The following is a 233,076-nucleotide window of genomic DNA, read 5'->3' as shown; positions in this document are numbered from 1 at the left end:
TTGAAGCTTTAGCTGAACGTGTGAATAACAAAACTCTCATACATTCAGGTTGTTCAGTGTTTTAAAAAAATTACATTGTTACCTCCCAGGACTGTAGGCTTTATACAAGTTACTTAAACGCGTGTGCTTAGGTTGATCTTGTTTCCACGTGTAAAATATATGTTCAGTCCTTTTGTGATTCATCACACGATAAGATACTTCACAAATACATTTACAACATTTTATTTAGTGATTGAATTTGTGTCTTTCCCTATAGTCTGCAATGGTAATGTGTCATTTTCCTGTTTTTTCACAAGGCTGCAGATGTCGGGCAAAATAGGGAAATGCAGTGAATCAACCTTGAAAGGACTTTTATAAAACCACATTGTCATCAAAAGAGGGATTGTTGAGGAAGAAAGTTCCTGGAAACTGAAATGTCAGGAAAGACATGGTTAAAAACAGTGCCGTCTTTAGGTCATAATGGGGGGTGGGTTTACACCCTCAGGTTCTAACTATGCAGGACATGAAACCTTTTTGTCCAGGACCACCAAGAAATTGAGAAAGACCCCCAGTTAAAAGTATATATTGTGTCTGGCCACAGAAATGATTGGTGAAAGAGGAGCTTTAGTAAATTAAAATATCCCCGGACCGTGTGATCTTTAGAGTTACCTAATACACAAAAGATTCTAAAACAACACACTGTAGTTTACATGGGGACTCAACATAATTTATGTGGGCTTATGGGGATTCTTAAAGGGATAGTTCACCCAAAAATTACCATTTTGTCATCATTTACTCACCCTCAGATTGTACCAAGCCTGTGTAAATGTATCTGTTCTGCTAAAACAAAACAAGGATATTTGGAAGTAACCAAACAGATCTCATCCCCCATTTATTCCCACAGTATTTATTTTCCCGACTATGGCAGTAAATGGAGGATGTGATGAGATCCCCTTGCCAGCTGCTTTATAGTTTTTTCTTATGTTCCTGTTTTCCGTGTGTCTCTTTAAATCTCATGTGATATATCTGCTATGTTAATACAGAAGCCATCTAGTGCACAAAGGTGTAAACTTCCACAAGGTACCCTAAAACAAAAAAAGAAACAACACACAAACAATACAAAACTTAGCTTAGTAAGTGGAAAGAGTTGTATTGATTTTGATATACCAGCAATACACAATTGATTAGACAAATGATACATTATTTATATAACAGTCCTAATGGATTATAGATCTCCTCTTCTGTTCTACAGCTTGAGCTATGATGCATTCTGCATTTACTGCACATGGCAACTGTATCACAGTAGAGCAAGTCGGATATGAAATTTGCTAAATATAACAAAGTGAATGTCACCCCCTTGTGGTTGAAAGTAGTAATTGTTGTGTAGCAAAAACGGATGAATTGTTGATTTGAAAGCAAAGCCTTTATAGAGTAAATGGAAAGTCACACAGTCATCTGATAGAGATTTTTATAGCTGTCGGAAATTTCAATACATCTACAAAGAAATGCCATGTTGATTTGAGAATTAATAGCAGAAAACACCGGAGGTTTATAAGAAGTTGGTTACATTCAAGTTTGAAACATTTAATATCATTAGACAAACATAGGGGCATTAGTAACAACACAGTCATATCTTAAATATCAGGGGAATCGACTCATATCCATTTCCACATTTATTGTGGAATATTGACTAAAGAGCTCTCAATCTCTTGAAAAACAGTAACAGCACCGAATGTCATAGATTAAAAATAAATAAAATATGAAACCTTTGATTTTATAATATTGTCATACATTAAAACACGCGATAGAAAACTGAGAACGTAAAAAGTCAGTAACCTGAAAGCACAAACTAAAATAATATAAACATGAATAGGAATATTATATTCATGCGTTCAATAAGAACTGGGAACAGTGTAAAAAAAAGTGTAAAACACGGCAAACAGTGTTGTGCAAGAAATTCTCGTTTAAGAATTTGGACAAATTGTAACCAACCACAGCAACCATTGTAACTAATCACATACAGCACACGGACACTAGTCTCTGACAGCTGTTATTAGTGCATCAGTTAAGGCATTTTTAAAGGCTTATTAGGTTGAGTTTAATTCATTAGTGCAAATCATTTGGGAGTGTTTCTGTCACCTCAGTTTTCATAATAAGCATCAACACGACATAAATGCTACAGAAATGACACACTGTACTAGATGTGGCACACTTAAGTGCAGTATGCTCGTGCGTAGGTCCTACGTTTATACTTCTACGTCATTGTCCGCGTCGACAGGCAATGACCACTAGGCATCAGTGTCCACGCGCGTGTTGCTTCTGTAACCAAGACCAGAGCCGAAGGAGAAGCAGCAGCAGTGATAGCGGCAAGTGAACAGTCACTTTTGTTGCAGATTTGTTATGTTTAATACGGAAGAACAAATAATTTACTTAGATAATTCATTCGGAAATGCGTTTGAGTAAACTTAACTCATGAGTTTTTTGATCTGAGAGAGGGGTTAAAACAGACCAATCCCAGCGCTTGCGGTTCACATAGGGTCAGCTGGATAGGTGCGCTTCAGGCTGTACCCTACGCCGTAGGACCTATGCAAGAGCATAGCTGTGATATTTGTATGGATCACTTCAATTATTGTATATGCAAAGTTATACTACTGATTTAATAACACAAATGTGATTTAGGATTATGATAATTCCTATTGGAGTTATATTTGAAATAATCTAAAACTACAGGGTCTTCCTACTGTAAGGCAGACAATTTGAAGCTTCAAGAAGTGATGAAGTCAACGATATGACTATTTCAGCAATAATTTAGAGTTGAGGAAACCAAACACAGCAGCACTTGAAGAGTCCATTCGTGACTATTGACTGACACCTTCAACTAAACCTGCAAATATAAGAAAATAAAAACATGGAATTATAAAAATGTAATGCAGGCAACAATTAGCCTGCTGATAAAGTGCTATTCTGAACTATTTAAAACGATAAAGTTTATATATACCTGTCAATTTAAATGATATAAGCTACAACCTAAAATGTCATATTGTTATTATTATTAATATATGCCATAACATGTGGAGTAAACACAAATTACAAAATTAAAAACCATTTATCATCCTATCCAATCGTGTTTATTTGTATACATAAAAATGATAAGCATTGTGTATTATCTGCTATTTTACATTGACTCACTTTGTGGAGAGTCTACATCCATGGCCCGCAATGAGTTGCAGGAACTGTTCTGTTTGGGTCTCGCACCAAGCTCCCTGTTTTCTTTCACAACGGTGTTCAGATTCTCATTCTGGCAATGATTCTGCGCTTGCGCTTGACTTTGTGAATTTTCTGATTCACACTTGAGTGTGAAAATACCGCCTTCTTCAGCCACTATCTTCTCCACCTTCTCCATTAGCTGTGACAGCTGCGGGTGCTCCCCAAAAATATAGTTATTAATAACGTGGTACCTTCTTTTACACTTGTCGAGCACCCACTGAAGGTCACGACCCTCCCTTCGTATATGCCTTTCTATGGACTTGTCCTTTAAAATCTCCGCCCAGGTGAACACCACCAACGTGTGCTTCCATATATCTTCTCCAAACTGCACCAGGTTTTCCTCTATACGAGCCCGGTCCGTTTCAGTGAACATGCCTACAGGTATGACCAGCAGGAACGCGTGAGGTCCGGGCGAGCACATGCTGACGCTTCGGACCATCTCTTGCAGATAATCCGGCGGTGTGGTCTGAGCTGAGAACCAGCCAGGTGTGTCTACTACCGTTATTTTGCGCCGATCCACTTCTGTTTCGCGTTTAACGCAGAATTCGGCAGCACGTTCCAGCCGAAACTCCTCACGGCCCAGGATGGTGTTGCCGGTAAGGCTCTTACCTGGCCATCTCCAGCCCAGCATGATGAGACGGAGCTCAGGTAGACGGTTAGCCTCTTTGGCGGCTGCCGCCAAACGCTTCTCTTCCTTGGGGTCGAGCTGGTGATCGGCTACAGGGCACAATTACACATATGAAGTATGTTGCTTTCACACGGAATAATCAGAAAAACCATTCAATATGCTAGAGAACTATTATTAATTTTTAATACATATCTCTATAAAATGCTTATGTTTTTTGGATCATTAAACTGTTTTGACTATTGCTCCAGACAAATCACAACAAGTGATTTCCAAAACAATCATTTATTTCTTGCCTTGTGCATCACGCTATGGTTTATTTATCTCATTTAACATACTCAAATATTTAACATCTAGCTTTTATTTATTTATGATGCAAGACGCTCTGTGGAATAATAACTCTGTCAGTCCTTATAGCAATATAAAAGTTTCCTTTTTGTGGCATTAAAAGACAAACATACATAGAAAACACCGATCAACTGTGTAATTTTATAATGATGTTAATTCTGAAAGCACAAGGTGTCCACACTTGAAATCTGATCTTGTGATTATGTCGTCACGTTTCTAGTGGAAATACGTGACGTGACCAAAGAGCTTTAAAAACTATATATTATGCACCTGTTACATATTTCAATATAAACTGACTTTTAACAACAAAGCTGCCCGTTTGTTTAAAAAAACAAGCTCCCATACCCAAACTTAGCTGTGTGGACGGTATGCGTTGTTTGATGATGATACTTAACCACGAGTTTATATGAACAACTTTGTAATTCAGAGGGTCACAGACTAACCACAGTGTATAAGTTACTATAGTGTGTGTCTTTAAACACTTTAAGAGTTTGCGTTATGTCCACCTGTGACCGATATACAGCGAGTTACCTGTGTAACTGAGAGCGGCGGAAACAGTGAGACGTGTCACATTCAGCCGGCGCGAGCGTTGCGAACAACAGCAAAAAGTACAAAAGCTGCGTTAAAAGCGAGTATACGTGATAGTTCCTCAGTACTTACCGTTTGAATCTAAATGTCGGTGTGAAGTCATGACGGTATTGTACTAGAAACTTTGTTCGTGCTGTGATAATCCGTGAGAAAGAGGGATTTCCTGCTTGCTCGAAGGGCGGGAGAGAGTGTTGTGCAGTGTGCGTTTGCGTCATTAGGACACCTCCTAGCGGATGTGTTGACGTCATGCTGTTTTAACAAATAATGTTTCGTAATACACTCGTTTAAATTCATTTTTAAGATTTTTCCATAGCATTTTAGTAATAGCAAGCGTTATTAAATATGAAAAGTATATTTTCTAGTAGTCACCATTAAAAACTTGTAGTATATTATAGTGTACAAATATACGATACTAAACTATAGGATAATCACTATAGTATTTTCTACTGCAGTATTAACTATAATTATAATCCCCTTTTAATGTCCTTAGTTTCGATTGCATTACGGGCTTTGATCTGTGATACAGATGGCAGTTGTTATTGTGACAAAACCCACAATTTTAATTAAAATCTTGCAATGCTGTTTATGCCCCTCCAGCCCAAATTGTTGTATTGTAAAAAAACTAAAAATAAATATGAATGAGTTTATTTTGACCCGGATCACAGCAATCTACATTTACATAAAACAGTTTACCCTTCACTCATAAAATATTACGAACATATTTCCAGCAAAATCCTTCATTTTAAAGATTAACACATGCAATAGAATTAATAAATGTTTAACTCTTTTCCTTCATCTATATTTTTTAAAAGCCATCACAATTTGACAAATTCCTGACAGTGCAAACCATGACACTAAAGTATAGGATTTTGAGAGTGCAAACATACACATATTAAATATATACAGTATGCATGTGTGTGCATAACAACGAAAAGAAAAGTTGTATTCATTCCTATGAAGCCCAGGCAGCCAACTTCTTCATGTCATGATCGTCCTCCACTCTCTTTCTGGATGCTGAAAAAGTGACAAGAGGCATTTGGATAAGGGTTGTGCTATACAAAAGGTCTGAGTGCTATTTCACTGTGCTTGTAGTGTGGGTGTCTAGAGTTCTTACTCGAACGATGGCTTGGTCTTGCGGTGGGTAGTTTGGTCGATGGTACACTTGGCAATCGGCCCATATTTTTCGTACTTTCTTCTAGGCCCTCCTGTTCCAACTCTGCCAGCTCTGCCAACAATTCATCCTTGAAATAAACAGAGAAAAATAAGCATGGTATACTGCAGGAAAAATATTTGATGCCCTTCTGAAACCTCTGATGTCCAAATTTACCAAATCTTTAAGGAAATACGAATATAACATTAGACCTACAGACTGGCAGTGCTTTAAAAATCTTGTATATTATAATTATTTATATTACAATTTATACATTTATAAATTTAAATATATATTGTTTAATTATAATGTTTTATAATTATAAGTTCTATATTATAATACTGTATACCCACTGTCTCTATTGATACAACATGGGAAGTTGCCTTTCCAAATATATTTGTATAATAAACTATAGAACACAAAAAGCTGAGAAATTGTTTAAAGAAATGGCGACCAGTCAGTCTCCAATTAAAAGATATGATTTAACATGATATTTTAAATACAAAATCTTGATTTAAAAGATTATTTATATTATTTCCAAATTTCGAAAAGAAAGATCAGAGTGATGAAACGTAAACAAAAATAAAAGGGCGGATCTTCACTCTGTACCTCATCAAACTGACCACCAAACGGTTGTGAGATGGCGTCACTGATCTCCTGAGCTATTTCCTGCTGTTCTGTAATATCCTGCATGAGCGAATCAATCTTATCCAGATCTCTACAAAAAGATACAGAAATCATTGTTACAGTGATTTGACACAAGCACTGTAACTGAAACCCCCTTCAACATAAGACAACATAACATAACACAACATAACATAACAAGACATAAGACAACATGACATGACAAGACATATAACATAAAAAAATAGATAAACAGACACAGACATTAATTGATGTTATCATTTGCACTTTTTAAAAGCTAAACCACTGAGTGAGGAATTCAGCAGATTGTGATTTGCTACTATGATGATAAGATAAAGATGCAGTGTGCCTGCCAAACAACTCAGCATTTTCACAAGATGAAGGCATGTTATTTTGTTGTTGGTGTGCGAAACAATGATACTTACATGGTCTGGTGAACACCTTTGATGGCTTTGGCTGCATAACCCATGTTCTTCAGAACCTCTGTGTTTGTAGTGGCGTTCTCCAGGGCCTCTCGCTGGAACTCAATGGTGGAAAGGGTCCCATCAATCTGTATTAACTGCTGCTCAAAACGTTTCTTTCTCTTAAGTGCCTGAAGTGCAGCTAGAAAAAAAAGAGATGGCTCAATGTATTTTTAAAATGATGTTCTCTATCCAATCTGATTTTAATAATCTGATTTGTTTTATGATGCATCATGGGATTGAATGGGTGGACTCAATATTGTCCACTATGAATTCGGACACCAGTGCACACCACTAAAAATATCCCCTTAAATAGAGCACTATATTAGTGTATGGGGCCATTTTGGACACAGCGAATGACTCCATTACTCCAGTCTAACCAAAACATCTATCAAATCTGTCACCCGACTTTCTTTTGTAAACGTACAAAAAAATTGACATTTTGGGAACTTGATACAATATCAAAGCAGACCATAACATACTGTATATGGGTTTTAACCAAAAATTAACCATGTTTACGTTTTACCACACTAGAAACGAGGTTGGAGACTATCTAATGGTAATGAATGTACCAAAAATGTTTTAGATTTAGTAAAGGCGGGGATCAGACAAAAAGCTCACAAGTTGAATAAAGATAGGAGAGCACGGGGCACAACGAACCGCGGGGTTATATCTTGTAACGCAGATGTTTATATAGTAAAACAGGTTTAACAGAGTTGTGCTTTCAGTCTTTTTCTCTCATTGCCAGATGACAATCATCTGTGAATTTGTATAAAGTTTTGATGGGTTTTCACAGATATCTGGAGGTATTGATCTATAATAGAGGGATGGTTACATTAGGGGATATATGTGTAGATATCTGTCCATTACAGACAGATGTACAAACAATGTCCACCTTTGGTTTTTAGAGTAAATAATATTGAGGTTTTTTTAGCAAGTGTTACAACTACCCGTCTGTCTATTACAATGAACAACACCACACATATGGGCCAAGTTGTAACGTTTGCACTTTGGACTTCTGCTGTAATAGTACAGTATGTTCCGAAAGCAAACTTTAAGTGTCCATTTGTAGCAGAGATGTGTTTGTTGCCACTTGCCTGTGGAACAAATCTGAATAATAAAGCTTAAATATTTAACATGGTCGTGTGCTAATGGAAGACTGGAAATGAGGAGCGTCCAGACAAACTGCATGTTTAAGGTGCGGGCGTCACTCTATATATAGACAAAACAAAGCCATGTTTCACTGACATGTTTCAATTGGGTGTTGTTTCATTTTGAATACGTTGAAGAGAAATATTTTAAACGTTATCAAATTAATATATATATTAAAACTTGAAAGTAACGTTATATATAAGCATCTCTTACCTCTTTTGTTTTTGGTACCATTCTTTTTGGCGACCACGATCTCCTGCTCGATTCTGCTCTCCAGGTATTCCTGTTTTTTTGTTAACATCGCCTCCGTTTCTCTCAGTCTGTGGATGGCCTCCTGGGGTGATGGACTAGACCGAGACCTGTGTTTAGATCTAGAGCTGGACCCAGAATTAGAACTGGGCCTGGAGCTCGATGAGCTCGAGGAGCTCCCTTTAAACAGCTTTGAAATTTTACTCATTTTATATCTACTTTAATTACCGTTCCAATGTGCTACATGTCATGTACGAGCTCTCGAGAGAAAGTGACAATTCCTGACGGGCAACTTTTCCGATTCAATTCAAAACACCCGCACACCCTTCCGGAAACTTAACACCTGTGGGCGCGCACAAACCTCGACGCTGTTGTCTCTGACGCCACGCCCACTAAAAGAACAAACGTCACAGATTGGCGTTTGATGAACAATTAAACAATTCAGCTAAATGGGCGTGGTATATTTAAGGACTTCTGAAAAATGTATAAGACGCAGCAAAAAATTAAATACTTGCCTACTGCTAATAATAAGAATAATAAATAAATAAAGGTGCAAAACGTTGTTTTTGCGGCTCATGTTATTGCACATTAAATTGATCCCGCAAGGCGATTTGCACATGTGCTCGTCCGTTTACTGGTATTTGCGACATTTGTTTAACGTCCAAAATCCATGTCTTTGAGCGTTAAACAAGATATTTATTAGATGTTATCTAGTAGATATTATTTACTAGAATAATTTAACTTGTTATATAAACACTGCGTTTGACATTTTTTGTGTTTTTCTTATTTTCCCATGTAAAGCTGCTTTGGAACAATGCACATTGTAAAAAGGGCGATCTAAATACAATTGAATTGAGTTTTTTTAACATTTACATTTCATTTAGTCATTTAGGAGACGGTCTTAAAGTCCCAGTGAAATTGAATTGTTATGTGTATTCTATGGTACTTCCGGCTACAGGACACCCATCATATTGCCGTGAGTATGCAACCAATGTGCATGCATTGAATGATCAACCAATTGAACGAACCATTAATTTCAATAAACAGTCATTACAAAAATATATACATTTAGGGCAAACTTTTTATCTAACATAGATTGACATGTATTATATTAGATTTCCCCACAGCATAACTGCCTCCAGATAAAAAAAACTGATATTTTGTACCGATTAAATTAAGGGCTCTCTAAACCACTAAACGCCCCCCTGGGAGCTTGTGTATCCCATAAAACAGGAATAATGCGCAGACTGCGTCTTGAAGGCATTGCCACAAACGTACTGGATTTTTGTTTTATCTCCATTTTTTTCTCTTTCTTCATGTAATAATATCGGAATGTGGCCTTGTGCCTCTTGACAAATCACAGCCATGCTGATATGGAGCGATATCACACTCAAACTCAAACCATATTGCATTTTTGCAAGTTCTTGCTGAGAAATAATGAGGGTGAGGACGAGGGTGTAAATAAAAAAGAGAGACTGTAAAGGAAACTCACAGAAAATACATTACTCATATTTCCCTGCAGCACTTTCCATTGTTTTTTAATGTTAAGGTGCGCTTGTTTACAGTAGTATAGTGCTCGCGGTGATACTGGTGGAACATGGCTATCAGATTTGAGAACCAGAAAGAACTGTTGTATGATATTTAACATACTGAGATGGTGTTCGGCTGAAAAAAAGAAGTCTTACACACAAGAAGGAAATGAAAGGAGATTTTCAGCATGCTGCATGTTAAAATAATATATACACAGATTTTTCCTTTCATATGTCAAAAATGTATAGGCCCAGTTTCACAGACAAGGCTTAAGGCTAGTCCCAGACTAAAGTGAACTTGTGACCCTTCTTAGCTGAATATACAGTAACTTGCCCAGAAATATCTTAAAATATATCCATTGTTATATTGTTGCCATTGTTTTTGTCCTGAGATGCACATCTGTAAAGTATTTTTCTAAGGCATTTTATAAAAGCGACAAAAATATCTTAATTGAACTAGTCTGGGTTTAAGCTAAGATGTGTCTGTGAAACCGGGCCATTGTGTCAAACCAGTACATTATACACTCGTAAACCATAGAATATAGAATGACAACCGACACTCATTCTGTTTAAAAGCAAAAATAAAAGTACATCTAACAAAACAGAAATAATGAATTAGAATGAAATTCAAAAGGACTCCTGCAATTCATACCTAAAATACAGAAACATCAGAATAAACTCTTAAGCTGTGTTGCTTGTTCCTACATAAAATATATTGGTATAATAGTAACCCTTACACCATCACCACAATAAGATCAATCTAGACTTAAAATATCTAACAATAAATGACATGCAGTGATATGAAGTTCCATTAAAGAGGTTTAAAAAACAAGAGATGGTTAACATCTTACTGTTACTAACCCTGAAGGTCAAAAAATCTCTGTTTCTTCTATTTTATTAGATTACAAAATTTCAATGATGATTTTAAATGGATCCAAAACCCAGGATATAGAGGTTGAGTGAATGTGGTCTGGACTCTGTGGATGAGGGTCATTTTGTCAGAGACGCTGAAGAAGCACAACATTCCTGCTCTGTGATCCACATACACTCCTATTCTACAAGAGCTGGACACTGCAGGGAGATCAGTGTCTTTGCTATTGTGAACAAAGAAGCATCTGGACTCAGAGCAGAACAAACTCCAGGAATGATCATTAAATCCAAACATACACTCAAAGCCCTCTCCCTTCCTGCTAATGCTCTTATATGAGACCGATACACCCACTAAACCGTTCCACTCAACCTCCCAGTAACAGCGTCCACACACACTCTCCTCACACAACACTGTAAACAAATCACTGAATCTGTCCGGATGATCAGGATACTGCTGGACTGTATCGGTGTATGTATCAACACTGTTCTTCTCGGACAGTCGGATGTTTTCATTTACTGTGTTTGGATCCAAAGAGAAAACACTGAAATCTAATAACAAAAAATGCATGATATTTAACGTTTAGTAGTTTATCCATGTTAACATACATACAAACTTCCTTCAGAATGAATGCAATTATTCATTTACATTTACATTTACTCATTTGGCAGACGCTTTTATCCAAAGCGACTTACAAGTAGTTTTTTTACAGTGGCACATTACTGCAGAGCAATCAGGGGTAAGGTGCCTTGCTCAAGGGCCCTTCAGCCATGACCTGCTGGCACTGAGATTAGAACCGGCAAACTTCTGATCACAAGCCCAACACTTTAACCATTAGGCCACAGCTGACCCCAAGACAAGACTAGCTATTTTTGACAAGCTATTTTATTCCAAGACAAGCTATTTTTTCTGCAGTACATAAACAGAAAATATAGAATTATTTGACATTTGTTCAATAATTCGCAATGTAAGTCAACTGTTGATCATAAAGTCTTGACATTTGAGGTGCACCGTATGTACACCATATGGCTCACTTACGCTGTTGGAACTCCTCCTTGTTCCTGGGATTTTTGGGGGCGATGATTTTGATGCAACGTACTGTTAAACAGACATCATTAGTATTCAATAATTATTCATATTCATATAAATTACGCTTTGATATTTGATATTAAATCACACAAGACTTATTACTCAAATAAGTGTTTCATTACTTTACAGTACCTCTTTCATTTATATTTTCAATCTCTTCTTTGCAGAAATCCTCCACTTTTTCTTGCAGTATAGAAACAGATTTTTTCACTTCATCAAAACAGAGCTGAGAACTGACAGTAATGTTGGAAAGAGCTGAAGATCCAGGAGCCACAGACAAACACTTGAAACTCTATAGGATTAAAACAAATAAAGAGAAAATATAAAACACATTGATAACCTAGATATTCCCCCCCATTACTTATGACTGCTTGTTTCTTCAGGCTAGCTTGGGTGACTCATTTGCTAACCTGGTTTAAAATAATAACCATTACCTTTAATTTACAATACATACTGTATACTGTTCCTGTAGTTCACTTGGCAGAGCATTGCGCTCACAAAACAAAGGCAGTTGGTTTGATCCAAGGTTACAATATCTACCGTAGCTTAATGTCAATGTTACCTGCAGGAAATGAATGTGATCATCTGTGTTTAAAAACCGCTTCAGTTCAGCGTCTCTCCTCCTCAGATCATCAATCTCCTGCTCCAGACGCTTCAAGACTCCTTCAGCTCGACTCACTGCAGTCTTTTCCTGATCTCTGATCAGTTGTATCGCCTCAGAGCGTCTTCCCTCAATGGAGCGAATGAGTTCAGTAAAGATCCTCTCAGTGTCCTCCACTGCTGTCTGCGCAGAGCGCTGTTACAACACACATTACAATCGCATCCTAACTGCTGTCACACACAACTGTGACACACACTGAGACTAAAAACTGAACAAACACTTGATTCCTCTCTGGATCTGAAACTTCTCATCCAGCAGATACTCAAAACTCACCTTATGAGAGTCCACAGCCTGTCTCATCTCCTGAAGATCCTGCTCTCTCTCCTGAATTCTCTCGTGAAACTTTCTTTGTGTCTCTAACAACAGCGTCTGTTAAAAACACCAAATAACCACGAATCATTTGTAACCTTGAGTCACTCTTTTAGTTTGTGAGTTCATACAGTACCTGTTTCTGTGTTCTCTCTGTCACAGCTGTCGCAGTGTCGTGGTTTTTGTGTTCATCCATCTTACACAAATAACAAATACATTGCTCATCAGTACGACAGTAGATCTCCATTTTTTTATCATGTTTTCTGCAGATCATTTCTTGCAGTCGTCCTGTGGCATCAATCAGTTTGTGTTTTCTACCTTTAAAATCTCCACATCTCCAGATCCAGCGTAACAATGAGGATCCTGGAGTTTTGTATTCTTCAGTTTTTCCACCATTTCAGCCAGCATGGTGTTTTTACCTAAAACAGGTCTTGGTGTGAAGATTTGTCTGCATTGAGGACAGCTGTAGATTCTCTTCTTATCTTTTTGAATCCAGCACTCTTTAAGGCAGTCCATACAGAAACTGTGTCCACAGGGAATAGCCACTGTATTCTTCAGTAGATCCAGACAGATTGAACAGGTGAACTGATCCTGATCCACTGAAATACTGGATTCTGCCATTTTCCAGAAACACACGGACAGAGAGACAAGTACAAACTGAACAGTTTCAGTTTCTCTTAGCTGGAGAGTTGTTTCCTGGTTACTTTAAAGGCTTGTGCAAAACATGTTTGATTGTCGGGTGTGACAAGATGAAGACCTGCTTCCTTTGTTTAAGATTATGCTGATCAATCTCATAAAAGGTTCCTATACTAAGAACAACAATTTAAGTAAAATTATATTATCAGCATAACAATTTTAAAAGTTTTATAACTATTTCACAATTTCACATGTACTTCTTTTGTGCAGATAGTAGTGTCACTGGAGATCACTAAAATGTGCAAATGATTATAATTCATACAAATTTTCCACATTATGAAACAGATGCAAATTGCCATGACATTGTGACAGTTTATTCCAAATGTTGTGAAGGCATTTGAATAAATACTTACAAATCCATTATATCCATCATATATTATCTCTTTACCTGCGCCAATCTTTCCTCTGCTGTTCCAGACCCACCACAAAACCAACGTGACCTGTATTTGACATTTTTTACATCATAAATATATGAGATATTGCAAAAAAAACAATTCTTAAATATTTATGATGTAAAGTGAATGATTTGCATTCGCAGGCACTTTTATTCAAAGTGACATACAGTGCTTTCAAGCCATACATTTATCAGTGTTCCCTGGATTGAACACATGATCTTTCGTGTTGCTAACACTATAGGGAAACCATCACCAAGACCGTGCTGGCAAAGCTGAAGCTGAAAAAGATGTCTGAAGGTCAGGAAGGAGCAGAGGGGACTACAGAAGGAACAGCACGTGTCACAGTCCCAGCACCTGTTATCATGGCCTACACACAGCCAACAGTGAGAATAGGTTTATATTCTGATAAATTTGTGTGTTTGACATTCAACATGAGCTGCCGATGATGAATGATATAATTTCATTTTATGTTTAGACATTGAACATAAATTGAATTTTGTGTTTAGCTTTTAGAAAAGTTATTAAGTTGAACTATTAAGTTGAAGGCTTTTTTAAAAACATTTTGCACTGAATTGAAAAGATATGAATGGATAAAGAACATTAGTGAATAATATACATTTTGCATTATTATAAGGAAAAAAACCATCATAAACAATTTGACCATAAAGATTTTAAAAGTAAAAGATGGTAAATTACAGTAGATACTGTTGTGTGTCCATTTTATTTCTATAATGAATCAACAACAGTGCCCCCAAAATATAGAACACACAACATCAGTAGCTTTTGGTTTATTATAATTATTTTTGTTATGATCATATTATGTCAATTTGTTTTGTGTTAATTATTTTAACATGGCTTTATTTGCAGTCACAGAGTAAAGCGACTCCTCTCAGGGTCCAGTGGTCTGGATTCTGGCTGCTCCGGAGCAGAAGTGAGAAGATGTAGGTCAGGTCTGTTCTTCTGGGTTTCTTGTACACCGGGCACGAGTACAGATTAATGGACTGAGGCTTCTTGGATTCTGTGCTGCTCACTGCGTAAACATGGACCACTGGCATAGGTGTAAAGAGAACCTGACAACAAGATTAAAAATGTATAATGCTGTTCTAAAAGCGCAGACAACAAGATCGATTAATTCAGACTTTGGATTCATAAGATCATTGCATTATAAACTACAGTTTCACAAATGGTTCAATGATTATAAACCTGAATTTGGTCATAGTCATATAGTCTTTTGTTTTATACCTTTGGAGGTGATTCTATCAGTTTTGTGTTTCTCTTGTCCCACCCAGCACCATCCAGATACAGGCCATATATGTAGACTCCACCCACATCCCCAGGCGGAGGGCCCGAGACATCTTCCTTCATCATACGGGTGACATCGTTGAGTAGGACGACAGTGTCTAAAGCCCATCCTTTATTTAGATTCATTCGCGTGGTCTCCTGACGCATCGCTGTTAAGAATCCCTTCAATACATAACAGACAGTATGATCAGTATGAAGCTGATTCAATATGCACTTTATTAACAAGTAAAAAGAAGTGTAGAAGAGTTGAAATAAAGATAGGTTTAAATTTTGAGTTAGTGGTCATGTTGAACAAACCTGTGGATTGAAAAATCCTGTGAGCCAAAACTGATGAGGTCGACCATTGAATATCCAGTTGTGGAACTGCTGATTCCGCTCCAGGAGTTCAGTGAACCAGAAACCAATGGTGGCAGATTCCCAAGAGATCTTTTGCCAGGACTTTGGTACACGAGCATCATACATGCTGTCCAGAGCATCTCGGAGATCTTCGGACATGATAATGGTCCCTTGGAATTACACAAAAATTGGTTGTGTTACAAAACAAATACAACAGTTTTTGTCATTTTTACTTGTTTGAGTACAAATGTGAAAAACTCACCATCAATGGCCAGTTTAAGGTCAATGAGAGTAAAACGTACACACTTGATGACACGCTGCATTCTGTCAATCTCCTGACGCAGAAATATAGTCATGGGCTGTAATGCACCCATTTTTTGTAGATTATGCTTCACCTGCACAAAGACAAATGTGACCAAATGTGTTCAAATCTAACTTTTTTTTTCAGTACAATCAATGTAATGTGTTCTATAATATATTTTACTCTAGAATTTGGATCTTTAGGGAATTGTATAGTTGTATGTACAGTTATATATATATTTCTTATGTAAAATTAATCTCATATGGCAGCTATTTTTGACAGCGTACAAATGTGACTTTTGTTTTTACCCTTTTCGATTCACGTTCATGATATCTTTTGTGTGTGCACCCAAGAGTCACCGATAAATTCCGATAAAGTAAAGAAATTTTAAAATGTGAAATTTTAGTAAAAAAATACCGAAGACCAGAGGATTTAAAGCAAAGGTTAAAGCAAAGCCTGGTAAAAACATTGCATTTTGCTGGTACCACCATTTTAAAGTACATGAGGATTACTAAATATAATACATGCAAAGTAACACATAAATGTTGGCTTCGAGACAATATTCTATGCAGGTGACCCATAAATCATCTTCACCTCGTGGGGCACATAGTCAGCAGGAAGTTTCTCCAGCATCTCATTTGCCATTCGCTGGACAGTTGCCTCCCTGGTCTCGCCCCCTCCACCACCGCTGTCTTTGGGCTGGATGTTGAGGATGGTGTTCAGGGTTTCATTAGCCATGTTTGTCTGATAAGTGATGTCAGCATTGGGATGGAGGCCAAAAACCTATTAAAAAAATCTTAGATTTTAGATATTCTGTTAACAAAAGCGTTTCCCTTTGTTAAGCTGCCCTTTGTTATTGTCTATCGATCAGAAGAGCAGAAATTAACTGGTGATTTTGTTGATATTGTTAAAGTTTTTTAGAGATTAGCAAAGGGTTAAATAAGAGTATTTGGTGTCACCTCAGGTGTGTCCACCAATGGCAGAATATCGATGTGTGTATGGTAATCCTGTAGTATCTTGGCCTTTGGTATAGTATATCCTTTATAGAAGCAGAACTTCTCTCCAAACATGTTCTCACTGAACCAGATGTTTGCAAATGTATTAAGCAAACGCTTGTCCATGTCATCTGTGACCCGTCCACCATACTGCACCTACACAACCAGGATAAACAAAAAATAAACTGATTTTAATCAGCTTGTCAAATCAATGACATAATGGATTCAGTTAGATCTGCGTAGTTAACATAAATCACTGGATTCATATAAACACTGTAAAGACCATTTCATATAAAAAGATACATCCACACTGTACCTCTCCAAGCATGTACCGCAGGCAGTTCCAGTTCACCCCTATCTTAACATCCACCTCATCAAGGTGATTGAGCACAAACTGAATGCTTGAGGTGAAATCAGCCTGGTTGAACTCGTAGGGAATATTCCAGCCAAGTGGACCGAATTTGCGTCTTTCCTTTTGGGAAGATAAAAGATTGTTGTTTTTGCCAAAATAACAATGCTGCTTGTTCAATGCATTATACTGATTAATGGTTTTGGCCATTTGTAAACTAATGTTTAGTAACAGTCTGCTGCTGTATGGTTTACATACAATTCTAGAAATCATGAAAATGTTTATGTAAATCATTCCATTTAAAAGCACTATAAGCGTTGATAAGCATTTACTGTGATGCGTTCATCAGCTGACCTGGACTGTGGTGTGAAGGAAGGCCACGGCGTAAAGCAGAGGTCTCCACTGGGGCATGTTGGTGATCTCCAGCTGTTCCTGAGTCACAGTGTTATATGTGCGCTTGAGTCCGGCCTTCACCCCTGCACCACAGTACCCACCATTTACATAATAATGATCAAACTTTTCATGCTTAGCCTTTCAATCCTTATTTTGCTTCTCATAATGATATGTTCGTGTTGACCTTATCTAATGTCTAATGCTATTACAACACTAGAATACTTGATTCTGATTGGCTAGTTGAGACATTCCATGCTAAACTAACAACAAATGATGATCTAGTCATCTTCGAGTCATCTTGGCCAGTGCCGATATTACACATACATTTCTTGTACGACCAATTAAGATAAATACGTGATGAATAGGACGGAATGTAAAACTCTGGACTAAGTATAAAGAAAGTTATTTTTATTTTATTTTAAAATCTGTTATAAAACAGGATATTATTTGGTTGACACACCTTGTGGAGGCTCATTGGTGAATTTAATGGAAGACTGCAGGAAGTTAATAGGAAACCTAGGGTGAACTTCTGTGGTCACCCATAACCTGAAGCTGTCATGGATGTTCTCTGCGTTGGTGACCGTCTCTAAAAGTTCATCCAGGAAGTCCAACCCTAGATGGCAGTTCTGCAGAAGCAACCAGCCTCCATCAGACATGCTCAGAGCCAAAAGCCGTCGTGCATGCACTTCCTGTCCCTGACCCATAGAGATGGGTCTGCAAGGAATACCCTAGAAACCAACAAGACTAACGAAGTTAAAAGTGCTTAAATCTCAAGAAAAAATGAATGCGTAACTTGGATTTTAAAAAGGTCACAAAATAGATACAGGAATACTAATAAATAATAATGCTCAATGAAATGGCATAATAATAGAAAAAGAAAGAGTTTTTTGCACCTTTGATTTGGAGAGTCTCTCTATGTTCTCAGTGGGATCAGATCCCATAGAGAGAAAGCAGACCAGAGGTGTTCTGTTCTCACTCTCAAAGCACATGGACTCCATATCCAGAATCACTCCCTCGGCATACTTTATTCCCATTGATTCAGCAATGTACTTTCTTGCCTGTCAAAAGTACAAAATAAAGGTTTTATTTTATAAATTAAATTCAACACTTCATTGTTTGGAAAAGCGGCAACCTCTAAACTTCATAACATTGTATTACAGGGGAAATAAAATAAACTTCCCAGTATTTGTCTTAAAAGTTCTATGAATATAAGGGGTGTAACACTATTATCAATATCGTGTTAACGCAATAGCAAAATTGTCTCAGTATTATCGTGGTCACATGACTGTATGAAACAATATGGGCCTAACGTAGACAATGTTTGAAAAAATTATAGATGTTACCTTTGGCAAGGTTCATCTGGTGGTGCAATTATTTTATTTTATAAAAGGGATATTTAGGTAATTTGACCCATCCCATACTATGACTCATACTGTTGCTCCATTAAGCAACAGTTATGATTCGAGGATAAAGAAACGAGGATGCTTACAGCAAGTTTCCAAGTCGTCATTTTAAATACTGCAATAAATATTGTACCGTGGGCTTTACATGGAGGTATTATCGTACAGTGAGATTTTGATATTGACACATCCCTATTAAATATTCAGTCGTATTATACCTAAACTCATGTGTGAGGTCAGAGGTCACACAGCATTAACTACAGACATACACCGGCATGCTAACAAAAATTTACCTGTGCAATGGTGCGATCGGGACACCAGCTGCGTATGAGCAGTAGTTTGTGAAACGCGTCCAACTGACTCTCGTACCCATCAGGCAACGGGGCCTCCTCTGGGTCCGCTTCATCAAACCAGCTCTTCCAGGCCCGGTCGTTGCGGGTCACTTGCGTTACCAGAGCGGTGAAGGGAGGCAGCTTGGAGAGTTGCACCAGGTTCAGCCACGTTATGTCCAGGATCCAGCGCTTTGGTTTGGGTTCGACTGAGTTGAGATCCAGAGAAGCTCCACCTGAAAAGACGATTGTCGATTTAGTGAACAAAATTAATTCTGCATTTTTCAGAAAGTGAATTGCATTCTAATGCCAGGAAATTATCCAAACCTTTAATAAATGTCTGGAACTCAGTGTGAGAAATAGTTTTGGCCTGTAGGTCTATCTTCAAGGCCAAGAGCAGCGTAAATAGGAACCTGTGGTTTTCGTAGAGTCCCCGAGCTGTGTATTGAAACACTTCAAAGCTGAGGTACTCCATGATGTGGTTCAGTCTAGTAGCTGTAATCTGAGACTTTGGTGACTTTTCCATCGACATGTCAAAGATGCCCAGGAACTGACGGAGTGAGGTTTGGTACATGATATTGACCAGACTCATCTCCACGATCAGGAAATAGAGGATGCTCCCCCTGGTGGCCACTGGACGGTACTCCTCTCGTGCCAAGTTTATTCTAATTTCAGTGTCTGCAGCCACTCTTAGCTTTTCACTCACCTAAAGGAGGTGATTTAAATCGTCAAACCCATTTAATGCTTTAACAGTAAAAAATAGAACATAAATCAATAAATTTACATTTTTAATAAACAAGTCATTGTAATTGAAGGTAGTACCTCTTCTGCTGTGGTCTTGGTGACCCTGAGTACCTCGATAAGAGACTCATCCTCCACCAGAGAGCCCTGAGTGCTTGTTAATCTACACAGAAGATTATTCTCCAGCTCCTGCATCTTTCTCTTGTTTGATGTCACTTCCTCCAAAAGCTTCACACGTTCGGCCTCCATTTCCTTGAATGAAAAACATTTTGTCAAATACTTTACGGATACGCTAAGTTTTTTTTTGCAACTAAGTTAAGTTATTCTGCAACACAAAATGGCACTTGCTAAGAAAAACCTCACAGGAAATGCTAGTACATGGTAGGTAAAGCATCTTTGGGGAGTACCAATGTTTATGCTACATATACACTCATGATACCACAAATCATGTGACTTGTGCTGTCAATAAGCAAGCACTTACTTTATCAACCACTGTTCTTCTACTTAAAGCTCATTTGATAAAAGTCAAGTTAAACACATTTTTAAACATTTCTTGAAATTGTTGAGTTCACACTTCTGAACACTCAATGTCAGAATTACCTTTTTCTCTGTGAGAATGACCCGGCCGAGTAACTGGTCCTCCAAGCCCTTTATAGTGACAGTAAAATCCACCACGCCTGCTTTCGCGCTGATCTCAGGACTGTATGCAGGGTTGGCAAGTTTAGTGGTGATGTAGAGTGTAAAGTCCTTCATTACATCCACCTCCTTGTCTCCAACTTTAACCTAAAGAAACATAACAACAATTTTAGTTTGCTCTAGGAGAAACGAAAGTATAAAGCCAAGGACTCTTCAAACTTTACATGAGTCATATACTGTACAATCAGATAGTCACTTGACCTACTTTAAAAGTTTTTCCAGTTTTAATGAAGTTCTTCTCCAGAATGTTATCCAGCACTGGATCAAGCTCTTCTCCAACATCTTCAATGAGCAGAGGTCTGCCCTGAGATAGACAATCCTCCAGGTGAGTTCGGAAATATTTGTGGTTTAGAGATGTCACCTGGAAGCAAAAAAGTATAAACACTCCTAAAAAAGTTTATATATTTATATATAATCTCAATAATGTCTTGGACCAATAAATAGTGTTATATACTGGTGATGAAAACCTGTAGGTTATTTTCCTTTTCACGTTTCATGATCCAGATCTTGCCCTGACCCTGTGGATCGATGAGCAGAGGATATCGAGACGCTTTGGTTACGATGATGCCGTTTTGGATGGATAGGTCATCGTTGGGAAGCCCCTGCAGGTTCCACTCTCCTATAGTGGCATTATCCACCAGCATACTGATCAAATTCAGGTTCTGTGGGAGAAAACATTCCGAATTTTACAGAACGGATTGATCAATCTATCGATAAATAACAAATTATTTTTACATATTTTTCTACAAAGTTGCCTACATTTAGCAAAAATTGGCCTTAATGGGACAAGACACTGAAAAACTATGAGATCAAATACATTAATCCAGCATATGTCTATACACAGAAAAGCAGTCAGACCTCACTGTAAGGGATGTGGCAGGTATTCATCTCTTTCTTCCACTCTTGCACGAGAAGGTTGCGATACTCTTGATTGAAAGGCCCAGAGTATGACAGAAATCCAGTGGCTAGTAACACATCCCCCACCAGATCTTTTATTTGTCTCTGGAACTGAGAACTGCTCTCTGTCCAGCGGACCTGACACACAGATATGGATTTACAGTTTCAAATAACACAATGTATGTGTAACATAAGATAAAATTAACATTTCAAGTAAAAGGTCAAAGAGCTCTTATAATTAGCCGAAAGCCTTAAATTATGCAGAACACTTGCAAACCTTTTCTCCGCCAAGTCCGTCGATAAGGGCCACAGCATTGGACATCTTCCTCCGACATGCCTCTGCATCGTTCTGCAAGTCCATTTTCTCCTGCATGGCTGCATCATACATCGCCTGCACAAATGCACATGCATAACACAGAGTTCCATAAGAAAGAGGTCTCAGTGATTTATAGAAATCCTTTCTCATTTATGTCTCGGCAAAATAACTATCATTTACCCAAATCTAGAATACAATATACACTTAAAAAATGCTGTGCAATTTCAACCCAGCATTATGTCAAACAACTAAACAAAGGTTAATTCATAACCCAATGCTTGGGTGTGTCCATTTTTGACTCTGGGTTGAAAATAATCCAAATTTTTTTCTATTAGTCTCACTTGTTTCTATTATAAATAAACAATATTACACAATTGAGAACTCTTACATCTCCTGAACTACAAAAGAGTAACATCTGAAAAATGTACATTTTACTCTAAGGTCATAAAGTTCATTGAAGTAAAATCATTCTGTTCCTGTATTAAAATCGTTTAAAGTTAAATGTTGTTCACAGTTGTCTCACCTGTGCTTCGTCCAGCTCCTTCTGCTTCATGTCAAGCTGTTCCTGAGCTTTTGCTAGTTCTTGTTGAGCTACCGCCAGACGAGCCTCCTGGAGCTTTAGGTTAGCCTATCATACACACATTCACAAAAACAAATCCATACAGATGTGAAACTTAAACTTTTGTGGTACACTTAGTTCAGAAGCACAAGGTTCCTGTGATCTCCCAGTGTGCTTATCATCTTTTATCATATAAAAAAGCACTATAGACATAAAATTTACTCTTGTGTTCCACAGAAGAAAAAAAGTCAGAAATGCTAGTGATTCTGATGTCACCTTGAGGGGAAGAACTTCTTTATTAATGCTAAAGAACTCCACCATGGCTATAGTCCAGGAACACAGTCCTGCAACATTCCCACAAATCCTTTTGGCTGATTCCAGGTTATAATCTTCCATTTGCAGATATGGAGTGAGAAGATCAACCTTCTCCTCAGTGATAGTGTCCTTCAACAAAAAATATTTAAGCAAAATTCAGAATTCAGAAAAACATGACTAGAGACCCTGTGACAGTTCAGGGCAGAAGTCTACATTAACAATACATAAACAATATGATAAGGGGGGTTTCTGCTTGCTTGAAAAAGTTTCATGAAGTGTGATGTGTTGTCACTGATAAAGTGAGTCACTGATAAAGTGACCTAAAGTGAGATTTGCTGTCTCACCTTGTTGAAGGACAACAGTTGACCGAGGAACCCAGGGTTGTTCATCAGTTTAAGAGCTTCAGACCATGAGGGCTTCATGCAGGGTCTCTCGGGGTCCATGGTGACAGGATCTACCCGTCTCTCAAACAGTATGAGCACACAGTCCATTATTCTCATGATGAGATGAGGAGGTTTTCCCAGTTTACGCACAGTAGCAATGTCGGCTGGCTTTAATGTCTAGAAATCACAAATGGAATTAGGCTTATTAGATGAAAACATGAAAAAAATCCTCTTGTGTTTTATGCCAGTTAGTAGAGCCACACCTGCAGCGCGGCCTCTGCAGCTTCTAATGCTGGTTTGGCCGCCTCCAGTTTCGATTTGGCCACCTTCTTTTCTTCTTCTATCTCATCGACGATTGCCTGGGCCTTGTCTTTCACCTTCTGTACCTGAGCCTTCACCTTTTCTGCAGCCGTCGCTTTGCTAGTGACCTCCTTCAGGACTTCATCTGCTTTGACTGAGGCCACGGCCAACACCTTTTCCTTCTCTCTCAGCTCCACACGCAGCTGGTTCACTGACTGCTCAGCTTCCATAAGTCGGTTGAGACCTACAGAAAAGATTGAATTCACATTAACACGTTTTTTTTGTCAATAAACCTAAAAGTCATAATTGCAAACCTGTGTTCATGCGTTCCGCCAGCATCCCCACATGCTCAATTTTCTCTGAGTAAATCGTCTGGTATCCTTTAATAAACGTCAGGTAGGATTTTGGCGTCACGTAGGTCTGACGTCTATAGCGCTGAAAGTATTCGGTACAGATCTCAGTCACCATATCCTGGATCGTTCCCATCGTTTCCACGACGCTCCTCTTCACCTCGTCTGAACATCGGAGAGAGTAGTCGGACAAGAAATGCTCAGCTACGGCCACCAGAGCATCTCGCGGCCATCGCTGAAACCAGTCCACAGTGCAGCCGGAGATGAGCCCAGGGAACTTCAGGGCTCTTGAGCGCAGTTTCTCACCAACCGGAGAGAAGCAAAGAGCCACATGGAGGTTGCTGCGCACCCTGGACAGGAAGTAGTTGTAGAGGTTGTCGATGGTGGGTGGGCAGCGTGGGAAGTCTCTCTTCATGGCAGGAATGAGACTTTGGGTGATCTCGTCCACCTCGTCCCGAGGAAACAGGTTTGAAACTTCTCCGGAAGCCAGCACGTTGTTCAGGTACTCAAGAAAGGCTTCGTCCTTGATGTCAGTGTCGGTGAAGATGAAGGTCACGCCCTTTCCTTCCAAACCTGCAATTCTGTACAGGGCTTTGAGGTCCTCGATTAGATTACTCACATTGTAAGTTCTGTACAAAAAATGGTGCGTGACATTGTCAAAATGTTTTGAAATTGAATAATTAAATTACTTGAGCTGCACAATAAAAAAAGAACCTCAGAAATACAGGGAGACGGGGTCAGCACTTTACCTCAGGAAGCCATACAACAATTCAAACCTCAATATTCTCACCGTGTCAGTATTATTTGGAAGCTCTGGTATCCAGCTATGAAGGATGCAAGTCGAGTGAGAGACTGTTTCCCAGAACCCCCCACTCCAACCAGTAGAGCATTACCCCGAGGGGTCCGGATTATCCGAGAGATCTTCATTAGGTGGATCATTGCATCCTGCAAGGTTTTAAATCATTTCAGTTGGTTATACAACCAGCATCTTGATCTGATTCTGGAGTAGAATATTACCCTAACATTTTCTTTGAGAAAGTTTAAGACTAACCTCAAAGAAGACCAGGTTCATGGGTGCTCCTCTGATGGTATCGTTGTACTGTTGTTGAAACATAGACAGGCGCTCTGATAGTGTCTTGAAGGAAGGAATGGGCTCATAGATCTTCGGTGTCTCTGTTTCTGTGTCTTCAGGTTCATCCCCTGTCAGCTCAGGAGCATCCCTCAGAAAGTCCACAAAATACTCTTCCCATGGCCCACGCTCCAAAAGACCAGGACCATGATCCTCTACTATGATCTGAAGAGTGCAGAACAGTAAAGACACTAGTGATTAATACGTTTAAAAAGAGAATCTGAAAATATTCTATTCTATGTTATGATTTAGTTGACACACCTTCTGTAGAATGTCATTAAAAATGTCTTTGTCCTTCTGTTCGATGAAGCGATCGGCAATGACCCGCAAGCACTCGTGCTGGACGAGAGAGGCCAGCAGCTGAGAAGTCTGACACACTTCTGATCCCACAGTCAGAATGCCCTGCCAGATTCTACTCAAGTCACGCAAGTTGAAAATGTAGTGGAACTTTGCTGGGGACGGAAGCATCTGAAAACAATCATGATAAAGTATTACTGTAAAATTGTTTAGATTTTATGTGATTACAGTCAATGTATGCTTAATTTACTTTAAGCTTTTTGTTTTTATATGCTGTTTGTAAAATGAAATAAAACATGCATTTATGCTGTAGATTTCTTCATTTTGTACCATACATGTCGTATTATGATGAGGTATGTGCATTCTCTTAGAGCTAAACCCATGACCTCACTGTTTTTAAGACCATGCTCTTCAATTTAAGGCAAATACTTGAACTTTATTTTGTCGCTAGACCAGTACCTTAGCTTTGACCGCCTGCCACACTCTTCTGGTGGTTGGTACCAGAGATGCAGCCAGCGAGTACACCTCCTCCGAGAAACCTCTTTCTGCGCAGAAATAACCACTGGCCAGCGTGTGAAAGATTTTGTCAATGGAGGAGTTGGAGGGTAGAGTGCAGTTAAACACACAGAACTTGCGTTTGAGTCGCTGAGGGATGTCATTGCGACCACCGCCTGGATGGATCATAGCAGCCACCAGATGCAGGTCAATGATGCTGATGAATTCCCCAGGCCGCTCCAGGCTGTAGAAACCTCCCTGCTCCATCAACTGACGAACAATCTCATTTGTGATCTGAGAGATGAACAAAATACATTTTAAAACAACAAAAGCTATATAAATTTTTATATAGTGGCCAAAATGACAGGAACTAATAAAAAAAACATGGATTTATCTAATACTGAGTGGTGTATACAATGTTAATGTACTCTTTCGCACAATGTAAAATTCTCATTAGAATGGAAATGTCTGAGTCTCCAAATACAATCTGATCCATTTCCTACACATCTGCAATGTAAAAGAGAGTTGACCTGATCGCCCCACTCATTGATAACCGGCATGTTGATGTCATCGATGAAAACGGTCATCTTTTTTCCTGATGGAGGTCCATAAGTAGTGCCCACACGTTTGTCTATGTAACTCTCTATGGTCTGCTGGAACATGCCAGGCAGGGTGGCAGAAGAGAAGTTTAGAGTTTTACTCAGATGTGTTTCCGGGTCATATTTGCTGGTATAGCCCTGTGGAGGTTTTAATCAAAATAGTTAATTACGTTTTATTTAAACAAATTTAATCATTAATTATTTAAAATGCAACAAACCTTTATCATGACAGTCTTGGCTGTTCCCTGTTCACCAGTGAGCAGGACTGCTTTGCCTTGTTTCATTATGGTTTGCATCAGGAAGTCGGTTCGCATGTTGTCGACATTGGGTACAAGAATGGAGGCGTAGTCAGGAACCATGTCCTTGGGGTAGTGATACTCTGGCACCTAATGATGACATCACAATTAAAGTAGTATGACTATGCCTCATTTAAAGCAAACATGTGGACCAATATTTGATTGCCAGTCAAAAACATTTTATTTTACCCTTTTGGACCAGAGATCCCATTCTCCAGTCTCATTGACCATAAACTCAAAGATTGTCAGATCTCCTTGCGCACTGGGCAGATCTAGGCTGGCTGAGTGCTGCTTGAGGAACGTCTCCATCTTGGCTCGATCATCCAGTTCCAGCAAAGCACCAACAGACCACATGACAGCAAACATGAAAAGGCGATTAATGTGAGACGCTTTCAGAAGCTTTTCCTCAACAGCTGGCAGAAGACCCTGTGATTTTAGCAGGAGCAGATCAGTAAACTGAACACAGAATCACTGATTGACAATTTACAAACAGAAAACTTCATGGCACACATTTATACTGTAAGCCATTATACTGTTAACAGCCCATTTACAACAATGATCTATTTGTCTAAGGATAATATACTGTAGCTTTAGGTGAGTTTACCTGTAACAGATCAATGGTCTGCTTGATGTACATACACTCCAAAAGCTGCATTTTAGGTGAAACCGCAGTGGTGATGAAATTCATTAAATCCTGTGAAAAATGCAGATGTTAAGCATGTTCAAGCAGAAAATAAGTATGTGAATATAAAAGGGTTTTTTATATTCACGAAACACTCGACTGCACAGCTAGAATAAAACTAATCATCGCATTGATTTCCTTTTTGAAAAATTGACTTTTTTAATTCAGTCAGATTGCAGCGCAACACAATATTCCTGTCACATGAATGATTCTACAAATCAATAAGCATCATGCAGAGGCCACATGTCACCTGATAGACAGAGTTGAAAGAGGCCAAAAGAATATCAGCTTGTGTTATTGGAATCTTCTGCAGCCAGGCCTGCAGGATGGGCTGCCAATTCAGAACAGATGAGCTCATGAAGACCATGCCGTTGCGGGACACGGTGGCCGGAGATGCGTTGTCTATGTTGTGCGTCTCAAAGACCACCTTGCAATTGGGGGCCATTGGGATACGGTCTCCATTGGCCAGGGTGAGAGTCTTGTTGTCATCTAAGACTGAGTTGAGATTTTCGATCCAGATGGCGTCAACTGGACCGTCAAGAACGATCCACAAGTGTTCCCCCTGAGAAAAAGTTACCTCTGTGAATTTCAATCTGACAGGATTTCTAAGTACAAGTAAATCTCACAAATGTCACAGAGTTGAAGTTTGGAATGTAGTGAAATGTTAAACTATTTGCATGACCTTGCATTTTCGGTCTGCAGCATTCACATTTGTATCAATGAAAGTCAATGGAACAAAGAGTCTAGTGTGACCGCATCATTTCCTATTAAACTGTTGTATTAAAATAAAGCAGGTTTATTGCAGAAAATGACAAGTTGCTTGTTGACACATAACATCTCACCTTCTTGGCTTTTAAAGTTTTCCTCCACAGCGTAGAGAAAATTCCATCTGTCCAGTCATTTGTGGCTACATCCAATGTGCCAAACATCTGGGAGGCTGTGATGGCTTTCGGGTTCATTCGCATTTCTTTGTGAGGATTTCCGCAGTCAGTCATGGCCTTCATTAAAGTGTGGACACATGTTGTCTTTCCTGTTCCACTGGGACCAAGAACCATCATACCTGCACAAACAGAATAAACAGATGGCATTAATCTGTGGGCAAGGAGCTATAGTATATGACAAATACAGATGTTTTTTTTACCATGTCTCACTCGTTGGGTCTCATAGAGTTGAACAAGTTTGAGGATCCATGGAGGATGAGCGATTAGCTTGGCATCTTTGGCCTGTTTGCTGATAGCAGCTTCTAGCTCAGGATAACCTGCATTATCCAGACTGATGCCTGGGAACAGATCATTGATAAGGCTCATGAAGAGCGGCTCATCCTCATCTACCTGCATGAAGGAATCAGCGGGAAGAGAGATGGTCAACATAGCATTGACCCTTATTATCCTGCTTGATGACACTATTCCACATTAGGATTAATCCAAGTCACCAGTTTGGAGAGGTTCATGTCACGGAGGACTCTCATGACCACAGTCTTCTCCGCCTCGGTTGGGTTGGATCTCTTAACTGCTCCAAGAGTCCTCAAAACAGACAAGATGTTTCTCAGACCGAAGTCATAGTGAACCTGTTGAGCAGCATTAGCAATATAAATATTATTGTAACTAATTTTTTATATGTTGTGTATAATATAAATGCATTTTGGTCACCTGTTTAGAAAGCTGTTCCTCACAAAGTTTGTAAAGCGTGTAAAACTTGCGGCTGAGAACTTGATTATCGCGAAAGCCAGCGCTGGCCAGTTTTACTCTTATGATGATGGCTCGGTCAGGCACCATCATAGCCACCGTACGGAACTGAATTTTTAAGTTCTCGGGCAGTTCCTGGCGGCCGGCATACCCTGGGTTCTGTGGTATAAAAAACACGATAAGCAACAATTTATAGTCAATATTTGGATGTCACTGGTTGAAAATGTTTTTGGAGAAAGAATTGTGTTTTATTCTTTACCATGGTAAGGAAGATGCCAAATTCTTTGTCCATCTCTACAACATCTCCATCTGTGAATATGAACTGAGGTTTCTTGTTTTTCTTACACTGCAGGACAATATAGATTTGTTGCGCGGCCACAGACAGCACAGGCAGCTCAATGCGGTTGAACTCATCAAAACAGCCCCATGCACCAGACTGGGCTAATCCTGTTTGACAAACATTAGAAACATTAAGATTGCAAAAGGTCAAAATGATATACTACATTACATACACAATAGGGTGCATAAAAGATATACAACCTGAATTCCGGAGTAAAAAATTTAATAAAATGAAAATTAAAGGAATTTCAAATCACATGAGCCATTATTTTATTCACAGTCGAACATAGATAACATCGCAAGTGTTTAAACTGAGAAATTGTACACTTTTATCCATTTAAAATGTAATGCCTGCTACAGGTCTGAAAAAAGTTGGGACGGGGGCATGATTACCATGGTGTAGCATCTCCTTTTCTTTTCAAAACAGTTTGAAGACATCTGGGCATTGAGGCTATGAGTTGCTGGAGTTTTGGTGTTGGAATTTTGGTCCAGATGCTGAAGAGTTTGCGGTCGTCTTTGACATATTTTCGTTCTCTATAGGTGAAAGATTTGGACTACAGGCAGGCCAATTCAGTACCCGGACTCTTCTACGATGAAGCCAGGCTGTTGTAATAGCCGCAGTATGTGGTTTTGCATTGTCCTGGGGAAGTATACAAGGCCTTCTCTGATATGTCTCTCATATGTTGCTCTAAAACAGTGGTTCTTAACCTGGGTTCGATCGAACCCCAGGGGTTCGGTGAGTAAGTCTCAGGGGTTCGGCGGAGGTCAAGACACACACCCGACTCATATGATTCGTGATGACACGCCCCGATTGGCCATCATTGGCTGCAGGTGATCACGCATCATCACTTGGCCTATCTGTGCTGCAGGGAATTTGGTGCGCCCAGTAGTCGACTTGTGACTGTCGTGATGGTACGTCGTGTGATTTCTTTCTTAATATTTTAATCCCTTCATACTAACTATGTCGAGCAAAAAAAGAATTTGGTTGGACAAATATGTACAATATGGATTCACATGTATAACGGAACGTGATGGGAGTCAGCGTCCTAACTGCATGATTTGCAATGCCAAGTTGAGCAATTCTAGTCTAGCACCGGCAAAACAAAGAGAACACTTCCTTAAGCTGCATGGAGATGCTAAATATTTTAATGGTTTTGTTCTTTAAAACACAGTGATGTTGATGCACGGTTCATTTTGTGCACCAGTAAAATATATACCCAAGTTTGAATTTGAAAAAAATCTAATTTTATTTTTCCAATTAAGAAGGGTTCGGTGAATGTGCATATGAAACTGGTGGGGTTCAGTACCTCCAACAAGGATAAGAACCACTACTCTAAAACCTTCATATACCTTTCAGCATTCACAGAGTCTTCCAAAACATGCAAGATGCCCATACCTTATGCACTTATGCCCCCCCCCCATACCGTCAGAGATGCTGGCTTTTGAACTGAACGCTGATAACACGCTGGAAGTTCTCCCTCCTCTTTAGCCCGGAGGACACGGTGTCAGTGATTTCCAACAAGAATGTCAAATTTGGACTTTATTCCACTTTGAAATAGTCTATTTTAAATGAGCCTTGGCCCCAGGGCACCACGGCGCTTCTGGACCATGTTCACATATGGCTTCCTTTTTGCATGATAGAGCTTTGGTTGGCATCTGCTGATGCCATGGCGGTTTGTGTTTATCGACATTGGTTTCTGTAAGTTTTCCTGAGCCAATTTAGTTATTGAATTGACATAATCATGCTGATGAGTGTTGTCTGAGGGCCCGAAGACCACGGGCATCCAATAAAGGTCTCTGGCCTTGTCCCTTACGTACAGAGATTTCTCCAGTTTCTCTGAATCTTTTGATGATGTTATGCACTGTAGATGATGAGATTTGCAAAGCCTTTGCAATTTGACATTGAGGAACATTGTTTTAAAAATATTCCACAATCTTTTTATGCAGTCTATCACAGATTGGAGAGCATCTGCCCATCTTTACTTCTTAGAGACTCTGCTTCTCTAAGACATCCCCTTTATAGCTGTTCATGTTACAGAACTGATATTAATTAACTTAGTCACTAGATGTACTCCCAGCTGAAACTTTCAATACTGCTTGTTTTTTTGTCATTTGTTGCCCCCGTCCCAACTTTTTTGAGACCTGTAGCAGGCATTTCATTTTAAATGAGCTAATTTATTGGATAAAAGTGTAAAAATTTCTCAGTTTAAACATTAGCTATGGTATATATGTTATTTTGTGAATAAAATATTGAATTTGAAATTCCTTAAGTTTTCTTTTTTTCAAATATAAAATACGTCCCAACGTTTCCCGAATTCGGGTTGTACTTTGTAATACATGTAAACAAATAAACAAAGATGTCAATATTTCAGAAAGATTAGTTTAGCAATCCACTCCACCTTTATAGATGCGGCCAAGTCCTCTGAAGTCCATCTGGTCTGAGCAATTGAAAACAACAACGTATTTACCCAAACAGCGGCCCATGTCTTTGGTAGTTTCCGTTTTTCCTGTCCCAGCAGGGCCAGCGGGAGCCCCTCCCATACTCATCCCCAAAGCCTGGGCCAATGTGATATAACATCTGCAAGAGACCAAGCAAAAATCTAGCTAAAACATTGCGAGCATCTATTTCATCTCACTATAGTTCCTAACTAAATCTAAGAATGTGTCAAGCTGCTTCTACGATCACCTATCAGTAAGAGGTGTTATAACCAGACGGTCAGTGCAGCCTAGATATTCATTACAGTAATTAAACTCCACATCTGTAATCTGGATCACACATCTGTCGGTGTCTTCAACAAAGTAGAAGCGAGATTGTTTTTGCCATTCAAAGTCCAAGGGTGAGCGAATGTTCATTTGTACCTTTGAAGAGGAGATACAGAAACTTGAGTCAGAAGTGCAATACGTTTAAAAGCATCTGTTAGCAACAAAATTGGACTATAAACTGTACATTACCAGTTCATCAAAAATATCCTTCTGGTGAACATGTATGGTGATAAGCGTCTCATATTTGGTTCTGTCCATCTTGGTCAAATCGTGAGTGGTCATGTCTATGAGTTCATTCAACAGATCCAGGAACTTTTTATTAGTAGCTTGCATTACCTGTAAAGGGACAAAAAAATACTCCACAGATCTGTCAATATGAGTTGAGGAATTTTTTCTTCTTGTTAAACCATGATATGCAAGGACATCCTAGTTAATCATGAAATTTCTAATATTGGAAAATCACTTTTTCCACCAAGTTTGAACCTTTTTGTCCATCTTGCTAAGGCTGAGTGCTTCCTCAGCATCTCTGGTCCAGATAAATTGTATGCCCAGCAGTCCCACCTGAGCGGGGAACATGGACTGGAACTCCACCAGTTTAAAACCCTGGTCATTGATAGACATGTGGGCCTGTCGGATGATGTTGTGAATGGTCTTCTTCACACCATTCAAAAGCAGACTAAGCCATTCTTCTACATTACCCTGTGATTAACACATAATTTATCTTTCAATATGATAATCTTTTCATTATCAACAGTTTTACAAAAAAGTTACGGATGAATGATTTATAAACATTTATTTAGTTTTTGTTCAAGTTACTCTCGGTTTTATCTTTACGTAACCCATTCATTGGTTAAAATGAATTTTTAAGCATTAAAATCAATAATTTACCTGGGCAATGATTGGTTCGCTCAGAGGCACAGTTTCCCCTTCCTGTGACTGAAAGCTAAGAATCTGGTCATAGTTTTTCTCATGAAACACAACTCTGTTGACGTTATCGAACAGGCTCAACAGGTGAACCTTAAAAGACAAAGACAACCAAGAAATGAAGCATGTTGTTTTTCTTATAAATTGAAAAATCAAACATAATTGTTTTACAGGTTGGATTAGTAAATACGGTATTACATTGGGATTAAAATCTCATTGTTAAACATGAGCCAGGCACCTGTATGGTATGAGAGTCAGAGGCTTGACCCAGAATCTCTAGCAGCACTGGATCAGAGACGAAAAAGAACCGCGGGAAGGCGAGACGTTTATTTTCCAGGTACCCGCTCAGAGATTTCTGACACACTTCCAGTTGTTCCAGCAGGTGCGGAAGTAGCTGTTGAAGTGTCTCGTCTCCGACGCAGCACTGAACCACACCTGGAATCTCATGCGCTCGTTGCATTATCCTCTGCCAGGTCTTATCAATGTTCTGAAAGCGCTTCGCCTCCTGTGGATTTTTTTTAAGAAGTAATATATAGTAATAGCAATTTAGAAATTTTTAAATCGTACATTAGAAATACTATTTAACTGGATTTTAACAACTGGACCATGCAATATCTGCATGCTAAATATAATATGGCTTATTAAAAAGCATTTTAAAATACATTTGATTTGCTTTTGTGCTTCATATTAGTAGTGCTATTGGTATGATATGTAAATGAGAGCATCCCTCAGTCCCTTTGCAGACAGCAGACAGCCAATCAGCTCATTGGGTTTTGGAACATGTTGTTAGATTTATGTTACCTGAGGCAATTGTTTGGCAATGTCTCCACCCACAAATACAGCCTCCAGGTACAGCCACAGGTTCTGTACCGTCAGCCACCTCTCAATCACCTCTGAACTGTTGGACAGCTTCTGCACCCACTGCTGGATGGTGGGCTTAAACGGAGCGTTGTATCTAAAACACGAGTTTTAACGCCAATAGCCACATTTACAAAATGGCATATTTGGAACAGTTACTTAGATAAAATGTACTTCTTAAATGTATCTTTCAACTGTTCAACAATTATTGGATATAATTATGAATTTACCTGTTACTCATTAGGGACCCAAGGACCATAAGACTGTCCTCCATTAATGCAACTTTCTCAGTGGTGTCCGACCCTTTGAGCAGCAGCTCTCCCCGATTCCTGAGAGGACACATTTCAGTCAATTTTTATGACAAATGTATACAATCAAATCAAATTGAAAATCTTCAATGACCTGAACGAGGCAAAAGTGAACTGGTGGCTGCTCCATTCATTCACCACATCTTTGAGTTTGGCCTCAATGTCACGTTCTTTCACCGCGCTGATACACACATCCTGATACCAAGAGATTCGTTACATAGCCTTTTAAGAAACAAATCTGGAACTGTACTTTATATAACAGATTTGCTGCACAATACCTCGATATCCTCTTTTTGTTTCAGCAGAGGTGCTTCCATGACATTGCGAAGACTGAAATTCCCAGATTCCACATCAAAGGTGTGGCCTGTAATATCAGCCAAGCGCTGCCAGTGTCGGGACATCATTGCCTAGTGTTGAAAACATATGTTAGAGCACAGTTTACACGCCTGTTTGTGATGTCAAAGAACTGAGGCTGACTTAACCTTATTGGCCATCATGTACAGTAGAGGACAGGTCTCATTAAAGTCATCAATTTTCCTCTTTAGGTCATTGAATGCTTGCCATTCCTTCAGGGCTGAGGGTAGCTTACGGATCCTTGAAGAGTTTTCAGGTATACAAGATTTGTGAACTTTTAAGACAACCAAGTTAAGTTAAAAACTGGAATTAAACATACCTGTTCTGCAAATCCAAGAGTTCATTATTTATCTTTTCTATGTTGAGGTCGGCCCATAAAATATCATAATATCCAGAAACGCTCTCAATGACAGAATTGTACAGGCTGTAAAGCTTGGTGAGAAGAGTGAGCTCTCGTTTGATTCTGTGAAGATCTGGATAATCTAAAAAGCGAAAAAAATTAAAGAATGAAAAGACAACACAATGTTTTACCAATTCCTGGCTATGAGGAAGGAAATAAATTTGTTCGAAAGGCACCATTAACAGGCAGGCCGAAAAGCTCTTCTCCACTGGACAGGGTGACAAATTTCCTCCACAGTTCATCAAACGTGGCCTGATAAACTTGTAACCTGTCACTGGCTTCACGAGGGGGTAAACCTGGTACTCCAGGACCACTACACACACAGAAAAGATAAGCTCCATCAATACATGAGATTACACAAAAAGTCTATATTTATTTACTCATTACCAGTTGTCATAGTCGGCATAGAAGTTCTGTACAGCATTCTGGAAGGACTTAACTCCAGAAAGAAGCTCAGCCTTCATGTGAGGTTGAATTTCCACAAGCTTATTCTGGGTTTGGTTGACCTTAGAATGTAAAATACAAAATGACATTTTACAACCAAATATCTACGCAACAAAAAACATAGGATAAGACATAATGTTTATGCTTTATGTGTATATAACGGAAAATTGCAATAGACTCTTTTAAATCAACTCCCTCACCATCACATTTAGTTCTTTCCAAGTGTAAACCAGCCTATCGATCTTCTCTGCATTTCCATCGCTGAAGAACAGCTCGTGCCGATTGAGCAATGCGAACGACTCCTCCATCATTCCAAGGATGGCATTGATGCGTATCTCCTGATCTCGTACCTCCCGTAGGGCAGCCATGGCTCCCCTCACGCCCTCCAGATCAGAAATGGGCCTCTGGAGCAGCCTGCACACCCCCTCCACGAAAGAGCTCATCTCCGTCATGTCTGCAGAGGCCTGCTGGTTTAAAGCTGACCCGAATGCCCGTTTCCAGGTCCTACACTCTTGAGTGAGTGACAGTTTGAGCGAGCTCGTATCGTAAAGGATGGGGCCCACACTGCATGTGTTTGGAAGCTCCTCTATCTGGGTCTCGAGTTTCTAATAAAATGTGTGTAGAGGATGATGGGATCACTCTTAGTTTAGGCACAATTGTCTTAGAACACAGTACTTAATAATATAAAACTCCAAACAGGTATTTTTACAAAAACATACAGAATACAGAGAGAGCTGGCAGCCGAATTCTGGCAGGGATGGGCTGGTCTCCAAAAATGCTTTAAGCTGTTCTGCTGGATCCTAGATTAGGAAAAGATCACAAATATGAATATGATGTTTCTGGAATGAAATGTATATGATGTAAACATTTAGAAGTGGATATTTCTATAGTGCCAAGCCGTAACCCGAGTAACTAAATTACTTGTATACTGAAATACCTGGTTCCACAGGGCAGAAAACTGAGACAACCCTTCCACAATGTCCCCAACATCTACTCTGAGAGAGGACACCACAGAAGACAGCTGGCCCAAAGCCTTGTTCACGTCCTTATGATCCGCCAGCTGTTTGTCCAGAGGCCTCAATAAGATCGGCTTAGCCACCATTTTGTCATCTCCAAGCTCTCGAGCTGCCAACTGCTCTGTCTGTGGAGTTACATAAGCTCAAGAATGAATGTACCTGTAATATAATTGTCTGTTTGTGAAATGTTTCAAATAAATGTTTTACTTAATTCAAGATCCATGCATTTATGACAGCATGTCATACTGCAGATGTGGTCAACAGTGTTTAACTTGCTTAAATATAGTACTGCAGAACATGGTTACCTGCAACTGTTTGTAATGGAGATGGGAATATGTCCAGAGTGGAATATCCTTTGCTGTTAAAAGCACTGTTGTAATAACTTTACCAAGAATGACCTGCTCAACACAGACAACACGGAAAATGTTCAGGATTGGAACATTTATTATTGCTACAGTACTAAAGGCAAATGTATACAGTACATATAAATGCAACCCACAAGGACTATAAAAAGTGGACCACAAAGGGTGCCAAACAAAGCATTGTAAATGAACATGCACAATTTATAATCAGGTATTGATATTGTGCAACTTTTTTGTTTTCTCATCAGTACCTGTATTTCTTCTACACTCGGTCTAAGGACAAGGTTGGGAATGGCCAATTCAACAGAAGCTTTGAACAAAGGAATCTGAACAGCAGCATCACTTTGAGATGATCGGTACTTTGTGTTTGCACCATGCAGCCGACGACGCAAAGAATCTAAAGAGAGTTTAGTAGCTTTCAAGAAAAAAAAGATGATGAGAAGAAAACGAAAGATAATGCGAGACAAACACAGACATTTATAACAAAATGAATCCATAATAGATGTAAAATTAACTCAGATTCTTGTGAAATGAACCTTTTTTGCTAAATTTGATTTGGCTGTAAATCTGAGCACAGTTAGTGACTACTGAGATCTCCATCCTCTCAACTTGCATCTTATTGGAGTGAAGGAAAAAAGCGACTCTATTTATTGAGTTCTCTTTATTGAGTATGAGAGTGATACCTCTGACCAGGGCCTCTGTGTTCCTCTGAGACAACTGTCCCATTATGATGTAGAAGGCACACGGCAGACACTTTAGGCAGCGCGTCTTATGCTTGGCATCGGGATGCAGACACTGCGAGCCCTAAATATGCAAATGCATTTGAGAATGAGCTTTTAGAGATTAATGAGTCCTAAACATGTGCATCAACTTTGCCAATAATACAAAAGACATGGAAAGTATTTTGGTGTGTCCTCTCAAGCACTGCAGTATTTGGTGTCAATATATCTGCAACTTGCTAAGCTAGAACAATATTGGGCCCGATGTTTGTTCCATGTTGATACAAGACTCTTTAACTGTTTATGAAATTACAAAATGTTAACACATAAACATACATTTTAAACCTGTGCGATTTTGTAAAATACACAATTTTGGTACACCACTAAATCTGAATCACTACTTAAAGCAAAGGGTCTTGATGCAATACCTCCAAGTTGACCCTTTCTGCAGGTTTCATCTCTCTCTTCAGTTCCTCAATCATCTCCAACATAGTAGATTCCACCTGCTGACTTGCACTGTGAAGCAAACAAAAACAAATGATCCTCAAAATCTCCAGTGGCTCATCTGTTTTGAATATGCAGAAAGAGATTCTGAACACTAACATCTTTAGCGTCCTTCTTGCTGCATTGACAGTGGTCTCTGTATTGGTCAGGAAGTCCTGGGGCAGAATAGGCTCTTCCTCAGGCAGTGTCAGTAAAAGGGTGGTGGACATGCTCTTCAGGATGCGTTCAATTCGACATTCCAGAATATCCATGGCAACCTTTGATACTTGCTCTAGCTTTCTCATGGCTTCATACACACCGTCTATAACTGAAACAAAGAGAAAAGTATGTAAGTATATTGTTGTACCAGCGTTTTTGGTTTAGTTAGGTTTTAGGATTATGGCGCTTCTAAAAAAGCTGGTTGAATAGCCAGCATGTGCAAGAAACCAGTTCAGAGATAACTTCATTACATTCAGGCTAATGTGGTTTTATTTTGGATGTCAGGAATGTTTACAGTTGTCAATATTGAGGGATGTCCATGATAGAATGGTCAGTCCAGGGGAGAGGGCAGCTTCCACTTGGTGGATGAAGGTTTTCATCAGTGGTTGTAACAAACTGGGAATCCTGTTAACGGCTGCATCAAAGTCATCCAGCATTTGCTTCAATCTGATCCCAAAAAGAATAAATTCCATTACCGGCATTGTATTAACCTTAAATCACAGAATTGCACATTATATTCAAATAGATTTATAATTTATACTGTATATGTCTGTTTCAAAACAGAAAAGAACCCCATAAACGATTTGGCAGCACAATGTTACTAAAGCATAACGTTAAACATACTTCATTCAAAAACACATTCAAACGTTATTTTTTAAATTCCTACATTGCAAAATAATGGTGAATATACATTGTTTTAAAAAATGAATATATGGTAATAAGTGTAGCTTTTTAAACTCACTTGTCCTTATGGACCTTCAGCTGATGTTCGTTGGCACACATTTTAAGGACGACATCGGGTACATGATAATTAAATTTTTGCATGTACTTTGCCTCATACAATGTCTCCAGGACCAAGGGATCAAGATTCACATAGATCACCTATTGACAATAAATAACATTTATTGTCATATATAATCCATGCAGTGAATTATTATAATACATCACTTACAGTTTTTCTCAATACAGAGTCAGTTTTCAGAATTTACAAGTCAGTTGCGATTTTCAATTCACAGGAATTCGTATAAAATAATATTTTAAAAGTAAATTCCTGTTTAGCTAAGGACACACAGCAGCCAGGTGTGATCTGGTTTGATTAATGATGAAATAAAACAAATAAAATACAAACCTTGGTTGTTGGGTGTCTGGTTAGCAGTGAAGCTTTAAGACAAAACATTTGTCCCAGTTCCATGGCTTCAACCCAATCTCTGTGAAGCAGAACTTCATACTCCAAAAGAACAGCAGCCAGTTTGTTATACGCTCGAATAATCGTCTTCATACCCAGTTTCTAAATATCAATTCAGAAAAACTCAAGTCTCAATAGCGTGTTTTTTAACTCTCCAGCAATGTTAAAATACTACAAATAGTTGTGCTTCCAGTTGAATTTTTTTGATGAGAGAGTGAAACTTGGTATTACCTGTATAATGTCCAATTTGTCTCGTAGAATTAACATTGGCGATTCAATTTTGCGGAACAGGTTATGTGACCATGCGATTTTCCCAGTGACCTGCAACAGAGAGACTGCATGCTTCATTGTGTTGCATTGACAGGTGAAAATATACAGTATATGGGCATGTTTGTATTGCTGTAAGTATCCCACTACAAGATCCAGACGATCCAGAAGATGACTTATCACTGTTTTCGTCACCCATGAAACTTACAGGAGGCATGCATCGTGGTATAGGGGGATCCTCCCTCTTACTCTGGAAGTGTTTGCGCACATATTCCAGGTCACGTTCATAGTCCTGTAGAACAGCCATATACTTCAGGCTGAGGTCCATTTGTCTGCCTACACCGTTGTCAAACTTGGACAACAGTTCAAAGGCCTGCTCAGTCTGTGGACAATGTTTGATTGTAAAATATGATGCTTTCATCTTTGATTTCAACATTGCTTTGAAGCATAAATACAATTGTAAACTATTTGACACAAATGCCCTTACTGTATGTTTACGTTGAAAACAGGTGTCAATCAGTGAACCTAGGGACTGATACAGGTCCTGAATTTGACCTTTGAACTCGGTGTAATCACGATCAAACTGAAAGAGAAAAAAAAGTATTTTAATAGACAACAGATGAATGTCATATAAAACAAAAGATAAAAGAAAAGAAAATGGGAAATGACTTCCTGTACAGTACCTCTAGCTTGCGATGGTCAAGGACATTGTAGGTCTTAGATTTAATGGTAGTCACAATTGTTTGGTATCGCATGTATGTTTTCTCAATACCCTCAACTTTCATGAACTGCAGGTCTGAGAGATCTTCAAGAGTTCTGGCAATGTCTGCTATCTTTTCCAGACGTTTGCATAATGTGTCAAACTTTCCAAAGATGTAATTTTCACTATTGGTATGAAAAGAAAACAGCATGTTTCCAATAACATATAAATGCAATTTCCTTAATATTCAAGCTAGCTTCTCGCAACATATGTTTTTTCCTAAATTCATATACTTGACTGCTCCGTCTGTCATGTGGGAAATGTCTTATTGGGCAATTCAACTGTGCTGAAATAGTGGAATTATAACAGCTATTTTAATAACAGCTTATTTATATAAACCAAACACACTTCAATCTTGAAATACAATAAGATCAGGAATGTATATTAAACAAGTTAAAATGATCCATTTTATTTCTGGTATGTACACATTAAAGTTTACAGACCTAACGTCAAACTGCAGTTTAAGGGGGTTTTGCTTTAATTCCTTTTTCATCCTGTGGAAGCATTCTTGATACTCCAGATTCAACTGAACACATTCCTTGATCCTCTTGAGAAGCTCCTTTCTAAAGGGTTATAAAGTCGCATGCAATTTATTTCTTCAAAGTCAGAGCTTCAGATAAAAAGATCTCTAGTGCCATTTGATATCAGCCTGACCTGTCCAAGTCCCAGACCTTCGCAACCCCTTGGCAGAGATAACCCTTAGAGGTGCTGACCATCTGATTAGTGATCTTCACAAAGAGTGAAGTCATGTGTTCAGAGGTGTTGTAATATGGGGACACAGTGTGGACCATGAGTATGCTGTTCATTAGTTTGGGAATGTGTTCCAACATGGTGGTCTGTAGAAAACACACGGACATTTTTTTCATTGAAGTATTATTTATGCAAGAGACAAAAACAGATCACTAATATTGTGACCATTTGAAGCTGCTGTTTATTAGCTAATATTGAAACTTACTGGACCAGACTTTTCCAAAAGTTCAAAGAACTTCTCCAGAGTGTAAAGATACTTCACATTACTTTTAGCCTCATTTGCCACAATTGTGATATTTTTGTCCTACAGACAGAAAAACAACAACATAGCAATAGAATTTACAATGAATGTGAGAACATTTTCATTTACTCATGTTACATTGTTCAAACATTTAGATATAGATTTTTGAGACTAATGACACTAAAAGAGGCAACCACAGAAATAAAACAACACTAAATTAATAAAGTGAAAAGCTTAATATTCTAGTTTATAACCCTGTCCATTTGACTTTAATTACAGTATCTTACTCACCAATTCTATCCATTTTTTTATTGTCTTGGACTTGGCCGCACTCAATATACCAATTACTTTATGCACATATGGCTTTTTGATTTCTTCCAAAAGGCTGTAAACACACATACACACACAGCAAGTTTAACTGAACATGTATACAGACCAAATGTACGTTTCTAATGATCACTAAATAAAGATCTTGTTGTTTTTGAATGAACAGACACTGGGTCTGGTACCTGTTGAAGGTGATCATTCTGCACTTCCAGTGTTCTATTTCTGCTGAGGGTCCGATGTCATCGGATTCTCTCCTGATCTGCTCGCTCTCCATCAGCACATGTTCTATCTGCTTGGCCCAGTGTATCAACTGTTCTTCCAGACTTTCCACCAACTCAGAGTTATTCACTTCAAGCCAAAGCCAACAAAAACTAGGGTGAGGACTGGTTTTGTTATTCTCACAAGAAAGGTTATTGCTCACTGAAAAATAACTTAATATAGTTATATATATATATATTAAACTAAATTAAGTAGCCAGAGTAGATAAAAAGACATTCAATGGAGAAAGTTTCAAATATTTTGCAAAGATCTCTGTCACAGATAAGCACTGGCTGTCTTTAAAGAGTATACCATAAAATCAATTCCCTTTTAAAAACAGCATATGCTGGTTTCGTAGGTTTTGATGCATGCTTGCTGGTTTGTGCTGGTCATTTGCTGGTTTAAGCTGGCCATGAGCTGATCCTAAGCTTAACCCAGCACATGGCCAGCATATCACCAGCTTAAACCAGCACAAATCAGCTACCATGCTTCAAAACCTACCTAGCCAGAATAAGCTTGTTTTTTTAACAGGGTTATTAAAATAGTGGCCAGAAGCAGGAACTTTCTGCAAGAGTCTTAATTCCACAAATAAACAAAAAACACTATTGCAAATTGTTAATAAAATTTCAAAATAACTTGAGTTTACTTTTTCAGTTACTTTTTTACTTTTTCTAAACAGACATAATATGGTATACCACATTTTTCTTGACTTACCACTTTTAAAATTGGGGAAAGTGAGCATAAATACATGAGAAAATATTAAGCATGTACTTTCAGCCTTGCTTAAACATCATGAAAACCATCACACCAAAAACATTACCCCCTACATTGATATCAGTAAAACAAATTCAAAGGTGAGGGTTTTCATTTTCTTTTATTGGCCTTACCTGCACTGATACCATCTGCAGGTGTCTTTATGTGGCTCAGATCTGAGACTGATGGTAGGCTGTGAAGCTGAAATATTTCTTCTGTGTTCCTCATCAATGAAGAAACGGTACAGGTGAACTTATCCACTAAACTCAGGAAGTCTTGTACATGTGGGTCCCTTTTACCCTCTTTTAAAACACCCCAGTCCTGAAAAAAATGACTGATTTATTGTAATTATCATTTCATATCTAAACTTTCAGATCCAATAATCCACTTTACCCCATTACTTCTAGGGATCATATACCTCTTGTGCCTTTATTGCTGGGTTCATGACTTGGGTGAAAAGAAACTTCAGACTGTGCAGAATGTTGCCCTCTGAGCAGTTCAGTATACCAAAAGTCACTTCCTGCAGAGAAACATCATAGGACAATTAACGGACTGACAGACAACACAAAGTCAGGGTCACCAGCACTCAAAAACAGCCAAAACCCGACATACCTGGGATATGTTTGCAGTTGTTATGGCCTTGTTTGTGCCTCTCAAGAAAAACAAACACTGCCCAGTTAGAGCCTGCAATGAAAATTGATAAGAAAGAGTGACACGCTTCATTGTTTTTCTCCTTAGCAACAATAATATACAGTACAGTATAGTTACTTAGTTACAGTCATTTAGAACATGTTGTCAATTCAAAGCTTCTTAGATAACATTACTTGCAGGAACACTCACTTGTACTACGATCATATAAACCTGATAGTATAACAAAAAAATCTAAAGTCATCCATATTGTTATACCCTGACTTTAAAACCATCTCCTATAGGTGGTTTCATGCCTCCTGCAATGGACGGAGGGCAGTCAGCATACTAAGATTATTTTCCTTTTAATCTTACCATTACTAGTTGTTAAAAATGTTGGTTAAATTCAAATTACATCAAATGTAAAATGCTACTAATGCTAGCGTACCTCGGCAGAGAAGGTAGTGATAAACAGTTTCTTCTGTCCAGTGGATAGATTGATGGTGTCAATCCAAGAGTTGGACTACAGGGAAAATGCACATTGGCTTGTTATTAGGATGCTGGAGAAAGGTTTTAGTGTATTTGTCTTTCATAATCACCATCAAGATGTGTTTTTTACCGATTGTACAACTTGGTAGAAGAACACCAGGCTTTTTGAACCATTGGCTGAGAAGAATTCTTCAATCTTGAAGAACTGTAGAACAAAACATTTTAGAGTGAGAAAAAGCATACATGTTAAAATGCCTTAACAATACCTCAATACGCATTTCATTTAAATACAAATGTGTGTATTTGTGATTATATAGTATCACAAATACACACATTTGAATGTATGTGAAACAGTGATAATGTAATTTTGAGGATCTCAGCATAAAGGCCAATAGGATCATATTTTGCTCACTTTCTCATCAGAGATGAGAGCCTCCTCGACTTCCACCTCCTCCAGGCCGATCCCATAAGCAATCTTAAAGATGAGGAACCTGTGTCGGCCATCGAGAGCCGCTCTGCGTTCATCCTTAAGAGCTTTAAGCCGTTTTACCTTCTCCTTGTGGGCTTCATTTGACAGTATCACAGAACGCTTACCCGATACCTAAGAGAAAAGAATAAGTAAAGCAAAAATAAGGCAAGGCAAGGCAATTTATATAGCAGATTTCATACACAATGGTAATTCAAAGTGCTTTACATAGAAGAAATTTAAAATATCCTGCTGCATGATTTGATATACAAATATTTTACTCATATACATATATATACATTATGCACATAATTAACTGAACAGCTATACAGTCAATCAAATACATACTCAGCTGCTCTGTCCACTGGTATGTTGGTCAAAAATCAAGCATGTTAGAACCCAATAATTAAGATCAATAAAGTTGATAAATACTCACAGCAGTGTTAACAGTGGGAGACGTGGCAGCTGAGAAGGGTATCTGTTTGGGGATTGTTTTCTCTTTTACTCCCATGTGTCCACTAACATCTATGTGCATTACAAATCAGGTAAACAATACAGTTAATTCTACATACAGTAGCTACACAAAAAATAAAAACGTTATGCAAAAGTAAACGCACTCACACACAAACACAAACACAGGTCTGGTTTATTATCTCTGTGGGGACAGTCCATAGGCATAATGACTTTTATAATGTACAAACTGTATATTTTATCCTCCAACCCTAAATATCAGAGAAGACGTTTTGTATTTTCATAGTTTTTTTTTTATTCTGCACGATATATAAGCTTTTTTGCCCATGGGGACCTCAATTTTGGTCCCCACAGTGACACGAGTCCCCATGAGTTGGTGTGCATTCAGGTTAAAGTCCCCACGGGACACAAGGCCACACATATTTACACACATATACAAAAGGACTTCATACCCGTTTCTGTGTTGATCAGTGGTGGTTTAATTTCCAGGTCGGGATCTGGGGTTAGGACAGGTTTGGCTAGGTCATCATTGCCTTTCTCATACGCACTGCTTTCCTCTCCAGAACTTCGGTTCTGATCCAGGGACAGTTCAGGTTCTTCTGATCCAGGATAAACTGTCCCATCCTCCACGTTGTTTCCATTGGAGGGGGAGGATTCTTCATTTTCACTCAACATGACTTTTTCTGACATTTTTCTGATTATATTCCTTTGAAATAATTCAACATTAAATGAGTTTATAAATGCCAAGTCAACCGAATACCAACCCCTCTCAAACCAAAGAGTTTTCTAGATTTAGTTTACAGTCAGACATTTAAAACGTTTGTAAAACTGCTTTTTTTAACGTCAGCTACGCGAAAGGCTCAACAAGTCAAAATATTAACCGGAAAACTAATAAACTTGAATAATTAAAATAAACTAAACAATTCAGATTTGCTTAGCTGAACAAATAAAACTACGAAAGACAGTAAACTGTCAATGAAGTTCAAAAACAGCCGCGTCATAACATTTTTTGTAAAGTTAAGTACACATAGCATACTTTTTTATACCTGTGCTTAAATAAATCAACCCATAATCAAACTTAACTTTGTTAAAACACATTATTAACAATAAAAAAATCGTTGTTTATTGTTATTGTGCAGCTACTCACCTAAGGAACGTCAAATCTCATACTGACAGGCTGAGGCAAAGTTTATTGTAACCATGGTAACACATGCGCGAGCCCTGCCCTGACTCAAGCGAAACACAATTCAACAATAGAGCGAATATAAGCCTGTTTAAAGTGAATGTTGTCAAAGACATTGATTAGGAGCTCATTCTCAAAAAAGCCGCTTTTTAAAGCCTTTTGGGTATGAGAAGAACGCGCTGATTTCAGTCATCAAGAAGCTGCAATGTCAGTAGATCGGGTGGCGATCCTCCCTTGTCAACCTGCCGAATAAAGTCACTAAAACATCGTAAACTGTTTGGCTGTTAAACTTTCTTTTTGTCTGTGTTTATAGTATAGAGTTTGGTTATCGTATCCAAATAACAAATATTAGCAAATCATGAAATGCATTATTTAACAAAAGTACATTTTAAAAGACAAACTCTTTTTTATTATTTGTTTGTTCTTTATTCCTTTAGTTTTCTCTCTTTGAGAAGATCTTCAAAGTGTACAACACGATAACTCCGCATATGATCTGTGCTCAACATTTAAAGCGACAGTGACCCTTAAATTGAAATCGCCATTAAAATTGTTTTGTGTTATATAGCATTTTATATATGCCTTATGTTGTAGTTGGAATGGACTAAATAACATTTTTATAAGCGAAAAATTATTTAAAAATGTTTTAATTCCATTATTATATCACAGTTTCTCGCTGACTTTAAATAGAGCTTGTCAATCGTCGTCAGTTGCATTACAAACATAAGTTTCTATTGTATAATGCTCGGATGGCATATAACATGAAATACAGTACTATAAAAATGGCAGCTCCTGTTCCAATTAAAATAGTGTGGTCGACTTCACACGGCGCTGCGCAGACTGATAAGCGTATGACGACAAAGTACCGCGAGAGTGCTTAGAGCACCGCTTGCTCTTTCAGGCGTGAGGACCTCGAGTCTGACCCAAAATGCAGTCCTATGTACCCCTGTTGACTCGTGCCTAACCTACAAGTCTACACTTCCTGACTTCACAAAGTGTGGACAAGGAGGTTCACACGACAAGAGCGTAAATTGTGACAGCACCTTTAGTCGTCGGTTTCTGACAACTCTTGACATCATACTGTAAATGTAACCTCTAAGCCCCAGAAACAAACTTGCTGTGGTTACACGCCTGACTTACTACACACACACACCATTAATTAGAGCTAGATTGCCTGAAACAAGCTAGATAAAGAAATTGTTTTTTAATTAGATATTTATTTCCTTGTTTATCATGAAAATGAGTGCGGACAAGAATAATTATGCGGGAGAGCTTTGATATATATTTATATCTAAATATAGATTTAGTAAACCCTCTGATTTTATTTAGTTGATGTTCTGACCTTCAAAAGCAATTCGAAACATTAAGGGCTGAATTAAAAAAAATTAAATTTAATGTTTAGATGTAATTCGTTTATTGCATTCAAATCTAATGTACTTCTGAAGTAGGCCTACAGATTAAAGTTCAATCAATTTCCGTGTTATTTAATAGCTTCCTTGAAATCATCGGAATCATTTAAGGTCACAAATCTGGCATCAGTAGCTATATACTGATATTTCTGATTTTAATGTGTAAAAAAGTCTGAATATAGACAGCAAATTGGCCAGTGTTATATTAACACTACATGGTGTTAAGTGACACTAAAGCAGTGTTGAATATGGGACAATGAAGTGATTAATTAAGTGAGGATTGATCCTTAACGATGAACATGTAAATCCCATTAAAGTGATTATTGATGCCGGACCGATTTGATTTTACATAGTTAAATCATCAAATGTGGTTATACCCAGCCATTTTTACAGAAAATATTTTTTGACCAGATTTATTTTGGTTACGGTTTATTTTTGAAATAAGGTAAAAACTCAAAATACAGAAGACAACACATTTTCAAATGGGAAAAGCAATTTAATATATATCCTTAAACTGTAGAATATTACAGGATTTCAGTTCACAGAATTTCTGCTTTTTTACATACCATTTTTTGACAATGCAGAATTCTGCATATACACTAAAATGAAAAGTATAGTGATAAATCTTCATACGGGTCAGTCGCTTCACTTGAATCATATTGTAGCAGCTGTAGTGTCAAGATAGCTTATGATGCTGGCACTGGAAACTGTTGGTTTGGCAATCTCACACAGATTTAGTGCACAGTGAATACCTCTGCCTACTCACCAAGGCAAAAGTAGTTGAGAAACTGGTAGGTGGTGTTGGATATATTAAATGTAACATTCCTTACTTACACACGTGACTCAAGATTTTTTTATATTATAACCCATCTCACTTACATTCATACTCTTCTCCATTAGAGAATAAGAGACACTCTCTGATGGAGTTGAGACTGGTTAAATCAAATGCCAATAATATGAACTATAACACTTCCCATCAAATCAATTATTTTACATATAAAAGGGTGGGTGAAAATGACTAAAGATTGTAAAGTGTTTCTTAGTACTACCCAACAATGTATTTATACACAGAATATAAACTTGGTCAACATTTAACAAAATGTAAACGCATAATTAGGTGACAAAATTAGTTTATAGTAAGAGTACATGTACCTTTCAGGCTAATAGCTTCTCCCAGGAGTGGCTTATCACTTAAATAGTACTGTAAATTCAAAAAAGGGACTATGTGGATTAGAGGAGTTTTATAGTTTGGGCTGGTGATTAGGAGTGCTTTCGTTTTGATTTAAAACACTGCACCTAGAAATGACTGAATTTGTGTCAACACATATACAGTAAGTGGCTAATGTTTCTAGAGCCTGCTAAAGTGTTTTAGCAGTCGAGCTTTGATATGCAGTACATTTATATAAAAGTTTAAAGTTTAACACTTTAAGGACCAAGTTTTCTACTTTTGAAATATATCCTGTCATTCAAAACCATTACATTTCAAGGCTGATGTACTAAAGAACAGCCAATGTACTAAAGAACAGCCAATGTGTGTTATAAATGAAACTAAAGGACACGCGTTTTAGAAGTGGAAACACTTTAATAGCATCATTGCAATCTTCTGAATCATTTGAGGTTATAAAGGTCTGATGAAATGCACAGTCACACCGCTGAATAACTCCTCTCGATACTCCAGCGACAGCACGTTCATCTAAAAGTGAAACGGTCTTACGATTTAAACTCATTTCTATAAAAAGTCTACAGCTACTAAGCATTCAAATTAAATTCCACATTTCTCGATGGAATTAAATTAAGAGCACATCTGAAATTTATGTAAATATACGCGTTTAAAACGGTCCACAATTACTTACGTGACACATGGGGAGGTATACTGCTTCACAGCACCTTCACCTAAAAGAGATGAAACCTGCTTTAAAAACCTACAGCTTACCAAAAGCATATTTATGATGTCTACATATTTGGGGACAGGAGTTACAAAAACAGGATTTCTTTGCCGTAAATGGAAATTACATAAATTTAATGAGAAAATAATGCAGACGCTGATGAAATTTGATGCAGAATAGATTCCATAAGTACAGTAAACTTTGGCATCTTTTCCTGAGGCATAAAACCAATTACATAAAATGTATTTATTCTGGCAAGAACGATAGTGTAAAACATCGTGTTTATTCTCCAGCTCAAAATATTTTCGGCCTCATTTTAAAACCGTCAAGCATTTTTTTACACTTAAATATGTAGTTTAATTAATATTAAAAATTAATACAAAAAACAAAGTTGAATGAAAAACATACTAGTCTTGTAGTAATCATAGACCGTCACCACAGCTGGTTTCAGGTTCTTCACGACTACGTTCTGCAAAAGCGTCAAGGTGAAGGATTTCTCCTCCTGTTTCATCTTTAAAGAAAAGACACCTGATGTCATTCATATCAAATATATTCACATGCCGAAAAGCCATCTTAATTCCTGAATTTACCCCATCTAAATACAACATGACATGTCCTTCATCCTGCTCCACAAGTTTGATTCTAGAATCCTGCTGAAGCTATAAACAGAGACCAATGAGAACATATCAAACTCTGCAGAGCTCGAGATTAAAAACAAGACTGAAGGCGTGAAAGGGTCACTCACAGCTTGTAGAGACACGAAATCCAGCGCAAATCCAGACAGCAGCTTCACATTAATGATCACCATGTTTGTCTCTTCTCGTGGACCATTATATCTGTAACAAGATCACAAATATGGTTCAATGTTGTGTATGTGTCCTGATAAACAGCAAATAAAATAACTTGTTAGGTGGGGTCCGTTCCCGTAAATTAGGCTTCAAATGTCCCTTATGGTCGAATATACTTTTATACTGTTATTTACAAGGATATGGATTATATTTTCCAGGTTAGTGATTCATTGCATGTTTAGGCACTTTACTTTTTTTGCTACACACACAGCAATATTGTCAATTAGCTTCATCATTTTGTAAACAATGAAAATACGGTCTAAATTCACCAGGGCCACTCACCTGACAGTTAAAGCCAATGTAACAGTATAGTACTGCTTCCTTTCACAAGTTGAAGTTGCATCAGTTATGATGCTAAAGGCCAAGGAGTTAGAGGGCAGGACATTGTAGTGCAAAGAAAACTGCGAAAAAAAACAGAACTTGATACGGCCACATTTATCTTAATTTATTATTTTCCACTGAAAATCTTGTGACTAGATGTCATAATATTTAAATCACATGACACGCAGGAACTAATGAGATCTAAAGTTCCCGCTAGAATGTATTTGGCGATATCAATTTGTTTTGCTTCTGAAGACTTTAACCCAACGGAACCTTGGATGTTTGAGATTTTTGAAGTGTCATTTCAAGAAAGATTTTTTGAATTCAGATGAAAATTACATTTGACGTGAGAGATAATGTGTCATTTTTGGGTAAACTCAGTTCATGCGAAGGCATCTTACCAACCTGCACAAACACACAGCCCTGGCCACCTGTAGCAAGTGTGAAATCTCCTGTAGGTGGCTGCAGCTGTCTCTCCTGGTAAAGCAGTCGGTTTCTCTGGTTGACAATGAAGTTATATTTCTGGTTTGAGGGGGAGGTCACATTGACGACAACGTTTCCTGATGGATTGTATGTGGCAGCACTGTATTTGGCAAGTGCCTGGAGGGCCACCACAGTGTCCTGTTCATAGAGGGAGCGAGGAAGCCAATCACACGCTTTTTCAATATGTTGGCCTATGCTATTTTGACACTGTTTCAAAGTTGTAATGAGTTAACACCCTATATGGAAAACCATATAGTTGAACTATGAATGGCCTTGAAATAACATTACTGTACCTGAGAAGAGGAGAAACCTCCAAAGGCATTTTGCCTCTTGGCCAGCCAGGACACTATGGTTGCAGAATAGTCCAGCTTAAATGATGGCAGTGTTGGTCCAGAAAGAAGCGCCAACAACACGTATGAACTCATCTCAATCTCTAAAGAGCCTATCAGTTGCCCATTATTTGTCTGAGTCCAATATCGGCCAACCCCTGAAAACACAAGAGCCCACGAGACAAACATTCCGGTTAAGAAAACAAACCAAAAGTCCTTTTACATTTTAAATATATGTTTTATTCCGAGCTGACTGGGACCTTCTCTCTTGACTTGATTGTCCAAGCTCGAGATTAGTTTCTGTCTCATCTCTTGGTCTCCAGCCAGAGTGAATGTGTAGGAAGCCAGGGCAGTGAAGTAAGTGTTGTTAAGGTTGCTGGAAGCGTCCTTCAGACAAACAAGGCCTTGCTTCACCATGGGATCCTTAGAGCATGCAAAACAAGTCAAATCTCTTTGTTAGTTGTATCGTCTTTATAAGGCCAGGCTTATCACACCAAATACACAATGTGTATAGCCAAGCCAACTATTAAAGCCTGTGAACATAACCTCGGTTTTTCATGTTTTTATAAGTGTACTTTAGGGTTTGGTTTTATGTAATTCATCTTGATTCAGTCAAATTTAAAGTATACTACAGCTTAACTGCTTTGAATATGACACCACTGTCTATATTGTACTCTAACATGTTTACAGATATTAGACAGTTGGGTTGAACCTCTATTTGTGGTTACTCTGCTACCCTGCTATCAATGTAGGCAATTTGAATAAAGCTTGGTAAAATGGCTGGCAAATTTCATAACACACACGTGTTGGGTGTGCCGAAAGCCTTCTACTTGGAAGTATCCAGAATGTTATGAAGTCGCAACACTTACTGTCGTTTTCATGCCCTGTTCCAGCAAAGCTGCAACGATGTATGCAGTGAGAGTGACGTCATCACTGACACCACCCTGTGAAAGAAACAAGGCAGAGAGACATTGCGGCAGCAATATGGAGTGATGTACAATATTAAATGTCCTTCTGATTATGTTAACAAAATGGCTATATAGCCATTTTTTACATAATCATGTGACTTATCCTACAACTAGGCCCACAAGCAAACAACCCTGCAGATCTGAATGTTTAGTGCATTCGAGCGTCAACACCAATCCTATGAGATTGAGTTTGCTTCAGAATATCCAGTTACCATTCTTACCTTAATGTCATTGTGGTAAAGGATGCCCACTGTTTTAAAGCACCCATTCTCCTGCTGTTGCTGACCCAACCAATTATTTGCCTGATCGATGTTTGTTTGATCTACAAACACATACTTCTTTGCCCCAACGAAAATCTTAATCACATATGCAGTTAACCTGAGAATAGGAATTATAAAAAAGTCATTTCAAAAACTGTAATATTTCTGTTTCACCTACTCAAAGTACATACTAAATGCTTCATTGTTTTTAAACAGACCAGGTGTGCCCAGAAGCGTCACTGTTCCCAAAAGCGCTGTAAGATCCATCAAAATGTTTGTATATCAGCTCTGTTTGGTAGCCTGCAAAAAAATAAAGGAACATGATCAGAGCCTTTGGTAGGAACTCTTCAATTAAGCAAGTTTTGTTTATAACTACAGCACTGTGTGTAACTTGTTATTTAACTAAGCCATAGATTTGTATCATTTCATATTCAGATTTTTCTGTCATTTTAATTCAATTCTTAAACATTAATATAAAATGACATTAGAAGACTTCCAGGAAGTTCAGTTTTGCTAAATTGGAAGTTTGATGTGTGAATTCACTGAAATATTGTTTTATGCGCAACTATGCAGAGCATGCAAAAGCAATTATAGACTAAACGTCAGAAATACATTGACCCCTTGACTGTCTGCCGTAATGTTGTGTCGACTGTATGAGACACTCGCTAAACACAGAAAAACAGTCTAATAGTTCTCACCAGTCTGCAGATAGGTTTTAGCTCGTTCCAAAATCTCAGGAGCGAGCTGCCCACTGCTCTCCAAGTACTGAAGGATGTAAATATTGGGTGCAAAGTTCAGCATGTTCTGCTCTCCACAGCCGTAAGGCATACGCAACAGATCAGCAATGTTCTTTAAAGCATGACTGATCAGATCACCTGTGGCACAAACAGTCAAGAGCACATCATTTCTCATGTCCATACAGTAAATAGCCATGCTTTTATTGAGAGTGTGGATATGTATAATACTTTCTTCACAGATGTTTATACACATTTAACTTACCCAGTACAGTGACAAAGCTTTTTTCAGAATCCTTGACAACAACTTCAGGGAGTTTAAGAGAGACAGTTTTGGTCACTTGGTTGCCTAATAGAGAAAATTAAGTCAATGATACGTCTCGCTTGCTTTGTATTCAATACAGTGAGGATGATGCATAGTTTAATCCCTCTGTAATTATACTGTATTTTAGGTCATTACTATTATATTGATCAATATTTGTACTTAGTCCAAATTATAAATTTGGAGGTGGGAGCTCGATTCCAAGTGGTTAAATTTAAGGATCATGGATTAATTGTTTTAACTGACGGTATGCCACACACACAACCCGAAACATTCCTCATTCAGAGTAACGGAACCATTTTACTTACCTGTTAAACAGATGAGGTCATTCTGAGTGATTATTTGTTTTACACCCTCCGCCTGACAAATAAAACTGCTTCAGTTATTGTGACAAACAAACTTGATCAAATGTCTTTTTCAGAAAGTATCGATTACGAAATTAAGATTTAACAGTCTAAACCAGCAATATTTCCTCGCCTATATAGTGTAGGCTACTACACAGCAGTGCCAATACAATGGCTTCACTCTGCAAAATGTTTAACTGATTTAAAACAAACAGCTTTATTAAATGACCCATGATGCTGAATATGCTATAACTTCTATGGTTTTTGAAAGGCTCACCTCGACCAGAAACGACTGCACAACAGTGTCAATACGGCGTCCTTCCGGCACAGTCACCACCTCATTCCCACAGCGTTCCCGAGTCCTCACAGTCTCAGCTCTCACCGTAACCTTGACCTCTCCTGTAATATACAAATAATTCAGTCACAAGTACAAACCATGCTTGCATGGATAGATTTCATTTACTGTATATTTTATTAACTAAATGTTTAAGGTGTAGTTCACGACAATTTGCCCCATTGACATTCCATTGTAGGAATAAAAGATGGATATGCCAAGTCAATGGAGTGAACTACTCACACAAAATGTAAAACATGATTCAATCATAGGACTTACCCAGAACCGATGCTGTAACGGTCCACTCAAAGGTTTGGCCCTCTTCTGCACAAATACATCGAGTGTAAATGCAGCCATTACAAGGCTGAGCTGAGAACTTATCGGAATTTTCCAATGTGGCAGTCACCTGTACATCATAACAGAGATGTCATTTTATAATTTCCCACATAAAAATGTTAAAGGAATTTTACAGATTATGTTTTTGACTGCCTTTCAAAAACAGTTACAGAAATGGCAAATTTATAATAATAATAAATTAAGAGGAAACACATTTACAGGAAAAAATTTTAGCTTTTTCCTGGCACCCAGAAAACACGATTACATTTTATGTTATCCAGCAAAAAGCTGTAAAACTTGCTCTTCTGTAATTTGCCAGAAAAACAGGGAACACAATTTACTACATATCCTTATATCCTTTATTTTTGTGGGAAAGAGTACATTTGTCGCTCCAGGTGACAGAACTTCTAGTAAAATTCTGTAAATAATGTATAAAAACAAAATGTTAGTCCTGTGCATATTCTTAGAATTATTAGGGTGACTCACCATAATACATTTGGAGAGGTAGTTAAATACAGTGGCTTTGAGTGGGAGCTCTTCTCCACGAATAACAGAGTAGGGGAGCGCGAGGCTGACAAAGAATGGCTGGAATGCAGTGAGAGCAGTGCTGGGTGCAACTCCAAAACCAACAGAAGATGTACAGAAAGCATCTGTGGCCCATTTAGTGATGGTGTCAGGAACAGTCTTTGTAAGAGTCACGGACCCAGACCTCCTAATGAATAAAAACATACTCCTTATGCACTAATATTTGGAGTACCTTTTGGTATTATAGAAAGGGAATGGAGGTATAGTAACATTAGCGTGAGCTATACACACCCGACAGGCACCAGATCCCATATCCAAGTTTCCGGAAAGAACTTGCGGATTGAATTTTGAACAGATTTTGTCACAGGTTGAGCAACAGCAATATTTTCTCTACTTGCATCAGGTTGAAGAGCTACGGATTCTGCTCAAATGGTTACAGAAAGTCCAGATGAAGAAAAGAAAACTACAGAACTTCCAAAACGAAGATGAAATTACTAACCCATACCTGGCCTCATAAACATATATTCATAACAGGGAACAGGTTCTTTCACATCAGAGTTTGTAGCTATTTTGACTCCAATGGCCTAGAAGCAAGCATCATGTCTATTAAATGGATAGTGTATAATAAGCCAACAACCAGTGAAACTGAATAATATGATATACATCTTACTTTAAAGGCACTGTATGCATCGTTTCGATTTCCGTGTGGGACATAAATGAATGGAGGTCTACGTCTTTCCCTTGCTAGCATTGGGCCCTCAATTGGACCCCACCCCCCCATTGGGGGGTCAATTGGATCCATGTCGCTAGGTACACAAGGATCTTCATCTTCCCAGACTTGGTATGGGTAATCCCCCAACATTTGGACTGGTAACATTCCCAAAACCTACATATTTCAAGTTAATTTACAGGATTATTTGACACTGCAAAATCAAATAGATGATGGTTTAAACTCTTTCACTGGTCTGTTAAATATGTCGTACAAAGGCAGCGTTGAGTTGAGCCTCTGGTTTTAAAAACAGTACGCTCTGATCAATGGATCTGACAGAGCAAAGGGAACCAGGCTGGGCATTCAGGTTTAGAGTAGTTGTGTCTTTAGGGAGAGCCGTGGAAGATGAGAAACTTAAGGATACCTGGAGCACAGATACAGGTTTAACATGCGTAAAGGATCATTTAATGTATATTCAAAATGGGCATTTAAAGGTGCATTTCATATGGTATTTATGGACCTTGTTTGGCAAGCATTGTTCAATGGGGAAGTTCCAACTGTCTGCCACAGTTTCTCCGTTGGGAAGAACTGCGTACACCACCACCTGGGCGAGTGGCGACAGGACTGTGGTCTTTAATGTGAATGACAATTTGCCTTTGTTTTCTGTAATAACGGAGAGAGACCTGTCAATTAAGTCGCTTGCAACATACAACAGTACAATAATTGTGCAATAATTGTGCGTTTTCTGTAATTTCCTACCTGTTCCAAACTGCACATTGACAGAGACACGGCCATTTTGAGCCATACTGCCTTTTGAAAAATCCTGGAAATCATAAGGTGGAATGTGAGAGTTGCTTGACTTCCAAAAGCAACTGAAATTAAATGTATACCTTCAATACAGTGTTATATACGAATTGATTTAGAGTTAAACATACCATGTAGAAGACGTCCTGTGTTTGCTGTCCCTTTTTCAGTGCACTGCCCTGAATGATGTAACTGGCCTCCACATTTGCATCAATCGCACAACTCAACAGGTTTGGAGTCGAAATTAACTTTAGAAAACTCTTGCTTTTAGAGTAAAACGGTCTTAACGAGAGAGTGCCTGAAATATAAGATCTTGCTGCAGGCCAGAAATCATTCTGGAGTTTATCCTCAATGTGGCGAGCCTATTGTAGATGTTCATAGGATGCACGTCATTTAGTTGTTAATATATTGAACGTTATAAAAGTATATGTTGAAAAAACAGCACAAACCTGTAAATAAGCAGGTTGACCGGACCAAACTGTGGTGTCTAAAGAAAAGTAAGCTGTACCGTTGAGGTCTGTTGTAAGTGTCATATTCACACTTTTGAAATCGTAGTTTACAATGAGATACACCGTTTGACCTTTCAGTGGTTTGTTGTTTACATCAGTGACCAGAACCTATCAAAGAGGCATGTGAAGAGAAAAATCGAAATTGAAGTGACAGTTTTGGTACAAATTAAGATTCTTGATCTTGTGATGGGGGTCGCAAGTCTTGACTACATCTTTAATTATAAACTATGCAAAAAACATGATCCAACCTTTCCCTCATAGGCAAGCCCAGGTTTGTATACATCTGCTGTGTCAACAAAGGAAACTGTGATAACGTCACTGCTATAAGAAACTCCAGCTGAACCCTCCACAGTAATCCCTGGAAAAATCAGAACATGTTTTTTAGGACAATTAAATTAAGAGCAGTTTATTTTTTAATGAAGAGCAGTTTTTTTTATGCTCTTACCTGTTCCATCCTCTTCTACTTTGTAATTGATGTTTAAATATCCTCCTGGACTCATGCCATATTCAGTCAAATTTATTACTTGAGAGGCACAGCCAGTCTTGTCAGTCTAAATGAAAAATTGACATGAAGAGAATACAAGAATTTAGACGTGTTACGAGAAGCTTTTCTATGCAGCTTTTTGAACAATGAAATTTCATAATGTCCGTTTTATACAGTCACAGTTATAATTAAAGTATTCTTTAGGCTTAAGCAAACCTTTATGACATAGTTTCTGCATGTTGCAGGTGTACTTCCGCGATACCAGTTATAATTATAGTTTGTTCCACACACTTCAGCAGTCAGAGACCCCTGCACACCCTTCCCATAGGTGTATCTACAGAAAAGGATTGATTGAGACCGATAATATTGTTGTTTCCATCTCATTTATCTGCAAAGTTCTCTACAAAATGCTTACAGAGCACAAATGTTTAGCATGAACTCTTTGTTCATGGGAGTTATAACAGGTGGAAGATTCGCGTTGACTTCAAATTTAGGCAGAACTAAAGGAAAAAAAAGAGAAGTTTAAAAACAGGACATTTAATGAAACGTTCAAAGTGGCTTTCTAGTTCTAACCATATCCTTTAATTTCAAAGTATTGCGTTGTTTCTTGGTTCTTCTCATCCCATGCAGTGATGACGTAGTTGCCCTCAGCGGCCTGAGGTGTCATGCGGTAGAACAGATCTAAAATGCCATCCTGGGTGGGCCGATTCAGCCACTGACCAATGCGATTCGAGTTAGGATCCTAGAAGTGGCACATAATGGGAAACCCAGTGTAATAAAACAAACATGTTTACATTATATATAAATTATTTTTGCCACGTTTACAGTTATGAATGTAAACAATGTTCCCTGATGGAGGGAATGAGACGTTATGTTAAAACTACAGTATGTGGCTTTGACCTAGAGAACCTATAATCTCTAATTATAACTTCAAAAGGCCAATTTTTGAATTTGGCGAATTGAATCTGCATGCCAGTCTCTGCCCCATACATGCAGGTATAAAAGATGGCTTGCCTATTCATTCAGCCTTTGTGCTGAGAAACCCGGGAGGCGCCTCCCGGTCGCTGCAGCTGATTTAGCACTGTTGTAACCTGAGGGACATGAGGTCTCGTTCTCTTTAGGGAACAGAGGTTGCAGTCGTAACAACTTCGAATGAGATAGGTTTCCTTTGGTGTCTATGTCAACAAAACCGCATGGTGTTCCTATATGAAGCTCCACGATGCCGAACAGTGACATGAACACAAGCGGAGCGATACTGGGTGGTAGTAAGGCACCACCTTGAGCTTGTTGGGATGGGAGCCTCTTGCCATCGTCAGTGGCCACCACCCTTGTTTCTAAATCTGCAGAGTCACATAATCAAGAGGAGAAGGCCCCTTAAGCAGGTGTCGGAGCTGGATGCAGAGCCAGACGCCGAGCTTACCTGTTAGTACCTTGCAAGATACATGCTGACAGATGGGCATGGGAGATCATTCACAATCCAGTGCCCCAGTCTCTGTTTGGAGGCCAGGGTCTCTGGACCACGTGAGTCACGTTGGACATAGTGCCTGCAGGCTGGGGAGGTTCCACAGGTCTGTTTTGGGGTGCCACGCCATCCCCTCCCCTGAGAAAGTCCTTCGTCAGGGGAATCGGCCAGAAGAGTTGACGTCAAAAGCATAAGCTCCGAGAACAAAGTCTGGTTTGGACAGTAGGGCGGAAGGGAGCAGGATGATGCTCCTCTTACCTTACAAAGGCTTAATCCGGTTTATCCGTGCACTCGGTCAGGGAGTACCAAGTGTGTAATGGTTTACAGGGAACCAAACTCTGAAACCAGTGGTGAAGCAGCCTTATATCAATCAACCGGTTTAACATAACTCCTGCAGAGGATGCCATGAGTCCCTAGAGCTTCTGAAATAATTTAAGTCAAATTCATTGGCCTTTTGAAATTACAATCATAGGGTCTCAAGTTCAAACCCCATATTATGGTCTTAACATGAGTGATAGAAAGGGAACAAACATGTGCTTAAAAAGATTTTATACTGTACCCGGAGTTCTACGGTTTGAAACTGAAAAGCAAAAATAGGAAAATGTTTAGTTTGATCATGGTATTATAGTGACAATGATTGAAGCTATGGCATAAAAGCTACTGAAACATTACTCAATTCAGAATTGGAAGAGCTTTATTGCCAAGTGTGCTTGCACACACAAGGAATTTTCTTTGGTGTTGGAAGCTTAGACATCAACATAACGACAATACACATGATTTGCAGTCAAAGATTCTAACATATATAAAATGACTCCTTTTATTATTCCCCATTTTCTATACAATAGAGACAAGGGGAGTACATACTACTATATAATATAATTCACTTCATTTATCAAAATCCTTTGATACTGTTGGCACTTACAGACTATGCCATATAGAATGATAAAACCTTTTACCTTCTGATTACGGGTCAAGAAATTGGCATCCAAAGAGACGATCCGAAATTTTACTGGGGAAGACAATTATAAACACAGCATAGCCCAAGCAATAAAGTGAGTAAGCTTGTCAATAGGAACAAACAGTATGCCATTAAAATTTCACGTGTTGATATGTAGAACTGGCACTTCAACCCTTTAGTAAAAACATTACCGGTTTCTCCTGGCTTGTAGATTGGCTTGTCTGTTTGGATTAAAATGAGCTTCATTGGCGGCTTTATGAGAATCCGAGTCGTTTTGTCTAGCGGTGTTGAAGCTCCTTCAATTTTAACATAGACAGTTGCCACAGTGTCTACAAGCACTACAGGGACCTAAAAGATCCAAAGCAAGGAAAAAGAGATTTAAAGAAGTGTTACGAACTCTCGCAGCCACTTCTCTAAATGGTCAAAGCAGGCTTCCAAAGATATAATAAACGGACGCTTGAATCTTTATCCTTTAATTGTCTTGCGTTTTTAGCAAGACTAATTCAAAAGCACATGACAAAAGGGAATGACCACAATATAACAATTTACCGTAAGGTAAATTACAGTGAAATACACGGACCTGGAAAGGCACACACTTGTAGAAATTTCTTTTAATGAAGTTCTCTTTAAGGAGGGTCACATTTCCTTTATCGGAGCTCAAGGTTACCACTAAAGAAATGGTTGTACTGGGCTCTTGGATATGTGCACACAGAGTCTCTGTAGTGCCACTCACTGCCTGAGAAGTGACTGCCACCAGGTATGTGCTGAAAGACAAAACAAAGAAAACATTGCTTTTATAGTATACAGAAACAGTTTTGAATGTGCATGTGTGCTCTATGGAGGAACTGTATTATGCTTATAATTGTGCTTTCATTACGCAGCAGGTCTCCAGGCTCACTGTAGAAATGAAAGACCTATGCAACATTCCTTTTCTTATGTTAACGGGTTGGTACATTTCAATAAATGACAGAATTAAAATCGGTAAACAAATCATGTTTTTAAAAGGCTTGAGAAATACAATTCTAGTTTTATTTTATACAACTATTTATCAATAAGCGGTCTAGGCCATTTTAAAAGATGTTTAGGTACCAGATGTTTAGGTACCATTTGGATATAAAATTGTATACATTTTGTATCTTTGCACCTAAAGAGTACATATAGTATCAATATCTCAAAGTAGTATTTTTTCAAAGGGTACCGTCCCAGTGATAACTTTTGTGCCTTTTTTTGACAATATATTCTGCATATCTGCTAAAATGAAAAGTTCTTACAGGTCAGTCGCGCCACATGTTGAATCATATTGTAGTAGCAGCAGTAGTGTCAGCAGCGTTACCAGCGCCCGCATCTTGAGCTGTTGGTTTTGGGGTCTCACAGAGATTTGGTGCACAGTTTATACACCTCTGCCTAGTCCCTTTACCCCACCACAGCAAAGAAAGTTTAGCAACTGGTGAGAGGATTTGGATGAATTAGATTCAACCTGCAGTATTCCGCGCTCCTGTTTCCTAAATGAGTGAATCAGGGGTAAACATTAAACATTAGCCCAGCTTAATTACACCAGTATTGACCCATTATTGGTTCTGTTTTTCTTGGTTCTGTTTGACCCGTCTTATTTGATCTAGTTTTCCAGGTCTGTTAATTAGTCATCAGGTTCACCTGTGTTCATTTAGTTACTCATTAGTCTTGTTAATGGCTTTGTTCAGACTGTCACCTCAAATCCGATTTTTGTGAGAACATTAGTCTACAACTATATAGAATGATTACAACATATTTTAAAGTATTGTTTAAATGGACCTATAAAACGCTTAAAGGTATGGCCATATTCAGAATATCAGGCTAATGAAGTGTCATTTTATTTTCATCTTTCTCCAAACATTTTCATATACACTTGCATATTTCTATAGCCAAGTTTGTTAAAATAAAAAAGTAAACCAGCATATATATATATTCATATGTCAAACCATATGCACCAATATTTGCTAGTGAGACCCTTTGATAAATCTGACATAACTTTGTGCATTATATTGCAATTTCATTCAGGGTTCAATACATTCAGTAGGCTAATATCATTCATTATACAAGGGGGGCTGTGGAATGCTTGATTCTGATTGGCTAACGAAGGTTCTGCATGTGTGCGCTATTTTTCAGTCAAACGCAAGCCTATGAAGTAGTTCCAGATTTGTCGACAAATTACAGTTCGATATCACTACGCCAAGTCTAATCGTTATAATGGATCTATACTGTAGCTTAGTCCACCACAAACAACATGCATAACGTGATACATTTTCCAGAAATAACTTTAAATATTAATGGAAAGTATGAAAATTTTGACAATTTGGTCGAAAGTCCAGAAGATGAAATATAAAAAAAAGAAAGCGAACATCAATGGAAGCCAGCGTTTTAAAAACATAAAAAAATAAAAACATGATTGTCTGGTGTGACAAGTATGACTTTGCCTTTTATCAGTGTTGAAGGTCAGAATGCGTTACATTTTTTGAATGATATTGTCAGGGCCGGATTATGCAAGGGGTATGTGGGCATCTCGCTTTGAGCATGAGACATGCTCGGTTTGGGGCCCAAGAAAGGGAGAGAAAATTTCACATAACAATGTTTATGCCATATTCATACATGTGCATCTCTGGTCGGCACATACCCAAATGCGCACACAAAACAGTGTTTCTAACGTACGCAAGTCTGTCTTTTGGTTTAGTAACTATACAAGCCCTTTAGCAGCTTTTGTTCAGGAGAAGCACAAAGCGAAATATCCAGCGACCTTCCGATAAAGCTTTCATTTAGTGGGGAAATGTCGCCAGTGCTGTCCTGCGAGTGCAAGGTCTCTCCTTCCCTGCGCAGGGATCATCTCAGTGAGCAGCAGGAAGAAGCAGCACATTCCACAAGTGACTCCTGAATGAAATGAGTACAAAGCAGCCTTTCCAACAACCTGTTACTGTTATCGACTGTTTAAACATGAACACATTTCGTCTGTAAATATGCATTTGGTTACCTAGACAGAAAGAATAGCCCAAATAACCCTTTTTATTGTGATTTGTTAGAAGATGTTGCGTTTAGTCAGAATTGACAGTAGAAGCTGAAAATATGCAAGTTAAAACTGCTTTATTGTTGTAAATAGCTCGAATAACCTCAAGGTTGTGTTTGAAATCTCCAAAGGTTGTTTTGAGATTAAATACTAAAATGTATTTAGTATTTAAAATCCAGAGTGCTTTTGCATACATTGCAAGATGTTTACTTACACAGACTAAAGGCTAAAGACACTTGTGCCCAAGGGCCCCTGAATTCTCAATCCAGTCCTAGATATTATCAGCCAAACAACTCCAATCAAAATGCCAGTGTTTTAATAATATATTACTGTTTTAATTATATATTTTGCTTTTTATACATACATAGGTTTTCAGGAAAAAATATGAAGTTGCCAGAAAATAATGTTTTGATATTAGGATAGGCCTAACCGTAATAATCCGTTAAAGTCTCGAAAACTTTTATTTTGAAATGATACGTGACGTCATTTAAACATGGCTGAACTCGATATAGGAAAACAATGTGATATTGAATCATGCAAACAGAAAGGTATTATTCTATAATATAGTTTCGATTATTGTTGAAAAAACGACTTGATATATATGCTATAATTAAGCGTTAGTAAACGTTATGTTCATATCTGTTTCTGAAACATTATTTATTAAAATCACACTGCAAACGGGTTAATCTGTTCATATCTTCCGTGTCAATGCAGACTTTCTACCCTTTGTATGCAGCAGCTGTTCTGGAGTATTTTGGTAAGAATTGTTTTCTATGTAGGTTTAGGAATAGGGACAAGAAGACAACTAGTCAGTAAATGTCAATACAATTTAACAAATCGTAAGTACACAGCACATTGTTTCTTATATGTACAGTAAGTGTTGAGTGAATAATACAAAGACTACAAAAGAATCTAAAAATGCTAAGAATTCAGTGAATAAAAGACAAGAAAGAACTTGAAACAGTGGCTTTTGGGACACGACGTCGTCACATTTCTTATTCATATGACATTTTTCATCTTTAAAGTGTAGAACACAGAGCCAGAGACTCCCACTGCTGTCCAGAGGTGAGAGTCTAAGGTCTTTCATCTTTTAGGTTGTGGTGTTTGATCATGTCTGTTTGTTAATTCGACTAAAGACAGCGATGTGTTGTTCAGGTGCCTGTGAAGAGAGAGATCTCTGGGTCTGGAGGAAGCAAATCACATCCATGCAGCTTTGAGGATTGCAAAGCAAGAGAGCTACTTCCTGTTATCTGCCCACACTGTGAAAAACACCACTGCCTTGGGTACAATCACCTACATATTACTTCACCCAAAAATGAAAACTCTTCTTTTAAACACAAATAAATATATTTAAAAGAATGGTAGCAACTGACATTTCTATGTTAGTCAGAAAAAGGTATTCTGTTGTGCCCCAGAACGGTTTGTTTTCCTAAATCCTTCAAAATATCGTATTTTTTGTCAAAACAACGAAGAAAATTATACAATGTTTTTTTCCTACTATGGCAGTCAATGGTTCCCCAGAAATCTCAGTTGCTTACATTTTTCCAAATGCAGTGCATTTGGGTAAACCATTCCTGCATTTTTCTGTTTCTTGTTTATGCTGTACTGTATGTTTTTATCATGATAATTTTGTGTTTTAGGGAATAAAATGCTGATCAGTCAGAATAGGCTTTAATAAAATATACTTTTAACTTAACAACTTAAATTATCGAACTCTACTTGTTTGATTAGGCACTTGGAGGTGGCTTTTCATAATAATATACATCCCTGTCTCTTCCTAGGCATCGTCATCAAGATGACCATAAGTGTGAGAAGTTGGAGACACCAAAGCCTCGCATGGCAGCAACACAGGAGCTGGTGCAGAAGATAGTGGGTCAGTTAAAGATTTATTTATGTCCCCTCTGTGAGACTGTAATATTTTATTATGGAGGTTGTTTTGTGCCTAGTGTATTTGGTGGTGTACATACTCCCCTTTTCCAAGAGAGGGCAGTACAGACACATTCTTAGATTAAATCCAAAATTCAAAGATTGATCCCCACACTGTTTTAAACAGAGTCAAAAAAGAATGCACCAGCAAGTAAAGGCAGAAAAGGAGCGAAAAACGCTGCTACGGCCGCAAAAGTTGCATTGATGAAGCTCAAGATGCACGCCTCAGGAGATAAAGGCTTGCCACAGGTATCAAAGCAAAACAAAAATTCACATTTTATTATTTTTGCTTAATCCAAAAAAAAATGCTATTAGTTCAAAGATCTGATCTTTCCCACAGACAGAAAGGACATATTTCCAGGTGTTTCTGCCCAAAGAGGCTAAAGACGTAAGCTTGCCAATGTTCTTCAGTTCCAAATGGAGTGCCGGCAAAATGGTGGACTTTGCAGCATCTCAGGCCAGTCTGAAGAACAACAATAATGTACTTACAGCTAAGGTGAGTCAACACAATACCACATTACACATAATTTGAGCAATGCTCTTGCATTTTAGAAGGTTTCTTATTTTTGGGGGATTTAAACTAATACCCGTTTTTTCATGTATAACTTATTTAATTAACTTTTGCCCCTTACACACCACTATTGAAGATCCTTGTTTCTTTGATGTTTTATCTCACCATTGCATGATCTGCACAGAAACTTCGTCTTTGTCACCCTGAGACTGGCGAAGCTTTTAAGATGGACGCAAGCCTCCAATCACTGCTGTCTCATGCTGAACATCCTCTGCACAATGGCGGCAACGTCATTCTGGAGTATCTGGACAATGAGAGCTCTAGAATCGATGACATCACAGCCTATATTCCATCTGTATGAGAGAAGCGGTCATAAGAGTTTTATCATTAACAGATGCTTGTGGTTTCAAGATCATTGCATTGTTGACCGAAAACATGAGTATTTAAACAAATACTTGCAGGGACGTTGTCTATTTAAAAAATTGAAGTCCTTGTAAACGTTTCACATTTTATTAGATGATTTATTATTTATTTATCTTTTATAAATGAATGCCATTTGTAAACTCACCTCACTTACCTAGCTGTAATGGAGCAGAATAAAGGCACAGTTCTAAGAATAACCAGAAAGTTGGATGGTAAGAAACAGCCTATGACTATACGAATTATAGAACATGCTCACGCTGCTGTCAGGCCTTCTCGTCATTGAAAGAGAGCCATTAGGCATGATTTGACACATTGATGTATCCTCTAATTGCCTCAAATGCCAGCAGGTGGGCACAAACAGTTTTTCTCTTGCTTTGGTCTTACTCTGTAGCCATAGCTGTACATATTTCAGAAAAAAGTCTGCTCATATTCTGTATTATTATTTTGAAACTTGTTCGTTCACTTGAAATAATAAACTACACGTTCTGAAATCTTCCTGACAATGAAATCATCGAGCTTTGTAGACACATTTTGTCTATATTTCCTCTCATCCACACTCATTTAAGTATGACTTTTATCTAATATTTCCATTGTCTTAAGTTTCAGATAAATAACATCACAGGTTTACCACTCAAATTAATGCAACAGAATGTTACAAAATACCTACATACGGTACAAGTGCTGGTAACACTTTACAATGAGGTGCTATTAGTCAACATTAGTAGATGCATTAGCTAACAATGAACAATTTAGTTTTTCAGCATGTATTAATCCTTGTCAATATTAGTTCACGTCAATACAGTCATTCATGTTCATGGTGCATTAACTGATGTTAACGGTGACAATTCTTTATTTTAATAATGTATTAGTAAATGCTGAAACCAATATTTCAATACATTAATAAATGCTGTATTAGTATTGCTCATTGTTTGTTCATTTTAGGTAATGCATTAAATCATTGGTAACAACTAGCACCTTGTTATAAAATGTTACCAAAGTGCTTTCTAAAACTAAGTGAAATATCAAGAACACCCTGAATATAGAAATAGATATGCCTTGTAACTGCATCAATCCAAACCCATACAATCACAGAAAACTGTCCCTTCAACAAGCAACACATAAAGAGTGGTCTCTTCCATATTCTGTACTTGAGACTGGTTGTTATTAAACATTATTACATGGCTCGTTGGAATGTTGGAATGTTTGATTCTGATTGGCCAGGTGCGACATTTGCAGGTCCGTTATATAACAAGCGCTCAAAACTAATAACACACTGTAACCCAGATGCAGCAAATCATTTTGACAGTTTTTTTACAAAATAAATATATATTTTAATAACATATATCACATTATATTTACAAATGATTAAATCAAATTCCATGTTCCTGACATTGGGTCGTTTCTTACCTTTAAACGAAAATAAGCGGCCAAAATTGATAAACAATTAGCTAATAAAATATTTCATATATTTTATATATATATGATCATGTGGCAAGTAGCAGTGTAATAACTGCATTAACTCATCTTCTGGACTGCAACCTATTATTAACTCGTATACTGCACCGTAACTTTATTAACCGCATTAACTCATCCACTGCATTGTTACTTCAACAACTGCATTAACTCACCTATTGCATTGTAACTTTAATAGCTAATGTCAATAATCTATGCACACTTAATCACTTGCACTATTGTTTACTCTAAATTATTATCTGTTCATATCCACCTGTACATTAATGTTCATAGCGTTAATGTTCATATAGTCATCTGTATATATTGTTCATAGTACATACCTACTGTTTTTTTTTTTTAGAACATACCTACTGTAAAATATTTTCATAGTCCATGCCCACTGTTTAATATTTTCTCAATATTGTATTCTGTATTTATTCTAACTGTATATCCTGCACTTGCTAATTGCACTTCTGGTTAGACCTAAACTACATTTCGTTACACTGTACTTGTATATGTGTAATGACAATAAAGTTGAATCTAATCTAATCTAATAAACGGGAGAATGAACAAGTAGCCGGCTGTAATCGCGAAATAAGCCCCTTCAGTGTGATAAACTGATCTCTCTGTCACAGGCTAACTTCTTGAGAAAACGTTAATGTTACATCTTATATTGACTGATGGAGATTTCAAGATTCTCTTTCATGTTGTGTTTGAAATACGCAGTCTCAAAAACCGAGATGGTCACTGAAGGCAATGCTTTCACATGCTGCCTTTAGAAAGCCATATCGTCAATAAAACATTACGTTTTGATAAGACAAATCAAAAAAATCAACCACAGCACAGATTTCGAACATGGCTGGTGCCCGCATTGGAGCTGGTTTCATAGCCTCTGTACCAATATAAAAACAGGCACCTTGACATCTTTCCAAGTATCCTGGAGATGTTACTAGCTCTTTGGATCTCAGTTGTAATGTCCCTTAATGGAATTTGGGAATGAGATCAGATCACTGTGTAGGACTGTCCGGATATCCCACTTTATTATTACAGTTAATGACAAAGAATATTTGGAAATCTATATATAATTCAGAAAAAAATATAAATCAACATATCTAACATATTTTTGCCTGAGGAATGTATAGTACAGATGTGAAACATGATTCAGAATAGAATAACTGTCTGTTTGAGCCTCTAGTATATTACATAAGTCAGGAATGAATCAAAGGTTTGTGTGCTTTTTGAAATGCCCTGTTGCATGGTGACGCGGCCTTTGCAATAATTGTCTCCGAAACGCATGCTTGCTCACACACATATACACACCCACAGCGGTTAGACGATAATGGTTCATTGAACAGTTTGCGAGAATGGCTGGTTGTCTGGATTTTAGTGCAGAGTAAACTACAGTTGATCAATGCTTGTATCAGCCCACTCTCTGTGTAGGCTAAGATTTACACCCTAAACTTTCCCAAAACAGCACGGGGTGAATGGGAGTGATTGAACTTGCTGTCTTTTTAGGTTGAAGCCTCTAAATAAATCTGTCGAACATGCAGTCTCAATGAAACCCAGGAAATTACACAGCTATGTCACCAATATGCTCATTTACTCGTTTTATTATTTTATAATAAAAGGGATTATTTAAAGAAACAGTTCACCCAAAATGAAAATTCTGTCTTTATTTACTCACCCTTATGTTGTTCCAAGTCTGTATAAATGTCTTTGTTGTGATGAACACAGAGAAAAATATTTGAAACAGTTCTTGGCCACCATTGACCATGGTAGGGATTTTTTTTTTAAAACGAATGTATGAGAGCAATCAGTCCTGGTGGACTTTTGACTACCATTGTCGTTTTTCTGTTCTTTTTTTTGCTCACATTAGACAGCAATGTCCTAAAAAGCAATTTGTTTTGCATGTTAACAAACTGTATCGACCTCAACGCTATGCAAATTGAAAAACAAACATTTGTGTGTTCAAAATCTGGGTTTTAAGAAAATATTGATGACAATATATGCATTTAAAGATGCATTACCATACCTGAACATCTGATCTGTTTACCATCTTTAAAACATGTCTGTCAATGTTAATTCAATGTATTACAATGTGTTACCATGAACTGTCATGCATGGGTAAAATGCATCGATGTTTAACACCGTACTGTGCATTTATCATAAACTTGGTTGTTGCTTATAAGAGAATCCTAAACATAGCCTCCAGGTGTTTCTTCAAAAAGTTAATGTTTTGTGTGTGTCAGCTAGATGCTGATAAAGTGAGTCAGGGCGTGTCTGATTCACAAATGAACGAGCTCTCTCCCATCACTCTTCTACTTTGATAGGTACAAGTCAGGGGATCAAAGGAGCAGAGAGAGAAGAAAGTGATGGGGATGAGAGGAGTAGGAGGGGTATAGGGAGGCATGTCCTGTGAGATTGACGCGATCTAATCCATTTTGTCGCAGACTCCTTACGATATAAAAGCACAACATCCTCATTTCTGAATTACGAAGACGGAGCCCAGAAACACCTGTTACTGAACAACAAGCGTCAAAAGACACATGTAAGTCCTTCAACTCTATTCATTTCGTCAGCAAAGGATTTTCTTAAATTGTTGTTTTATGTAAACGCAATCTGGAAAAGTAGTTAAATAAATATATTGTAAAACAACTACATTATATTGGAATTGTAGCCTACTCGAGGACAGTTTGGATAGAGTTAGCCTAGTGCAAAAAGTTTCGTAAGGATGAGTTCGCACAGTGTTTTTAAAGCAAACGTACAAAGAGAGCAGACATGTAAAAAAGTATTGTGTGAAAGTGCAAAGAACGTCATAAATCTATTACACAAATGCATTGTTAATGCCTGGTGCGTATGAGAATTATCTATGTTTTTACACAAGGTAAAGTGTAGTAACGTTTTTGGTGACTGTAAAAAACATGATTTCATTTGATAAGGGACATGACTTATTAATTTAACAACTGCAAATAGAAATTTACCTTTCGTAACCATCTTTTCCAGTGCCCTGTATCCAGAGCCAGCATGCTGCCTGACGCGTTAGCCCAACCGGTAACAAAGTGCTTGATTGCGTCGCGTTTGGGGAGCGGCGCGTTCCTGGTGCTGCTCATCCTTTCCGCCACTGCGACCTGTGCACACTGCACCACAGTAGAGCACGACCTCCACATCGTCCACAACGTCGATAATAGAAGTGAGTCAATACAGGCTATTCTGATACACTCATAACGAAGTGAACATGTTACTTAATTCTACTTCAAGATTTTATAAGAACTCTTTTTGTCGTTCTGATTACCTGATTGTAAATTTAAAGGTTAAATAAGCATTATTGATGAAATATGACATTGTATAAAGTTACAGAATGTATCTTTAAAAACAATTTGTATCATTTGTTAAAACATTGGTTGTAAGCATATGCAGCAAAACTGGAATCAAGTGTGTTGCTGAAAAATTTAGTATACTTCTCATTGTATGTGTCTGAATCAGGTCCGGAGATTGACCCGTTCTGGTACGTGGGTCGTGGTGTGAGACCCATCGGGCGGTTTGGGAAGAGACAGAGTGGAAGCGGTCTACAGCCTGTGGTTAAGTCTCTGGAGCTTCTGTTAAACACTCTCAGGGATAAAGAGAACTTGCGTAGTGCGCTGGCACAGGATGATTCAGACTGGATAACTTAACCTCCTCATCCCTATCTACATATCTACATCTACCGTGATACTGAAGTGTATTAGTGTGTATAACTATTCTGTTTTCTCATGTTCTCTCTGGCAATGTGTACTTCAACATTTATTTCAAATAAAATGACTGGCAAATGAAAATATCTGTACATACTACAAAATGCAATCTATATTAATAAATAACTTGACAAATGTATATGTTTGACTCCATTCCACTGTTAGTTACAATGTATTATGAAAATTACAGATCCACAATGTAATTGTGATAAAATGTGTTTCACAAGAAACAAACGGAGTTCTCAGTCTTTTCAGGAATGCAAATTTTATTCATGTATGGCTGAACACTGTTGCTGTCAGAAGAAATTTGGCACATGATAATTCATTGGCTTTTTCAGAATATTTTCTGTTCCTGCTTTGAACTTGGAATAGCCTACACAAAGATGCTGTTCTGACAGGCTTATGTCCTTTCATTCTGTTATCATCACAAACCCAAAACACATTAACATATTAGATGTCTGTCTTTTTGTAATTTATTCAAATGCAAATACAGTTTGCATTCGATGTTTAATATAGAAAAATACATGACACTGTAGGACACTTTTATATTTCTTGACTGTGCTTTTCATAGGACATTTTTACATCTATTAGAAATGTTATACATGCTTTTATACACAAACATTGCCGTGGACAATAACAGGGAGCGGGACCCATTTGAGACATTAAAAATCACGCAAAGGAGAATGGCAAAGTAGGATGATGCAAACCGAATGTCTTCTAGATTATTTTCCATTGGTTTAAAAAAGCGAATAAAAAAATATTTAGAATTGAATTGAATCCTTTCAGTGGAATTCCTCAATGAGGTTTTGTCATAAAACAGATTTTAAAGTTAAAAACCGAGGACCAAAAGATGACAGAAAAGTACTGTTATTTATTTTTGTCGGAAGTTAATCTATTATTTTAATAAACCCAATAATCTGTGTGTTTTGATAGACAACACTTTTGATAGACAACCTATTTCATCTGGTCACACGATAAGAATGACCGGGCGTGTCACATACTGTTACATGTCACTTGATAATTCTCCATAAAATAACATAGATGGACATCCGTGCTTCATACAATAACTGTAAATCAAATGTTATCTAATATAATAACAAACATTAAACTTGTTTAATGTTTAACTAGAATAATGAAATGATATTTGGAATCATGACAGTACACATTACTTTTGGGCAAATAACTGAAGTGTGTTTTACCGAGATGGAATGTTGGCTAATAATGAGGCAGTCATTTGATATTCCCACTCAAGAGGCCACCGGATATCCTGGGTAAATTTGGACACAAGTGTGTGAATACACGGGGGGTTTATGGTTTTGCAAACACACACTCACATGTGTGCGCGCACATGCATATATATGTGCAACTCATTATGTGGTAAGATGGTCAAGTACTGTCCAATAACACTTGACACTTTGTAAAAAAACAAATGACGTGCAAAATGCCAGTCTTCGAATTGTTTTAGTTGATTTAGATGCTAAATACAGTTTCATAGATATGTGAAGAAACAGAAATATGTTAATGATAAGTGCCAATGACTATATATAGAATAAACTCAAAAGGGTCCTGCAGATATTTTGCTTTTACTTTCACATGGAAATTTCATACACTTAAAACTTTTACCAAATATGGTACAGCCTTTTTATCCATTGACATTTCGGACATACAGACACGTACAACACTCAGAAAACAGGAGAAAGAAGGTCAATGTCCCAGAATGTTAACATTTACCATTGTCCACCTATGGTACACGTGTAGAATGCTAAAATTACAATGACAACCCTCTGTGGTGGTTCTTGGAGGTGTGTGGTCTCCTTTAAGGCAGAGAGACACAGATGCGGTTGCCCTGGTTACTGGAGCACAGAGCTCCGGTTATGAGCCTGGGGATGTCTAATCGCACTAATGCTGATCATATTGGAGGACCAAAAGTTAGATCAAGGCACTAGTGTGGAACAGCCTGATGGTCCTAGCAGTCAAACAGTGAAGTTTTACGCAGCCAGAAACGTGGAGGTCACATATTCTCTTGCCATGGCCTCATCGATCTCACCTGTGGCTCAGGTTTAAATTCCTTTTCTGTGTGGAAGAAATTCAAAAGAACCCCTTAGTAAATATACAATAGACATATTTTAGTATGCCTAACACACTTGATGGACTTTTTCATGGCTGTAGATGTTGACCAAGGTCAAATTGTCATAAACTTATTTTGTGGATATTTATCTGAAGGAAAATTCTGTCATTTATTCATCCTCATGTTATTCGAAACTTGACTTGGAGTTGGAAATGACTTTCTTTTGCAGAAAACAAAGGAAGATATTTTGAAGAATGTTGAAGACCAAACAACGTTGTCCTCCATTGACTTCCATTGTAAAGACGAAAACCACAGGGACATTTCTCAAAACATCTTCTTTATACCACAGAAGAAAGAGTCATCTACAGGTTTTGAACAAAATGTGTGAGAATTTTTATCTCTTTAAATTTTAGTCATAGTGTGATTTGCAGAGCATGAGTCATGTCTCTGTTTTGGCTGAATGGAGAAGAGAAACATAAGGGTTGAAAATGACAAAAGGGTGAGTAATTTATTTTTTTATATTTCATTTTCGCTGAACTATTCCTTTAATATCACTAACCAACTTTCTGATGTAATCACGCAGATCATATTAATCTGCATAAAAGAGTATTGAGGAAAAACAGCTTTCAAACAATGTTGACTATATAGAAGAACCACTTAAACCTCTTACAAGGTGGCCATCATCATCTCCACCTTTTGGTAGGCTTACGTGACTAACAGCTAAACTGCAATAAGTACGATTTATCTTTGAAGATGCAGCTACAGGTAATGTGAAATAAATGAATCAATATGAATCATGATCATATCAATAGCCGGCTAAAGAGAAACACCATTAATTAACAGATAAAACAAGAGAGGAGAAGAAATAACACTGCTAGTCGGCGTACTGTTTCTTCTCTAATGGACCCTCTCCTCTTTTCTTCTGCATGGTGCATTAAGTCTCCCACCTTTTCACTAGTTACCCATTCCACCTTTCTTTTCAAATCAGAATGTGTAATGTCACTTGGCGTGAAAACATGTTTTTTTTTTCTCTATGTCTCCCCCTGCTCGACGTCATAGGCAAAAAGGTGCTCTTTTCATTGAAGCAGATTGAAATGATGCCTCAGGGATGTTAGAAGGTTCATGAGATAAGGTCATACATGCAGCACATTATAAAAATGGAGACGCATATTGAAAGAGTTTTTGGTTGAAATATGAAATATATATACATAACAAAACCTGTGAAGGATATTATAGGTTCGTTGAAAATAATGTAGAAATAAAATTGTTTACATGAAAAGAAATAAATTGAAATATAATTATCTTTATCATTTGAAAAGCAAGTTATGCAAGTAAAGGACAATGTACAGGCAGTTAGAGAAGAAATAAGCCCTGACAGTGTGATCAAGACCCGATGCAAAGCAGAGGTTTATTTTGCAATAACAGCCGGCTGCTTGTACATTACAGAGCGCGTTTCTTAAATACGCGATCTCCTTCAGCAAAGAAGCGAAAACGTGACGACATCTTAATTCTGTATCAGCCACCTTAGTCCATGAAAGGGAGGGGTGGAGTGAGCCGTTGGTCGCAATTCGCAACCACACCGCTAGATGCCGCTAAAACTCAGTCAATAGACCTTTAAAAAGCTCACAAAAGCAGCTTGTGCAAATTGTGAACTACATCCTAAGTCTTCCAAAGCTGTAGTTTATGCAAGCTTTGTGTTATATAATGCCATATAATGTTGTTAGTCTATGTAAGTGTGTGTTCGAACCTGCCGACAGACTTCTGAGAGGAGGTGCAGGAAGTTTTCTCCTCTGATGTCGAGAAGAGTCTAGAGTCTGGGGCTGAAACAGAAAAATACCGTTACTATTCCACACATATGTGGAATATTACAAACCACACAATGCCGACATGCTTCATGCTCCAATCATTCAGAAAAACGACACGCACGTTTATTATTGATGTAATAACAAGGTGTGGATGAAACTCACGTTAGGTTTAGACTTGTACTTTGAAAACCGTGTGCATGTAGACACATTTAAACCTGCAGATTTGAGGGATGCTATTCTTGCCTCGATATCAGAGATCTAGACAGAACAAGACAAGCTCCACTCACACACTGTGTGTAAACACCCGTAGTACTGTGTCAATAAGACATTAATGATGTATTTATCACATACACACCTGGAGCTCAGACTGCTGCACCTGTGCGGCAGCAGTGGCCACCTGGTCTTCCAGGAAACTCAGTTCGGTTTCTGTGGTGGAGCTGCTGATGCCGCGAGCACATTCTTCTAAGTCACCTAGCGCCCCCTCAAGGCTGTACACAGCACCTGCAGCCAAATACACCTGCACCCCAAACAAACGGTGTCAAGGCTCATTAGAACTTAAGAGATTCATGTCTGAATTGCATTTGTGTCAGTATATTAAATCTGTTTACAAATGAAACATGGCCAAAATAGTTTTGGTTTTGCAGCATTCAAAAACGAACTTCTCCACAGAAAGAACACAAGATTAGATTAGATCTAATCTAATCTAATCTAAAAAGTAACCTTAGTATTAAAATGAAGTACCACAGGAGCAAAAGCAATTGAAATACTTCTCTTTGGATCGTGTTTGTAATTCACCAATCTTACATTTTCCTCCATCTTGGTGAGGTGCTGGTCCAACTTCTTGTTTCCTGGGCCAGAAGACAACGGCGTGCCAGCTGGAGAGGGGTCATGAACTTTGCCTTCTGCCTCTCCAAGCAATTCCTCTGTGGCGTTTAAAACCTTCAGAACCTCGGTGGTGATGCTGCACAAGGACGCAGCCGAGTACTTCTGCTCCATGTGCGTGAAGGAGAAAGAGAGCAGAAAACAATGATAAGAAATGGAATTTCAATGCTTTTGGTGCTCGCATTCAACTGTTGTGTAAAACACACTTTACACATGGCTACTCGAGAACTTCCTTACACTGATAATTAGGCATGGACATATTGCTTGTCATGCTCAAGATGTTGGATCAATGAGAAGGATAAGAGGATGAGAGATGCTCTAATGCAACACAGGTTAAGGGTTTTTTGAGGGTGTCTTAAAGGACCAGAGTGTAGTTTTTTGGAGGCTCCATTGACAGAAACGCACTATATTATACATAGCTGTGTTCAAATTTGTTGAATAAAGACCTTTCATAATGAAGCGTTGTGTTTTTCCATACATTAGAACAAGCTATTTCTGTCTACATGCACCGTCGGTCCCTTTACATGGAATGTTGTTGACATGTTGTCGCCATGTTGTTTCTACATGAGCCCTAAACAGACTAACTGCTCTACAGAACACATTTCGTAAATACTAGGGATGTAACAATATCAAAATCTACATGATAATACCTCGGTATAAAGTCTACGGTGTGATATTTATTGCAATATTTAAAATGACAATTGATGACTTGCAATAAGCATCCTCTTTTCTTTGTCCTCTAATCATAACTGTTGCTTAGAGGTTTGAGTTTTAGTATGGGATGGGTCAAATGACCTAAAAAACCATTTTATAAATTTAAATAATTGCACCAGATAAACCTTGGATCCACGATAATATTGAGACAATTTTGCTATTGCAAATATTGTGACATCCTTAATAAATACGTTATCTTTTTCGGGAAAGAAATCTTAATCCTCTCTCAGCCTCTGTAGTGCTTCGAGGGACGGGCAGGATTAGACGTTGGTTCCACTTCACGATGATCAAATTTATTTAAATATATTAATAAAAATGTATTTACAATTTGTTGTGCCTGTTGCATAGTTAAAAATAATGAAACAACACAAAACACTGCTTCTACCGTTTCCTGTTTGTATTCTTTCTAAATTCAGATAAAACAGTCTTCTTATATATTGTAGTTGGCCATTTTTGCCAAATCATTTTGACAAAATAAATTCCTTAAAGTTTCCACATTCCAAACATTTCACAATATTCAATGTAGAAGCAGATTTCTTTAACTGCATCATTTTTTAGTACTGCATTTGATGTCTCTTATAAATGGACAATTTCTTGCCCTGGGGTTAAACTGGGGGGCTTTTTATGTGACGGGGCTCTGTAGGGGATTTTGAGGGGTGCTTATAATAAGCTTAAAATCGTAATCATTGACAAACTGTAAAAAATAAGTTGAGAGAGCCCTATGCTATGAACAATAAAACACTGATCAAACTCATTCTAGATGCCAGTTTACAAAGCTACATGTGATAAGAATAAATCTTTCCCTGTGCAAGCATCGTTGTTGCCTCACACGCCATGAATAAACCCCTATAAATGCTTGAATTTGATTAGAATGACATCATTTGGAAGTCGAGCCTTTCTTCACAAACAGCTCATTTTGACTTGAAACTTTTCTACAGCAGTGCGCACTGGACGAGAAGCGTTCCAAAGTAAATATACAGGATCGCCCTTCGGGAAGGGGACACCATTCTAAACGTCACTTGGTCCAAATATAGAGAAAACGGCATTGTTTGACAGAGATATACAATGAAGAAATGAAATGAAGCCCTCAACCACATTTACTGCTTAATTCTAAATGAAATACAGAAGAATTCTCATTTATCCTCATTCAGCACATATGAAAGGTTTGTGTATGATACATGCCACAATTTATGACGTTTTTTACAGAAAATGTTCCCCTCTGCTTTCCAAAACCAAATGATGCATACGACACAGGTTTGGTTTCATTTTTGGTTGATAAGTGCCTTTCATGAGACAACACGCAAAAAAACATGACGTGACTGAGAGTGCGTTCCACACTCGTGTATGCCTAAAAACTAGAACACGCTTCATCACAAGACTGCTCTTACATTGGTTTTATTTATTTTTTTAAGTATTGACAAAAAAAAGCAAGCCGTTCCCATCTCTTTCACAATGTTCAGCTAGATTACATTTAAGCCATCAATATAAGATGTACGTCGACGTGTGTGTGCGGTCGTGTGTAAGACAGTAAGGACACATGAAAAGGGGTAAAATCGTAAGATGAAATGACTTTTTTAAGATGAGAAAGTGAGAATGAAAGAAGCAAGAAGAAAGAGAAGAGCTGTGTGATTCAGTAATGAATACTTGAGGAATCAATTAATGGTTGGTTTACGCTTTGATCAGAGGAATAATTGATCCAAACGCACTCTTCAGAGCACGCGTGTCTCTAAGTATGAAAAGGACGGTGTGTGCTGGAGAAATGGATGTGTATCATGAAGGCACATGCAAAAAACAGATAGGTTTACAGCGCTTGACCATGAAACCCAAAGTGTCAAGTCAAAAGATGACTCACAAACACACATCCCACCAAGATACAACGGCACCACAGCCAGACCAACATAATACAAATATAACACGTAATAATATTTTACTTGACTATGCACATCTGTAAATAACTTTTCAAAATGCACCTTACGTGTATTTAATTTAGCTTTTAATTTGTATTTAACTGTTATACTTCTTGTATTATGTATACAGTATATACCGTATATATCTACAGTAAGTACTCATAGCTAATGTATGTGCGCGCTTATATTTCTAGAATTCTGATCTGGAAATAAAATAAATAGTACACAGTGTTTCTAACGTCATATAACGTTATTTTAACGTAATTGGAATGTTAGAAAAACGTTCTTAGGTCCTTTTTTAGGTTAGCTGGGGACAAACAAGCAAATGTTTTAAACACCATCATATTTCCGCTCATACAGTAGTATTAGCACCACCAGAACGACAAGCAAGCAGTCGGCAGGAACACGTCTCTTTAGATTTGTATTGCCTGTGAATGCATTTGTGTATGTGTGGGTGCAAAAGATCACAGGAAGGTTGGAACATAAATGGACGGCACATTGAGAGTGTTTGTGCCTGATTCAAACCCAAACAACATCTGATGATGATGTTTCTCACCCGATGTAAGAAAGAGGAGAGTAACAGAAGCTTCTGCTCTAGGGCACGATCACTGAGCCCCTCCTGAACCAACATGTAGTGATGGAGAGAGATAGACAGATTGAGAGCAAAACGTAGAGAGAGAGAGAGAGAGAGAGAGAGAGAGAGAGAGAGAGAGAGAAAGGGGAATCATGGGTATAACAATGACAGTGGCACAGCATGAGAAAAAGACAGACACAAAAGTGTAAAGAAACAAAGATGATGAAGGACAACAGACCGGACAAACATTAAATGAGATCTACCAATAAATGAAAATGTATGATTATTTACGCGCTCCTGTCAATTTAACCTCATATGCTGTTATTTTGCAGCAGTTTTAACACAACGGTTGTATTGAATTCTTGAAAATTTACACTTTCTCTTGTCTGATTCACAGACTAAAAACAACAGCAACTGAGTTTAAACAGCTTTAGGGACATGCAGTAAATAATAACAAACATTTCATTTTCGGGTGAAATATTCCTTTAATAAACTGGTATAAATCAGGCAGGAAATACAGGACAAGACCAGATGCAATGGCCACAGGTGAAGAGAACTCACAGTGTTAATATCCCAGTCAGCAAGATATAGATGTTTTCTCAACATCCAGAAAGGTACCGTATTCAATTCTACAGGCTGATACATTCAACAACTTTCATACATCAGACTTTTCCCCATGCATAACACAAGTCCAAAGTTGCAAGACAGTATTAGGATCTCAAACGTGCTCTTCTGTGAGTGATCTGAACACCTTCATTCTGAGTTGGATCACTTAAAGTACAAACAGCAGATGTAAGTGTGTGGGTAAGACATACAGCCGGAAGATAGAGAAAACGGCATCTCAACAATATCTGAGGTCTCAGAGGTTTCATTTACACAAGCAGACCGTGTTTTTAGGTTGAACGTGCTTAAAGTGATAGTTAATTTACTCACCCTCTTGTTATTTCAAACCTGTTTGACTTTTTTCCTTCCAGAGAACACAAAAGTAGATTTTGGAATGTCGTAACTGGAACCCATTCACTTTCATTGGTTTTGTGTCCATACAATAGAAGTGAATGGGCGCCAGTGCTGTTTGGTTACCAATTTTGCCCTCTTTTGCGTTCTGCGGAAGAAAGTCGTAAAGGTTTGAAATGACAAGAGGGTGAGTAAATGATGTGAGAATTTTCATTTTGGGGTGAACTATCACTTTAAGTGTTTCAACATTCAACCATGAATAACCCAGACCGTCGGTTCGCCAAGATGTTGTTTCTACAGTAAATCACATCGAGTCTCCTTTATCAATGAACTGATTTTTATCAAACTGGATAAACAAACCTGCTTTATAGTATTATTTCATTCGTAGTGAGATGCCTTACACTCCACAGTGATGTCATCATACGGTCATATCATTGTATAATATTTCTGCACCATTACAAAGAATTGTCATAACAGAACATGTCCTATATACCAATACCAAATATGTAAAAAAGTGAATTTTATTAGATGAATTGTTTTTTACACACCATTAAAATGTAGTATAACTGGAATAAAAACAATACTACAAAAAATAAACAAGATTTAAAAATGGTGGGAATAAACGATAACAGAAGTTTCATTTCTGGGTGAACTATTCCTTTAAAATGATCTCCAGCCTGAATGAAAATTCAACATATTCTATAATTGGAGTTTTAAAGTCATGACTTTGACTCGCGGGGAACACACATGTTTGGATAAACGGTCCTCCAAACGCATCAATGTATATGTTGGGCAAAACAAAGTACACCAGCAACATTTTCCTGCTTATGGTTTGGAACAGCCGTTGCATTGGTGCCCCTATACTGCCTTAAAACACTGTTTAGGTGTGCAGCTCACTATCCAGAAACAAACCCTAAGCGTATGACCTTAAAGAATTACATTGAATTAAAATAAAGGAGTGTATGTTTTAGTGAAACTAAGTAGAGTGAGTTTTGTCTTTGCTTACCTCAGATGGAGCCACTTGCTCCTCCAGACAACAAGGGGCACTCTCTGGAGATGTGACGCTTGACCCCGTTCTCTTTGACTCATGTTGTTCTCGTTTCTCTGGCCTTGTTTCTGATTTGCTTCTTTGTAGTGAAATAGTTTTGACCTCCTCGCTGCACTTGTTTTCCTCCAAACTCCTGGTTTGCTCGAATCGTTCCTTTACTCTACCTGTTACCTCATCCGTTACACTGCTCACTTCCTCTTTCTCCTTCTGCTTGGACTTCACGTCAGGTTCACTGTCCATGCTTGTGCTTTTCCTTTGCCTCTCAGTCTTCGCTTGCTTTTCTTGATCTCTTTGAATCTCTTTTTCTTGTTGTCTTTCTCTGTCTCTCTCTATGTGTTGGTCCAGTACTCTTTGTCCCTCTCGCTCCCTCTCAAACTGTCTTTCTATTTCTCTCTGTCGCTCTATATCTCTCTCTATATTTATCTGTCTTACTACATCACCCTGTCTCTCCACCTGCTGTTCTTTCAGTTTCTCATTCATTTCTCTATCAATCCTCTTGTCTCTTTTACTCTCAAGCCGATCTTTTGGTCTCCTCGTGTCACTTTCTATCTTGCTCATTCTCCTGTCGCCAGCTTCTCTGATTGGTTCAAATTGAGATGACGACACATCCGTTTTGCTGGCATGGCCAACCAGTTCACAGAGTTTGGATCGGAGTTCCTGTTCCAGGGTTTCATTGATGGAAGGGGCCCTCGGTAAGGGGCCCTGAACGCCGAACCCTTGTTTGCTGTGCATGGGCGGGCTGGCAGCGCTGGAGTTGTGTGTCACTGTGTTTTGAAAGTCAGGTTCAGGGGTCATGTCATCAGAGGTCAAAAGTTCAGGCGGGGTCACAGTGTCTGGAGTGTGATAACCGAGAGGGGCTGGAGGCTCCTGGCTCTGCTGTCGGCGCATCATCATGGCGTTGAGGAGCAGAGCGCTGTTCTCCTGAGATGAGTGGAGGAAGAGAAAGATTTAGAACCAAAGACAAAAATTAAAGACAGACTTTCACAAAATATGAAGCAAGACTTCATGAAACGCTTGTAGGAAATGGAAAGTGCTGGTAAAACTGAGGACACAGTTTTCAAAACCCTGCCCTGCACCTCCACCTACTGGAGTCAAATATAATGCACAGTCAGAATTTACTTAAAGGGATTGTTCACCTTAAAATGACAATTCTGTCATCATTTACTTATTCTCATGTCAAACCTGTGTGACTTAATTTCTTCTGCCGAACACAAAAGAAGATATTTTTAAGAATGTCGGTAATTGGCTTCCATTGTATGAACACACACAAAAAGAAAAAAAAATCTAAAATATATATTTGGTTCCACAGAGGAAAGCAAGACATACGGATCTGGACAGACATGAGTGATTACATTTTATTTTTGGATGAATATTTTGTTGATTTTTTTACATGGTTTAAAGTAAACCATGTAAAATAAACTTTATTTAATCTCAATTATTCACACAAACGTTCAATAGTGAACTGTTGCTTTACATTAAAGTACAGTACTATTCAATTCTTTGAATTAAAATCCCATTTAGAATTCTGAATAAAATGTTTCGTCATGTTTATAGACTATCGTTATTGCATGAGTATTTTTAATTTCAATTTGGCCGTCCAATTTGTTTGGATACCTTCATTGACAAAAAGTTACGTGAGAATAAAATGATGCCAAAATCCAAATTTTCAGCCCTAAAAATAATACTTAACGCCATTGTTTTTCTCACCGCTGTAGCAGCGCTGTACAGTGCATTATGTGCTCGGCTCTGCTCTGAATTCTCGCGCTTGCTCTTCCGTCGCCTCCTCGACCTTTTGACCTGGTCGCTTTGTTCCTCCCCATCACTACTATCCCCTCCCAAACGGGGGTTAAAGTTCACATCCAGAACCGCTGGTCTCAGGAGATGTGGTGCAGCAGTGCACGGAGGATATATAAAAGGAGGACACAGGTTTGGATCAGCTGGTCCTTTTTTCTTCTGGGGCGTTACATGGGCGAGTCTACGGGCTCGAGTCGATGGGCCGGTTGACATTTCTGAGTCCGAGTTGAGAGTCTCGGTGTTGGTGCACTGACCAGAGGAGGGTGACGTCACAGACGGGTGTTGGGTGTATGTCCATTCAGGGTCATGTTGAGAGTCAGTGTAATAGGTTTCGTCAGAAAGACGACGCCGAAACTGTAACAGGGCGGCCCCCCAGCCCCCCTGATCCTCGGGGTCCGAATCTGAGCCCATTTCGTCGTACGCCGACACGACACCTGATTCTTTCTCGAGTACGCTGAAGACGAGGCTCTTGCGCTTGGTCAGCAGACTGGGCCGAGAATGCTGGGAGCTCTGCAGGGCGATCCAGTTCCCATCGGGGGACTGCAGTACTGAAGATGCACCTGCGAGACACAAGCACATGAACTGATAAATATGGAGGAATAAAAAATTTGTTGTGGGAAGATCACTGTCGTTATCATGTTAAGTTATATTATGTTCTAAACATAATTTGTGTATTTCTAAAGTTTTGTTCTGCACTCTTCTATCTATGTGTGTTGTCTTACTGGAGTTGTCGAGGCGGTCAACACTCTTCCAACCTGGAAGTGAGGATGCTCTTGACTCCCTCCTGAGTGAAGAATAGTTCTGAATGTCTTTTTCTACCTCTGAACACCCAGAGCCCTCCGGTGCCATAAGCACCTCAGGACCCTTTTCTGGAGAATCGTCACTTGTTAAAGAGAATGCTGATCTTGACCTCTAAACACAAACACAGTGTTTTTTTAAGAGCAGTATACATCTCTACAAACACATAAATGCATACAGAAATGCACCAATATATTTCACAGATTTATATAATCTATTAACATTAAAACCAACGCATCAGATGGTTTCCAATCTGTGTTTTGTTTTGACCTCTAGTCACGTTAAATTGTCAAATAATGGTTCACATTACAGGCATTACAGAAACCCCTCAAGCATTAAATTGTTTCTTTTGCAATTACAAACGCTTCAGTTAAATATCTGCGTGTAAGTAGACAGCTCATTCCTTTGCAGTAGGCAGAAAACACACCGACTCGAAAGAAAGAGAACAGTTTAGGAAAGAAAATGGCCAGTAGCGATCTTTTTTATTTACATACTTTCAACTGTTTTGGGATTTTCACAAAGTGATATTTTGTGGCACTTGTTAAAATATAAGAACGAAGCCCACAGTCTTTGGGAATTCAAGCAGGTTGCAATTGATGAGTTTCACCAGTAGGGAGCGCCAGAGGTTTGCATGATCTAGCACAGATTGACTTTGCGTGAATAACATTTAGAAAAGTTCAAACTTCAGCAATACAACAAAACACACAAACACACAGCTACATACATTGTGGATGGCGTACAGATGAAATCAGAATATTGCCATCATCACTGAATTCAAAGTATTGTGAAACAAAAATTCATTTCATTCACCATTGTTTTTTTTTATGGGAAATATATAAAAATGTGTTTGTGCGCGCAAACTCTTACCCACAGGGTGTAGGGGCTTGTTGTGTCGGCCTGTGCTACTGCGCCGGGTTGGGAGGTAGTTTGTGACTTCTGCGTTGCGTGTGCGTTTTGGGTTGAGGTGGGAGACGGCAACTCATTACTTTGAATCCGAGGCCATACAAACTCATACTCGGCCTGAATCTCAGATCTCTTACCCTTCTGAATGATCTACAGATAGCGAGAGAATGTTACAGTATTAACAAATTACAAAGATATATAAAACGGTAACATGCTTCATTTACAAAACAATTCCTACTTTTTGAACGATTGTAGTGGCGAGTTCCTCTACGAGCTCTTCTCTATGGTCACGCAAATATCGAGCTTCATTCTGCTTCTCCTGCCACATAGGAGGTGCATAAAACAAGAGAGAAGTTTTAGATAAACAGGCAAAAGACATGAGTCGAAAAATGCATTCAGTCAACAACACTGGCAACAAAATATTACTTATTTTTTCTTTTTCAAAGTACAACTCTGCATGAAAACAAACGGTCGTATGCAGTAATACTTGGATTGAGGATGACCTGGATGGATAACATATAAAGAGTAGTTTCTAACCAGACTGTCTCTGTAGCTCTCTGCTTTTGCGATGGCTTCCTCTATAGCCTCTTCTGCCACACGAAGGGCGACGGTGAGCGTGTCTGCCATACTGTGCCCTATACACACATATACATTCAATGAGAACACAAATGCTTTATAATATCGCTGAAGCCAAACTTAGTTTTGGAACGTTTTCTCTGTGTATGTCTATTTGCGTTTTTTTTTGTGTAGCGTTATTTTTTAGATTAAGTTCTTGTTTTATTTGACCAAATATTAACAGCCAAGACAATATAAATATGAATAACAAGAGTTTATATTTCTAGTTTTTCTTTCATGGGTGTATCTAAATTAGCTTAGTCTTAATTATATAATACATAGTTTTGAAATAGCTCTTCAACCTAACAAAAAATTAAGACATTTATTACTGTAGATGGACAGGAAATACAACTTTGGCCACAAAAGTTGAGAATAAGGTCCCTTTATGCAAAATATTTACACATTACACATACAGTACACCAGTGGTTCCCAAACTTTTTCATTGTAAGGCCCCCTACGTGTAAAGTGCATCGCTTTGGTGCGCCCCAAATAAAGATTTATAATCTAAAACTTAAAACTTTCATGAAACCATTAAATCCATTCTTTTGGCTGGTGGTCTTATTTTTCTGATGTTTGATTGCATTAAAATATATTATAATTTTCTATATTTTGTAACATAACATTTTTGTTCCCCCTTAATCCATCTTGGGACCCCGACCCCCAGTTTGAGAACCACTGCAGTACACCGTCTGACATGAGTGTGAATTAAAAAAACACTTCCATCACTTTTGGCTTTTTGTGCAACAACCAGTATTCGGTTTAAAGTATTTGTGATTTGTTCAGCACATGGCTGGTTATGGGTTAAATCTTGGTAACTGAAGCTTAGTCTTGATGCGAGTTTGTGAGCCCGTCTGATTTACCGTATGTTTACAGGATAAAAATATTTCACGTGTACTGAGCAAGTCTATTGATTTTCATGTTACCTTCATTGTGTTTGTAGAGCGTGGAGTCACTGCCATCACAAATACTGCCATTATCATTACTGCCTTCATGAGCGCTCACCTCTGACCAAACACAAGAGAAATAAATACATTATAAAGTCAATTCCGATAAAGATGACTTTTATGGTTTAAATTAGCAGCTGAACTGATCTTAAAATCCTTTCCATACTTGTGTCACAGTACCAATGTCACACACTTCCTTGTTTCTCTGATAGAGTTGATGCTTCATTTCATCTGCTATAGTTGTCGTACAGATTTAGCACAGGGAATTATGGGAGGCATTATTTTTGAGAAGTTTTAAATTACAATGCCAATTTTTTCATGAAATATTGTAAATTGTTTATCAATGTGGGTCATTCTCTTTTTAAAATGAGTGTGCCCTCATAATCTTTAGTTAAAATCTGAAAATCCACTTCCTTCCTGTAATGACTATCCATCTCAAATGACGTAAATAAGACGGCTTGGGCAGGGCATCTGTTAACTCCTCCCCTTCAACTGTCAGTCTGCTACCAGTTCCGAAATGCGACGGCTGTTTTAATACATCAAATCGCAGAGAAAGATCAAAGCCACGCCCACATTTTTTCTCACTAGGAGTTCCATATTACTCGGAAATGCGTCAAAATACGGAAGTAAAAAGGACCGCAACTTCTGGTTCACGGGGACTTTAAAATTTAAAGAGACACATTGATGCTTATTTTGCTAGTCGATAATTCAAATATTTTCAAATAACACTACTGTGCATACAGTTATTCAGCAACCAGAGGATAGAAGGGACATTTGGACTGAAACATCACACATGTTTGCCTGCAGCAGATGTTATTATAGGTCAAAGCTTAGCAAACCAAAGTTATGATACTGTTCATGTCATGGTTTATTATTGATCGGAAATATGCTGTTTAATTGTGATTCTTGTCAGCGAGTTTAAAAATATCTGCTTTCCGCATTCAAGCAGATTGAACTGTAGAGTTGCTGTGACGTAGCTACCCAAGGGCGTTGCAAACATGGCCGCCGAGTGGCACAACTTCCGTAAAAGTACTTCCGTAAAAATACAGAACACTGAATGCTATGTGTGAACCAATATTTAAAAACAGAATGAATCGTGTTGATTATACAACACAGAGAGACACACGCTAAGACACATCCTAAATATACTAATCCGGCTGCAGGATCAAAGCTAGCAAACATATCCAAACCTATTAAAAAAGCAGGCACGTCTGAGGCACTCACATATTTTATTCATGAGAATTTTATGATCGCTTCTTATTATGTATTTATTGTACCTGTCATAAAATGGGAAAGAACTGGGCCCTTTTAAGTTTTATCGGAAGGAAAAGCCCAATATTCAAGATGGTCAAAATACAGCCGTAGTGTAATGTACATACAGTACAAGCCCAAATGCACATACACATTTGTAAAACAAAAAACTGATTTCTGGTTGGTGGTAATAAACAGTTCAAAACTAGAACTAGAATGTTAACTGTGAGGGTGAAGAGAAAGAGAGATGCAGAGACCACGAGCAAAACATTTTTATAAACGTCCACCTGACCTTTCCACTTTCTCAACTGACCTCGAGGGAGAGCTAGCTCGATATCACCATGACAACAGCACAGAGATAGACACCACCAAAGTCTCTTATCTGTAACCGCCTCATGCAGGGCCAGTGGAACACAGGCACAGACGAAACACAGGTATCTACACAAAACATATCACCACCAGATAGAACCTGGCCCTTCTTCTCAAATAGCATTTGCAGGACGACATCGAAGCAGTGCAGCCTCACCAATTGAACCTAGAAAAAATATTTAGATTTGTTTAATAACAGTGTTATGGGTGGCACAGTGGGTCTTTTCAAAGGACTGCTGGTTGGGGGTCTTAAGCAAGTGCGAGATTTTTATTATAAATATTATTACTCATTCAACATCACGGCCTGAGAAATTTTGTCAACTAATAATCTTCATTGCATTTCCCCTCACTGATGCATTCAAAGTCAGTCTGGCTCATAGCTTGGGGACCGTCACTCACACAGCACATCTATGAAATAGCTTTCAATTTACAAACGCTGAGAATTCAAATGAGTTCATTTGCAGATTGACAGTTCATATTACTGCAAATATATCCACACACACAGACTGATATAGACCGACGCGCTGTATACTCTTAAGAACTGGCCTTTATATACTGAATGATTTTACTGCCACAATTCTGTGCTTGCAAAGCAATGTTAGGGTTGTTTTATAAAGTGATGTATGCCATAAAGGTGTTCACCCAAAAATACAAATTCTCTCATCAATTTACTCACCCTCAAGTTGTTGCAAGCCTATTTTGTTGATCTACACACAACAGATATCTGGAAATTGTTTGAAATCAAATAGTTCTGGGGCACTGCTGACAACTACAGTGGGGAAAAAAACTACTATGCTAGTCAATGGTGCCCCAAATCAGTTTAGTTTCCCACATTCTTTAAAATATCTTCTTATACTGTAGTGTGTACATAAAGAAATGTATGCAGGTTTGGAACAACATGAGGGTGAATATCTGAAACACATCACTATGACTGGTTTCTCTATAATAGCATTGCCCCTTGTTCTCTGTGATCTGTCGCTTTCTTTCTGAGTGCAGTTGTAAGTGTTGCGTTATAGAGTCACAGTCTATTTAACAGCTGCAGCCCTGACCCACAGTGTGCTTAGTTCAATGTCTCCTTATCTAACCTGATCTCTGCTGCTTTTCAAGGACATGGAGAAACAGCCAAGTGGGTCTAGGCACGCATGCACGTACCCATGCACATGTTAATCTGTTGTCCTCCACAAGCAACAACTGTACATCAATAAAAATGCTTGTTCTAAGGACATATACGCTGTATAAAGTTGTACAAACACACCTTCAAAAAACCAAGAGAAAGGCCTAGCCACAACCAAAATTATATATGTATATTGTTTGGTTTAAAATCCGTGACATTAGATTCAATTGCCATACCGTGTACAACATAACCAAAAAGTGTGCAATGTTTTCTCGAGCTGTGTCCGAATATGCGTCCTCACTTTATCCTCATGCAGTATACACTAGTGTGAAGTACTGTAGAAAAAGCGTCCAAGACACCTTTTGTTTGGTGTCTTATTCCCCTTGAAACGGTGACCCATCTCACGCATCTGTGATTCTGAGAGACGGGAGCAGAGGAAACAATTCCTGTGCGGACAGTCAAACCGAATCACATTTGTGTGCAGTGTGAACAAAGCCCACGTCGAAGATCTCTCGTGGAGGAGGAAGTTACTCAGACGTTACGTGGATCTGTTTTCAAACGAAACCCGAGGACCAAGTAATCCTATTTGCTCTGATAGAGTGAGAGAGAGATGTAAGGTACGTGTGGGCGTAGCCTAATGGTAAGGCGATTATTTGATTTTACACTACAATTCACATGAAATATTTCAGCGGTGAGCTTCTACCGCGCTATCAGTATAGCATCCACCACTATCATCTACAGCAGCTGGCAATACTACTATAGAGGGCAACTATTATAAAAATATATAATGCCACAGTCCTGAGTGGCCTTTGCTCGTGCTCGTGGCTGAGACCGATGCTTAATTGAAAAATTTTATAGCAAGAGTTGGAGAAATACACCTGTCAATCAAACAGCAATCTGATCAGTGACGTCTGGGTAATATGGAGCACCGGCATTTATGAGTGAAATTAGTACTTGTAAGTGGATGTAAAAAACAACAACATCTATTTATGTTAAAAAAATGTGGGATATTTATTTTAATTCAACTATGTCTCATTACAAGTATGTAGTTTGCTAGTCTGTAGTGTGTTATTGTTGTATCATATTAAAACTGTGACTGTTGCCACTCACAACCTCACCACTAGATGCCACTAACTTTAATACACTGGTACTTTAATACTTATTGAAACACCTTAATTCAAGTCGTGATCACAAGTCTTGTGTGGTTTACTGTACGCAAAATCCCCAAAAGCAATGGCATTTACATCACAGAAGTAATTATACTATGAAATTGCTTAAACCTATTTTGTTTTCAACAAAACAGTTTGGAATACATGGAAAATAATCAGCGGGTTGCAAATATGTTTGCTGACACTTTATTTTATCAAGTGTTAAAGTGAGTCATAATGTATTGCCATCTTACTGAATCCACCCAACTGGAAAATCATAAAATTACTGAGTATTAGTGTGTCTCAGAAAATAAATCCGTGCAGGTTTTGACTATGTGAATGACAGAAGTATTTTCCAATACATTTTCTTTTAACAATGAAAAGAAGCATCATGACGTAGAACATAATGGTTAAAAATCGGCAGAGATACTGTAAAATAATCGTATAATTACACAAATACGGCATTCCATATATGCATTTGATCTGACGGTACCTGGTAACTCAGATAATGCTCCTCTTTCAATGATGTGTTTCCTGTAGAGGGTCTTGAGGACTTTAGCGCTGCCAAATCTCTTAAAACGACTCTTAACATTATTGTAGTACCATTCCAGAGACTGCGTCCTCAGAAGCCTACACACAGAAACACAAAGACAGTGGGTGAATTTTAAATAAAACAGACAAACATAAGTCAGACTAATTCCACAGAAGAACGAATGCTGCAGTAATTGGAAATGAAAGTTGCCAAGTCTTACAATGGCTTCAGGCGTTTTCTAATCTTAACAATATAACATCTCATAGCAATACAGTCTTGTCCGTAGAAAGGACATTGTAATCTGAACTGGTTAACCTTTAAAGCCCATTTGACAATGAGGTTATATTTGAGTGAAAATGTATAAAAAAATAAAGCGTGTGTATGTTTGGCTATGTGCATGTCTGCTTGTGTGCTGTACTGTATACTTTCATTGATCGAACAGAAATAATGTTTTCACATCTCAGTTTAATATGCTTTATAATTACTGTGTAGTCATTACTTATTGACAACTATTGTGTTGACACGGCTTCATCACAATTGCTGTAGTTGTAGCAATTTCTGTTATAATGAACGAGCCGTCAGTTTTCTAACATATCATTTATATATAGATGCTCTTCAACAACTAGAATAGAATAATGCTACTACGGCAATAATGGACTTATTTTTGAATCCGCTGCCACAACACTTACAGCATTTATTAAGAAAATAACCATTGCGCAAGCATTCCACTGCGACAACTACAGAAGATCAGTCAAAGTAAAAACATCTCTTGATAAAGAGATAAACCTTAAAAACACCAGCTCTGGAATGCAACATTACAACCTTTCATTTAAAGCAAAACATATACGAAAATCGAACTAAGGAACAATAGTACACTGTAAACAAATCCCGGAAAAAATTATGTTTATCTTCTTTAAAATCAATATTTTTTTTCGTGTAAAATCACATGGTTTTCTAGTAAATTTGTGATTGCATGTAATTTTGATGTTTTTTGACCGTATTGTAAAAATAGACTGTAAATAAATCACCTAATGGATGCTCCAGGTGTATGCTGCACATTGATGGTGGTTGAGGAGATTATATTATTATAATAAAACGGACATTTTCAGGCAGCTTGTGAGCCAGAAATGAACAGAAAATAACGTGTAAAAGGTTATTTTTTACACGTTATTTTCATGCTTTCCCACTTTTCTGTAATTTGAATTTATTTAAAAGAAAAGTGAAATCTCAAAATAAAACAGTAACATTTTATAAAATTACAGTTTTTGGAACATTATAAATGAAAATCTTAGATGGGAATCTTAAGTTCTGTAAAATCATCTGACCATCTTCAGTCAGAGAGATGAATGGTTTTCCCAAAACTCCTATATAATTGAGAGGACACCCCCATGCCGCCTCCTCATCAAAACAGGATCGGAGTGAAATCTGTGGGAATTAAATCGCTCATCTGTGAGTCAGCCAAGCTCCAACTTCCCTGGGCAATTGAGACCATTACAATAATTGACTTTCTGAAGGTTTAATGAATAGAACTTGTTTCCAATGGGCAACACAAGCAGAGGAGGAGAAAGATAATGGGTACAGGGTGCTGCAGGGCGGTGTAGTTTTGAAACACAAGACCGTGATGAAGGGTTTCTGTCTGTGCATTATAGAGCAAAATAACTCTTGTTTGGAGGTGCACATGAGAACTTTTTTGAGAACCCCAAAATTACTAAACATTATAAAAGTTTAGTAATTTGCTAAAACAAGTTACATTTTCAGATGACCTCTATTGGCTTTATTTTGGTATGAAAGCTTTAAATATTTTCTTATTTGATACTTGTTTTATTCAGAAATGTCTGATTACAAACATTAGTTAAAGGCATTTCATATTGCCTTGAAATCAACTTTTTACACTGTGCTTAGTTATTACAAGTAGAAACAATAAGCATTTTCATGACAGACTTTCAGAAAGAACACACAGACTTTGAGCTCTCTGAAGCCCAACTTTTTTTTTAAGTAAATGACATTATAATGTACTGTATGACTTAATGAAGCTGAGCAAGAGCAATCCCAGAATGCTTTTCTGTTCATATGTTAATTTAAGCAATATAGGCTCATCTCGCACAAAATAAACTCTTTCGTGCGTTTTCTTTCTGCATCAGAATGAGGTTCACAAATAAACTAGGTGAAACAGATTGTGTTCATGAAATTACATAAATGATATTGATTTATCCAAACAGAAAGTAAGGCGGCAAGAAATAAACATCACAAATGAATAAAGAAAATTGAAATTGAATTATTATTATTATCCGTCCTCAAATGTGTCTGAACCATGAACAACACGGTAGGAAGTTTTAATGGATCTATTTTATGAAAAATGAATTAAATACTTTGATAAATAACAAATAGTGTTAAAACTATATAACAGACAGAAAAACATGCAGTTCGACATGCTGTATAGCAGGGGTCTTCAACTACTTTTCTTTGAGGGCCAGATTCCAAAATTATAAATAGGATGCGGGCCAGTCTTTTAACTTATCCTCATTTCTTTTGTTATTTTGTATATCTTGCATTTTGTTTCTTTAACAGTTTTTGTTGCTGTTACTTATAGGTCATATATTAAAACATGCACACAAAGGCCGCATCCAGTATTTGTGACTTTTCATGATATTTAATTTAAATATTGTCTTTTAAATTGTATTTTACATTCCTTAATACATTAGTTTACCCCAAAAAGCAAAAGCTGTAAATTTACTCACCCCCAGTCCCCCAGCACATCCAAGATGTGGGTGGCATTGTTTCAAGAAGGTGTTACTGAAGATATTTGGTTGAATGAATGAAATTTAAATCAAACAAAAGTCAGAAACGCTACATTAGGCCTAAAAGTAATCCCAGCTTCTTTTTCTCCTCACAGACAGCCCCGTTGCACACATTTAACCACCGAGCACAAATCACAGAAGGCTAAAAGGAGAATAACAGGGAATCATAGCAGCATTGTTTGGATTAAACAACTACAGACTTCCAATACTGCAGTGTTTAATGCGTGAGCGAGCACGGGCCTAAGAAACACACTCAACATGTTATTAATACATGTTTGGATCGCTCTGCTGTGTCTATTTTTTATTGACAAATGTAATGCTATTCATAAGTTAATGCATTTTTTTAAACTATAGGCCTATGTAAAAAGTATACAGTAGTTATAACGTTAAAGAATAAATGACACAACATTTGCGCAGTTCATGTATTTATTTGGCATTTATCTATCTGCACATTGCCATTTTAAAATACTCAACGGCTTTATTCGCTTGCGCAAACCGACTGCCTGTGGAGTGCCGATTGTAATGTTGTAAAGAAGCATTTTCGACAGACCGATCAAATTGCTTTACGCGCCGCAGGAATTACTTTTGTACTGAATGAAGCAGCGTTTTGGATTTGAATGATGTGGCGTCCCAGGACGTGCCTTTCTTAAAGCTCAACGTTCTTCATGTCTCTCTGCTTATTTGAAATGTTAAGGCGGGCCATGTAAAGATGATTGGCGGGCCGCATTTGGCCCGCGGGGCGCCAGTTGACTAGCCCTGCTGTATAGTTACCCGGTATAAACTCGAAAAGGTCCTGCTTAAAAACGTTCCCCAAACAGTTTGGTGGAGAAACGTCTTGCAGTACTGAAAAAAGAAACATTCTTTTTTCAGCCCTGAGGAATTGTACATCTGCATACACACACACACATTAACACACTCAGGTAAAAGAAGGATTAAACCTGCCAGACAGTCCAGGACATTATGTCCACATCACCAGACTCTAAACAGCCACAGGCCTATTCAAGATCACACAAACACACACTACAAACACTGTACACGGCTGGTATACACATAGTACACATGAATCAAAACTGTAGTACAAATTGCCTGTGAAAATCTGTCCAAAATCCTCAGAACTCGATTGCGAGCACATGATACCTGCACAGATCTAATACACACAGTTTCTGTGCATGTGGATGCAAGTCAGTATATTAGGGTCACCACAGATCCTCTTTTTCCTAGATATGTCCTCTCGTCCAACGTGAAAAAACCCCAGAACTTTATTAATGCACTTGGCTTTGTTTTTATATAGAATACGTGTATTTTGAATGCTTTTGATAAACCCATTTTCACCAACATTACAGTTTGGTGACTTTTTATGGAACCATACAGCCCTAACATTCATACATTTGATGGATGTATCCATATAAAGCAACGTTTATTTCAAGCATGCACTTTACTACTGTAAACGTCTGTAAATAGAACTCATGACCTCTGTGTTACAACTGCAATGCTTTACCAATGGAGCGACAGGAATGCATATATTTTTAAGAATTCGATAATAAAGGGTTTTCAGCCTTAAACAGAATAGGGAAATGGAAAAGTGATCTCAAGTACCTTTCATAAATTCTATTTTAACTAGTGCGCATGCTATGCTATGTGATTTGGGGGGTTACATTTGGGTATGTGCCCCCCGAGGCTGGAAACCACAGGTATTCTTTATCAGAGAGAAAAGACGGTGATCTATTTTTAGTATGTGATTGGGTAGCTGTGTAATATACACAGAAGAACAGCAAATGAGAACTTGGTATAGATAGCAGCACATGGGCTTCATCTTGGCCCTTTTCAGGAAAACCACAAAACTGAATTTACACAGCGACTTTGCTTCTATCTACAGTATCAAAAGTCACAATAGAAAGAAGAATCTGAGATGAATTATGTTTTTAATGATTCACTTAGACGTCAATAAAATTCCAAATCCGGATTATATTACCTCTACAATCTACAGTCATTTAAATCTCCAAATTCTTCATGTATTTTAATAAGTGTCTTTAATATTTCTCTTAGCACCACAGAGAACTCCATCAAATCTTCTGAGCTGATGTTTCTTTGTGATCTGTTTGAGGGTAATGGAAAAAATAATAGCTGTCAGCTGTAGTGCTGCACACACAACTTTTACTTCAGTGATTTGGATTATGGATTGTTACCCTTCGGTTCCTAAATGAAGTTTGTATAATGGTCAATTACAAGAGAAAATAATGACGGCCAAGTTAAACACACACACGCAAATTACATGCTTGCCATTTATTTTGCGCAAACAAAATATTTTATTCCCTTCGTTTCGACCCTTGTGCAGTCTCTAAGCTTTCATCTGCAACACACTTAAATGTACTCTTGCCTGCTGTGCTCTGCTTGACAAAAAGCCATTAGAATACACAAAAAAACCTCCACAGATATCTTTTCATTTCAAAGGTCTGTCAGTATTGCTAATGAGTTCAATAAATGTATTCATTTCTGTCATGCTGAGCACAGGACAGTCTATTATGCAACATCACATCTGTTATTTCTGCATAGCTTAGGCTTCCTTGTCCACGAAGACAAGCGTATTGATGAATTTGGTAACACGTTTCCAGAGGAATGAAAAACATTCGCTGTAAGAAGCATCTGTGTTCTATAGCTCAACATCACACTTCACAAGTAAGACCATTTGAAGTGAAGTCAGGCACGGCGAGACTCACAAACACTTCACAAGCAACGAGACCGTCTGTTTAGACTATACGGTTTCTATCAACTGCTGTTTCTTCCCGTCTTCTTAAAAAAAACACAATCAAAGATGCGCCACTGCCATTACAATGAATGGGGAGGAATGCAATGCTCAATATGGCTGTGTGAAACGAGCCAATTGTCGATCGGTATTGGCTGACTATTCTCTGGGGCGGGGCTCTCGAGGAGCGCTAAAGTAGATTGCGTGATCTTGAAAAGGAATTTAAGCTTAGCAAACCCAAGTTATGGTACAGTTCATGTCAGGTTTAATTATTGATACTCAACATGTAGTGACTGAGACAGGTCAGACATGCGATAACTAGTTAGCAAGCTAGTGACCAGGGGATCTACCCCCACTCTGCAGAACTAGATCTCTGGTTACCATAGCAACCCACACCAAACCATCGAGTCTATTTTACGACCCAATGGAATGTAGGGAGATGTGCTCTCTTTATTTACTGGGGGGACAGACATACAGTCCTATAGACACGTATGTAGGAATGTACATATATCCATTTATAACCTTATCATGTATTGATGTTCTTGGTAATATATCTTTCTTAGACATTAACCCAAAGTAGTTTGAATGAATGGGTATAACTTCTGGAATTACTAGAAGTGTTCCTCATGCAGTAACTCATTTACCGAAATGATATATAGATCATGTTTGGGGTCTATGAGCTGCATTTGTGATTTCCTTTATGTTAATGTTTGTTGTGTTTTGGAAATTCTTTTTATATTAGATTTATTCAACTCTTAGATGATTTCTTACTGAACATTCGATCAGCTTCCACATGCAAAACAAGTGCTGGAAGACAAAGACAATTTACTTTCCCCCCAAAGGAGCCATCTTCTGATTGGGTCAGTACCTCTGTAGGATGTGACATCCTCAAAGCTTAAAAGAGACCACTGTCTCTTCCGATGTGCTTTTGCCCTTATGCCTATATACGTTTAGGAACAATGGACTTCTGCTGCCTCGCACTTTTCAGCAGGACCTCATTGTGAAACCAATTGAACCTTTCCATCTCTCGAGGCGCATACGGAGACACATCTAGCACAGAGCTCGCAAGTATCCTTTTCTATTTATAGAATATTAAGTTTGTGCCTCTTTGTTAAAGATGATTTTTATTGGTGTTCAGAAATCGCTGCCATGCTTTCTCACTATCTCTCTCCCTCTCTCTCTCTCTCCCTCTCTTTCTCAATCAGCACTCCCTAGTGCATGTGCGTTTGTTTCATGTTTAATAATGAAATAATATGCACAATCCTGAAGCAATAATAACCAATGAATGGAGAAGGGATGACTCCTTATAGAACATAAAATATTAACTTTATTTTCATTTTCATGTGTCCATTTATGAGGAATATGTAGCGTTATGGATGTGACAATCCTGAAAATGGCACTTACCTGACTATGAACATTCATGCACTAAAAATAAAACAAATGCTTTACAAAATTTTTTAGAGAGATCTCACATGGGTATTTGAACCACCGAATGTTAATATCTGTGCTGTTACAATAGTAAAAAAACGTTGGTAAAAACATTTTGTATTTTATTTTAAGGTTGACATTCTCACGGAATTGCCCATCTCTGTTCACATCATGCCTGTGAGCTAGAACCTATATCTCAAGTCACTGTCTCTCTACTTAATGAACAATATGTCCAGAGGGGACAGCTACTGTACAAAAACACATTGTCTCCATTGTAAGCGCAGAAAGCATTGAAAGATCCAAGAACACTACACAGTCAACTCATAAATCGCTGAGCCCTTTGTAGCACCTTAAAACAAGCCAATCCTTGTACAGTCACCAGTGCTGATGACTTCTTTACATGCTGAAGATAAATGATTCCAAATGGCTATCAATGTGCTGTGACTAATAGAGAAATGAAACAGAGCCGTGGGCCAGAACATTGGCCCGCTGGAGCGCAACATACAATGAATAAACAATCACACACAAACACGCATTATCAAGAATATGATGAACTACAGTAAGTTCACAGTGTGTCATGCACATTCAAACTGAGCTTAAAACCTTTGTAGCCCTAAAAGGGATAGTTCACCAAAAACCTTTGAGTTGTTCCAAATCTGTATGTCTTTGTTCTTATAAACACAAAAAATGATATTTTGGAAGAACGCTTGATAGCAAACAGTTCTTGGCAACCATTGACTACCATAATAGAAAAAAAAGGTAGAAGGGTAGTCAAAGGTACCCCAGAACTGTCTGCTTTCCTAAATTTGCATTCATCAGAACAAAGACATTTATACAGATTTGGAACAAAGTGAAGGTGCGTAAATGATGACATAGTTTTCATTATTGAGTGAACGGTTACTGTCAAAATTGTCCAATTTTGTAGTATAAATGAGCATAACCATATAGTGATTAGCATAGCTGTCTTTGTTTACACAGTCTTGTCGTCCATCCAATGCATTGACTGTTGGAGCTGGTGCTGCCTGCTTAATAGTTTGGGCTAAAAACCAAAAGGTTGTAGGTTCACAGTATGGGACAAACACCTTTGTGCTTTCCAGCAAAACACATCACACTAGATTGCTCCAGACGGCCCTGGTCAAGAGGTGATAAATGAATGATGTGACCGAATAATAAAACAAGACCTACTAAGTGACAAAGAATAAGGAACGTGACGTGTTCCAATGTCTGAATGAAGAATTCCCCTACAAATAAACCGAATACAACCTGAAGTCTTACAAACAGTAAGCCCACTTTGTTTGGTCTCAATATCATTTTCAACCGACTTCTAAAAGAAGAGGAGCTATGGTTACGACTAATGAACTAAACAGGGATGTTTCTGTAATATGTTGGTGGTTTAGTGTTGTGGAACTTACACATTTAATAAGTGTGTGTGGACTCTGAGTCTAGTCTACAGTCATTGACTGGCATTTCTTGAGGGAAATATCAGAACTTAGGGAAATAGAACATTAGAACAGGCAGCGATAGAACAATGTTCCAGTTTTAGGTAAATCTTTGCTAGCTTCTGAATAAATGAAATGCTGCAACAGTTTGACACTCCTGTGTCAATGGCTTAACATATGCAAGTAACATGAGACTAATCCCAATTCAGTATGCAAACAGATGACATGGATGAAATGTACAGCAATCAAATACACAGCAATACTCTTCTCGATTAAAAACTTAAGTTAAAGTTACGGGGTTATCGTAAAAATGACAACAACTTTAAAAAACATTATTTTGTGCAATTTGTGTACAAAACGATTTTTCTTTGACTTTGTTTACATTATCACCATTTTAAAAATGTATAATTCATCTTTATAAATAGATGTTCATTTATGGATTATAAATTCAATTCTGGGCCTGGGACAAAGGGAAACTGCATACGTATATACTGTGAGATAATCAAAAATAATAAATAAAGAATACATTGTTAAATGAGTATGCAGTATAAACTACCTTAAAGCCGGGCGCACACTGTGCGATTCTGGTCACAATTTGGCCTCTGAGACCAATTTGAGAAATGTAAAAGGATTCCTGTGATCTTTGGCTAAAATCTTTAGCCATAATCACTAGTTTGACATACAATAGTTCACCGATGTTTCCTCTGATAAAATGCCAGTGTCAGAAGTTTTGAGACAGTCCTAAAGTGTAGCTTCTCATTTGACAACCTATGACATAAAAACAGTCAATCATAAAAAGCAATTTAAAATCACACAGTATGCACGAGGTAAGCGATGGGAAATCCTCACTTGGGCAACTGCAAACGGCCACAGCCTTACAAACAAAAACATGTCGAGTTTGTGAAGTCAGGTATCACTTTAGACCAAAAGACCCCAAAACTTTCCACAAACAAACCAATTGTTGTTTTGTGAATTAAACCATCATCTAAGTGACATGAAGACTGTGGGATTCTTCATACATCAGACAGACATATAAATCAGCACCCACTCAATGGCAATTCAACAATGTACCGTTCCCAATCCATAAATCTTTTCAAGTCTCCCCAGGACTTTTGCATTTTGCCAAGTCATTTTTCCTGTTTGAAATGACAGATAATGAGAACAGTGATGAGTCAGAGGGTTTGTCATATAGATCAAGTGGCTTCTGTGAGATTGATCATTCCTCTGACACAGCTATTCATTTCTGAAAACAAACCATTATAGATGTGGGCTTGCTTCATCATGTGCTGCCTAAACAAAAGCGGCCAAACATAAAGAAAAAGCAATGTTTAAAGCGGATAAACAGACAGGGGCCTTATAAGAATTTGGACACCGAGGCCACAGTTCAGTGTATGAATATAACTGAATATGTATAAGTATAATTCAAAATAAAGACAAAAGGTAGTTGTCAAATGCGTATAGTGATAAACGATGATACCTGTGACTTTATACAGCAACAATGACCATGCACCAAAAATAATACAAATATACAAAAAAAAAAACGACATTTAGATGATTTTATAAATGTAGAAAAGCTCATTCATTTATGCTCCAGGTTTATTTGAAACACATATGCAGCTGATGTTTGACACAGATGCATGTGTGCGACTCTGGAGCTATACACAGGATTTGAGAATAATAAGAGAGCCACTGCAGGGACTCTAATTCAATGTTGGTGTCCCCTGGAGCCAAACACACAGAAACCCAGTCCCACACCTCAAGCTTACACACAGCACTGGCTTTGATGAGGATCCAGGCACACTGAGCGCACAACCCCGGGTCACATGTCCATCGGTGCACTGTCTGTGGAATACAAACAAGATTTTTTGCTTTTGCTCTGATTTTGTGTTTGCCTCACAGTTTGTCTCCAAGCAAGCACAGAGACAACGTGGTAGTAAAATGTTTTTCATTCCAATAGTCTGTAGTGGTATGTGTTTCACATGAGGGCTCTGCTCAGCCCTTGTGTATGAGCTGAGATAACACTACACACAGCCCTTTAAACAAATCTAGAGCTATTAGACAAAAATGATCTCTGACGGACAGTGTCTGACTCATATCACCAATATTGAATCAAAGAGTAACTATAGCAGAGCAAAATTCACTCAAAATACCAATAAAGAACATCAAATTAAAACAATGAAAATGTTCGTTCCTTACAACATTTTGCTTGAAGATGAAAAGAGAGTCATGTATTTCTCTTCCAAAGGAATCTTCAACTAAAACACACACTGCGATATCAAAATGGGGCCTTCCCACTGCGCAATCATTGATATGCAGAGACGGTGTGTGTTCGAAAATGAAAGAAACATCAGTTGGAAGTGCCTTTGAACAGCAGGGACAATGGCAAATGCTCATTAGCATATCTTTTAATTATTATGCATGCGGTAAGTCTCCTTCAAGAACCTGTGTACGTACAGCACAGTTAAATATTCATACATAGGCCTACATACATACATGAGAGAGAGAGAGAGAGAGAGAGAGAGAGTATTTGTGGTACAACCAAAAATAGGTAATCTTGACAGAATGGTGCAATGTTTACAAATGACTGTAAAACTTTATTCCAAAACCTAGTGATACTACGAAACCTTAGTTTGTCCCATGCTGGATGAGTATTCTCAAAGTACCCAGATGGTCTACTTTTTCCAGACTTTTCTCAAAAGAAGCGTTTCTCACCCTCGAACACTCCGGCTTGCCATGTAAAAGGTAAGCCAATGGTTAGACTGCTAGCCGCTGAGCTACTGCGGTTCCATTGGGGTCGTCACAAAGTGGACATAAAGGGCATTGAAGTGCACGAAGCGTGACTAGTTCCCAAATGTCATGATTGCGGTTAAATAACCCTTCCAACTTTCCGTAGTGAGTTTTGTCTGTGTGTGAAGACGTGCAGGCTGTCGCGTAGCGCAAATTCGTGTTCCGAAGTTAACTTTAGACGATTTCCTGAGTGCAGGGAGTGGAGAGCAGTGAACACTGCGTAGGGACCATGTCAATGGCCCATGGACAATTCCTCCGTGGATCGCTATTTTAATAAGCTGGTGAATTAAATCGGGTGTGTTAAACAAGAGAGAGACCAGGATTAAGAACCCCTAGGCAAGGTTTAGGTTTGTTAAAACTGTGAAAGGTGCTGTATAATACAAGTGCTGTATAATATCACTTATAACTCCCTGAACTATGTAAGTCGCTTTGGATAGTGTCTGCTAAAATGACTAAAGGTAAATGTAAGTGCATACTATGGTTTTAGTAATAGATAGAAACCTAATGAAATGGCTGTAATGGACATTTTTACAGTTTGACGTTTTCACAGTTAACATTAAGCAGACGGCCACATAGTTTTGTAAACTTGCAGTTGAGATCTGTTTGTTATAAAAATTGATAGAAAATGCTCGATAAAATTGTTCAGGAATGGGTTCACATTTAATATTGACAAATGTTTGTGAATATTGTATTTTAATTGTGTAGCATAGTGTATCGAGTTAGATTATCAATATTCCAGACTCTAAAAAGAGTCATAAGGTCTACACACTTAGAAGAACCATTGTTTGGTCTCGGATAACCTTTTAAGTCCTTTAAAAACACTTTCTATTAATGTGTGGAACAACCATACTGTACAGTCAAAAATGGTTCCTCTAAGGCACAGTTTAGCACATTTATTTTTAAGAGTATTGCGTATGTATAACGTATATAATTGCTGCCCGTGTCCTGCTGAGCATTCCCAACAAGGGGCCATTTCAGGAAGGATGGTGTCCTATGCAGCCAGTAGACGTCAAGGTTTTGGAACACAGCCAAATTCAATGATGCTGAAGGCTAGAAGTTTATAAGAGAACATGGTGAGAGATGGCATGGAAAAACGGGCCAAGAGAGGGAAAAACACAACAGAGACTTGCTGCATTGTGACAATGAGCAGAAGGATTTAAGCAATTATGGAAATATTTGCATAGAAGCTGAATTCCCCTCCCATCATTCCACAGTACTCTCACATCTCTTGCTCGCCCTCTCTACCACCCTCTCTCTCTCTGTCCCTCGGCCCTCTCATCTTCAAACGCTGCTTTACAGGCATGCAGTTTGCCTCGTGAATATGAAACCGCTGAGATGTCAATATCAGATTTTACTTCAACTCACAGAGACAGCGGGAGGGAGAGAAAGGGGGAGCAAGAGAGAGGATAGAAAGGTTCACATTTGTTGATAAAAGTAATCGTGGAACAAAGCGGTAAAGTTAAGCGAGGAAGCCTAATTCTGACACATTTAATCCATAACTAAATGTCTCAAAATGCGATTCATAATGCATCACAAGTTGAACACGTTTATGAAAAGTACCATATCAATAGAAAACCACATCAATAGTCAAATGTGTATGCGCACACACACACACACACACACACACACACACACACAGAGAAGGGAGGAGCTACAGTACAAGTTTGAACCAATGCATCAGAGACGTGAAGATTTTCTGATAGAATGGGGTTAGTGAAAGGAGGGAATTGCGCTTGGCAAAATCAATAGAAAACATATTAAAGCATTATGACACAACAGTGGGCACTCAGGAAACAAGCTTCCGCACCACGTTCCAGCATGAAACCTTGGGGACGCACAAGGTTGTATCTTGAATCGCACTGAAACTGGGATTCATCAATTCAGAATGGCCAATTGAGAATACAGGAATGTAAAAATATATTTTTGGTCTTGCGCTGACAGAAAATCCCCCATTATGATAATATTAAAACTGCTTTGACTTCAAGGCAAAACACACCTAGATCTGAAAAGAGCGGAGCTGCATCAGAAAGATAAAGGAAAAAAATAAATTTTTCATCACATGACTGGCTTTTACATGCAGTCTTTATTTCGCAATGAGTGTTTGTAAGTCCAGACTAATAACGAACACACCTAAATACTTAGTTAAAATGAATTGTATATGTCACCTTTATACGTGTATATAAGCACTTATTCCGCCCCCAAATATATGTCAACATGCACAAAACATGTGTTCATTAAAGTTTCCTATTTAAAATGGTATGTGTGGAAAGGGTTATGGTCAGGGTTATAATTCTTTCTTCAATAGAATTGCTGTCTGAATGTCAGCCCACAAGCCAAACACTTGAGCGTGAGAGGTAGAGGAAGGTCTTGAGAGGGAGATTTAAAAACATGTTTTGGTACACATATTTATTTTGTTAACCATTTGTGAATGAGATTTGTTACAGTATCTTTGCATGTATTAAAATGTTTCATGACGTTGTTGTAGTTGCTTTAACGTAAGATTTTGGGTAAGATGTGGAGATTTTAGCGACATCTACAGGTGAGGTTGCGAAATGCAACCACTGTCTCAATCCACCAATCCCCCCTCCCTTCCGAAGCACTACGGTGGCTGACTCAGGACTGACATGTCTCACGATTTCGCTTCTTTGCTGAAGGAGATAACGTGTTTACAAAATCTAGTCTGTAGTGCAGTTTTTCCACTTAGGGCCACTGAAACAACATGTAAGGGGACCTGCGGTGTATGTAGATAGAAACCATAAACCGTAAAAAAACATAACGCTTCATTATGTAAGATCTTTATTCACCTCTGAAGTCATATTTATGTACAGACCATTTCATCGCACACGCGGGCCTGGACTGCAGTTAACTTCCGGTCCGTGTTTGTTTATCGGTCTGGCTAGTGTCTTATAACTATTTATATTTAATTTAATTTATGTAAATATTAACTTATCTTATTATTTAGAAAAAATGTAATACAGAGAGCCCTGAAGCTGACCAAGAGTGATTCAGCTAAAATTTATTTCAAGCCTGAAGAGAAAATGTTGAGTAAATCAAGGAATATTTGACTGGGATAAACTCTGATAAGTTCACGTAATGACTGAAGAATGTTGGTAGATTTCTTATGATAAGAATCATATTTCCCTCGGCCTTGAGTTATGAGCCAAGACTGTGTCACCCAAAAAAAGGGAAACAGAAAAATATCTGGAGCTGATTTGAATATCGCATTCATTTTGTTGATTGGCTGTTATGTGGTGTGGGGGCAGGGTGGATGCAGAGTTGCTGAGAGAGTCGCGCAAACTCAGTTTACCGCAATGGAATAGTATTTTTTTAACAGGGGAAAACTAAATAATACGAAGTTATGATATGAACCCTTTAAAACATCACTGTGTTGAAGGGCACTTTGGTTTACTAACAAGCTTTGGGAGGTAAGAGGTGTGTAGAATCACCTCACCCAACCTTGCGCTTCCCGCTGCAGTGCCTGACCCACAACTAAAAATACCCTCTTTGATGAAAATGAATAAAAAGAAAAGAAAGAAGCACTATCCCTCCGGGGGCCATTTCCTCTCATCCTTTTAACCGTGACCAGAGAAAAGAGAGAACGCAAAGGGAACTGTAGCTCCTAGTGACACTTCAATATATGAGCCGTTCCAAAGCCCACAGCTATAAGCCAGCGTCTCTACACATAACAACCAGACGACAGCCACAGAAATACACACATGCGACTAAAAAGCCAAAACTAATCAGGCAGATGGAGGAGCAGCACGTTAGATCTGAAAAAAAATCAAAACAATTGCAGGCAGGCAGTCAGTCTAATCTAGATCAGAAAAGTCATTAATTCATATTGCAGTGGCCTGACTCAAACAACGCCCTTGGGTAAAGGACTCGCGATACATAAGGGAAGGATGTACCCGGCACCGCGGCTCACATCTAATGTGTTTTCTGCTGATTATATAAGCATGTCTGCTGGCAGACTGTATGATCAACAGAATAAACTTCATTTTGTTTGTCAGACGCTGATATTTGGGTTTCAAACCCATGACCTTGATGTTGACATTGCAGAAGTGCAACCAGCTGAGCAACAGGAAACACTGGAGCTCTAATAGTTTTCATTACACAGACGTCACAGGAGCGATGGGGAGGGAGAGGGGAAGAAAGTAATTAAAAGAGATGAATGGGTCATTATGAGGTATGTCTTTTAATAGCACCGAGGAGAATCCTCATCTGTTGAGATGTCAGACAATCACTAATGTATCCATTACTTCAATCCATTAATGTACAAAATAAATCCTTTACACAAATGTGTTTTTAATGCAAATGATCATGAAGTAAAAGCCACTTATAGTGTTTCAAGAGGACTTACTGTGATGCACTGTGTAGATGAAACAAACACATATAAACACATTTGGAACATGTTGCAATAGGATTATGTTTGTTAAAGCAACCGAGTTTTAAGTTTTTGACCTTAAAATAATGTCAAACATTTTTCAGTGGTAGAGCAACTCTTAACCGGACGAATTCTGCTGTCGCTGCTACCCGAGCAGCCTCATAGACGCTACAACCACACACCACACATCCCCGCCATGACAGAGGAAGGCGTCGGGTAAGATGTGTTCGGTCTAAATTAAATTGTGCATCACCTTACTTGACCCGGTCCTGCAAAGTTTTACCTTGCATACATTCCAAACATCTAAATCTCTCTGTATGTGTGTGTGGGGGGGACTGATGAGAGGACACATTTTTTTTATTTTATGTTATTTTACCCCTAGTATTGTCAGATTCCATTCCATATCTATGGAAATTTATTTTGTGACAAACCGAAACGGGAATTATTAGTGGTTTTGAATACCTTGGAAACGGTTATCGGCCGATGCCTACATTCAACCTTATTGTTAAGTGTTACACGCATTTCACAGTTTATTATAGAACCAGACACGAACACAACGAAAACATTCATCCCATTTATTCATGCAAACACATTCCCTAACACATGGCTGACACTGAAATGCATAAAAACAATTAGCCACAAAGCACACAGCCAAATTTTCGCCAACATTAATAAAGACCACAAAACTGTGAAGGATGATGTCCAAACAACTCATGCCTGCATATAACTTTGCAAATTTAGATACATATTTTAACAAAGAAATTGAAAAAAAATATTTGTTTATGTTGTATATTCAACTGTGATATAAAGGGATTATTAAGTAAACTGCAAAAAGGTGGTAAAGGTTAAATACATTAAGCAGTCTTAAATGTTAAATATTTTAAAGACATGACCTTCAAAGGTGACCTTAAAACCACAAATACACTTTCCAATATTCATTCATATAAATGTGAAGCAAAAATAATGATACTGAATAAAAGGCTCAAGAATATAAGTATGTGTTTAAATCTGGTTTGTCACAAAATAATTTACTTTAAATATGGAATGGAACCTGACAATACTAAGGTTTTTTGTGTCCTCTCATCACACACACACACACACACACAGAGAGATATAGATGTATGCAATGTATGTGAGGTAAAAACCTGCAGGACCGGGTCAGGTAATGTGATGCACAATTTAATTTGGACCGAAACACATTTTACCCGACGCCTTCCTCTCTGTCAACTCAGATTATGATGCATTTAAAAGCCTCCGCTGCTCTCTTCAATTACTGTCTGGTTGACTGAGAGATGCTTTAAGACTGGCCTCTGTCATGTGTGTCTGTGAATGTGTGAGTCAGGTTTCACCAACTCTGAGGGGACATTTATAACCGTCAAACCTGAAATCAGATATTCCCCTGTTTTCAATTGTTTTCCACAATAAATCAATTTATTTTTGTGAATTAACAGATCAAAAAGAGAAACCATGCTGAAATATTTTCACAGCTCTCTTTGCTCGCATATACCAAGGGTGCCAATAGTTTTGGCCAAGACTATATTATTTTCATCATACACCTTCAATATTAATATATATATATATACATATTATATTGCGAGGACCAAATGTGTTGATAACTCCCCAAACTAATCATTAATATCTAAAACAATAGCTGTGTCTAAGGTTTAAGGGTGTATGTTAGGTTTAGGGGACAGGAAATATAACAAGCTTAATGTAATAACTCTAGTGAAAACAGTGAAAGGAAAGTTTGTGCAGAAGTTGTCCCCACTACGCCAAACCCAGGTGTTTACTGGGTGTTTTAGGGCGAAACTAGGCGGTTGCAGACAGTTCCAAGTCAAAAGATCGTTTAAAGGGACAGTTCACCCAAAATATACATTTACTGAAATTACTCAAAAAAGAAAAATGGTGGTCAAAAGTGCCCCAGAACTGTTTGCTTTCCTGTATTCTTCAAAATATCTACAAGCAATTTTCCTACTCCGGTAGTCAAAGGTGTCCAAAAACTGTTCTTCCAAAAATCTTTCTATGTGTTCACCAGGACAAAAAAAATGTAAACAGATTTGGATCCACTTGAGGGTGAGTAAATTATGAAATTGTGGGTGAACTGTTCCTTTAAGATTCTATAAAATTCTGGTCTCTTGATATGGCTCGGCTCTGCACTCACACGTCTATAAATCTATATATGTGAAATGCTTTTAACAATCTATCCCACACACTTCTCATGCGCACACACATACACGTTTCAAATTCAACAACGGCGAAAATATGTCGTTTAATTTCACAGATGAACGTGCAGGTAATAGTGGCAGAGAAGTATTATGACTTGGAGTTTTCTATCGGTTTGTTCTTCAGCCCTGACTTTAAAAAGCTTTATTGTATATTTCTTGTACACCCGCCCACAGTGTGGATGATTGGAGCAGACCTCAACCTATTACGCCTGTCAGGCCCCATCTGCACATGCACACAACGTTATTTCACCATCTGCGTGTTGAGCCATCCAAACCCTCGCGTCTGTGCCTCTGCCTGAAGACGACGACATACAGTGATACCTACTGACACTGTAAAGAGAGAAATCTCTTTCCCAGCTTTCAAAACATAAACATGCACAAACGCTCGCACACATAAACGTTTGCCGTTTAAAAGAGAACACGAAATGTTTTGATGTGATAGTGAATGTGTTACTGAACTAAACTGTGAGTGAAAGGTATGTGTGGAGGCTTGTGACCAAGTCAGCATCTCACATACACCATGAATCTGCTTGAAAAATTGTTGACAGTTATGACTCACTGGCCCTTTGCGTTATTAGTCTAGCCTTGCAAAGATATCTGCTCTGACTGTAAACCCAGTACCCTACACAGGAAAGGCGTATAGATACAAGAAATATATTTTTTATGCGTTTAGGTTTACGTAGATGGACAATTTTACAGCTCAAATTGCTCAGTTTTCCATGAAAGTAAAATAAAAACAAGCTGCTTTTAAACTCTGTTAAAAGATTAGCCCTATCAACTTTCATTTAAGTGTGCAATCCAATATCTGCTTATCTTCAAAGCTAAGTATTGCATCAAAATCATTGTTTGTAAAGCATAACCTATTTTAAACCTAGAACATTCCTTAAATTACGAACTCGGCAGAAAAGCTATTATAATCCCACGAACAGATAAGGCAATGATCATTATAGAATAAATGACTCAATCTAGATGGTGAATCCCATCTCTCTTAATAGGCCATGTTACTGCCTAACCATATTAATTTCCAGAAACGTAATTTCATTCCGTGTTGGCGTAATCAATTTTGTGTGCTGACAGACGGGGGCTGTCTCTAGAAATACAGCAAGATACAAGGGAAATTATTATTTGCAGAAAGCGTGAAGCGCATGCTGATATTCTCCAGGCATGATTTTTCATAAAGGGACATTTCGTGGAGAACACACGATGGAAGAATCTCAGAGCATGAATCCTGGAGGATCCACGCCTCGGGCACGACAAGAGTGTACGTGAGAAAGAGATGAAGAAAGAGAGAGCAAAGGATGATGGGAAACATTTATCTGATGGAATTAATTGCATGCCACTGATCACTGAAGTGGAGTATCTACCATAACATAACAGTTCACCCAAATATAACAACTACATCTCACAGGGAATTTAACTCTTTTATTAAGCGGCTTATTCGTGTGAATTCGTACGATCTTATTTATATGTTTTAGCAGGATTTGCTTTCGCACCAGTGATAGGTTCAGGTTTAAGGCTGTGGTTGGGGAGGGGCTTCATCATTTATACTAACAGAGTACATCAGAGATTACATATTTTTGTAGTCCAACCCGAAAGTTAGCGTCGCACTGGTTCCCTCGACCGAAAGCCTATGAACTTTTTCCTTCCGACTTTTGGAAGATCACAAATAACAAGCTTTTTTATTAACAAAGCTGTATGATCCTCACACATTTTGTCTAGCAAGATAATCTTTACAAATGAACACAATATTTGTTAGTTTTGAAGCCTAAATACAATCGGCAGAAGTAAAAAGCTAACATGAGGCTATAAAAAGACTTCACTACTGTCGCTTGATATCAACGTCACCAACTTTTTCAAACGTATTATTTAAGAAATAACTACTCTGTGAATGAATCCCTTGTGTTTACTTGTAAATTGTTACGAATACCCTTGAGATCAAGTTGAATATGAATGCTTTGTCATCATCAGTACCAATAAAAAAAGATCCCCCTTACAGACAATGACAGATGCGACAGTTTCTGTCAAGCTATAAAATGTCAAGACATCAGGGAGATCAGCACTGCTAAGGGTGTGTTCACATTTTTAGTTCGGTTCTCTTGGTTATGTCGGTCCAGACCAAAAAGGAAAAAACATTCAGGCCTGGTTTGTTTAGCATTCTCACTGGCACTTTAACAGGAAACCTAAAGATATCGAACCTAAAAGTATAAGTATTGGACAGCTTTCATGTTGTATATTTTGATATGGAACTTACCGGAAATCTAAAACACCTCTCTGTGCGCATGTACGCATGGGCACATGATGGTATTTTTACCAAGTCGGTAACTCGTAAGTTTTCATGAAGTGTTTAAAGCAGTCAAAACAGCTCCTGGAGTACCTTGGCAATACGCGGAAATGCAGATCTAATAAAGACCCCTTTTACATCACCAAATTACTTCTTGTTATCAGTTCCAGTTTTTGGTTAGGTTAGAGGCCTTTGGTCCATGTTGTGTTCATATTTCTGTCGAACCACGGCAGAGTTCGTTTTAAAGCCGACCAAGACACATCTTTTCAGAGGTCTCGGCCCAGCGTTCGGAATGGCAGCGTTAACATTTACACAAATAAACCGTACTAACAGAGCAATCGCACCCGAGTTCGTTTTAATGGAACCATGCATGCCATATGTGAACACAACCTAAATGCACCGTGTCTAAATATTTGAGAAGAGATTTGCTATGTCATTCTCCAGATATTCTTCATTTGAGTTTCACACAAAATTTGACAGAATTTACATTTTAGGGCAAACCATTTTTCTAAAGGGGTCATATGGCGCGAATGTGTGTTTTTCTGTGTCTTTGGTGTGTTATAAGTTGCCCATGCATGTATTAGACACGTAAAATTGCTAAACTTGTAGTGTCGGAACAAAAGATGCATTCTATAGAAAGCGAATGCTCACCCAGACCTGCCTGAAACGTCTTGTCTAACCACATCCCCACAAATATACGTCAGCTTGTGGTATGATTTGACTAAGACCACCCAAATGTATACGGTAGTAAGGTGGGCGTACCTGTCAGTACAATGGTCAAGTACTGGTTAACTGGCCAATCATAGCAGACCTTGTGATGGGCTTTGTAAAAAATCTTCGCGTTTCAGAGAGGCGGGGCCAAGAGGAGATACAAACATGAACAGCAAACACCGCATTTTTTAACCTTAAATCGTGTATAGACATCGCAATACATCCAAAACAAACGATAACATTCGACCCCATTAATAAACACATATGTTCAGTATTTTACGAAAATAAAAAATTATTAACACATGCTGATATTTTCAATCTTCTTCCCTCCCTCTCATAACACACACACAGAATCATCTCTCAATGAGGTTGGGCAAGGATTCAACCATCGCAAAGCCAGCGTTTATGAAATCAAACAGAGCCGAGATGCGTTATCCCTGCTAAAACATCTACAGCTGTTGCCAAACCACACACAAGTGAATCCACGACAGCATGTGCCCTTTTTACTATTTCTTTACAGTTTACAGATCTTAACCACCTCACTCGCTTCTCATTCTTCTCTTTCCGTCACCCAATTTCACCATACACCTTCATTTTTACACCCTTTTACATCATCGGACTGTCTTATCCTTCAGCGTTCTTTGTATTTCGGTGTTTATCCACCAATTTACAATTGTAGTACAATTTCATTCATAAATCCACATTGTGTGTGCAAGTGGGAGGATTTTACAGTACAAGAATGGCTTTGCCCTGTCAGTGTGTGTGTGTGTGTGTGTGTGTGTGTGTGTGTGTTTGCATGTATCCCCACAAGGACAGTCAAATCAAAAATCACCTGCTGTCACCACCTGCCTGGAAAATGGCTTATCAGACAATATCTGAATAAAAAAAGTACAAAACATTTTGTAGTCGTGTACTCTCCACAACGACATAAAACTAACATTCCTGTCAGTTTATTAAAATAATTGTAGTATCTAATCTGTGTGAATGAATGCAAGTGTATGCGAGCATGCATGTCTATTTAACCATGTTTGTGTGTGTGTTACGATCTACCACCATGGCACCATCTGTCCAGCTGTAATTGCATAACACATAGGACGTTTGTAATTCCACTTGTCCCAGCCCTCTCCGGCATCGGTGTGCATCAACGTGTTTGTGTATATGCGAGGACACTCACCTGCTCTTCTCGCAGGCAACGCAGACGTAGCCCCTCTCGCTCTGTTTGTACGTGCGGCAGGACTTGCAGACGTAGTAGTGGCAGTCCAGACACGGGCGCTTGGGGTTGAGCAGAAAGGTGAAGGGAGAGCAGCAGCGGATGCAGCAGTGCTCGTTGAACTTGTGCTGCTTAGACAGGAGCAAACAGCGATTGCCCTCCTCCTCCAACTCCTGCTTCATTTCACTACAGACAGAGAGAGAGAGAGAGAGAGAGAGAGGTGGGGTGAGAGGAGAGCGAATGAGACAGGGAGTGGGAGGGGATAAGGAGAGAGGAGGGAAAGAGAGCGGCGAGAGGGAGAGAGAAGGAAAAAGGTGAGCGAGTGCATGTGAAGGAGAGGTTGAAGGAGCACAGTCATGCAGAATAATGGGAGACGCGGGAAGGAATCAAAAATTTAAAGAAACAATAATACACTGCGGGGCTTGAGGAAAGAGTCCAGGTCTTTAATTCTCTTTATTTCTTTCTCTGTATATATTCACGCACACATATACAATGGTATATACCGTTCAGACAGTGGGGTGTACCGGTAAAGGTGCACTACAAGTGTTTCATTTTAAAAAGCGAATACATTTTTATTGCAAATTATTTTATCAGCGTAACAATTTAAATAAAGCTTCTTTTTAAAAGTCAAATAGCATTTTAACTTTTTTCTCGGTAGCAAGTCAACGTTTGTAAAGATTGTGATGTTCTCTGTTAGCATAATTGTAACGTTTCAAAGAACTTGTGTGCTTCAATAAACGTTTGAAAACTAATTTGCCACATCAAGATCTGTATTTTATATGATATGAGATACTAAAAAGGTATAAAATTGAACCACATTAAAAGGTAGAGAACATTTATAAGACTAGAGAAGCTTTTTAAGGTTTATGAAACCCATGCACACACAGGGCCGGATTAAGAACACATCGGGCCCTGGGGCTATAGCAAACCCGAGGGGCCCCTTCATTTTATTGCCACGCCACAGTGTCTTCAGTGTTTATTCAATTGTATTGCTATTAATATAATATAAAAAATATTTTTTATATTATTTTTATATTATTTTTTTATATCTCCTCTCACCCCACCTCTCTGCACCGTAACTTTAATAACCACATTAAGTCATATACTGCACCGCACCTTTAATAGCTGCATAACTCATCCACTGCACTGAAATTTCAACAACTGCATTAACTCACCTATTGCACTGCAACTTTAATAGCTAATGTCTATAATTTATACACACTTAAGTCACTTCCACTATTGTTTATTGTTCATAGCCACCTGTAAATTAATGTTCATAGTATATAGTCATCTCTATATATTGTTCATAGTATATACCTACTGTCATATTTTCACAGAACATACCTACTGTAAAATATTTTCATAGTCCATGCCCACTGTATAATATTTTCCTTATATTGTATTCTGTATTTATTCTAACTGTATATCCTGCACTTGCTAACTGCACTTCTGGTTAGACCTAAACTACATTTTGTTACACTGTACATGTATATGTGTAAATATGTGTATATGTGTCAAGTTGAATCTAATCTAATCTAAACATTCATAATTATTTTATCAATTTTATTTTATCCCCTTATTGTAATTTAATTTGACATTTAATACTTATATTTCATTTCTATTTTATACACGCACAAGTTCGCTAAACTTTCCAGGCTATCAAAAAAAACTCCAGATATGAACTTCAAACAAACAGGTTTCCAGAATCAGCAAAAACATTTGCAATTATTCTTCCTTAATGAGTATTTTACAATTAATACTTAAAATACGGTCTTATCGTTAACAAGTCTTCTTTCAAACTTTAGCTGAGCAGAAAACCCTAATAATATTATTAAAATCCATGCTTTTAACCATGTCACATTCCAGGGACATCCGTAAATGGCTCATTCAGTCTTGTCCCATTGATGCCTGCAAACGAGGCTTGGCCTAATAAAAGAAAACTTTGATTTGTTACCAATCAGATGCGCTGTATGATGTAAGAACAGGTGTTCTAAAATGTCTTTCATCCTACCCGTCAGATTGTCCTACCAGGCATGCGCACATTAATGTTACGTCTTCTTTTGCGCTGTAGAATCATAATACCCATATTTTATACTGCTACGACAATATGGTATTTTCATTTTTAAATCATTCTACATATTTATTTAATACTGGAAGGACAATTTGATAGGGTATTTAGCACTGTAAATGAATCCTACATGATTATTTTATTCTGGTAGAATAATCTAATAGGCTATTTACATTGTAAACTCGTAGATTATACTCATTTTGGTACTGCGGTAGGAAAACCTGATGTCGGCGGCAATATTTCACTGTGCACCAGACAATTCTTGTCGTTTTCATCGTAAGGGGCAAAGTAAACATTTACATGTATAAAACCCTCACTTTCTAACTGGTTGGTTATAAGAACAGCAATTTACTACTGCTTCAACATGTAAAGCACACTGATCTGCGACGGTGGATGATCTGTATTAATGCTGCCCCCGGGAAAATTTCCTTGGGCATGGGTGTTTTGTCAGAAAGTGAACCGAAGTAGTTCGTTTTGGAATTGTAGCTGCGAGATTAGCCTCACGTTGTACCTTATTAACTTTATTTCTCCTTTTTGCGCACCACTTTTAATACCAGCAAGCCAAGCGGAATACTTCATATTATTCACAATCGAAACATGCGAAACATAACGCAAAGAGGCGCAATATATATCAGTCAGGAATATTTTCCAATGGTTTCTTGTTATTTTATAATCAACCATCTAATCCGGCCCTGTGCACGCATACTATTACAGAACATCAAAAGCATTTTGATTTAAACGGTTGGAGATCATTACTAGTAAACAAATGATCAGGAAAGAACATACAGAAAATCAGGTCGTTCCTGACGGAGCATGTCTCTCAGCTGCTAGTCCAAGCTCTTGTCATATCAAGACTGCTGCCATTCTCTACTGGCCGGCCTTCCAACCAATGCAGTCAAGCCTTTGCAAATGACCCAAAATGCAGCTGCATATCTAGTTTTCAATCACCCACAAAGAACCCATGTAACAACCCTCCTGATTTCACTTCAATGGCTGCCAGTTGCCACCCGCAAGTTTAAATCGTTGACACTGGCCTTCAAAACGATAACGGCAAATTCGCCCCTTTACCTTAACTCACTGCTGCAGGACTACATCCCCTCCCGTTATCTTTGGTCTGAAAATGAGTGACACCTGGTTGTTCCATCATAGTGAGGCACCAAATTGCTTGCAAAGACCTATACTCAGTTCCCCTGTGTCATGATTCCGCTATCATGTCATGTTTATTCTTGGTCTTACACCGGAGTCATGGCATAGCCTTAGGTTTTGTGTGAGAAAGACATGGCTTTGTTTTGATTCTGACTTGCCATGTGCTTTCTCGTGTCTCGTCAGTGTTTCACGCCCTTCTGTCTCGTTAACCTTCCCTGAGTGTTTCAGTACCCACACCTGCCCATTGTTATCTCCTTTGTTAGTTTTCCTATAAGATGCCCTCATGTCTATTGTCTTGTGCTCGTTCGTTGTACATGTTTCCTGCCATGTTCCCTGGTAAAGTTCATGTTCTTGTACACTGTTTGTATAGTTCTTAGTGTTATTCCTAGTTGTTTCTTTTTGCCCCCCTTGTGGGAAGTCTTTGTTTTCAGTTTTGGATTTTAGTTTGATCAGTGTTTTCCCCATCGTGGGTGTTTTTGTTCTTGTGTTATTATTAAAGTCTTGTGTTAACCCCTTCATCCCCGTGTCTGCCTGCACTTGGGTTCTTCCACCACGTCCAACCTCCACGTTCACGACAGAACGAACGAGCCAGAACCGAACCCAGCAGGCAGCCAACATGGACAGTTCAGAATTTGCAAAAGATGAGTAGTTTGCATCTCTGAATTCTTAACAATAATAATTTTTATTGTAAATCCGTTGGCTTTGTTATGTTTGCCATCTCACTACACAGTCACAGAGGTTGGCGCAGCACATGCCTGCAGACTGTCTTCTTCAGTTTAATTAGCTAAACATTCTGTTATCTTAAGTTTTATTGGCTGAGACGCTGCTAAGCTCCGCCTTCTCTGTGCCAAATACCCTAGATGGAAAGCTTGCAATCATAAGCCAGAAAAGCGTAACGGCTAATGCTAATGAATCACCCATACAATGACGCTTTGACTCATGGCAAAGTACTGGCAAAAGTGAAGGTACGCTAAGGAGTAAAATAGAGTACCGGCCCACTTCAAGCACTGCACCAGGTGATATTGCCTTAAAAATACCCTTGAAGTTAAAAACTAGCCCCATGATGTGCAGCCTTCATTATGCAATAAAGTTTTAGAAAGCACACAGGCCAGGAACTTCATCCCTGGATGCCAAAAATGAATATTGTCAAGTGAGTTGTTATGCTGAGACACACTTCCGGCTGTGTTGAGCTGTAAGGAGGGTCTTATGAGAGCTACACAGGCAGAAATATGTGCAGTAATTGTTGATACGTTTATAGCTTGGACTCTTACCCAAATCACCGGTACATCTGGTGATGTCGTTTACTTGCTCTAGCTGCATGGCAACAATGACAGCTGTGCTCTTGCTCACCATCTGCACCCACTCACGTCCATCAGTCAACCAGGTGGAAATGGGCCGTTTCATTTTTCAAGTTCACAACAATAAATGTCCAAAAAAAAGGCTGGTGCTCTTCATACATACTGTAAACCTGGTGCAGCATCTATAGGATACAGCAGAGCTATATGGCACCAATATAGACACCACTATAAAGCTGCCATTGAGAACCCAGGGGTGCTGTCCATGGTGCTGAAAATCACTCCGGGAAATGTATTAGCTTTGAGCATATTGCACTTAATGACATTGCAATGATTATAAAGAAGAAAAACAAATATACATTTTACTAGACTGATGTCCCTTCTGCCGAATTTATATATGTGACTGAATATTATATATACTATAAATGTTCCTGTGACTAAAGCAGTAGTTTTAAACAGCAATATTCAAACTGCATGGACCTTCAGGGGTTTCCACTGGAGGCATAAAAGGATAAGTTGTATCTTAAATACTTGATCGGTTTCAACGAAAGCATTTGCAAAATGCATATGCACCGGTCTACCACAACACATATCTCCAAAGTAAACATATGATCACTTGTTTCACTTATGGCAGATACTTTAATGCAAAGTACTACTGCAGTGCTTCCAATGTATTTTATCAACACATGCATTCCAAGGAATCAAACCCATGACCTTGGTGATATTACTTTCACGCTCTACCAGTTGATATAATATTTGTCTCTTGAATACATTTGACTCCAGAATCGCATGCGAACGTTATTAATTACTTTCATATCACAGACTTTTGTTATTTCCATCTCTCTTCCACAAACATGCACGCACACAGAAATGACAGTTTTTCATTATCAATATAAACACTGTTTCAGAGAGTTTATTTTTCAGCCAAAACTAAATTATGTGATAAAAAATGTCTTAGAGGAAAGAATGTTCGGAAAACAAATACAAGGGAACGTAAATAATGAATGTGTGCATATCATCATGTTTAGTCTCAAATCTGAAAGAGAAAGCAGAGAAACATTTCATTTCAATTTATTGAAAACACCATATAAAAGCATTTTATTGGCCTCCCTCCACTTGCAGTATCAAAACCCTAACTTAATTGTAATGACCACCCTGAGACCTGCAACACAAAGAATGATCTAGAAACACATTTTGCTGTTATACAGCACAGAATAGATTTCCATTCAGGATTAGAAAGTGGTTAGAGATATTGATTTGTTTTACTAGAGCACTGGGGTATGAAACACAATCTCATCTACTAAATACATGTCAGATGAGTGTTATTTACACAATGAGGGCATTACAAATTAAAAAGAATAACACATGGAGATAAGAATGTACTGATAAAAGTAATGAGTCTGGTGTGTTAATATTTCAAGTAGTAAATATTAGAAATCGAATTATAACAGTAAGAATATATATACAAATGATTAAATACAAAATTTTTAAATACTAAATAAAACTTTTATGTTTACATTTATTATTTCAATTAATTTTATTTTGCAATATAATTACATTTCAAATTAAATCTATTCACAAGACTGAAAGGGCACAAGACTGTTTGTTGTTCGCTCTGTTTTATATCAGGTTATAATACATATCAATTATAATAGCCAGGGCACCACACCAGACACCCATCACTTCCTCTATTATAACTCACTTCCTCTTTAACTGGTCATAATAAGGACCTATTCACATATCACACACCCCATTATACTGCAGACATTGATCACTTCACTCTCTCTCTCTCTCTCTCTCTCTCTGTTTGCGCATGCATGGAGTGGACCGTCTGAGTGAGATAACGCTTTCTGCTTTTCTTTGTAAGTTTATACTTTTCCTACTTTTTAAAAAGTTGTGAAAGCTATGTAAGTGCAATTTAATACTATTGTGCGCCAAGTACTGGAGGAAAGCATTGAGATTTGGATGGTTTCTCAACATTAACTGCACGGCATCGCTGTAAATGCCTACCGGCCAAATCAATCACAGTTGAAGATTATTTGAATACCGGAGATGCTATTGATGTCAGTAATATCTTGATGGCAGCTAGGATGAACAAGGCTATTGTTCAAAGAGGAGTCTCCGGTTGATGTTTTGGTGGAGCGAGGGTTGTTTGCAAGAAATACTTTTTTGCCACGGTTGTCGATGCTATCTTACGTACCCCCGTTTCATCAAATGACTCACTGGAGCATCTACTTAGCCACTACCGTAAAATGGTGGGACTGATAAAAAAAATATTCCTCTCAATCTTAAAAACTCCCTTCGGCGCCAAAGACACATGATGTTGAATGCAGATCGTCAATCTTAAATGTCTCCGCAAAATTGACGATGCAAGGTAAAGAATATACAATATTTATTAGTGCTGACTCAATGAAATGTTTCAATTGCGGCAAATATGGGCATGTTAAGTTGAGGTGTCCATAAACTACTGAAGCAGTGAATCAGGTTGTGAATCAAGTTGAGGATCAGGTCGAGAATCGTGTTGTGAATCAGTTTGAGAATTGGGTTGAGAATCAAGTTGAGAGTCAAGCTGATCCTGCTAACATAGTACACGTGAATACTGAGGGAGAAAAGAATGTACGGACTTAAACATTGCCTCATTTGGATAAAAGAGAACATCAAACCCAGCCTGAACTAGCAGGGAATAAAGTCAATGATTCACAAATGAATGATTATGATAATGATGAATTCAATTGTTCTGGAGAACCGATACATTTTAGAAATGAGACGATGGTTGCTAGTTGGTCACAGAATGTTACTGACACGCTGGCAGAGCAGGAACAAGGGGAATCTCAATCATTTAATTATGATTTCGACAAGGCTCTATCGGACAAGGAAGATGAAAAGGATTACTACAAAATCTCATTCATAAATAATGACAAATACATATAAATAATTTCATTAATAATGTGTTACATTTAATCAACGAAGGCCAACATTAGAAACCTTTTTCCTGATTTACATCTTTTTGTATAACGCAAAGTGCATTGAGTCAGAAAACAGCATCCTACATTTTTAACAAATAACGTGTCTTATGTACTACGTTATACAAAACAATGTGCTTGGTTTTTAAAGATGAGAGAGCGCTCACACAGCCCTGCGCTTTCTGCTGGAAAGGGGGTGGAGACCAGCAGGTCATTTAGATTTAAAGAAACAGACACCAAAACAGCTTGACATGTAGGGCACAATACAAGATACGTGGTGTATTTTGAGCTGAAACTTCATTGACACATTCTGCGGACTCCTAAGATTCATATTACATGTTGTAAAAGTGCTACATTTGGGGGCCTTTAAATTCAGGCTTAAAGACTCTAAACCTGCCTTATTGACACGTGCATATAGATTCATATTAAATTCAAGGTTTATGAATATGTCACAAAGCCAACATTCCTAAGCATCCTAAACTTAAGCCTTAATCGAAATATAAATCTTTCTTCCTTTGGATTTTGATGGTGACCATGACTTGTTCTAGGGACATGTCGTGAGGTTCACTCTGTTATTGTCGGCTGTAATACTTTACAACATGTCCATAAATTTAGATCTGAGGTGATGAGTCAAGTGCTCTTAATTCTGCCGTTCACAACCCGTTTGAGACGACCACGCTGACTAATATGCTTGCAATTCAACACTTTGAAAATAACTGTAAAGCCGCCATTTGTTTTTGTGTTGTCTGCATTAGTGATATAAAAAACATAAAGACAATACTACAATATAATTTTAATGAGTTAGCCAAGGTTCTGAAAAATTGAATTATGCAGAGTAATCTCGGACACCTCCATTGAAACCGCTACAAAATATCCAATCAAATTGAACATTTCTCGCTTCTTGCTTCATTAATCAAACATAATCAGGCCAGTCTGTTGCTCTTGAAGGATGGAAGATGAACTAGCATGTGAACGAAAATCTGCACACACACACAGACAAACCCATCAATTCTGATCACAGCAGGAAAATACCAGAGGCTGTATATTGAAGCTATAAGCTGCGAAATTTACAGCACCTGTCCTTACAAGCTGCACGCTCCTACAGTGAACACGCACACTAATATCGACCCCAGCGGTTTGATCTTCACCCATCTCTGTTTTCATTAAGGGAGCAAGAAATGGCTTGACAGTCAGCACACAAACACACAGAGTTCACAGGATCCATGTGATCTGCACATTGTTCTAACAAATAACAGAACAGGGAATCAAATGTTATGCGCAACATCCCACTAGTAAAAAAAGACCTGTTACTAATAAATTACTAAATTAGTTTTCCTTAATGGTGCAACTGGAATAAATGTTCCTGAATATTCCTAATGCTATGGTTTTTGGAAATACAATTTGTTTTATATTATGTTACACGGTAAGGGTTATACTTACTGTATAAGTATCTGTAGTAGCCTATCTTTGCTACAGTAAACACTCCCTAATTGTATGTCGTGCTGCAACACAAAAGTGCCAAAGGTGTTATATGAATAAAATTCAACTGAATTAAATTAAGTTCATGTCAAAGATCGGAATCATATTGAAATTAATACTTGAGATCATAATTACATTATGAGACTTGAATTTCACAGACACGGTCACTTTTAGTGTCATGGTATAGACGGTTCTAAAGCAACAACTGTCATGATCGCGATGGGTGTGACATGCAAGGACAGACGACCCAGGTGCAGACAGCGGGTAAGGGTTTAACAGAAGACTTAACATAACAAAACAGAGGGAAACAATAACAAGACAGGACTAAGACTAACTACACTTAAACAAGACTTAAATTAACTTTAGTAAGTACACTAGACTAACTAAACTAACACAACACAGGAACTCACCTAGAGAAACATGACATGATGTGGCAGAATCATGACAAACAACATAAAGAAACGTTATGCGCAATATGTAATTTCCGGAACACATCCACAAGGGATATTGTTCCTGTAGATTATTTCTGATAACAAGCAAAAGAATTACAAGTAAATTACATTAGGTAACAAGTTAAAAGCATGTCTAGCCAGCATTATTTTGGGTTACTAGTAGAAGAACCGTTACTTGGATAAACTTTTGTTTATTTTGATTGTATTTTTGCTCTCTGTTGTTTTTTTCACTATATGTAATTAATTCATAAGTCTCCTCTTATGTCACTCTGCCCATGGATTCCCCAGGGTCCTCGAACACGTAAGCTCAGGCGCATGCACACTTTTCTTGATAAACTAAAAGTCAAATTGAATTTGTATACATTTAGAACGATGGATTTAGAATGCACTGTATGTTGCTTGCTTGCTTGTTCACGTGTATGTTAATTGCACGATGCATGTAAATGTGCATGTCATAATTATAAGGAACTATGCTTCCAACCACGCTCTAGACAACAAAACTTTGCGATGCTGGCGATTGATCGCTGGAACGATAGTTTCGGGAAACATTTGAATCGTTGAACGGTCAAAGTTGGCTACGTTACTTTTGGGAAATGCACCCCCGATCGATTAACAAACACACACCGGAAGGTAAGTTTGGGCCAGATGTGTGAATCCGATGAAACACACTAAACTGTTTTCAATTCTTTATTGACAAGTCTTATTTTTGTAAAATATAATTTTGTTGTGAAATGACTTGTTTACCTGCATATATGATTTTGGGTCAGTCTAGGTGTGAGAATGTGCAGTTGTGAAAACAACACACAGAAATGTGACTATGACATTATCAATAATGCATTTATTATCTGATAAGCCCTCACTCACAGCTGTATGTGTGTTTGCATAAATGTGTGTGTGTGTGTGTGTGTGTGCGCGCGAGAGGGTTGTATACCAGTGACTCATTAGGCTGTCCTTCGCAATGCTATGAATAATTATAGAATTAATACCAGAACACTTACGTGTGTGAGACTATTTTAACTGTATGTGTGTTGGTGTGTGTTTGTGTGGCATGGCACCTGTCAGATTACACTTTGAGCCATAAAGTGCTTAGTGGTTAAAATATTACAACCGAGCCTTAAATGGAATCCTTTTCTTCAACACAGTCACATCCGAGAAAAAACTGAAATATCAGATTAAACATCATTCAAACCTTTATGACACTGAGCTCAACAGACTCTGGTGACATGGTGCAGACAGGAGCTGCATGTCTCTGGTTTGTTATTTTTGCAACATGACAGGAAAAAGAATGAGATCCCAGACAGCAGTGGTGTATAATTTTCTACAGGGACACATATCCTCAACCTCAGGATCTTAAAGAGACAGTTCAACCAAAAATAATTCATCATTCACTCAAGATTTGTATAATTCGAATGCTGAATGAATTACAGTCTTCTAGAGGGGTTCTCAAACTGGGGGACGTAAGACGGATCCAAGGGGGGTCACAGATTTTGTGGCATTATATGAAATATAGACATTTTACATACATTGTTTGAAATCAAACATCAGAAAAATAAGACTACCAACCAAAAGTATTGATATTCCAGCATTGTATATCTTATACATTTTTATAAGGGGGCCGTTACAATGTAAACATTTGAGAACGTACTCAGTAACTTGCGTAACCTCGGTTCCCTGAGATACGGGAACGAGTACTGCATAGCAGGACGCTATGGGAAAACTCCTTTTTCTACGAGCACTGCGGCGATGTGTCTGGTTAAATAGCCATAAGTCCCGCGGCCCCCGTGGGCGGGCTCCATCGCCAAAGGTCCGTGCAGCCTCGCTGCCATTGGTTTAAAGTTGTACTTTTCACAAAACAATGGCCGTGCCGTTACACTGCGTTATTGGAAAAAAGCTTCAGTCGTCTGAGAAAAATGAGTTTTCCCCATAGCCTCCTGCTACGCAGTACGAGTGAAATATCGATAGGGAACCACTGTTCTAGGGAATATAAAAAGGAGATAATTTACTTAATATCTTGTTTGGAAGATTCAATACAATGGTGGCAAATTACGGAATAATACTGCAGAGTTCACAGAAAGATATTGTTATGCACTGTATATCACTTCTGCATCGTCTTCTTTAAATTATTTCTTACAGAGCATATACTGTACCCTCTTGGGTTGGTTAGATTGTTCTTTTTTATTTTGAGCGGCATGACAAGTCGAGTGCTGAATCTCAGGCCTCCAATCCACATAGCACAATCCTAAATCTTGCTCTCGTCTGTTGGCTAGCTGCCCTGCCCACAGGGGACTTGTGTAGAAACGGTGGGTCTCCTAGATCTGAGACAACTATTGAAAAAGCATTTCTGGCTGATTCATTTATTAATTGTTTTGGTATGTCATTTATCAAAATATCTTATTTTGTGTTCGGCTAAGGACGAAAGTCTGGTACGACATGTGTGTGAGTAAACGATGAAAATAATTCATCAACAACTCAAAAACATTTTTGGTTGAACTATTCCTTTTAAAGAATAAATAATATATTTTATTAATGTATAATGAAATGTCATTAGGCTTTTACCTTTAATTAGTTATTTCCAAACATTATGTCTATGACTATCAAACACAGTAGGGTTTCCCTACATAAAAGCTAACCAAATATAAAAATCATTGACTTTTAAATACACAGAGAGTCATATTTTTACTTCCTATTTTAAGTGTCTCTGGTGATTCTGTATCTAATGCTGAATATGTCATCCTCTAACCCATAAATGCACTGAACTTGACTAAAATATTCATATAGACCAATTTCAATATTCATTTCTCAGAATGAGAGTCTGAGCACTGTAAAAATCGAGGGCTACAGGCTGCAGTGGGTGGTACAGTTCCACAGTTAATATTCACCCAGAGGGATTATGGGATATAATTTGCCGTATCGGTGTTAACTATTTAATTGCCGTCTAAGGTTTATGTGTACACATAAATACTTTAAATAGATACAACATAATCAATATTTGATGACAAAATGGCTCAGGAAGAGGGGACCGGGCATTAACATTTATAATTTATATTAAACCACACACTAACAAAAACACAATCATATGACAACAAATTTCAAAAGTGATTTCAAAAGCATTTCAGGGTAGCAATGCTTTCAGACATGTTAGAATAAGCCTACTGCCTCCGCTAGTTGCTATGATTGGCCTTACGTAAATCAGCTAATGAATCCACTCCCAGTAAAAGTAATTTAACTTCTGCGGGCAGAAGGAAGCTGATAAGACCTTCATATCGAAATATTGTTCCCTTCAAAGAAAGCTTGACGGAAAGGATGTCTGAGGTGAACCAGCCGGTCGTGCAATTTGCATGTGAAATATTGCGATTTGGAAATTGGAAACTGGGGCATTACTGGGAAAAAAAGGAAAATGTTTGCCTGTTTCTATATGTATGAACATACCTTGTAGGATACCTATGTGATTTGTGGCCTAATTTTCTTTTCCTTACATTTTTTATTTGCCTATGCAATGTATAATTGTAAAATACAGTATAATGTATATGTACTGTACGTGTATGTATAACTGTAATATACAGCCGCGGAAAAACATTAAGAGACCATTTCAAAATGATTTTCAGTTTTTCAAAATGTACTCTTTAAGTGTGCGTCTATAGGTAAAATTATCGTTTTTGTTTCATTCTGTGAACTACAAAAAAAATTTTCTCACTGAAGAAATGGGTCAAAAAGACAGAAAAGATGCTCTGTATTTCTTCAGACCTCAAATACTGCATACTCATTTTTAAGCAAAACAACAGTAATATTTGTACATGTATTTAGACAAAGTTAAAAAAAAACCTTTTTTATGTGATAACCTTGATTTGTATCATTTGTCTTGTCATGCTGTTAGTCTTTCACATTGCTATTTATTGCCAATGTCATTCCTGAGAAGAGAAGATTGACACGTGAGGAAAACTCCCCGTTGCACGTCAATCGCGTCAAAATAACAAACTATTGCCGCAAGTAATAAAGAGCAAATAATGTGATTCTTCGCGTTTGGTGTGAACGCAGCACTTTAAACTGCATTTTAAGCCTGAAAGGTGCTTTGATGAAGTTTTATTACTATTACAATATTCATCTGAAAATGTTTTCTCTACAATATTTGAGCTCAGTCTGCTTAGCACATTATTGCTGCTGAATAACTATATTTAAACACAGTAAATAACCTAGAAGAGTGAATGTGTTTTTGAGATAAAAGGTGGGTATGTGCAGAAATGAATGACAACTGGTTGCTATCTTCACAGTTGTTTTGCACATTCAAGAAGTGTTTTTAAATGTGTTTGAGACGCATCTCACACTAAGATACTATCTGTGGAACTGTATGACGAAACCCAAAGCACACAAACCCATATTAAAAGTAAATAAAGTTCACACGGTGGCTATATACAACAGGAATAAAACCTCCGTCAAACAAAAAACCTGTATAAAAATGTAAATAACTCAAATCAAATCTCTTGAGAAACCAACTTACTGAAAAGCCCAAGCTCTTGAGATTTCAGATCCTGGAGCTGAAAGTTAACTGGAGAAGAAAGAAAGATTGTGAGCAGCTGAGGGGGAAGAGAAGAGCAATTGCTACAGCAGTTGTCATATTTCTCAGTGTGTGTAGAGCACTGATGAGTTCTCTGGAGGAGAAAGTGGTGTTCTTGCACGGCAGGGTGCCATCTCTGCACAGTAACATCAGCCCCACCCCGACCCGCTCGACTCTGATTTCATCCTGGATAACGTCTTCATTTCCTCTCCTGCTAATATCGGTTTTGTGCCTCCTGTTCTCCACATTTCTTGGGTTAAAATAGTTAACACGCAACTTTTACTCTTGCTGTGAACATGCACGCATCCTTCAGGCATTCATTTGTTGTAGACATGTCTTTTCAACAATATTGAAATTTTCAAGATAAAGCGATCGTTTAGTTTTTCCAGTATGATGGAGTGGCCTGTTAGGCGGTGTTCACATTTGGCTCTTGGTAGTTAAAAAAAGCTGGCAGCGTTTGTGCACGAAGGCAGCTCGGAGAAACGATGTGGACGGGATTTATAGGCGGCGTAACGGAATTCCAGAAAGCATCTTTGCAATTACTAATCACATATTTAAAAACTACAATACTTTCTCGCTAGAAATGCAATCCAAAGTTATTGAAAGTGAAAATGAAACCTTTATTTATAGAAGGGATGTAACGATTACCGGTTTAATGGTTTGCCGTGATAATAACGTCCAATGGTTAGTATTACGGCACCATATTTTGATTATTGTTAAACCGTACCAGTGTTACGGCTTGAAAAACCATGTCCAGCATCAAAAGTATAAGGTAGATGCAACATGACACATGGGGATTTGTATATTTATGTCAGGAGAGTAAATAAGGAGTATTGACATTCGGAAAACAAAATAACGCGAGACACACCTATTTATTCACGTCTGCTCCTGTGAGATTGTGATGACAGTGCTTCTCTATTTAGAACTTAAATCCAAAGATGTGCACATTTGTGTAAGGTTAGACATACTGACATTGGTTCACTTCATATTTCTTTATACAGACCCATCATTTCTATTCATTTTTCGTTAAATGATGTGGAGTTTGACACTCCATTCAGCCGGTTTCTTCTGCTATGTGCGTTGTTATGAGCACAGATGTAATGCCGCTTTCTCCTGGGTCCTATAGTAGGTCCTGCACCCCATTTCTCACAACACACGCAGACAGATGATTTGATGAATTGTGTTGTGTTGATATGAACATCTGATTTACTCACTCAATGTTGTTTAATCTGAACTAGGAAACTTTTACCCGATCATACTTTGATCCAAAGAATTATAATGTTAAAATGTAAACATAGCCTTAATGCACAACATGTAAACACAGACTTCAACTAAAAGCATGTGCACGTGCAGATAAAAAAATGCAATGCAGTGGAATTTCAAGATGAATGTGCATGCAGAACATTCAGTCACAAACACGCATTCAATCCGTAGCGATGCATCAGCACATGGTAGAGTGGATATCCTAATGCGCTCCCTTTCTCTCTCTCGCTCTCTCCTCACACACATCGGCCCCAGCACTCAGCAGCTTGTCTTCTAAATTATATTAACAGTCTGGAGGTCATAAAGGGCAAGAACTGCAGGGTAGAAGTTTGGGAGTCCCAGCGGAGCTAAACTAAACCACAAAATTGGGTTTTGTTTACCCGCCGTTCAGCATCTTGACAGAAAAGCCAATGCAGTCAGACACCATTTACACCTGGTAGTAACAGGCATATTGAATGCATCTCCTGTGACCACTTGTGATCCGATTTCCATAAGGGTCCTGTTTGGTGAATACATTCACAGCTTTACAAAATATGTTATAACATGAAGCGCACTGGTTGTTTCTGAATATACTACGCATGTTTGATGATAGTAAGGTCTTTCCACTGATCTATAAAAAAAAGAAAGAGTAGGTTTATTTCATTATTTAGCTGGCTCTCTAGCTTAAAGTTTGTGGCATTTTAAGTTCAGAGGGTTTGATGTGTTTCAGGATGCATCAAGACACATTAGTGTTAGCACTACAAATGTGATGTGGCCATAAGGCTCTCTAAACACCTCCAAAAGTTTTTACAAAAGTGACCGACTTGCAAGAGGCACTTATTTCGTTTGTAGTACACAGATCTATATTCAGTCCACAGCATCAGCTAAAATTGGTCTTCACACACATGCGCTTATATTTTGTATTATATAATACAGAATATTACTTTATAAATATTATTATTGAATATACAGTTTCTTGAATTAAATATCAATAAAAACAAAACTCAGAAGTGACAAAGTGATAAAGTGACAAAGACTGACAACGTTACAAGACACATGAAGTTATCACAAAAAGAATATTTGTAACTATTCATAAAGACATGTAGATATACGATTGTTGTAGTACTGCTTAAAAGCGAATATGAACTTGTTTTCTTTGCAGTATTTGAGGTCTAAATGTTTTTCTACTGTTATTTTGACCCGTTTCTCCAGATGTTGTCTTCAGCAAATAAATGCAAATAGAAACAATATTTGTATCTTAAATAAGTTAAAACTGTTAGTAGTTCACAGATTGAATCAAAAACGAACATTTTACCTAAACATGTACCTATAAATAGTCCATTTTAACATCAGAAATATAGTCTGAAATGGTCTCTTATTTCGGCGGCTGTGTATAATGCACATAAAAAATAGAACAGCAGAAGTGTGCCTAAAGGATCTCAGTTCATGTTCACAGCAGATGATTCGTGCAGATTTTACGAACTGAACGTAGAAGCTACCGTGAAGAGCTTTAAAACTGAACTTCCTCGCTGAATCGAAACAGACAGAAGGAAAAAAGCGAAGTAATGTAAGTGCCATCCAGTGATGAAGCATGTCTGAATAACTAAAGAGACATGAAGCAGTGAAAGAGGACACGCTAAAGGAAAAAGACACATTCATGCAGAGAGGATGGAATACCAATTATAATGAAAGGCAATGAAAAGAGTGAAGAGTGAGAAGAGTGTTTGAGAAAGAATAATGAGAACAGAGAGCGGGAGATCGGAAGAAGCTAAATGAAATAGGTATATAAAAAGAGAAAGAGAGAAAGAGAGAAAAAACATCAGAATGATTTCTTAAATGGATGGTTTCTAGAGTTGGTTGAATAAGGAAGCTGATATGCAAGTTGATTCTCCAGCTGGTCTGACCAGCTAACAAATGCCTCATCAAAACCAGAAAACCAGACCAGCACTTCGCAACGCCAAGGTCATGGGTTTCGTTCCCAGGGATTGCACATACTTAGAAACAAATGTATAGTATAATGCAATGTAAGTCACTTTGGATAAAAGCGTCTGCCAAATGCATAAATGTAAATGTAATGCCAGTGGCACGTACATGAAATAGCAGTATATAAACATTGAACATTCACCAGCCCATCATACATTGCAAGCACATGGTCGAATTGCTACGGCTTGTGATTTTAAGTTTTAGGCTTAGTCTTTCTATAGTCACGTTCAAAATGCTCCCCAAGACTTTACTAAAGGATCGTAGGTGAGGAATGGTCAGGGTTCAATGACATCAACAGCTGTTTATAGATCCTTCAGTTGCGATTCATTCACAAACAACACAGAGAATACTAACACACACATACATTCACAGATCTATATAAAGACACAACATCAGTTAAGCTCCTGTCACAATCCGTCAAATGAAGAAATGCTGAGGGACGACCACAGTGACAGCCGGTGTAAACAGAAACACACAAAAGTGAAAGCAGCGTAAAAATATAAAGGTTCAGACCGCACATGCGTATTTGAAATCGAAGAATAAAAGGCAGTTTGCGTGAATGTCATAATAGCAACAGGGTGTACTTTCAAGCACTGCTTGTGACGGATAAGTTGTTTATAAATATAATCCAATGACAGATGGAACTGATTGAAATGGCATTTTTGTGAGAGATGAATATGAACGCTCTGAATAAAAAAAAAATGTTATATAAAAAGGGGAATGCAGTATTTTAAATAAAATAACTAAAATAAGTAACATACTTTGTACATACTATACTGTGTTTAGCATCTGAAGGATTCCGTAAAAAATGTCCAACTAAAGGGCTCGGCATAGTCCAGGCGAATTGCGCTTTTCGTTCTGTGTCAAATCTCTAAAAACGTAGAAGAGGATTCATTCACGGAGTAATTTTAATGTAATGTCATGTAAATCTCATTTCGGTTGAGGGACCCCCTGCACTGCTAACTTCCAAGTTGGCCTACAAAAACACGCCATCTCTTCGGCTCCCTATTATTACCAGCTGCAAAACTCATCTGCTTCTCACAGACCTTTTAAATGTTATTAACAAGTTTTCCCTTAATTGAGAACCTTTCTCCATATCCTGTAGTCTTTTCATTCTAAAGAAATACATCAACTGTGTTGCATCCTCATTACTCTCCAAGATCACAAGCACACAGTTTTTTCAATCCCAAGCTGACATGTATATTGTATCAATTTTTATGAGTGCAAGTGTGAAGTCACACAAGGACGAGCATTGACAGGTCTGTAGAGTCACTCTCTCATCACCCTGTTTACAAAAGAAGACAAGTGGCCAATCACAGCTCAGGGCTGAGAGATCAGGGACACGTGAAACAGGAAGCAGAGATGCTGAGAATGAGTCATAACTCAGCCACACTCACAAACACAAACACACAGACGCAAAACGATTCAGAAACACATGTTGGTACGCACACACACACACACACACACACACACAACAAGAACACAAAAGACAGATACACACAAACACTCAAGACAAGTGTGCTTATCTCTAATTTAAACATAGAATTGTTGAAAATAATCGAATCATAACTGAATAAATGTGTTTTTTAGACATTCAAATTTTCTGTAACTCATTACGTTGTTTGTGTTGAAATATTGATGGATATTGCAGACAGCAAGGAACAATATGCAAATAATACGATGCAAATACAATATATCAAACTGTATCTTATGATCTATCTTACCATATCTTCCATCCCAACTGGCAATGCCCCAACTAGCAACCTTTATGCTACCAGTAGCATATAGCATCAATACCTGTGTGTACGCGTACGAGATTGTCCGTGATGTCCATGTTGTATAGTCTATGGTCTAAACAAATAAATATGGTTGGTCTTAACTTCAATGCGTTAATTGGTTACCAAGGTGTCAAATTATAATTATTATTGACAATGTTATTATATACAACGATCCCAGATGTCCCACGCCAATGGATCTTGAGGTAATAACTTCAGGTTAACGTCAAACTCGCTTGAATTATCGAAGTTAATAGTGTTACAATCGGATGCTTTGAGAATATACAGACACAAATGTGGATTAGATAGATTATCAAAACTTTCCAATGGAGGAGCATTTTACAGTAACATGACCAGATGTAGCATTTACAGAAAAGAAACTGCCTGATGCTGCTAAATGAATAATTGATTGGTGGGAAAGAAACACACATACACTTGCCTATACTGTATACACACTTTAACACAAAACTCATAAACACACAAATGTTCAGTATTCTTCGGATCAGACTATTGCTTTAGAAGCAAGGTGAGCATTGAGTATGATTGGTGAGGGAAATATGTGTGTGATGGCGTGTCTTTGTCATCATAATCTAATGTTTACTGATTACAGTAATGCATCTATAATCTGGTTGCATGATGGGATTTAAAGTTCATTTACTCATTCTGTCTTTCACTGGTAAAACACGTCCATTTAGCGCTTTTTACTGTAAATATCTGTGATTCGATTACTGACTTTGTGATGGGCAGGCTTAAAACCCCAGGCTTTTATTGCATTAGCTGGACAGATCAGAAATCATGTTTTCACGTGACCTTTATGAAAAATGGACAAACCCACTCAAGCACGCACACACAGTTCAGCATGTCCCATAATGCTCTGCTATGCCTCTGCCAAAAGCTGGGGATGAAAATCTGTGTTTAGCATTTATGGGGAGGTAAAAGATCAGAGAAGGTCTCTCAGCTTCCTCCAGACCGCAAAACCAGCACTAACAAAAGCCTCAGTAATTATTAAAACTCACAGTATAATGAACTCTGTCTGATTTAATGTAAGAGTCACTTACGAAGAGATGGACTCTACAGACCATAAAAAAGTATTAAAGTATGAATCATTATTCATCTTAAATATAGCGATTTTGCAAGCCCGGATAAAATTTTATAGATTTTTTGTATTTGCACCAACTCACACATGGTGCACGATTCATCTTCACAGGAACATTTGAGGGCAAAAATAAAACGGTTAAAGATGCACTATAGTCTGTATTTGTGCATGTGTGTGTATGTGTGCGTGTGTGTGAGTGTCTGTGTGTGCCTAGGTCTTAGGTTAAATTTTAAAGCCTAACAATACAATCATGTCTAAAGGTAAAAACACAAATTTTCTCAAACACTGCCATGAATTTATGTTCATTTCATAAAAAGAAATCCAGAAAGGATCATTTAAATGAATATGTGCTTAATCGATAAAAATAAAAGCGTGAGGCAAACACAAGGCTTCACTTTCGGATGCGAAATATATTTCTAATGGTTATAGTTTTTGCTTTTAGTATTTAGTTTTTCTTTTATGTTACAATTACTTTTATGCTTTCACTGTTTCTGTTAAATGTCAGCAATACTAGTCTATCTAATATAATTTGACCATCACTAATTGGCCAACTGACCTCTTACAGACAAATATGATCCACAGAACATATAAACAGCAGTTGATGCAGACAGTCTCCAGGGCTCTGCGGTCAAACCCCTTTAAAACAGAGGATACATTACAGTACAAAGATGAGCAGAAGACCTTGAGTGAAGATAAAGAACACGAGAAAGACGTATTAGATGGTCTATCGGTTCAATCTGGTTTAAGGGCTGGTCCTTTAATGTGGAAACGAATCAGTTGCAGTGTCCATTTACGACCCCATCAGTATTGAATTTATAAATGCCCTCTTACTCGCCCCAGGGCCTGCATTACACTTACAAGAAAAGCCAGAGAGCACATTAACAATTGAACACAATCAAATGCAGAAACGCACACACACAAACACAGACACATTTATCTCAGGAAACACATGCTGAGAGTGCCGAGTGCAAGTCAGGCTCCCCATGACTCTGAGCTTATTATTGGAGAGCTCTGTAAGTCTCTACAGTATCTCTCTCTCTCTCTCGCTCGCCTTCTCTCTCCATCACCCTGATTTTCTTGCCAATCCAGACTCAATATAAATTCAAACAGGCACATAATAATTCTTCTGCAGGGGAAACACACATGCTTGCGTGTGATGACACACACACACAGCTCCCTCATCAGCAAATTGTGTGCAGAGCTCTGCGGGTAACAGACTGAAGAAGATTACTTTATCCCAGCGAGGACATTAGCACCCTGAGCCAAGACACACTTCAACTTGTGTAGCTTCTCATGACTCGAATAAGTCCTTGATTTACACTCTTTTAAAACTTGGCCCAAGTGTTTACTGAAAACTTCAAATAGAAGAAAGAAAGAAAGAAAGAAAGAAAGAAAGAAAGTACACTGGCGCATTGCTGCACTTCATTACGTCATAATAACGAGATCATATGTCATTAAAACAAAATATTATGGCATAAAAGCAAGATATTATGTTGTTGAAACTGACATATCTCGTTATTGTGATATAATATTTAGTTTCAACAACATATTATCTTGCTATTATGACATAGTATTTTGTTTTAACGACATATCTCGCCACTATAACATATCTCTTTATAATGATATAATATTGATAGTAACGAGATATGTGGTTAAACAAAAAATTATGTCATATAAAAAGGATAATATGTTGTTGAAACTAAATATTATATCATAATAAGGAGATAATATGTCATAGTAACAAGATATTTCGTTATTATGACATAATATTTTGATTTAACAACATATGTCAATCATCGCTAACTAAAGGTACTAAAGTGAATGATGGTACTACCAGTGGCAGCTGGTGCACAATTTATTTGAGGGGGCGCCACAAACCATTTGACATGTGATGTAAACGTATCATCACTGCTTAGCTAAAAAAGCATGTTATGGTGTTACCAGTAATAAGGTGCCTGTCCCAATGAAAAATATTGCAGTATACCTTATTATGTATTATAGTAAACTTTAGTTAAAATTCGTTTTTTGAACCGTACCATTGAAAATATTTTAAGGTATAATATAGTATTTTCTATAGTTTATCAATACATTATTGTAGTGTATGGAGTGTTCAGGATACTTTGGGTTCGTTTTCCATCTCTTCTCTAACAAATTACGAGAGAAACTTTTCAGTTAACTTTAGTTCAGTAAAGAATAATAACGGTCCATCGGGTGTCTTTTATTTGTGTTAAGCTATACAAGCACAACAAGTATAGTTAGTACTACTGAAAACGTTTATAAAATCTATATATAGCTATAAAATATAAACCACCTTACAATTTGCTAAAGTTTACTAGTGTAAATACCCAAAAGTGTACTACAGTATTACAGAGAGTAAGGACAGGGATTACAGCATCCAATGCAAATAGCTACACTGATTATAGTGGGTTCTTTGCTTTTGTCGCAATGCTCGAGTGCAGTGTTAGGGCGAGTAAAGTTCATCCTTTATCATTGTTGTGGTGAATTTGTTAATCTCGTTCATGCGGTCTACTTCAAAAACATGTTTTTAAGCTTCATAATGTTCTGTACCGGGGTTCTAGGTGAATAAAGGATTCTCTATGAAACAGTTCAAACATGTAAAACTACATTTTTATACGCTATCAGCAAAAGTAGGAGGGTCTAGGGTGCACGGAGTTGCGACCTGGTGACGTTCTGACACGAGCCAATTAGAGAACAGTCTCAGGTCACAGAAATAAACCATATCAAATAAAAATGTATACAGTATAAACAATACTTTTAATGAATGCTAACAAAACTACCAGGTGAATATAGTGTGAATAAATCAGTTTATTTCAAAATTATTTTGCAATTTATGATATACGTTAAACTTATGTTTAACAGTCTTCTTCCCTGTCAAGTTTTCATTACAAAACGTTTGACTGCTATTAGATTATTAATTATAATATTAATCCTATGATTTACCTTTAACTATGTTTATTTTCTTTTTATTTAGCCTAGTTTGTGTGTTTTGTTCATAGTCAATATGTTTCATGTTCAGCAGCTTTGAAACAATGAAAATTGAAAAGCGCTACATAAATAAATTTGACTTGACACCATGTTAATTTTACTGTGTATACACATTGGCACCTGTAATAACAAATTAATACCGTTTCATATACCAAAGTATCTCATTGGTTCCTATGTGTTTCAACCATGTTTAATTTGATATTAATAATGGTAATAGTAATATTCTTACTATTAATTATCCACACGACTTTCATTTTGCTTCAGAAAACAATTATAGTATTAACCAACTGTAGTCTTTTGGATTACTTGTTAATGTATATGAGTCACATAAAGTAAAAGTGATTAATATCAAATTCTTTTTTTGTGTTAAAAAAACAATACTTTATACATATCTGGGATGAGTGCGAGTAAATTATGAGAGAATTTTCATATTTGGGTGAACTATCCCTTTACATTTACATTCATGCATTTTCCACACGCTTTCATCCAAAGTGACTTGCAGTGCTTTATACTATACACTTTTTCAGGTGAGGAGGTTACATGTGTGAGAGATTATAGCAAACACTGTAAACTGTAGATATTTTGTACTTACTAAATATGTATTTGCTGTAAACTGCACACTGCATGTGAAAAATGTATATTTCTGAAGGTGTTTATGTGGCAGAAATGCAGGAGGAGATCCACTCATCTGATTATCTGCACAGCAGCACCACCTGCAGGCCATTTCACACACATTAAAAACACCAAATACAGTGCTTGGCATTTAAAGGACTGGTGAACTTCTTATCATAAAATTATTCATAGTGCTGGGAAAAGTGTCTTTATTAATATTACAGATAGAAACAAACCCTAATCCGAAATAGCTCATCTTGCAAAGGTTCTGCAATAGGCAATACCAACTATTTCCCATTTCTATTACAGTGCCAGCAAAGCATAACCTTACAGAATAATAAATTAATCCATCTACAGAATTATTATTACCCATCACCCCTGATGATTCGAACTGTAATGGATTTACATTCGCTCCTCTGCACCTATCCCTCAAAAGAGTAAAGAAAAAAACGTGTCTTTGTCAGTTTGTTGGACACATGCAAACATTGAGTCCTGTTTGAAACTTGTAACATAGACTTTGAGCAACTCTCAATAAAAGCTGCACGACTTCCCGAAACGGATCAAAGGCATATTGCACATCTTTTGACAAAATTGCAAGTGTGATTTGAACTGCAACATGAAAATCTTTTTTATTTTATATAACTGTCATGTTGCTCAAGGCTAAAGGGACAAAGCCAGAAATTACACTGAAACGGCGCTTTGTTGAATAGGCATCAAGCGATGGCTTTTATCTCCAAATTAGGTCATGTTTTCCTATGCTCAGCAACAGAACACAGTTTGTCTTTATCTTTCAGTTAACATTAAGTCAACAAAGATGTTTTTTTTTTACTTCAAGATGAAGGTACACTGTCCCGATACTGAAATGTGAAATCCACTTTCATTTCGGGCTTGACCTTGCTCTACTGGCTGAGCAACAGAGACACTAGTAGTTTGATTTATTCAGTCATCTCCTTATAGGTTTATTGAACCATTGAACAGATTAAATGGTTAAGTGTTTGCACATCAGATGAGTGTCTTAAAAGTGACATTTCAATTCCCATTTATTGAAACCTTTAAACCTTTACCCTTCTAACCCAATGCACTATCGATATTCTCCAAGATTTAAGATCTGTGAATAAAAGACCGAGATGTAGAGAATTTGGCTGCTGTCTTTCTGAAACCTTGTATCTCTATATTTTGTAGACACAAATCATAATTATTAGTCACCTTTTATGTTTGTCACTGGGTTTTGCAAATATCAAACCAATAACAAGTATTGAAAAAAGTGCTTTTAAACTTGGACAACATAGTATATAATCATTTACCTGTAGCATCTAATCTGAGGTTTTAAAGGTTGAGTTTAAAAAAGACTGAAGGTCAGACACACAAAAACCTCCTAGAATGCTAAACTTGCCACCCTAGAGAGAAATAATCAATACCTTTAAATGTTTACTAGTATCTAGCTTTTTATAAAGTCTGCATGCACACATAAACTCCCAGACAGATTTATTTAGACAGAGAGTGTTTTCTCTCAGGCCACATTCATCTGCGCTTTCAATATCAGCCCGTTTCATTGGCTTCTGTTGTTCTTCTTTTTGTCACATCAGTCTAAATGAGATCAATGCGGCTCCTCACTTTCTTTACCGCGTCAACCCCAGAGCCAAAGATCCAATTTAAACTGTTGCCATAGAAATACAAGGTGTTGCTTCTTTGTTACTGGAACGTCACCTTCAGTGATCTGCAGTCAGCCAACCAGAATACAGTAAGAATATAAAAAACGTATACCACAAATCCAAACAAATCCCTAATTTAAAATGTAAATGATATTTCCAAATAGATGCTCATATGTCTCTTTTAACAGCCCCCCCCCCCATCCCCCCCATTCTTTATTCAGCACTTCCTAAAGGCGTCCCTCATGCTTTGTGTAATTCTCTAATCTTCCTTTTTACTTTTTCATACTCTTCTCTGCACTTATATTGTCTGTTCAGATGTTGATGCACAGAACGCATATTGCTGGATCTCACCAAGACAGACAGACAGAAATACCTGCGGGGCAAGCCGACAAATGCATTGCGTTAAACAGGACAGAGAGACCCTTTATCCTGCTGTTCACTGCCTAGGATCTCCACAACAAAATGATAGAACATTCAGAATGAAGGCACGTCACACATTTGACTCAAGAAAGAATTAGGACAGCAAACTGACAGACAGTCAGACCGACGTGAGGAATATTTCTGATGCGTGAAAACTGTCATATGACAAAAGTGCACACTGAGGGTTTTTTCCCTGTCCTGTACAGTCGCTGCTTGTCAGACAGTACAATGGGACCTCAATGATCTTGGATGAAAGTCAAGATAGGACGTGTGACATCAATGGTCTTTTTCAGAACTGGCGATAAACATCTAGCTACTCATGGTTGACAGCACTGACACTTTATCACTGGCCCGCATCTGTTCTGACATCCTTATTTACGCACAAAAAGAAAGGATACCCAAGCGAAACCCTATTGTTAAGAATATTTTGCTTGGAAAAAATCACCAAGCTGTAATGTAAAAGAAATAAAAATATGACAGAGCATGGGTGATGAAAGTATACGGAGCAATAGAGATTCACGGGTGAAAAGTTCATAAAAAAAGAGCATTTGGCATTTCATTTTGAGAAGATATTTTTGCAAATATGTTAGCTAGCTGTGGAAAATGAGCAGAGGGAACTGGGGCTGGGAGATATCAAGGTGATGTTTTTGTGAATGATCCCATCCCGCTCTAGAGTTATCACACCTATGCAGAACTGGAAAAGAGCTTCAAATCCATTTAGCAAAATCTAGCTTGAGTCATAATGCTCTGTAATGATCCGTTTTCACTTATTATAGAGCAGGTGGTGTGGCTCCCACTCTGAACTCTTTTCTCACAGCAGTGCATTTCATTACGATATGAAAAAAAGAGCTACATTACTAATAAAAAGAAGCAGTATAAAAGTACCACCGTGCAGGCAGCGGCACGGCAAGGCAAGGCAGCGGCAAGGCATCCGCAACAACATGAGCAAGTCAAACAAAACATTTCCGCACAGGACAGCAGACACAATATATGGGAGACTAACAAAGGATAAATAACAAGGGACGGGTGTTGGAAATGAAACACTGTAGAGAAGGTAACGAGAGAGGCGGGGGAAAAAGACGAGACGGGAGAGAACGCATGTTATGTCGTGACAGACAAAAATATGTTTCTCTCCACCCAAAACACGAGGCTCTGTCATGATCCTGCCACTAGACCAAGAAAGACATGACGGACGAGGCAGAATCATGGCACAAAGTGTTACTCAAACAACAGTCTCCTACTGATTGTTCTAGACTTTAAATGAATCCTGCATACACTGCGAGCATTGCGCATAGTACAATATATCAAAATCTGAAGTATTCCCAGAGCATTAGGATGAACTACCATTACCCATAATGCATTGTGCTTGTGATTTTGCCACTTATTGAGTTAACTTCACCAGTTGTTCGATGTTAATAGATTTGGTTCCCAAATGAGATAATTCAAATTGCTTTTATTTGCAAAAATCATGTTTTTATTATGTTAACACAGTGTTTTGTTGTGTTAAGTTAGCTGTATTTTTTTGAGTTATTATGACTCAAAACAAAACTGCGGTTTGATTGATATTAATTGGACTGCAAAATAAAAAACAGGATTTTTGAAAATGTTTAAAAACGGAGTTCTCATTTTGGAACCAAACTCTTTATGTATAGTTTACTTAAAACATGAATTACTTAAAGCTGCAATACCTAACTGTATAAATACTGTATTTACATGTGTCAAAACAACATTTGTCAAGGCTAATATCGTTTATTAATTTTCTTTAGCCCGTTGTAGCGGTGGAGTCTCTCCCGATTCACATGTCCATAAAGCACGCACAGGGATGCAGTCATAACAAAAGGGGCTGTTTATTGATCACAATCTGCGGTTTACTTTCAAACAAAAACATTAAATTAATCTTTCAAGAAACAAAAAACATTGCTGTGAGCAGCGATACCATATCATGCGATTGAAGAAAACTGTTGCTCTCCACACTCTAACCTGTCTACCAAACAATCAAATCCACGTTTAAGACCTGCACATCCGCGCCATAATGACGTGTCAAGGGGGAGGAGCAAATAAATTCACGTGAACAGGTTAGTCCAAATATTAAACATAAAAGAAAATATAAATCAAGTGAATTAAACAAAACTATATTTTAGTAGTGTGTAAAATTCTAAATATGGCTCCTACATCATTAGACTAATATTTCCTAATAACATTTCTAAATAATAAATCCTTATAATGTTCTTTCAGTTGTGAATTGTGATATGGCAAAGAGACCGTTTGAAAAACTGATATTATGTTTATTTGATTATTTCGACCAGAAAAGAGCGATCACATTTTCCTTGAACTGCTCGGATAAAAAGAGTCTGATCGTACTACACAGTCAACACTAGTGATTGCACTAGTTCATAAAGATAAAACCAGACGGTGACATTTAAAGAGAGCCGCATATTAGATGTCAGCTCATCTGATAAGACCTTGTTAAATCCTTGTATTTATTTTTATTAGGCTACCTTTGATCTTTTCCGATGTTATTCATCAAAACCCATCTCTCAAAACAGTTATTAATCGAATTAAACAGTGTTAAAGAACATGATGCACACAGAACAGCTACAGACCTTGATGAAAGATTTGAGAAAAGCATAATACAACTGCTTATGTTTTCTCACAGGCAGCAAGCCAGGTTATCTAACGCCAGCATTTATAACTAACTGCCATGACGACTAATAAATGATGAATTTTAAGAATTGTTTAGTTGTAGTAACATTTACCAAACACTCAATCTGACAGTTAAACACAAGTCTCAGCTTATTTATCTTATTTGTTACTCTTAAGTAAGCCATGTAAAAGTAAGGGTTGCCATACTCTCATCAGACTTGTTTCTTTCCATTTTAAGGCATACAGAGGTATAACACGCAGGAGTTTTGTTATTTATAGAGATTTAATCAGGCTAAATATATATTACCTTTTATAGCGCAAAACTATAACAGATGCTTTTTCATAATATTCAGTCATATTGTACATTTATAGTGGTAATTGTGTATGGATAAATATAAATCCTGAAGAGAGCGAGAGAGCGAGAGAGCGAGAGAGCGAGAGAGCGAGAGAGCGAGAGAGCGAGAGAGCGAGAGAGCGAGAGAGAGAGCGAGAGAGCGAGAGAGCGAGAGAGCGAGAGAGAGAGCGAGAGAGCGAGAGAGCGAGAGAGCGAGAGAGCGAGAGAGAGAGCGAGAGAGCGAGAGAGCGAGAGAGCGAGAGAGCGAGAGAGAGAGCGAGAGAGCGAGCGCGAGAGAGAGAGAGAGAGAGAGAGAGAGAGAGAGAGAGAGCGAGAGAGAGAGAGAGCGAGAGAGAGCGAGAGAGAGAGAGCGAGAGAGAGCGAGAGAGAGCGAGAGAGAGAGAGCGAGAGAGAGAGAGAGAGAGAGAGCGAGAGAGAGAGAGAGAGAGAGAGAGAGAGAGCGAGAGACTACTTTAGTTGCTGCCCTATCACTATAAAAAACAATTGGCCATTTTATGGCCCTAAATGCTTCATCCAAGAGAAACACACCGGGCCTAAAGATTACAGAACCTTCCGATCGACACAGTTTGCTCAGGGGTACAGGACTTTAACTCCTCTCTCTTTAACTTCCTCTTTACTTTAGGAACAGGCCTGAACTTCCCTTAAAGCTGTCTAGAAGGTTGACTCAAGTATTACATTTCAAAGTTACTTGCTGTGTGTGTTTAGAATGTCAGCTCTTTTAAGTTGAGGGGTCAGCTACATGCCACTATATCCTGTGTGCTCTGGCCTCATTTTTTATGGTTTAGTTTAATTATTTAAAAGGGGTCATATTGTACATCATTTATCATTTTTCCTGAGGTCCAAGAATTAATTTGTTTCAGTACAATCCTAATGATGATCATCAATATAGACAATACAACACAAAATAATATGCACAATAGATAGACTTCAAAAAGCTGCAGAAACTCAGAAGAAAATTGTAACGACGATCCTTCAAAGGAAGGAAGGAGGCGGGAACCGGCGAACGTAAAACAAGCTTTAATTAAATAAACAAACAATAAATTGAACATAAAATACAAACGTGATAAAACACAATAAAAAATCAAGGCCTGCTCCTCTCTCGCACTTCCCTGTTGTCGCTCCTCTCTTATGCTTCTGGAGCTCCTCCGTGAGGGATGCGAGACCGGTGCACTCACAGCTGACGCTCATTGTCACTCACATGACCGTCCTCGCGCTTTTCCCTCACGGCTCTCGTACCGCCCTGCTCGCCACAAAAATGATCTTTGAGCTAAATTTCATTAAATGGCTTTTTATACTGGGAGGTTGGATTTCTTATTATGCAACAACAACTGTATGTTTGTGTAAGTCTGAATTTCATAATTTCTTCATAAATAAAAACTAAGCATTTCTTAAATCCATTGTATAACCTTTAATATTTGATGTTTTTCCAAAACCCTTTTGTTTTGGCTGCAGGGATTAGCGAGAAAGGCCCTGAGGAGAGGAAACAGTAGAAAGGAGGAGCAGAACACACAATGATGGTGAAGTTCACTCAGAGAAACAGACGTATTCATTCCAACCCATTTCCCATGATCACTCAGTGAAATCAGCCAAGAGCGAGACATGACGCTGCATATTAGCCTGCACTATATCATTCACACTCTCTCTCAATTTCAATCTTAAGGTACTCTATTGGCATGATTGCGTGTTCTCACAATATTCCCAAAGCATTGAACAGATAACAAAAGATATACAGTAAGTACAAACATTAGAGTATAATTAAAATAAGGTGCAGAGTAAGGCTTAAATATAGAAATATAGTGGCGCGGTGGTTTGGTAGAAATTCGATCAGACTTTTCTCTCTCTCTCTCTCCCAAGCAAAATTGGCCAATTATACAAGCAGAAGAACGAAAATAGAGCAAAATGTGGGTTGTAAATGTTGTAAACTTCTTTTCTAATCTTGTAAAATCAATTGGTTGATTTTCATTATTATAAGTCTATTGATGATTTTGTTACATTTGTACATATTTGGTGTTACAATGAATCGACAATGAATGTGCTCGGTTTATGGGGGTGAATGAATCTTTACGAATATAATTGTTTGTGTGTTTTTTTTTCTTTTCTTTTCTTTTTGTCTTTTATTGTATTTTTCGGAGTGTATTCTGCTTGTGTGGCTTTCTTCTCCATTTTATTTATCGGATGTACAGTATCTCATGTCAGATGAAAGATATGATATTCTCATGACAAGAACAATATGAGAAAAATGTAATGCCCAAGCAAATAATTAAAGTATATACAGACCAAATGTTTATATAATCATCTTACAAAATACTACAATACATTAGCAATTCTGAAGCCCCTACCCCCGCCCCTAAACCCAGCAGATACTGGCATGAAAGCAAACATGCAACTAAAACATAAATAAGATTGTACAAATTCATACTTATTAGCCACCTTGTAAAATCGTTCAATTCCCTGTGGGCTTTGACATTAGAATGAAATAAAAATAAACGACAAAACTCTGCAATAAGGCTTCTTGAATGTCAAGTAGTTTGAACCCCAGGCAGTTAAATATTCAGGAGTTGCTAATGTCCACTGATCTTTTCTGAGGGAATGAGGACGCTTTGATGGACTCTCACATGCGTCTAACTGAATTGTATTTTAGCGCTGCCGCTCTGATTAAAAGGACTGATTGGATTGGATAAGTATATGCATAGCATGTGTGATTGTGTGTGTGTTCAGTTTATTGCACGTTTTTATAAAAGAGGAAAACACCACTGACGGACAGATCTGTGTGGCACATCAAAGTCTGCCAGGAAAGCTTTCCTAAAGTTTGAAAACTTTATTCTGTAATCATGTATAATCTCACGCTGGGGATGGCGGGATACCACGCAGCATCACTTCATATATTTCATTACATTAATCGGACTCCTATTCAGAGACCATTTGAGTACAGAACAAGAGAGAATACAAGAAGAGACCGATGCAGAGATGCCTACTGCTGTCAGAACTTTATAGCATCCGTTGTCGGTGAAGTTTGTTGGAAAGGTTTGTCCAAAGGTTGTCTAATAAGGGTTGGGTGTGCCACTGAGACATGCTGGGTGGGGTTGGTGGATGGTATGAAAATATGATGCAGGGATGTTGTGTTTCAATACAGTTGTCTCGTTTCAAACCCCTTCAGAAAGAGATAAAATAAATCATGGCACTTTTAACTGTGCAGGAAAGGCAACTGTATAACAGCTTTGCGCTCTAAAACAAAGCGACATTTTCTGCTTAGAGGTCAGGTGGTTTGGATTCAGGTCTAGAACCTACTTTTAGGAAACAAAGCTAACGGCTGACCCGAAAAGGAAACAAAAACTTTTTGTCTTGTGACTGACTTTTTTGTCTGACTGTGGAATGAAAAGCCCTACGCAGAGCATGCCAGCACATAAAACATTCACTTTTATCATCACAAACTCAATCTACAATCATACTATAACAGATGTTTGACAGTTGAAGCATGTTAAGTTCATTTTTGGTTGCTAGGTCGATGGCCTCAATAAAACAAATGAACCCAGCTAGGCAAGAAGTTTAAAATGGGGTTAGATTATACTTGTGAACTTCAGTAGTTATACTGAACCCCAGGCTGGCCAGGGTCTAATATTTTATGTATTCTTTCAAATACATGCACCAGGGCGACAGTAAGTGAGTGACTACAGATTTCATGGTCAATGCTATCTGGGAAACTAGGCGTTTACAACACAGTATGCGGTAGAGATTATCCAACAAGTATGAAGGTTAAGTGCTCGGTGTGATTAATGTAATTCCCCTTCACATGTTAGTGGGGTCCTTATTATACAACAGCCTAAAATGGGAAGGAAAATTTGCCCAAAACGAAAAGCTTTTTTACACAAATAAGTTGTTACGCCTAATGTGCTGCTTATGCAGTTCGAAGATTAAGTTTCGATAAACCCGTTCCTTCCATGAGCCCGCTGTGCTGCGATATATCAGCCACCCCGGTCTGTTGTGATGGGTCTTTTGGTTTAGACTGCAGAAACCCACCACTACATTTCAGCTCCAGAGGCTTATCAGTAGGGCTGTTTTGTACGAAATTTTTGGAATGGATTCAGATTCCAATTCCTGGTTTTGGTATTAAAACAATGGATTGCTAGAATCTTAAAGTCCCTGTGAAATGGAAGTTGTATTGGTTTCTACTTCCGTATTTTGACACATTTCAAAGGAGAAATTAATGGGCGTGGCTTGCGTTTTCCAGCTGTTGCATTGATTTTTTAATTAAACTGGCAGTAGACTGACAGTTGAAGGGCAGGAGTTAACGGATGCTCTGGCCAAGCCATCATCGTCATTTGAGATGGATAGCCATTTCGGAGCGGAAGATAATGGGGTTACATGAATTTCTAAATGAAAATGAGCCACATTGATAAGCTATTTAAAATAAAACTGCAATATTTCATGAAAAAATAAGAATCGACATTTTTACTTTCAATGGGAACACAAAAAATTATGTAAATCCCACTAGTTGTTTTTTTCAGTGATACTTGTGCATATTCTGTAAGTGTTAAAGACAGACAGATCTGTAGAGATCAAGGAGCTCCATTTCTTTTTACTGTCTAAATAGACTTATATACTTTTTTTCTGAAGTTTGTAATGTTTTTGACAAGAAACTAATGTGATGATTTGACCAATGAAATCAGCTAAGGGGCGGGGCTTGTGCTTATGAAGGCTCCTAAAGAGGAGTCGAGGAAAGTTGGAATCGATTGATCTTTGGAATCGATTCCCAGCCCTACTCATTAGTAATTTACACAAATAAGATGTTTAATACACAGAGATACTGCAAGCAAGGGCACAAAAATGGTATCGATTTGTGGTTTAAAGATAATGACACTTATGTAAGTGAGTAGGCCCACAGCTTAACAGTAAACGCAGCACAGTAAAACATCGTTAATGTGTTAGCCGAGTGCATTTCACATTACAGTTTGTCAATAAAACTATTTTCACATCCTTTATTAGCCTATCCTTTATCCAAGTAACGACAACAGACACTCTTGACTCAACACATCTTGACACTTATGCCAGCTAACTGTACCCACAGTGAAACAACAAACACCAAAAATGTTATATGCGTTAGCCGAATGCTAACATGACAGACTGATGAAACATTACAGCTTAAACGAAATCTATCCACACCCTTTATCATGAATCCAAAAAATAAAAACGACAAACACTCTTCATTAATCCAAGAAACCATCTCTTTAAACAATGCCAGCACATTAATCTCATTGGGGCAAGGCGGTATGATGGAATATGCTGTTTCTTTTGGAATAAAATGCTCAACCGTAAGAGATTGTTCTATTCCGTGTAACTTATTCTGTTGAATGTATATAAGTAGGCGTGGTTAACTCGGCGCTCTGCAAGTTGGGAGTTATGATCAAAAAACTTTGAATTAACATAAAGTAACAAATCAAATATCATTTTGACCTTCTTTCAGTCCGGCGCTTTCTCTCTCTCACACTTGCTTTTATTGTATATAAAAACGTATTTCAGAAGTCAGATCGCTTTGTAAAGCTGTTAATAGTTTTAATAAAGTTTAGCTTTAGGAGAGCCAAAGCGAGAGTGAAGAGCGATGAAGACAGAGTATAGATAGACAACATGTAGAACAATGAAGTATTGTCTATCTTCCTACTTTATATATACAGTATATATCCACAAGATAAATATAAACTGATTATCAGAACTTAATTTGATACCTTTAGTATATTTTTTTAACTTGACTACATTTGAACTGAAAAAAATTAAATCAATCTCAGAAAAATTGGGTTTATAAGATATATAATTATAATGGGAGACTGTTACCATGAAATGTATTGTTACAGTGAAAAAATGACTCATTTCGTGAAATAGATTTTTTTTTTAGATATTTGGTTATTCCGCCCACCCTTAATTCTCATAAAACGAGAAAATAGGTTTAAGGTATCAACATCTTGTTTACGAGTTTATGCGAAATATGAGAAATAATAAAGTCCATAAATCATTTCATTAATTGGCTTGCAAATTCTGGAGCTGCTCTTCAAATAATTTATTTCTGCAAACTTTTGATTCCGTGAACGTTTTGCACGACAATAAAGTGTATATTTGTACGCTAAACCCAAACAACCATCTAAACCTAAATAGAAGCAAGTGTGGCCGAAAACTAAAGCTTTTGTTGGCAGTTTTCTGGACAAACACAGACAAGTCAACAGAAAAAATAGGAAATCGGGTTCTTAAAGGAAATGACCCTCAACATTTGTTTACCAACAGCACTACGGGTGAGCATGAGTGAATTTAAATATAACAGTGCCTATTTCTTCATGAAATATACAGTAAATAGTTCATAAATGTGGGCCATTCCCTTTTTAAAAATCATTTGCCCTTAAAATCTGAAAATGCACTTCCTGTAAAGACTATCCATCTTAGATGTCGTATGTTAGACTGCTTTGCCAGAGCATCCGTTAACTCCACACCATCAACTGTGAGTATGCAGCCAGTTCCATATCAAAATGAAACGTCTGTTTTAATACATCCAATTAAATCGTATAGAAAGACAAAAGCCACGTCCACTCAGAAATGCATCGACATACAGAAGTAAAAACGATCAAAACTTCCGGTTCACAGGGACTTTAAGTGCCTCTGTGATCATGCCTCTAGTAAGTACAAAAGTTCACATTGCTTTTTTCTAATATTTGTTGATATACCTTGAAATGGAAAGCCTGAAGTGCTTCTCCTTTTTGTGTGTTTGAATAATTAGACTCACATTGTTGACCGTAATCCTATGTGCATCCTGTGTAAATGCATTCAGCTGGGGCACCGATGCACATCCAGTTCTATTAGTCAAGACATACGATATTTAAGAAACAACCCACTCCAGTCACTGAAAATATCCTTGCATCATAAGAAATGCATATGGAGAGAACAATAATCTGAGGCATAATGAAGAACAAATTATCCATGTGACATTGAGGCTTTTATTTTTAATCATAGGTTTCTAAATCGTCAAGGTGATGTACATCATTTGTATGGACCCCATTAAAGTAAGTTGCCTTGAAAATAACTGGTATTCTCCTCAGGCAAAGAAATTCCCTTGATCATTTTTCTTTAACAAATAGCAATTATCCATACTGTAAGTACTAGAACATCTGCCACATCTGTCGGTTACGTGGTTGTAGCTTTGCTTATTTGCCAGCAATGTTATACTTTGTAGGTTATGTATGCTACATGCCATTATTTTTTAGTGGTACAAAAAGCTTATAAATACTAATCTTTAAGGAAAACAAGGAGGTATATTTAATATTGATATTAGTTTTTTATCTCATAGTATTGAAACATACACAATAAAAAGAAAAAAATTTATACACTTTTCAATGCTGTGACATTCATATTTGACATATTTCTATTTATTTTCCCTTGTAGATAGGAGGAAAAGCTAATATTTTGTCTTTTTTGCCCCCACAGCTGTTCTGAGTCACTGTTAGCACTTGGAAACCAGTTAAAGACTCATCTGAGACTACTAAAATCAGTGAATGAAACATTTGTGAACTGCATTATAACTCTACTGGGCTTCCTTGGGAACTTCATAAGACAACTGCATGCATGTTCAAGAATCCCAAAGGAGTCATAAGCCACTCATACATGCTACATGCAGCAAATAAATATGAGATGGTATAATTATTTGGAATTATGGGAACTTCTAGGTAGTTCGACACTAGTCCACATCTGTTTTGTAAACGCAAAGGTTAAATGCGTGTTCTGAAGTTCTCAAATGCTTACAGAGAGGGAGCCAAAGAATTGGTGCAATGTAACCGCAAGAAGGCCTGTGCCTAAACCTAGGCAGCAATTTAGATTCACATCCATGATCCAAAGGGCGATGTTTTTTCAAGGTTTGTGTTGTAAACTTACATAATGTCATGAACTGCAGTATTTGATTCCCTCATTAAAACTGTTACCCAACAGGACAACAATCAGCTTTTTGACTGTTGTTTTGGTTTATTCTTACGTCTGTTCAACAAACAGTGCCAATGCTCTACACCCAGACTTGTTAACTGGATCATGTGTCTGTCCCTGCTGAGCTGGGCTTTGGTAACAAAACTAATCCAAAACAATATGACCGACACAGCAGAACGGAAGCCAGGGCGGCAGGGTTCAGGGCAACATTGAATTTTACTGCTATGGGGGCAGAAACTGAGACATACTGTAGATGGTTGAGGCTACGACTCAAGTCTCATCTTTGGTGCCAATGTAAAGAGAGGAGGAGCTGAGAATATAATTCATCATACATGTAGAGGGCATCTATGATGGCATAAATTGTTGCCCGTGTAAGCAGGAACTGCTCACAAAGTTTTGGAACAAAGCATGAGTTTTATGATGCATCTTTTCCTCCGTGTATGACTCATCTAAACAGGTCTCTGAACTACTTTTACACCTTTAATGAGTCCCGCTTTTGGCTTACAATGGCTTCAGTCCATTCAGTCTGTGTGTGTATGTGTATCCTTATGCTTTTCAAAGAGGCCATCTGGTGTTTGAGCAACAGTCTAACGCATTTCAGGGTAACAGAGAGTTAAGGCACTCTGCCAGGTGCCTGATTGCTTATTCAGTCATGTAGGCCAAGTCGTGACCTCTCAAGGACATTCGTTCTGAACAGAGCTCTCAGCTGAATATGAGATCTGCATATCTTTTGCAAAAATAGAATGAGCAACCGTGGATTATTTTCAATCACAGGATTAAAGTCCTTGCATATGACTAAACCATGGGCAAGCTGAATTTTCAGCCTTATTTATTTTTTCGTAAAACCACATGTCCTTAAAGTCAACAAGAAATCAAAATGGATGAGTATTACTTATTTATGCAATATTGCAATATTGTTCCTTCACAATCTTTAATCAAAATCAGAATCCCCCAAAGAACATCTCTTCTCTGCACAATGCATATAGGCCTAATATACATCCATAAAAGTAAGAATCCAGCCCCGCCCTACACTTTTGTCATTTAAGAAGCAATTACACTATTACATACACTCACCTAAAGGATTATTAGGAACACCATACTAATACTGTGTTTGACCCCCTTTCGCTTTCAGAACTGCTTTAATTCTACGTGGCATTGATTCAACAAGGTGGTGAAAGCATTCTTTAGAAAGGTTGGCCAATATTGATAGGATAGCATCTTGCAGTTGATGGAGAGTTGTGGGATGCACATCCAGAACACGAAGCTCCCGTTCCACCACATCCCAAAGATGCTCTATTGGATTGAGATCTGGTGACTGTGGGGGGCATTTTAGTACAGTGAATTCATTGTCATGTTCAATTGTAGTGGAGATGAGTGGTACCAGGTTGGGTCTTCTGCTGTTGTAGCCCATCCGCCTCTAGGTTGTGCAGTAACTGAACAGATTGTGAAATACTCAGACCGGCCCGTCTGGCACAAACAGCCACGCCACGCCACGCTCAAAATTGCTTGAATGACCTTTCTTTCCCATTCTGACATTCACTTTGGAGTTCAGGAAATAGTCTTGACCAGGACCACAGCCCTAAATGCATTGAAGCAGCTGCCATGTGATTGGTTGATTAGATAATTGCATTAATGAGAAACTAAACAGGTGTTACTAATAATCCTTTAGGTGAGTGTATATGTCATGATTTGGAAAAAACACAATTGCAACTTTAGTTTCACGCCAAAAAAGTGAAAAATGTAGTGACTGAAAGAGCACAACTATTTCTGGGAATATTAAAAGGATCTAGTTAGTCTATTCAGCCTATTAAACATGTTGTATAAAATCAAGGGACCAAATATGTATATTGGAAAAAGGGCTGATAGATGATTAATTGCAATTAATCACATCCAGAATAAAAGTTTGTGTATACATAACATATGTCTGTGTACTGTTTTACTTTTGTATTCATAAACACATCAATTTTATTAAAGAAATATAAAAATGTATAAATGTTTATATATATTATTTAAATTTAAATCACATGTATATGTTTAAACATCAGACCTCAGAGAACTTCATTACAATAGGTTTTAGAGCTTTTGAGCAATAGCGATCATTAGGGTGACAAAAATACAAGTCTGGCTCGCATCATTTACTATTCCCACTTTAAAAGAAAAGATTCTCTCCCAATACTGCATCTAAATGAATATAAAGTTGAAACAAGGCCAAGAACAATATTTAAAATGCTGCTTAAGTAGTACTTTGCACAAAAAAAAGTCTGCTGTCAGTTTAGTCAAAACCAATTTAAAAGCCACATTGAAAATGTCTCTGAGTGCTCAAATGACAGATTGTAGCTTTCCATGCCAGACAGCTCACCCAGCCCTGTTGAGAAATACACTGGACATGGAGATGTATTATCTTTATAGTCACTGAGAATGAGGCCCTTCATGGCCCATTGACACAGAGCCGATTCATCAAACAGAAGCCAAAAGATCATGACTAAGGTAAGTGCAGTCTGACAACATTCAAAATCACAATGCTGAGCAATCTCCTGACCCATAACCTCTGGCCTTTAACCATCTACTTCTGCAACCCTCACCAACAAGCTCTGACTGCAGCAGAGCATCATGGGAAATCTCCCAACAAGCTAGCTGCCAAACTGAAGTGCTGACAAATGCATTGTTTTTAACACTCTGTTCTTAGACAGATGGATATGCAAAACAGCATTTTTACCGTAAGAATAAACTGCATTCCGTATGCTTGTTGTAGCCAGGAAATGCAGCGGAAACCATTACACGGTTTCAGAACAAAAATATCATAGATCAACTTGACAGCCCTGTGATTAGTTAGTCTCTCCGGAGTGCACTACAAATGCTGAATGCATCTCAAATTTGAGGGGGAAAAGAAAAATTGTTGACCAGTGAAGCAATAGCGACCAGTGAATCGATAACCAAGAGGAAAAGCCAAACCGAAAGTTTTTCCTTCTGACATTGAAGGGTCCGATTCACCCAAAAATCTATTTTGTCATCATCTACTCACCCACATTTGCGGCTAAAAATATGAATTTGCGAGTGATATTTTTTCAGAGATCGCCACTGCGACCATGCAAATTTACTCGTCTAAATAAAAGTTAAAACATTTGGTGTACAGAATGCCAATGGGAGAGAGAGAGGACGCTGCTATATTACCCTTAAAAAAATAATTTGGCGCCTGTGTTTTTCCTCTATAGGAGCCAATGGCTCTTTGTCTGGCGCCCTGACTTTGTGAATAGAGTACAATAGCTTTGTGTGAGAAACTATGATTGTATTTTAACGCTCCACCTTTCCCCAAGCCATGAAGAATGTTTTTTGATGTCAGATAAAAAGATCTTTAAATAAAAAATAGTGGGAATGGTGACACCTTTACGCCCAGACTAACAAATAAAGTCATACAAAACCCTTACCCGAGTCTCTCCTCTTCCTTTTTGCGGAGTTTCATGTCTCTCTGAACGACTTGAAGCACGTGCTCAGCTTCATCATTGCTCAGACCCGACAGATCCAGCTTACGCCCCATCGCTGCTTCGGAGTCGAGAGTCAAAGGTCAAGATGCTGGGGTAAAGGAACGTCGTATTTTGTTTCAAGCAGAAGCTTGGAGGTCACTAGGAATAGAAGAGAAACAGTCCTTGTGAAAATACATTTAAAAAAATGAAATATATCATTTCAGAGAAATAAATACTGGAAATTTTGAAAGGGTATTATTCACACATGCGCCACATTAAAATAATACATTAGGCAGACACTTATAAACTCAAATAAATGGACCCTACAAAGTATATGATCGCCCCGAAATGCTCTCCCAACTATCATTCTCATGCATAAAGACAATAATATACAGTGAGGAAAATACTAACAGTGATATTATAAAAGCGACACAAATAATCACGCTTTTGTTGTTAACATCGTAATGCATTGCATTCAGCGCCACCATAAAAGTAAACAAAATAATACGTGTAATTCTTTTCAGCAATTTATGTGGATAGATGAAAATTGTTGCAGTACATGTGGGCACATACAAGTGGTCTTCATTATACAGTATTTTTCACTCTCACCGTCACCCCACAAACAGCCAGCCACACACACTTTCATGTGGTTTACAAAGCTGTGTACAACCATGTCAGTAAGATTAGACACCTTGAACAGATTTGTGGCCTTGTCTTTCCACTGACAGTTATTGTGTTAACACAAAGCTATGCAAAACCACAACGTGGCGACAAAAACATATCCACTGACCGAGCAAGGAAATGACAGGTTACTGTACCTAAATAGACTTAAAGTACAGTACATGCACAAACATAAAACCATTAAAACACATACAGGTAAAATGAAAAGGTTATCTTTAACAAGCAAACAAAAGCTGTCTGAGATAAGACTGATAGAGACAACCTGTGCTGCATTGTCTATCGTCCCCCCCCTCTCTCTCTCTCTCTCTCTCTCTCTCTCACACACACTCTCATTATTGACTTGGAGCAGATCAGAATTTCAACAGGGGCCGAATTAAAGGCGAAGACGGTTTGGGAAACAAGAAATAAGTAGTTGAGAGAAATATGCACTATAACGAACCACAGACTGAATCATCAGGGATTTTTATAGGACAGCCAAACATAGTATCTCATTTTTATTCTGCGTGCTGATGTGTTATGAAGCTGGGGTACACACTAATGGGGATACTGTCGGTGTGTATGTGTGCTAAAGCAGGAAGCAGGAGAAAACTGTGAGACAGAGATGGTATTACAGTGAAGGACAAGAGACAGAGAGAGAGAGAGAGAGAGAGAGAGAGAGAGAGAGACTGTGAGAGAGAGAGAGAGAGAGAGAGAGAGAGAGAGAGAGAGAGAGAGAGAGACAGTATGACGTTAAATGCAGCCGCTGGGTGATGACTCAGTCAGCTGTGCCCTTTAAGCTCTACCAATCACATTACACTCCACCTGTTTACAATCCTCTGTCTCTCTATCCCATTCACACACACAAACTAACAGGAATGACACCAACTAACTGTTCTCTGCCCAGCATTTCAGGAATTAAGAAGTCTTCAAAACACCATGATCACACATCATCTCCATATTCACAGATGGAAGCACCATTTTGTTTAGGATTTGTCTGGTACGAAAGGAGGAAGATGATCTTGCATACATTTAGAAAACAAATTCATACAGGAAAATACTGTAATAATACATTTCCATACATTGGAACTATGCAGGGGCGGCGCTAGGGGTGGGCTAAGGGGTCTGAAGCCCCGAAAGTTTTCAGTAATGCCCCGAATGTTTTATTACCATGCCGTGTACGAATCACTTAGGGGCCATTTATCTACCCATGGGCAAATGTGAGTGGGTCCTTCTCCGTAAAAAGAAAGGGTAAAGCAACGCTACTTTCCCAGTAGCTTCGTGAGTGAGATGTGTGACAAGAAGTACTGACCCTACATATGACTGCAAGATAGAATCCACCTATTGCCGAACTACATTCACATCATATATAAGATCATAAAGGCATTTATTTTCAACACAATGAAGAACAATTGTGGCTAACAGGTGTTTGATAATAAAGTGTATGGTGAGGCCTTTGTTGTCCCAATTAGATGTCATCTATTTAATAATTTAATACATATAATCATTTACACTATATATTATTATGCATTATACAATAATAATAATAATGTAAAACATTACTTTGTTTACCTTGCTGTGTCAAAACAGAATGAAGTTGAATTGATATGGACTCTGAATGAGCTTGTCAATATTAATCTAATTGAGGTGGCCAAACAAATGAAGGAAGGTGGGATGGACAGAAGCCGAGGTTAAGGTCCACTTTAACTTGTAAAGAGCCAGCGCGATGCAAGTAGCTACATGTTTTTTTTAACTGTTTTATCATAGAAATGTTACGGACGTTCAAATGTGTTCGCGTGTTAAAATGAGTGTAAAATGCTGGCTGCATCGCTTTATCCCCTCTTTCTGGCGGTTGTGAGTTTGCGCTCCTTTGGGGTCTGCCATTACTATTTGAGCGTGATTGAGGCGCATCAACATTTAAATAACAAACCTGAGTAAACAACGATGTCCAGTAATGCGCAATGTGGTCGCGAACAGACGGAGGTGGCCAGTTAAAAGCTTTTGCATTTGAGCCCGTACGTGACTTGCTACGCCACTGTATCTGAACACATTTGTGGAGGTCTCTGGGCTAAGCCCCAGATATCCACTCCTCTAAGAACCGCCCTTGGAACTATGTGCTATTAACTATTATATATATATATTTATATTTATATTTATATTTATATTTATATATATATATATATATATATATTAACAGATAATAAAGTATATAGATAATATAACATATCTTTTTTGCATAAGGGTAGGCAAACCTTTGGGTAAACACCTGGAGGTGCCATTATTTTGGCTAAGAATCACTTACTTACAAGGAAGAAACCCTAAATGTGTTTATTTGTGTGAAACTTAAAGGAATAGTTATTTTCTCTCTACAGAAAATTCTGTTATTGTTTACTCACCCTCTTGTCATTTCAAAACTGTTTTTTTTTTTTAGCAGGATAGTTTGAAAAATGTTGGTAACAGAAAACCATTTGTCCCCATTGACATTTGGCATTGTTTTTGTGTACATACAATAGAAGACCAACGGTTTTTGGTTTCCAACATTCTTCAGATCTTCTTTTGTGTTTTGCAGAAAAATAAAATCACACAGGTTTAAAATGAAAAAAAAGGTAAGTAAATGATGACAGAATTTTCCTTTTGAATGTGAAATATTCCTTAAAGGGGCTTGTCTGATATGATATACTTCTAGATTTTTCTTTGTCCATTGAACTGTTGTATAAAAGCAACAGTCCACTCATTATCCGGTCATTATTGAGGCACAGGTATCAGTGCGCTACACGGTAACTCATGGGTCACAGCACCAAATCACACACAGTGCATTCATATGTCAAAAAAGAGCACATAATTCATCATCTGTTCATAAAAACATCACATTCTAATTTGATCTGTGGTTTAGGGCTGCACTTTTTATAACAGCACACTTCTTAACAAGCCACATGATTTAAGGTCGTGTTGGATGAGTTACACACCCAACAGTCAGGGTCAAGTCTTCTGAAAAACTGCCCGAGTGAGAAAGCTCCAAAAATCAATGTTTAGATTATTATTCCAAATAATCTGATTATTTAAATCAAAGTAAATTATAATGCATGGTTTGTTTTTTTATAAATTACTATGTAGCTACCATCAAAAGGAGTCATTTTTAGCTCACTAATGCTAATTTCAACGCGAACAGGTATAAATTCCCCCAGCGATGCCAGATAAGGAACATCCTGTTTGAAGTAATTGCTTTTCTCTCTGTGTCATTTGGGTCATTTGTCTGTGTTGAATAATGGTACCGGAGAGGGGAGGAAAACTCTTTCTCTTTTAGACTCAAACGTAACTACCTCAATCCGTCAGGCTGGCCTCCATTTCAGCTCAACATGCTGCACGGTTTCATTCATGTATCATTATTTAAAGCTCCTCATAATATCCTGAATGCAATTTTTCACTACACAAAAGAGTTGTAGTGGAGAATTCCAGCTGCCAATGCATATGGAAGCCACAGTATTGTACCACTATAAATGGTAGTATTACCTAAATAATGGCAGGTTTTTAAGTTACCAACTATTAATCCGGTCTACCATTGGTGGGACAAACAGGTACACACAAACAAAACTCACACAACTGACTTCATTGATGCTGCTTTTTGTGGCTCTTGTTGAACTTTTAGGGATGTTCTTTAACAAATGACTAACCAAACTTTTTGAAGTATTTTACTTTACATTTGCAACCTCCCAGTAAGACCAAGACCACCAAAGCATCTGTTAAATAACATATAATCTGAGAAGCATTGCATTTTAATTACAGTGTATTAACATCCTCAAAGCAGATTCACGTCAAATCTGAATCAAATGATTTTTTTAAAGACACCCACGAGCACCCCTCTGAAACCTAAAATAACAAATGGGACACTCTACAGCAAGACCGCAAATACGCCATTTGGGACAGAACCTAAAAATTACATCTTCCACATGAAAAAAAAGGCGTCTGTGTGACACATGTGTTATCTGTGCAAACCAAACTAAAAGCGATACAACATTAGGCTTCAACATTATCTACAGTAAAACATAATCTGAGATCATGTAAGGGTCAGATGGTCATTATCACAAAAAAGCCTGTCTTGTTCATGATACCACAATTCGCACTTGACCAGAAGGGGTTCATTTTATGATTGACAGCCTGACTCGTTGTAGGATAACCTATTCAATACATAAATATGTTGTCAATCAAGCAAAGTGTCACGATTCCAGAAAGCCGTATAATAAAAAAAGCAAAAACCTACACTCACCTCTGTTCATTCCTTGAATCCAGTTATCACTAGAAAATGTTGTATTTTACCCCAAGATCAGAAATAGATTAAAACGTGCATAAACATATCAGTTAACCAGCTATGAAAAACAACAAAAACATGCAATGTCACGATAAACTATGCCGCAAACTCTCTAAGCTCCCCCTGCGCTCATGCCCAAATCTTCACTAACAGCACTTATAATCCAAAGAGCTCTTGTGACCCTTACTAAACCAAAACAATGCAGCCAAACAGAGTGGGGCTTTAAACACAGTGTCAGTCATTATACACGATCACGTATGATAAATGAATCAAACCAGCTGTGCAGGCAGGTTGGCTCAATGCATGCAGAGAGGATGATTCATTGAACAGCCTTCAGCCACCCCTAATGCAACCATCCGCGTTTGGAAATGCTGCATTTAACGGGGAAAGAAATCCACAGATGTTACATTAACTGCATGCGATACAAACACAGCTGCATCAACCTGGTTTGGGAAGTGTGAAAACTAGAGCATGCTGCAAAAAAAAACATGAATGAACGCAACGTGAGGACGAATGCGGCGACAGATCAGAACGATGTTTCAAATGTAGAAATCGATCGCTTTCATGTGGATGCAAAGTGGACCCCGTGCACCTGACACGCGCATCCATCACTCAATCGTAACAAACTTTTAAGGGCGCGAGCGCGATTCACAAACAGCGTTGCGAAAACTTACGCGAGATCAACATCCGCCGGGTGTCCGCAGGCTGTACGCGTCCACGCGTTTGCCCCCTTCCGCGGTCACGGGGAATGAGAGCGCGCGTGTTTGGCTCGGTGAACTTCCATTGATCGCCGATTCTGATTTTCCCACGCAGGCACGCAAACACTCGCGCAGTCACGCGCTGTGACTTATGGGGCGCCGACTGGTGCGAATTGATTCATGGGATTTGCATCTGTTTATTTCTTAAGTTTTAGTGAGAATAAATCAATTACCTCGTCTGTCTCTCCTCCATTCACACGATGGCATCCAGTGGCTGACTGCATCCTCTCTCTCCAGCACCTGGCATCCCACCGATTAGCCAATCACAGCGCAGGGCTCAGCCCTTTCACAGACACGTTTACATTTAGTCATTTAGCAGACGCTTTTATCCAAAACGACTTAAAGATGACAGACACGTAACAAGGCTGCTTGACTTCATCCTTAAACTATAAGGTAAATTAACAGAAAGGTAAACTGTTTGGCAATGCAGCATATTTATGATTTGGATGGATGGATGGAGGGATGGATGGATGGATGGATGATCTGCACAGTGTACTTTGAACAGTGCTGTATCAATACAACCTCAAAACACAACCCATACAGCGGGGGTCTGGACAGCAGCCAGAAAGAGGATGAAATGAAAAGGCAAGACAACTCTCGGCTCCTTATCGCCACAGTACAGTGGAAACTGCTGAGAGCAGCAGGTTTCAGAGGTCTAACTACAGTGCTTCACAGCAGATCTGATACAAAAGGACAGAAGCGTATTAGGATAAACACCACCACCCACTATCCAAATGTCCCATGAACACTCATTCTTAGATTTGTAAAACTCATTCTGTGAGGAGATCTTCTAAATCAATAAACATTGTATACGTATTTCTTGTAAAACTGTGGCTATGTGCATGTACTGAATGCTATAATAGCGACTTGAATAGCATGCGGTAGGCTATGAACATGTTTACAGAGCACAGAATGCAGTTTTTATATAGATTAAATGCCCACATGACTTAGTTTACCAACATTATTTAAAGGGATAGTTCACTCAAAAATGAAAATTCTGTCATCGTTTCATCCGCGGACACACTTGACTTTTCGTCATCTCTGCGGCTCACTATTAAACATGTAACAAAGTAATGGGACTTTGCAGTAAACCTGTCATGATTCTCGAGTAGTGAGACAAGGACAGAGGACCCAGGTGCAAACAGCGGATAAGGGGTTAACATATATTTAATAAATAATAAAACAAAGACCCACGTGGGGGTAACATAACAAAACATGACATGGGTACAATAACAAGACAGGACTAAAACTAACTACACTTAAACAAGACTACAATAAACTTTAAACATGAACTACAAATAACTAAACTAACAGGACACATGAACTCACCACACGAACCACAATGAACCAGCACAAGACAGAAGACACAAGGGCATTAAATAAGGGAGCAAATAAAGAGGGAAACAGGTGAAGGGCATGAAGCAATAACGAGGGTAACGAGAGGATGGGAACAATGACGAGACCAGAGAGAGTATGGAAGGCCATAAGAACAATAATTGTCTCTCTCCACATTTAACATGAGGTTCTGTCATGATTCTGCCACTAAACCAAGAGAAACATGACATGATGCAGCAGAATCATGACAAAACCATCACCATTTGGCATTACAAAATGGCATGACCATTTTTAAATAGGTATTGTGCACTGTGTACAGTTTGCAGCATACATATTGTTTCTGTCAAGGATTTCTGATAAAGCATATACGGAGAATAGAACTGGCCTTTACAATAATTTGCTCTGATCCACTCTTGCATTTATCATGAAATTCATAATTTTCCTGAGGCAGTCGCCAAAGATATGCCTCATAATGTTAAACACTAAATACGATATGGAAAATTCCAAGACGACAAACAATTGTTCAGACTACTTTTTTCATACACGTGTGCACCGCCTCTTTCATCTGTTGCATACAGAAATGTTAAAAAGGCCAGAAATGGAAAAAGGAAATAAATCAATACATAACAAGTTTGGGGAAAAATAAACGTGGGAATATTTAAATATAATTAATATATAAGGTAAGATAAATAAATACACAAATAAATATACAATTAAATAAATAAATGAAAGCAAACATTTAGTTCAATAAAAAAGGTAATACTGGAAAAATTCAGGTCTAGTTTTAATGTAAAACTATTTGTATTTGTTTAATTAAGTACAGTAATTTATTATTATTTTTTTTAATTAATTCAGTCTTGATTCTCAATATGAATTTGCTGTATTTTAATTCTAAATAAATGCAAATGTGCATTTTTTATCCAATGCAATGATATTTTACACAAAAAACTGATGCCATAGAAGAACCATGTCAGTCAAAGTTTCTTTGCTGTACTTTTTTACTAAAGCACATTTTCCCACTATTCTGTATGAGGCCTAAATGTCTAAACTGTATAAATATAATTTGTAACATCAAATAAAATCTTGCAGTAAAAATCGCGGTGAAATATATCTAATCTCACCTTTATATAAATCAACTAATCACATGTCTGGGGGACTGTGATCAACGACTGTAAAAAAACAACATGACCACACACCATAGTAAATGAATGACAGTGTAAAGAGACTACGATGTGTTACATCGCTCCATTGCTCATACAGAGAGAGTGCAGGTTTAAAGCACTGGAGAATGATGCCAGCTAATTGGATTGTCTCATTTTCATTAAGCTTTTTAACTTCAGGGTTAATTATGACATGCTGTAACTGTTCAAGCCAATAATACGCTCAGCCTGAGCTAAGAGATGTTCCTGTGTCATCCTGAACCTTTCAAACACACTTGTGGTCACACAGTCAGTCTCTGGGGAACACCAGCGTTTTGTGTCTTTCTCAATGGCAAAGTGCGTTTCAGCCTCCTTGTGATTAATGCTCTTTTTTTTGCAAAGAATCGAACCTTATTTTTGTAACAAAACTTGCAATGCCATGTATGTCTAGATAATTATATTCCCATCTACCCATTTCAACGATTATACAGAATGTCCTGTTATGTCATCAAATTTAAAATGACTACAGATAGGTGAATAACATAATGTCTGAATGAGACATTGAATTGTGAGGCTTGTTGAGTAGAAGCTTGCTATTACATTTTAAAGCGATCAAATGGACAGTTTTGGTTGTTTATGAAACATTTCCTCCTGACTGACACGTCAGTGCATTCAAGACTTTTAATTTCTATCACATGCTTTCTCTATAGAGAGGTGTTAAGAGGTCAAAGGTCATCTTGTGGCCGTGTCATTCTTGCATTTAAGATTATGAAGATTATGTCCATGCATGTGTCTGGCTTGAAGTGGATAATCTGCAGGGCTGGAATGTTTAAAGCTCTTTTCTGTCCATTAGCTTTCTACTGAAGGCTCCCCGTGAATCCATTCCTCCTGCAAATGTCACACTTTAAACTGAAGCAAATGGGCCACACATCCTCACCATACCTTAGAAACAGGGCAGCTTTTGATTCATGAGGAAAAGTAATAGCTTAGCTGGGTCCCTTGGGCATGAAAATGGCTTACTTGGGCCTTGTCCACGCTTATACGGTTTTCTTTGTAAATGCATCTTTCTTCGTGCTTTCTGTCTACACTGAAGCAGCGTCATTTTTAACAACGCTCTCAAAATTTGAAAATGCTGTTTTCACACTGTATTGCATTACCGCCATTGTTGGTCCTGAAACAAAAGTTTCTTTCAACCAGTTGTTGGATTTGGTTTAGGGTCAAGATTAAGCTTTGACATAAAACAGGATGATCGACCTATTATTTTTCATTCATTTTAAGGGTAACTCTTTAGAAATGTTAAAATACAGGAACTTCCACCTCACCTATCAAAATCATGGTGTCCCATAACTTAATTTACACCTATTTTGATCTGATTGTAATCAAGGAACACTGCTCCCCTGTGGATGCCACTGGAACAGCATCTCTAAGGGCAAAACAACAGAAAATGTGTGGATTTATTCATCTTTTTATTTATGCAACATTTTTAGTTTCACTCCTGATTTTTTTATATAAATAATTAAACAATGGCTATACGTTTTATAATACTATATAATATAATAAAATATATTTACATTCAAAATAATTATGATTACAATTATAAAGCCGATTTTATAACATACTGCTCGATTTTATCTTCAAAAGTATATGACCCTCAATATCTTATGCTTTAATTTTTTAATCCCTGCTTTGCATTAGTTACAAGGCCAAATTGAATAAAAAGTGAACAATATGTATGATGGAAAATCACACATCTCACATAAATAATAAAGTTAAATAATCAGGAAATGACATCACATTGTCAACACCAACACCACAGCTTAGTGTATCAGTCAACCAAAACAAACTTTTAAAAAGAACATTTGTTAAATTTACTGTTTCAAATGCTTGGAAACTTTTGAGCTGTCCTGCATAAATGCAGTCCTTCAGAAAAGGTCTAGCCTTATTTATTTGCAGATGGTATTTGGCTTAATATCGTAGAGCTCATGGCCTTCAGTATAATCCTCCTGCAGAAGCATAGTATGCAGAAGAGCCCAAATGTGGTCAAGTTGGTTTTGACATCTGCTTTGATCTCATTTGTGGGACAAGTAACCATGGGAACAGATCAAACACCGCACCCCTAAACCACTTGAAGATCACTCAAACTGATCTCTGCTTAAAGCAGTGGACTGGTACGACCGAGACCTGGAATCTCTTCTGCAATTACTCTCATCCTCTCTCTGCCTCTCATTCATTCCTACTATTTTGCTTTCATCATTTTCTCCTTCCCGTTCCCGCTCTCTCATTTCATTTCTTATCTTCTTGTGGATGATCTCTCTTTCTCCGACCACATGTCTGACTCATTTAAAAAGGAGAGGCTGCACTCGCGGTTAGAGATTCTCTTTTGTACCAGTTTATGGATCTGTTTTTAACTGGGGTTGATTAAAGTTTACCACAGAATCATTTTGTCAGACAATGAATGTTCAACTTAACATTTCCAAATTAAAAAAGTAATAAAATATTGCTTAGATGTTGCTCCCTCATAGCTCAGTAGACTTACTATAATGGTCAGTTCTTCAACTATTTTGTTTAAAGTTTCTTTGACAAAGTACACAAATAAGACAATTGTTGACTTAGCGTAGAAGTAGAATAAATGTGAAGAGCAAAGCCAAGATAATCTCTTTTGGAAGAATTATAATCTTTGTCTTGGACTTGTTACAGGATTTATCTTGGCAAGTCCGAGCCCATTTTGTGCCATTGTTGAATACTTTTCTTAAACTCAGAGTGTGTTCTGTTTATTTTAATTGCTGTTAAGGAGAACACACAAATCATTTAAAGGGATAATTCACCTAAAAATGTGTCCATCTATTGTTCAATACATGTTTATTACTCTTTCTTCTGTAGAACACAAAAGAAGATATTTTAAGAAATGTCTTTGTGGTTTTGCGTAGAAACAACATGTCAAATTCAATACAAGGGGACCCGCACTGTGTGTAGATAGAAATTGTTTATTCAAAAACATAACGCTTCATTATGTAAGGTTTTTATACACCTCTGAAGACCAAGTTATGTATATAACATTTCTGTCAATAAATCCTCCCAAAAATGACACACAGCACCTTTAAGACATATAAGTCTTCTTTGTAGATGGATCTTTTATTATATACATTACAGATAATACCACTAATACATGAATTGAATAAATGATCAATAAGTGATTATGAATAGTACTTTCAAATTTCAAATCTTCTTAATATCTAATTCTTAAACATATCAAGACCAAACTGAGCCCTTGAGACCCTAAAAAAACTATTTTCTCATAAAGCGTCAGAAAGAGTTGATAAGACTCCAAGAGCCAAATCCCATTCAACCAATAGAAAGTGGACTATTAGCGACAAGAACCGCTTTCTCCTCACAGCTGCTTTGCCAGACAGCGAGACTGTTTCAAGTGACAGTCAGAATTTTAAAAGCTTTACCTGCCTGATTGCTGAAGCTCTTGGACAATATAACTAATCTCCTGGTATTACTTACAAGGCTTCGAGCAACCATCTGGCTGCAAAGTCAGTGATGTGTTTGCAAACCTAAAGAGACTGGAGGGAAGTGATACACATTTATTGCGGATGGGTGGAGCCTGTTATGCACTGAAGCTTTGGCTGTCTTATTCAACTCAATCTGTTATTCAGACAGTGTGCGTTTGCTAAGGGCAAGAGAGCACAGAAAAGAGAGCAGACTGAGAAAACGAATTCTTAAAGAGGCAGTTCATTTTTTATTATTTCATTGAAGTTAAAGGGAAAGTTCACCCAAAAATGAAAATCCTGTCATGATGTACTCACCCTCATGTAATTTTTATGAGTTTTTTTCTGCTACAGAACACAAAAGAAGATATTTAAAAGAATGTTGATAACCGATCATGCTGGTACCCATTGATTTGCATTGGTTTTGTGTCTATACAATGCAAGTCAATGGCTACCGCCTTTGGATCGGTTATCAACATTCATAAAGATCTCTTCTTTTGTTAAAGCCATAGAGGTTTGAAATGACAAGAAAGGGAGTAGTTGATGACAGAATTTTTCATTTTTGGGTTAACTATCTCTTTAACACAGAAAGGAATGAGTGAAATAGATACATTTAATATTTATATGGTTATGTGGATATTCCAATTATTAAATGATAATTGTATGCTTAATTTAACTCAAAACTAACACACTGAGACACACAAATGACAATGACAAAAAGTGGTTTACGTGCAACAACACAATAGACACATACCTTTAAAAAAGTAAGTCTGGCAGTCGTTTTTTTTCTCTCCCACACACACAGTGTCAGAGCCCATTCAGGAGACAATATCTGGCCTTGAAAGCTCATGATGAATACTTATTTTCATTTTGCGAAAAAATAACTAAAACCTGCCTCTCACACGTCTATAGGGCTTAAAACGAAAAGAACCTGGGCATTGAGGTGATTTATGATGGTATGAACCGAATCAAATTATGTTGCGTCCTGAATACATGAAGTGTTTTACGACAGAGCAGATGCATTTTTCACAGTTGGAGCGTCACTATATCTCAACAGGTTCATTTTCTCCCCTGCTCGAGGGTGAGGGGGTGGAAATCTGACACACGTACACGCACACAAGCACACAGCAGCGTGCAACTCAACAACAGCAGCAGAAAAGCATGACTAATCAAGCTTGAAGTGGCACGGAAAAAGCCAAAACAACCACTAAACAAACCGTGACTCATATACAGTAACAACTCCAGTTGTGCGTGTCGCATTTTAATGTCTCTGGAAACCTCCCTTATCTTTGACGTGTCAAATAATGGCTTGACTACAAGCTTTTAAAACAGGTATGTGTGGTGCTTAAGGCAAAACTGAATGTTTGTATTTCGTTAACAAGCGCACAACATGATAATGTTCGGTCGCCATTGACACTTCATAAACACTGGTGAGCTCCAAGGTAAGGAAGAGGTTGCCCTTGGCTACGCATGAAGGCCAAGCAACACCTTGAGAGCCAGGAAAGATTTCCCACGTTAGTTTGTCTTGTTTTAAGGCCTGTCTTTGGAAATAGAACACTTGGCTCATTAAGTCATATTTCCACATTAAAGTTCTGTATCCTGGTTACTGTCACATGCCACACATCCAACTGAGAGAACAGATGGTAGTCCAGCAGCATTTGAGAAAACCTCAACACTTTTTAATGTGGTTCTAAAAGCCAAGAAGCAATGAGACAGTACAAGATGAAGAAAAAACTGTGTACTGTACGGTGTATATCACAACAAGATGTGCTCATGATACATAATAAACAATATAGCCAATATGTTTTAAATAACAAGCTAACATGTACAGCATGTGTTCAAAGGAAAGTTCACCCCAAAATGAAAATGTACTTTAAAACCTGTATGACTTTCTTTCATTTGCAAAATGCAAACATATGTATTTGTCTCCATTGACTCCTATTGTATTGACACCCAACTTTAGGATGATCTATCCCTTTAAATGCATGTAAATCAACCTCAGAAGTTTTAAATAACAATTTCCAGAAAACGTCCACCACAAATGCTATTTCCTAAATCTGACCTAAATATATTTAGTTTTCCCACAGTAAAGCAGTCTCAGGATCTTTGCATGGCAACAGTCTTCACCTGAAATCATTCTCAGGACCCAAACGAATGCCGTCATCCTTTATAACGTATACTGTATGTATACACAGTTCCCTAGACTGGAGTTCAGGAATAGTCAAAATATTCAAGACATCCTGTCAAATAAACACAAAGTGGCTGTTTGCACGGACTGGAAAGGAAACGGGCGTGAAAATGTGTCCGGTGAACACACACAGCCGGTGACTGGCCAACTAAAATGACCATTTACTCTCTTTTTCCATCTTCACAAAACAAACACTTGTCTCTGGTGTCTTATCGAATGTATATTTAGACTTAAGAAAATGCTAAAACACACTTAATTCCTTGCCAAAACCAAAAAGAACAAAGGAAAACCATTTTAGGTTTCACAAAATGCCACCAGACAACCTTTGAAATTCCATGTGATACTGACCATTTAAGATTTCATATTACACAAGAGACTTTCATGGACTATGAAAAGAAAATGTTCCTTTTTACGTCATGGGACAACTTTTATAGTTTTGTAAGATGTCAGAAAATAATTTTCTTAATTTCTATACCAAAGTAAATGTCTAGTCTCCATCTGCTGAACTTCTCCTTTGAAACCATCTATAATATAATAATAACCTATTTTTAACCAGGTAAGTCAATTGAGAACCAATTCTCATTTGCAATGACGACCTGAGCTTTACTGTGGAGTGTTCAAACGCTAACCAATGCAATGCACACATTAAGGTTTGTTTTAAGTAACCTTGTGAATGCAAACCTAACCAATGCAGTTATGTAAATATTTAGTCCAACAAGCAAAACATCCCTGATATGCCAGCAGCATCCATTAGGATATATATACTTGTACTACACTATTGTACTAATTTAAACATCTGTTGGGTCACAGGAATCATTGCATTTTTACCTCAGGCTCAGTCTATACCTGTGGACTTGGATAGACCCTATACATTTCACACCATGATCCGGTCAGTAATTTATTTTGTCTGATCTCTTCAATCCGTCTTGAATGTCACAGCAGCAATGCAGTCATGGCAACGGTGCCAGAAAGGCTTCTATGGACAAAATAAAAAACACAGTCACAAACATGCACAGACACATACACAGACATCACAACTTAAACAGTTTTATCAAAAGCTGTATATCCTAAAATGCTTTTCAGTTGGATATGTCCTTCCATTTATAATGGAAATTTTACGATATGATAAGTTATGTTGTGCCATATTTTTGCTTATGAATGACGTTTATGTTCCGTCCTTTTGTATGTAAATGCATCTATATTATCTACTAGCCTCTTCACACATGACATTACATATAAAATAATTTGTGATTTTACACATTTTTGAATTCTTTTGTATAGTCTTTATAAAATAACATCCTATAAAGTGGTTTGACTTGACTAACATATTACAGTGAATCACAGTATCCTCAGAGCTCTCCAGGCAGGCCTGAAATTTAGCTCACCTTTTTTCTATTTCTCGTAATCCACCATCTCATCTCACCTCGATTCAACTCTCCCTCCATCTCCTCCCGTTTCCCTCCCTACATTCAGCTCATCCATTTGTCTGCTCTACCCTCTCATCCTAATGGATGCTGCTGGCTTTCCTGAGATCTTTCCACTCCGGCAGAGCACAATCTCTCTTTGTCTCTCACTGTCTGCACCTGCAATCTGTTTTCTCTGTAAAAAATCATTTTAGAGCTCTCAGAGCACTTCAGAGAAGTGCCTGGGCACCGCTGGGAGTGAATTTGAGCACTGAATCAACCCTCATTCACGCTCTCATGTACAGTATGTATGTGCGTTTGGAGGAAACACAGTCTTGGGTTAATGATTCACTTCTTTCGTCAAACGAAAAAGGCGAAGGGAAAGTGTGGATCACTTAGTTTGGCAGTGGAAGGACAAATAAGGAATGATGAAGTCATTTCCATAAAATAAAGAGCCTTCACAATACAGCTTCTAAACTAAACTCCTACTAATAAAAGCTTTTCAATGAGGAGAAACAAAAGTTAAAGGGATTCTATAACACCTCAATTTCAAACTTGCATTTGGTATTGGATAGAACTTTAAAGGTCTCTTTTATGACATCACACAGAACTTATAATGGTTCCCCTATGACATCATAAGCAACTTAAAAAGATCAATAGTTCTTCACTAACAGTTATTTGTAAAACATACAGTATATTGTGAATATACTTTTGAAGGTACCCGAGACAAACTCTCATCTACATATTATTTGTATTTTAAAACGCACCTGTAGTGAAAATTGCTGATAAACATTTCTTTAAAGCAAGACAGAGTAGAAAGTCAAAGTTTGAAGATTAGTTTCTAAAACACACCCCATTACTGCTAGCTCACCTACCCTACTCTTTCCCATTTCTGTCAGCGTGAAAAGAAGATAGACGAGTACATTTTTAGCTCAGGGAGGAATAACAGCCTCTGAGACAGCTCAACACTGAGCCTTTAAATTTATATGTACCACGAGGCTTATCATCTGCATCAGTGTAAACTCACTCTGCATCAGAATGATACATTCTCTCACAGACACACGCGCTCACACATAGAGAACACATAGCCGGAAAACTACTGATTTATGTTCCCTGGCTTTTCTAGTCACTTTGAAAATTGCACTTTGAAAGGCATAAAGTCGTGTTGTGAAAAACAACAGCTATTTGTCATGCACACACAACACATTTGCCAAGCCATTTGGAACAATAGCGGTTTCAATTCATTTCACAGCAGAAGAAAGCTCGAATCTGTCTTATTTACATAGACTTGAACACAACGCCAGCAATTTCTTGTACACTTACTGTGCAGGTGAAATTATAGTAAAGTATAGTTTGAATACCATCAAAAACATTGTCAGATATCATGAAATTGGTGTAAAATAATGTCCCCAAAGTTAAATTGTCGTTGGTTAACTGTAGGGGGGGGGGGAGTTGGAGGGATGGGGGGAGGACTATCTTATCGAAAATATCATGTATACCAAGTATAAACACTCTAAATAACTCACAATTGAATTCACATAGCCAAACCTTTGGATTATCATTTGATCGATATGGATATTGATGGATATGATCTTGAATATGGCCAAATAAGGTACATCTCTGGCCATTTAAATATGCATCCCATGTTTGCCTTTATGCATGGAAAGTTTGTCAGTTTGTTTATGTTACTTTTTGCCTCACCCATATTGCAACAGAGTTATTTTTCACTCTGGCTTTAATGTAAAGTGTCTTGGTTATAAGAAAGTTGCTGCACAACCATTACATACATCTTTTGTTTTTGCTTGTTTTTCAAGGTTGCTGGTGGACGGACATGAGGCATAATAATTCCATTAACTGTTAATGCATGTGTACCTGCACATAAAACTGGATTTCTGGCAGTATGTCAGACCTTCTTCAATAGAAAGTATGGTGTTTGTTATAGTGCTGAACTACGGTTACATACATGAAATACAATGCATGTCTAATAACGTTTTCAAACAACATTTCCTTGTGAAACTAATAACACTTGGGAATGAAGGACGCATTTACTTGAAGTGGAAACCATAGCAACAGTAGACCACTCTTGAACATTCTATAAAGATTAATATTGAACAGTTAATTGATAACCCAGGGCTGTCATTATTAACTAGTTTTTTTTAGATAATGTATAGAGTATGTATAGACTATTACACAAAGAGACCGAAATTGCTTATGTTTCATTTAGATCATTTTTAAGATGTAGGCTAGCAGTAAATATTTGCTAGTAGTGTTTTCGAATTGCAGGATGAACATTCACATTCCCCAATCCAGGTTGTATTAAATATACTGTAAATTAAAAAAAACGTTTATAATGGTAATACAAATAAACTATGACGATTTTCATATTCTTTTGAGCTGAATTGCAGAAATTACATTTAATATTGACAGTACGTCACAAATGCTCCCAAATTAAATTTCATCCCGCTAATCCCGATTCTAAACAAAGACTGGAAAACCTTTCTCTTAGGACAACATCCAGAGAACTTTGACGGGTGAAAAACCACTGAAGGTTAACTGTACATGCCAGCCCTCTAGAATCATTCTGTTATTGTCTGAGTTTGGGTTATTCTGTGGTAAATATCTGCACGACAGGAATGTTAAAATGTGTAGAATGTTAAAGCCATTTAGCCTGAACATAATTTTGGTTACTGTAAAACATCTGCGCTGCAAAGTTTCTCCTTTTGTTCCCAAGTGGAAACGAGGATGAAATATTTTACGAGCGGACCACTGCAAAAAGTTTTCTTTCAAAACACTTTAAAGTGCAAATTATGATTGAACGATTCAAAAATATTCAAGTGCACCACAAAAAAAGTAGTTTAGTCTCTTTTCATACTAGCTACTGCAGTTAACAACAACCTTGCTGATGTCAAAATGTGCTGCATATATATTTTCTCCAAGCTTCATATACAAAGACAACTGCTATAAGTCTAAAAATGATTTATGGTTCAAAAATAAAACAAAACACCTATTTGCCTTACGGTATTGCTATTGATTTCTTTCTGCTCAGGCACCAACTGATCTTCAGGGAAAGTGATCCCTTGGGTGTAGTCACGAAATAAAAATAAATGAAATGGATTCAAATGAAAAACAGCTGATTTCTTTGTTCTCGGTAGTCAGCAGATCTATCAGGCTGAGAGTGATGAGTTTAGGGTTAGTTTATATAGCCAATGTTAAATCGCTGCAGTCAAGCACAAACGCCCTCCTGTGAGGGATGCGATGCAACTGAAGCATTCTTGTGATGTTTAAACTTCTTTCTGTCTGTGAGTATTTCATAATGTTTGGTAGATACCACTTTGCAACTATGCATCTGCTCCTCTTTTCGAATTTTGGGTTACTATCTGTTTCTAATTTGGGACAAACGATGAAAGTGGTTGTTGAGTCAATACGTGCGACAAGGTGTGTGAAAGAGACAAACAGAGGGAAGGCCTTTTTGAAGTAAATGTGAAACTCTTAAAGCTGCCAAACCAGCATTCTGGCAGTGTCCTGCGCCCTGCAGGTCAGCCTTGTCACGTCCTCTACGGGTCTGAGGTTTAACTCTGCGTTTCTACAGCCATGTGTGTGTGCCGTTTACTTTACAGCTTTATAAATCTCTTTCACTTTGACTGTAACGTGGGAACTGTTAAAACATTTTTTGTTACTTCAAAGCATCCTTACTATGTTCCCCAGACTGGAATGTGATCATTATGTGACCACAGCAAGATGCTTGTGAGAAAATCTTTTTTCTCCAAACAACCCCACAATTTCTTCCATCATCTTTTAGAAGAGTTTGGAGCAAGAGTTCCTCAACATTCTTGGTCAAGAATACTCGGTCAGCTGATACTGTATCTGTTAACAAAATTGTGTATCCTAAAAGAATGTGTTTTTTCTGTGGTTAGAAGCGCTAGGGTCGCTGGTCTGATAACTGCATGAGTATGTCCGAGGTTTCCACTGCTATGTCGACGACTGCAGATGTGTGTGTATGTGTGTGTGGTTGGCATGGTTTTCCTCTCCTGTCTCCATCTGGTCTCCATTTGGACTTGGGAGTATAAAACGGTTGCGCGGGGAGAGAGCTGAGCTTTCTTAACACACAAGCTCGCTGTATCTAACACGCAACTGCAGCTATGGTCACAGCGCTGTGGGTCTTTCTGCTCTCTCTGCAGGGATGTCTGCTCATGCATGCTCTGGCCTGCACAGGCAAAGGTGCGGACTGTGCAGACACACAGGTCACAGAGGTCAAGGTAAGAACTATGACTTGTATCAGTGGGTAAGATAGTGTCTGCCTGGAGAACACAACAAACTCAAGCTCTGAATGAAGTTTTCTTTGCTGAAATGTACTTTTGTACTTTTACTAGAAATGTTTATTGATAATTGTGCATTGTTTAGTGTAATTACACATTAATGACATATTAATAATATATTTATTAAATGTAGAACATTGCTTTCACGTTACACAAACATGCTTGTGCAAAGACCTGTTCATGATTAAAAATGATGATAAAACATACTACAGAAAACTATCAATTTGTAGTTTGTGATCAATTGTAAAAGTATTGGAACGCTTACCCACAAATTTCTATTCCAGCTCTATAGTGCGTCACAATGGTAAAGCAAGGTGGGAATCAAGAGAATGGGGAAATGATACTGGTCTTAAGGCATTATAGGTATTTTTAGACATTTAAGGAGGCTGTAAAGACACTGACCAGATGTATTTCAGTGTCCGAGCCACAGACACAGATGTCATTCCACTCTTGGCTCTTTCTTGCTACTGAAGAGCCTGAGCAACCCTGTGACTCAAATCATCAGTCGACCCAAAATACCCTGAAAGGAACCAACGTGTCCAACTTTCCGTGGCATTTCGATGGGCCAGTACGCTGTTTGAGTTTCCACTTACTGTTGAAGTTTTCTGCTTCCTTTGTCTCACATCCAGAGTTAACACACAGACTCGAATACACACACCTGTGCATGAACTATGCATCGCACAAACACTCTTTGTGAGATGTAGGCAGTAAGCTTTGGTTGGCTCATACACTTCCTTAGTTATTGGCAAAAAAAAATTCTTGGTTTGCCGAGACAGTAATTTTCTTCTGAACTATGTGCTGATGTCTGCTAAGCACAGATGTGGTTGGTTAATAAGGAAACAAACATCATGAATGCCGCAGTTCTTTGAGGTCTTATTTGATTTAAATGAATCTAGTAAAATTGAACACAAGGCACAGAGGGGGAATGAGATGGAGAGAGTACTGAAATATTATAAATATATAGACATTTTGAAAAATAATTTTAAACAGTATCTGTGTTGAAAAGTATAAATGTGTATAATTGCCTTTACAGATACATTCTTATAGTGGGGAATGATTTAAGTTTGAATCAATATTCACCAGGCAATACACAGACCACAGAGGACAAATCCTTGAAGGGATCTTTTAGAATTCACTTTCAATGTTCTGCAGAACACAAAACAACATATTTTGAAGAAAGTTGATGACCTAACATTTTCTTCCATTGTACGAACACAAAAGACATTTCTGAAAATATCTTCTTGTGTATTCCGCAGAAATATGAGGGATTTAGAAAAACATGAGAAATGACAGAATTTCTATTTTTGTGTGAACTAACCCTTTAACGCAAGTCTCCAAAGGGTTCCTATGTTCCAACACTGCCAAAGACAGAATCAACTTTGCCCTAATTTGGATTGAGTTGGGATTTATGAAATGCTGAAATTATGACATAAATCAATTCATATTATCGACAATAATTTTTTTGTTTTCTTAGGTTCAAGATAACCCCTTCTTTTTGGTGAGTCTGCACATCTGAAATGGTTTGTGGGATGTTATTAAATGACTATTTGGAATACTCATATTTCCATCGCAACATTCTGCGGCTAAATGTTTTTGTAAAATGAGCAATACACAGCATAATTATTATACCAGACAATAAACTTCCACGTCCAACTCCGGTGACCGACTGACTTCACAATATCATTTATTAAAAACATTGACCATGTTTAAGAGTGATCACTCACTGCGACTACGCATCGGAATTGGAAAATGACTTTTAGATTCTGACACATCATCTTTACTGTTTATAGATCTGATTTGATCAATGAAAAAATGCTGTTTTTTTCTCATACTGTAAGCTGAGGACTCGAAGACAAGCTCAAGCACAACAGGGACCTCACCAAGCCGGATCTTACTCAGTCAAAGGATCTCCCAACAAAGTCATCCAAATGGCACAAGTGAGAACACATTCGTGTACAGGGTTCGCTGAGAACCACAATGTCACAATAGATTTAAGACAAAGTGCTATTACCTGAAGTTGTTCTGTCATCAGCCTGACAGGTCGAGGCGACATTTACACCCCAACAAAAAGAAGCACCTACGGTCTCGCATTGGCTCTTTCTCACTGCTCGACCACAACCGTGAAACTCATCCCTTACAGGTGCGTATCCATGACAAGCATCCAGTGACCCCATAGCTAAACATATCTAAACATAACTGTACTGTGATATTGCAAAGGTACTTGTGTGAAATGGGTGCTCTCAAGAAATATGTGTCTTGAAGATAATTTCACTTATAGAAATTGGAAAACAAACTTGTCTAGTGCCTGAATAACAGACTGTGGATCTCTGTAACAGGTAGTGAGTGTCGATAAACACCTCAGAGGTGATGCCTATCCAAAAATATCTGCTTTTAAGGTAAGTCCTTAAACACATACATACAAAACAATTCAAGATCAATGGACAGACATGTGTACAACTTCTGAATCTGTTTCAGTCCATGAAGAAGAGGTCCAGGAGAAGTGCCCCCAAAAGAAACAAGAACACCAGGAATATCACATGCTCATAAAATAAAACCAAGAATATAAAGAGCATACTTACTTCTTTTGTGACCTCTGAGATGATGTACCTGAAGAAAGATAAGATGACATACTAAAAGTTTTTTTATGCGGGAAATTGTAAGCATACAGTATGTGTTAAATGTGCAGCACGCTTTTAATATTATAGTCATTTCTTTATTACGTATTTTTTTATCAAATAGAGGATTTGGATCAAAATTGTACTAAGTTATACGAGTCTATATACACTGCTTGAACAGAATATATACTGTATACTGTAAAAAACCTTTTCCATTAAAGACATTTTCTTAAATTTGGATGGTTTGATCTTTATCTAAAAAATATTATTTGCAAAGTAAACTTTTTACGTTTTCAGAATTGAAATAATTAAGGCAATTGCACAATTATGAATGTGACATTTGCAGAAAAATAAATTGAATCTTTTGTTTATATTTTACTAAACCCCTGATGATAGACTCCAGCCGTAAGAAAAATAAATACGTTTTCAATGAATTCTATATGGACAACTGATGGCTCTTCATAGAACATAAAGTTATATGGATTGTTATAGATGTGACAATTCTTAAAACAGCACTCACCCAACAGAAAATAACATTTTGAAAACGTTATGAGACATGGATATTTAAACCAAAATTTGACACCTGACCAATCAGAATTGCAAGACCTTATAGGCCAAAGCTTTTGTCTTTTCACGGTAAGGTTGACACTTGCGTGGATTACCGGTTAGCGTTTAATCATTAGGAACTATACTTTGGGGAGTGCGTGTATGTTATAGAGATACTTACTTAAACCTAAAGCAAGGCTCATTTTCATACTGCACATCTGCAAAAGCTCACTGCACCTTCACGGTCCATTTGATGCATAAAATGTACTGTAATTGGTCACTTTACATGCATGTCATATAATCCCCTTCTATATACAGTAAAAGGTCAGTAATAGCCAGGTTAAGCTGTAGCGGGGACCAGACACTGGCTGTGTGAGACTAGCTAGAAATCAACCTGCCTGTGCTTGCACTCTCTTAGACCGCCAGAGCGTTTTGGCAGAAGTTATGGTGATGTCCAATTAAAGATGAAACATAGCTATAGATGTCCCATTGTTGTCTGCAAGTGCATGTGTCCAAGCAACCAAAACACCAGCCCACCGGTTTGAAAAGAAGCTGTGTTCCAGTTCTGAACGAGGAGCTGAGCAAATGCACTGGCCAAATGCCTGAAAAATCCCTTAAATGATAGCAAAGGAAACACAAACACTGCTGTTTTAGAAACACAGAATGCTTAACAGGACTCGATGAGGTAGGACGGAAATTTTCAGTGGTAATGTGACGCGGAGACATGGAGAACAGCAAAGTTACAACAATTTCTACACCTGTCTGCGTAGGTCTGAAATAATGTTTGTGTAATAATGTGTAAAAACAAGACACTTTACAGATAACAGTTATATTTTAGTTAAATTACATGACTGTAAAATGTTCTCTTCTGTATTACCACCGACAAGCATGAAACTACAGACTTCAATACAGAATGCAAAATGATCAAAACCTTACACAAATCATTTTATGCACGTTAAAATACATAACGTCCATTATTTTGCTTTGTAAGCAATATATCATCTATTACACAGTAAAGGCACCGTTTATTTAAAGTTTTTCAACTTTCAGAATGCTTTAAAAATTTTTGTTTAAAGGTGAGCAGTTTGTATCCCTAAATAGGTGCGAATTCCCATTATGCAATCTTTTGTTAATGACGATTTGAGACTATTTATGCCATGATTCATTGCTTGTGTGATTTCATTTTGAGCAGCTGTAATGTTTTCAAGATAGAGGGCAGTAAAGGGTCTCTGAGTGAATATTTGTAGAGGTTGTGTGATTTGAGCAGAATCACAGTTTAGAATGAGCTTCTCTCTGTTGGTCTCTAAGCTCAAGTCGAGCAATTGATGACAAATGAACCTCATCTGGGCCGTCAGCGATGCGTAAGGTTCGAGCGTAGGCATACCTATACAAACACAACAAGACACCGTTAATATAAAGTGTCAACACACCATCCACAACCTCTAGAAAAGCGTTTGTCATTTGTGTAAAAATTCAGTTATTTCCCCCTGCACGCAATACTTTGCCATAGCTGTACGATAAATGCATTTATCTGTGAAAGCTGCGACGAACAACAAATTGTTTAAGACGTTTTTAAGATTTATCTTAGAACTATACAAATCAAAGCCTATACTACAGTCATGGTACTGTTTCGTAACCATTTTTGTACACAATACTACTAAAACTATTCTGGGATTTACCAAAAAACACGTTATTGTCAAATAAAATATTAACATGATGAGCCATGCTACATTTTTATGGTAAACATATACATACAAGTAAAGACACACTTTAAAACGTCCGAATGTCATTTACTTAGCTGAAAATAACGCTTTAAAAACGTTAAGACAGACCTCACATATTTGGTATTTAAACCAAATATATATCAATGTCAAAACCGTAGATAAGGTAGGTAGTGCCATGTCCATTCCATTAGATTACAAAACATCAAACAATAAGGTTTTCTCAAAACTAAGCTAACGGTAGTTTTAACAACCGTCTGAATTTAGTTTTAAGATAATGGTGGTTCCCCTCAACATCATTCAGATTGGAATATAACAGAACAAACACAAGTACTGTATTCATCATTACATTATGAGATATTTAGAGTTGAAACACTAGAAAGTGTCTACTTTGTCTTGAACACCCCATTTATTGTTCTTCAAATCCAAACTAACTAACTTTATAGTGTGCTTAAACTAAATGCCTCTAAATGCAATAATTGACATCTTACATGCAATGACATTCACACATTTTCAAGTGCCGTTTATAAAAGTCTCATTCAGAGTTTAAAGTTTATTCTCACATTTCGGCAAGAGGAAAGTCGTCAGACACTCCTGCACCCCCGTAAACCTGAATGGCGCAGTCCACAACTTTACACGCCATCCTGCCAGCTGCCACCTTTATCATGGCAATCTGAAACAAAAAGACATTCAGACAAGATCTACACAGAATGTGGCTGGCAAACATCTCTACACGTGAATGCGTGTGTGTTTGTTTTGGTGACTTCTAATGAAAAATCATCACTCTGGGAACATTCAGACAAGCATCTCCACGGGCCACGCAGTAAAAGCTAATAAGATTGAGTCTCATTGACGGTAATCCTCGGATGTCTCATACAAATATGTAATCATGCGGATCTGGTATGCATCCAACAAGACATTTAATTTTAAATACACAAACGCGAGAGGATGAATATGAGATTTGCGATCATATTTTCCAGTCAGCTGGAGGACTGGGTCTTGTTATAAACCAATCTCCTGTCTATGTGTGAGTGTACTTTTCAGAAGCAGACCATCGAAACCGTGTGCATGTGTACATTCTTTAAAGCTTCCCAGCAGGACACGTGCACGAAGTGTGTGGCTTTTCTCTGAACCAGCCATATGAATCAAGCAGGATGTGTTGATTCAGCAATGAGGACGATGCGGGCTGGCTAATGTTAAAAGAATCGCAGCAAGCGTCTGATTCGTTCTCTTTTTGCAGAAGCCCGATGCTGCGTTACCGTGACTACAGTCAGCGGGTTACCCAGTCCTGTTATTCTCGATGGCCCTAGGGAACTGCATTGAGGGTAAAAGTCCCCTGCCAGGTCAATGGAACACGTACATACTTATTTACACACCGAAGAGACATTTGTCCCTTGAAGAAACTACAACTAACCTCCCTTTGGGATGCATTCGGTAAAAATATAAAGCCATGAAAAAAATTAAGACACCATTCCAGATGTTCTTTAATCAGCATTTCTAGATGTATTGTGTGGCCATTCCAGCCCAGTGTCTGTTAAATTTCAATAAAATCATCCAACAGCAATGTGAAAGACTGACAGCATAAAAAGACACATGAAAACTCATAAAAATCAAAGTTATAAATTATTTTACTTTGCCAAAATACATGTAAAAATGTTATTGCTGCGTTTCCTAAAAGTGAATATGAACTTGTGAATTACTGTGATTTTGACCTGTTTTTCATTTCTGTGATTTTGATCATTTTCTGCAAATAAATGCAATAGAAACAATTTTCTTTAGACATTAAAAATTAAACAATTCGAAATGGTCTCTTACTTTTTTACGCGGCTGAATATAATAAAAGTATTGTTTTCTACAGCAATCAAAGTAGAACTTTAAGACCTGAGGATTTTCATGACTAAGACCTTACGCTATCCTTATTTTACCCAAGCATCCTACATTGCTATTACGATGCTCAATCATCCGTGTGTCATAACTCAGACCGCTCTAATGCTCTCTGGGCTGAACATACGAATCTGTCACTCCCACAGACACATCTGTTGATGTTCTAAGCTGAGCTGAAGTGTGTGTGATGTTATGCAAGGTCAGTCTGTCAGAGTTGATTTCTGCACATCGTTGCCTTCATCTTTTGAACCGTCGGCTCATGCATTGGGTGGGAGTGGGTGAGATTTTTAACAGCACGAGAGACAGACAGGAAAAAGAGGGAGAATAAGAAACAGATTTTGTGTCAAGTCATTTTTTCAAGTGCACTTCACATATCCGACCAAAAAATGAGAAAATCTTGAAACAAACACGTTCAACCAAAGCTCCTGTTTTGCAAAGTGATCAGTTTGGTAAAGTTAATATAATTCATATTGTGTTGAAATGTGTGTTGTCACCTGTTTTCTTGCAGCCTTGTTGCCCTGTGTGTCCAGCGTGTGAGCGGCATGTAGCGTGAGCAGACGTGTCTGTGCGATGACGATTCGACACTCGGCTATCCAATGAGCTACAACCTCCTGGTCTCACAAACACACCAAATAACACACTTAACTGAGTAAAAAGAATAAGCAGAAACTGCAATGCAATGGCATTCCTCTAGATGTCACCTTTTATACAGTAAAAACAGTATATTTCATCTCCTACCCAACCCCTAAACCTAAAGACAATAGAAAGCATTTTGCATTTTTAGATTTTCAAATACATTTTTCTGTACAATTAATAAGCTTTATGTACACACATATACATATATACTGTATATACATATATTTATGCTTTGTGAATATAGAAATTCGACAAAATAAGTAAACCTGTAAATATAATTGTAGAATACATTACAATAAAATATATAATAATATATTAATATTTACCAATTGTCATAACACAATTTCTCAATGGTTACTCATTTCACAAGTTAAGTAGCCTCTGCAGCGTGTTTATCATAAAAACAGTGGTCAAATACTAAGCGACACAATCTATTAAATATATGTAATCTAGTAAGATTCAATTGTCTAATATATCATGCAATAAGCAATTGTGATACGTTTGTGATATGGTTCAAATCATCCATGTAATAATATAATCATTGCTACAAAATGTATTATTTTCTAAATAAACTGTCTAATTAAAAAAGTGTTTGATTAATCGTCAAAATAATAATTTGACCAAAACAATGAATAGAAACAGCCCTACCAACAAACACACACTTACGTGTTGATACAGTTTCTTTCCAAAGGTGTGTCTATGGGCTGCTCGCTGGCACAGTAACTCCAGTGCCCACTCTGCCAGCCCCACTGCCCTCATACAGTGATGAAGTCTACCTGGGCCCAGCCGTCCCTGAGCTATCTCAAAACCCCGCCCCTCACCTGCAAACAACCAATCATAGATCATTTTGACACATCAAGCGACCCCAGTTGGCGAAGCGGCAACTGGCAAAATCATAAATGGGCCTCTTTCACAAGAGTCGGAAACCATGTCCCCGCAGGGTAAAGCAACTTCCCATTGTAATAGTATGCGGTTGAGTCCTTTAAAGCTACTTACGTTTATCTGTACAGTCTATGTTTTGCGACTTCAATATATATTAAACATGAAAATGAATATCTGTGCTAATATCTGTTTTTTGCAACAAATATTTTGTAATTTTCTGAAACAAAAAGTGTGATGCGAGTCTGATAGGAGGGATTGGGTGTGATGTCTTTCAAGCACAACTCGCTGCCTTTTCTGTAACGTTTATTTTATCAATTTAACGCGATTTGAGAGAGAACATCATCACTCGAGATATTATATGCATATCATGCCTTAGGTTGCTGTCCTGTAAACAGTACAAATCTTACATTTTGACCAAAACAGCCGTACTAGAGCCCTCTCTTAGCTGCAAGGTGTTTTAAAAGGAAAATCTTAACTATTAACAGTTAAGACTTGGAAACTGCTGTAACCCTGCGACGAATGATGCGCAAGTCAAAAACCAGGAAGCGTGAAAAAGTAATCGTAATGTAGTAAGTTTATATAACAAGCACATTATATACATTATATAATTTTATAACATTATATAACAAGCATATATCTGTTTATGGCAAATTAACTAGGTCTTTTTCTATGAAGCCTTGGGTGTTTTAAAAAAATGTCAACAAGTCAGCGAATGGCGCCGAGCCATTTCATTTTAAAGTTCATTATGTTCAGTGTGTCCTTTAAGGGCTTTTAATCAATGTCTATTTATGGTTTATAAATACATTCCTGTTAGTCAAAAAAGCCGACTTCATCCCTGTGAGCACATGCCTGGGGTGCTGAGGTTATTGAAGTTTTTGTGGGTTCATTAGATAGTGTGCAGGAAGTCTACACACACAACACCGGCACACACATATATTCTGTTGTCTCTGTATCTTACCAAGAATAATGTTGGACGCAGGAACGCGCACGTCGTCAAAGTGAACTTCAAAATGGCCACCATGGATCGCATCTACAGACAAATCAGATTTATATCAGATATTCGCATAAAAGCAATACAGCCATAACACACAAGCTTCCATCTGAACAGCAGAAGAAATCAAAAACGTGATGAGACGATGATTGTTTTCATATGGGCACCTCAAAGTGAACCTGAGTTTAGCAGAACTCACCGTCCTGTCCGAAAACAGTGAGCGGTCTTATCTTCTTTACTCCTGGAGTTTTCATAGGAACGAGGATCATGCTGTGAAGCCCGTGCCTGAAAAACATACCACATTTACCTTATTACAGAAACCTGCACGTAACAACATTCATCAAACACAACAGATTACGCTAAAATCATTCAAGCTTTGCCATAAAAACTGCATTAAGCAATCTGCTCTGTGCAAAATAAAACCGCTTTTATTAGCATACTAGTTTAACTGATGTTTATAGAAAATACTGGGTTTACCTTTAATAATTGGATTGGATTCAATTTATTGTCATTACACACATACAAGTACAGTGTAACGAAATGTAGTAAGAAGAAAAATACAGCATAACATAGGGAAGGTGAGGACAAAAACATGTACACAATACTCCATAGACAAGACTTGCAACAGGGAGAAGTAATCCAGTTCCGGCAAGCAGCCATCCGGTCGATCTTGTTCAGTACATAAGACAATAAGAGTGTCATTTTGGGCCGATGAGAAAGGATTTACTTTAATTTGATACAATCCTTTAAACTTAATACAGTTGTACAGAACGTCCAGGGAATGCATCTGTTGTGACAGGGAAGATATGAGGGTAAAGCTTTAGATAACACTTGGAAATAAATACAGGTGGAGAGTTAAGAGTGGAAAAACTCTGCCCTCTCTCTCTCTTTCTCCCTCTCTACTGTATGTGTCGATCTCTCTTTTCTAGTGCCAAAGTCGCTGTTCGCTGCAGGGCAGATATGACTTTCAGAAAGAGATGAATTTTAATCAGAGAAACCCTGCAGAGAGGATAGAGCAGATATCCTGTACAGATAGCAAGAAAATGAAAGAAAACAGAGGTAGAAAGAGCGACAGAGACTTTGTACATCTTATAAAAAAAGAACAGATGTCATTCAATGTCATATAATTTTGTAAATACTTTTATGTCTAACAACTGCACCTTCTAATATCACCTCTTATAAAAGGCTCTTCTGGTTTCGTCCGGAAACATAGAAACATGCATTTCCTGTAAAGCTGCTTTAAAACAATATATGCATTGTGAAAAGGGCTATACAAATAAATGTGAACCGAAAAAAATACACGGCAGAAAAACACTGTTGTCAACAGGGGCGTCGCAATTGGGGAAAAGGGTGACTGAGTACATAGAGCCCTGGCATGTGAGGGGCCTTGAAAGTTCCTGAAATTGTATGTATTATTATTTTACAATTGTATTATTGTATAGTAATTTTATGAGTCTACTAGTATTGTACAAGTTGAACTATGCAACTCTGTGCAACTTGTTTGTTCTCCGCTAATTTTGTGAAGCTCCGGCAGACGTCTGTCGTGCCTCTCACGAGCACAGCACGCATGCAACAGCGAACTGCACGATAGGCTGTATGTGTGAAGTGTTTAATGGACTCACATCCCTACAGAAGGCATTCTGTTATCACTCCGCTAGAGATCCGTGTATTCTGCTCCGGGTTTTCCATTTTAAAGCACATTTGAGACACGCGTCAGAAATGTGAGAGCAGAGAGGTATGTTTCTTAACAGGTGTTACATTGTAACAAAACACTTTTAACAATAGCACAATGTTCTTATAGTTATCTCTATGTCATGTGTCTTCTGTAGTCAATACACACACTGTGCACAGAACGTGCATACACAATACAAAAGCACATACTGTACACACAGCATTGTGGAACTCCATGAATTAACATGAAAACACAGGCTTGAAAAATGCATTATTGTAAACAGAGCCTCAGTGCACAGACTGTGTGCATGTCACCTTAAGCTATGATCTCTGCACAGCACCCCTCTGACTATTAACTTTGACATTCTGGCTCTAGATTTAAAGGTCCATTGTATTATTTTTTTGGAGGATCCATTGACAAAACATGCAATATAATATACATAACTATGTCTTAGTTTAGAGGGACCTTACATATCGAAATGTTATGTTTTTATTATCTTAGAATGAGCTTTTTCTATTAATATACACTACATAGTCCTGTGCAGTCACCATCGTGCTTAAAACCGAGGGGGAGGGGTGGAGTAAGCCGTTGGTTGCCATTATCACCCTTACCACTGGATGTATTAAATTTAGCGTCACCTACAGTGACTTTTGAAGTCAAAGTACGTGTTTAAAAATGTATCACTAAGAATTGATGACATGTGATATTTTGGATTGCATCACTATGTATTTTTGTCTTCAGAAAAAAATCAATTGAAGACATCCATTCTTTTAGAAGGGGAACTTTTAGCTTTGAAAGTAGCGCTTATATCCACTCCTTTCACTTATTTCCCTGACATTTGAGTAGTAAGTTATATCCTACAGGGTAATGGAATGTTCCTCTGTCTATAATAAGGGTATAAATGACGTGAATCTGGGGGCTTAGCTAAACTCAGCTGGACAGTGTTGTTTAGAGACACATCACTGAAGAATTTAGATAAAGCAGTTTGCTGCGATTTCAGAATCTCTTTGCCAGAGTTAGTTTGTGTTTGAACAGCTGATGAGCAATGAATGATTTAAATCAGCCTGCTTGACTTTGATATATGTAGCAAATATGTGCCAACTCACTGTTGGCTGGCAAGAGATATGATCTCTACTTGTATATTGATTTAATTTTGTGTACATTAGCATAAATACAAATCACAAACACACATACCTATTACTTTTTGAATCCAGTGTCTTGATCTTGCACATCACTATGGCAATCTCGCACTTTGGGTTACCAGCACCTGGAAAAAAATAAGATCTTAAAATGTTTGTGTGTACAGTTAATAAGCAATATATGAAATCAGCAGTGCACCGAAACACTAAATTCTAAGCAGTCCGTTTTTGGCAGGTTTCTTTCCGTGAATGCGTTTGATTTCAAGAACAGTTAACAAGACAAACGTGATTTTCCGCATAACTGAGCTGGACTGTCTGACAGCTAAAGCCTTGTATTTCAAAATCACAGAAGAAAAATGTTTGAAACATTTGTGTTTCAACTTGTGACCCAAGTTCACCTTTAATAAAAAAGTACAGAAAGTAAAGATGTCCTTGGGGTTTTAAGAGAGAATTAGTGATGGAATATTTGTAGAAATTCAGTCATGATTAATTCCCATTCATGTCATTCAACACGTGTCTGTGACGCTTTCTTTCGAGCAACACAAAGGAAGATATTTTGAGAAATGTTGCAGTGGTTTTGTGTCCATACAATAAAAGTCAATGGGTCAGTGTTGTTTGGTTATAATGTTCTTTAACATACCGTATTTTGTGTTCCGCGGAGGATATAAAGTCATACAGGTTTGGAATGACATGGGGGTAAATTCATCAAGATTTTTTCTGTTTATTTCGAAACCAAATTCCCAAATCTTTATGATATTCTGGTCTCTAGAGATGTCAACCTTATACAGTATGTCTCTGTGATGACACACACTTTCTCAACTAAAACAATAAGCCTGATCACTCACATCTAACACTATGAGCAAAAGTCATTGTGAAACATGTGTGAGAATGTACTAATGATGAACAGTTGATGTTGTTGTAAGCTGTCTCCTCTAGAGGGAGCTCCTCCTCACAACAAGCTGCTACATGCGTTATATGTGCACTTGTAAGAGTATAGATGCAGAGTTTCCAGCATGTGCATGCACTTACACATGCAGACTCTCTGTCTATACTACACATAAGCGACATTTACATTTAAAAAAATGCTTGTCTCCAAAATTGTTCACAGATTGCAGCCTGGGGATAATCTGTTTATTTTGAGTATACTCCGAGTTTTCGGGCTCAAGAAAGTGGAATGGTTTTGAGCGGGAATGTGACGTATATCTGATGCAGTGAAGTCATCCCCTCGTATCTCTCGCTCTAAATTAAAAAAGTTTAAAGTGATAAGATGTTAGAGTGAAAATTCTTCTGCAGCGAAGTGTTTATTTGTGTTGTATATTTACATTTATTGACTAGAATTCAAAACCATTTCATGAGTTGATACTTAATTTCTCTTAATAATATTAAACCAATCATTTCAATTAATTAACTTTATTCGTATAAAGACAAACTTTAATATATAAAGAACTTAAAATAATGAAGTACACATATTATCTTTTGATCTTATTGTAAAGTTAAACCATATAAATAATTGAAATTCAGTTGATTGATATAGTCAGTAGCTTCTCAAACTTGAACTGCAGCAGTGTTTGCCTTGTAAAAGTGTTTCAATTCATGACATTTGTTCATAATGATCTTGTCATCTTCAACAGAAAAGTGAATTGCGCTGATACTCGCGAGAAGTCAATCAAACTGATGATGCTTTCCATGTTCCGTGTGATTGGCTGTTTGCCGCACGTGTCACACTTTCAGGTACACGCGCCTCACAAACTCTGGATCAAACCTACATTTTCTTGATATGCCTTGGATCTCTATTTACAGAGGAACTGGTATACTCTGAAGGCCTAAGCATGTATCAAACATCAGGTTAATGTCTGTAAAATAGTATCTAGTAATGGACTGGGTGGGTATCCACGGTCATAAAATTCAGTTTGCCATAGCGAACGTTCTGGATCGCTCACATCAAAACCTTAACATAAACAAAAACTCCTACTGAAACCAACTCTGTGTTCTTCCCTTAAATCTGCATAACATCTGAAATCATGCTGCAGTCTTCGAAAACATTTCCCCACCATTAACTGCCTTGGACACTTCACATGTCATTCAGTGAGTGGTCCAGACCTCCAAACAGGCGGCGGATTGAATTGAATTGTTTTAAAGGAAAAGTTCATCCAAAAATGGTCCATAGTCATTTTTATTCCTAATATGGGAAGTCAATGGGACAATTTTGGGGTGAACCATTCCTTTTAAGTCAGCTAGAGAATTTTTGGTTGTGGACAATGAAGAGGTTCTGTAAAAAAAATAGACAGAACAGGGCCCAAAGAAACCATACACATCTGGCACGAAACATGACAAGAATGAGGAGAATGTACACAAACACGTGCAAGCACACGCACAAGCGCACACACACACACACACACACACACACACACACAGGTTTCTATTGCTTTTTTATAAAGCCAATTATACTGACTTTATTCAACCTTAAAACTAACCTAACATCTCTTTGCATTTAGGAAAAAAAGTATTATTTTTTATATATTAAGGAGGTCCTCTGATTTAGAGTGGTTAAAGAAATAGTTGACCCTGGTAAAAAAAGCACTATTATAAACTTAAATGTACTTATTAGTCTATTAAATGCACTAATTTTTAACTTAATAAACAACAAAATTCAACCTGAGAAGATCTAAATGTACTCAGCTGACACATTATGAATAGAAGTACTAAAAACGATATTTTTTTGCGTATTAAGTAAAACATTAATGTGTGAGAAAATTGTCAATAAAGCACGTTAAGTACATCACGGAAGTCATACATCCTGGATAATATTAACTACAAATTAATTGTAATCATTTGGGCGACCTACTTTACAAGAGGTGTGCACACACAATTCAAGCACGACACGCAAAAAAACATCCGCAAGATTTTGAAATGATTGATGTTCGTTTGCAATGAAAAAGAAAGAATGAGAAATAGTTTGAAGCCAGGTTATGTAACCATAGCAAAAAAAAAAAAGAAACATACACCCACAAACTCCCCCACGTAAAGATTTAAACACACAGTGACTCATGTGCTTTGGATTCAGCAACTCGTCCAGACTTTTTTATATAGCAGAGCCACACCTTAGATCCAGTGACACACACACACTTGAAACAAACACTGAAGTTCAATTTCTGGAAAGACAAGCGTTTTGTCCTATGGAACAGCCTGTGTGCATGTTTGTGTGTGGGTGTGTGTGTGTGTGTATATACGTTCTGGCAAAGGCCTTATTTCTTCTGATGAAACACAGGTGTTTTTTAGGGTGTGATATAACAAACTTGTCCTTTCATGTCTGCAGGTCCCCATACAAGTCACCGAGCGCACGACCAACGGTCCGCTGCACATTCCATAACAGCTAATCTTAGCTATCAAACAAATCACGCAGGGTGTTCAGGAATGCTGCGCCCTGTGAAAATAACGACATTAGTACACATGAGCCGTTTCGAGGAATTACAGCAACACCATGAGACCCTTCATCGTGCACAAGTTTGGGTAACTCTCAATGAACGAAACGCTCTCGAGGTCAATCATAGATAATTACTCATGCAGATGCTTTTTATTCCTCAGAGAAAACTAGTTCGGGGAATACACGTTGGGGTTATGAATGAGAGGTATGCATTTCCCGAGTGTTCTTTCGTTCCTCGTAGATTCACAGTAGTTTCCAAGAAAGCTAATTGTAGTGACTTGTATCCAATGTTTACCTATTTTACATCGGATGTCACCTATAATGGATTTATTATGGGAGGTCACATGTGCGGGTCACATATTAAACCGTAAAGGATGGGTGCGGCCCTTTGTGAGATCATACACCCATGAAATATCATACGAGCTATACAGAATGAGATCATATGCTAGAGAAAATATTTGAACTGGGCCAAATCTACTCTAAATGGGCCAAAACAAAACATGAGCTTGTGTCAAAAACTCTTCGTTTCCCTCCGTTTTAAATGGTTTAAAAGACCATGGTATTACCATACAAAATAAAAGTTTTTGCCCATGCAATTTGTTTTTAGCAATATTTAAATATGAAGAAATACTATAAATCAGTGGTTCTCAAACGGGGGCCGACGCCTCTGGCTTCTTTCCTGTAGCTCAGTGGTAAGAGCATTACGTTAACAATGAAAGGTTGTGGGTTCGATCCCAGGGGATAGCAGATACCTATGTAAAAAGTATAGGATAATGCTATGTAAGTCGCTTTGGATAAAAGCATCTGCCAAATGCCTAAATGTAAATGTTCTAGGACTGTGTATTGGCAAGTGGCCTTTCGATACATATCACGATAGATAAGTTACAATTCAATATATTGAATATATTTCGATACGATACATAATTGCAATACTTTTCAAATAAAAATTTTAAAAGAAAATAGAGCTGAAAATACAACTTGCTCCTGGGGTATTTTTTAACATCCCACCAATAGAATCCATCGCATACCAGTAAACACCATTAAAGTTTCAATTAAAACAAATACATTTTCTATTATGTTTTGGGCAGAATTCTATAGTTTAAAAAAAAACATAAAAAAAAATAGTTTTAGTTTTCACATACCGTGCATTACTGTTGCTTCTCTATGCCCCACCTTTCTGAAACACGATTTTTACAAAGCTCATCGTTGTGAAAGCGCTGTGGTCAGATTGGCCAGCAACCCAGTAAATTGTGATTGGCCGAATACCTCAAGCATGTGGCGGAAATGTAACAGCCCCTAACCGTATTCGGAACATCAGCCTTCAAAGCATATTGACAGCTGATAATGTCACCGGTACCTTGTGAGTTAGAGCCCAAATATAATCCAGAAAATGCATTTGACCAAGCGGATTAATCAACTAAAGGTTATATTTGTAAAAACTATTAGGTTAAACAATTAGCTAACTTTAGCTAACTTCTTTTGACACCGTGACGCAACGTGTCAAAGTCAATAAAACACATTAAAATGAGGCATTTGTTGCATCCAGTGCGGACAACATTAGTTACTGAATAGAATGACTGAGGATACGAAACTGAATCCAGCCCCCGATGGATTCAGCCTCGTAAATATAAAACAATTTCAGCGTTTGTGATCATAGGATCGACAAAAAGCATATGTTTGCAAATTTTTTAATAATGAAAACGTACTTACAGGCTGTGAGTGAGAAGCGGCAAGACGTAGAAATGTGGGGGCATGTTTAAATGAGGCGTTTTAAAACGTGATTTTAATAAATGTATTGATAGTAGAGGTTGAACTATCTATACACTATCGTGAACAAAAATATTGTGATAGTTTGCTGAATCTATATTTTTGCACAGCCCTACTGACTTCTAAGGGGGCCTCAAGATTACTAAAATTAGACTAAATGAGCATTGTTAGAATTTGTTTTTTTAACTAATAAACAATATATTTCTTATTATTTGGCCTCTTTTATAATCAGTCAACTTTCTTCTAGTTAAAGACAAGCACTAAAACATTTAATTTTTTTGTGAGTGGGGCCTAACTGAATATGGTTTTCGTCTTGAAGAATAATGCAGTCAAAGACTAGACATCAACATTAATAGCGCTCTCAATACAGATATTTCTCTTAAACAAACGCATCGATTAGCTCCAGAAGACCTTTTGTTAAGACCGCAAAGCCGTGTCGAGCCGTGTTCTTTGATCGATGGATGCACTTTTTGTAGCTTCAAAAACTCGACGCCCATTTACTCCCATTCCACCGCTTGGAAGTACAAGGATACGTGGTATTATAACTTCAACTGCTTTATTCTTAAAGACGACAACCATATTCAGTTACCTTTAAGTTTTTGATTTGCCGTTGAAATATCCCTTTAAACCATAGAAATTTACATTCCTGCTCTGGAAAGTCAATGGGCATCCCCTTTTCAACCATTTCTCACAATTTAACAAACGCACGCATTTTGCCTATAGGGAAAAATACATTCTTCGTCACGCAGTACATACAAAAAAATGAAAATGAGGACATCTGCATAAAAATGATTGTATTATATAATATTATACTACATTATTATATAATTGGAATTTCAACAATGCAGCCAGAAGATATTCAAAAGAGCAGAACAGTAAACAGCCATATCTGTGCAGGACTGCCCTCCTCCAGCAGGTTATGTTTATTTTTCCTCTCTCTCTCTCTCTCTCTCTCCTCGCTCTCTTCCTCTGACACACACACACACACACACGCACACACACACATCCGTGGCAGTCTCCTTGTCTCAGCTGTGATTATCAACAGTGTATTTCTCTACTCTGGACTAACAGCAACTCTTTCCTGGACTACGTGCGACTGGCACAACACAGAGGTAAGTCACATCGCCACAATTCACAAGCAACAACTGATTTTAGACCATAGCGGCAGCTAGAAGTTCAACAGAGCACTGATCTCGGATTTACACAGTGACAGTCGTATGATTCATTTCACACATTCAAAGACATTCTTAGATAAGCAATACACCAAACAAAAGCACGTCAAAATGCTCTATAGATGCAATACAGAACTATTAGAGCTACCACATTTATTGTGCTGTATGTGAAGTCAGCAAATGATTTAATTTGTCGGTTTTGAATGAAAGTTGCACTGGACTTATTTTGCAGTTGATTTGGTCTGTTTATTTCTGCCAAGTCAAAGTCCAAAGGCTTTGATACCAAGTTTATGACATGGGAAGGTAAAGTTCAAAATAAACCGTGACGAATAAGTTACGGGAAAACATTAATAGGTAAAATAATGTATCTAATGTACTGAGAAAAAACTGTTGTTTGTGTATAACAGTGATAAAGCAGAATGGAATGAGGGTTTACTTGTACAGTGTTACATTCTTTTCACAGGATAAATAGGTGTAACGTATCCTAAACGCCACAAAAGACTGAGGTAACAAAACACGACAATACAAATGCTGTCACGGATTAAAGATGGATTCAAGAATTAACAATAGATCACCTTTGTATCCACCTGTAATGCAAAGCTTTGGACAGACTTCCTGTTAAAACGGTTAAACCGTTGTTTGAATGACGTTTTATTAATATATAGGTGCACCTAAAAAGTATTTGGACTATTGAGGCATCCTTGAAAATTAAGAAATATCTTTTCTTAAAAGATAAATATGTAACAATGCAGCTTTTTTACATGTAAGAAATAAGGAAAGCATGAGCATGTGTACTTTTCTACCAAAACATTAAACAATAAGACTTTAGTATAACAAAAATCAAACAAAGTCTATTATTAACCGTCCAACGGTATTCAACTAAAAACACAAAATAATATACAATGCAGTTATGTCCCAGACTTCCCAGCTTCTTCCAAGACCTGTGTGAACTTGATGTACTTTGTAAATTATCCTGGGACAGGACATGCTAGTTAAAAGAATTGAAATGCTGGCGGTTGGCTATGAAAAATTTGTTTTTTAGAAAAGGTCTGGCATCACATTTGCAGATGCCACGTTGTTATCATTTGCAGATGCCAATTTTTGGGCCATCAGACTATTTAATACACTAAAATGTCACACAGGTTTCAATAAAAATGGCAGTTTTCAAATGTTAAATGCATTTAAATTCATTCACAGGATATCGTCTGCTGGATAAATCGCTAGACAAATACTGTTGCCATGACTTTTTCTATTTAAATCAAATGCAAATAAAGCCTTGATTTGATTTTTCCAAGTGTTTAATAAGACATTAAATTCTTAAAAATTTCTGTTGTTTAACAGATTTCTGTCTGGAAACTTGACCGGCCAGAAAATGAGGTGAATCATCCAAATTTCAGGAAAAAGAGAAAGAGACAAACCTTTTCCACAAGTGGAAATGTCACAGCCCAAACTGTGGCTTTCTCACAATTTCTCAATGTCTGATGGTTAAATGCAACAGCACTCTAAACAGGGGTTTTCCATTGACAATGGAAACAAATATATTATACAAAAATAAGTTGTGAAAAAAAAAAGAAACGCAGAAGAAACTTGAAGTTAACAGAAATTTCATCATGGCAAAAACGGAATATATGAGCATGAACTTGACAGTCAAAAAGCAGCATATCAACATCAGATGAAGATTTTGACACCAACAGCTGGTCTACCCATCAGAGACTAAATCTGCCCAAAACTCTAATTTAAACAGGACCGCATGTGTTTATCAGATTATCAGGTACATTATAAGTGCTTTGTGCTAATACCAGCTGAGCAGATGGCAAACATCAAAGCTTTGAAATAAATAGACAGAATGACGAAGAGAAAATTATAACAGAAAAAAGAGATTATAGGAAATCACAGAAACGGCAGTCTGCGTTTCAAAAATCAGCTCAAGGTTCAGTTTAGGGCTAAATACACTTCATGTGCAAACAAACTATAGTTATGATTGCTTTAGTCAAATTTAGTCTTGTAAAATCCTCACTAAAGTGCTCAAATGAGTCATAAAGTCACAAGATAACCAAAGTAACGTCATCGTATCCCATACAACACCTTATATGAAATGACTGAAAGAAAAAGCAAATATGGACATCTAAAATGTAAAAGAACCATCCTGTTATCAGACTGTGGTTGTTTGAGTATCGACATTATTCCGTGTTTAAGTATTACAGACAGATGAGAATTTTTTTGAGGCATATTAAGATAGATAACGTACAAAGTCCATAATTCTAAAAAAATTCCCAGGAACACCAGCTCGTACCAAAACAACTGTGACTTATTTAATAAATAAACAACTTAATGCACCTTTATGAAAATGTAGTGATTACATTTTCCGGGTCATAAAATAAAATTCGTATAAAAACTGGTTTGGCTCTGTAGGGCATCCCTCAGCCCAAACAAATTCAACATGAAGTGCGATCGAGTGATTTTGGCCACAAACAGATAAACTCAAGCTTTTTCTTTCAAGTGCATTTCTACATATTTAACTGTTTTGCAGCCACAAAAAAATTATGATGAAAGTAGAATTTTCTGCAAGCTTTATACGTATTAAAATCCCACAACATGCATACAATCTTAATTTTAAAGACATATTTTATTGTCTCAGAAGTTGGACCTTAAAGGGGGAAAAAATCAGGGCTGTCTAACAATAAATTTTGTTTGTTTTGCTCTTCAAGAATAAAAGTTTGTGTTAGGTTACATATATGTTAAATATATATGTCTGTGTACTGTGCATATTAATTTTGCATTAATAAACACAAAAACATACACATACATGTATATATTTAGATTTATTTAAATTAAACAATAATTTAAATGACACATAAACATGAACTTATCTATATATTATATATTTTTCATAAATATGCGTGCATGTGTTCAGACACATATTATGTAAACACAAACTTTTTTTCTGGATTCGATTAATCTCGATTAATCGTTCAACGGCCCTAGACAAAATACATGTGAGCCAAATGTAGTGTAAAAATATTTATGTTTTCTCTCTCTCTCTCTTTAGACCATAATGGCAATCCATCTGGATTACGATCATGACGACTACCATGGACACGACAACAGTTCCAACCACACGTTCGAAGACGAAGATTATGCGGACTACCACACAGTTTGTGACAAACAAGAGGTCCGCTCCTTTGCCGGGATCTTTCTTCCTGTGGTCTACACCATAGCGCTGATCCTCGGCCTGGCAGGAAATTCACTAGTCATCTTCGTTTACCTTTCCCACAAGCGTTTACGGACGATGACTGACGTCTTCATCCTCAACCTTGCCTTCGCAGACCTCCTGCTCCTCCTCACGCTTCCCTTCTGGGCAGCAGATGCAGTGAATGGCTGGCAAATCGGCACAGCCGCCTGCAAGCTCACATCTGCCATGTACACCACCAACTTTAGCTGTAGCATGCTGTTTCTAGCCTGCATAAGCATCGACCGCTATCGCGCGCTGGCGAGAGGTTCCACCAATGCCCATGCCCTAACTAGGAAGACCGCACAAAGGCAAAGGATAACAGTGTGCCTCATAGTTTGGGCATTGGCTATTCTGCTTGGATTTCCAGATATTGTGTTCTACACAGTTATTCAAAACAGCTCGGGGCATCGTGCCTGCAGGGCGGTCTACCCCCACAACATTGCACGGGCGGGTAAAGCCACCCTGGAAATTGTGGAGGTGTCGCTAAGTTTTCTGCTTCCATTCCTGGTGATGTTGTTTTGTTACTGCAGAGTGGGTGTGGCCCTAAACCGGGCGGCTACAGAGGGAGTGCGGGGTGTGAAGAGATGGAAGGCATTCCGGGTGTTAATCGCAGTAGTCGGGGTGTTTCTGTTGACCCAGCTTCCGTACAATATTGTGAAACTGATCCGAGCTTTGGATGTGATCTACATTTTTGTGACGGAATGTGAGGCGAGCAAAATTTTAGACCGGGCCAGTCAGATTACAGAGAGTCTGGCTCTCACACATTGCTGTCTGAATCCAGTGCTTTACGTCTTCATTGGGTCGTCCTTAAAAACTCACATGTTGAAACTCGCCAAACGCTGCAGCCAGATGGGAAGAGGATATCGTCATGGCAACGAACAGCCCGCCGTTGAGATTTGCCTTAGGTCTGTGGCACAAACTCAAAATCACTCTTCATCGGGCAACGTAGACACGAGTACCTTCACTATTTGACAGAGGCTAGAGTGCGATCTCTGAGCAAGACTAACACATTTATTGCAGAAAAGAAAAGGGGTTTTAACTTTTGTCGACATATGTCGTGTGCACCGTTTGTATGAGTATGACTAATGCATTTAAAAGAAAAAGCTTTCTATTAACTACAGTATGACGTCTTCGATCAGCTCTTGGCACTTTTTTTACATGTAAAGATTAAAGCATGCTATTTATCAATAGAACAACACAGAATCTGTGCCTGCATGCCATTCACAATGTTCTCCTGTGCCTTCCATATACTGTTTGTTCATTAAATATTTCGTTATTAATATTTCAATTTCACAGAAACAGAATTAAACCTGAATATACAGTCGCGGAAAAAATACGACATTTCTTCAAAATTATTGTTTTTCTGAATTTGCTATTTATAGGCACAGGGTTAAGTAAAATGTTATTTATTCTGTAAACTAGTAACAACATGTTTTCCAAATAAAAAACTATTTTGTTAGTTTGTAACAAACTGACCGCTTTTCCTTTTTGTGCCTTGCACTGAGTTATTTTGGGATCACGTCAGCTTGGAGTCCGGAGTAGAGTTCTCTCGTCCCTGTATGGGGTCAGAGCTGGATTTGCTTTGTCCAGGATGATCAGTCAACTCCAGTCCATTCTCCGTTAGCCTTGTGATCCCATCCCTTGTCACCAAATTGTTGTGGAATTTTCTTATTCCTTAATCTAGGTTGAGTCAATTTTGACAAACGCAATACACAGACAGGTGTGGTTACTTTGCAAAGTATTTTATTGTCGTTTAATCTGCATCATAAACAATGAGCATGTTGCAGATTAAAGGCACTCTTTCCTCCTGCACACAGAGTATATATATATGATTAAAACGTGACACCCCCTCCCTTTGCCCCCCAGCAAGAATCCCGAGCTGGTTTACGAGAAGTGATGCCCGTTATTCCAAACAGAACATCTTGGCCCCTGCTTGAGGGCAAAGGCAGAGTGGTATGACGTGTATTGAGAAAAACATGATAACATTTTAAAGAAAACATAGATAAACACTTCATGAAGCGAGATTAGAAAATTTCCATTAGACCGGTTAAAATTTTCTGCAATGTTTGCTGGTTTTGAATACGGAAAACAAAAGTATCCAGCATGAAAATTATATTAAAGTTTAAACTACAAAGGTTTTTTGTTTTTCAACAACTTTCATGCGTCTTTGACATTGCTTTTTGGCGACTTCATGTCATTCCTGTGATTTATTTCTCTTGAAATTGAACAGATACCGGACTTGAAAGTCTCTTTATTTTTTCTGCGGCTGTATATGCCCAATGTAAATATATTCTTAGATAAAACATACTTTATAAACTTGGACTGGAATGAGTTTTGCTGTTTTACTATTTTGAATCGTACAAAACTAAATCAAAGCAGGGAGAGAGAAGGACGAATTTCTGGAAGGAGTCTCAGCTTAATAGGCGGGATCTTTTACATTAACAGTCATATGTTCTCATGCTTTATGAAATTGTTGACGTCTGGTTCTCTGAAGTGGTGAGTCAAAAAAAATGTTTCTCCTAAAAGACTTTTTGCTTCACCAGAACACAGTGTGACTAGGAAGTTGATGAAAATGTTACTTGACCAATGATAATTGGTGTTTTAGGAAAAGATGGCAGGGTTAACATAACAAAATGACAGATTTGTGACAGCAACCATATAGCTATAAATGATAACATTTTAATAAAGGATTACAAAAGCAGTATTTTTTTAACCTGGAACATCATGCATGTCAAAAAGGACGTTCATAATCCTGCTTTAGGGTTTTTGAATAAATTAATTTGTTCACCCTAAAATGGACAGACAACTGGCACTGGTCTATCTGAGCAGCTGGTTTAAAGCATACTTCACATTTATTCATTTAGCGGAGAATTTAACAGGTTATCTTGAGAGCAGATGGTCGAGAGAAGAAAATAGAAAGAGACAGTTCTTTGGAAAAGAGATCAAAAACTGAATAAAGAAGTCACGTAGATGGAGCGGCTATCTTCAGCCAGAGCTAGTGAGTCAGACTCAAATGATCTGCTAATAACATTTACTGGGCGTGTCCCTGACACCATATAAACATATGCGCTAATCCTTCAAGGGTTTGATATTGTAGGAATCCAAGATAAACATGTGCAAGTGTGAGTATCTGTGCGCAGTGGAAGCTGTTATTCACTGTAATGATGAATTGTTTACTACAGATTGTGTGACAGATAATGTGCGTGGGTGATCGTACCCAGCTGATGTAGTAAAGACTTTGAGACCAAGATACTATGTAAAAAACCCAGTGTTATGCTTCTTTTTTTTTATATACAAATTTATGAAAACTAATCTTTGTTAAACATCCTCTGGGGATGTTAATTTCTGGCATTTAGATACAATGAAACTATTTATTTAACAAAGAACGTCATTTCTTTCCACTCTTCCGAACTGAATCTGCATCTCTTACATCATCCCCCCTTTCCTAGTTGAACTCTAGTTTTTCGCTTCACAAATCTACAAAAGTCACAACAACCACACAGTCTTCCCCTAAAAAAGTTCCCGGTTCCTCTTTTTTCCAACAGTGTGACGGTAAGTGTGGTCTGGAAGTCATCGCACAGAAGCACAAAGGGGTAAAGAAGCAGTGAAAAGTTAAAGTTCACTTCTACCAGATATACAAAAACCCTGCATTCTATGGGAGTCAGGAAATTGCCTCTTCCCAGAAGAGAGAAGGCACAAAGAGGAGGAAAATAGGGACAGCTAGTTCAGCCTTCACATTTTTGTGGCATGGTGAATGTAAAGGAAGTTTTGCAAAAGAGACGGATATGAGAAAGGTTGAAAGAGAAGGGCAGCGGTAGAATACACAGCTGTCTGCTTGTGGTTTTGCTCAGAGTTTCAAACTTACAGACGCTTCATTCATAAAACAATGGCCGAAAGAATGAAGAGCACATCCGAGATAATTGTCGGGAAATAATCTTTCATTCAGTGCCACATCAGCCATCACAATAGACTGTGTTGAACAAGTGCGTGTCGGTAGTCATGCTTTCAGGCTGGAAAAGCGGGTTAGCGTTTCCATTCAAAGACAAAATAAGCTAATCTGCCATACAAAATAAAATACAAAAAGGTGTATTACTACTATCAATCTATTTTGTTACATTCAAAAAAGCGAAACAAATGACAGATTCTGCAAAGATATGTATACTGAGCTAACTGTATTTGGGTACATGCTAAATGACATTTGATGAGTCACGGGTACTTATGCAACACTTCAAGCACTTTAATGATAGTAGTCACAGATTGTCACTTCAACACTATTAACTGTTGTAGCTGAAATCTTTGCATTCCTCATTTGCTGGTCTGCCAATCACACGGTTTAGAAATGGAAAAGAGCCAGACAATGAAATAACTCATTCTGGCATTTCTCTTTCAACCCTGTCACGTGTCGTAACACCTCATTTTTCCAGCCAATCAACGTGAGACTTTCCAAAATGACAACAGCAGCGCAAACGTAAACTCTTGTTGTGGTGTGTGCAATAAGCGTGTTCCCACTTGCTAAGGTGAACATGCCAAACATTCACACCTCACCACATTTGTCATGTTGTAGAAAATATGTCTTGACACCATGATGAGCGATAACTGGAAATGATGAGCTCTACTGTACGTGCTAGTTCACTGTAGATCTTTCAAAATTAAATCATATCCAAAAGTTCAAGAGATCACTAGTGGGAGTGTTTTGGGGGATTTTTTCTAACTTTTGGGGTTTAAATTCAGTCGAAGTTATGCAATTGTTGAATAAAAAATATAACACAAATATTATTTACAATATTCTTATATTAATAATATAAATAGTTCATGTGGTGGTGTTTTAATAAACGAAACAAAAAAGCATGTGCACACGATTCATTTTAAAGCACAGATAAAACTATGCCCCGGTTTATAACGTCATGACTCTGTAACCAATCACATCAGCTTATTTGACCCCTGTTGATCAGCAGTTTGAAGCATAAATATGCAAATTATTCTCAAAAAAAACTTTTACATTTTCCTTTTTTAAACTCAAAGATGAGTTTTAAGTGATACAATTATGAAATGCAGTGGGACTTAAGCACAGCACAGTGTTGCATTACTGAAGCAAGCTGGAATACAACAGAAGTCATTTATTTTTTATAAAAAATTGCTTTCCTTGTACGGTGCTGTCAAAATGTCTTTAGTTGCTTTTTCATAAGTCATAATTGTGTCAGCAGTGTGAAGGTTCATGGATGTGACTTTGTACCTTGTTGTTACAAAACAAACAGATGTAACTCGCTGTAGAAAACGGTGAGAACACAATGCATTGATGGGGGAAGCTAAAGATAGTTGGTGAAGTGTGACCAACGGGTACAACATTTCTGAATTTTATATAGAGGCATTATGATATGGCACAAGGGCCTAGATCCCATTTATTCACAAGCAACATCCCTGAAGTAAAAACATTCAATACCAGGTTTTCAATTAAGTGCACAAAGGCCTTCAGCTTGAAGACAAGAGACTAATATATATATATATATATATATATATATATAGAAAACGCACATGACCAATGTCATATAATGTCAGAATCTTTCCATCCCTCATACCTGCTGGTTTGACATCTTATTTCCATCTACATATATGTGGTCAGGGCATTTACATTAAGTCATTTAGCAGACGCTTTTATCCAAAGCGACTTAGAAAGACTTCCGGGAGCAATAAGCGATATTTGTCATAAATTCATTTTAGACCAAAGGAATTCCTTGATTTAAAACAACAATTAACCTTCCGGCAAAAAGACACTCCTGCCAGCTCATAGATGAAAAATGAAATCAATAAAACCTTCCTTTGCCGTCAGTGGAAAAACACCTAAAACCTTGAATTCCAGTCAAAAGAATTAGCTTCACTTCCTGAGGGCTCCCTATTGATATGTAAAGTTTTTCACCATAGACCGCTGTTAAAACCAAATGGGCTATGACTAACAGCTAGAAATTACCTCCACATGTGTCTCAACAATAAGGATATCCCTACGACTGATGCTGGATGAGCATTGCAGCGGAAAACACCATCTGCATGTGCTCAAAACCAGAGATACGGATCTGAGCCACCACACGCAACAGCCCTCATCTCTTAACCAACTGATCTGGATTTGTCAGTTATAATTTACGCTTTGTTTTCTAGAAATAAAAGCACACCTAAATAAAAATGAAGCCTAAAACTAAGAACCAAATTATAATAACTCTGGTTGAAGGGAAGGGACTGAAAAATAAGAAAGCTTTGTGACACAGACTGAAATAGAAAGATGTTTTCAGGGGTGGAGCAAGTTACTTGATTTTTATAAAATACCACAAAGACTATGAATGTTCACAGTAAGTTAAAATACATCTATCCATGACGACTTCAACAAAACACAAACGTGAAATATTCATTACTCTTTCTGTAAAGCTAAGATCTTTGAAATGTCCTGAATGAGAAGTGCAGAGACCCTCAAAGCGTGTTTGGACTTTATCGGGTTAAGTTATCGTGCTGATACAGAAAACAACAGGCCTTGCTTCCTTTGTCATGCTTTGTGGTTTGAGGCCCGCTGATTTAAACATCCTCAAAGACCCACAGCTAGAATCGTCTGGAATGTTCTACAGGGGACAATGTCTAAGAGCAATAGAACAGCATGTGTAAACATTCCATACAACTTGGAAAACAACCCTTGGCATGGTAAACAGGATAAAATGCTAGTTTCATCCTGATAACTGATGTTTTCTCTCTACCAGAAACGAAGAAAGTATCTTTCACCAACACTATATTTTCATGGCGCAAGTGTTGTTCCACACATTAAAAAAATGCAGTTACGCTTGCCTGGAGAGATTTGTGGTCGGCTTTGCTAAAAATGTATAATGCAAACGTGAAAAAACAAAAGGGGTTTACAAAGTAAACTATTTGTTCTGTGGATGATTAATGTATGATTTAGGATGATTCATTTTCCAGCGGAAAAAACAAGCCACCAAACTTTTATTTGTAATACGCGAAACGTGACTTCTCCAGAATCTGGAGAGGGATGACTGCCGTGTCAAGGTTGAAGCTTTTTAAAAACTGAGGAGAGGTTTTCAACCAATGGGTCTGTTTTTGCTTTGCCACCCGTTGCGATGGCTTTTAGTTTATTAGGTCTGTGTTTATGGTTCACAGATTGTGCAAGGCTGCTTTGTGTAAACATCTTAAACCGTTTTTTAGATGTCACGCCAAGCGTTGTGAGGATTTGGTTTTATGGGATGGACGATAACAACAGTTTTCTTTACGTCTTTGTGGTGAGAGATCTGTTAAAATGTTAAATACGAAATCAAAATCCCTGCTGGTCAATGTTATTTCGATGTATTTCGACAGACTGAGAATCTTTACATCTTACTTTTTCTATCATATATGAACCCTTACCGCTGCTCCACCACTTTTTGCCGTTGATGACGTAATGGTCATTTTCTCTCATAAGGGTGCATTCCATGTTTGTGGCATCACTGGAGGCAACATCAGGCTCTGAAAGACAGTTTGAATATGCCTTTATTAATAAAGTACAATAGCGGTATCGTGATTGTACAGTGAGGTATCGAATGATAAAAACATGTTTTTTTTTATAAATACCAGTATTCACAAGGTACTTGCAATACTGCCGTCTTGTACAAAAAAAACTACATTTAAATATGGAGAAAATCAGTAAACCTACATTGTGTTTTGGTGAAGATGATAACCTAGCTTAGATATTTCACATGACATGTGACATTTGCGGTGCAAACATGAATTATCTTGAGTCAGATTTACAGCTATCATCTGTACTGTAACCTCTAACATTACACACAGTTTGATGGTATTCTGTTAGATGAAGACATCTGAAAGCTCAGGAAAATTACAGCTCCATCTGTGTATGCTTAGATGCACACACACACTTAGCTCGCTTTATTAGCAGAGAAGAGAAATTCATTTTGTGTTAAATATAAATGCTCCTTTACGAAATGAGTGAGTATTAATAAGTGTGTCACTTGTACTGGCTTATTTTTGTGTATTATCCAATGGCAATGTTAGACTGCAGACAAGTAAGCGCCTGTATAGCAAATAGTTTGAGATGTTCCTCATTTATGAAATGTTTTGGATTCGAGTGTTTGGTGTGTGTAAGCATACATTACCTGTCATACAGAAACAGGAGCGTATTTCTCCTTTCAATAAAGGCTTGAGCCAGAGGTTCTTCTGTTCTTCTGTGCCAAACAGATGCAACACCTCCATATTCCCAGTATCTGTCACAACATCAACAACATTCCCATCAGTCACTCACACTATATCTGTAATCGTGCTGACATGTGTTGACATTATGAATGAAGTCTTCATGGTTTCAAACTAATGGTTGAAAGCTGCTTGAAAAAGGTTGTAATAGTTTTTGTAAAAAATAAATCTTAAAGTACATAAGAAGAGTTTGTTTCCAAAATTAGATAACCCAGTTTAAAATGTTTTTTTAAATAATGTTTTCTTTATTGTGCATTGCAATCAATATCAATCAAACTGCAGTGGGTTTGTTTTGACTTAAGCCATAATAACAAAAAACACAGCTAACTAACATAAAAAAACATGATTTTACATGAGTGCCAAGCAACATGCTCTGCACTCAGATGAACAAGCATATGGAGCAGACTACTTGGAAGACAAATAAAAAACTGTATTTTTAAGACTACTTGGAAGACAAATAAAAAACGTCTCGGTTACGTCTGTAACCTCGGTTCCCTGATGGAGGGAACGAGACGTTGTGAGAGACTGACTGGGGTTTGATCTTGAGAACCTACCTTCTCCGAGATAATTAATTAATAAAACGCCAATGGGCTTGGCGAATGGCACGCGCACGCCAGTCTCCGCCCCGTGCATACGGGTATAAAGGGACCCCCGCTCGGAGAAAAGGTCAAGTCTGACCAGGGTAAGAGAGTGCGAAGGCACTGAGGCGTTACCGTAATCCGCCTGGTGCCGGCGTGCCACGCCGTCCAGGGAACCCGACTCTGTAGCCAGTGCTGAAGCGGCCGCATGTGCATCAACCCGAGAGGGATTACCCCCGTCGAGGACGGCATGTGCCCCAGGAGCCTCTGAAAATTCTTCAGCGGCGTCGAGGGATTCTGACTGATCAACCTCAGACAACGCAGCACTGACTGTGCACGCTCGTTGGTGAGACGTGCTGACATACGGACAGAGTCTAGTTCCATACCGAGGTAAGAGGTGCTCTGCGCGGGGGAGAGCTTGCTCTTCTCCTGGTTGACCCGGAGGCCTAGACTGTCTAGGTGCCGAAGCACAAGGTCCCTGTGCGTGCACAACACATCTCGCGAGTGTGCCAAGATAAGCCAGTCGTCAAGATAGTTTAGCACTCGCACGCCTTGCTCCCTGCCAGGAGCTAAGGCAGCCTCCACTAGCTTGGAAAAAACCCGTGGAGACAGGGCCAGACCGAATGGCAGGACCCTGTACTGATTCGCCCTTCCCTCGAACGCGAACCGTAGGAACGGCCGGTGTCGGGGGAGAATAGAGACGTGAAAGTACGCGTCCTTCAGGTCGATTGCCACGAACCAATCCTGGTGACGTACCGAGCCCAGGATGCGCCTCTGCGTCAGCACTCTGAACGGCAGCTTGTGCAGGTGCTTGTTCAGGTGCCGCAGATCCAAAAATGGGCCGCAGCCCCCCGCCCTTTTTTGGGCACGACGAAGTGTAAAACTCGGACGACATCTCGGTTATAGGGACGGGTTCGACCGCACCCTTCGCCAGAAGGGCGGCGACCTCCTGCCGAAGTACGGAAGCATTCTCTCCTCGCCCCGAGGTGTACAGAATGCCACGAAACTTGGGGGGGGCGCCTGGCGAATTGGATCGAGTAACCGAGACGGACCGTCCTCTCTATCCAGTGTGACGGGCTGGTGCGCTACCAAGCGCCCAAGAACCGTGACAACGGGACCAGAGGGACAATCTGCCTCACCGTGCCGGGGGAGGCTGGTTCGGTGGCTGACAGTACGGTCACCTCGCACAGGGGGGACCCCCAGGGAGGTTGACGGCTCTGTATGTTTACCTGCTTCAGGCGGCCCAACGCAATGTCCGGAGGAGATTGCGGTCGGCGGCCCGATCCATCCCATACACCGTCTGGACGAGAGTGTTGTGGAGGAAAACCCAGGGGAGATTTGTCTCTTTGAGAGTATGTGGGCGCCGGACCCTGAAAAGGGCCCAGACTCGATGGAACGCGGCAGGCAGCGTCCTTTTCCGATCCGGCATTGGAAAGGCCGGGATTCGGGCCCAGTAAAATCTCCCCCTGGTTCGTCCCGTCAGGGCCGCTTTAAAGAGCCTCTTGGCGGGCTGCTGACGGGGAACAGATGCCCTCTTCCGCGGGGGTCCACCTCTGGTGGGTCGTCCTCTGGGAGGTTCCTTAACCGGAGGGCCGCCGCGGGAGGGCAGGGCTGCTGGGAACCAGACTGTGCCCGAGACCATGCCGACCTGTTGGCGGGCACGTTGCCGCGTGGCAGGATCTGTTCGATCGCCTCAGTCTGCCAGACCGCGGAGAACTGCCGTCCTCCACGGTATCACCAAGCAGCCCTGCTTGCGAGATGGGCGCATCCAGAACCGACGTTCTGGGCGCCGCTCACCTGCGCAAGACTAAGCCACAGATGCCTCTCTTGGACCACCATTGTGGACATCGACCGACCCAGTGCACGTGCCGTGGCCTTCGTCGCTCGTAGCGCGAGGTCTGTGGCAGTACGTAGCTCTCATACGAGTTGGGTCGAACTTCCCGTCGTCCAAATCCTTCAGGACTTACCTGAAAAACCCGGAGGACCGCCATGGCGTGGAGAGCGGAGGCGGTTCGTCCAGCAGCACTGCAAGTCTTCGACGAGTGTCGAAGAGCTTACGTGCTCTGGACGGGAGTCTAGGTCGAGCCCCCCCCAGTGGCAGCTGTCTGCGGGCACAAGTGGCCCGCGACTGCACGCTCCACGCGGGGAACGTCAACATAGACTCTAGCCGCCCCACCAACCAGGGAAGTCACAGCCACAGAGCCCTCCGGCCTGAAACGCGCCAAAAGGAGCGCATTCCAGGACTTGGCGAGCTCGTCATGCACCTCCGGGAAAAATGGTAACGGAGCGGGGCGTGGCTTTTGACCACGCCCCCGAAACCGCGCATCTAGCCGCGAGCGTTCCGGCGAGGATGTTGTTACACCCTGCAACCCGATGCACGCGGCTGCCCGGGAAAGCATGGCCGACATCTTAGCCCGAGTCTCCTCCGGAGCTCTCTTCCGCATCCGATGCCAGCAGGCAGCTGTCCGACGCAGCGACACAGATAGCGTCATCATCCGTGTGCGAAGTCTTACCACTATGAGACGGCCGTCTGCCGCTCGTAGGGGACGAACCAGGTGAGCGTGAAGAGGTATAGATGGTCCGCGAGCGTGAAGCTGACGGAGCGACATCTATCGCGTCCCTAAATCACCCCCGCCGCTCGCCAAAGCGGTCAACCTCGCCGAAACGGCAGCTGAACACGCCTGGGAAACAGACGGGGTGGTGGCAGCGCTCGAAAGAACGTAGCCAACCGTGACCGCAACACCCTGATTGCTATGTCCGCACACACGGGACATTGCACCAGTGAAAACCTGCCTCAGCATGCTTGAGCCCCAAGCAAGTGACACAGGAATCATGGCCGTCAGACTCCGGGATGAGTCTGTCGCACCCAAGGATACAGCTACGAAACATGCTCGTAGCCGGAGGGACTTACCTCTTAAGGTCTGTAGCCTTCTGCCGAAACGCCCAGGGGAAGTCCACCGAAAGGAGAAGTCCGCTGCTCCGCGTCATAAATCCAGCAGGTTTTTCTCGAAGTCGAGTATCGCGTGTAGCATCAGCAAACACACAGGTTCCGAAGAACAAAGGATGAGTGAATGACCGCCGCCATCTTCCTTTATACCCGTATGCACGGGGCGGAGACTGGCGTGCGCGTGCCATTCGCCAAGCCCATTGGCGTTTTATTAATTAATTATCTCGGAGAAGGTAGGTTCTCAAGATCAAACCCCAGTCAGTCTCTCACAACGTCGAGAGACCGACTGAAGGGGAACTGTATTTTTAAGACTACTTGGAAGACAAATAAAAAACTGTATTTTTAAGACTGCTTGGAAGACAAATAAAAAAAACTGTATTTTTAAGGCTACTTGGAAGACAAATAAAAAAACTGTATTTTTAAGGCTACTTGGAAGACAAATAAAAAAACTGTATTTTTAAGGCTACTTGGAAGACAAATAAAAAAACTGTATTTTTAAGGCTACTTGGAAGACAAATAAAAAAACTGTATTTTTAAGGCTACTTGGAAGACAAAAAAAAAACTGTATTTTTAAGGCTACTTGGAAGACAAATAAAAAAACTGTATTTTTAAGGCTACTTGGAAGACAAATAAAAAACTGTATTTTTAAGACTACTTGGAAGACAAATAAAAAACTGTATTTTTAAGACTACTTGGAAGACAAATAAAAAACTGTATTTTTAAGACTACTTGGAAGACAAATAAAAAACTGTATTTTTAAGACTGCTTGGAAGACAAATAAAAAAAACTGTATTTTTAAGGCTACTTGGAAGACAAATAAAAAAACTGTATTTTTAAGGCTACTTGGAAGACAAATAAAAAAACTGTATTTTTAAGGCTACTTGGAAGACAAATAAAAAAACTGTATTTTTAAGGCTACTTGGAAGACAAAAAAAAACTGTATTTTTAAGGCTACTTGGAAGACAAATAAAAAAACTGTATTTTTAAGGCTACTTGGAAGACAAATAAAAAAACTGTATTTTTAAGGCTACTTGGAAGACAAAAAAAAAACTGTATTTTTAAGGCTACTTGGAAGACAAATAAAAAAACTGTATTTTTAAGGCTACTTGGAAGACAAATAAAAAAACTGTATTTTTAAGGCTACTTGGAAGACAAATAAAAAAACTGTATTTTTAAGGCTACTTGGAAGACAAATAAAATAACTGTATTTGTATAACTACATGTAAGACAAATAAAAAAACTGTATTTTTAAGACTGCTTGGAAGAAAAATAAAAAAAACTGTATTTTTAAGACTACTTGGAAGACAAATAAAAAACTGTATTTTTAAGACTACTTGGAAGACAAATAAAAAAACTGTATTTTTATAACTACATGTAAGACAAAATAAAAAAACTGTATTTTTATAACTACTTGAAAGACAAATAAAAAAACTGTATTTTTAAGACTACTTGGAAGACAAATAAAAAAACTGTATTTTTATAACTACATGTAAGACAAATAAAATAAAAATTGTTATAACTACTTGAAAGACAAATAAAATAACAATTTTTATGACTCCTTCGAAGACTACTTGGAGTCTACTGGAAGACAAATAATACAAATGTATTTTGAAGAATACTTTGAAGACTACTGGAAGACAAATAAAATAACTGTATTTTTATAACTACATGCAAGACAAATAAAATAAAAAAAATTATAACTACTTGAAAGACAAATAAAATAAATATTTGTATGACTCCTTCGAAGACTACTTGGAGTCTACTGGAAGACAAATAATACAAATGTATTTGTTTCAAAGCTTTCAATTATTGTTGTAAAAATTTTTACATTTCATGATTTCAGTGTACTACTGAACACTTTTTCAAAAATTACATTTATTAAAATTTTATTACTAAAATGTAATTGACTTTTTTCTTTAATTCTAAGGACTCTATTTTATTAGGATTTTATAAGGTTTTATTAAAATTTTATTAGAATTTTATAAGGTCGTATAGGCTACATATTGTAGGTCCAGGTAGAGACCACCCAAAGCAAACAAATGTTCATCATGTCACTTCTTGCAGCCGCTAAATGATTAAGTCAGGGTTGGCGCATCAGCAAATACAGAAATATTACTGATCATAACGTAAGGAATGTGGAATGCCTGTTTTAGCTAAATAAATTTTTTTATATGTTCGAAAAAAATTTTTTTTTTTCTAAACTTGTCCGAAACATGTGTTTTATGGGGAATAATGATGAGAGATTAGATAACAGAAACATTAGTAATCTGTAAACCAGATGACAGCACTAAATCAAAAATTTCCCCCGATTATGTGTGGGGTGTTTAGACCATTGTACCAAATTGAAAGAGTCAACAATATGGAGGAATTATTTTGATAGCTGGTTAGAACGGCAACAATCGTTAATATTAAAGTCCCCCAATAGTAAAATATGCTCAAATTTGGTGATAAAATCCCCCAGGAATTCAGAGAATTCATATATAAATTAATTCATGAAATCACGCTCTTATTCGTATACAGGCTTTTAAACCACTAAAGCACGATTTGAAACAGTTGCTTCGACGCTCAGCGAAGTTAGACAGCTTCTAAACTGCAACCCAAGGTCCAGTCTAGTGTGTACAGTAACGGCTAAAGGCTGCGTCAATGAATCTCTGTCAGACAGCGCATCCGTGTTAAGCTCTCTTTTGTGCTTGAATGGATAAAACCACACAAGATTATGTCAGAAAGCCTATTTTATCTAGCATTTTCTTAAGCACCTACTTTAAAGTGTAAGATAAAATCTTGAATGAATGCAAAGAGTTGTGAAAAAGGGAGTTCGGTGACGCTCAGATCTGCATCCTGAGAGAGCTCTTAAAGGGGCCACGTTCTTAAACGTGCTGCTGTGACTCCTGTCACTAATGTTAATCAAAGAAGAAAATAAAAGAAGAAATCAAAGTGATTTTGTAGCTTTAACGAGAATTCTTCAGCATTTCATTTATAATTTAGCATTAAAGACTGTAAAGTGTTAAATTTCTGTATATTTCCTACACGATAGCTCTCAATTATACTGTTGAAACGCTATAATTATTGTTCAAATAATCCATTTAATAGAGACATCAGTTATAGTATTAATATTAGAATGTTTGCTTTAACACTGTTAATTTGAAGATTAAATGTGAAATTTTTCAAATGAAAAAGTATATTTTAAAATATTATTGTTATGTGTGATTAATCCGATACATTTTTTTATCGATTGACAGTACTTATCCAAAGCCAATTACATTGCATTAAACTATACATTTTGTTTCTAGGTATGCGAATCTCCTGGGATTGAACCCGTGACCTTGTCATTGCTAGTGCCATGCTCGAACCACAGAGCTACAGGAGAGCTGTAATGATCAAAAAGCCCCATAAAGCAAATCTCAGAGACATACACACCTGGAGCCTGGCAGTTGAAGACTTCTGGGGCGTAAAAGCAGCGTCCGGTTTCCTCTGCAATGTGTGCGTAGTCCAGCTGAGAGAGGCCACTTTCTGCAGGAAGAAAGAGATTCCACAGGCCTGCGGCTCGAGCCTTTGCCTACACAGATTCGCAAAGATACATTTGCAGAGACAATATAAAAAATATAATAAACATGTTTCATTATGAATTTTGCAATGAGACTTAAAAAGGAAGATGCATGTATTATTTTCACAACCTTATTAGTTTTGACAAGCACTGTATTTAAGTATCCTGGAGCATGAGATCTAAATGATCCAATGTTTTGATCCAGTATAGTTTTTATGCTTCAGGACCTACAGTATGATTTCCATTTAACCTCAGCTGATCTCAACAGATTTAACAAGTGTTATTATAGCAAAGCAGAACGGAAATATGCTGCTCTTGGCATTGAAGTGAACAGCCTTGAGATTGAGACTAAACACTATCTCAAACTCGCAGACAAAACAGCACAATGTAATATTAAACAAGCCCTTGAACAAGGCTCGCCACTTGCTCCCCGGGCGCTGCAGTGAAAGCTGTCAGCTGCTCCGGGTGTGTGTGTTCACTACTCACTGGATGGGTTAAATGCAGAGGTCATATTTCAGGTATTGGTCACCATATCTGACAAATAAGTCACTTTCAAAAGTAGCTTTTAAAAAACTTCCAACTTGTTCTTGTCTCATTACCTTCAGGTCCTCCAGCACAGCAGGGGTCTGCCATCTCTCAGGGCTGTCTTTGTGTTTAGCGTAAAATGTCTGAACCTCCTACAACAGATAGAGTAAAAGCAGAAAATAAGACACACAAACCAAACATCAACTCACAATACAACACATACTGTACACTAAATGACCAAACACAGACAAACACCTGAATACCACCCCTGTTTTTTTGTTGAAAGGTTAAAGGGAAATTCGGTCATCATTTATTCACCCTCAGATTGTTTAAGATCTTTATACATTTCTTTGTTCTCTTAAACACAAAGAAAGATATTTGGAAGAATGTTACCCACTTTAAATTCTGGTAGAAAAAACCATGGTAGAAAAAATATGGTATATTATTTTGTTCTGTGGAACACATAAGGAGGTGTTATGAAGAATTAAAGATAAACTACTTTTTTCTACTATGGTAGTCAATGAGTTACATGCACAAAATAAACAGATATATATCAAAATTCAGCTTAAAAAGAAACCTGTTTTCACGAAACCTGTTAATAAACCGGCTTCGCAGAAAACCACGTTTACATGGAAGTTTGAGACTTGCCGGGTTTCTAGCGTACAGTGACGTCGCCGTCGAGAGTCTGTTTAGTCATTGAAAATAGTGCTAGAAAACGGTCAGAAGCTGTATTTTATATCTCTTCTCATGTCCGCAGTGCCTGCATATGCAACAATGGTTCTTCATTTTGACGTTTCTCCATCAACTGCATGATTCAAGAACGGACTTTTATGCGATATTTTACTATTACTTCCGTTTGGGGCTTTAGCATTGCGCTGTCAGACATGCACACATAAACAAAACTGAGAGAAAGCCGTTTAAGGATTGAAATAGGAGTAATGGGCAAAAAACTACCTCTGCGTAGCAGGTTTTACTTCTGTCGTTTATAACCTTTCCCTGATAAAAGAAACCGTTTCATGCTTTTACATGACTTAAACATTATCAGCTTATTAAGCATAATCGGAGTAAGACCGAGTTTAAATGTATACGCACTCAATGATGTCCCAGATCTGAAAATTGCTAACGTTCTCCCAAATATCTTATTCTGTACTATCAGAACAAAGTAATTCTTTACAGGTATGAAATTACACAAGGGAGAGTAAATGATGACAGAATTTTCATTTTTGGGAACCTTTAAATCCAAAGCTACACGCATGAATCCCTCCCTTTTCTGTTAAAACACAGAAAGACTTTTCACTGCACGATCTGCTCCCATTCAGTCAGAGAAGCATCAGTAAGGTCAGGCATTTGTGCAGGCCAGACAGGTTCTTGGTAAAATTTTTTCTTCTTCATGGTTCTGGCTTTGTGCACAGTGGAAAAGTGATGCTGGAACAGAAAACCGACCCTCCTTGTTTCCCCAAAGCTGCAGGTCACACAATTCTCTAGAACGCAATTGTTAGATTAATTTCACTGGAATTGCTGCAATAGTCACAGCAGTTCTGCAAGAAGTTCTGCATACTTTTGGACACGTAGAGTGTCTGAGCACGTTTTAGCCAGATGGTGGCGGTCCTGACCTGTTGGGCAGGAAGTACGTGCTTTCTCATGAACTCTTTGATGCGGTGAAGGACGGTCTGACCATTGGGTGACTGTAGGAACAGCTGATTAGGGGCTGGCAGGGTTAACGTTCGACTGCAAATAAAATACACTCAATTATTTATAATTGCATTCAACCACAACAATTACATGCAATGGCAATGTAGGAGTAATAATGATTAGATACGCTAATTCCAGAGATGGGTCGCCTTACACGAACCACAAAAATAAAACCAGCACATGGTCTGTTTATTAATTATCATCAAGAAAAATTCCAAAGAAATATTTTATAAACATTGAACAAGAACAACGATATTAAATGAAGGATAATGTACAGTCAGACAGTTATCTTCACATAATAAACACTGTCAGGCTGATCAGGATGAGATCACAATGGTTTATCTTGCCAAAACAACCGGCTGGATGTCCATTGTCCCGCTTGTTACACGCCTACTTGGCTCCGATTTTATTAGTTTTAATGAAGTGGAATGTCGCAACGGAACAGGATAAAGTATCCCAGAGAGCCGTGTAATAAGTGAAAGGTAATATATGCAGTCAAAAAGTCATTCTTGTAAAACAAACCCTTTTCAATGCCAAACCAAATAGCTTAAATATTTTAAACAAAGTTGGGCCGATGCATCTTACTTTTATCGAAACAGGAATAATAAGGACCTTGCTTGGAGGAGGTCGGACAATCTAGTAAGTTATTAAAAAACACTCTTTACTAAATTTCAGCTACATATACATATTGAAGCCCCTCCCATGACGCAAATTTGTGTCTGTTGTGAATTGAAATTCACGTGCGAATGAAGCGAGTAAACTCAAAATATTCAAGCGTTCAACTACGCGTCTGGTGTGAACCCTCAGCTAGTGACACAGAACATTCAATGTGTTCAATATTGTGACAGTTTTGTGATCCCTGGAGTCAAGACTTTTTAATGTTGCCAACACCATTGCCTACCATCTGAGCTATAAATGCAACAACTTCATTATGTCTTTGACAGCAAAATATAGAGAATGATCCCCAAAGAATTGACATTACCACATTGGATCAACCAGAATCTCTTGAAAACCAGAAAACAAACCTAAAGGCAGCAGATTTGTGATGGGGTAATTTCTCAAGAGCTTGTTTAAAGTTAAGCACTGTGACTGTGATGATGGTATTCTGTACCTCAGGGCGATCTGCAGTCCCAGCTCAGCTAATGGCTCAACGCTCTCTCCAAACTCAGCTGCGTTTGCAGAACTGGCATTGCCCAACAAATGCCTCGCATAGATCCCCTTGAACAAAGACAGAATTACTATGACCGAGTAGCTTGTAGCTTGTGTGTACTTTCCTGATGAATAACACTGTCAACTTCATTATGTCAGAGGCTTTTTATTTGTCATTTCTGTATATCATCAGTCATTGAATCAAGAAAGATGGCATGCTGGAAAAAATACCTAAAGAAAATGATCTTCTCATTTCAGTTGAACTTTAAAAACATTTCTTCCCTGTTATAGCAATTATCTTTAATCATTTTCTTTCAAAACACTTAGAAATTAAAGATGGCACGAAATCAAAATTGAATACTGAATATTGTAGTTTGTTTATAAGTGACTTATCTGTGCACTTCATTCTTGTTTTTAATCCATGCGCCCTCATAATCTTTAACGAAAACGCTAACCTCCCCTTTCAAAATGACCTTCAGTTCCGGTCACGAGAGCGGCGTGATCGAATGACTGTAAACTGCCATTCAAATCTGCCTCCATTTTGTAGGCAACGCCCAACTTCCAAAAATCCAATCAGGTCCCGATGGACAAAATCAAGTCCCGCTCTACATTTTTTCACTCAAATATACGTCACAATACGGAAAAGAAGACAATCGCTTCTTGTGTTTCATGGTGTCTCATCTGTATACTCTAAAGATTCATACCTGTGCAATCGCAGCCATTTTAAAAATGGCCATCGCAATAAAAAAGTTTTTTTGAGGAAGAGACTTCGGGATCCCTCGACAATGGCAGTAAATAGAGATCAGGTCGTCTGCAGAGGGTATTCCTATTAAACAACAATAAATACATGACCAAACAAAATATATTTCCAAATGCATATGCATAAACAAAAGCAAAAGAAAGAAGCCACTGTGGACTATAAAATTTCAGGCTCAGGCTGTAATAAAGTACTCTAGAATCAAAATAAGATAATTGATGAAGTAGTCAAGCGCATAGTGCATATATCCCGACCATTTACAGGAGATACAGGTCTGAGTCTGGTGTGAGCCTGTATTATGTTCTCATCCCGTTCCCAATCCCTCTCCTTCTATTTGTGTGACTACAAATTGCCAATATAAAAATAAAAAAAGCATCACCCTCTGTTCCTGTTACTCCGCCCATTGTGCTGATGAGTTTGTAGTGACTGGGCAAATAATGTGGCATTAGAAAGTATGCCAGGTCTGCTAATGGCTGTCCGGTAGTGGACAATTCCCAGTCCAGGACAGCTATCACACGAGCCTGCAGAGACGAAAAAAACTTTAGGAGATCCAGATGAATAATTTGCTAAATCCCTAAATAATACTTTTATGGGAGGTGCTTAGGTTTTGTTTTGAGTGACAGAAACATGTTCAAATATAAATGACACACTTCCACATGATTATGCAATAAAATAGAGTTGAATTTGCTTAATAAGATCGTTCTGATAATAACAGACATGTAATAACAAGGTTAATTTAAGACTTGCTCCACCAGTCTCCTTTCATTCTTTTGATCTGTACAATTCTCTCTGTAATAAATCATGTGATGACAGAATGGGAACCTGGAAAAGCAGCAACTCTTATTAAATGCTGAACAGTAGAGCCACTGTAATAAAGTCAGTGTTCAATTTGCATTAACCTTGATGGCAAAGACCCCTTGGGTTTTAAAAATTTATTAGATACTAATGCTTCTGTACCTCTGTAGGGTGAAATATCAGGTTCTCAATTCGAAAATCCCCATGAACAAGGGTCACTTCATTGTCACCGGTGGGCAGGTTGTGACTCAACCAATTAGAGAGTTTATCCATGGCTGGTATTTCTTTATGGACCGAGGCTTTGTACTGCTTTGTCCATGTGGATACCTCAAAACGAAGAAATCTTTAACAACTTCAAAGCAGATATACTCATAATAATAGTCTGCTTCTTAAAACACATTCAAGGTTATTTCAGGCCACGTTTCCAGTGATGTTACCCTACCTGTCTCTTACAATAACCTGACCCCTTTCCGTATCCAAGAAGCCCGAGTGTCCTGACGTCAAGCGAGTGAAGTTTGGCTAGCGTCTCCACTGCGGCCACATAGAGAGCCGAGCGTTCTGCTGCACTGACTCCTGGCAGCCTCAGGTCCCTGAATATACGACCCTGATGTGCAGGTACACACATAAACACAATATAATGCCATTCTCCCATTCAAACTACACTTAGATCTACACTGGAAAGGAGGAATCACATTTTTAAATCATGACTGCCCCCTGCTGACCGAGTTTGTGTTTTAAAAATGCTACAGATGTCAAATAATTCTCAGTGGTTCTCAACAGGGGGGCCTGTGCCCACAAGGGGACGCCAGCTGATTGCCAAGGGGGCCTCAAGATGACCAATCATTTAAAAAAGTCAAAATGAGCATTGATATAAAACAAAATCAAGATAGTTCTTATTATTTGGCCATTTATATAATTATAAAACGTTATTCCAGTAATTTTAAGCTCTAAAATATCTTATTGGGTAGACATTTTGAGGTTTCGCGAGCGGGGGTTCTTTTGAATATTGTTGAATACAATGGGGGGCCTTAGACTTAAGAAGGTTGCTCTATATCATAAGATATAATTGTTTGGCTTTTAAAATAGAACAAACAAGACATGACAGTAAGTATGACACTTTTGAGTTACAATGTAGCTTTGAAAATAGCGTATATAAATTTAATGATGAAAGAAAATAGTGGTCATGAGGATGAATACCTGCACATGCTCCATGATGTAGAAATCTGTACCGATGACACGCGTGTCTGTGCAATACAAAAGTGGATGAGGGACAGGAAACCCCACCGAGTGTAAGGCCTTTTGAACATCATATTCTCTGTCAACCTGCAGCCACACAAAGGACACGAATGAAAAAACATAACTTTGTGAACTTTTAGAGGTTTATAAATACAGTATAGAAATTCTATCGAAGAGTAAAAGCCAAACTTCTGTTCAAAATGTAAGATCGCTTATCTTTATTCATATGTCTTACACATTGTAAAATAACATTGAACTCATAAAACTATGATACATAGTTTGGGAATACTACAAATGTAACTGTGGGAGTTTCACTCACAGTAAATCAAATAAAAATACATTTTAGCATATTTTGCCTAGAATTAGCAGAAATATACTTATAATCTCTTTCTATTTTGAATAGAATAGCCTAAAATGATTTCTTATCTACAAAACCAATGTCAAACGTTTAAACATACACCTTCAGATTAAATTATGTTTAAGATCATGAGACACATTTGAATCAAGCGAGTCCGAAACCCCTGAACGATAGTAAATATCAATAAATAGTATTTTCTTTGAAGTTAAGTGCTATTAAATCTATATTAGCGTCTGTCTCCCTCTAGTGGTAAACTGAACTCATTCAAACATCATTTATTAGTAGTGTTGTCAATAAGTGTCAAAGTCCTTATGTTGCAGCTTGTTCGCGAAAGCTCTGATTTGACGTAGACAGTATTCCTAACATAGACTAACATTTACGAGTATTATGAAACGATGCAGAAGTACATTAGTTATGATGTTTAGTGGTTTTATAACGCAACACAACTTATGTACCTTATGAGCTCCAGGCAGCAGCTCCCCTGGAGGTTTCTTTCTCAGTACGTAACTCTTATCTGCAGTCTCAATGTAAAATGTTGGGTTTGACTGACCGGATCTGTTCAAAATAATCAAGTGAATAAGAAAATGAATAAAGACATCAATAACGCACGCAATTTTGTTTGCAATAGAAGCGCACGAGCTAGGATTCTTTACTTATTTACCTGTACTGCTGCACATTTAGTGTGGTCGCATCTGAGAAGTTATCAAGTTTTCCTATCAGGTATCGTTTCAAGTTATTCGTGTCAAAACGATGTTCTGCACGGACGGCTGTTGTTTGGCGATCCATGGTTTATGCTCTTGTTGAACTGGAGTTGAGAAATAAAGTTCACAACATTCAAATTGTTCCACGTTTCAAAATAAAAGTCAATATACTCAAAGAAGTGACTTTTAAGAAGCATGTTGTAATTTTGCTTTTCAGCTAAATATTGCATTTAAATCTGAAAGTGCATTCAATATTTTCTGTGTCTATCTGATCGAATATTTTGAATAACAATAATCTACTGTACATAAAACAGCAAATGTCGTAGCTATTTAAAAAAGAATAGCTTATCGTCGGAAATGACGTTTCTTTGTCTACCATATGAGATAAAAATAGAGGGGCTTTCATGCAAACTATATAAATAGGTTATTCAAACTGTTCCTATAAATAACATGTATTAGAAGAATTAGCCTTCTTATTATTACTCGATCTTAATGAAAGAAAAAGACGCTCAAAATATACACAAACCCATCTTTAAGTGTATATATACAAGCTTTAATGGCAAGTTATTTCTAACTTATTTCATGTAATTCATATTAGATATAATACAATTGATCTCAATGGTAATAATGTGGTGTGCTTCTGTCATCTTTAATACTTTATGCTGCACACTGTATGTGCTTATAACATAAGAGGCCATCTGAAAACTTACAACAACATTCGAAAATGTTAGTGATAAAAATAAATGCTTGTGTCTAACACAGATGTCTTATGCATTCTTAAAACACATACAGCAAACAAGCACAAACACAAACACACACACGCCATTCCCTCAAAAATCGTATGTGTTCAAGGAAGACAATGGCAGTACTGCATACATTGAGAAAAAAATATTTTACATGTGGCCAGTCTCGGCTCATGAGCAGCACATAGTATAAGCCTTGACATGCAACCACTGTTCACAAGTCAAAGGAATAGTGCAAGGCTATATCACTAGTACATAATCATAATATATAAGAATGCAAAAAACAAATATTTCTACCAGACTATGGCATCAATTGCTCAGTTCATTTGCATGTTGAAAAAATATATAAATATAAAACAAATATTTACCTAGTCTGATCAAATTGAAAATTTGTCATACAAATTAGAAGGATTAGAAAAGCACTGAAATTTGTAAATAAAAAAGAGAAAAACTTTCTCACGAGCAGCAGGACGAACATGACTTTGTTACAAAGTAGTGTGTGTTTGTGCAACTTTGTGGACTGTGAGCCTTATGCCAAGTGAGCGTGTCTGTCCTTTGTATTTCAAAGAAAAAGGAAAGTTCCTTTTTGCACAGTCCTTCTGCATAGAAAAGACCATCTGAAAAAAAAACTTTGGGAATCTGACATCTCAAGCAATTATGGCATCTCATGGCTGGCATTTATGAGACGTCAGAAAAAAATAAATATCTTCAATTTAACACTTGCCATGCAATGTTCACGTTCAGTCACAAGTGAGTTAACAAGATCACACCTTCGTTAACACTTTGGTACATAGATAGGTAAACATTAATTTAAAAATCACACAGACACAAGTTGTGCTTGGCTCTACAAAATGGGCATTTGTTTTCTTAGAATAAAGATGCTGCTTGTTTGAGTGGCGAGCCGAGCCTGGGGGGCTCCCCTCGGTGAGATGGAGCTGTTGCATAGTGAAGAGAGACCTTTGGATGCCTTCCAAACAACACTTTCTCCTTGTCTGCGTGATTCAAGATACAGCTTTGAGCTAAACCCACAAAGCTGGAACAAATTTAATTTAGAAAACCTCGGCACCTTCAAATGTTTTGCAGAAATTGCTGTCATGATAAGTACAACAGTGGTTTGTGATTTGCATTTTAATAGGAAAAGTAATTCGTACAGTCCAACAAAACAAACCTGACCTGAAAACAATGGAGAATCCAAATATTTAAAATCTTAGGGGTTTTAATGCAAAGTTTGATGCTGAAACCGTATTGATCTCCAATCTCCCGAAGATTAGGATGTGCCTCTTTAAATGCCTGTTGCGAAAGAGACCTCTGCTAAAAAAACATCTGTGCCTGTGGGAATCCACATTATAAGTTTTGATAAGTTTCATCAGAATCACAAGAATCTTCTTTTGCAATGAACATTTGAAAAAAGAATATCCGTCTGCGTCACAAGATTGCCCGAACATTTTTAAGGAATTTTAATTCCTAAAACAGTCAATTCAGCCCAGACTTCCCCCAAAAATGGGCTCTTATCAAATCTGTACACCAAGAATAGCACCATTCTTCCTTATATGTTCTGTTTTTCCTATTATGCTTTTTGAACAGCAGCATGACTGTGTTAAACATTGAGGCAAGTGGGGGATTACAGTATCACTGTGGGCTCAGGCCAGCCAATCAGAATAGCAGCAGCCAGGAAGTTGTTGAAGTGGTTATCGCTGTATCCTGTCATGATAAAGACCTCTGCAGCATAAGCATCTAAACAGGGCATCTGCATACAGGTGGACTTTCTGTTACACCTCATGTAAGTAGTACAGTCACTCCAGGATGTCTGTTTCAAAGGGAACCAGGTGATAGTAAGACAGGTTGGTGACGTAGGCTTCTGGATCATCATCGCTTAGGTCTTGATCCACAGGATCCAGAGATTCTCTTCCGTCCTCATCATACCTAAATTGAGAAAGAAAAAGGAAATCAATCATCTTGACAAATAACAGCTCTCTTTCAAAACTAAGGGAGCTGCTGACCTAGAGAAAGTAAAGGCAGTGTTATTCCAAACATTTTACATAGTTATCAAGAGACTGCAGTTTTGCACCAAATATAAGGCATCATGGCTTTCTTATAATATTCCCACAATCTGGGACAAGGTCAAAGAAAAAATCATCAAGCAGTCAAAGAAAAGACATTCTCTTCTGTTTTGAGTCTAATTTTCATGCCGTTTATATTGTTTATGCTATTTTCTTTTCTGTGTACTGTCATTTTACTTGTATTGTACACATTGGGCAGCAAATTCGACTGGTTTATCAAAATATAATCAATAATGAAAAATGAATGTTATTGCTTATTTATGCAATTGTTTTTGTTAGTATTAAACATACACACATTATTCAAGTCTCATGTGCGCTCATTTGAGGAACAATGACCAGAGTCACTAGGTTTTTAAACATAGCAAATATATGAATCAGGGCCCGTTATTTGGGCATAACAGTACCTTTGATACAAATGTTACTAACAGCAAGAGTCATGCCAAAACCGATGACATAACAGGTCCAGAAACAATACAAATAGTGATTATGGCTTGGTAAGTGTCTAAAACGTGGTTGTTTGTGAGCTATAATGAGAATATGACTCTGCATGATTCATTGGTCAGTTGTCAACTGTGTACATCAGTATTAATGTGGAAATAATGTCATCAGGCTCTAAGAGGGAAGGTCTTGAGCGTCATTCCACAACTTCTTTCTCACACCCATGGAAGGAAATACCACTTCCTGTGTGTGACCGACTACCATGTACTCAAGCGAAACAACATCGTGAGCCTGCTGTCAGTGGATTATGTAAACAAGAGTTTCCTATGACAAAGCTGTATTAAACATTTCCTTTATTTTAATAATACTCAGAGTTTAGACTGTTTTGAGGCAGAGGGAACGTTAGATACATACGAATGCTGGGCTGAGTCAGTGGAGGAAGGTCTCTCTTTGTCCAGGGGAATGCTCTCATCAAACACAATTGTCTCTGTGTTGGCCAAGCAGAACCCATTAGATCTCATGATCTCTGTGAAAATATCAAGCGAGCTGTCAGTATTCAAATATTCTATCTATATAACAAAACGATTTCATAAAGAACAGACATTTATAAAATATAGAAAAATAATGACCCCCACCTGAAATGTTTACGGGACTCTGAAAGCACGGCTGAATCTTGTGAACGTTGTCATTTCTTAGGACCTGATCTAGCGGTGAACGTTCAAAGAATGTTAGAACAACCTCTGACCTAGAAAACTGAGAAATATATTGATTTAGTACACAACATGTGACAAGACTCCCAATAACTCAGGCAGATCTTTGCAACTAAACTGAGCTGTTAGTTGGACAAGGCCAATATAAGTAAACAAACAGATGTGGTTTTGCTTATGCAGAACGTCTGTATACTTATTATCCAAGCGCAGTTGAGTCTCTCACCTTCCAGGGCATGTTAATGGCGTTCTTCAACAGCCTCTCCACTTCGTTTAGCTTAGTCTCGATGTCTCTCGCTTCTTTGATCTTCACAAGCCCTAAAAAGCGCAAACATATCAGGATAAACAACAGCATATTTTAAAAGCATCATCACTAGCATTTAGCCTTTAACAATTTAATATGCAGTCTTAATGAAATGTGGCGCTCTGAGTAATGAATACAAGCCAATAATGATTTTACCTCTTCTTTTACAACCATACCAATTACAGTGCAGTCGGGGTGTGATAACATCCCCTGCCAGCCAACACCTAAATCTTTTCAGTATAATAAAAAGCACATCCCCAACCTCACATTTATGTCGAATTTTCCAAGGGGGGTTTACCTTAATCTAAGACCATAAAACATGCGAGGCAAAACGGCAATACATATCCTGTCTGGTTTGGCAAAAGGTCGGTTTAAATGTTAAATAAGCTGACCATCTTCCAAAGGTCTTAACCTTTCTGTTGACAATACTCAATTGAGTCTGTTACATTCCAGTCATTATGTATAAAGACATATGTATTCTTTTAAGTTAACATGATTCAAGCCGACCCGAGGGCAGTGGAAGTGTTTTAGCATTGTGAAACAAAAACGCAGCTGTTTCTACAGTTTGCTATGCCGTATGGTTATTGTATCAGAACAGATACATTTATAATTCTCAAACCTTACTTATATGAACTATGGATCTATGTAGTTGTTCATCAACACGACCATTAATCATTCGGTCAAACCCAAAGCTTTAATTATAACAATGATGTTGCTGATGACAGTCTGTGGCCACAGTCATTGTACACAACAGCCTTTTCTTAAAAGGGCTGTGAAAGATTCCACAGAACCCCTCGCTGATGTAATGCTTTCTATTCACTACTAATGTCTCACGCCGATGACATCATCCCTCAGGGCAGTATACAGGTTTAAACCATATTTGGATCGTAACGGCTTTAACAGACTTAGCTGTTATGTGTTTTAAAACTCCCATGATAACTTCTTTCAAACAATCGACAGCTTATGGTGGACAATCCCACATTTATTTCAGTTAGGTTTGATCAATATACATTGTTTAAAAAAGCTGCAATATTACTATGCATTATAATACCATATACTTTGTCAATTATTTGTTTGTTTGTTTGTTAATTACATTAATTACAGTAATCACAGACTTACCGTATGTAAAACTACTGGAAATATATTAATCAATTAATAATAATAAAATAATAATTATTAGTAGTAGTAGTAGGAGCAGTAGTAGCAGTAGTGGTAGAATAATTATTATTTGTAGTAGTAGTACTACCGCTATCATTATTATTGTTGTAAATATCATTATTGTTGTTATTAGATGAAAAAAAAGAAGAAACAACGATATCTGACTTCTGCACTTTCCATCTGCGCTGTTTGTCTGAACATATATTAATGCTCTTCCAATGCTCTTCCTGTCAGGATTTGCTGTGGAAGTGGCCGTTTCCTATGTTCAGTCTATGTGGAAGGTGTTTTGTAAAAAGACATTTAAGCACCGTTTCAGCTATTTGACCTTCAGATCTTTTAGTATTCTCCCTTTGGGAAAGACCACACATCCGAGCCATTTCGCCACAATTTGGTTCTAACCATTTCCATACGGATAACAAAAGAGGATCCAATGACACACGGTGTTAATGGCTGGCCTCTCATGCTCCAAACACGAACAGATGGAGAAAACACTTTGACACCTGGTCTTTAAACATGTTCATTGATATTATCCCCTATCCAGCATTTACATTAAAATCTTAACTCAATATCAATATAATAGAAACACATGCGGATGAACATTATTTGGTAAATATCGTTGCAGTTAACACTCAGCGTGATATGACTGTGATGAGTTACGTGATAAGAGTCAAACTGTTTCACAACTGATGATGAAAAATAAGAGAACAATCGTCTAGTCATGTTCGGTCATGTTGATTTAACTGTTAACCATTAAGAAATGTTATCTACACAGACCCTCTGAGACTGTTTGACATTGTTGCAGCGAGTTGTCTCTGTATCTAGAGATTTTCCAGTGGTGCAATACAACGAAATACTACCAAAAATATTTTGGTAGCATACTGTAACAAAGACACTTGAGAAGTTTTGCTTTAGCCTCAAAACGTCTCGGTTACGTCTGTAACCTCCGTTCCCTGATGGAGGGAACGAGGCGTTGTGTTGAGAGACTGACTGTGGGTTTGATCTTGAGAACCTACCTTCTCCGAGATGATTAATTATAAACGCCAATGGGCTTGGCGAATGGCACGCGCACGCCAGTCTCCGCCCCGTACATACGGGTATAAAGGAAGATGGCGGCGGTCATTCACTCACCCTTTGTACTGAGGAACCTGAGAGGGCACTCCCGGTCACTGCAGTGGTTCGGCGCAGCGTTGTGGCATAGAGACACAACGTCTCATCCCCTTCAGTCGGTCTCTCGACGTTGTGTTGAGAGACTGACTGGGGATCTATCTAAACGCCACAGCGTTTGCACCGATATCACAACCTCCAGTGGAGCGACCCTGACTAGACTAGCGAGTCACAAGAGTGCTACCGCGAGATGTAATCTTCCAGTCACATAGTATTGGTGATACTGAGAAGCCTGTACTGACGGCATCACGGACAGTGGCGTACGCCTCTAGTAGCGAGGAGCTGTCCGGAGCCGAATACTGGGGAAACACTGCTCTCCTCTGAAGAGTGTGTTACGGAGGCCACATCCTACCCGGAGGGGAGGTTACATGTGGAGACACTAACATGGTCTCACCGGTGGGGAGAACAACATGCGACAAAAGGTGTCAGCCCGAGTAGGGGGACAAATCCAGGTGGGAACCCACCGGCGGGGAGGTCACAGATTCACCAATCGGGAAATCATGAGTGAGGAATTCAACACACGGGACGACCCAGAGGGGAGTCACTACATATGGGGCACTAGCCCTAGTACAGGGGTCTACCTGAGTAGGGATGACTCTACCTATACTGGACCTGGTTCAGGTCATCAGGTTCTGGTAAGGGGCGCCATACTGGTAAATCCAGCAGGTTAAAAGTCGAAGTCGAGTATCGCCTGTAGCATCAGCAAACATACAGGTTCCAAAGAACAAAAGGATGAGTGAATGACCGCCGCCATCTTCCTTTATACCCGTATGTACGGGGCGGAGACTGGCGTGCGCATGCCATTCGCCAAGCCCATTGGCGTTTATAATTAATTATCTCGGAGAAGGTAGGTTCTCAAGATCAAACCCCCAGTCAGTCTCTCAACACAACGTCGAGAGACCGACTGAAGGGGAACCTTGCTTTAGCTACATCACTAGTGATTATTCTGCAGAGTAAAAATAATTCAAGCACGTATTAATTTAAGCTCTTTCCTTGCTGCTAAATTATATTATATTGTAATATTTTGTGTTTTAGTTATGGCAACTTCATGTGCGCCCACCTCATAGACCTCACATCCCAAACTCACATGGGTTGAGAATGTGTGTGTGTGGGCACAGGGTGCTAAATTTAGGAGGTGTCCTGAACACTCAGCTTCAGTCATGACATAAGCCAGAGAAGGCTGTATGTCTCACTTGTTGCTAAGGTGGTGCTTGGTAACAAAAAAACAACGAGTGGGCCAATAGAATAGCAGACAGAACCAAGTTTTTGCATGTCTACTAGGAAAGTTTTGTCTCGAGAAAGCAATTGAATAATTTAGAAGGTATAAAATCAAAAGATTGTTGTACAGCACTTACAGTCATATAATAACATAATAATACAGTAAAATAACATTAGGCTGTGAATTAAAATGCTTTTGCTATTTATTTCTGTGTGATAGAATAAAAGTGGTGGCCATTGCAACCTCTAGAAAAGCCATTCGGAACACTTCACAAATAAAGCTAGACATCATGAATACTTTGCCATCTGCTATGCCATTCACCAGTCTGAAAGTTACTGAGTTCTGATCTAAAAGCAGCTTTTACTATATTAATCAGACAACTTGTGAGAGCATGCAAGTGCTCATATATGAATAAGCTTAACACTACTTAAATTTATCGTATACCTTTTGCACAACTATTTTTGATCAGAATCAGAGAGAGCTTTAGTCCACCTATGAACACTAATATTCAGCATGAGCGGACACTAGAGACCAGAAAACAACTGGAACTGTTTTGCAGATGTTCGTAAGTGCCACGCGGAAAAGCAGATGCAGTTTGGACAGTAATAACATTGCAATAACGTCACCACGCAATAGGGGGAGACATGAAGATTACTCAACAAAACTGAAGAATAATAATATCAATACAACGTTATTGACAAATGGAATAAAATAAAAATGAAATGTTATTTAGTGAAGTGAATGAGGTAAGACTTGACAACAAATGTATGACAATAAGCAATGTGTAAATCGTGATTATTGTTGTCAGAGAGTCTTACTAACTTGTTGTGGTCACTTAGTGTATAAATCATTGTAGTGTAAGTAAACAGTTTATACATGCGGCATAACAGTTGCTTTTTGATCTGTCCTAACACGTAAAGTCCAAAGATGGCTGATCTATATTCATAGGATGGTCACTGACTCATCTGTTTCAAAAGAAGAAGAGCCACATGATAGTGGTTCATGGTTTGTATTCTTGCATCTAGTTCACTGTAGATTATTAAGCAAGCTACATGAACCTTGTACGCAAACAAAAACAAAAATCCAGTTTGGTCCTCATTACTACTTTAAAGACTATCAAAACATCTGGATGACAACCGAGAAGAACAATGGATTAGATTGCAATAGTTCTCAATATCGTGTCAGGAAATAGTAAAGATTCCCTTGTTATTTAAGCATATAGCCTAGTATAATATATAGCACCTATTTACTTTTTAGTGTATTCAGTTATTTACTCTATGTATGGAGTACAGACAGAGTAATAAATAAACTTCATTCATAATCACAGACTACTGAGCATCACACCCACCTTCTACAAGAGAAGACTTGGATAAATCTCGTCTGTCCTCCGGGAAACACTCTAAAAGTCTTTTTAAAAGTCTTCCCAAATCGGAACAGCTCCTGTTGAGGTAAAGGACATTTCTGTCCGACCATTCGGTCCTTATTTCGAAGAACTCCTCTTGCTCTCCTCTTATCATGAGCCTGCGGATCCCGTTAACCCAACAGTCCTTCACGAACATGTTGACCAGGGACGTGCCCTCAAAAACAGCCGATGCCATCTTAGTGCACACTCAGTCCAGCATTCTGTATGGGGAAGATTTTTCCTTCCGACCAACTCCAAAAACATTAGCAGGGGAAATATACTCGGATTGTTTCATGGTCGAGACTGAAAAAACACGCATTCAAAGCAATTAATTTATAAAGCATTATTATCTAAAACGGATAAGCAAGTAAATCGCATCTCTAAGCAACTCACAAGTATTTATTCTCCTGTATTTCGGATAATACCCTGAAATGTCAAATCCACTAGTCTTGTATTCGATCGGCGCGCAGCTGCCAAAAGACGTTGCGCGTATCCAGAATCACGCAGAAAAAAGTTTTCTCCAATGTCTACAACTTATAAAGGACAGTCACAGTCTTCCTCTATGTCTAGAAAAACGAGTCACTTTAATCCCATGATGATGCAGTTAATCGCCAGATATGGTTCAGTAAATAACATTCGAAGTAAACAGGCCGTAAGCGAGATGAAAAAGACAGCGTTTCCTTCTGCAGGCTGAAGTTGAGTCTTCACCCCTCCTTCCCTCTCATTCCCTTCAACAGAGAACGCAATGCGAGGAATTCACGAGAGAGAGAGAGAGAGAGAGAGAGAGAGAGAGAGAGAGAGAGAGAGAGAGAGAGAGAGAAAGAGAGAGAGAGAGAGAGAGAGAGAGAAAGAGAGAGAGAGAGAGAGAGAGAGAGAGAGAGAGAGTATAGCAACGATGAACATTTAAAGCGGATGGTCATATTCACACCCACTGGAGCGTCACGGAGCTGGTCATGTCCGCTATATTTGGCAGGTTTGAGTTCATCGCAGTTAACCTGTAAAACGCGAGATAAAGTCATGTATTAAAGTCATGTAATCTTTCTTTTTTAATTGGTCTTTGATTGGTCAAAAAGTATTGGTAGACCTAATGGGATAGTTTTGTAAAAAATGAAAATTCTGTCGTCATTTATTCTCCCTGCTGTTGCCCAAAACCTGTGGAACACAAAAGAAGATATTTTGAGAAATGTCTCAGCTGTTTTGTGTCCATACAATAAGTCAATGCTCTATGGGCTCTGTGCATGTGTTTCACAGGAAGAACCCTATATGCGGCTTCCGGTTGGGGAGACTTAAAGCAGAGAGAAATGGAAAACAGAGAAAATAGTTACATTTAGCAGATGGTGTACACTTCGGCACCCAGCAGTGGCCTATAGAAGTGGCGTTCTAACGTATTTGCTATATCGAAATGTTAACTTATGAAAGTATCATTTCAAATAATGTAGAGGAGCACTTCTATAAACCACCGCAATGTACACCATCTGCTAATTTTTTTCTTTTTTCCATTCCTTTTAAGTCTCCCCAAGCAGAAACTGCACAGGGTTCTTCCTGCAGAAGTCATGCATGCATATAGCCCATAGGGTGTTCTGTAGTAGAAAGAAAGTCATACATGTTTGGAATGACATATGTGGCAAATGGTTCCCTTAGAGCCACAGGTGCCGTTCCATTTGATCACCAAAATATCACAAAGCAACAAATAATAAACTAACCTAGGTATATCAAATAACTGCTACTTATATAAGAGAAAAGTAATTTGGACATTTGTACTTGCCAATACAGGTGCTCGGAAGAATAAACAGGTATAGAACTTTATTATGTAATACAATGTGGTTGAAGGATCCGAATACAGATGACTGTGGTATTCGTACATCAATAGTAAGCTATTAACATCTTACAGTTATCACGCGTTTATGCTGCCATGTAGTGATTTTATGCTTAATCCATTGTTTATTTATTATATCTAGAACAGGTTAGGCCTTCCTTTTTGTTGTCTTTCATCGGAAGATAAGTTCACATGATCAAAGAGTGATGAACTCTCTGTATCAGCTGTGATAAGGTCTGAGTAAAAAACGATGAGCATGCACTATGTCTGATATTTAGTCTAGCTGAAATGCTGTATTAGAGCCTAATGTGTAGAAACACATTCAATAAAAAAAAGTTTGATCTCCTTGAATGGTCCGACAGTTTTTATAATTTATACAACAACTCAAATAATTCTTTCAGGTTTTAAGGATCTTCTTATTCCTCTGACGCAAGTGCAGAATGAGTTATTTTTCTTCCGTCATGGCTCATTTGTCATGAGTGCACAGTAATGTATTCTTTATGGTGATATGAGTGCTTGCAGTGGTCATATCCTGAGCCCAGTATTACACAAATCGCTCAGACAATTATAATGGCCTCATATAAAAGCTTGTAATGTGTGCTGTAAGTAAGGGTCATCTTAAATCAAGGGCAGGAACATACTGATAATAACTGTTATCGCTGGGGAATTTCTGGTGTTTCCAAATTTGTACACAAATTCACAAGGAGTTATAAAATAAATCTCAACTCAACTCAACTCAACTCAACTCAACTCAACTCAACTCAACTCAACTCAACTCAACTCAACTCAACTCAAGTCAAGTCAAGTCAAGTCGTCTTTTGTTAAAATACATTGTTCTTGTTTTCCCCTCGAGGGATTTTGAGTTTTTTTCTGTCTTTGTCAAATAAAATGTTTTTGTTTAAGAGCTGTGTGCACTTGGGTTCTGTTTCCTGTCTGTTTCATGACACTATGACAATATACAGATTAATTCAAGATATAAATTATTTTATGAATTGCATGTATTATACAATACTTCTAGATGTATGTAATTATACAATACTTCTTTTAAATTTTTCTATCAAATGATCACATGACGTGTTATGGACTCATATGAATGCTGTTTTGTTGTTTTACTTACATACAAATGAAATAAAATCATCAGATGGTCTATCGCCGTTATTATAAATATACCATTGTCACCCTTATCTCCATAAAATCTGTAAAATATTAAAGGTGCACGATCAACATCCGCCAAATTCCCATCTTCAGCACGAGACTAATCTCCTATTGCAAAAAATGCTCTCTCATTCCAAGAGTTTGATAGATTTCCTTGTAAGAAGTGTGATATATTATGCATAAAAATGTGCAATAAACAGCCGTTATAAATCTCTGAAAGTGGCCAACGTGTGATAAATTATATGGTCAGCCATGCGTTGAAGGAATACTAAACATGCTGCACATGACTAATCCAAATATTTTCTGGCCAGCCAGGATCCAAGCTCATTCATAATGCCACGGGAGATGGAATAACTTACAGTAAATGTGAAAGAGATTCGCACAGTGGAATGCACTTTCCAAACGGCAGAATGTTTATCGTCCTCATTTGAAGCATCGCAGAGAGGCCGTTAAAGACACATGTGCTGAACTGCTCGCATGTGCTGTTCATTCTCAAACGGGAGGCTGCAGATGAAGCCGGGAACGGATTTGAGAAATTTAATGATATAAACCATCAGTACATAGCTTCTGGTCACCAGTCCTCATGCAGTTATACTTTAATAAATGTGTTTCGTGTAACATTAGAACAGACTCCTGCACACCAGCCATAACCAAAACACCAAGTGTGATGCTTGACACCACAAACCTAACCAAGAAAGTCACTGTCGTGGAAAATCCCCTCGTCTCTTTATAATGGGATCACTGTGTTTGCAGAAAGATCACACAATGTGGTCAAATATATTTTGCAAGTTCAGCATCTCTTACTCGTACAGTATATAACTCGCACAGAAGCCTATTGATTCATTGGAACGCAAAATAAGATACATGTCCTACAATGAAAAAGCCAACATGAACAAACACACATTTGATTAAAGTGGAGGGAATGGGTAATGTGAGAATGGAGGATATTAAAGCATTAGAAAAGGGTCTGAAACTTTAAAAGGCTTCTCTGATTCCTTGCCAGGGCCCCTTCAAAACATCACAAACCACAATGATTCGGGAGTCACATTCTTTTTTGAGGAGGTCATATTAAAGGTGCATATACACAGCACAAAACTTGCTTTAATACTTTATACAACACTGGATGAATATAACTTTGGAGTTGATTAATATTAGTTTAAGAGTGTTGTATGCCAAGACTAGAAAAAGTTTATTTCTAAGCAATAAAGACATAATGCTGACCAGTGTTGCGTTATACTAAATCAAAGAAGTTATTAAAAAAAACACAATTATCAATGATTATATAAATCTATACCTACAGCGATAGTTCCTCATAACTCATGATCGAATGCTAATTTGAAAAAAGACAAAAAGAAAACAAATAAGCCATCAAACTAAAGAATTCAAGGAACAAACTAGCACAATTTATGATAAAATAAAATGCTTACAATGCTAGTCCCAAAATTATTTAATTTTGTACAGTTTCGTCCAGTTATGTTTTCATATAGAGAATGTTAAAAAACAGATTTACGAGGGTATTAAAGTTGTTTTTTCAAGATGCTGCAACAATAGCTTTTGTTCAATACATCCTAAACTCTTTTATGGTACCAATAAAATCCAGACAGACCTTCTGTATCACTGAAAAAATAAAGAGAGAAAGAGAGACGGAAACGGAGAATTCTCATGTATTTCTTTGAGGTATTTCCCTTCATCACCTACAGTAAAAACTTCCAATCCAGACACTCTATAACAAATTACTTCTATTGATCAGATCCTATGGACTAAAAGTCGGTGTCCAAGGTCGGTCCTGGAGGGCAGAGTTTCGCTTTAACAGTATCAAACACATCTGAAGCAGATAAGCAAGATGCAGGCCAACTTCACCCAAAGGATCATACTGCTATGTTCATATATATGTATGTGTGTGTTTTATAACTCTCTGTGCTGTATAAAAACCTGTTTGCATCAACAAGATTTGGAAGAACAAAAATGTCTGTAGGATTTGTGATATTGCGGCCCATAAAGTATTTTGTCTCTAGGGCTATTCAGAGTTTTTTTCTCTAGATGGTTTTTCATGCACTTGTGGCAAATTACTGATGTGTGAGTTTGAGAGAGAAAGGTTATGTAAAATATGTATTGACCAATATGAGACCAATATAAGAAAAGTTTGTTAATTGTGTTAAAGTTCCTTTTTGTTTAGCTTTTCATAAATTTTTTGTTTAGTAAAAAACAATTGGATGTCATTGTCTTATTTATGTTAAGACGTGATATTGAAAAATGATTTGCCTTCAACAAGAGTTATTCACAACACCCTCAATCTTAAGAAGGGATACAAATCTCAAAGAGCATCCTTTGCTCTCAATTGTTCCCTGCAGAGGGCATAAATTCTCCTCTGGACAAGGCCATATGCTGAGGGCGGCTCCCTTCATTCTCAGTCTCATGCCCTCCGAGCAAAAACCCGTAAACTCTTCGTTTTAAATACAAGAAACACAGAGCATTCCATGACAAAGGACTGAAGCATCTGCTGCAGAACAAAGAACATCTGCAGCCATTGCACCCGATCAATGCGCAAGGGACTTCGACCCAGGCCATTACCTGCACTGCAACCGGGAACAAGAAGTTAAAGCACCCATAATTCTAAGCAACGCCACGCTTTTAGACACATGCACACAAAGCCCAAAGAAAAGAGATGGAAGGTGAATCAATGCATGCAGAAGGCCCGGGAGGTTTTTTACGAACTGTAATGGACTGTGGGCAGCATTTAGAGGCAGCAGCTGGACTTTATGTTTTATGGGAGAGCCGTGTAGCGTCTGCCGATGGGAGCCGACATAGAGGAAGACCAGCAGGGTTTAAGACGCCCTCAGTCTGAGCATTTAATGTGTTCTAATGGCAGTTTTAAATCGTGATGTTTTATGGCATAAGTTTAAAGAGGCCATATAAAATCAAAATTAATCATTCATCTAAATACAGCAGGCATTATATTTTAATGCTGAGATTAATAAAAAATATGGTTTCATAAAATATTGATACATTAAAGACCTGTAAAAGTCTATGAATAGTAGTTTTGAGGCCATCAAATAAAAAATATTGATGAATCATCTTCAAACCAATCAAATGCTTTCAACAATTACAATTTCCCTCCCCAAACCCACATAGCAAGCAGTAAATCATAGTTCATGGTTCAGACGCAACTACATCAATTACAAATATAGCTGCAAGCAGCAATTACAGGGCCAAGCCCTACAAGGGCCCAAGTATCCAAAATATACAGTCATATAATGCTCACCTTAATATTTGTTGATGCAGTAGACAAGAACCTTTTAATAAATGAAAAAGTTTTCAATGACTTTTTGTCAGGAGTGACTCCACATGCTATGTACCAGACTTTGTTCCAATCAGACAAATTTGGTAGGATGTGTTCAGTTTTTTATTCAATATGACCGACAGGCAGGCCCTTGATGAAGCATATCAAGTCACAAAGTCATCAATTGCATTTGTAAAACGCTGCATTTTATGTCAAAATTCACAATAGGCGACCAGGGAACATTGGGAACGGTTCGACTCGGCATGACTCATAGAATCAAATGAGACCTCTCTCATGTTTTAACTGCTACAGTTTGACCTCTTGTCTTATTTTAATCTATTCAAAGCCTGCCTTGTAACTCACGTCACAGAACCAGTTTTACTCTACAAAAACAAGCACTCATATCACTCTCAATGTCAAGTGATCTGCTGGATGTTATGGGCCTGAGGGAGGTTTACAGTCAGAGAGTGTCGGCATACGCTATAGCTCACAGACTCCTGAAATGTATTGAGACCACTTGCCCTGGACACATCAACTTTCCACCTTGGCCGGTACGGTTTCTCAAATAGTAAGATATTCTCTTGTGTTTGTATATTTGGTTAGATGACAAATTTAAAGTCGAACATAAGGATTATATTATGAAAATAAAATGTACACTGAACGAATGGGAACAACTTCAAGTACAATGTCTTTCTTTGCAGATAGTGGAAAGCATTTGCAGGGTGACTTTCACACTTGATGGCATTACACATTACTTTGATGAATAAAGGGACTTTACGAATGGTTATGACCTTAAAAGGTGGACGAAACCAGTAAGGGTGTGGTGAACACGCTAAAGTCCTGCTGCTACAACTGCACCGAGTGTCCAGAAGGAACTAACACTAACAAGTCTGGTATATCAGAATTAGTCCCCTTTGTCGTCTTTTTGCATGCTTCTCCTTTTTATTTATTACTTGTCAAATAGATATTGATTTGAGCATTTTTATATTGTTAGATAAGAGAAGTGAAACTAGCACATGTAACAAACAGTTTGCCTGGGACAGTTCATCC

The 233,076-nt window shown here is 38.0% G+C and overlaps 12 protein-coding genes across 22 annotated transcripts; 4 read left to right on the top strand and 8 right to left on the bottom strand.

Moving 5' to 3' along the window:
• Positions 1–1,105: 1,105 nt before the first annotated feature.
• Positions 1,106–5,036, bottom strand: gimap4 (GTPase IMAP family member 4). 3 transcript variants are annotated; one of them, XM_079488355.1, is made up of 3 exons: positions 4,880–5,036; positions 3,169–3,963; positions 1,106–2,863 (listed from the first exon to the last, which is right to left on the bottom strand). In XM_079488355.1, the coding sequence occupies exons 1-3, from the start codon at positions 4,908–4,910 to the stop codon at positions 2,838–2,840; spliced, it is 852 nt and encodes a 283-aa protein (XP_079344481.1). In that variant the 5' UTR covers positions 4,911–5,036; the 3' UTR covers positions 1,106–2,837. The 3 variants fall into 3 exon arrangements, with proteins under 3 accessions (XP_079344481.1, XP_079344483.1, XP_079344482.1); XM_079488357.1 differs by having other exon boundaries at positions 4,751–4,890; XM_079488356.1 differs by lacking the exon at positions 4,880–5,036 and adding an exon at positions 4,565–4,790.
• Positions 5,037–5,436: 400 nt separating this feature from the next.
• On the bottom strand, positions 5,437–8,859 carry chmp4c (charged multivesicular body protein 4C). Of its 3 annotated transcripts, none has more exons than XM_079488353.1 (6): positions 8,693–8,859; positions 8,429–8,592; positions 7,028–7,205; positions 6,567–6,675; positions 5,922–6,048; positions 5,437–5,821 (listed from the first exon to the last, which is right to left on the bottom strand). In XM_079488353.1, the coding sequence occupies exons 1-6, from the start codon at positions 8,713–8,715 to the stop codon at positions 5,760–5,762; spliced, it is 663 nt and encodes a 220-aa protein (XP_079344479.1). In that variant the 5' UTR covers positions 8,716–8,859; the 3' UTR covers positions 5,437–5,759. The 3 variants fall into 3 exon arrangements, with proteins under 3 accessions (XP_079344479.1, XP_079344480.1, XP_079344478.1); XM_079488354.1 differs by having other exon boundaries at positions 8,429–8,562; positions 8,693–8,804; XM_079488352.1 differs by having other exon boundaries at positions 8,429–8,804.
• A 1,115-nt stretch (positions 8,860–9,974) lies between these two features.
• On the bottom strand, positions 9,975–13,592 carry LOC306912305 (tripartite motif-containing protein 16-like protein). Its single transcript, XM_079488351.1, has 7 exons — positions 13,239–13,592; positions 13,057–13,116; positions 12,885–12,980; positions 12,513–12,746; positions 12,083–12,242; positions 11,900–11,959; positions 9,975–11,412 (listed from the first exon to the last, which is right to left on the bottom strand). The coding sequence occupies exons 1-7, from the start codon at positions 13,539–13,541 to the stop codon at positions 10,883–10,885; spliced, it is 1,443 nt and encodes a 480-aa protein (XP_079344477.1). The 5' UTR covers positions 13,542–13,592; the 3' UTR covers positions 9,975–10,882.
• A 1,276-nt stretch (positions 13,593–14,868) lies between these two features.
• On the bottom strand, positions 14,869–45,630 carry dnah5l (dynein, axonemal, heavy chain 5 like; the record flags this gene model as incomplete). The annotated part of the gene is made up of 79 exons (XM_079487995.1): positions 14,869–15,081; positions 15,254–15,475; positions 15,611–15,819; positions 15,912–16,044; positions 16,545–16,733; positions 16,910–17,101; positions 17,262–17,417; positions 17,649–17,770; positions 18,148–18,415; positions 18,581–18,745; positions 19,381–19,652; positions 19,744–20,122; positions 20,239–20,409; positions 20,758–20,940; positions 21,059–21,214; positions 21,321–21,515; positions 21,712–21,888; positions 22,028–22,141; positions 22,590–22,694; positions 22,902–23,069; positions 23,285–23,500; positions 23,587–23,867; positions 23,938–24,602; positions 24,764–24,918; positions 25,025–25,267; positions 25,364–25,570; positions 25,859–26,188; positions 26,425–26,631; positions 26,712–26,879; positions 26,979–27,215; positions 27,394–27,483; positions 27,722–28,033; positions 28,314–28,531; positions 28,613–28,802; positions 28,904–29,038; positions 29,121–29,315; positions 29,416–29,603; positions 31,895–32,073; positions 32,182–32,354; positions 32,448–32,594; positions 32,742–32,957; positions 33,147–33,275; positions 33,421–33,687; positions 33,984–34,137; positions 34,271–34,369; positions 34,443–34,543; positions 34,627–34,755; positions 34,831–34,942; positions 35,022–35,184; positions 35,279–35,415; positions 35,490–35,608; positions 35,747–36,151; positions 36,266–36,346; positions 36,484–36,687; positions 36,868–36,960; positions 37,176–37,339; positions 37,608–37,728; positions 38,072–38,159; positions 38,247–38,454; positions 38,641–38,792; positions 39,088–39,227; positions 39,475–39,633; positions 39,763–39,852; positions 40,007–40,180; positions 40,286–40,381; positions 40,482–40,683; positions 41,002–41,121; positions 41,213–41,394; positions 41,514–41,612; positions 41,841–41,934; positions 42,059–42,224; positions 43,022–43,208; positions 43,306–43,407; positions 43,500–43,571; positions 43,963–44,037; positions 44,134–44,208; positions 44,416–44,604; positions 44,906–44,994; positions 45,393–45,630. The coding sequence occupies 79 exons, from the start codon at positions 45,628–45,630 to the stop codon at positions 14,869–14,871; spliced, it is 14,016 nt and encodes a 4,671-aa protein (XP_079344121.1).
• Positions 45,631–49,094: 3,464 nt separating this feature from the next.
• LOC306911920 (alpha-2-macroglobulin-like protein 1) lies at positions 49,095–61,731 on the bottom strand. Of its 3 annotated transcripts, none has more exons than XM_079487640.1 (36): positions 61,417–61,731; positions 60,726–60,909; positions 60,337–60,493; positions 60,144–60,196; positions 59,747–59,767; positions 58,299–58,467; positions 58,141–58,225; positions 57,942–58,059; positions 57,687–57,792; positions 57,490–57,599; positions 57,182–57,349; positions 56,864–57,094; positions 56,688–56,751; positions 56,449–56,591; positions 56,203–56,352; positions 55,890–56,105; positions 55,719–55,803; positions 55,511–55,640; positions 55,181–55,406; positions 54,638–54,764; positions 54,302–54,423; positions 53,989–54,040; positions 53,624–53,707; positions 53,323–53,499; positions 52,843–52,924; positions 52,586–52,742; positions 52,266–52,340; positions 51,657–51,819; positions 51,361–51,554; positions 50,990–51,205; positions 50,546–50,664; positions 50,161–50,251; positions 50,006–50,074; positions 49,824–49,926; positions 49,383–49,422; positions 49,095–49,222 (listed from the first exon to the last, which is right to left on the bottom strand). In XM_079487640.1, the coding sequence occupies exons 1-36, from the start codon at positions 61,488–61,490 to the stop codon at positions 49,219–49,221; spliced, it is 4,365 nt and encodes a 1,454-aa protein (XP_079343766.1). In that variant the 5' UTR covers positions 61,491–61,731; the 3' UTR covers positions 49,095–49,218. The 3 variants fall into 3 exon arrangements, with proteins under 3 accessions (XP_079343766.1, XP_079343768.1, XP_079343767.1); XM_079487642.1 differs by having other exon boundaries at positions 49,096–49,222; positions 49,852–49,926; XM_079487641.1 differs by having other exon boundaries at positions 49,096–49,222; positions 55,725–55,803.
• Positions 61,732–63,648: 1,917 nt separating this feature from the next.
• On the top strand, positions 63,649–66,647 carry zfand1 (zinc finger, AN1-type domain 1). The gene is made up of 8 exons (XM_079487639.1): positions 63,649–63,727; positions 63,894–63,936; positions 64,205–64,244; positions 64,335–64,462; positions 64,961–65,052; positions 65,233–65,354; positions 65,446–65,601; positions 65,801–66,647. The coding sequence occupies exons 1-8, from the start codon at positions 63,673–63,675 to the stop codon at positions 65,975–65,977; spliced, it is 813 nt and encodes a 270-aa protein (XP_079343765.1). The 5' UTR covers positions 63,649–63,672; the 3' UTR covers positions 65,978–66,647.
• Positions 66,648–70,515: 3,868 nt separating this feature from the next.
• Positions 70,516–71,162, top strand: prlh2 (prolactin releasing hormone 2; the record flags this gene model as incomplete). The annotated part of the gene is made up of 2 exons (XM_079487994.1): positions 70,516–70,681; positions 70,975–71,162. The coding sequence occupies 2 exons, from the start codon at positions 70,516–70,518 to the stop codon at positions 71,160–71,162; spliced, it is 354 nt and encodes a 117-aa protein (XP_079344120.1).
• A 309-nt stretch (positions 71,163–71,471) lies between these two features.
• Positions 71,472–158,799, bottom strand: myripb (myosin VIIA and Rab interacting protein b). 3 transcript variants are annotated; one of them, XM_079447700.1, is made up of 16 exons: positions 158,690–158,799; positions 152,760–152,954; positions 112,610–112,831; positions 90,601–90,737; positions 86,205–86,285; positions 85,204–85,301; positions 84,905–84,985; positions 84,631–84,816; positions 83,688–83,877; positions 82,879–83,525; positions 81,130–82,092; positions 75,897–76,079; positions 75,448–75,609; positions 75,255–75,350; positions 75,035–75,107; positions 71,472–73,292 (listed from the first exon to the last, which is right to left on the bottom strand). In XM_079447700.1, exons 2-16 carry the CDS (start codon positions 152,867–152,869, stop codon positions 73,231–73,233), a joined length of 3,291 nt encoding a protein of 1,096 aa, XP_079303826.1. In that variant the 5' UTR covers positions 152,870–152,954; positions 158,690–158,799; the 3' UTR covers positions 71,472–73,230. The 3 variants fall into 3 exon arrangements, with proteins under 3 accessions (XP_079303826.1, XP_079303824.1, XP_079303825.1); XM_079447698.1 differs by having other exon boundaries at positions 158,433–158,718; XM_079447699.1 differs by lacking the exon at positions 158,690–158,799 and adding an exon at positions 157,717–158,361.
• Positions 158,800–172,158: 13,359 nt separating this feature from the next.
• LOC306911889 (uncharacterized protein) lies at positions 172,159–175,234 on the top strand. Its single transcript, XM_079487599.1, has 6 exons — positions 172,159–172,328; positions 173,863–173,886; positions 174,227–174,325; positions 174,421–174,528; positions 174,725–174,784; positions 174,864–175,234. Exons 1-6 carry the CDS (start codon positions 172,212–172,214, stop codon positions 174,933–174,935), a joined length of 480 nt encoding a protein of 159 aa, XP_079343725.1. The 5' UTR covers positions 172,159–172,211; the 3' UTR covers positions 174,936–175,234.
• Positions 175,235–176,313: 1,079 nt separating this feature from the next.
• On the bottom strand, positions 176,314–216,747 carry acad11 (acyl-CoA dehydrogenase family, member 11). The gene is made up of 20 exons (XM_079488190.1): positions 216,541–216,747; positions 216,335–216,434; positions 215,483–215,608; positions 214,728–214,889; positions 214,448–214,612; positions 213,870–214,011; positions 213,438–213,559; positions 212,696–212,802; positions 211,506–211,620; positions 209,967–210,044; positions 209,241–209,379; positions 202,205–202,312; positions 201,462–201,560; positions 184,530–184,602; positions 181,863–181,948; positions 181,631–181,702; positions 180,457–180,611; positions 179,649–179,765; positions 177,834–177,943; positions 176,314–176,933 (listed from the first exon to the last, which is right to left on the bottom strand). Exons 1-20 carry the CDS (start codon positions 216,663–216,665, stop codon positions 176,819–176,821), a joined length of 2,316 nt encoding a protein of 771 aa, XP_079344316.1. The 5' UTR covers positions 216,666–216,747; the 3' UTR covers positions 176,314–176,818.
• On the top strand, positions 190,643–197,327 carry ackr4b (atypical chemokine receptor 4b). Of its 3 annotated transcripts, none has more exons than XM_079488193.1 (3): positions 190,652–190,777; positions 192,179–192,214; positions 193,887–195,537. In XM_079488193.1, the coding sequence occupies exon 3, from the start codon at positions 193,893–193,895 to the stop codon at positions 195,039–195,041; it is 1,149 nt and encodes a 382-aa protein (XP_079344319.1). In that variant the 5' UTR covers positions 190,652–190,777; positions 192,179–192,214; positions 193,887–193,892; the 3' UTR covers positions 195,042–195,537. The 3 variants fall into 3 exon arrangements, with proteins under 3 accessions (XP_079344317.1, XP_079344319.1, XP_079344318.1); XM_079488192.1 differs by lacking the exon at positions 190,652–190,777 and adding an exon at positions 191,301–191,343; XM_079488191.1 differs by lacking the exon at positions 192,179–192,214 and having other exon boundaries at positions 190,643–190,777; positions 193,887–197,327.
• A 367-nt stretch (positions 216,748–217,114) lies between the features above and the next one.
• pxdc1b (PX domain containing 1b) lies at positions 217,115–226,510 on the bottom strand. Its single transcript, XM_079447804.1, has 6 exons — positions 226,169–226,510; positions 225,722–226,078; positions 220,755–220,846; positions 220,457–220,574; positions 220,236–220,347; positions 217,115–219,246 (listed from the first exon to the last, which is right to left on the bottom strand). The coding sequence occupies exons 2-6, from the start codon at positions 225,969–225,971 to the stop codon at positions 219,117–219,119; spliced, it is 702 nt and encodes a 233-aa protein (XP_079303930.1). The 5' UTR covers positions 225,972–226,078; positions 226,169–226,510; the 3' UTR covers positions 217,115–219,116.
• Between the last annotated feature and the right edge of the window lie 6,566 nt (positions 226,511–233,076).

The sequence above is a fragment of the Barbatula barbatula genome (genome assembly GCF_947034865.1).
Source record: "Barbatula barbatula genome assembly, chromosome: 23".
NCBI classification, from domain to species: Eukaryota; Metazoa; Chordata; class Actinopteri; order Cypriniformes; family Nemacheilidae; genus Barbatula; species Barbatula barbatula.
This window is presented reverse-complemented; position numbering and strand designations above follow the sequence as displayed.

Bases quoted from the DNA above. Each gene is read 5' to 3' on its own strand.
- gimap4 (XM_079488355.1), bottom strand. From the start codon at position 4,910: ATGACTTCACACCGACATTTAGATTCAAACG. The intron at 3,964-4,879 runs GTAAGTACTGAG...TGTGCCCTGTAG, and splicing joins CCGACATTTAGATTCAAACG to CCGATCACCAGCTCGACCCC. The intron at 2,864-3,168 runs GTGAGTCAATGT...TTATATTTGCAG, and splicing joins GGATGTAGACTCTCCACAAA to GTTTAGTTGAAGGTGTCAGT.
- chmp4c (XM_079488352.1), bottom strand. From the start codon at position 8,672: ATGAGTAAAATTTCAAAGCTGTTTAAAGGGAGCTCCTCGAGCTCATCG. The intron at 6,049-6,566 runs GTACAGAGTGAA...GTTTATTTCAAG, and splicing joins TTGGTGGTCAGTTTGATGAG to GATGAATTGTTGGCAGAGCT. The intron at 5,822-5,921 runs GTAAGAACTCTA...TCACTTTTTCAG, and splicing joins AAGACCAAGCCATCGTTCGA to CATCCAGAAAGAGAGTGGAG.
- LOC306912305 (XM_079488351.1), bottom strand. From the start codon at position 13,541: ATGGCAGAATCCAGTATTTCAGTGGATCAGGATCAGTTCACCTGTTCA. The intron at 13,117-13,238 runs GTAGAAAACACA...TATTTGTGTAAG, and splicing joins GAGATGTGGAGATTTTAAAG to ATGGATGAACACAAAAACCA. The intron at 12,747-12,884 runs GTGAGTTTTGAG...GTGTTGTAACAG, and splicing joins AGGCTGTGGACTCTCATAAG to CGCTCTGCGCAGACAGCAGT.
- LOC306911920 (XM_079487640.1), bottom strand. From the start codon at position 61,490: ATGCGGGCGCTGGTAACGCTGCTGACACTACTGCTGCTACTACAATAT. The intron at 57,095-57,181 runs GTTTGTGCTGTT...CATCTACAATAG, and splicing joins GTCAACCTGCTTATTTACAG to GCTCGCCACATTGAGGATAA. The intron at 51,206-51,360 runs GTACAGTAATGT...CTCTATGAACAG, and splicing joins GAGGTTTCTCCTCTTCTCAG to GACACTGTGGTGGCCCTCCA.
- zfand1 (XM_079487639.1), top strand. From the start codon at position 63,673: ATGGCTGAACTCGATATAGGAAAACAATGTGATATTGAATCATGCAAA. The intron at 64,245-64,334 runs GTGAGAGTCTAA...TGTGTTGTTCAG, and splicing joins ACTCCCACTGCTGTCCAGAG to GTGCCTGTGAAGAGAGAGAT. The intron at 65,602-65,800 runs GTGAGTCAACAC...TGATCTGCACAG, and splicing joins ATAATGTACTTACAGCTAAG to AAACTTCGTCTTTGTCACCC.
- myripb (XM_079447700.1), bottom strand. From the start codon at position 152,869: ATGGGGCGTAAGCTGGATCTGTCGGGTCTGAGCAATGATGAAGCTGAG. The intron at 82,093-82,878 runs GTGAGAAAAACA...CACTCATCTCAG, and splicing joins TGTACAGCGCTGCTACAGCG to GAGAACAGCGCTCTGCTCCT. The intron at 76,080-81,129 runs GTAAGCAAAGAC...CACATGGAGCAG, and splicing joins AGCAAGTGGCTCCATCTGAG to AAGTACTCGGCTGCGTCCTT.
- LOC306911889 (XM_079487599.1), top strand. From the start codon at position 172,212: ATGGTCACAGCGCTGTGGGTCTTTCTGCTCTCTCTGCAGGGATGTCTG. The intron at 174,529-174,724 runs GTGCGTATCCAT...TCTCTGTAACAG, and splicing joins GTGAAACTCATCCCTTACAG to GTAGTGAGTGTCGATAAACA. The intron at 174,785-174,863 runs GTAAGTCCTTAA...AATCTGTTTCAG, and splicing joins CAAAAATATCTGCTTTTAAG to TCCATGAAGAAGAGGTCCAG.
- ackr4b (XM_079488191.1), top strand. From the start codon at position 193,893: ATGGCAATCCATCTGGATTACGATCATGACGACTACCATGGACACGAC.
- acad11 (XM_079488190.1), bottom strand. From the start codon at position 216,665: ATGGATCGCCAAACAACAGCCGTCCGTGCAGAACATCGTTTTGACACG. The intron at 213,560-213,869 runs GTGATGCTTTTT...GTTGTTTAATAG, and splicing joins CGGAGTAACAGGAACAGAGG to GAATACCCTCTGCAGACGAC. The intron at 212,803-213,437 runs GTATGAATCTTT...TCTTTGTTCAAG, and splicing joins AAATGGCTGCGATTGCACAG to GGGATCTATGCGAGGCATTT.
- pxdc1b (XM_079447804.1), bottom strand. From the start codon at position 225,971: ATGGCATCGGCTGTTTTTGAGGGCACGTCCCTGGTCAACATGTTCGTG. The intron at 220,575-220,754 runs GTGAGAGACTCA...TATATTTCTCAG, and splicing joins CCATTAACATGCCCTGGAAG to TTTTCTAGGTCAGAGGTTGT. The intron at 220,348-220,456 runs GTGGGGGTCATT...ATATTTTCACAG, and splicing joins GAGTCCCGTAAACATTTCAG to AGATCATGAGATCTAATGGG.